Here is a 257,398-nt window from a genome sequence, read left to right on the forward strand (position 1 = left end):
TTCTGCACCGTGGAGATTGCGACGGAGTCGTCCAAAGGTTTGTGGCGAGCTTTGAGGGCTCTCTGTGTGGCAGCTGGAGATAATCGTTGCCGGATCATGGCTGGGCCAGTGCGAAAGGAGCAGAACGGAGAGGTTCTTGTGGGGGCATCTTGTGTGAAAGTCCCGGGCGCTGCTGGTAGGTCGGGAAGAGCTCAGGGAAAGCTACTTGGAGCATGCAACAGTTTGCCTAGAGCAGGGGTAGGCAACCTAAGGCCCATGGGCCAGATGCGGTCAAATCGCCTTCTAAATCTGGCCCACGGACGGTCCAGCAATCAGCCTGTTTTTACATGAGTAGAATGTGTCCTTTTATTTAAAATGCATCTCTGGGTTATTTGTGGGGCATTTGAATTTTTTTTTCCAAAATATAGTCCGGCCCACCACATGGTCTGAGGGACGGTGGACCGGCGCATGGCTGAAAAAGGTTGCTGACCCCTGGGTTAGAGCAGGGGTAGGCAACCTAAGGCCCATGGGCCACAAGTGGCCCACGGGGGCCATTTAAATAGCCAACCAGCTGCCCACAAACCAAGCCGCCCACTCAGGAAATCCCCGCGTGCTGCGCTAAACTGGTACAGCGCGGAGCGGGGACTCTCTTCAGCGGCGCCGAAAATTGCGTCTGCGCAGACGCTGGAAATCTCAGGTGTCGACGCACATGTGCGGGCGCAATCCGGCCCATGGAGGGATCTCCACTGGAGTAAACCGGCCCAGGCGAGGTAAACCTTGCCGACTCTTGGCTTAGAGGCAGCAGTGGGGAGCCTCAGGGCCAGGAGTAAAAAACAGCTGTCTATTTGACCCTGGGGGATTTCCCCAGGCCACACCCCCTTCTCCAAGCCACACCCCCTACCAAACCACCCCCCTCATTGCAGGGCACACCACTTCCCCAGGCCACACTCCTCGCTTACCATGTATTGCACCCCCTTGGGTGCTTTTGGTGGGATGTAACCAATTGGAGCAGTCAAACACTACATTTCTTGTTTGCCTAGAGTGGACACAGACAGGGGGTTGTTGATCCAGCCAGTTGAGCTTCCTGTTCCACCTGGTCTGGAGCATCCTCCCCCTGCGTGTGGCCAGGTAGGTGGGCGTGACCCAGGCAGACCCCACAAAAGGTCCAGTCACGCAGCCATCTCCCTTCTCCTTCCATTTACAGTGGACCCTCTAGTTACGTACCGCTCTGGATATGCAACTTTCGGGTTACGAAAGTGGCAAACCCGGAAGTGTATACTTCCGGGTTTCACCGTGCGCGCATGCACAGAAGCGCTCAATTGCCATGCTCAATCGCGCTGTGCGCATGCGCAGAAGCGCTCAATTACCATGCTCAATCGCGCTGTGCGCATGCGCAGAAGCAGCATCTCTGTCTACGGACTTTTCGGGTTGTGGACGGACACGTCCGGAACAAATTTAATGCATATCCACTGTACTTCTCTTGGACTGAACTGCTGGCATGGATGAGTTTCCATATGGGATGAGGTCAAACCCTCTTCTGTAACTCTAAACTAAAGCCTGCCTTCAGGGATCCATGTGAAAAGGATCTAGAAGTCTTGGTAGACCATAAACTTGACATGAGTCAACAGCGTGATGAGCAGCTAAAAAAGCCAATGCCATTCTGGGCTGCATCAATAGGAGTATAGCATCTAGATCAAGGGAAGTAATAGTACCACTGTATTCCGCTCTGGTCAGACCTCACCTGGAATACTGTGTCCAGTTCTGGGCACCACAGTTCAAGAAGGATACTGACAAGCTGGAACGTGTCCAAAGGAGGGCAACGAAAATGGTCCAAGGCCTGGAAACGATGCCTTATGAGGAACGGCTTAGGGAGCTGGGTATGTTTAGCCTGGAGAAGAGAAGGTTAAGGGGTGACATGATAGCCATGTTCAAATATATAAAAGGATGTCATATAGAGGAGGGAGAAAGGTTGTTTTTTGCTGCTGCAGAGAAGTGGACACGGGGCAATGGATTCAAACTACAAGAAAGAAGATTCCACCTAAACATTAGGAAGAACTTCCTGACAGTGAGAGCTGTTTGGCAGTGGAATTTGCTGCCAAGGAGTGTGGTGGAGTCTCCTTCTTTGGAGGTCTTTAAGCGGAGGCTTGACAGCCATCTGTCAGGAATGCTTTGATGGTGTTTCCTGCTTGGCAGGGGGTTGGACTGGATGGCCCTTGTGGTCTCTTCCAACTCTATGATTCTATGATTCTATATAGCTATATATGAAATTTCATGCATATCGGTTAATATCTTGACCCTCCACCAAAATAGCTGTTTACTTGGCTCTTTTCTTTTGTCGTGAAGGCTGAAATTTCAGTTCAGTGCAGCACTTACTGTTCCCAACGCTAACCCTGTGGAAAGCCATCTAATTAGACTTTAATTTGATTTTGAGAGGTTTTTAGGAGGTAATTTAATTATTGTTTGATTTTATACCAATGTTATGTATCTGATGTTAGCCACCCTGAGCAGGGGGGGGGAATCAATGGGGGGGTGACAAGAAATTTTCCGCACCGGATACCACCTGACCTTCCTACGCCTCTGCCTGGAGTCCCTTTTGGCTGAATGATGGTGGGTTTTGGGCTCAGCTTTGGGCAACTCATTCTCTGGCTCCTGCAGCAGCAAAGGTCTTGCCCCCCTCCCCCCACAGCCCGCTTCGCTCGCCGACAGCATCACTCGCCATAAGTCTCTGGTTTACGGCATTCGTGTCTCCTTGAATTGCAATCCGTCTGCCGCCCCCAAGTGCCACCGTGAAACGGGGAGAGGGATGTTGGAGTGTGACTTGATAGGAGTTTTGATCTTCCCTAACAATGGGGGAGACAGATGGCATTCGGAAGGCCACCCCCAGCTTGGGTAGCAAGAAAGGATGCCTTGCCTTCAGTAGCAGCGCCTGTCATCCCCCCCCCCAAAGCGAAAACGAGCCATAATTTTGGCAGCAGCCTTTGAGCAAAGACTCGGAGCTCTGTTGATGCTGCTTCCAAGCAAGCCCTGAATATTAGGGTCCTGTTCACACTGGCACACGTCTTTCACTTGTCTGCGAGGCATCGTCCAGAGCTCACTGTGCATTTCTCTGCCATGCCAACATCACTGTAATTGGTTGCAACTGTGGAGGAAACAGGTGGTGTTTTCTGTTTTCTGGGGTTAAAAAAATTATTATTAAAATAATAATAATTAATCCATGCACACCAGAACCCAGTGCAGTCATTTCTGCACAAAATGCCTAAGATGGAGTGACTCCGCTGTGGGGAAAGGTTGCAGTGTTTGGGACTCTTTAGTTTAGAGCATTATGGTGCTGGAGGAGACTCTCGAGAGTCCCATGGACTGCAAAAAGATCAAACATATCCATCCCTAAAGAAATCACCCCTGAGTGCTCACTGGAAGGACAGATCCTGAAGCTGAGGCTCCAAGACTTTGGCCAACTCATGAGAAGAGAAGACTCCCTGGAAAAGACCCTGATGTTGGGAAAGATGGAGGGCACAAGGAGAAGGGGACGACAGAGGATGAGATGGTTGGACAGTGTTTTCGAAGCTACTAACATGAGTTGGGCCAAACTGCGAGAGGCAGTGAAGGATAGGCGTGCCTGGCGTGCTCTGGTCCATGGGGTCACGAAGAGTCGGACACGACTAAACAACTAAACAACAACAACAAAGTTTAGAGCAGGGGTCAGCAACCTTTTTCAGCTGTGGGCCGGTCCACTGTCCCTCAGACCATGTGATGGGCCAGACTTTTTTTGGGGGGGGGATGAACAGAGTCCTATGCCTCACAAATAACCCAGACATGCATTTTAAATAAAAGGACACATTCTACTCATGTAAAAACACGCTGATTCCCAGTCCATCCGTGGGCCGGATTGAGAAGGCGATTGTGCCGGATCCGGCCCACGGGCCTTAGGATGCCTACCCCTGGTTTACAGAAAAGGAAAGTCAGAGGCGACGTGACATGACGTTTATAAAATTCTATGTGGCTTGGAGGAAAAGGGCACGGAATTGTTTTTATCCCTCGGGGAGGCTGTCGCCTCAGGGCAGCAGGCTGGGGGGAGGGGGCAGCTAGGAAAAGGGGCAGATCCAGACCCACAAATCCTGCTTCATCTCCAGCCTCCTCCTCTGCCGCCTCAAGGATGCTGGCTCCCTCCCCAATGACAATGGCTCCACCTCTGCCACTTTTTCAGCCCCCTTAGCCCCCCCCCCCATGGGCAGTGGGGCAGTGGGAGAGGAGGAGGAAGAGTTGCTGTTTGTTAAGTGGCCTTGGGGTTGGCAGCAGCAGCAGCAGAGTTCACAGCAGGGGGCAACGGGGTGCATTTTCTATTTCGCCCCAAGCTGCAAAATGCCATGAGCTGGCTTTGCTTCTTCAAAGCAAAGCCGCGACTGCAAAAAGCAGAAAAGAAAGAAGACATGGGTTGGTTTTTTTGTGGGTTTTCTTCTTCTTCTTTCCTTTCCTGAAACCTTGCAGTTTAAAGAGGGAGGCGGGATCGCCGCTCCCCCCCACCCAGTTCAAACGGGCCCAAATTGCGCTGTTCAAAATCCACTCATAACTCCTGGCTTTAGCAGCTCTGGGTGAATCCATAATTCATGCCGTAAAAACCCTTTCTCTGTTGAGATAGATATTCCTCAGGAGGAGCTCCTCGCAGGCTGTGGATTCAGAGACACGGATGAGACTGTATAAATGGGAGGCAAGGCTGCAGGTCATTTTAAATATAAATTACCACGGCGGAGCTGCAAAAAGAAAAATTAAAAATATTTTTAAAGGGGCAGAGTGAGGCTTTGATTCACAGTAGCCAGCTCAGGCAGTCCTGCTGTGAGGCTCAACGGGGACAGCGCTTCCAGACAGCCTGTTTATTGAGCATTCAGCCTGATTTGCTTGCATGGGATTAGAGGACATTGGCTAATTAATGCACAGACATTTGTAGGCAGGGAGGGTGAGATGACCACGTGTCCTGAACAAATTGGAGAATGGGGCCCAAACTAACAAAAATGAATATCAAGAGGGACAAATGGAAGTTTCTACACATAAGCAGGAATAATCAGGTGCACAAATATAGGATGGGGGGGGGGGGCACCTGGCTTGATGGCAGTATATGGGGAAAGGATCTCGGGGTCTTAGTAAACCACAAGCTGAACATGTGGGATGTGAAACACGGAAGCAGTCAAGTACAACCTGGAATACTGTGTCCAGTTCTGGGCACCACAGTTCAAGAAGGATACTGACAAGCTGGAACGTGTCCAGAGGAGGGCAACCAAAATGGTCAAAGGCCTGGAAACGATGCCTTATGAGGAATGGCTTAGGGAGCTGGGTATGTTTAGCCTGGAGAAGAGAAGGTTAAGGGGTGACATGATAGCCATTTTCAAATATATCAAAGGATGTCATATGGAGGAGGGAGAAAGGTTGTTTTCTGCTGCTCCAGAGAAGCGGACACGGGGCAATGGATTCAAACCACAAGAAAGAAGATTCCACCTAAACATTAGGAAGAACTTCCTGACAGTGAGAGCTGTTGGACAGTGGCATTTGCTGCCAAGGAGTGTGGTGGAGTCTCCTTCTTTGGAGGTCTTTAAGTTGGAGGCTTGACAGCCATCTGTCAGGAATGCTTTGATGGTGTTTCCTGCTTGGTAGGGGGTTGGACTGGGTGGCCCTTGGGGTCTCTTCCAACTCTGTGATTCTATGATTCTAACTTCCCTAGAGTGAACATAGAAGGGACCAGCCAGTGGGAACTTCCTGTTTCTCCTGGGCTGGGACAGACTTCCTCTGCATGAAACTAGAGGTGGGCGTGGCCTCACCTGTGCAGGTAATGAAAGGCATAGGCCTGGCCACCATCTCTCTCTTCTTTTGACTACACTCGATGAGGAAGCATCACCTGCTTAGCCAAAAATGCTGTCTTGGCTTCCAGCTAAGAGAGGACAAAGGAGCTATCTCTATGGAATAGTCTCCAAGTGTGTGTAAGTTTTCTAAGCTAAGTCTGCCTTCTGGGATCCAATTGTGAACAGATGTGTAAGTAAACTCTTTTTGTACTTTTATAGAAGACTGTGTCGTGTCTTACCTTTATTTGGGAATAAAGGTGGAAATACCAGGACAGTTATTATGGAGGCTTTTGCGAACCTGAGCAACGCACCCGCTGTGTAAGTTTAAAAGGGGAATGTAACTCTGCTAAAATTGTTGAACATGTTAACACAAGTTGGAATAGGATATAATTAAACAATATATCCTCTTCTGCATCAGGCCAATGCGATTCTAGGCTGCATCAGCAGAAGTCTAGTGTCCAGCTCAAGGGAAGTCATAGAATCATAGAATTCTAGAGTTGGAGGTCTTGAAGCGGAGGCTTGACAGCCATCTGTCAGGAATGCTTTGATGGTGTTTCCTGCTTGGCAGGGGGTTGGACTGGATGGCCCTTGGGGTCTCTTCCAACTCTAGGATTCTATGATTCTATTCTATGTTTCTATGTTTTCGAACTGCTAGGTTGGCAGGAGCTGGGACCGAGCAATGGGAGCTCACCCCGTTGCGGGGATTCGAACTGCCGACCTTCTGATCGGCAAGCCCTAGGCTCTGTGGTTTAACCCACAGTGCCACCCGTGTCCCAACCGCTGCTTAGAAACCTTCAATGAAGAAGGGTCCACCACCTTCTAAGGGAGTCTTTTGCTCTCAGAAAGTTCTTTCTAAGGTTTCTTCAGAATCTCTGTTCTTCCACCTTAATCCATCGGTCTTGGTCCTTCCCTCTGGTACAACCGAAAACAAGTTTGCTCCATCTTCCATGGGTCAGGGCTGCCTCTGACCTCCCCCATTAGGGCCATTTGCGGCCCCCAGGCTTCAGTGCCACTTGCACTGGACTGACGTTTATGGGATCCTCTGTTTTTACGGCCTTTGCTGCAGGGTCCCCTCAGCCTGAGTAGGCGGAAGATGATGAAGAGCAGTAGGAATGCAAGTTACCGGCTGCAGTTAATTCAGACGCTGCTTGCTTCCGCCTTTCTACAAGGCTGCTCAGTATTTAAATGGAAGGAATATATTTGTGCGGGGAAGAGTCTTCTGGGCTATGAAAAGGCACGCCGTGCAAGCTATTATTATGGGAATGATGTAATGAGCCTGGGAAAATAGAACAGTATATGGATAAAAAGCCCATTCTTAACAGAGTCTTAAGATGCTAATCCTTGCTCTCTCTCTCTCTGCTGACATTTGGTACCCAGGGATTTCTGCATTTTTCATCCCTGGTTTTATTTTTACAAGATGCAACTTTTGGGGCTGAGTGCGTAGAAGCTTTTGCAAGAGCCTGACTTTGGTGGGGGAACAAAACGAAAACAAAAGTCCTTCCTCTGAGCTTCCTTCCCGAGAGATCAACCTCAGCTTCTGTTTCACTCCTTCCCATCTAAGACTCTTGAGGAAGCTTGGCAGCCGAGGAAAAAATATTATTATTAAATCATGAAAGAGGGAAGACCCTTTTGTGGATCAGGACTTCAACTGGAATAATGGAATCATAGAATTGTAGAGTTGGAAGGGACTCCGAGGCTCATCTAGTCCAACCCAGTGCATTGCAGGAATAATGTAGGGATGGCTTCCACCCCCCCCCCGCCCCCGAGTCTTCGGAAGTGCAATGGGCAGCCTCTGATCTTGCATTGTGCCTGCCTTGCCAAATTAAAAGAAGCAACCTTGGCTGGTGAGCACATTGGCAGATTCTTGCATGAACTGGCTCTCTGGAAGGAACACGCAGGGCCCACAGCTGCCCCAGGGATCATTGGGACATTTGCAGGGAAAGCAAATGCTTCTCTACAAAGCTATTGTACTACCAACCTTACTGTATGCTTGTGAAACATGGACCACTTACAAACCCCATCTCCAACTCCTCAAAAGATTCCATCAATGGTTTCTCTGAAAATTTTTACACATCACTTGGGAAGACAGGCAAACTAATGCCAGTGTATTGGAAGGACAGAAAGACAGTCGCGGGATATCATAACCAAGGAAAAAAGTATAAAATACTCAGCCGTGACAATCCCTAAAATGAGGTGAAGATGTAGTAAAGATATAGCCCAAACTTAACTAAACGCAACTCCCAAAAATTGGTGTGAGGGCCCCTAAACAACTAAGTGGAATTAGACAAAAATATATACAACTCAAATGAAAACCCTCATAACAAAAACCCTAACGAGATGCCGGCTCTTCCTCGTTTCACTGGATAGAGTCTGTTTCCTCAGAGGGAAATTAATTATAGAAACTACAGTGTATTGGAAGGAGCAAAGACCACCAGTGTTGAAGCAATGATTCTTCAACATCAACTTCGTTGGACTGGTCATGTTGTGCAGGTGCCTGATTATTGTCTTCCAAAGCAAGTCCTCTATTCTGAACTTAAAAATGGAAAGCGTAATGCTGGTGGTCAACAAGAGGTTTAGACTCTCTCAAGGCAAATCTAAATAAATGTAGCATAAATACTAACAACTGGGAAACACTGGCCTGCGAGTGCTCCAGTTGGAGAACACCCTTTGCCAAGGTGTCATGGGCTTTGAAGGCACTCAAACTCAGGACGCAAGGGAGAAATGTGCCAAGAGGAAGGCACGCTTGGCAAACCCTCACCATGATCAACTCCCGCCCGGAAACCAATGTCCCCACTGTGGAAGGACGTGTGGATCCAGAACTGGCATCCACAGTCTCTTACGGACTCATTGTTAAAACCGTGTTTAAGGAAGACAATCTTACTCGGTTACGAGGGATCGCCAAAGAAGAAAAAAGAAGGAGAGTCACAGCACTGGCCCCCTTGCAAACACAGAGCCACCCTCTTTGCTAGCATTCGGGGGGCCCTGATGAGAGGCTGTCTATTATCCTCCCCCCCCATAGACATTTTCATAAATAAGACAAGAACAGCAAAAAGAAACTGCTTGTGCCTTTTCACAGAACGTAAGAGGCTGCATGGGGCTCCATCTGGTCCAAGAGCCTGTTCTCACAGTGGCCAGACAGGCGCAGAATTTGAACTCGAGAGCCGTCTCCTCTCTTGTGGAGAGGATACCAGCAACCGGGATTCAGATGTATTGCTGCCTGTGGCTAGAAGCCATCGATAGCCCCCCCCCCGTGAATCTGCCGAATCTCCTTTTAAAGGCATCCCAGTTGGTGGCCCATTCCTGCCTCCTGACGGAGGGAGTTCCACAGTTTAACGACACACCGCTTGAAGAAGGATTTTCTCTTATCTGTCTGACAAAGTCCCCTGACTTTCTGATTTTTCTCTAGCATGCACACACAGCCCCCCTCTCCCTGTGCCCGCATTCCCGCTCCTTCCTCAGACTAGTTCTTCCCGTTGCACCGCATCTCTCGACATTGTTCGCACAACACTTTCCTGCACCACTTGCATGGTGTTCGGTGCGCCATCCGAAAAGGAACCCGCCGTGTGTAGCCAGTGCCGGATTTACGTACAGTGGTACCTCGACTTACGAATTACTCGACATACGAATTTTTCAACTTCTGAATGAAAAAAGTGCCCGCATGCCTACAAATTTTTCGACATCCAAAGGACATCCGTTGGTGGTTTTAGATGGGGTTTACTCGATTTATGAATTTTAGATGCGGTTTACTCAACTTACGAATTTTTCCAAATTTTTCATTTCCAATGCGTTCCTATGGGGAAATCGCTTTTTTCCACTTACGAATTTTTCAACCTACGAATGTGCATTCGGAACGGATTAAATTCGTAAGTTGAGGTACCACTGTATAAGCTAAATAAACTATAGCCTAGGGCCCCACTCTCTCAGGAGCCCCCCAAAAATTTAAAGAAAAAACTAGAAGTACATTTCCAAAATATAAGATGAAAAACAAATAAAATGAAACCTACATACAGCAACCGTGTTTTGTGTTGTGTTGTGTAGGATCCTATGATGTAAGTCATGGGCCCCACCTGCTAGCCTGTTCCCTAAAATATCCCTGGTTTGCTCCTTTCTATATATAGGGTGCCTACATTCTGCATGGACTGGTTGCATGGCATCATGCGCAAATGGCTTGAGATACCTATTAGGTCCATCAATTACTATAGCATATATTCCACACAAAAACAGTGACAATTTGTTGTTGGCAAAGTTCCAGTTACAGGTAGGTAGCCGTGTTGGTCTGCCGTAGTCGAAACAAAACAAAACAAAAAAATTCCTTCCAGTAGCACCTTAGAGACCAACTAAGTTTGTTCTTGGTATGAGCTTTCGTGTGCCAAGAAAGAAGAACAAACTTAGTCGGTCTCTAAGGACAGCTGGACATATAAAGGGCCTCGTTACCTTCAGTAGCTGAGGGCCTCATCAAACCTCAATCCGGCCCTGAGTGTGGCCGGCCGTGGCTCCTAGTCGAGATGGCTACGCTCTGCCTCCAAGCTCAGGGCTGGGATGCCTCTCTGGCTACCAGTTCCTGGGAAAACCGCAAGGTGTGTGTGTGTGGTGGGGAGGTAGAGAGTCTCACTGTTGCACTCAGGCGCTGCTTGTGGACCTCTGGGCTTGCGTGAGAACACGGTGCCAGGCTAGATGGGCCTCTAGCCTGATCTCACAGCCTCGTATGCACAGAAGATTTCTGATTGCACGCAGCACCTAGGCACAGATCCGAACCAGACGTGTATCTTCAGGGGTGGGAGACAGGATTGTTGGGGGCAGTCACACACACATACACACACACATTGGGTACACACACAAACACACAGGCAGGCGGATATGCGAAGGACTTTGGTTCCTTGGACCTGCATGTGTGAACTGTCCTTCAGTCCAGGGAAAGCATTTGGGTGTTAAGAGAATTTGTAGCATTTGTACTGTTAAAACAGACCCAGGTTGCGGGTGTGTGTGTGTGTTTTCAAACCATCACAAGAGTTGATGAAATTTTGGGAGGTTGCATAGTTACAATGGAATGGTCTCAGGGGTGGGGGGGCACATTTTTATTCTTATTTATTTAGGATTATTACTCTGTCAAAATAAAATAAGTAAAATATAAATAAATATGAAAGAAAGAAAGAAAGAAAGAAAGAAAGAGAAAGCATGGAAAGAAAAGGAAGGGGGGAAGGAAGGAAGGAAGGAAGGAAGGAAGGAAGGAAGGAAGAAAGAAAGAAAGAAAGAAAGAAAAAGTCTGGAAGGAAAGAAAGAAAGAAAGAGAATCCTAGAATCCTAGAGTTGGAAGAGACCCCAAGGGCCATCCAGTCCAACCCCCTGCCAAGCAGGAAACACCACCAAAGCATTCCTGACAGATGGCTGTCAAACCTCCGCTTAAAGATCTCCAAAGAAGGAGACTCCACCACACTCCTTGGCAGCAAATCCCACTGTCGGACAGCTCTTACTGTCAGAAAGTCTGGAAAGAAAAGGAAAGGGGGGGGGGAGAAGAGCTGTCCTTTCTCTCACTGTTTTTCACCAACCTGGTGACACCCCCCCCCCAAATGTTCCGAGAACAGAAGAAGAGCCTGCTGCTGGATCAGGCCAATGGCCCATCTAGGCCAGCATCCTGTTCTCACATTGGCCAACCAGATGCCCATCATGGTAAACCAGCAAGCAGGATCTGAGCACCTCTGCCCTCCTGCGACTTCCGGAAACTGGGATTCAGAAGCCTCATTGCCTTCATCGTAACTGCGGAGGCAGAACGCAGCCACGCTGGCTAGTTGCCATTACTGGCCTCGTCTCCATGAACTGGTCTGATCCTCTTTTAAAACCATCCAGGACACCCAGTGGCCACCACTGCCTCCTATACAACCAGAGCCGTCTCATCCATAGAAGCCGGTGGCGCGGTGCGCCAGGGCGCTGGGCGCCCCAGGGGCGCCCCCGCGAGCCCGCCGGCATACCGGGCTCCTCCTCCCCAACCCGCCCCCGCCCCCACGGGCAGGCGGGCACTCGCGCGCCGGCGGGCGGGCTGTAAGCCGCCCGCCCTCGCCTCCCAGAGCCCCAGCTGGAGCGGCGCGGGGCTTTGCGCGACCTTCCAGCACTCCAGCTGGGGCTCTGGGAGGCGAGGGCGGCCGGCTCGCGCTCCCGCGCGCAGCCGGCCGCCCGCCCGATGCAGCGCGAGCTGCCCAGCAGCGCCGCGCCGTCCAGCTGCGCGCAGAGCGCGAGCGCGAGCCGGCCGCCCTCGCCTCCCATCCCGGAAGCGCTGGAAGGGCGCGCAGAGCCCCGCGCCGCTCCAGCGCCACGCCCCTCACCCCCCGCTCGCCCACCCCCCTCCCAAGGGGCGGCAAGCGCGGGAGGGAGGCGGCGGAGAGGCGGCATGGCGGGGGCGCCGGAGGGATAGCCGCGCCAGGGCGGCAGATCCCCTTAAGACGGGTCTGTATACAACCATAGAACTGTAGCGTTGGAGGGGTCCTGATGGTCATCTAGTCCAACCCCCTGCAATGTGGAAATCTTTTGGCCAACGTGGGGCTCGAACCCACGACCCCGAGATGAAGAGTCTCACTCTCCACCGCCTGAGCTTTTCCTTTCAGCTGTGCATTGTGTTACAGACTTTGTTTAACCCATCCCGAACCTTCATCTCCGTTGGATGTCCATGAGATCTTGAGTTATTAGAGAGGGAGGAAATCCTGAAAGGAACCTGAGATTCGGATGATGCATTAAGCAAAACCCATTCCTTCCCCTCCAGCTGAAACCTGCAAGGATCTGGTTTGCTGAAAACTCAACGAGGGGGTACGGCCGCACATTCGGAGCCCCACAGCACCCGGTTCGCAACTTCCACACTTCGCTCCCACGCCACAAACTGAGCTCAATTCTCCAAAAGCAAATTCGTTTTATTTTTTAAAGATAACACCTTTATTTATTTAGTCATTTATTATTTGTTAGATAATAATCTGTTATAATTATTGTTAGTCGTTATTATGCAGAGATGAACAATTCCCCTCCCCCTTGGATCACGGAGCAAACAGTTTTGCTGCTTTTATTTGTCGTTATTATTATTTTTAAAATGCTAATGGAGTCCCGATTGAAAATATATATATTATATATATATTTATAACTGTATATATATCCATGTATATCATTTTCCCCCCTTCCCCCCTTCGCTTTGGGCATGTGTGGCCGGGTGTGTATTTTGTACTCTAAAACATTGCAACAGGCAAGATCTCCTCGTCCTACACAAAGGAAAAAAGGGTTGAGTTCAGAATCTTAGCCGCTACTGGAAGCTCGTGCCTCTGCTCCTCCTGCTGCCGCTGTCTCGGTGAGGGTTCGTTGGGTGGGATGAGTGGCTGGGTGGGTGGGAGGGTGAGGAAGGCCTCGGATGCAGGGGTGGGTGGGTGGGTGGCTGTCCGTCCTCTCAGCTATGTCGAGTCCTGGTTGACGACTTTGCCTCCGTTCATGGTGGGCGTCCCCGAACTTTTCCTGGAGCGGCCTTGCTTCTCTCCAATTTCATGCAGCGATGGCTCTCTGTACATGCACACTGGAAAGAGAAGGAAAAAAAAGGGAGCCGGCGTTAGCGGAAAGGGCTGCATGCGTCAAGAGCCAAGGGCCTCTCCAAACTGCATGCATTCTGCAAAAATGTCACTGATATTATTTTTCTGCATGGGGAGGCAAACTGAGGCCTGGGGGCTGGATCCGGCCCAATCGCCTTCTCAATCCTGCCCATGGACGGTCCAGGAATCAGCGTGTTTTTACATGAGTAGAATGTGCCCTTTTATTTAAAATGCATCTCTGGGTTATTTTGTGGGGCATAGGAATTCGTTTATATTTTCCCCAAAAATATAGTCCGGCCCCCCACAAGTTCTGAGGGACGGTGGACCGGCCCCCTGCGGAATAAGTTTGCTGACCACTGATTTAATGTATTTAGATCCCTCCTGGAATCCATAAGAACATATGGCAAGCCCAACTGGATCAGGCCAGAGGCCCATCCTGTTCTCATGGTGGCCAACCAGGTGTCTGCAGGAAACAGGTCAATGTATGGTCTGATCTGAGGGTCAGTGGTGCTGCCCTGGGATACCAGGGTTCTAATCCCCACTTGGCCATGAAGCCCACTGGGTGGTGCCAGTCACTGCCTCTCGACAGGGTTGTTTTGGGAATTAAATGGGGGGGGGTGCGGAGACATTTATGCCAACTTGAGCTCTTGGGAGAAATAGGTGGGGTATAAATGCAACAAATTACAACAATAAATTTCCAAGCAAATCCTGCAAAAGGGGTGTAGGTGTGTGTGCAAAAAAAGGCTGTTCTCTGCCAACAATATCTTATTAATTTGTGGACTAGCTTGATTGCTCTAGCAAGTGAACCAAGCCGTAAAGTACAGGGTAACCCCCCTACCCCATTTTACCTTTGGGCTCCTTAAACCGAGGTTGCAGTTGCCAAAACAGAACGCCTAGTTGCCATTTTGGGGCCAGGCAGCTCGAAAGTCGCATTTTTCAATACGACTTTTTGGTTCCTGAAATCCATTCTGATTGTGCGGATAAACCACAACGGAGATAATTCTGCAGGGTGTGTTGCTGGTGTGTGGAAGCTGTCGAGATCCAAGGATCCCCAGGCATGCAGCTCCCTCCTGGCACTTGGTGACAGGTGCAAAACACACCTGGCAAATTTCGAATGCAGCGGTGATCTCGTCTGTTCTGTTTCACGATGCCTCTGAGCATGTGCAGAACACCTGTCTCCCACACTGAGCAAAATCCTCCCAGCCCCAGTGCCTCTCATGTTCTGAACATCCCTTCTGAGCAACTCGGAAGCACGAGACGCACGCAGGGAAAAGCTTCCTTGCAAGAAGAGAACGCATCTCTCCAAAAAGCCATCTCCACCCTCCCCTTTCAAGCCAAGGCCCCCCCCCCCCAAAGCACGGAGGGGAAGGCGGGGACGGGGGGGGGTCTGGTCTCTAACAGATAAGGCTCTTTTCAGTCCCCTTGGAGTTATTTTTCGACTTGGAGCCTTAGATGCCAGACGCACAAAGGAGGAGCCCCAGTCCACGCTGGTTGCTCCCGGCACGGATCCATCTGGCTCTTAAGAGGTTGGGGAGATCACACTTCCTTGGGCTCCCGTTTCTTATCAGCCCCAAACAACAGAGGACTCAGGCAGCACCAAGCCAGGGGGCTCAGGTGCCCCCCACCCAATGACCTGGATTGCCAAGGCCTTTGATCTCCACTGTCTGCGGCTAAGACCCAGCTCCGTCTTCCTAGCTTTGAGCCAGAGCCTTGTGGGTTTATTTCAGGTCAGGGCTGGAGGTGTAGGGGTGTTTCCTAGGTGCCACGGATCCCGCAGTTTTAGCTCCTTAGAGACCAACTAAGCTTGTTCTTGGTATGAGCTTTCGTGTGCATGCACACTTCTTCAGATACATGTATGCATGCACACGAAAGCTCATACCAAGAACAAGCTTAGTTGGTCTCTAAGGTGCTACTGGAATGGAGGCTCCCAGAGCTGGTTTACGGGACTAAAGAGCATTTTACAAGGCCAGGTCTTGCACATTTGCAAGCTTTTCGTACTGTTGGAACATCCAAATTGCAGGCAGGCTGGGGAGCTTTTCGCCGCAGAGGAGTGAAACGCACACAGTTTGTGTGCATGCTCTGTGTTTCTTAAAAGCTAAAAGACTTGCCACTGTGCGTTTTTCTTCCTGCCGCCTAATGCACTTCCCACCCGGCCACCCTGCTGCCAAGTGCCTTCCTCAAAAAACGGGACATCGGTTCAAAGGAGCTGCTTGCAAAAGTGGATTTGGGGCGAGCAGGCGAGAGTAAGCCAGGGCAAGCAAGGGGAAGTGTGTGTCTCAGCAACGGCTTGTGCCCAATCAAATGGCAGGCAGGGAGTCCAACAGGAGGAGCCCCCCTGTCTGGTTGTAAGGAAGAAGGCAGGAGCTGGGGGCTGGCTGAGGTTGGTGGTGCCCTGCCTTCTTTCATAGAACCAAAGAACTGTAGTGTTGGAAGGGATCGCCGACGGTCATCTAGTCCAACCCCCTTGCAATTCCAAAAGCGGTTTAACAACCAATCCCTCTTCACAGGCAGCTCTGGGAAATGTGGCTCTGTGAGGGGAATGGGCTCCATGATCACTGCAGATGGTGACAGCAGTCACGAAATTAAAAGACGCCTGCTTCTTGGGAGGAAAGCAATGACAAACCTAGACAGCATCTTCAAAAGCAGAAACATCACCTTGCCGACAAAGGTCCGTATAGTTAAAGCTATGGTTTCCCCAGTAGTAATGTATGGAAGTGAGAGCTGGACCATCAAGAAGGCTGATCACCGAAGAATTGATGCTTTTGAATTATGGTGCTGGAGGAGACTCTTGAGAGTCCCATGGACTGCAAGAAGATCAAACCTATCCATTCTCAAAGAAATCAGCCCTGAGTGCTCACTGCAAGGACAGATCCTGAAGCTGAGGCTCCAATACTTTGGCCACCTCATGAGAAGAGAAGATTCTCTGGAAAAGACCCAGATGTTGGGAAAGATGGAGGGCACAAGGAGAAGGGGATGACAGAGGACGAGATGGTTCGACAGTGTTCTTGAAGTGACTGGCATGAGTTTGGCCAAACTGTGGGAGGCAGTGAAAGATAGGCGTGCCTGGCATGCTCTGGTCCATGGGGTCACGAAGAGGCGGACACGACTGAACAACAACAACGAGGGGAATGGGGAGGCCTTCGACCAAATCTCTGCATCCTTAGCAAACTACAGTTCCCAGCATTCTTTGGGAGAAGCCATGGCTGTTTGAAGGGGAATTGTAGACTTCCGGCGGCCGACGCCATTGCGGGTGGTCGTGGGCTGCTTCGGCTGCGAAGCACCCAGTCCATCCCGGGGGTTAGGAGCCCTGCAGCCGCATAGCGGGGCTCCGGTTGGGGTGCGGGAAGAGCGTCCCGCACCCTGGGCTCCCCGGCTGTGCCCGTTGTGGCTCCGAACCCTTCCCCCGCTCCCCCTGTAAAGGGGGAGTGGGGGTGAAGGGACGACGGAGCCGGGCTATAGGGGACATGCCCCAACCGGGATGTAAATGCGGCGACAAAGCCTGTGATGAGCGTCTAAGTTCTACCTGTCCTTAACGAGCTGATAAGAACCCAGAGGCTGTGAGTATTTGATTGACTCTTTGTACTCTTGGAACGATCTGGGGGAAAGAAGAAAGGCAGCCCGCCTCCCTCCCTTCGGGAGATGCAAGAAATTAACTCTTTAAGTGACTGCTGCTACAACAATCGATAGAAAGTATCTGGAATTTGAAAACTGAGACTGTTGAGATTTCCCTTCGGGGGTTAACTGGGGAAAAAATATCTCCATTTGAAGTTTTGGTCTTTATACTCCGGCCTCGGAGAAATGGCGACGACTGGGACTGTCGTGGGAAAAATTTGAAACAAAGGAAGGAAGAGACAGGAACTGAAACTTGATACCCACCCTCCCTTCTAAAATGCTGGACTTTGTGCTCGCACTGGTACTGAACTCTGGTTTAAAGGATGAGGAAATGCTCACTGTCTTGAAGCTGGAACTGCTTAATCGGAAACTACAAGTTTTGAGTGGAATTTTAAACAAAAAGGACTTACTTTCCACAGAGGAGGCTTTTCAAAAGTTTTACACAATGGAATCCAACCTTGGCAAAGAGCTGGGAGGGGCGCTTGAAGGATGGTTTGAAATGGCTGGGCAACTCCGGGAAAAGGAACCGATTTCTGGGGGTGGCAGCCCTGGAACGGGAAAATTTACAATATCCAGACCCCGAGGTGGCAGCTCAGGGGCAAGGGACATGGAATTAAGATTTCTACAAGAAGAAGAAGAAAAAGAAACGGAGGAGCCCAGAATGGAAGTGATGAATACCCAGAAGCTCGATGCAAGGTTGGTTGTGAATGTTGCCTGGATCTGTGGACACTCAGAAGAAGACAATTGGAGATTTGGTTCTGGTGAAAGACAGGAAAAGACAATGGACAGAGGGGGAGTGGGTTGAAGTATTAAATGTATAATCCAAATGGTCTGCCATGGTATCCGAGATCGGAGTGTGAAGTCTGTTAATTGTAAGTTTATGTTAAATAAGTAAGGAGATATTGAATCTTAAGTCAAAAGCAGCATGATAAAGGATAGAAGAAATAGGTTTAGCTATAAGAATATTTGGTTATGATTTAGGTTATAATGGAAAGATTAAGACAATTGTGTTCTTTTTTTTATAAGTAAAGTTAAAAATTTTTATAGAGAAAAGTGGTTAAGGAAATAGTATACTGATTTAAAACCGAAGGTGAATAGGCGGGGGAAGTCAAACGTCAAGATTCAGAACTAGATTTTTTTTTTTTTTGCAAGGTATATAAATAAGAAGAAGAATCCTGACATTATGTGTATTTGTATTTGTTTTTGTATTTGTAGGTGTGGGGTTGGGTTTGTGTTATATTATGAAAATGCTAATAAATTCTGTTTAAAAAAAAAAATGAAGGGGAATTGTAGCGCTTCGATTGCACGGTGCGAATGCAGACCATGCCTTCCATTCGCTAGGATTCTTGCACAGAATGGCCGGGGCCCATGGCACCCAGAAAGCGGCCATTTGGTACCCATGAAATCCAACACAACCTCGTTTTTAGAAAATTCTGAAAGTGGGACCTTTTCAACAGTGCACAGTCTTCAGTTTCTTTACTCACAGGCATCTAATAAAGCTGAATGTTGGAAGATTGGGGACAGATAAAAGAAAGTCCTTTATGCAGCACAGAGTTTAAACTATGGAACTGAACTATGGAACTCTCTGCCACAGGACACAGTGGTGGCCATCAACTTGGGAATAACAGACCAATTGACGGAGAGGAGAGGGCTATTCATGGCTCCTAGCCAGGATGGCTATGCTCTGCATCCACGGTGGGAGGCAACAATTCTCTTGCGCTTGAGTCCTGCTTTTGGTTGGCCACTGTGAGAACAGGATACTGGACAAGTTGGGGCACTGTTCCTACACTGCTCCACATATCGGGGCTTTATTAAGGCTGCAGAGCCATCTTACCACAGCAAAGTGGCAAACAACAGCAGAAGAGTTTGGATTTGATATCCCGCTTTATCAGTACCCGGAGGAGTCTCAAAGCGGCTCACATTCTCCTTTCCCTTCCTCCCCCACAACAAACACTCTGTGAGGTGAGTGGGGCTGAGAGACTTCAGAGTAGTGTGACTAGCCCAAGGTCACCCAGCCGCTGCATGTGGAGGAGCGGAGACGTGAACCCAGTTCACCAGATTACGAGTCTACCACTCTTAACCACTACACCACACTGCCTCTCTGCATTGCAAGGGGCTGGACTAGATAACCAACTCTGCAGTTCTGTGATTCTATGAAGGTCACAGCAGACAAGTCCCTCTGTCCTATGCAGGGAGAGAGACTGGGCAGAAATCACAGCAAAGTGCAGGAGGAGGAGGAGGAGGAGGGCTGGTGAAGGCGGGCAGGGATTCACCCCCCCCCCCAAGGGGAGCCTTGGCAAAGAGGGATGGGGGCCTAGCCTTGTGCCTGGGGTGCTGAGACTCCAGAGTAAAGATGCAGGGCATCCTGGGCGTAGCGGCGACCTTGAGGATGCAGCAGAAGGTGGGATATTGAGGCCAGTTTCCACAGCATCTGGGAGCTTTTGCTTCCTCCTCTGCCTGCCATCTGTTTAAGGGGATTGCAGAGAGAGAGAGACACTGACCCATGTCTGTCTCCGGGAAAGGGATGCTTAGAGCCTGTTTATCACAGACGTTGGGAGGGAAGAGAGAAAGAGAGAACCGGCCTCCTAGCAGAAGGAGTCAGAGCAGGGGACAGGGATGCTCAGCCCTTAGCGGATGAGGCAGAAGGAAGACAGCTTCCCTGCTTACAGAGAAACCACACATGCCCACACAAAGGCATCAATGCCATCCAGATTTTTTTCCTCTGGCACCCGAGACCCAGGTTACAGGGGTGTGTGAACCCAACACCCGCAGGTGCAAGGTCTGTTTCTTCAGCATGCCAGAACAAAAGAAGAGCCTCCTGGATGAGGCCAGTGGCCCATCGAGTCCAGCATCCTCACAGGAGGCCCTTTGTGGGAAACCTGCAAGCAGGTATGTGGTTTCCAGCAACGGGCATTCAGAAGCATTGCTCCGCACAACTTTGGGGTCAGAGTAGACACATCTTGGGTGCTAAGATGAGCAGAGGGTGCCTTCTTAGTTGTCCCTTCACCCTCAGAGGCCTGCGGTGTGTGTGTGGTCTAAGCGGAGAGGGCCTTCTCTGTGGTGGCCCCTAAGCTGTGTGACTCCCTCCACACAGAGGCTTGCCTGGCACCTTCATTGCACAGCTTCCAGAGGATGCTGAAGACACACCTGTTCACGCTGGGCTTATGACACCTGAGGTGTTTGGTTTTTAGGAACCATCTTATTTTTGAAATCTTAGGTTGTTTTAAACTCTTTTTTAATATTGTGCAAGACTGTGTTTTAATGCTAATGCTATGTTTCATACATCTAAAGCACATGCAAAGTGCTTTCCCAAAAAATTCTGTGCCCTGTACTTCGTTAAGAGTTGCTGGGAATTGCAACTCTGCGTGTGGTAAACTACAATGCCCAGAATTCTCTGGGTGAAAGAACGGGTTTTAAATGTGCTTTGAAGGTATATTATGTACACAATTTTTAAAATGTTTTTTTAACCTTTTGTTGGGAGCCGCCCAGAGTGGCTGGGGAAACCCAGCCAGATGGGCGGGGTAGAAATTATTATTATTATTACTATTATTGTTGTTATTATTATTATTATTATTATTATTATTATTATTATTATTATTATTACTATCATTATTATTAATATTACGCAGCCCAAAATGCAATGTGAAATCAGACTAGGCTACGCGCCCCAACAAATGTAACCATTTGGCAAGCAGCATGGTTGCAAGCACAAGATTTATCCTCTGTGCATTTGTAGGGCAATGCTCACTAAATCAGACTTAGGACTGAGGCAGCCTGGGCGGCTTGGTTTGATCCAGTCAGGGTTGCACTGTGGTCAGGAATTCTTATGACGAGCCATTCCCAAATCGAACACCACATATGCAAACAGAGCTCAGCTTTATCACTCTGAATAGATGTGAAATTGGGGGTGGTCTATCCATAAACCCTGACCAAAACATACCTCCATAAGCCAGCTAATAATGGGACTTTATCAGTGATGTCTCCCTCCCTCTTTTCATGGCAGGGCCCTAAATATATGTCTGTCCCCCCTCCACCTTCATCATTTTATAGCTGCGACAGGTCACAAGCAAAGAGTAGGACCAGACAAAACGCATTATGCCAAAGTAGCTCGCCAAGCAAACGAACGCCAGGTCTCTCGGGCAAGTGAGCCCAGCTACAATTTTCATAAGAGAGCGAAAAAGAGCCCGGGGAGCAATCTGACTTTGCTCAGCATCCCTCCCACCCTAAAAGGAAACACAACTTCTTTACCAAACACCACCACCCAAACGCAGAGAAAGCAAAACTGGAGACTCCGCTCCCCTACCTTCTATGGGTTTCGGTACAAAATGTGATGATGGTTTGGTCTTTTTCACCCGGTTCCCCTTCATAATCTGCCCTTCTTTATTGAGCCCCAAGAACCAGGCTCTCCCGGATTCCTGCTGCCGGTACAGCGTAGAGGAATATATAACGTAGTAGTTTTCAAAAACGGACTCCTTAAATTTGCACTCTGGCGTGAAGATGTCCTGCAGCGAGGAAGAGAACAAAAGAGGGGGGAGAGGGATTAATGCAGAGTCGCTCCAGAGCAGGCGCCGGTCCAAGAGATAATCTGTGTACCTCTTAGCGTAATCTCTTTAATGAACAGAAAATAAAACTAAAAGACGCCAGCAGCTGAGCAGAATCTCAAGAACCAGTTGCTTGAAAGATGCAACGTTCAGTTACATTGCACGTTCACAAGTTCTCGTGGTGTGTGAGAGAGGGCCAGGACCCCCCCAAGCCTCTCACTGCTCGGAGGTGAGAGAATCATAGAATTGTAGAGCTGGAAGGAACCCTGAGGGTCATCTAGCCCAACCCCCTGGCATTAGCAGCACCGCACTCTAACCAACTGAGCTGTCCAGAATCGGAGTTAGGAACGTAAGAAGCTGCCTTCTGCTGAGTCAGACCATTTGGTCCATCTAGCCCACTGTTGCCCACACTGACTGGCAGCAGCAATGGCCTTCCCAGGGTTTCAGGCAGGAGCCTCCAGACTCAGCTGGGAAGCTCAGGGGGTGACCTGGGGCCAGTCGCTATCTCTTAGCCTAGCCTACCTCACAGGGTCGTTGTGGGGCCAGAAGGGGGCTGGAAGAGGAGGACCATGTGCGCCACTTTGAGATCCTCGAAAGGAAAAGGTGGCATGTGCATGTGAGAAATAAAATGGAATAAAGTGGGGGCTGAACCTGGGACCTTCTGCTTGCGAGGCAGAAATTCTATCCCCAATGCTGTGGTCGTTCCCGGTTGCAATCCAACAAGGGTGTTTCGATTTAGACACCACAAGATCGTAAAAATAAACACATACATACCGGTAAATAAATAACAATGAAGCAGGAAACTCAAGAAAAGTTCACAACAGCTTAAAACACACAGATAGCATGAAAATACTAAAATAGGTTAAAATTCACATCAATTGTTTCAGCACCTGGACAGAGTCGTCTAAACAAGAATTTTAAAGGCAAAGGTAAAGGGATCCCTGACCATTAGGTCCAGTCGCGGATGACTTTGGGGTTGCGGCGCTCATCTCACTTTACTGGCCGAGGGAGCCGGCATACAGCTTCCGGATCATGTGACCAGCATGACTAAGCCGCTTCTGGCGAACCAGAGCAGTGCACGGAAACGCTGTTTATCTTCCCGCTGGAGCGGTACCTATTTATCTACTTGCACTTTGACGTGGTTTTGAAATGCTAGATGGGCAGGAGCTGGGACCGAGCAACGGGAGCTCACCCCGTCGCGGGGATTCGAACCGCCGACCTTCTGATTGGCAAACCCTAGGCTCAGGGGTTTAGACCACAGAACCACCCGCATCCCAAACAAGAATTTTAGCAGGTGCCAAAAGGAGTACAGTGAAGGCGCCTGCTTGATATCAATAGGCAAGGAGTTCCAGAGAATCGGTAGGTGCTGCCAGATCTAATCCCCTTCCCCAAAATTATTGTTATTATTTTGGTCCCCGGAGAAAGCAGGCAAGTAGATTTGCGGGTCCCCTGAAATAATCCTTCCGTGGTTCTCACTGCAGCCCCCAAAGCCTGCTCTCCAACAAGCAGAACTGGTAGAGCTGTCAAGCTGTTTGAGACTTCTCAGTTGATGGATGGCCTGCCACTTAACCAATCGACTGATGGAATTGATTAAACCGAAATTAATTTGCATTTCGCTCAAAGCTTCAATCCGGGGAGCTTTTTACAGAGACAAAAGTGTGAGATAACCGGCAATGTAAGCAAACAATTTCTCGTAGAAAGGAGGGGGGGCCTCTTTCTTATCCCAAGTACACGCTAGAAGCAAAGCAGCATTTTTTTTAAGGGTACCCATAAACTTGCAGCCCCTCTGATTAAAATAGAATAACGTCAGCTAAGCAATTTCAGCTTTATAGGTGATTAATCTACCAGTTAAAAAACTGGAGGTCTACAAGTGGCAGGGTATAGTTGTAAAAAACATAATCCGAAGGGCATGAGACGACTCAGGATTGACCTTAACCCCCCCCCCCCACAATACCACCTTGGATGGGTGAAAAAAAGCAAATTTCATGCTAGGGACCATCAGGAAATGAACTGAAAATAAAACTGCCAATATCAGAATGCTGCTGTGGAAATCTATGGTCCAACTGCATTTGGAATCCTGTGTGCGGTTCTGGTCGCCTCGCCTCAAAAAGGAGATTTTAGGGTTTGGAAGGGTTAAGAAAAAGAATTAAATATCTTTCTCCCGCATTCTCTCTCCCCCCCCCCCACAACCTCACAATGCCTATGACAACAATGTCTCACACAGAATGCAAGTGACATGCCGAAAAGGACTCTTTATGAATTGAAAAAGAAGAAGAAGAAGAAGAGGAGGGGGAGGAGGGGGAGTTTGGATTTGATACCCCGCTTTATCACTACCCGAAGGAGTCTCAAAGCGGCTCACATTCTCCTTTCCCTTCCTCCCTGTGAGGTGAGAGACTTCAGAGAAGTGTGACTAGCCCAAGGTCACCCAGCAGCTGCATGTGGAGGAGCGGAGACACGAACCCGGTTCCCCAGATTACGAGTCTACCGCTCTTAACCACTACACCACACTGGCTCTCAAAGGAGATGTTTGTCATTCATGAAAATATTTAAATAAATAAAAATTAGAAAAAAAGATAAGGGCAACCAAAATGATGGAGGGAATGGAGCGATTCCCGTTTGAGGGAAGGTTTGGGACTTTTTAGTTTAGAAAAGTGGCAAGTAAAAGGTGACATAGAATCCTAGAGTTGGAAGGGGTCCTGAGGGTCATCTAGTCCAACCCCCTGAAATGCAGGTCCCCCATCCAGTTTGAAACCACACCAGACCCTGCTTAGCTTTGCAAATACGGAAACAGAATTGTAGCAACAAGAAGAATATGTGCTGCAGGAAACGGGTTTTCTTTCTGAGAGAGTTTCGGAAACCAATAATGCAAAGATACCTTATAGGACACACTCTGTAGCAAGGAAAGAAGTTCCCGAGCAGAGAGCACAGCTTCTGAGAAAATTTGTTTTCTGTTTAGAAAAAAAGGCCCGGCACATTATTGAGCTTTGCAGTTCTCTCCTTTCTGGTGCGCCCCTCCCCACCCCAGAATGCAAAACTGCACAGGCAGGCAGAATAATTGCTTCCATTGTCGCATCACACAATGCACTCAGTACTGTATACGCAGCCAATTAAAAACAAGCATTTTATTTATTTTTAACGCTTCACATCATAATCCTGAGTGCATTGTATGAAACGGCCATGAGACTCCATCTCAATGGCTGTTTCTGTATAACAGCCCCCCCTTGGGCAGAGCGGGGGGGGGGGGGGTGTCAAGCTTGACATGAGCTGAATCGTTTTTCCAAAATTAAACCTCACATGTTTGGGGTCCCTTCTGACCCTACAATTCTATGATATTTGGATACTTTCATTTCCTCTTGTCCACTGGGGCAGCATTATTAGAATCAAGGAATGGTAGAGCTAGAATGGGTCCCTAAGTGTCATCTAGTCCAACCCCCTGCGATGCAGGAATCACAGCTAAGGCGATTAGTAGCCTTGTTTCCAAACTGCAGAGATATAAGCCTTGTCTGAATTCTCCTAGCCTCTCTTTCCACGTCACAAGTACCATTTAATGTTGGGCTTTAGAAATTCACCATCTCCTTTCTTGTAAGACGGAGCCATTAGTTTGGATCCTGCCCTCCGGAACAGCAGAAAACAAGCTTGCTCCATCTTCCATGGGGCAGCCCTTTGGGGTTTCTGGAAAACTTCCTCCAAGGAACTCAGAGCGGAGTTCATAATTCCCTCTTCCCTTTGGCCTCACAACGACCCTGCGAGGCAGGTCCGGTGGAGAAAAAAGATCGACAGGTCCCAAAGTCACGCAGTTCAGCTTTGTGGCTGAGCAGGGATTTGAACCCAGATTTCCCCAGCTCTCTGCTGCCGCCCCGCCCCGCCCTGCCCCAGGCCACAGGAATCTTGCGAGCTGAAGGACGGCTCGGTTTCAACCACAAAATTACCGCTGGGACACAGCAGCTCCCCTGGCTTCATTTATATCCCTTGATTTAAAGGGATGCAGTTTGCAGTTAAATTTAACTGGTGGAGACAGTCTGAAAATGGACACTGCTTAAAATTTCTCTTTGCCCATAAGGTCCCAACAAGCCCCCTTTTTCTTTCCCTCTCATTTCAGACCACAAGCTGTTTGGTTTACAACCCCAGGAGAGATCCAGCTATTGTTCAAGTGAGAAATGCATAATTTGCACCTGCCCCCTGATTATAGATCCCATTTACTGCACAGATGTCTGGTTTCCAAGGTGAAGAAAACATCAGGCACCGCCCTGGACTAGCCTCAGAAGCTGGGCACAGCCTGCAGGATCAGGCCAATGGTCCATCTAGTCCAGCATCCTGCGGAAATCCCGCAAGCAGGATTCGAACACAAGAGCAACTCTCACTTCCTGCAGATTCCAGCAACTGGCTAGCAGAAGCATTGCCGACTCCAGCTGTGGAGGCAGAGCAAAGCGATGTTGGCTATTAACCGTCGACAGCCCTCCCCGCCACAAACTGGTCTAATCCCCTTTTAAAGCCAGCCAAGCTGATGGCCATTTATTGCCTCCAGTGGCAGTGAGTTCCATAGCTTCTACCACTACGACGACACCTTGAGATTTTGGATTTTTGCATGAGCTTTTTTGGCAGTGGAGACTTGGCTTTATGCCACGAGGTCATGGCCAAGAATCACATGGAAGACGGAGCAAGTTTGTTTTCTGCTGCTCCAGGGATTGGCACCCAAAGGAGAGAGATTTCGACTAAACATTAGGAAGAAATTCTGGATGGTAAGGGCTGTTTCACAGTGGCACGGACTCCTTCAGAAGGTGATGAACTCTCCTTCATTGTGGGGGGGGGGGTTAAAGCAGAGTTTGGATGGCCATCTGTCAAAGATTCTTGACCCGTGATCCCCGCATTGCAGGGGGTTGGGCTAGATGACCCTTGGGTCCCTTCCAACTCTACAGCTATATGATCCTATGACATTTGTGGCAAGAGAGCAGGCCGCCTGCCAGGCCGCAATTTTGGCCCATCAGCTTCTGATAGACTGGAGTTAGCTGACCAGATGCCTCCTGGCTTCCCTCCAAGCCGTGAGGTGGAGAGGAGAGCTTTTCCTTTTCGCAGATTCATTGCCTTCCTTCCCCAGCACTGCCAGCCTCCCTGCTTGCCTCGGAGCCCAATTTTCAGAGCTGTCAAAAGCAGAACTGGGGATTCAATTTTCCCTGTCGCTGAAACTTTCACCCGCCCAACCAACCCCTCCTCGCTGTGTTCAGATTATTAAAATTTTGACAACCCACTGACAAGATGGCCACGTTGGACCAATTAACTGGTGGCCTTTGGGTGGAAGGCTCCGGGTGGGGCAGGGGATGGTTCTCCGGGGCTGGACGTGGGGCTCTGCAGAAAAGAGAAAGAACACAGCCTGTTTTGTTGTGGGTGTGCAATCGCACACATTGCACGCCGTGTAACAGGCGACCGTTCTTTCGAGATTTCTGTGCACGAGAGCAAAGCGAGGCAGGAGCGATTCTGACATTACACTAGGCAAGACCTTAAATCCAGACCACCACTTGCTGGGGCGTAACTTGGAGATCAAAAAGAATATGTTTTGAAGCTTTTATTTTTTAAAATGTATATAGGAAGCCTTCCTCTGGGGAGAACAGGAATCGTTGCTATGCAATCATTGTATTGTATATTCAGAAAAGGGCAACCCAAATGAAGCTGAATGCTGGAAGGAGATTCAGGACAGAGAAATGGAAGGATTTCATCATGCGGCACATTGTTAAACTATGGAACTCCCTGCCACAGGAGGCAGTGATGGCCACCAGCTTGGGTGGCTTTGAAAGAGGATTAGAACAATTCAGGGAGGAGGAAAGGACGATGGATGTCTGTGCTCTGCTTCAACAGTTGCAGGCAGAAATGCTTCCGAATCTCACTCCATCCATTACTATTATTATTATTATTATTATTATTATTATTATTATTACTGCTTCCATATCCCTTATCTCCATTTCTTTCTTTATTCTATCTCATCTATTTATCTAACTTGCAAATTGCGGGGTTTAGTCAAAGCATGTCCAGGTTTTCACTTGTGGACAATGTTTAATTAAATCTCCTTTACAAATTCCCCATTCCTTTCTATACCTTTGAGTTGGCCGTCTCCTAATTGTCTCTTGCCGATTTTGCTAATTCGAGATGTTCAAACAACTTCTCCTGCCGTTCCGCTTTCGGCGGTATCATTTCGCCTTTCCATTTCCTGGCGACCAGTATTCTCGCTGCTCTTGCAACGTAGAAGAATATTCTGCTTCTTTTCCTTAGGATCCTTTTCTAAAAGCTTGCAGAACGACTGTGGGATTCTATGTTCTAGGACCTCCCCTGCCAGTTTTGCACTGAGGCATCTGGTCGCTCACTGTGAGAACAGGATGCTGGACTTGGTGGGCCATTGGCCTCATCCTGCAGCTGCTCTTCTCATGTTCTCAAGTGCTGGATGCATCCCCAGAAGCTGCTCAGTTTAAAAAAAAAAACAAAGATACCATCCCCCCTGCTCTGGGCAGAACCATCTGCTTCCCGATACTCGTCTCCACAATTCAGGGATGGATCTCTGGCTGCTACTTTAATTGGACAGAAATACAACTTCCTTCTCCAATCTCCCCCTCAACACTTCTGCATATATACCTCCAAAAAACACCACATGGCATGGAAACCAATCTGCGATCAAAAGAGGCTTAGCGTCAAGGTTTTTCACAAAACTGTCGGGTGGGTTTTGCCGGCGGGAGCGATTTTTCGCAGTGAGCCAGAGGGAGTCAAGGTCACTTTCAAAAGCGATTCCTTCCTTCCAGATGGCAGCTCAAGGTACCAGGGCCTGCGTCTCATAGAATCAGAGTTGGAAGGGACCCCCAAGGGTCATCCAGTCCAACCCCCTGCGATGCAGGAATCTCAACTAAAGCACCCCTGGCAGATGGCCATCCAACCTCTGTTTTAAAAGGTAAAGGGGCCCCTGACCGTTAGGTCCATTCGCGGACGACTCTGGGGTTGCGGCGCTCATCTCGTTCTATAGGCCAAGGGAGCTGGCGTACAGCTTCTGGGTCATGTGGCCAGCATGACTAAGCCTCTTCTGGCGAACCAGAGCAGCGCATGGAAATGCCCTTTACCTACCCGCCAGAGCGGTACCTATTTATCTACTTGCACCTTGATGTGGTGAAGGATAGGCGTGCCTGGCGTGCTCTGGTCCATGGGGTCACGAAGAGTCGGACACGACTGAACGACTGAACAACAACAACAACCTTGATGTGCTTTCGAACTGCTAGGTGGGCAGGAGCTGGGACCGAACAAAGGGAGCTCACCCCGTTGCGGGGATTTGAACCACCGACCTTCTGATCGGCAAGCCCTAGGCTCTGTGGTTTAGACCACAGCACCACCCGCATCCCTAAACCTCTGTTTAGGAACCTGCAAAGAAGACGAGTCCACAACCTCCCAAGGGATCCTGTTCCACCATCAAACGGCTCTTACTGCCAGAAGGTTCTTCCCGATGTTGAGTCGGAATCTCCTGAAAAAGACCTCAAGACCAGCTTGCTCCATCCTCCATGTGACAGCTCTTCAGGTATCTGAAGGTAGCTCTCCTGCCACCTCTCTGACTTCTCTTCTCCAGGGTAAGCTAGATCCGTGTGGGACTGCAAGGGCCACTGGCCTGATCCAGAAAGGCGTTTAGGAACATAACAAGATCCTGCTGGATCAGGCCAGTGGCCCATCTAGTCCAGCGTCTTGTTCTCACAGTGGACAACCAGATGCCCATTATGAGAAACCCTCAAGGAAGACCAAAGACACACAGTGTCCCCCACCCCAACTGTGGAGACAGAGCACGGTCATTGTGGCGAGTAGCCATCGATAACTGTCTCCCCTGCCATGAATTTGTCTAACCCCCTTTCAAAGCTATCCAAGTTGGTAGCCATCACTGCCTCCTGTGGCAGGGAGTTCCATAGTTTAACTATGTGCCGCATGATGAAACCCTTCCATTTATGTGTCCTGAATCTTCTTCCAGCATTCTGCTTCATTTGGGTTGCCCTTTTCTGTATACACAAGACAATGATTCCATGGCAACGATTCCTGTTCTCCTCAGAGGAAGGCTTCCTAGATACATTTTTAAAAATAAAAGCATCAAAATGTATTCCCCATCTTCTGGTTGGGGCCGTTGGGAAGAAACATTCAATTGCTGCTGCGCCTCCTGAGCCTAGTCATGCAGACCCTCCCAAGTGTCCCTGTTTTCCAGGGACAGTCCCGGATTTACAGAAGCTGTCCCGGTTTGTGATTTGACCCTGGAATGTCACACTTTTCCTTAAAGGTAAAGGCAAAGGGACCCCTGACTGTTAGGTCCAGTCGCTGACGACTCTGGGGTTGCACGCTCATCTCGCTCTATGGAACAGAACAGAACAGAATAAATAAATCTTTATTGTCCCCTTGCAGGAACAACGAAAGGCCAAGGGAGCCGGCGTTTGTCCGCAGACAGCTTCCGGGTCATGTGGCCAGCATGTCTAAGCCGCTTCTGGTGAACCAGAGCAGCGCACGGAAATGCTGTTTACCTTCCCGCCAGAGCGGTACCTATTTATCTACTTGCACTTTGACATGCTTTCGAACTGCTAGGTGGGCGCTTTTCCTTAGGACCTTCCTATTTTCACTGGAGAAATGTTGGAGGGTATGGAGTCATCTGCTTCCCCCCCCCAAGCCATCTGAAGGCAGCCCTGTACAGGGAAGTTTTTAAATGTTTAATGTTTTATTATGTTTTTATATATGTTGGAAGCCTCCTAGAGTGGCTGGCGCAACCCAGTAAGAAGGGTGGAGTATTATTATTATTATTATTATTATTATTATTATTATTATTATTACCCCTATTTTCAGTGGAGAAATATTGGAGGGTATGGTTGTGGCTTTGGAAAACATGCTTCCTCCTCCTGCTCCCTGGCCTGACAAAACAAGCCGCATCGCCAGGGCATGATTCAGCAGCCAGCTTGCTCCGACTTCTCCCTTCTTGCCACCCCAAAGCAATTCACCCGTTTGATGAACACGGCTTTAGAAAATTGAGGGTTTCCACCAACAGCGTTCCCTTCCTGCCTTCCAAACACGCGAGGCAGCTTTGCCCTGGGAACAAGCCACTCCTTTCATCTTCCAGCTGCGAAAAATAATAATAATTACCAGCCAAGTCGTAGGAACGGGGCGAGGGGGGTGGGAACGGCTTGCCGAGCGTGGGAGTGGGTGGCATCTGAAATCTCAGCCAGCCTTGGGCTCACAAAAAGCATCTATTTCAAGATCAAAACTTGCGTTAGGAAACCAAAAGCGACTCGAGGTGGCAGCGGGAGGGGCGCCACTTTGGATGCTGTTCCTTCAATTCTATTGCAGGTTAATTAACATTCCTGAATCCCATTAGCGTTCCTCTTTGCCACTACTGTGTAATGCTGGTTAGGCTTAGAAATGGCCTTTTTGGGGTAGCAGAGGCAGGCAGATCTGACCCGTCGCAGGTAGAAAAATGAGTGCACACGGCACGTTTCGCAAAGGATTGACAAGTGCATTCAAGAGCTCTTCCAAATTTCTTTTATTTAGATGTTTCTTTTGAATATTCGTAGTCCGATCTTCATGCCTTCAAAGCATGCCTTGCACCTTCCCATTTTTTTCCTGCTGGTGCAGAAACGGCCTGACCTTTCCCTTTTGGCCACTGCACAGGGCATTTTCCAGAACCAGACTCTTAACCTCAGAGCATCGGGATCTGACTTGGATCAATTCTGGTCTGCGGCACGGGGACTTCCCCTGGCCATTAAACTTGCCGGATAATGTAGATCAAGGACAGGCAAGATCTGCAGGCTCTGAACTTTACAGGTGTGGAAAGAAGCAGGCCTGTGGTTTTCTTGAGTCCCTCTGTCTGACGCTGATTCGGAAGGAGCTCCCTCACAAGGAGTCTTTTGTTGTGGGTTTTTACACAGAGGTTGGGTGGCCTTCTGCCAGGGGTTCTTTAGCTCTGCTTCCTGCATTGCAGGGGGTTGGACTAGATGACCGTCAGGGTCCCCTCCAACTCCGCTGTTCTATGATTCCATGACGCGGAATGTGCTGGACAAAAGGTGAGGCCAAATCTCCGCTGAGTTGTGAAGTTTGCTGAGCCAGTCTCTCTCTCCCTCCCTCTGCATCCCCACCTCGCAGGGTTGTTGTGAAGCCAGAATGGGGGAGCAAAAGAACTCTAAAGTGAGGGCGAGCTAAAATAAACGAACCTACAATATCAAAACAAGGCTGTTCCCATTTCTTCAAGCGGAATCATTTGCATTGAAGGATTTAATTGATTGTGGAGTTTTCTGCTGAAATACCATTGGCTCCGATTCCTCGCGAGGAGAAAATTGTCTGTTCAGGGAAACACAGTCCTTCCGTAGCTGAGCCTGAGGAGCAAGACAGACCTGGGAGCACGTCACATGAAATTCTCTTCTCTATTAGCAAGGGGACCCCTTGCGAAACAAGCAAACAGCCTCCCTAGCAAGTACACGGGCTTTTTATTTAAAAAATAATAATTCTGATATGACAGATGCAAACAGATTAGCAAGGATGGCTCAAGCAAGCCCAGATCTGTCTCTGTGCAGATCCTCATTTGCCCTGAGCAGGCTAGTGGCACTTTGCATGGATCTCTCCTTCACAAGGTCCCTTAGTTCCAGACTAGCCGTGGTCCCAATGACGCTGAATGATGGAAGAAGCTTCAGAACGGACGGGAAAATTCAAATCTTCACACGGCACGTGGTCAAACTGAGGAATTTGCTGCCCAAGGGGCAATGATGGCCACCAAGTGGAATGGCTCTTGAAGAAATTGAGACACATTCATGAAAGATGAAGCTACTAGGCAAGATGGCTGTGGTTTAACACCAGTGTCGGAGGCACGGGAGCTGAGCCATCCTGGCTAGGAGCCACCGATAGTCCTCTCTTCCTCTATGGATTCATCCAACCCTCAATTTAAACCATCCAGGTTGGTGGCCATCACTGTGGGAGGGAGTTCCATAGTTTAACTCTGGGCTGCTTAAAGGAGGACTTTCTTTTCTCTAACCCAGGCATAGGCAAATGCGGCCCTCCAGATGTTTTGGGACTACAACTCCCATCATCCCTAGCTAACAGGACCAGTGGTCAGGGATGATGGGAGTTGTAGTCCCCAAACATCTGGAGGGCCGAGTTTGCCTATGCCTGATCTAACCTGAGTCTTCCAATGGTCAGCTTCCTTGAATGTCCATGAGGTCTAGCATTAGGAGACAGGGTGGAAAACCTCTCTTTATCCATTTCCTCCAGGCCACGCATATAGGTATATAGTTTTAATAAATTTCTATCACGTCCCCACTTGCTTGAATTGTCTTTGAACAAAAAAGTACCAAATGGTGCAACGTTTCCTCGTAAGGGAGTCACTCCATGCCCTCAAACATTTTAGCTGCCCTTTTCTAAACCTTTTCCAATCCTACAATATCCACTCCGAGGCGAGGCGACCAGAACGGTACAGCGTATTCCTTGCGCCACAGTTAATTGGGGAAGTGGAGGGGGGTATTGGCTGGTGCACCTCGAAGTCCCTCCCCTCTCCCTCCCGAAGCCACCGTTCCTCCTCTGCCCCCTAAATTAATCCCAGAGGGTGCTTTTCGCTCGGTGGGAGAGCAGGGGAGGCAGTATTATGTAAAAACCATAAATATTCATGCAGATTCTGAGGGATCCCATTCTGGCTGCCTCGACACCAGCATTAGCATTTCTGCTTTTTTGTCAGCAAACCTGAATTGATTTTTGGCTCAGTTTTTAACCTTTGAGGGAAAGCCGCGGTAATGAATTTGTACTCGCTGGGCTTGTGTGCCGAGTGGGAAAATAAGTAGGCGATCGTTTTAAAGGGAAATGACAGCCTTGCTCAGGAGAGGGAGGAGCCGGCATAACATTCCCAAGCTGATCCAGTGCCACACGGTTGATTTATATCCATTCTGATTAGTGAAATGATCACGGAATTGTAGGTTTGGAAGGGACTCCAAGGGTCATCTAGTCCAACCCCCTGCAATCTAGGAGTTACTGCTACAGAATCCCTGGCCATCTGACCTCTGCTTAAAAACCTGCTTCCAAGGGAGTCCATTCCTCCATCGAAAGGCTCTTACTGTCAGAAAGCTCTTCTTGATGTTTAGTCAAAATCGCCAATCTTGTCATTTGAAACCATTGGTTTGGGTCCTAGCTCGCTTCCTCTTCCATGTGACAGCCCTTGAGATATTTGGAGATCGCTGTCCTATCACATCTCAGTGTTCTCTTTCCCGGGCTACACAAACCCAACTCCCTCAACCGTTCCTCATCAGGCTTGATTTCCAGACCCTTGATCATTTCGGTCACCTTCCTCTGCCCACCTTCCAGCTTGTCAACATCCTTCTTAAACTGTGGCGCCCAGAACTGGACACAGGACGCCCGGTGGGGTCTGATCAAGGTGGAATAGAGAGGCACTACGGCTTCCCTTGATCTGGACACTCGACTTCCGTTGATGCAGACTAGAATTGCATTAGCTTTTGAACAACTACGGCAATTTCAAAATGCGAAAGACTTAGGCCCCCTGGATCCCTGGGAGGGGCTCCCCCAAACCTTTTGATTATTCTCCTCTTTCGGTCTAGAGGTGACCCCCAAACAGCACATGCATGGGAGAAGCAGGTTTCAGGAAGGAAAGACGTCATTCTTTTTGACGGTGTGCGTGGAGAACTGGGAATTCCAAGTCAGGTGCTACTTGGCTGGAGAAGCAAAACGCTGATTGACAGGGCGGTCGATATTCCTGGGTGATTTCCAGGGGAAGAAGGAACTTTCCACTGTCTCAGCCACATCCTCCTGGCAAACATGGGGAGAACGGGACACAGGATCTCTGAAGGACCAGATTCTCCCAGGTGAAGCTGCCTGGGCTCTGAGATCTTCAGAGGAGGCCCTTCTCCCTCTCCTGCCACCCTCACAGCGGTGCCCTTCTCAGCGGTGGCTGCTCCCAGGCAACGTTGGAACTCCCCGCCTAGGGAAGTCAGACTTGATGCCTCCTTCTTGTCCTTCTGCCAGCAGCTGGAGATGGTTTTATTCTTACTGTTTTTTAAGGAAAGAGCTTCTAATAGTGCTGTGCCGTTTTTATTATCTGAATTTTAATATACCTGGATTTTATGTTTTTGGTTCTGTTACAAGTTTAATTACTTTCTAACAATTACCTTTAACATGTTGTTATCCTTTTGTGTTTTATCTGTGCCGTTTTCATTTGTGGAAACTGTTCTGGTCTTGGACGCCCTCCCTTCTGATGTCCAAGAGATAAACAACTACCTGACATTTAGAAGACATCTGAAGGCAGCCCTGTTTAGGGAAGTTTTTAATGTGTGACATTTTAATGTAATTTTAATATTAGTTGGAAGCCGCCCAGAGTGGCTGGGGAAACCCGGCCGGATGGGCGGGGTACAAATAAATTATTATTATTATTATTATTATTATTATTATTATTATTATTAAATGTAGATTACAGTATAGGCTTTTTAAATACCAAAAATAAGGCTCTGAGGAATCAGCCTTGAAGCAGAGGTCATAAGAAGGTAAGAACAGCCTGCTGGATTGGGCCACTTGCTCTCACGCACCCCACCACCTCCTGCCCCCAGAGCTGCCCTTCTTTCTTTCGCATCAGCTCTGCAGGCCAGGGAAAGTGGAGGAAACTGCTAAGGAGCCGGATCTGGAGCTCTCTCTTTCTCTTTCTCTTTCTCTCTCTCCTGCTAGGCGTGTGCATGAAATTGCTCCCACGTGCTCTCAGCCCAAGGTGGGGGCCTCCTCCGCTGGAAAATGGTGAGGCATGTATAATTTATAGCGCAGCCCACAAAGCTATCAAGGCAGGAGAGAGAGTCACGTCTTCCAAGCCTGTAAGGAGCCTGAAGGAGCCGCTGGCATATGAAACGCCGGATTCTGTCAGGGCGCTGTCAGCAAACCATCAGCCCAACTCCAAGGATTTGGAGCGATGCTTGGCTAGGAGTTGCAAGACGGACCCTCAAATGACTTGACAAGCAGACGTCCTCACTCTCTTTGGCTGGAGGTTTTCAAGCCGATGTCGGGAGACCATCTGCAAGGGATTATTCCGCTGTGATCCCTGCATGACAGGAGGTTGGACTGGATGACCCTAGGGGAACCCCTTCCAACTCAGTTCTGTGACTCCGTGTGACGTTACAGGTATACCTGCCTCCCAAAAGAGAAGCCCTGAATGAACCACGATTTACAGGTGTTTCGCTAAGCTTGGACTGCAAGCTTTTCAACGAAATTCCCTGGCAATCTCCTCTTCCTTCTTCCAGTGTCCTGCCAGTAAAACTTTGAGACTCTGCAGAGGCCCAGAGTCCTCTGCATCCAAAGTTTCCTTTCATACCCAAGGAAACACAACTTTCATTTCACCAGAGTAGCCTCTGTTGGGATATTTGTACACGCCGAGCTGCAAAAGTGACAGCGAGGCCGGTGTAACATGTGCCTGTTTTTATCCTGTGAGAAAGCCAGCAGTCCTATCCGCTTTCTCACACATGTGATGTTACTGTACTTTACTTTCAGAGATGCTAGACGCTCTTATGCACAGCTCTGAGTATCTGAGCTGGCTAGCAGAGACATATTCTGCATTTACCTATAATAAATAGTTTAAGCCTTATCAATGGCTTGTGTGTGTTGTTCTTCACACTGGGGAACAATTGCATATTGAATGTGCCACCGCTCTCGCGTAGCCGGGAATGTGCACAAGGCTTTGTTCCAGGTTCGGGGCAGTCTCACAACGGACCCCGGGCGGGACATTTGCCAAGAGCCTCGGGGTGAGCAAGTATATAACTGATTGGCGAAGGGTGCAATCCTGGAAGGGGCTGGTTTCAAAATGCCGCTGCCCCGGCTCACGTTGTCATGCCAAGCAAATTAATGCAAGCCTGGGGAGAGTCACATCCAAGCAGCTCTCCTTGTTGACATCCGCCTATTGATTTCAGGCTAATTTGGTGTGCGCAGGCTGGGCTGTTAAGAAATGCAGGCGTTGGCGGGCTTTTGCAAACAAGCAAAGTTGCAGGGAAAGGAGAAAGCAGGGAGGAAAGCAGGAGGGAATGAGGAGTGGGGAGATGGCCTGGGGGATTTTCTCATACCCAAGGATGGTTTGGACTGGTGGAGCAAGAAAGAGCCCCCAAACTCTCCTCCTAATCCAACATAAATGGCCTCGGTTTTCATTTGAAACAAACCTCTCTCTCCCCCCCCCCAACGCTGCCCCAATTAACGGCAATTCACAGAAACCTCACAAGTCTTGGAATAGTTTCATGCTCATCTTCACAAGATGACAGAGCTGCAATTTTACAGACCGGGCTGCGTAGGTTTTATTTTTATTTTATTTTCCAAAAAATGCCCAGAGGATTTGGGTGTTGGGAGGGTTTTTTGAAGGCATTAATAATAAAGACGATGGCTGCAGACAGACAGCTCAACTGGGTTTTAGCTATTAATTGATAAGGAAGCACTCTGCAGGCTAATCGGTGCTCCTGTTGTAGGAGAATGACAAAAAGGGACGTTTTCTCACCAAATAACCTTGATAGCTCTTGGGAAGAATGAAAAGGACTGAACGTCCTCCTAGCGGATTAGGAAATGCTTTCTACAGCTCTCGCGTTTGAGCTGCACTCTCCATCACGTATATCTGAACGTGATGAGGTTGAATGCTGAGTCTCAGGCCACTGGGCAGAGGTTGGAGGGCCATCTGTCAAGGGTGCTTTAGTTGAGACCCCTGCATTGCAGAGGGTAGGACTAGATGATTCCCCGGGGTCCCTTCCAACTCTGCGGTCCTATGATCCTATAGTCCGCTATCTACATACACTGACCAGCTCAGTAAGCTTCATGGCTTGGTGGTGGGAATCTCAGGTTCATTTAAAAGAACGGTAGCCAGCAGTCTCACTGGGGTGTCATTTGGGATTTCTCTATCCCCCACCAGAATCATCCCTCTTGGACCATTGTAGGCACCCGCTGGAATCCCCTGAGAATCAAAACTCTCCTAATTGGCTATTTAGTAAGGGCTGATAAACAACTTTCATCCCTCGTGAGAGTGGTTTGAACATATACTACCATGGGGCACATTGCACATTATTTACGTTCGCCAGCTCAGTTGCAGGAAAACTTTGTTCTGGGTTTGAGCCAACAGCACCTGGAGATCACGAGGTTGGTGAAGGCTGCTGTACAATTGAGGTTGAATCCTGACAAGACAGAAGTACTGTTTTGGGGGGACAGGAGGCTGGCAGGTGTGGAGGACTCCCTGGTCCTGAATGGGGTAACTGTGCCCCTGAAGGACCAGGTGCGCAGCCTGGGAGTCATTCTGGACTCACCGCTGTCCATGGAGGCACAGGTTAATTCTGTGTCCAGGTCAGCTGTCTACCAGCTCCATCTGGTACACAGGATGAGACCCTACCTGCCCGCAGACTGTCTCGCAGCGAGGGAACTGCCAGAAGGCCCTCGGAGCTGGACCTCAGTGTCTGGGCTGAACGATGGAGGTGGAGACGCTCCTTCAGGTATACTGGACTGAGGCCGTTTAGGGCTTTAATAAAAAAGGAGGGTTGGCTTTTGAAGCCCAACTCTCCATCAAGGGACCCAGTGTCCGCTAAGTCCATGATTGGTCAGAGAAGAATGGAGGATCTAGTGAAATCAAGCCAGATCTGTATTTTGCTATTGCTACAGAGTATGCCCTCCTCGTTGCCAGGAGGTGAGGATCCAGAACATAGGTGTGCAAGAACTTTTAAATTCTTTAGAAATTGCCCAGCCCCTTAACCAAAGACCACCCTAAAAGCATCATGCATACATCACAGAGAGACGTGGTCTACAACAGACATTTGAGAGTGGGCTTTCTCTCCTGTCTGCCGGGATACCAGGTAATGGTCACTGAGTGCATTACCTGACCAGTCTGGGCTATTCTTTTGAGATGCTCAATACCTTAGTTCTTGAATCGAGGTCACAGGACATCCCTACCCATACACAAATATGCCCTTGAGACAGGATTTGAAGGATTTGGAAGTGAAAGAACTAGTGGGAGAGGTTTTTCCAAGATATTCCCTTCTGCAGAGGAATAGTTGGTGTCACTAAAGAGTCAAGATGGCTTCAGAATGGATGATCTGTACTATTTCAGACATGTGGTTTGTGTGTTTAGCTTGTGCACTTGGGGATATTCACAGGCATGTCCAACAGGTAGATCGTGATCTACCGGTAGATCACTGGATGTCTCTGGTAGATCACGGGTAGATCACTGGCTCCCCCAAAGAAGCTTAACAACTTTCAACTTTGACCTGAACCCCCAAAAGGGGGTAGATCGCTGCCAGCTTTTAACTCTGTGAGTAGATTGTGGTCAGTAAAAAGAACTCTTAGCAAGTGCCCCAAAGAGTACAATGAAGGCTCCTGGCTGGCATCAACAGGCAGGGAGTTCCAAAGATCACGCCCTTATAACTGTGGAGCAGGGACTGTGTGGCACCGCAGATCTCACCTGCAGGCAGATATCCTACAGGAGAAGCAGACTGAAAGATGCAAACAGCACATGCACGATTGCAACTATCTTACTTTTAAAAGACACCTGAAGGCAGCCCTGTTTAGGGAAGTTTCCAATGTTTAATGCTGTATTGTGTTTTTAATATTCAGTTGGAAGGTGCCCAGAGTGGCTGGGGAAACCCAGCCAGATGGGCAGGGTATTAAAATATTATTATTATTATTATTATTATTATTATTATTATTATTATTAATTTTATTTCTGGCTGTGAGAGCAGCCTGGGGAAAGGGTCCAAGCTGCCCCTTCCTACTTGGTCCTCTTTAGGTCTGCTCCCCAACTCAAGAGCTGCTGCACACCCACAAGGACTGACAACCCTACTCAATCCATGCTGACAAATGGAGGTTTGTGGGCAGAAGTTGGGTTGGCATCTGTCATGGATTCCCGAGCTGCAATCCCTCCACTGCAGCGGGTTGGACTGGATGACCCTTGGGGGTCCCTTCCAGCTCAAGAATTCTGTGATTCTAGGAGCCTGTGTCTGTTCAAGTCGGGGAGAGAATAGCCAGAGTCCCATCAGCATTCACTGCAAGCCAGAGGCCCTGGCAGCCCCAATATCCATGCCCTGCTTGGAATAAAAAGCGAATAAAACAACGGGTGTCAGCGCAGATAATAGGAATCCGAGGCCACAGAGCAAAACCTGGGCTACATTAATACAAAAGCCTTCTTAACTACGCCCCAGGGAGTCTAGGGCTGGGAGGAGGGGGGTTATATTTCATTTTAATAGACTGCAGAGGCCTCCGCAAGGAGGGCGAGAAAACATCAAAGTAGCTCCTGTCTTGGCACCCAGGAGGCCTTCCCCAAAAACAATCTTTGCACATCCAGAGGGAGAGGCGGGAAGCAGAGCAAGGAAAGTAACCCCCCCCCCCCATAAGAACATTAGATCAGGCCAGTACCCAACCAGATGCCCCAGTGGGAAACCAGCAAGCAGGATTCGAACACAAGAGCAGCTCTCTCCTTCTGTGGTTTCCAGCAACTGGGATTCAGAAGCATTTCTGCCTCTGGCTGTGGAGGCAGAGCAGAGCCAGCAAGGCTAGTAGCCATCGATAGCCCTCTCCTCCTCCATGAACTTGTCCAATCCTCTTTTAAAGCTGCCCAGGTTGACGGCCATCCCTGCCTCCTGCAGCAGGGAGTTCCATAGTTGCTACACTCCATTGGGTCTAGTCTGGGGATTTTAACAAGGGCAGGGGGGCCACCCTCCACCACACAAAGAGGCATCTTCCGCACCTGTGACCAATTCAGCTCCCAGATGGATAAGCACCCCTTTACCACAGGTGTTTTAGTCTTCTTTGAAATGTTGGGGGTTGGACTAGATGGCCCCCAGGCCCCATTCCAAAGCAACCATTCTTTGATTCTATGCAAATTGCCTTGAGACAGAATTTTAGAGGGCAATTAATAAATCAATGCTACTGTTGAAAATAATGATTCAACTGGTTTTCTTAAGATACGTATTTTTAAGATGTTGCTTGGCTATCGCAAAGTAGTCTCTCCAGGGAACAACAGAGCGGAAGCTTCCCAAAAGTTAAATTTCCTTGTGACTCGATCCAATAGCAATAGAAACAGGAGAGCGTGATGGGTTTGTGCAGCATTCATTCTTCTCTAAGGGCCTCTCCAGATTCCCTTTTCACTGAGCATCCATCCTGCTTTGGTGCTGATGGTGTTATCAGTTTTATGTGATACTGATATTTGAAGGTAGCTCTCCTATCTCCTCTCAGTCTCCTCTTTTCCAGGCTAAACATACCCAGCTCCTTCAACCGTTCCTCATAAGGCTATCGATATAAGGCCTTCCCTGTACCCTTTTTGGTGCCTGCTAAAAACATTCACGTTTAGACCAGCCTACCTATCTTAAATGGAGGCAGGGAGAGATTCCACTTTCTTGGGTTCCATGATCACTGCAGATGGTGGCAGCAGTCACGAAATTAGAAGACGCCTGCTTCTTGGGAGGAAAGCAATGACAAACCTAGACAGCATCTTAAAAAGCAAAGACATCACCTTGCCGACAAAGGTCCGTATAGTTAAAGCTATGGTTTTCCCAGTAGTAATGTACGGAAGTGAGAGCTGGACCATCAAGAAGACTGATCGCCAAAGAATTGATGCTTTTGAACTATAGTGCTGGAGGAGACTCTTGAGAGTCCCATGGACTGCAAGAAGATCAAAGCTATCCATCCTTAAAGAAATCAGCCCTGAGTGCTCACTGGAAGGACAGATCCTGAAGCTGAGGCTCCAAGACTTTGGCCACCTCATGAGAAGAGAAGACTCCCTGGAAAAGACCCTGATGTTGGGGAAGATGGAGGGCACAAGGAGAAGGGGACGACAGAGGATGAGATGGTTGGACAGTGTTATAGAAGCTACCAATGTGAGTCTGACCAAACTGTGGGAGGCAGTGGAAGACAGGAGTGCCTGGCGTGCTCTGGTCCGTGGGGTCACAAAGAGTCGGACACGACTAAATGACTAAACAACAATGTGGCAGAAAAAGAGGTCAGAGGAGTCAAAACCAGACAAGGCAGCAATCAGGGAAAGGCCGCCAGTTGCATGACCATCTTCTCTGCTATGTTGCTCAGACTGAAGAGCGAATTCCGAAACACCGTGCTTTATAGGGTCTCGTGGGCTGAGATTGGTTCGCTGCAGAGTCAGCTGACAGGATGTCCCAGGAGAGTAGCACTGCAGCCTAGAATCATAGAATCATAGAGTTGGAGGAGACCCCAAGGGCCATCCAGTCCAACCCCCTGCCAAGCAGGAAACACCATCAAAGCATTCCTGACAGATGGCTGTCAAGCCTCTGCTTAAAGACCTCCAAAGAAGGAGACTCCACCACACTCCTTGGTGGCAAATTCCACTGTCGGACAGCTCTTACTGTCAGGAAGTTTTTCCTAATGTTTAGGTGGAATCTTCTTTCTTGTAGTTTGAATCCATTGCCCCGTGTCCGCTTCTCTGGAGCAGCAGAAAACAACCTTTCTCCCTCCTCTATATGACATCCTGTGATATATTTGAACATGGCTATCATATCACCCCTTAACCTTCTCTTCTCCAGGCTAAACATACCCAGCTCCCTAAGCTGTTCCTCATAAGGCATCGTTTCCAGGCCTTGGACCATTTTGGTTGCCCTCCTCTGGACACGTTCCAGCTTGTCAGTATCCTTCTTGAACTGTGGTGCCCAGAACTGGACACAGTATTCCAGGTGAGGTCTGAGCAGAGCAGAATACAGTGGTACTATTACTTCCCTTGATCTAGACGCTATACTCCTATTGATGCAGCCCAGAATTGCATTGGCTTTTTTAGCGGCTGCATCACACTGTTGACTCATGTCAAGTTTATGGTCTACCAAGACTCCTAGATCCTTTTCACATGTACTGCTCTCAAGCCAGGTGTCACCCATCCTGTATTTGTGCCTTTCATTTTTTTGCCCAAGTGTAGTACTTTACATTTCTCCTTGTTAAAATTCATCTTGTTTGCTTTGGCCCAGTTCTCTAATCTGTTAAGGTCATTTTGAATTGTGATCCTGTCCTCAGGGGTATTAGGTGGCGCTCTCGAAGCATGGAGCCGATTGGCCAAGCTGGCCGTGGAAACGGAGCCCTGGCAGTGCAGGGGGGTCACAAGGTGGACTGACGCACAAGGAGAAGCTCTTTGCACCTGCCCTCTGTCCAGGAAAGACAGGAAGGTGGGCGTCTGGTTCTGGAAGACAGGAGTGCCTGGCGTGCTCTGGTCCATGGGGTCATGAAGAGGCGGGCAAGACTAAACAACTAAACAACAACAACCCAGATGTTTAGAAAGCTCATACGAGTTTTTAACCTGCTTTTACTCTGCTGTTCTCTTAAGTTTTCAAAAGTCTTAAATTATTGCTGTCAAAGGTTTGTATTCTTCAGCGCTACAGGGTTGCCTTTGCCAGCGGGAGAGATCATCGCATCTCACTGATCAGCTCCTGCCCACCTTCGATGAGTTCTTGGAGCTCAGAGCATCACTTGACAAGCAAAAGAGAAATGAAGCCAGCCCTCTCTTTTGCAAACCACTCTGAGGTTTGTTTGATATTTAACTTCAAACGGCACATAAATCTTATGAAATTTGTTGTTGTTCAGTCGTTCAGTCGTGTCCGACTCTTCGTGACCCCATGGACCAGAGCACGCCAGGCACTCCTGTCTTCCACTGTCTCCCGCAGTTTGGTCAAACTCATGTTAGTAGCTTTGAGAATACTGTCCCACCATCTCATCCTCTGTCGTCCCCTTCTCCTTGTGCCCTCCATCTTTCCCAACATCAGGGTCTTTTCTAGGGATTCTTCTCTTCTCATGAGGTGGCCAAAGTACTGGAGCCTCAACTTCAGGATCTGTCCTTCTAGTGAGTACTCAGGGCTGATTTCTTTGAGAATGGATAGGTTTGATCTTCTTGCAGTCCATGGGACTCTCAAGAGTCTCCTCCAGCACCATAATTCAAAAGCATCAATTCTACGGCGATCAGCCTTCTTTATGGTCCAGCTCTCACTTCCGTACATTACTACTGGGAAAACCATAGCTTTAACTATACGGACTTTTGTCGGCAAGGTGATGTCTTTGCTTTTTAAGATGCTGTCTAGGTTTGTCATTGCTTTTCTCCCAAGAAGCAGGCGTCTTCTGATTTCGTGACTGCTGTCACCATCTGCAGTGATCATGGCATGGAGTTTTCTTGGCAGGGATACTGGAGCGGCTTGCCAGTTCCTTCTCCAGGTGGATCACATTTGGTCCAAACTCTCCGCTATGACCTGTCCATCTTGACCTGTCCATAGCTTGCCTGAGTAATTCAAGCCCCTTCGCCACGACAAGGCAGTGATCCATGAAGGGGGGATCACTTATGAAATTAAATAGTAAATAAATGCACAGTTGTGTGTGGACGGTCCGGTATAAATCTGTCGCCAATGAGATAGCTCACCAGTCTAGAAGGACCATCCAGGTGAATCCCGCAGAATTGGACTTTCCATCCTGGATCCAGTCTGCAGTGAATTATGGGCCCTCCTCTTAGATGTCTCCTAATCTTCAATTGGCACAGGGTGTGATTAATCACTCCGCTGACCTTATCTGAATTCCATCTCTCTAGAAGAACAAGATAAGTTTGGGGATTTATCGTGCTCCAGCTCCATGATTAATAAGGCCGCCCACTGTACATTTTAATGCTTCGTTGCCAATGGTGTAGAAAACATGGCTGGAGGGAATTTAGGCTGAGTTCTTGGATGTCTGGAAACATGGGTTGCCCCCATTTTTTGTTGGTTTCTGTCTGGGGAGACAACGGAGGAGTACATCTCTGCTGGAAGGTTACAGCACCTGCCGAGATTGTAGAGACCAATTGGGGCAGAAACCTCCTGACCTGACATATATGACTGGCTGAATACTGACTGCCATTATTAGCAGGGGGCAATTCCACCACCCAACGCCATTGGCTCAGCTTCTGTGGTGTCACAGAACGTTATCCAGCTGATGAGGTGTAAGGAATGTTTCCAAATACTGCACCAGCTAGGAAAAAAAGTAAATGTTCATTTCACAGAATCATAAGATTTGTAGAATTGGAAAGGACCCCAAGGTGCCTTTGTCAGACCCCACCTGGATTCCTTGTCCAGTTCTGGATGCCTCAGCTTAAGAAGGATGTTGACAAGTTGGAAGGTGCGCAGATGAAGGCAACCAAGATGATCAAGGGCCCGGAAACAAGGCCTTGTGAGGAGCGGTTGAAGGAACTGAGCGTTTTTAGCCTGGAAAAGAGAAGGCTGAGAGGAGATATGAGAGCCATCTTCAAATATCTCAACGGCTGTCACATGGAAGAGGGAGCAAGCTTGTTTTCTCCTGCTCCGGAGGGGAGGACTCGAACCCATGGCTTCAAGTTACAAGAAAGGAGATCCCGACTCAACATCAGGAAGAACTTTCTGATGGTTAAGAGTCATTCAACAAAGGAGTCCCTCAGAAGGTGGTGGATTCTCCTTCCTTGGAGCTTTTCAAACAGAAGTTGGACAACAATTCTTATTAAAAAGAAAAAGATTTACCATAGTTTTCGCTCCATAAGACGCACTTATTCCTCCCAAAAAGTAAGGGAAATGTCTGTGCGTCTTATGGAGCAAATGGTGGTCCCTGGAGCCGAATTGCCCAGGGGCCAAAAGCAGATCCTGCTTTTTTTAAAAGAAAGAGAGAGAAGGGAGTGTTGAAAGGACCCCGCTCAGCAGCTGATCAGCAAGAAATAGGAAGAGAGATAAGACTCCGCTCCCTCTGGGCCCCTGCCCCCTTGCCCAGGCCTCCATTGTTAAATGTGCCTGCAGAGGGAGGCTGTTTGTTTCCCCAGCCACATGTAACTGGCTGATTAGATTATCTTTCTGCAAATTGTAGAAAGGGCTCCTTAAGAATCTGCAGAAATGTGAGTTGAACCCCATAAAAATGGGGCTTTTCCTCTTGCTTTCCCCCCTTTGCAAAAAAGCTGCACAAATCTGAGCTGATCCTCAAAAAAAACCTGGGCTTTCCCCCTTTCCTCCTCTAAAAACTAGGTGCGTCTTATGTCCAGGAGCGTCTTATGGCGCGAAAAATATGGTAGCTGAGATTCCTGCATTGCAGGGGGTTGAGCTAGATGACCCTCAGGAATCCCACCCAACTCTACAATTGGATTCTACGCTTCTAACATTCGCTTTCAAACGTTTGAGCTGATTGGTGGGGTCTCTAATGGCCAGTGTCCTGTTCCTGTTTCCTTTTATCACCTCCTGCCTGGCGCTAGACTGCAGCAGGCGGTTGCCACTGGTGTGGATGGCAAAGAGCGGGCCAGAGATGGAGATGGAGAGCTCTGCCATCATCAGGCACACTCCTCTGCTGCTACTGGGCGCCACCACGACAGCTTTAGAGGGGTCCCCCCCCCAGATGGCTCTGAACTGCGCTGCCAGGAACACGTCCAGCTCAATGCCAGCCCCTTTCATCTGGCCCTCAGTCCCTGCAATGAAACAACAAACCACTCGGCACACAGCATACGCTCCTCCTCTCTTTGCCTCCCTTGCCCACCAGAAGAAAAAAAATCCAGCTGTTTTTCATCAAAATTAACTCAGCAACAGAACATAACTGGGACGCCTGTCTTGAGACCTCATAGAATCATGGAACTGTAAGGTTGGAAGGGTCCCTGAGGGTCATCCAGTCCCACCCCCTGCAATGCAGGGATCTCAACTGAAGCATCCCTGACAGGTGGCCACCCAACATCTGCTTGGAAACCTCCCATGAAGGCACTCTGGTCCTTCGTCAAACGGCCCTTACTTTCAGAATGTCCTTTCTAATGTTAAAGCTATGGTTTTCCCAGTACAATGGTACCTCGGGTTACAGATGCTTCAGGTTACAGACGCTTCAGGTTACAGACTCTGCTAACCCAGAAATAACGCTTCAGGTTAATAACTTTGCTTCAGGATAAGAACAGAAATTGTGCTCTGGCGGCGCAGCGGCAGTGGGAGGTCCCATTAGCCAAAGTGGTGCTTCAGGTTAAGAACAGTTTCAGGTTAAGAACGGACCTCCGGAATGAATTAAGTTCTTAACCCGAGTTAGTTGTAGTGATGTATGGAAGTGAGAGCTGGACCATAAAGAAGGCTGATCAACAAAGAATTGATGCTTTTGAATTATGGTGCTGGAGGAGACTCTTGAGAGTCCCATGGACTGCAAGAAGATCAAAACTATCCATTCTGAAGGAAATCAGCCCTGAGTGCTCACTGGAAGGACAGATCCTGAAGCTGAGGCTCCAGTACTTTGGCCACCTCATGAGAAGAGAAGACACCCTGGGAAAGATGGAGGGCACAAGGAGAAGGGGACGACAGAGGACGAGATGATTGGACGGTGTTCTCGAAGCTACCAACATGAGTCTGACCAAACTGCGGGAGGCAGTAGAAGACAGGGGTGCCTGGCATGCTCTGGTCCATGGGGTCATGAAGAGTCGGACACGACTAAACGACTAAACAACAACAATGTTGAGTTGGAGTCTCCTTTCTCCTCTTTGCTTCTGGCAAAGCTCGTCTCCAGACAGCGCACCAGCAATCCCAGAGACAAGGAAGCGGAAGAGGGTTCCTGGGGGCCATCTAGTCCAGCCTAAGAAGAGCCTGCTGGATCAGGCCAGTGGCCCATTTAGTCCAGCATCCTGTTCTCGTAATGGTCAGCTGGATGCCTGTGAGAAAGCCATAATCAGGATTCGAACACAGGAGCAACTCTCCCCTCCTGCGGTTTCCAGCAACTGCCAATTGAAGCATTATGGGTTCCAGTTGTGGAGCCAGAGCACGACCGCCACAGCCTGTAGCCCTTGCTAGCCCTCTCCTCCTGCTGGGTCAGTGCTTTAAATGTAGCCAAAAGCAAAACTATCTCCTCTGTTACCTTCCTCCCCCCACCCCCCAATTTTCTGTGGAACTAACAGGGCCACGAAAGCTCATATACAACTTGGGTGCAATTACCGGATCGACTGATGGACAGCCCTGTTAACTCCGTATTGTGCTGACACACACACACAGAGGTCTCCATTTCTTACAAGCCCAAACAACCTGTAATAGCATCCTTCGCGAGGGGCTGTTCATCCTTGTCCTGCTCGAGGGGCCGCCGAGGCAGCTTATCGAGTTGCTATGGGCAGAAAACGGCCAGAGAGACACATTTCGCCTCTTCATTTATTCAGTGCAAGGGAAAGGCCGGGTTAAATCAATCCCATCCCTCCCAACACCTCCTTCTTGCTGATTCCACAGTTACCCACTCAAAGAGACATTTGTTGACTTTGATGGCCCCCAGCATCCCTGAAGCACAACCACCTCTGCAAAAAAAAACAACCAAACAACCTTCCTGTTTCCCTATTATGGGATGCATTGTGCCTTTCCAAGAACCACAGCAAATGGGGTAGGGTGGCGAAAAGGGGGTTGTGGGGTTAATATCTCAGCAGGGATCCTCTCTCTCATTCGCTTCCACTTTTATTTTACTTTGAGAGCCAGTGTGGTGTAGCGGTTAAGAGCGGTAGACTCGTAATCTGGTGAACCGGGTTCGCGTCTCCGCTCCTCCACATGCAGCTGCTGGGTGACCTTGGGCTAGTCACACTTCTCTGAAGTCTCTCAGCCCCGCAGAGTGTTTGTTGTGGGGGAGGAAGGGAAAGGAGAATGTTAGCCGCTTTGAGACTCCTTCAGGTAGTGAAAAGCGGGATATCAAATCCAAACTCTTCTTCTTCTTAGTGGTACCTTGGTTTACAACCATAATCCATTCCGGAGGTCCATTCGTAAACCAAAACAGGTTGTAACCCAAGACGCGCTTTCGCCAAGGGGGCCTCCAAAAATTTTTTGTTCGTAATCCAAAACAAAATGGGTTGTAATCCAAAAAAAGGTTGCAAACCGGGACCCGCACTTTCGGGTTTGATGTGTTTGTAATCTAAAATGTATGCAAACCAAGGTATCACTGTATTTTATTAACTGAGCCAACCGATCCATTTTTCCATTTCTGGAGAACCCAGCAGATTCTCAGAAGCTTCCCAAGGATTCCTCAAGGAGGCTATTATCCCCACTTGGTCACGAAGCTCACGTTGGGGGGGGGGGAGTTTACTGCTTCCTCACAACCCTTCCTCCCTCTCAAAGGGTTGTTGTGTAGATTAAATGAGGACTAGGCGCTGGGAGGGTTCAAATTCCCAACTCAGCCATGAAGCTCACTGGGTGACCTTGGGGGCCAGTCGCTGCCTTCTCTCAGCCTAACCTACCTACCTCACAGGGTTGTTGTTGCAGGGATCGAGGAAGGGCAGAACCACGTGCGCCACCTTAAGCTGCTTGGAGGAAAAAGTGAGATATAACAGCAAGAAATAAAATAATAATCTCTAAGCTCATCGTCACCATGAACATGTGGAGAATGGCAAGGTTGTCGTCCAGGTGAGAAGAGCTCACTATTCCCTGGAAGTATCAGGGGTAGCAAGCTAGGATGCATGCTTCGAACAGCCCCTCAATCTCAGGATACAGACCCTAATATGCCCCCCTCTGGTTCTAGGGTCCCCATCATGGCACCCCTCAGCGCCCTGGCTCCCTGTGGCACCTGCCAACATCTGTTGCCTCTAATTTTTTTTAAAGGGGGGGGGTTCGGGTATCCTTTGGAGGGTTATTGTTTGCTTTTGACTGACATTTTCGGCATTTTTTTCTTTTAGGGAGCAGATTCCGGGTATAGCCCTCTGGGTACAGGGTGGTCTATAAATTCTAGTAGTAGTAGAAATTCTGGGCACTGGCATTTTTTCTTTGTTCAAAGTTTGTAAGTTTATCGTTCTAGCCAAAGGCCATGACAGACTTGCAATAGTATTAATAACATAATATGGAACATCCATCCATAATATAGAAGCCAACCTCTGTGAAGTAAGAGAGAGAAGTTGCCAGAGACACCAACAAACTCAAATCCTGCACGATTTCAGATCAGACCTCTGAATCAACTATTTATAGTGATTAACTCATTGTTCCTGATTTCTTTTTCCTGGCAGCGCACAGAGAATCACCCTGTATTACGAAGCTATTATTCTCACTCAAAAGAAACTGGACCATTTATACCGGAGAGGGATTGTCTTTGGCGAAATGAGCATCTCACAGCACCCACAACAGCTTCTTAGATTTCTGGATTTGTCCCTGGGCCCCAAATCGTTTTATTTATTTGTTCCATTTATATCCCACTTTTTTCTCCACAAAGCTGAAGGTGGCCTACGTGGTTCTCCCCCTCCTCATTTAATCCCCAGCCCTCGCTGGGCTGAGAGCGAGAAACTTGCTCCCAAGGTCGCCCAGTGAGAGCTTCATGGCCGCGTGGGGATTTGAACCATGGTCTCCGAGCTCCTAGTCAAATGCTCTAACCACTACACCACACTGGCTCTCCCACTACACTGACACAGGATTGGGAGGTGGGGGGCTTCTTCCCCAGGTATCAATATGGGGAGCGGACTGGTCCTTGGTGCACAAAGAAAGAGTCAAACCAACAAAGTGCCTTGTGACACCTTGAAGACTAAAGGTTTTCACATTGCAGGGGGGCTGGGATGGATGACCTTTGGGTTCCCCTTCCAACCCTACAATTCTGTTACTCTATATGCTGAGTACAACCCTGATGCTGCAAAACCAGGACATTTGTCGAAGCTTTGCTGCTCCACAGGGATGTGTCACTGGGCTGTGTTTAGTTTGCCCAATCGCAGGTTTTACGGGACTGATTTTAGCGCATCTCTTTCCTAAAAACCTCGAAAAGTGCACTAATACTGGGAACATTTAAGATGCACGATTCTGCCAGTTTTAAGGCAGAACAAGATGTTTAAGTGCAGGGTTATTAAGGATTCCTTCAGGGGCTTTAAAAATTAATAGCTCTTTACCTCTCCGAGATAAAACAAAATAGTAAGCAGAACGGTAAAAATAAATAAATGCGATTCTCAAAGGGTTTCTTCGCACACAACCACAAACACACCACTCAGCCCCGCACACTTCTGCCTAAAAACATGGATGTTTGCCTGGACTGGAGGTGCAAATGGGAAGATCAGGCTTCCCAGCTGCACAACAAATCAGAAACTTGGTCCACTGGCTCGAACTCAGAGTAGCCCTATAAATTAATGGATCTAAATTCATCACATCCGTTAATTTCACGGAGTCGTAGAGTTGGAAGGGACTCTGAGGGTCGTCTAGTCCAACCCCCCTGCTACAACCCAAGCTTTGCTAAGACCAGAAGGCAGCTTCAAACTAAGGAGCTCCAGCATGTTGTTCTCCCAGTGCCCAATCAGATACCCCAAAAGGAAACCCGCAAGCAGGATTCGAACACAAGGGCAAACCTCTCCCCTCCTGTGGTTTCCAGCAACTGGCATTCAGAAGCATCGCTGCCTCAAACTGTAGATGCAGAGCAGAGCCATCGACAGCCCTCTCCTCCTCCATGAGTCTAAGCCTCTTTTCAAAGCCATCCATTATTGTGATCCCGAGGATATCATGATCTGACATGGTTAACTATTCCTGTCTGGTTATCTCTTCCTAATTCTGGTTTCTGTGTTTTATTGCTTTCAATATCCCTTGTGAAAAGGTCTTTTGATGTGTTGATGGCACTGGTCAGTAAAAGGCTTGGACGTATGGCCTGGCTTTTTGTGTTTGATGTAGAGTGGCTCTCAGCTAAGTCTTTCCTGGACCATAAACAGAGTGCAGCCTCTATATAATATCTAGTCTTTGAGCATGCCAGTTTGGAGCTCAACACAGACTGAGGCCACAGTGCTGTGTATCAAGACTATCTGGGGGTTCGCCTCGCCATTTTAGGGCTCCTCAATCAGGGCCGGTGCTAGGGTTTTTTGCGCCCTAGGCGAGATCACCTTCTGGCAACCCCCCCCCCCGGCCAATCCCTAGCACCGGCCCTGCGGAGAAGCCCGATTTCGGGCTGCTCCCCCTCCCCCACCACTCTGCCACTGGCAGAGCGGCACCGGGTGGTGGTGGGGGGCAGGCTGGCCAGCGCCCCCTCCATTTTGGCGCCCTAGGCAACTGCCTAGTTCGCCTAAATGGACGCGCAGGCCCTGTCCCTCAATGAAGTGCTTGCTTGGTAATGTATATTTTGCTTGCTGTTTGGAATAAAATCTTTGCAATTGCTTCTGAATCTAATTATTAAAAGAACCATCTTGCATTTGGCAAGACAGTGGCCACCCCTGCCTCCTGCGGCAGGGAGTTCCATAGTTTCATGCTTTAACTATGTGCTGCACAAATCCAGCCCTGACACACGATTGTGCCAGGGACATATCACAGGCCATTCCCTCTCTGCTGCCCTGAAAGGACATCCGAATCCTGCTTCTCCCGATGGCTGGATAACTTGAATTCTCCATCCTTCCGTCTCAGGCGGTGTGGGAGGAAGATTGATGCTCAGCCCACAAAAAGGCAAGTAATTACCAAGGCCGTATAATATATTTTACAATTAAAAGGTCCACTTGACGAAGGCTGATTAGAACTTGTTACTCCAAGCACCTGATGGATGGCGGCTGCCAGAAAATGAAGCCGGCAATCATATAAAACACAGACAAATGGTGTCCGGGTCCCGGGGAAGGATTCGCGTTGGCCTGACCCTCTGGCCAGTCTCAGAGCCAAGGTGACCAGATGTAAGGGGAAGCGATGCCTTGTGCCTTTTGCAGCTGGGCGCAGTCACTCAAGAGCAGAGTCCATGCCATGCAGACAGGCAGGCGGCTCCGGGTTCAAACCCAGTTAGAGCAGGTGTGGGGAATCTCTAGCCCCTGTGCCAGACTGGGTCCATCAGGCTTCTCCATTAGACCGATGAGGCCATTTCTCCCACCTGTTAGAGATTCTTAGTTGTGATTCCCTCATTGCGGGGGGGGGGGGGGTTGCACTAGATGGCCTTTGGAGCCCCTTTCAACTCCGTGATTCTGTGACCTCCGAAGGTGGTGGATTCTCCTTCCGTGGAGGTTAGATGGCCACCTGCCAAGGGATTCTTTTGCTGTGGTTCCTGCATTGCAGGGGGTTGGGCTAGATGACTCTTGGAGGTCCCTTCCAATTCTACAGTTCCATGATTTTATGAAGGCAAGCTGCTGCACGTGGTTCTCCCTCCTTTAACCCACACAACAACCCTGTGAGGTAGGTTTGGCTGAGAGGCAGCGACCGGCCCCCAAGGTCATTCAGTGACGTTCATGACCAAGTGGGGATTCGAACTCTTGTCCCTCCCGCATCCTAGTCTAATCACTGCTGGCTCTCAATAGTTTCAAGGCTGAGAAAAATGATGGCTTTTGTGATAGCAGCAGCCACCCAGCCCACTTTTTCTCCATGGGCTTCAGCAAGATTGTCACTACTGGCAAAAGGAAACTCTCCCAGGAATTGATCAGAATCCATCAGGAGTTTTTTGGAGCAGAAGACAGACAATCTCAATCTAGCTCCTATCCTTAACAGAAGCCGGCATTCCCAAAATCCTAAGCCCTGCCAGGCAGCAGTTTGTCTCTGACAACATAGCGATTGCAAATGCTAGCGTCCCGATAAACCACCCATTCTAGTAGGAAACACCAAAGCAAAACTGTTTTGCAACATGAAAGGCTCCCAGTCTTGGATTTAAATCCTTCAATGTTATGACAGTTGATCTGAGCTGTTTTCTCATTTCCCCCTTCTGGTGCAAAAAACTCTTGCAATTTTTTGTTGTGACTCCAAGACCGATGATCTTTTCAATCAAATGTTTATGTATTTCAAAATTGTGGTTCTCTGTGGTTACCAGCAACTGAGATTCCAAAGCATTGCTGCCTCCGAGTGTGGCTAGCAGCCATTGAGAGCCCCCTCCTCCCTCGATTTTGTCTCCTCCTCTTTTAAAACCACGCAAGCTGGTGCCCATCGCTGCCTCCTGAGGGAGGGAGTTCCATCGTTTAATTTTGTGCTGCCTTGACTCTTCCCACATTCAGCTTCACTGAGCGTCCACGAGTTCTAGTGTCATCGCTGCAGCAAGTTAATCAATTGTGTTGAATTAATTAAACACTTTTAATTGGATTTTCAATAAACGTGCAATTAATTGTTATGCTTCCGAATTGCACTGTGTTATTATCTTCTTTGGGGTGGAGTGAGATCATGCAAGAGGCTATTCTCGTTTTTTCCCCCCAGGGTAGAGGCAACTGGAGATGATTCGCAGAACTGCAGAGTTGGAAGGGACCCTGAGAATAATCTGGTCCAACCCTGAAGTGCAGGAATATGCAGATGTCCCATGCAAGGACTGCAGCTGCAGCCTTGGAGTTATCAGCACCACGCACTAACCAATGGAGCTCTCCAAGCCGATGGAAGAAAGAGGTCAGTGGTCCCTAAACATTTGGAAAGCCAACTTCACAAGCTAGTAAGCTGCCTCCCTGAGCTCGCTGGTTCTTGGATGCGGGGGCGGAGGAAGCCACTTCGCTACCCGGGGCGGCAAACCCGGGGGCGGAGTCACTCTGTAGCGCGCATGTGCAACGTCGCTACGTGTGACACATACGTCATTACGTACGGGGCATGCGTAGCGATGCTATGCATGCGCACTACGGAGTGGAGGCAAGCCAGGGAGGGGCATCAACGGCCGAAGGCCCGCCGCCCCTCCCCTCCCCCCGCAGCCCAGCTGGAAGGAACAAAGCAAAGCGCCAAGCACCACCCTCCCAGCTGGGCTGCGGGTGGAGGGCTTCTCTTCGGAGCCCAAGCAGCAAAGCTGGCACCGGCTAACCTGCTTTGCACGCTTTACTATTTCCGGTGGAGGCGTAGGCGAGGGGCAGGCCCTTCCCTCCCCTCCCCCTCCCCTCCACCCAAGCCGGAAATAGCAAAGCGCACACTGAGCAGGTTTGCGAGACCCGCCGCCGAGCGTGGCTTTTGACCGGGCGGCCATGGGGCTTGGCTTGGGTGTCGCATGGGGAACCCAGAGTGTCACCCCCTCGAGGGTGGTACCTGGGGCAGACCGCCCCCTTTGACCCCCCCTTCCTACGCCACTGCTTGGATGCTCCCCAAAGCTGCTCTCTTCTCCTTCCTTTACGCAGCTGAAGCCATCTGAAGGACCATATCCCCCCCCCATATGAACCTGCCTTGGCTCAGCGACTTTCAGGAGAGGTCCTTCTCTCCCTCCTGCCACCTTCACAGCCCTGGTTTTCCACTGGGGGCATCTGGTTGGCCATGAACTGTCTGGCCAGAGTGGTGCATGCTCTGGTTACCTCCCTCTTGGACTACTGCAATGTGCTCTATGTGGGGCTACCTTTGAAGGTGACCCGGAAACTGCAATTAATCCAGAATGCGGCAGCTAGACTGGTGACTGGGAGTGGCTGCCGAGACCACATAACACCGGTTCTGAGAGATCTACATTGGCTCCCAGTACGTTTTCAAGCACAATTCAAAGTGTTGGTGGAGACCTTGAAAGCCCTAAACGGCCTCGGTCCTGTATACCTGAAGGAGCATCTCCACCCCCATCCTTCAGCCCGGACACTGAGGTCCAGCTCCGAGGGCCTTCTGGCGGTTCCCTCCCTGCGAGAAGCGAGGTTACAGGGAACCAGGCAGAGGGTCTTTTTGGTGGTGGCGCCCTCCCTGTGGAACGCCCTCCCACCAGATGTCAAGGAAATCAACAACTCTCTGACTTTTAGAAGACATCTGAAGGCTGCCTTGTTAAGGAAAGTTTTTAATATTTGATGTTTTATCGCTTTTTATTTTTATTATTAATATTCTGTTGGGAATCGCCCAGAGTGATTGGGGAAATATTACTACTACTACTACTACTACTACTACTACTACTACTACTGTGATAACCTTTGAGTCTGATCCTGCACTCTCCTTATGTCCTTATTTTTACGCCCTTAGTTCCTAATATTGAAATGAGATTTCTTAAATTTCTGACTGAGCTCTTCCATCCCAATGGCTTTTATTTTCTTTATAGTTTTTGTACGCACGAGATCCTTGGTTTCTCCTTTCTGTGTCGGCGGATATTCTGAAATTCAACGAGGAACAACTTGAATGTATTGATGCAAAAATACAAATCTCGGAGCGGCGAGCTGTTTGTTTCTGGTTCTGAAATTGCCAGGTGGGTCTCAGAGACAGTGGTTCCTGCAAATACGGGCGGAGGCAGGACGCCCACGCACAGCTATCAATAATGCATCCTGCACAGAGCCCTCAACCCCTCAAGAAGGGAAAAGCCCCACTTTCTCGGGAGGGAGGCAGGGAAGACGCAGCAAGATTTGCCTTCTCCCTGTCACCTCTCGTTTCCATCAAGAGAGCGACTTCCACAGCCCGGAAAGCTTTTAACAGGGTGGTGAGAGCATCTGGGGCGGAGCTGGAGAGAGAGGCGGTGGTGGTGGTGGGGGATAACAGACCAGGATTCAAGAAAGCCTCTCCATATCTCTGGAGCAGCATCCCTCCAAAGCAGGGAGCAGTGCCAGCATCCTGGAATGGACCCGGAAAAACAACAACTCCTCTCTGCTTTGTTAATGGCAGCAATGGATCACATCCAAGCCAGTACACCACGCACTCATGTTGAGGAATTGATGAGCTGCTCGCATCCGAGAGAGGGTGCTTCAGTTTTGTTTCGAGGGGACGGCTCTCCTGGAAGAAATCTGCTCAGCGTAAACGCTTGGCTTGCAGAAGACACCCTCTCCTCACCTCCCACGCAGGTGAAGAAGCCCTGAGACCTTCGGGTACAGGGTGGTATATACCGTAAATTCAATGAATGAATGAATCAATGAATGAATGAATGAATGAAGCCCAAGGTCTCCATTTGTGGCAAACCGTTACCTGAAGGCTCCTCCTGACAAACCCTTTATTGGCTGTATATCCTGATTTGCTTTGCAAAGCTTAGGTGGTGAATCGTAGAACTGTAGAGTTCGAAGAGACCCCCAAGGGTCATCTAGCCCAACCCCCTGCAATGCCGGGATCCCAGTGGAGTCCATTCCACTGCCGGTCCCTCTGTGCTTAAGACTGTCTCCGCTCATGGCTGAGCCGAGCAATTTTTCTTATTTAGTAAATTTACACGCCGCCTTTCACCCACAGATCACAGGGCAGTTCTGATTTGTAACAGAGTCTCTGTTACGCTTCAGGAGATGGAGCCCGTTAAGCCACTTGGGCCCGTCATTCACCCTCAGCCTGACCTACCTCACAGGATTGTCGTGAGGATAAAAATGGGGGGGGGGGGCTATGCACACCACCTTGACCTCCTTAGATGGATGGTGGGGTATAAATCAATAAAACAAATAAATGATAAACCTGAGTAGTTGTTGTTATTTACTGCTATTTATATCCCACCATTTCCCCCTATGAGGAGTACATGGTTTCCCCCTCCTCATTCGATCCCCGCAACAACAATCCTGTGAGGTAGTTCTGAGAGAGGCAGTGAATGGCCTCCCAGGTCACCCAGTGAGCTTCAAAGCCGATGAAGGGAGCTGAACCCTGGTCTCCCCCAGGTCCTAGTCAGGGCCGTTTAAGGATATCCGGTGCCGTGGTTCAAAGATCCCTCCAGTGTGCGCCCCCTCCCCCGGTTTCACCTTTTTACAGCGCTGCCAGCCGCTTTCCGGGGCTGGAGGAGGCGGGCAGCGGCTGGAGGGTGGCTCCTCCTCCAGCGGGGAAGAGGCGGAGGCTCCAGGCGCGGTGCTGCTTCAGCGAGGTGGGCAATGGCAGTGAGCTGGTGCCACTGCCTCTTCCCAGGCACCCTCCAGAACTTGGCACCCCGGTGCCCCGCGCCGCTTGCCTCTATGGGCAATATGCCCCTGGCAATAGTTGCATGTAGGAACAGGCAGACCCTAGTAGGGATGTGTATCTGTGTTTGCACTGAAAAAAAATACATCCAGCCTGTTCACTGGGGCTCCAGTGTGCAACATGATGCAGATTCGGATTGGCACTGAGGAAGTGCAGATAGCTCTTCCCTTTTCCCTTTTTTCCTCTGGTCCTAGTCCAACACTCTAACCATTGCACCATTCTCTCTCTCTCTCTCTCTCTCTCTCTCTCTCTCTCTCCATCTACAGTGTTATAGGAATTCTAAGGTCTTATATATATAAAATAAATGTTCCTAAATGTACAAGGCAAACACACACATAGGTATATAAACCATGTGTCTGAAATAGTACAGGAGAGAAATCCTGAAGCCCTTTTGACTCTCCCAAATTGACCTCTAATATTTCTCTGCAAGGAGGAAGGAAATGGGAAAATCTCTAACCAATAGTCTTTGGACTGTAGGGGCTTACACCTCCCTTTTATGCGCAAGAGATTCAGGAACTAAGGATTTACCATCTCAAAGGAATGGGCAGGCTACCCAGAAAAGGCAATCAGATCAGGCATGATCAGGTATCCTGGTGGACAGGAGAGAAGCAACACTCTCAAATTTCTGCTGGGGACCACCTCTTACTGTGATGCATGTATGATGTTTTGGGGGGTAGTCTTGAGCGGGTGGAGCTGTGGGTTAAACCACAGAGCCTCGGGCTTGCTGATCAGAAGGTCGGCGGTTCGAATCCCCATGATGGGGTAAGCTCCCGTTGCTCAGTCCCAGTTCCTGCCCACCTAGCAGTTCAAAAGCACGTCAAAGTGCAAGTAGATAAATAGGTACTGCTCCAGTGGGAAGGTGAACGGCATTTCCGTGCACTGCTCTGGTTCGCCAGGAGCGGCTTAGTCATGCTGGCCATATGACTCTGGCTCCCTCGGCCAGTAAAGCAAGATGAGCGCCGCAACCCCAGAGTCGTCCGGGACTGGACCTAATGGTCAGGGGTCCCTTTACCTTTCCTTGAGCTACAGGGGAGGCAATTTCAAATGTCCATATACGAGCTTGGACACCATTGTTCTGGGTTTGTCTCCTCCCTCCTGCCTGTAGGGAGTGGGGACCCTGTTGCAACAGTTTAATAAAGACCAGGCTTACTAGCTGATTTGCTTCTCAATATTCTCTGGTTGGCCTCTGTCATTTTCTCCTACCGATAGAAAACCTACATAAGGACTCTATACCGGCTCTTGGGTACCCCATAAGGAGTAGTTTTTTTCTTAAAACAACAGCAGTCATTTGATTTCTTCCCACAATATTGTGACCCTCCAGAGCTGCCCTGATTCGCGCCTCCCGGGTCTCCCTGCTTTGCAAAACTTCCCTGAAGCCATGCATCCCACTTTGCAACAGTCGGTCATATATCAGCTGTGTGCTTTAAGGAAAGAGAAGAAGAAGAAAAACATCCCCCATTGCAAAGTCGGTGTTTACAGATGTGGCACAATTACCGCATATCATTCTGCCTCTCAAATCCCTCTCGGAATATACTGCGGATCCTGAATTGCACAGGGAAATGCCATGGCTGGCAGGCTGCTGAGTTTTATGCCCTCGACACAGACAATCACTGTGGCAATTAACATTCTGAAACAGATTTATTCCCTGCCAAGTAAACAGGAGGGGAGGGAAGGAGCCTTCGTTACCCGTCCAAGGGACTCTCATCTGTGAGCCTCGTCGACACTGCTGCCTCAAACATAGGAAGGCTTTGCTGGATCAGGCCAAAGGGGCCCTGCCCTTGGAGTTCAACATCCTGTTGTCACAGTGGCCAACCAGACGGCCATGGGGAACCTGCAAGCAGGATCCAAGTGGGAGGAAAGTCACCCCGTCCCCAAGTCTGGAGGGCCCCACCAGTGGCCAGTTAAGGTCCTTGCCTTGCAAAGAAGCTTATCTGACTGGTTCAGCCATAGAACCCTTTGTTAGAGTCTAACCCTCACTGGCTACAGCACCCCAAGAACACTGGCTAGACTGACCCCCCAAAAAATAATAATAATCCCACAATATTCTGACATGCAGATGTCTGAATGGAGATTCTCTCGAGTTTGGAACACAATTTGTCCTCTGATAAAAGGGAACTTTTATAAAAACCAAGCTAGGTCCAGCTTGGAAATCATCGCAAATAATAATTGGTGTCACTCTCTGGAGTGGGAAATCGAGCACCCCAGGATCGTTGAGGGCTTCTGTGCAAAACGCCACGATGACTTGCAAGCACCACGATTTCAGCAGTGAGCACCAACCGCATCGCAATGGGAACCCCAGAGTTGCCCAGGACACCAGAGACATGTCAATCCCCCGTAATATGGGCAGGTTTGAGGTGGGAAGAAGGAATCTATGGCTTTGCTTCCTAGCCAATTTATCTTGCTGGCATCCCTGCCAAGAGCAGGATTCAGCAATTATCCACTTGCTCAGAGCTGAGCATCTGTTTCAGCGGCTCCGCATCTTCCAGCTAAGTCTAGATCTCCCTTGAGCTAATCCAGCCTCCCCCCCCCCAGCCTGGTATCTTCCAGATGTTTCGGACTGAGGCTCCCATCCGCCCCAATCGGTAATAGTCGGCTGCGGCTGATGGAAGATGCAGCCCAAAATATCTGGAGGGCACCTGACTGGAGAAGGCCGCTACAATTCCAAACCCCAAAGGCTCTCTGGACATTGAGGAAAAAAGGGAAGAGGGAAGAGCCACCTGCACTTCCTCAGTGCCAATTGAATCTGCATCATGTTGCACACTGGAGCCCCAGTGAACAGGCTGGATGTATATTTTGCAGTGCAAACACAGATACACATCCCTACTAGGGTCTCCCTGTTCTGACATGCAACTATTGCACGGGCACCAGGGAAGAGGCAGAGGCTGGGCGTGGCGCCCTTGTCCGCAGCGCTGCACCCAGAGCCCCCGCCTCTTCCCCGCCGGAGGAGCCGCCCTCCAGCCGCTGCCCGCCTCCTCCAGCCCCGCAAAGCTGCCGGCAGTGCTGTAAAAAGGCCAGCAACTCTGGAAAACTGGGGGGGGGGGATCTTTGAACCATGGCACCAGATATGCTTAAGATGGCTCTGACTATTGCATAGAACATAGGTAGCCAAACTAAGGCCTGGGGGCTGGATCTGGCCCAATCGCCTTCTAAATCTGGCCTGCGGACGGTCCAGGAATCAGTGTGTTTTTACATGAGTAGAATGTGTGCTTTTATTTAAAATGCATCTCTGGGTTATTTGTGGGGCATAGGAATTCCTTCATATTCTTTTTTTCAAAATATAGTCCGGCTCCCCACAAGGCCTGAGGGACAGTGGACCGGCCCCCTGCTGAAAAAGGTTGCTGGCCCCTGGCATAGAATCACAGAACTGCAGACTTGAAAAGGAACCCGAGTGTCATCTAGTCTGGCCCCTGCAATGCAGAAGAAGAAGAAGAAGAGTTTGGATTTGATATCCCGCTTTTCACTACCGGAAGGAGTCTCAAAGCGGCTAACATTCTCCTTTCCCTTCCTCCCCCACAACAAACACTCTGTGAGGTGAGTGGGGCTGAGAGACTTCAAAGAAGTGTGACTAGCCCAAGGTCACCCAGCAGCTGCATGTGGAGGAGCGGGGAAGCGAACCCAGTTCCCCAGATTACGAGTCTACCGCTCTTAACCACTACACCACACTGGCTCTCAGGAATCTCAACTAAATCTCAACTAAAGCAGCCAAGACACATGCCCCCCCCACCTCTGCTTAAAAGGCTCCAAGGCAAGCTTGTTTTCTGCTGCTCCGGAGGGCAGGACCCAAACCAATGGCTTCAAGTTACAAGAATGGTGATTCTGACTAAAGAACCTTCTGGCTGTGAGAGCCGTTCAGCAGTGGGACAGATTCCCTCACAAGGTGGTGGCCTCTCCTTCCTTGGAAGTTTTTAAGTAGAGTTTGGGTGGCCACCTTTCAGGAATGCTTAAGCTGTGATTCCTACATTGCAGGGGGCTGGACTAGATGGCCCTTGGGTGTCCCTTTCCAACTCTACAATCCTATGATATAGCACCCTGTCAAAGCTAAGCCCCAGAAGCTCACCAAGCTTGCTAAAATCGCATCTCCTGCCCAATTCCAAGCAAGGACCTTGAACCAACAGAGATGAAATTGTACCACAGGCATCCCCAACCTTCAGCCCTCCAGATGTTTTGAACTACAATTCCCATCATCCCTGACCACTGGTTCTGTTAGCTAGGAATCATGGGAGTTGTAGGCCAAAACATCTGGAGGGCCGCAGTTTGGGGATGCCTGTTGTACCAGGTGGAGAGGCAGCAACGATCTACTTCCAACACAGCTGGAAGAGGGGGAAGTCCTCTGCCAAGACACGGGAAGGGGGGCACTGGTGGCTGCTTATTATCCTGCAAAGTGATGGAGCAGAATAAAGAGGCCAAGCTGAGACAGGAAATTAAAATGATCCTAAAGGGACATGAGCTGTTTTATTTGGGTAAAAAAAGAGAACGCAGTTTAGAGGGGGGTTTTAAATACTGTATATATAAAAACCCTCAACAACTTTTGCATAACGATTCCTTGCCTTTATTAGCAATCGGCTTTGATGTGCAACACGAAGCTGTAACTCCTATCAGCAGCGCAGAATCCCTTTCCCGCTGCAAGGAGATGAGATTTTAAATATTGAAGACTGCACTCTTTGCTTTCCAAACCACTTCCAGTAAATAATTTAATTATCCCTTGCCTACTCCTAGGGAATGAAGAGACAGAGTTAAGCAGCGAGGGACTTCCTTGTCGGCGGCAAAGCAGATCCGGATTTTGAAAGGATGCGGGCGGAGAAGACCTAAATCCTGGAGAACGTTCCTCTGCCCCACACCCCATCTAGGAAGGCAGAGGTTTCCAACCAGTGTGGCGTGGCACCCTGGGGTGTCTTGACTGGTGGGCCCTCTTCCCTTCGCTCCCTCCTCTGAGGCTGGCCAGGGGGTGCTTCCCAGGCCCCTGTGGGGCAGTGTGAGGAGGCACCTCTCTTTGGGGTGAGGCGGGGGGCAGCTCAGAGACCAGGGGCGGCAGCAGCGGCTGCCCGGAGGACTCCCAAGGAGAGGGGAGAGGAGAGGAGGCTGAGGGAACACTCCGCAAGGGAGGGTGTTCGAAAAGGGTGAGGAGCTGCGAGCTCTGCAGGCAAGGGGGGCGGACATAAGTGGGCTCCTGAGCCCCATAGGGGTGCCGCAGAAAGATGGTAGTTGGTCAAGGGAGACGTGAACCCAAAAAACTTGAAAAACTCTGTAGTTGGGAGAAACTGTTGTCTTTGTCCATGGAGTTTTCTTGGCAAGGATACAGGAGGGGCTTTCAAAATCCTGCTCCAGGTGGATCACATTTAGTCAAAACTCTCCATTATGACCTGTCCATCTTGGGTGGACCTGCATGGCATAGCTCATAGTTTCTCTGAGTTATTCAAGCACCTTCGCCACGACAAGGAGAGTCCCAGGGACTGCAAGAAGATCAAACTTATCCATTCTTAAAGAAATCAGGCCTGAGTGCTCACTGGAAGGGCAGATCCTGAAGCTGAGGCCCCAATACTTTGGCCACCTCATGAGAAGAGAAGACTCCCTGGAAAAGACGCTGATGTTGGGAAAGATGGAGGACGCAAGGAGAAGGGGACGACAGAGGACGAGATGGTTGGAGAGTGTTCTCGAAGCTATTAACATGAGTTTGGCCAAACTGCGGGAGGCAGTGGAGGATAGGGGTGCCTGATGTGCTCTGGTCCAGGGGGTCACGAAGAGTCGGACACGACTAAACAACAACAAGGGAGAAACTGGAGGATGAATGGGGAAGGTAGTTGGGACTGGGGGGGAGTCTGAAAACCACAGGGAGGGATTGATAGCAGGGGCGTAGCAAGGTAAATTGGTACCCGGGGCAAAAAAAAAATAATTGTCCCCCCCCCCCCCCCCGGCATGGGAAGGTCAGGTGGTACCCGGTGCGGAAAATTTCTTGTCAACCCCCCCATTGATCCCCACCCCGCAAAAATGGTTTTACGTTATTTCATATTTTCTTACAAAGGAATAATAACAAGTAATAATAATAAAAAAACTTTTATTTATATCCCACCCTCCCCGGCTGAAGTCGGGCTCAGGGTGGCTAACATCAGATACATAACATTGGTATAAAATCAAACAATAATTAAATTATCTCCTGAAAACATCTCAAAATCAAATGAAAATCTAATTAGATGGCTTTCCACAGGGTTAGGGTTGGGAACAGTAAGTGCTCCACGGAACTGAAATTTCAGCCCTCACGACATAGGAAAACAGCCAAGTAAACAGCTGTTTTGGTGGAGGAGGGTCAAGATATTAACCGATATGCATGAAATTTCATATATAGCTATATAATCCCTAGTATAGTAAGATAAGACCTTCGGAGCAGGCATTAAAAAAAATGTCACCCCCTCCATTATGGAACCCGGGGCGCACCGCCCCCCCCTTGCTACGCCCCTGGTTGACAGAGCCACATATGTTTCATCTGGAGAGGAGAAATTACTTCACCAACTGGCTCCCACAAGAGGCAGTGAGATCCACCACGTTGGATGGCTTTCAACGACAACTGGACAAATCCATGGAGGAGGAGAGAGAACGACCAGTGGCTCCCTGCCAGGATGGCTCTGCTCTGCCCTCCCCAGTCGGAGGGAGCAATGCTTCTGAAGACTAGCTGCTGGAAACCACAAGAAAGGAGAAAGTTTTGCTGCTCAAATCCTGCTTGATGGTTTCCCCAAAGAGGCATCTGGTTGGCCACTGTGGGAACAGGACTGCAGAACATGATGGGCCACTTCTTATGTGCATCAGAGAAGATTTAAGACAGGCTTCCTGAAACTTGGCCCTCCAGATGTTTTTTTGCCTACAACTCCCATGATCCCTAGCTAGCTGGATCTGTGGTCAGGGATGATGGGAATTGTAGTCTCAAAACATCTGGAGGGCCAAGTTTGAAGAAGCCTGGTTTAAGACATGGGTAGGCAACCTAAGGCCTTTCTAAGTATAAGGCTTACTTACACCGAGCAGGATGGGCAGTTAAAGAAGTGGGTACCAGGGGACTGCGCCCATGCATAGTGCTGCATGCTCCACAATGCGAAATAATGGAGCCAGGATCTTTCCCAGCTGCATTTTGCACCTCAGATGCAGGACGGGGTGAAAGGCACACCTTAATGACAGCTTTTAATGAGGCAGCAATCAAGCGGAATAAAGTCAAGCATGAACACACCGCTAGCAAACTACCGGTCCTATTTAATAAATCAGCAAGGATCAATTATTTATTTTAAATGAGTCCCCTGGCAGTTAACCTCTCTCTGCCCTTCCATGCCATTTTAAAAAGCAATTGTGCCGGAATCCGTCAAATAGGAAGATTTAAAGCCTTTCCTTTGCTCCGATTTCCCGCCTTGCAACGCCCGCCCCTTGCCACCCCACCACCTTCCCCACAGTGAGCAACGGATCTGGGTAAATTTGGCACAGGACAAATCCTTCTTCCATCAGCCCATCCAGACACAGAGAACCCCATGCTGGATTCATCGCACGCTGCAAAATTACGATTCATACCAAGTGGATTCCTGCCCCCTTGGTTCCATCAACTCATCCCCCCAGTCCCCACTACCCTATAAAAAACATCATTCAGAACAGGAACAGTTAATTACACGTTTATTCAAAGCCAGTTAAAACTATTAAACCAAGGGGTACAGCGCTGATGAACTTGGTCTGGCGATGCCAGCTGTTCAAAGTCTGAGAGTCTTTTGCACCCCCAGTGACTCCTTGCTGCCCCCTTGCCTCTTAGCACCCCACTAGGAATCCCACCCACTGTGGAATCCACTGGTTTGCACGATAAATGCTCACAAGTCACTTTCGGTGCGGGGCAGAACGAGATGAAACAGTAGGCAAACACAGCCTTGGCACTCATTTAAAAAAAGATCTCGTTTCACTGGGGATTTTGTTTTTTCTGTGGCTTGCACTACTGAACTGAAGTGGGGACCCTCCTTGCTTCAAGCCCATCTCCCACATTGAGCGGCACTTGCAGAACCCCCACCTGAGATGCCCACTTCCTGTTGCTTTCTGGAAAGGGTCAGCTCCTATTGTTCCTATCCCTGTACAGAATTCCTCTGGATTATAATCAATCTATATGCTAATTCAAGGTGGCTCCTCTGCATACAGAATATGGCCCAGCCACAAATGCATCCTGGGACCATGATCTGTCACTGGGACATCATCTACTGCAAGAGTCGTGCCAGGCCTTGGGGTTCAAGCCCAGGGAACGAGGTCTGGGCAACTGCCAGGAGCCTTCTGCAAAGAAGTCCTAGAGCTGTGTCATAAGGCTGGCGGGACCTTTTGGCTCAACTCTCAGCTCTTTATCTCATATACAACATTGCCTCTGCCTTCACTTTTGTGCTTAGGTCAGGTGGAAAACTGTCACCTTCTTCTCTGCCAGGGGCAGCTGGGGGAAAACACTCAGCAGAGCTTGGTGCCCATGGAGACAGAGCCCAATAATTCCAAGGTTACCAGGTGAAGAACGAGACGGACCTAGAGATTTCAGGGCCTAAATCTGAGACCTAGGGGGAGCCCCATATGATGTCATGGGAGTGGGCAATGATGATGTCACAGGGGTGGGCCCTACAGATGGAGGTTAAATGGGACAGCAGAGGAGAGGACAGCAAACACACCCACACACCCAAGTATCTATGCTATAATTTGATCTGGAGACGGAGGTTAATTGGGAGAGGGGAGAGGAAGAGGACAGCCTCTCCAGAGTGTCTTTTCTAGAATTTGCAGCCAGCTCCTGTTGGGCTGAAGCTCGCAAACTCCATGCATGGTAATAATCATAATCACCATCATTATTCAAGCCCTCCATCTACCAACTGGAGGGGGCAGGCAAACCGGGACACCAGCTCAGACCTGGGGGGCTGACAACCCTACTGAGTTACAGTATTCAAGAAGAAGAAGAAGAGTTTGGATTTGATATCCCGCTTTATCACTACCCGAAGGAGTCTCAAAGCGGCTCACATTCTCCTTTCCCTTCCTCCCCCTCTGTGAGGTGAGTGGGGCTGAGAGACTTCAGAGAAGTGTGACTAGCCCAAGGTCACCCAGCAGCTGCATGTGGAGGAGCGGGGAAGCGAACCCAGTTCACCAGATTACGAGTCTACCGCTCTTAACCACTACACCACACTGGCTCTCAAGGTCAACACTGAAACTAAGGAGGAGTGCTCTCCTGGGGCCCCGGTTGGTTGTAAGGAAGAAGGCAGGCAGATGCTGGCATGACAAGGGGAGGCCAAGATTGGTGGGGCAACGCCCCCTTTGTCCTAACAGACTAGCTTCCACTGCAAACCACTCCATGTGTTTTCAGCAAGAAGAACCAGGGGAAGGCAGCCCTGGCCAGCACCTGTGACATCACCGACACACCTTCTCCCTCTCCCAAGCAGCTTTGCGATACAGTATATAATATGTCTTAACTTATATGAGCTTGTTTAATTTCTTTTTTTTGAAGGCAGAGAGCCCAGGTGAAGGTCAAGTTCACACCAGAGTAGGGGGGGGGAATCTCCTGCATTAAAAATGTTGTGTCTGCCTTTGCCCTGCCCAGTGCCGGATTTATGCATAAGCTAAACAAGCTATAGCTTAGGGCCCCACTATCTTGGGGGCCCAAAAAAAATTTAAAGGAAAAAAAAACTGGATGTACATTTCCAAAATATAAGATGAAAAAGAAATAAAATAAAACCTACATCCAGCAACAGTGTTTTGTGTTGCATAGGCTCCTATGATGTAGGTCATGGGCCCCGCCTGCTCGCCTGCTCCCTCAAATATCACTGGTTTGCTCCTTTCTATATATAGGGTGCCTACATTCTGCATGTGTCAATGGCTTGAGATACCTCTGAGGTCCATAAATGACCATATAGCATATATTCAACACAAAAAACAGCGACAATTTGTTGTTGACAAAGGACAGCTGGGACATATAAAGGGCCCCATTCCCTTCAGGAGCTGAGGGCCTCACCAAACCTAAATGTGGCTCTGCCCCTGCCCATGAATGATCAACAAAAACAACCTGGTTCGATCCCACCAGCCCCAGAGACAAGGTCAAAGCCACGCTGTGAACTTACTGAGCTGTAGAGGTAGCCCTCGGCATTCATGGCCACGTAAAGGCCAGCCTTCACCCCCTGAATTGCCACCACGCGAAGACCCACGGGGATTAGATTGAAGAGAGCTGGAGGAGAGAAGTGGGGAGAGAGGGGGGATTAGCTTAAATTGCCAGGAGGAGCAAGAACATGGAGAAAGCCATTGAGTCCAGCACTCCAATCCAAGACAAGAAGCATCACATCTCAGGCTCCCTGTGCCCACATCCCTATCAGCCTTTGCCAACCTGGAGCCCTCCAGATGTTTTGGACTTTTGCTGGACTTCCAACCATATATAAAGAAAGAAATGCAATCTTTATCCCAATTGGTATCTGCCTTGGATTCGTGCTGATTTTTTAAAATATATGTGTTGTTGTTGTTTTAAATCAGTGGTACTTTTGGGGGCCACTGCCCCCCCCACGCTTCCATCAACTCACCCCCAGTGTCTCCCACCCTACAAAAAACATTGTTCAGAATAGCGATCTGCATGACCCACTAAGGAAGATAATCAAAACAAAATAGAAAATTCTTTCCAGTAGCACCTTAGAGACCAACTGAGTTTGTTCTTGGTATGAGCTTTCGTGTGCATGCACACTTCATTCAAAACAGTAACAATGAATTGCACCTTTATTCAAAATGCAGTTGAAACTATTTAGTTTAATTGAGTTAACAAAACTGATGAACCGGAGGCAGCTTTTCAAAGTCTGGTAGGCATCTGTACCTCCTCCTCCTTTGGCGATCCCTCGTAGCCGAGTAAGATTGTCTTCCATAAACACGGTTTTAACAATGAGTCCGTAAGTGACTGTGGAGGCCAGTTCTGGATCCACATGTCCTTCCAGTGGGGACATTGGTTTCCGGGCAGGAGTTGATCACGGTGTGGATTTGCCAAGCATGCCTTCTTCTTGGCACATTTCTCCCTTGTGTCCTGAGTTCGAGTGTCTTCAAAGCCCACAACACCTTTGGTAGAGGCTGTTCTCCAATTGGAGCGCTCACAGGACAGTGTTTCCCAATTGTTGGTGTTCATACTACATTTTTTAAAGATTTGCCTTGAGACAATCTTTCAACCTCTTTTGTTGTCCACCAGCATTACGCTTTCAATTTTTAAGTTTGTAATAGAGTAGTTGCTTTGGAAGACAATCATCAGGCATCCGCACAACATCACCAGCCCAACGAAGTTGATGTTGAAGAATCATTGTTTCGACACTGGTGATCTTTGCTTCTTCCACTGGCATTAGTTTGCCTGTCTTCCAAGTTTTCAGAGACACCATTGGTAGAATCTTTTAAGGAGTTGGAGATGGACTTTATATGTGGTCTACACTTCCAGAAACCCCCTGACACTCCCTTGTCCCTAGCGATTCCCACTGTCCCCCCTCCAAGAAAACCAGCTTAAGCTGCCTCTGGAGAATGGACAATGGACAACTGAAGAATTCCAAATAAGAGGGGTGGGGGGATCTCCAATTAAAATATGTAAACTGAAACTGGAAGGGTGAGTCTCATCTGGAAGTCGTCTGGGAGAGATGGGCGACCTTCTTATGAAGCACAGCCAGTCTAGGCAGAAAACAATTTCTAAACCTTTGGTGCTACATCAGTGCGTTGAAATCGTGCAATTAACAAGTCTATTTATAAGCACTTTTGACTGGGAAAAAATGAAGCACATCACTACAGATAATGAAGGTAAATGGCTGCCATCACTCATTCTCTGCGATCCATTTGTCTTGCGGTGAAGGGCTGTCTCAGAGACAAGGGGGAAGAGGAAGGGTAACCCTCTTCAAGATCAACAAGGAGAACCTCGACGTGGAATCAACTTTCTAAGCTCCCTCCAGCGATGTTATTTCTCCCTCTCCAAATCAGGACCTGTAAACTTTCATTTATTTATTCATTCATACAACTTATACACCACCCTATACCAGGAGGTCTCAGGGCAGTTCACAACAAAACCACAACATATAAAGTCAAACCGAAAGGAATAACCCAATAACCCGCCCCTGCAAAAAAAAAAAAAAAACCACATTCTAAAAGGGTGTTGGATGTCAGGATGGTCAACCAAAGGCCTGGTTAAAAAGGAACATTTTTGCCTGGTGCCTAAAAGTGTATAAGGAAGGCACCTGGTGAACTTCCCTGGGGAGAGCATTCCACGGATGGGGAGCCACTGCAGAGAAGGCCCCGTTCTCATGTTGCCACCCTCCAGACCTCTCGAGGAGGAGGCACACAAAGGAGGGCCTCAGAAGATGATCTCAGGGTCCGGGTAGGTCCATGTGAAAAGAGGCGGTCCTTGAGGTATTGCAGTCCTGAGCCGTTTAAAGCTTTATGGGTCAAAACCAGTAATTGGAATTGGGCCTGGAAACTAATTGGTAGCCAGTGCAGTTGGATCAGGATCGGTGTAATATGCTCAAACCGTCTTGCTCCGGTGAGCAACTTCGCTCTGAATTCTGCACCAGCTGAAGTTTCCGAACCGTATTCAGAGGCAGCCCCGCGTATAACGCATTGCAGTAATCTAACCTTGAGGTTACCAGAGCATAGACAACAGGAGTTAAAACAAAATAGGAAATTCTTTCCAGTAGCACCTTAGAGACCAACTGAGTTTGTTCTTGGTATGAGCTTTCGTGTGCATGCACACTTCTTCAGATACACTGAAACAGAAGTCACCAGATGTTTCAGTGTATCTGAAGAAGTGTGCATGCACACGAAAGCTCATACCAAGAACAAACTCAGTTGGTCTCTAAGGTGCTACTGGAAAGAATTTCCTATTTTGTTTTGACTATGGCAGACCAACACGGCTACCCACCTGTAACTGGAACAGGAGTTAAGTTATTCCTGTCCAGATAAGGGTGTAGCTGGGCCACCAGCCAAACCTGATGGAAGGCATAGGCAAGCGTCAACTGTGGCAAGCCCGGATGCTGACACGAAGCCAGGGTTCCCTGCACTGAAAAATCAGAACACACATTTCTCAAGCCAAAAACATGGTGCCCTGGTGCCCTTCGTTGAAGCGGTCGAGTGGGCATTTGTATGGGAAGACTATCTCACAGGTAAACTGAGGTCCAGCACCAAGGGCCTTCTGGCGGTTCCCTCAATACGAGAAGTGAGGTTACAGGGAATCAGGCAGAGGGCCTTCTCGGTGGTGGCACCTGCCCCGTGGAACACCCTCCCATCAGATGTCAAAGAAATAAACAACTATCTGATGTTTGGAAGACATCTGAAGGCAGCCCTGTTTAGGGAAGTTTTTTTTTAAATGACTGATGTTTTATTGCATTCTTTTGTTGGAAGCTGCCCAGAGTGGCTGGGGAAGCCTAGCCAGGTGGGCGGGGTATAAATATATTATTATTATTATTATTATTATTATTATTATTATTATTATTATTAGTATTATTAGTATTATTATTATCTGGTCCCAAGGGCTTTATATACTAATAGTAACACATTGAACATGGCCCTGCAGCAAACTGGCAACCAGTACAGATCTTGCAGGCCTCAGTCCTGTCAGCAATTGCACTGCAGCATTCTGCACTGACTGCAGCCTCCAGGTCAAGTTCAAGGGAAGCCCCACACAGAGAGCATTGCAGTAATCCAGTCTTGAACCAACCAGCAAATGAACGACTGCAGCAGGCTTTTCCAGTCCAGGAATGGCATCACAACAGATGCCACTGAACCTGCTTGGGGCAGAGAAGAAAGTGCCATGGTGGGTGCAAGACACAGCAGCATTTAGAATCCTAGAATCCTAGAGTTGGAAGAGACCCCAAGGGCCATCCAGTCCAACCCCCTGCCAAGCAGGAAACACCATCAAAGCATTCCTGACAGATGGCTGTCAAGCCTCCGCTTAAAGACCTCCAAAGAAGGAGACTCCACCACACTCCTTGGCAGCCAATTCCAACAGCTCTTACTGCCAGGAAGTTCTTCCTCATGTTTAGGTGAAATCTTCTTTCTTGTAGTTTGAATCCATTGCCCCGTGTCCGCTTCTCTGGAGCAGCAGAAAACAACCTTTCACCCTCCTCTATATGACATCCTTTTGTATATTTGAACATGGCTATCATATCACCCCTTAACCTTCTCTTCTCCAGGCTAAACATACCCAGCTCCCTAAGCCGTTCCTCATAAGGCATCGTTTCCAGGCCTTTGACCAAATTGGTTGCCCTCCTCTGGACTTTAAGCAAACGACAGCTCTTCATCCTTCTCTCCTTCCTCCTCCAACAGTTTCTCCTGCTTACATGGTTCTCTTGCAAGCACAGCCTTCCCACACATTCCAGTTTTCGTTCCATAATTTCCAATAAATCCTCCGACAAGACGTGCCCCAGCCAGCCTGCACCGAAACATCTGGAAGGCCCTAGGCTGGTGAAGGTGGTCAGAGGTCTTGAAGACACACTCTGGCTCCATCGTGTTAACACGCGATCCGACTATTATTCCCAGGGATTTGGGGTGGGGGGAGTGTAGACCACGCAAGGAGGCAGACTCCTCCAGTGAAAGCAGCGGCTTGCCCTGGGGGGTCCCTCAACATGAATTAATGCATTCCTCTCTACAAAAAAATAAATACATTCAAAAATGCAACTAGGTTGTTTCTGTGTTTGAATGATGAGAGATAATTTGGCAAAAGCCTAGTTTTGGGCATGGCTGGGGAGTGTGAGCTGCCTGTTCACGGAGATGTAAAACAAGCTCAAGGCTCAAGGAGGTTCTCCAGAACATGCTTCTGCTAGTCCAGGTGGCCTTCCGGCCACTTGGAAAGCTTAAGAGGGGTCTGTAGGGTTGGTCCTCTGAGGTGGTTTTGCCTGAGCGCCTGCAGATTCCCCCTTCCTGCCATCCAGCATTTCTGGGGGAGAAGAGACTCCTTTAAAATGAAAGATTGCAGCTTGGGGGGACTTCCTAGTTTAGAGAACAGGCAAGGAAGAGGAGCTGTGATAGAAGCCTATGCAGAAAGCAGATAGGGAAACATGCTTTTCTTCCCCTCTCATTGCACTAGAACTCGCGGACATTCAATGAAGCTGAAGGATGGAAGATTTAGGACAGAAAAAGAAAGTCCTTCTTCGTTGCAGCACATGGTTAAACTGTGGAACTCCTTCCCACAGGAGGCAGTGAAGGCTCTGGACATTCTCTTCCTCCTCATTTGGAGGCATCAGTGCTTCTGAATGCTTCTTGCTTGACACAACAGGAGAGGAGATTTCTCCTGTGCTCAGATCCCACCTGTGGATTTCCCATAATGGATATTTTGTGAGAACAGGATGCCACTGGTCTGATCCAGCCAGGCTCTCCTTATGTTTTTATGAATGCACACTAAAAAGGATTTCCAGAGACGATCTTGAAATGAGCCAAACCCAGACCGGGACTCCATTATCAGATGCTGGGAGGACAAAGGACCCCTGAGCGTCTCACTACTTCCCCCGACCCCATTCTTTGCCCTATTTCCATGTGTCCAAAGCCTAAGCCTCTCTCTTTTGGGGGGGGCTGCTAGAATATTCTTCCTACCTCCTAGCAGAGAGAGAGGAGCAGCAGCACCGCCCTGCCTCCACTCAGCCTCCTCCTCCTCCTCCTCCCCCCCCCCAGCCAGTCAATCTGCCATCCAAATAAATCTCTCTTGCCTCCCTTCCTCCCTTGGCATCCCTCCTTGGGAAGCAAGAGTTTTGTTCTCCCCGCCACCCCCAGACAGCAGCTGCAGCGTCAGGGGCAAAAAATATATAAAGAAAGAAAGAAAGTGAGAATAGCAATGCGGGAGAGATTTATTTAAAGGGGAAGCGCTGACAGGGGACTCAGTGCAGAGAACAGCTGTCTTAGCTGTAATTTAACACTGAAAAGGGGGGGGGACCACCATGAAGTGCCTGTTTGTGAGGGTGGCCAGGCAATGGGTGTGATTTATAACCAAGAGAGAGAGAGAGAGAGAGAGAGAGAGAGAGAGAGAGAGAGAGAGACAGACTCACTGTAGTCGCTGTTCTCGTCCTTCGTCCCATCAATCGTCCCATCTGGGTGCATCTGCAGGAAGAATTCCTGCTGGCTGAATAACCTTGTCACGATTCCTTTCAGCTGGGGTTCTGCAAGGAGGAAGGGAGAGAGGGAGGGGGCAGGTTAACTAACCCTGGCGTTTGTCCAGAGCAGCGGCTCCCAAACATTCAGGCCACCTTGGTTCCATAAATTCATCCCAAACCGATGTAAAACAAACAAACAAACAAACATTATTTAGAGCAGTGGCTTGCTTGCCTGACTCATTAAGGAATCATAAAATCACAGGACTGTAGTGTTGGAAGGGACCCCAAGGGGCCATCTAGCCCAACCCCCTGGAAAGCCACAGCTAACGAATCCCTGACAGATGGCCAGCCAACCTCTGCTTCAAAAGGTTATACGATTATAACCCAATAAAATTCAAAATGGCAACAACTAACTGCACATTTATCCAGAATCCAATTAAAACGATTCAGCTTAATTGATGCCACAGAACGGATGGAGTTGTTCCAGCAATGCTGGATGTCAAAGTCTGATAGGCATTTATATCTCCAGCTCCCCATTGCTGCCCCCTTGCCTCTTCGCACCCCCCTCAGTAATCCCACCGTCCCCCACCCAATGGGGAAAAGCACTAGCCCGAAGGAGGAGGAAGCTGTCACACCCCGGCGTGACCAAGGAACCGAGGACCCAGGAAGGAAGGGATGCGGCCACACAGAGGGGAGAAGACTCTGCTCCCAATGTCTAGAAGGACATTGGGGGACTCCTCTAGCACCCCCAAACCAGCTTCCCCCTGCAGAACTGAATGGCTCTCTTCCACTCCTATGGGGCAAAGGAGGGCATAGAGGCGAAAGCATACATCCTACTATGTTTGAGAAAAATTGATGCAAATGAATTATGATCAAGCTGACTTATTGCAAAAGAATACATACAAACCAGCCTAACAGGTTTATGTGAAAACTGACAATTTTTTGTAATGTTTTGGAACAAGAAGTTGAACGACAATGCCCAACAGCTTTCTACCTGCAGTAACAGTACTTCTTTATACCCCTTATCTTTATTTTGTCTATTAATAAAATAACATTTATTTAAACATTTAAAAAAAGACTCCTACAAAACAGGGTGATAGAGAAGACTGAGGGGTGATAGCAGATCCATGAAGAAGAAGAAGAAGAGTTTGGATTTGATATCCCGCTTTTCACTACCCGAAGGAGTCTCAAAGCTGCTAGCATTCTCCTTCCCCTTCCTCCCCCTCAACAAACACTCTGTGAGGTGAGTGGGGCTGAGAGACTTCAGAGAAGTGTGACCAGCCCAAGGTCACCCAGCAGCTGCATGTGGAGCAGGGAATCGAACCCGGTTCACCAGATTGCGAGTCTACCGCTCTTAACCACTACACCACACTGGCTCTCCATCTTCAAACATCTCAAGGGCTGTCACACGGAAGATGGAGCAAGCTTGTTTTCTCCTGGTCCAAAGAGGACTTAAACCGATTAATTCAAGTTACAAGGAAGGAGATGCCGACTAAACATCAGGAAGAACTTTGACAGTGGGATGGACAAGCTCAGAAGGTGGTGGAATCTCCACCATTTGGGATTTTAAAGCAGGGATTAGATCAGGGGTAGGCAACCTAAGGCCTGGGGGCGGGACAGTGGTGTAGGAAGGGCGGGGCGTAGGGGACAGGCCACCCTGGGTTCCAGGAGAGGGGGGTGACACTCCCCAGCCCCTCCCGCCACTCCCCCGCGGGAGCAGCAGTGCCGCCCCTGATGCACTACGCATGCCCGAAAATTCTGGGCATGTGTATTGTAGCCGACACACGTCGTGACGCCCCACCCCCAGGGGGGGTGCCTCTGCTCTGCCACCCCGGGCGGCCGAGAGGCTTCCTCTGCCACTGGGGCCGGATCCTGCCCAATCGCCTTCTAAATCTCGGATCCGGTCCGAGAATCAGCGTGTTTTTACATGAGTAGAATGTGTCCTTTTATTTAAAATCTATCTCTGGGTTATTTGTGGGGCACAGGAATTTGTTCATTTTTTTCCAAAAATATGATCCGCCCCCCCACTCCCCCCAAGGTCTGAGGGACACAGGACCAGCCCCCTGCTGAAAAAGTTTGCTGACCCCTGGATTAGACGGCCACCTGTCCTGGATGCTTTAGCTGTGATTCCTGCATTGCAGGGGGTTGGAGTAGATGACTCTTGGGGGCCCCTTTCAACTCTACATTTCTACGGTAGTGCAAAGGTGGCGGGACATTCTCCTCTGCATCGGTGCAACTCACATCCATTTTTGGTGGGGCTTGTGCATGTGAACTGAGCCTTTGGCTTTTGGGGAGGCCTGGGAGTTCCCATTTATTTTGTTTTTTAATGATTTTTCAGCTGCTTGCAAAAATCCAAGCAAAAAGACAGAAGGGTGATGGGGAGTGGGGGCTCCACAAAGCATTGTCAAATATTTGCACTGAAGAAGTGAAAGGTTTTAACTGAGTTAATTTCAACCTGACTAAAGCAATGAAGATTCAGAGAGGGGCGCAGGTGGCACATCAGGGAAGCAGTGACAGCAAGCCTAGTTTCCACACTGATTGTATCTCCAACACCATTTATAAAAACACACAGAGATTTGCAAACATGTAATCCAAACAGTGGGTGGCGCTGTGGGTTAAACCGCAGAGCCTAGGGCTTGCTGATCAGAAGGTCGGCGGTTTGAATCCCGCGACGGGGTGAGCTCCCGTTGCTCGGTCCCAGCTCCTGCCCACCTAGCAGTTCGAAAGCACGTCAAAGTGCAAGTAGATAAATAGGTACCACTTTGGTGGGAAGGTAAACGGCGTTTCCATGCGCTGCTCTGGTTCGCCAGAAGTGGCTTAGTCATGCTGGCCACATGACCCGGAAGCTGGACGCCGGCTCCCTCAGCCAGTAAAGCGAGATGAACACTGCAACCCCAGAGTCTTCCGCGACTGGACCTAATGGTCAGGGGTCCCTTTACCTTTACCTTTACTCCAAACATTTTCCCCTCCCAAAAACAAGCCACACAAGCCAGATGACACCTCAATACGGTAAGTGGGCATTTCCCAGGGTATCTGCCAAGTCAGTTTGAGAGTTGATTTAGCTGGAAAGTGACTGTAATGCTTGAATCTGCAAATGCACAAACGTATATGGAACGCTTGAATTCTTCTTTCCCCTCCTGCATTGGCATACATGAGTAGGATGGATCTGTGCCATCCTGTGTGATCATATCACACAGTCACATGGCAGGATCTACTCCATGCAGCACATTGTTAAACCATGGAACTCCCTGCCACAGGAGGTAGCGAGATGGTCACCGGCCTTGATGGCTTTAAAGGAAGATGAGACAAATTCATGGAGGAGGAGAGGGCTATCAGTGGATACTCTCTGACTTTTAGAAGACATCTGAAGGCAGCCCTGTTTAGGGAAGTTTTTAATGTTTGAAGTTTACTCTTGTTTTCAGTGTTCTGTTGGGAGCCGCCCAGAGTGGCTGGGGGATGAATAAGAAAATTATTCTTTAAAGATTAAGATTAGTTGTGAGAAAGAAGATTTTACAATGTTATAAAGTTACTAAAGAAGATTAGAAATGAACGCAGAAGAGAGGATGTGAGGAGGTCCCAAAATAATGCTTATAAAGAGGATAAGGATAGTTAAATAAGTGTTTGTTTGTAAGGTTTTTTTGTATTTTTTCTGTAGTTTTTTTGTAGTGTTTGTGGTGTTTTGTATGTTTTTATTGTTAAAATTTAATAAATTCTTATTTAAAAAATGAATAAGAAAATTATTATTATCATCATCACTGCTGCTACCAGCTGCTGGAAGCCACAGGAGGAGAGAGGGCTCTCGTGCTTGAATCCTGCTTGCAGGTTTCCCACTGACATCTGGTTGGTTGGCCACTGCAAGAACAAGATGTTGGACTAACTAGATGGGCCATTGGCCTCATCCAGCAGGCTCTCCTTATGTTCTTAGCATAGATCAGGCATATCCAACAGATAGATCGTGATCTACTGGTAGATTGCAGGGGTGTCCCAGGTGTATTGAGGAGTGGCTCAACAACTCCTGGCAATGAGTCTTTTTACACTGTGAGTAGATCGCAGTCTCTTGGGAGTTGGACGTGCCTGGCATAGATCATTCAGGGGCTAGGGGGAAAAAAACCCCACCAGCCCCACTTAGCTCCCAGGTCCAACCTGCAGCTGTGCACGGGCAGCTTGTGGCAAGCAACCTCAATATTGGCCAGGGCGACAGCAGAGCTGCCCAATGCAGGCAGTGGGTCTGAGAGAATCCCCTGGTGTCTGGCCAAGTCCCTGGCTACACACTGAGTCATTGTCACTGCAAGCAGTCAGACAGGCTCTGTGTATAACACATTGCCTGCCAAAGGAACAGGATCCTCTCCAGAATCTGAACCGTCCCCTCGCTTGCTCTGGGCTAGACTTGCCTTGCAAATCCAGAGCTGGAGGGTGTGCAAAGAAAGGACACTCTGCAGCGGCCTTCTCCAACCAGGGAGACCTCAAAATATCTTTGAAGACAATTCCCACCAGCCCCAGAAGTTTTGCAGTGAAACCAAATGAGACGTCCCATCCTAGGCGCTTATTGTGGGGAACCTGCAAGCAGGATTTCCACACAAGAGCTCTCCTCTCTCCTAAGGTCTCCAGCAACTGGCATTTGGAAGCACTGCAGGCTCCAGCGGTGGAAGCAGAACACAGACATCATGGCTGCTAGCCATCGATTGCCATCCATAGCCATGGGTTGTCCAATCCTCTATTAAAACCATCCAAGTTGGTAGTCATCACTGCCTCCTGAGGGAGCGGAGAAGGACTTTCTTTTATCTTGGACTCCTGCAACGCGCTCTACGTGGGGCTACCTTTAAAGGTCACCCAGAAACTACAACTAATCCAGAATGCGGCAGCTAAACTGGTGACTGGGAGCTTCCGCCGAGACCACATAACACCGGTCCTAAAAGACCTACATTGGCTCCCAGTATGTTTCCGAGCACAATTCAAAGTGTTGGTGCTGACCTTGAAAGCCCTAAACGGCCTTGGTCCAGTATGTACCTGAAGGAGGGTCTCCACCCCCATTGTTCTGGCCGGACACAGAGGTCCAGTGCCGAGAAGCGAAGTTACAGGGAACAGGGCAGAGGGTCTTCTTGGTGGTGGCGCCCGCCCTGTGGAACGCCCTCCCATCAGGTGTCAAGGAAATAAACAACTACCTGACTTTTAGAAGACATCCGAAGGCAGCCTTGTTTAGGGAAGCTTTTCATTGTTTGAGGTTTTATTGTGCTTTTAATTCTGTTGGGAGCCACCCAGAGTGGCTGGAGAAACCCAGCCAGATGGACGGGGTATGAATGTGATTGGTGGGCTACTTAAAAATGAGGCTGCAGTCAAAATTAAATTTTAAATTGTATTTTAATCTGTATTTTAATGAATTGTTTTATGTTTTTATTGTGATTTTATTGGTGTTAGCCACCCTGAGCCCAGTTTGGCGGGGAAGGGCGGGGATATAAATTATTATTATTATTATTATTATTATTATTATTATTATTATTATTATTATTATTATTATCATCATCATCCGTGCTGAACTTCCAAAATTCAGCTTCTTGGATGTCCACGTTTGGAGACAAACTTTTCTCTATCCACTTCCTCCATGCCAGGCATGATTTTATAAAGTTCTATCATGACGCCTCTTGCTTGCCTTTTCACTAAACTAAAAAGCCGCAAACATCGCAACCTTTCCTCCTACGAGAGTCCCTCTATGGTATGCAGCCTGTGCACAGACAGCTACACAGGTGTGTCTGCATTCACCTGAGTAAAAGGCTTTCTTCAAAGGGGGGAGGAGGGTCACTCCATCCCAGTGATCATTAAGGCTGTCATTTTCTGAACCTTTTCCAATTCTACATTATGCTTTTTGAGAGGAGGTGAACAGAAATACTAACATATGTTTTAACCCCTGCTGTTTGGGATGAAACGGAAGAAGAAACACACACACACCCCTCTCTCTCTCACACACACACACACACTGAAGCAGTCAAGAAGAAGAAGAAGAAGAAGAGGAGGAGGAGGAGGAGGAGGAGTTTGGATTTGATATTCTGCTGTATCACTACCTGAAGGAGTCTCAAAGCGGCTAACATTCTCCTTTCCCTTCTTCCCCCACAACAAACACTGTGTGAGGTGAGTGGGGCTGAGAGACTTCAAAGAAGTGTGACTAGCCTAAGGTCACCCAGCAGCTGCATGTGGAGGAGCGGAGACGCAAACCCGGTTCACCAGATTACAAGTCTACCGCTCTTAGCCACTACACCACTCTAGGAAAGATTCAAAAGCTATGGAGAGGCTTGGATAGAGAAAAACGCTGCAGAAGATGACTAGGAGGCAAAAGAGCACATCAGGAGGACACAGAATCACAGAATTGTAGAGCTGGAAGGGACCTAAAGGACCATCTAGTCCAGCCCCGGGCAATGCAGGAACTTCAGCTGAAGAATCTCTCTGAGGGCCATCCATTCTCTGCTTAAGAATCTCCCATGAAGAGGATTCCACCACCTTCTGAGGGAGACCGTTCCACAGTTGAATGGCTCTTACTGCCAGAAAGCTCTTCCTAATGTTTAATCGGAATTCCCTTTCTTGCAACTTGAATCCATTGGTTCTGGGACAGCAGAAAACAAGCTTGTTCCACCTCCCATGGGACAGCCAAAGACCACCTAGGCCCCGACGCTGTCTCAGGCTCCCTTTTGCGCTCTCTCTCTCTCTCTCTCAAGCTCCCTGCGTTCTCCTCCGCTCGCTCACCAGAGCCTTCATCCCACATCATTTATTTACCGACTTGCACAGATTGCCGATGGCATCTCTGCCGGTGACTGCCGCGCGGAACAGGCCTGCGGAACGGATTAAATAGGATAACATTGTGCAGAGCTTTTCCTTACTGGGCCAAGATGGATGTTATTAGGTAACGGTTAACTGGAGGCGTCTCTGTGATGAGGGATCGCAAAGGCCTCCGATGCCAAAGCAGAAAGCGGCGGCCCTTTGGCACATCAAAACCTGTCATGTTTGCTTCACTCTGCAGTCAGCACTTCCCTTGTCCTGATCGCGCTACAAGCTCAGCAGAGGACCGAGGCTGCAACAGCAGGCCCCCCCCCCAGCCCCCACTGCTTTGTACTAAGGAGTAAGCACCATCGAAATTGCTGGGATTTGCTCACGACTCACAGTGCGGGAAACTCACGATATATAAACTAGGGGCCAAATGGCTCCTTAAACCAAGGCTGCAGTTGCCAAAATGGAATGTCTAATTGCCATTTTGCGGTATGATAAGGGAAAAAGAAATCCTGGGGTGAGGATTTACTCCGCTGCCCAGCTCGTTGGGGTGCCACGCCACACGGGTCTCTCCAGTCAGCAAAAGGAGGAGTCTCCAGCCAAAACAAAAATAATTTAAAAAAAAATTCCTTCCAGTAGCACCTTAGAGACCAACTAAGTTTGTTCTTGGTATGAGCTTTCGTGTGCATGCACACTTCTTCAGATACACTGAAGCAGAAGTCACCAGACCCTTATATATATAGTGAGAGGGTGGGGTGGGGTTTTTCTCAGGAAGGTGGTGGGAATGGGTGATTGGCTCAATGGGTATGGTCAACCTGTTGAAGACTGTTAACATCTGCAATTAGTCCTACAGGAAAAAGCAAGGGATAATATGCGGATGATTAGCATATGTAATGAGACAGGAATCCAATATCTCTATTAAGACCAGGTCTCTCCGTAGTTTTCAGTTTAGTGATAATTTGTAATTCCCAAATTCAGAATTCAGTGTATCTGAAGAAGTGTGCATGCACACAAAAGCTTATACCAAGAACAAACTTGGTTGGTCTCTAAGGTGCTACTCGAAGGAATTTATTTTATTTTTTATTTTGTTTCAACTACGGCAGACCAACACGGCTACCTACCTGTCTCCAGCCAAGTTACAGAAGCAAAACAGTGGTCAGTGCTTGGCAGGGGGTTGGACTGGATGGCCCTTGTGGTCTCTTCCAAATCTATGATTCTAGGATTCTATGTCTGTAGACCGGATCCTTCTTGTTGCAAAGAGGTTCAAACACACCAAGAGTAGGAACCCCGAGCATGGGGTGGCACGAACTTTTAAGACTTCTTCCCCTTTCCCCATAATACATTTCCAACAGCAGCATCAATACATCACAGATATGTCACAGAAGAGGAGTGATTGGCGTGAAGAAACATGAAACTGCCGTCCACCCCTGTCAATCACCCCAGTTCCCAACACCTTTAAACTACCCTCTTCCCCAATGAACAATGACAGTGTTTACACCCCCCCTGCACTTCTCCTTTGAGAGTATCAGGATTCAATCCACCATCACGATGGGTTTCTGCCTGGGGTGTGTGCTGCCCCTAACTGCCTCCTGCCTCCTATAGTGAGGCCAAGTTCACACCTTGTGGAGGGGGAAGGAGGGTGTGACCTTATGCTTAAAGGATTCTGGAGGCAGGGGAGACCTGGATTCCCCTCTTCCAGAGGAGCCAAGGAAATCCGTCAAACCATTGAATTCTGGAGATAATTTGTGAAGTTTCTACAGTTTTCTGTATTGGATTGTCAGAGGAAACAGTTCGATACCTGGTGTCCGCTTGTGGCTACAGTTTTATATACTTCCAGTTACAGGTAGGTAGCCGTGTTGGTCTGCCATAGTCAAAACAAAATAAAAAATAAAAAAATTCCTTCCAGTAGCACCTTAGAGACCAACTAAGTTTGTTCTTGGTGTGAGCTTTCGTGTGCATGCACACTTCTTCAGATACACTGAAACAAGAAGTCACCAGACCCTGAGAGGGTGGGGAGGGGTATTACTCAGAAGGGTGGTGGGAATGGGGGATTGGCTTATGGGTGTGGAAAACCTGTTGATGACTGTTAACGACTGCAATTGGTCTTACAGGAAAAAGCAAGGGGTGAGATGGCTAAAGATAGCTTTGTCATGTATAATGAGATAAGAATCCAATGTCTTTGTTCAGACCAGGTTTCTCCATGGTTTTAAGTTTGGTAATTAGTTGCAATTCAGCAACTTCTCTTTCCAGTCTATTTTTGAAATTCCTTTGTAGTAAGACAGCTGCTTTGAGATCTTGTATAGAATGTCCTGGGAGACTGAAGTGTTCTCCTACTGGTTTCTCTGCTTTGTGATTCCTGATATCAGATTTATGTCCATTTATCCTTTGGCGTAGGGCTTGGCCTGTTTGTTTGCACACTTCTTCAGCACACGAAAGCTCATAGCAAGAACAAACTTAGTTGGTCTCTAAGGAGCTACTGGAAGGGATTTTTTATTTTTTTATTTTGTTTTGACTATGGCAGACCAACACGGCTACCTACCTGTAACTGCTGATAATGTTGTTGCTTTATCTTTTTTTGTGAACAGCTTTGAGTGTTTTTTAAAGAATCAACTGGCGTATGAATTTTATGAAATGAATAACATAAATAGGAGAGTTGCCAGAGGAATCTATTGCCCTAGCAGCTAATAGCTGGAGACCCAGCGATTGGAAGGTGTTTGGACAGGGGCTTATCTCCCCAACCCCTGACCAGAAGCAATAATACCCATTTCAAAGAATCTAGCAGTCTTGGAAAATGGACACAACTGACTCTCTCTCTCTCTGTGAGAATCCAAATGCATAGATTGGGGGGGGGGGTTAATTACTCCTGCTAGAAAACAAATGAGGGAGCAGAACCCTTGGGGTGGTGATGCTGTGAGACCTTCCATCCCATGCACTTCTCATGCATGTGATACTAAGCAAAAGCATTTTATTGTCACAGAAAACACTACCGGACTTCAATGACCTTCATCCCAAAGACACCAACATTGAAAGTGTAATCGGGGACACCTGAAACCCCTCAGCTCTCACACAAAGGACTACTTGGGAGCAAGTCTCCATGGGTACTTTGAATCATAAATTGCAGAATTGGGGACACACACACCCCATGGTCACCTGGCCACGTCCCCTGCAATGCAGGAATCACAGCTAAAGAATCCTTGAAGAGATGGCCAGCCAACATCTCTTTAAAAATATCCAACGAATCATGGAATTGGAAAGTTGGAAGGGATGCCAAGGGTCATCTAGTCAGACCCCCTGCGATGCAAGAATCTCAGCTTATAGAGTGCCCCTTTGCTCTAGTTGGGGAATCCTACTGATTTGGAGTTCTGGACCAGCAGAGACTTCTGACTGTGACTGACAGGTTGACAAAATGGAGATGGGTCTGCTGCTGGAATGGCCCCCCCTGGTGGCATAGGAAGGGGGGTGCGGTGTGTGCGGTCAACCCCGGGTGTCATCACCGAGGGGGGTGACAAAAAGGCAAAAGCATGTGTTTTTAAAATAAAATTTAAAAAATTGGGGCTCACGGCACTTTTCTCGAAAAAACTATTATTTAAAATGAGTTTAATAACTTTGCCTGACAGTTAATTAACCTCAACAAGTCAACATAATACATACTGAAACTTTTTAGTTCAGTCAACAAACGCAACGAAACATAGCTGGCTGCAAACAGGAGCCCCCCACCCACCCACAGACTCCTTCATCGGAGCCTGGCTCTGCACCAGAAGGTGCTGAGCCTTGGCTGTAGCGCTTGTGCCTGGCACAGCTCTGCCCTGAACCAGGGGAGAAGAGCAAGCAAGGGGGTGGCTGCGCTGCTGCCCACCTTCCTCGGCCGCAGCACACCTCACGCCCGACAGCAGCCGCTCTACTGACTAGGCGGTAGAGAGCAGCCCTTGGCAGCGTGGCAAGGCACTCCCGGCCGCAGCAGCTCCTTTGCTGGGTCAGGTTTGACCAGGTGGCAGAGAGCAGGAGGGTCAGCAGCAACCCTGCCCGCCCCCCACCCTCCTTGTCTCCTGAGAAATCTCTATGTGGGACAAGAAGCTACAGTTAGAACTGGATATGGAATAAACTGATTGGTTCAAAATTGGGAAAGGAGTACAACAAATTTGTATATTGTCTCCCTGCTTATTTAACTTATATGCAGAATTCATCATGCGAAAGGCTGGGCTGGATGAATCCCAAACCGGAATTAAGATTGCTGGAAAAAATATCAACAACCTCAGATATGCTGATGATACTACCTTGATGGAGGTCTCATACACCCCAGGAAATGTGGTTGCTGACCTTGAGCCAGACATCCTGGAGAGTGAAGTCAAATGGGCCTTAGAAAGCCTTGCTAACAACAAGGCCAGTGGAAGTGATGATATTCCAGCTGAACTATTTAAAATCCTAAAAGATGATGCTGTTAAGGTGCTACACTCAATATGCCAACAAGTTTGGAAAACTCAGCAGTGGCCAGAGGATTGGAGAAGATCAGTTTACATCCCAATCCCAAAGAAGGGCAGTGCCAAAGAATGCTCCAACTACCGCACAATTGCACTCATTTCACACGCTAGCAAGGTTATGCTTAAAATTCTACAAGGCAGGCTTAAGCAGTATGTGGACCGAGAACTCCCAGAAGTGCAAGCTGGATTTCGAAGGGGCAGAGGAACCAGAGACCAAATTGCAAACATGCGCTGGATTATGGAGAAAGCCAGAGAGTTCCAGAAAAACGTCTACTTCTGCTTCATTGATTATGCAAAAGCATTTGACTGTGTCGACCACAGCAAACTATGGCAAGTTCTTAAAGAAATGGGAGTGCCGGATCACCTCATTTGCCTCCTGAGAAATCTCTATGTGGGACAAGAAGCTACAGTTAGAACTGGATATGGAACAACTGATTGGTTCAAAATTGGGAAAGGAGTACGACAAGGCTGTATATTGTCTCCCTGCTTATTTAACTTATATGCAGAATTCATCATGCGAAAGGCTGGACTGGATGAATCCCCAACCGGAATTAAGATTGCCGGAAAAAATATCAACAACCTCAGATATGCTGATGATACTACCTTGATGGCAGAAAGTGAGGAAGAATTGAAGAACCTTTTAATGAGGGTGAAAGAAGAGAGCGCAAAATATGGTCTGAAGCTCAACATCAAAAAAACTAAGATAGAAGGCAAATAGAACTAAGATAGATGGCAAATAGAAGGGGAAGAAATGGAGGCAGTGAGAGATTTCACTTTCTTGGGCTCCATGATCACTGCAGGTGGTGACAGCAGTCACGAAATTAGAAGACGCCTGCTTCTTGGGAGAAAAGCAATGACAAACCTAGACAGCATCTTAAAAAGCAAAGACATCACCTTGCCGACAAAGGTCCGTATAGTTAAAGCTATGGTTTTCCCAGTAGTAATGTACGGAAGTGAGAGCTGGACCATCAAGAAGGCTGATCGCCGTAGAATTGATGCTTTTGAATTATGGTGCTGGAGGAGACTCTTGAGAGTCCCGTGGACTGCAAGAAGATCAAACCTATCCATTCTCAAAGAAATCAGCCCTGAGTACTCACTAGAAGGACAGATCCTGAAGTTGAGGTTCCAGTACTTTGGCCACCTCATGAGAAGAGAAGAATCCCTAGAAAAGACCCTGATGTTGGGAAAGATGGAGGGCACAAGGAGAAGGGGACGACAGAGGATGAGATGGTTGGACAGTGTTCTTGAAGCTACTAACATGAGTTTGGCCAAACTGCGAGAGGCAGTGAAGGATAGGCGTGCCTGGCGTACTCTGGTCCATGGGGTCACGAAGAGTCGGACACGACTGAACGACTGAACAACACTACCTTGATGGCAGAAAGTGAGGAGGAATTAAAGAACCTTTTAATGAGGGTGAAAGAGGAGAGTGCAAAATATGGTCTGAAGCTCAACATCAGAAAAACTAAGATCATGGCCACTGGTCCCATCACCTCCTGGCAAATAGAAGGGGAAGAAATGGAGGCAGTGAGAGATTTCACTTTCTTGGGTTCCATGATCACTGCAGATGGTGACAGCAGTCACGAAATTAAAAGACGCCTGCTTCCTGGGAGAAAAGCAATGACAAACCTAGACAGCATCTTAAAAAGCAAAGACATCACCTTGCCGACAAAGGTCCGTATAGTTCGGGGGTCTGCAACCCGCGGCTCCGGAGCCGCATGCGGCTCTTTTGCACCTTTGCCGCGGCTCCGGGCAGGGCCGGTGCGTTTAGCGCCGAAATGTAGGGGGCGCTGCGCCGCGCTGCTGGCCCGCCTGCGCCCACCCACTTCTCTACCTTGCCGGCGGCTGTGCTGCTCATGCGTGCCTCGTTTCGTGCCAGCGCAGGCGCAGCAGCAGACCGCAGCAGCTTCCCTCCTTGGCGCCTGTCCCGGCGCTTGTGTTTGGCTGCTGCTGGTGGAGCTGCTGGCTGCTGTGATTTGACGAGGCGCGGCGACTCGAGGAGGTAAGGAGGCAGCTGCGGGCTGGGCCAGGGGCGGCGGGCGAGGGGGAAGCCCTCTTTTAAAAAAGTGGAAGGGCCCGGCTCCAGGACACGTGGCAGTCTGGGAAGGAAAAGGAAGCCCGGCTGTTCAGCTAAGGGCGGCCCAACGGGATGAGATGGGCGCGGGAAAAAGCTCAGGGGACGACCGGTCCCGGGATCTGTTTCGGGGGCGCGCAGGAGACTTCCCTTAAGCAGTGTAGCGAAAGGGGCCCGAGAATGGGCGTACCGACAGGGGGGCAGCGGCCCCCCTAGAAGCCCCCTGCCCCCCTAGAAGCGGGAGTCCCATGGACTGAAAGAAGGGTTTTATCCATTCTGAAGGAATGTTTTCCCGCGCCTGCAGGGGGGACGTGATCAGCCCCCTGCTTCAGCCCCTCTCAGCTGCCTTGCCCAGCCCCTCTGCTGGCCAATAGTGATTGGGGCAGTGTGCATGCTGTGTGCTTTTGCATAGGTTTGCTAAACTTTTAGGGTTGCATTTGTGCTGTTCATGGGGCGGAAGTATTCTGGGGGGTTGGATTTCCCCTTCTAGATTTGCCCCTGCAGTGTCAGGCGTTCGGACGGTTCCTTTAATACAGTGCTTGTTGTTTGGCTGGGGGGGGGGGAGCATTTCGTGATATTTTGCCATTTTGCCTTCATTACCTGCTCTTCATTACCTGTCTAAATTGTGCTATGAGCTTCTGGGTGTTTATATTTTTGTGGGCCGCAATGGTTTTGCGGCTCCCAGATTTTTTTTTCTCTTCGGAAACGGGTCCAAGTGGCTCTTTTTGTCTTAAAGGTTGCAGACCCCTGGTATAGTTAAAGCTATGGTTTTCCCAGTAGTAATGTACGGAAGTGAGAGCTGGACCATAAAGAAGGCTGATCGCCGTAGAATTGATGCTTTTGAATTATGGTGCTGGAGGAGACTCTTGAGAGTCCCATGGACTGCAAGAAGATCAAACCTATCCATTCTGAAGGAAATCAGCCATGGGTGCTCACTGGAAGGACAGATCCTGAAGCTGAGGCTCCAGTACTTTGGCCACCTCATGAGAAGGGAAGACTCCCTGGAAAAGACCCTGATGTTGGGAAAGATGGAGGGCACAAGGAGAAGGGGACGACAGAGGATGAGATGGTTGGACAGTGTTCTCGAAGCTACCAACATGAGTCTGACCAAACTGCGGGAGGCAGTGAAGGATAGGTGTGCCTGGCGTGCTCTGGTCCATGGGGTCACAAAGAGGCGGACACGACTCAATGACTAAACAAGAACAAAAACCCTCCTTAGTGTTGGCACCTTGTGCCCAGCTGCAGTAGCTCCATCGCCGGGTCATGTGTGACCTGGTAGCAGAGAGTGAACAGCAGCTTCCCGCCCCTCTCGGCCTCACAAGCTCTGGAATGTTCCACGAGGCAAACACTTTGGAGTTAATTTAATCAAATTACTAGCTGTTTACTCTCCGGCGTTTGAATGGCAGCGGCTGTGTTCAGGAGATGAAGGCTTCTCAGCTGACTCATCAATCAGCCCCTCACCCCACCTGGCAGCTCCAGCTTGAACACAGAGGGAGAAGAATGGCAAACTCAACATCCCAGGCAGGAAGAATTGAATCAACACAAACAGAGGCTTTCAAGCCCGTTTTGGCAGAAGCAAAGCCTCGGGCACCTAAGTCTTCGGAGTCCGAGCTGACGAGTCCTCTCAGCAGAGGAGACACCGCTAAAAGAACAACACAGTTTCTACATAAGAGCATAAAAGAAGAGTCCGCTGGATCAGGCCAATGAGGGCCCCTGTGGTCCAGGATCCTGTTCGCACAACAGCCAAGCAGCTACTTCCATGGTGTAGCTGTGATTCCTGCAGGAAGTTGGACTAGATGACCCACAGGGTCCCTTCCAAGCTCCAGCTCTACAACTTTTATGATTCTGATTCCCATCAGCTGGTGTTCCAATATAGCCTGCCCCTAGGCATGGAGGTTCTGCTATGACCGTAAGTGTCCATATGGAGAGCCCTGCTGGATTTGGTCAAAGGCCCATCTAGCCCAGGATCCTGTTCTCACAACAGCCCACCAGATGCCACTTGTTCTCTTAAACCAGTGTTTTTCAACCTTTTTGGGGCAAAGGCACACTTGTTTCATGAAAAAAATCACGAGGCACACCACCATTAGAAAATGTTAAAAAATTTAACTCTGTGCCTATATTGACTATATATAAAGTAATTTTTCAATTTTTTCCCACGGCACACCAGGCAACATCTCGTGGCACACTAGTGTGCCGCGGAACAGTGGTTGAAAAACACTGTCTTAAACAACTGTGCCCAGAAAGCCATCTCTGTGGGTCGTGTTTGGCGCGGTTGCCACACATGGCAGCGTTCTAAGCCCCTTGCTGGGCTCTGCAGCTCTTTTGCTTACAAAAGTGGAGTTTGATATCTCAAGTGGAGAATTCAAGTTTCTAGCCCTGAAGGTGGCATGAACGGGACTGGGCCTGTGTGAGAAGGACCTGGTAGATATGAACAAGACAGGGAGTTGGGGGTTTAATGATCAGGATCTGCAATAGAGAATATGATTTGGTAATGAAGCCCATTCAGATATTTCGTGCAGCTTTATCAATTCAGCACTCTAGAGAAAAAGTGAGAAAGAGATGCCCCGGTGGTGGAAGTTGATAAAAATTATGCCTGGCACAGAGAAAGCGGACAGAGAAAAGTTTGTCTCCCTCTCCCATAACACAACTCCTTGTGAACATCCAATGAAGCTGAACATTGGAAGATTTGGGACAGATAAACGTCCATCTTCACGCAGTGCAGAGTTGAACTGTGGAACTCCCTGCCACAGGAGACAGTGATGGACACCAACCTAGATGGCTTTAAAGGGGGATCAGAGAGATTCATGAAGGAGGAGAGGGTGATCGATGGCTCCTAGCCAGGATGGCTCAGCTCTTCCCTTCACAGTTGGAGGCAGCAAGACTTCCAAATACCAGTTTCTGGGGACCAAAGGAAGGGAGAATTCTCTTTGATCCTGCTGGTGGGCTTCTTCCCACTGGGACATCTTGCTGGCCATAGGGAGGAGAAGATGCTGGACTAGTTGGGCCACTGGCTCTCAATCTGGCACTTCCCGGCAAAGCAGAATGTGGGCCAGCACATGGGCAAAAGGACATTTCCTTTTCACACACACTCCCAAATGTTCCTTATTGGAGACCACCCTCTCTAAGCAATGATCAGCGTTCCTGATCCTCTACCCTGAATCAGCTGGTAAACTAAGAGGACTCAGCGCTGGCCAGGAGGTCCCTGAGGACCAAACAAACTTCCACCAAGTTTTCTAGTATCCAAAATTTGCTAACTCTCCATCGTTTCAGGCCTACCTGGGAGCTTCTTCTACATGCAAAGTAGGCACTCTTCTACTGACCCTCCTTTGGGATGTGAAAGGGTTAGACTTTTTATATCATAGAATTGTAGACTTGGAAAGGACCCCCAGGGGTCATCCAGTCCAACCCCCTGAAATGCAGGAATCTCAGCTAAAGCATCCATGACAGATGGTTATCCAAGCTCTGCTTAAAAACCTCCCGGGAAGGAGAGTCCACCTTCTGAGGGAGCCTGCTACATTGTCAAAGGAAATGCTGCTTTGAAACACAGGACCTGCCCAATATAACTTGCTCCCTGCCTTATTGCAGTTTTCCAAAATCTATACAGTAGAACCTCTACTTACATCCCGCTCTACTTAGGCCCGTTCCAAGTCACGAGCATGGCAAACCCGGAAGGAAACACCAGGTTTGCCACAATTCGCACACATGCAGAAGCAGCCGCCGCCGAATGCGCCTGCACACAACGGTGCATCTATCGGCAACCCGTTTCGCCATAAGGACGGACCTCCGGAATGGGCTGTGGTCGTGAGTAGAGGCTCCAATGTAAACCATAATCCACCCCAGTGCTGGATTTACGTATAAACTAAACAAGATACTGTATAGCTTACGGCTCCACTCTCTTGGGGGCCCCCAAAAAATTTAAAGGAACAAAATAACTGGATGTACATTTCCAAAATATAAGATAAAAACCAAATAGAATAAAACCTACATACAGCAAGAGTGTTTTGTGTTGTGTAGGCTCCTATGATGTAAGTCATGAGCCCTGCCTGCTCCCTCAAATATCCCTGGTTTGCTCCTTTCTATATATAGGGTGCCTACATTCTGCATGGACTGATTGCAGGGCAACATGTGCAAATGGCTTTAGATACCTATTAAGTCCATCAATTACCATTTAGCATATATTCAACACAAAAAACCAGCAAAGGACAGCTGGACATAGAAAGGGCCCCATTACCTTCAGGAGGTAGGGCCTCATCAAACCTAAATCTGGCCCTGATCCACCCTTTAACAAACAGGCAGCTTAGCTACTACTTCCATGGCGAGGAACCTAGTTTAAACTTCTTCCAACCACTCCTGGCAATCCAAACACCGAGTGTCTCCCACCCCTCCCTGCCTCCATTCCCACAGATGTCACATTCCCCCCCCCAACAAACAGGGAAGGTTTTTTTCGCCCAGCATTTAAATTTTAAAAAGCGATTTCCTCCACCCACACTCCGATGCATCACCAGGGAAGGGGGGGGAGCTCTCTGACTAAATGGCAGCTGCAAACGAGAGGGTGGACGTGGCCCTGATTCGTACATTTGAGGCCCGAGCCAGCAATTGCCAAGAAAACTCACACGTGCCTTGGGGCAGTGTGGTGTAGTGGTTAGTGTGTCAGGCTAGGACCTGGGAGAGACCCAGGTTCAAATCCCCAATCTGCCCATGAAATTCACAGGGTAACCTGGGGGGGGCGGGGGGGCAGTCACTGCCTTGAGTCAGGCTAACCTACCTCACTGGGTTATTGTGGGGATTAAATAAGGAGCAGGAGAATCATGTAGGCCACTTTGAGCTCCTCAGAGTAAAGGGCAGGACATAGAATCATAGAATCCTAGAATCCTAGAGTTGGAAGAGACCCCAAGGGCCATCCAGTCCAACCCCCTGCCAAGCAGGAAACAGCATCCAAGCATTCCTGACAGATGGCTGTCAAACCTCCGCTTAAAGACCTCCAAAGAAGGAGACTCCACCACACTCCTTGGCAGCAAATTCCACTGTCCAACAGCTCTTACTGTCAGGAAGTTCTCCGTGTCCGCTTCTCTGGAGCAGCAGAAAACAACCTTTCTCCCTCCTCTCCATGACATCCTTTTATATATTTGAACATGGCTATCATATCACCCCTTAACCTTCTCTTCTCCAGGCTAAACATACCCAGCTCCCTAAGCCGTTCCTCATGAATGCAACAAATACCGGTAAATCATAAATAAAGAGTAGTGGAAGAAAGATCAAACTTTTCTTTTTCGTTTAGAGCAGGGGTCAGCAAACTTTTTCAGCAGGGGGCCGGTCCACTGTCCCTCAGACCTTGTGGGGGGCCGGACTATATTTTGAAAATATATATATAAACTAATTCCTATGCCCCACAAATAACCCAGAGATGCATTTTAAATAAAAGTGCACATTCTACTCATGTAAAAACACACTGATTCCCAGACCGTCCGCGGGCCGGATTTAGAGTGCGATTGGGCTGCATCCGGCCCATGGGCTTTAGTTTGGGGATCCCTGGTTTAGAGAAAAGGCGAGTCAGCGTTTAGAGAATTATGCCTGACATGGAGGAAGTGGATGAAGAAACGTCTTTCTCCCTCTCTCATAACACTCAAGCTCGTGGGCATCAGTGTTGGAAGATTCAGGACCAATAAAATTAATTCTTTCTTTATGAAGCACATAGTTAAACGGTGGAACTCCCTGCCACAGGAGGCAGGGATGGCCACCAATCTGGGTGGTTTTAATAGAGGTTTAGGCAAATTCATGGAGGAGGAGGAGAGGGCTATCAATGTCTACCAGCCACGATGACTCCGCAGTCAGAGGCAGAAATGCTTCTGAATTGTTGGAAGCCACAGGAGGAGAGAGCTGCTCTTGTGCTCAGATCCAGGCATCTGGTTGGCCCCTGTGAGAACAGGATGCTGGGCTAGATGGACCATTGGCCTGATCCAGCAGACTCCTCTCATGTCCTTAATCTACTTTCTAATTTATGCATGTTATATTTCAACAACTGAAGCACCGCTTAACACCGTTCTTTTTTCTAAGCAGTGCAAAACGTGGTTGCAAAAGCGATAAAATCAGTTACAATGAACCCTTTTAACCAGCTGAAAACGACCCTCCCGGCTGACATTCCTCCGCCCAGTCCTGCATCGCTTGCTAGCGCTGCAGTCATGATGAGCACCTTCAGTGAGTGTGGCGGCAGGGCCTGTCGCATTAAGGATCGCCAGAACTCTCCGTCTCTCCATTAGTTGCAGGAGCTGGCTTGCGGGAGGAGATGTCTGCAGGCGACCTGCAGCTCGCGGCCAGATGCAACACAGCGAAAATGAAAGAAGAGGCGGAACCGACACACAGATATAGTCTGCGGGAGGCAGGCAGTGCAAAGACTGCCCTGGTTTCGCAAAGCTGCGGTGAACTGTCACCCAGTGTGGAGACTATTGTTCGGCTGGTGTGGGGCAATTATCGCAAGCCCATCTGGCGCTGAATCCAAAACAGTTTGCTTTCCATCACTGGTAGGAGGGGGGGAATGGGGGTATATTCAGAGGCTTGGGTATGCTAAGTGAAAGAAAGAAAGAAAGAAAGAAAGAAAGAAAGAAAGAAAGAAAGAAAGAAAGAAAGGAAGGAAGGAAGGAAGAAAGGAAGAAAGGAAGGAAGAAAGGAAGGAAGGAAGTATGAATGAACTTTGGAATATCTCCCTATGTAATAAAAATGTAAGGTGTCGTCATGCTCTGCAGTCTGCAGAGTGAGGAATGGCTACCAGGCCCAGGAGGGTCCAGGGGCCCTTCAAACAGAGATTGCCACACAGAGCACCTGCCCTCTGTTAAGAGGAGAGGAGCATGGGATGAGAGGGGAGGGGCTTGGAGGAAGCTGTGAGAGGATGGGTGAGGGGGTGAGTGAGATGGGCAAGTTTAGCCTGGAGGTTTGGATAGGATAGAGGTAAAGGTAAAGGGACCCCTGACCATCAGGTCCAGCGGCGCTCATCTCGCTCTATAGGCCAAAGGAGCCGGCGTTTGTCCGCAGACAGCTTCCAGGTCATGTGGCCAGCATGACAAAGCCGCTTCTGGCAAACCAGAGCAGCGCACGGAAACACCATTTACCTTCCCGCCGGTGTGGTACCTATTTATCTACTTGCACTTTGATGTGCTTTCAAACTGCTAGGTGGGCAGGAACAGGGACCGAGCAACAGGAGCTCACCCCGTGACCGGGATTCGAACCACCGACCTTCTGATCAGCAAGCCCTAGACTCTGTGGTTTAACCCACAGCGCCACTTGGTCTGTGAGAGGATGGGTGAGGGGGTGAGTGAGATGGGTATGTTTAGCCTGGAGGTGTGGATAGGATAGTCATCTTGGGAAATGGTTTCTGCTGCAGCTCCAGAGGGCAGGACGCAAACCAATGGATTCAAATGACAAGAAAGGAAATTCCGACTAAACATTAGGAAGAATTTTCTGTCGGTATGGTAGGACTGCAGAGTTGGAAGAGACCACGAGGTTCAGCTAGTCCAACTCCCTGCAGTGCAGGAATCTTTTGCCCAATGTGGGGCTCTAACCCATGGTTAGAGTTCTACCGACTGAGCTATAGAGGTCTCTGTTTTTATTTAAGAGCTGTTCTGTTGGAACTCCCTGCCTCTTGATATCAGGCAAGCACCTTCACTGTACTTTCTTTTCGGCACCTGCTAAAACATATTTGTTTAGACAAGACTATCCAGACATTTAGAAACGGATGAGAGTTTTCCTCTGCTTTTAGAATATTCTTATTTTAACTTTTCAAACTCCTTAAACTATTGCTGTCATTTTTTGTACTGCTGATTTCATTTCCTTATCCCTTTTTTTAAACCACATTAAGTGTCTTTTTAAAACCAATCAAGCAGTGTGCAAATCAATAAGATGCAACCGAATGGGAGGTGTGTGTGTGTGGGGGGGAGGGGTGTTGTAGCAAGTGAGTCGCCAAGACCAGCGGTCAGAATGCATGCCCAGTCTGCTGGCTCTGGTGCCACCAGAATTTCCTCCTTCCATTTAAAAGACTTTCTAGAACGATTGATCTGGGCTGGATCCAGCAAAAGTAGGGAAAAAAAGATGACTTCAATCACCACCCAGAACTTGGACCAGACAGGCACCTCTGGGAAAAAGCTGAGTTATCAATTGCACTAGGACACTGAAATGCCAGGGCTATGCTGAGCTGGAAAACCCTTCCTGCCAGACCCTGAGAGCAGCATTCCCTAACCCTGGTGCCCTCCTGATGTTTAAGACTAGAACTCGCATCAGCGCCGGATAGCATGGCCACGCCAGGTAACCAGCAGCTAAAGAAAGCTGTTTTGGAGCAAGACCCAAAAGGGATCTTCCTTGACTTAACACAAGAAGAACCAGTTGGATCAGGCCAGTGGCTCATCTAATCCAGTGTCCTGTTCTCACAGTGGCCAACCAGGTGCCTCTTTGGAGAAACTTGCTAGCAGAGCCTGAGCGCAAGAGCGTTTCCCCCCTCCTGTAGGCTCCAGAAACAGCTATTCAGAAGAATTTCAGCCTCCAACTGTGGAGCCAAAGAATAGCCATCGTGGCTAGTAGCCCGTGATAGTCCTCCCCTCCACAAAGTGCTCTGTTCCTTTTTTAAAGCCATCCAGGCAGGTGGCCCTCACTCCCTCCTGCTGCAGGGAGCTCCATAGTTTAACTATACGCATAGCTGTCAACTTTCCCCTTTTTTGCGGGAAATTCCCTTATTCCAGCGCCGTTTCCCACTGCAAAAAAAGGGAAGGTTGACAGCTATGACTATACGCTGCACAAAAAAAGTCCTTCCTTTTACCTGTCCTGAATCTTCCCACATTCATCTTCATTGGTTCTGGAGGGAGAAAAGCACACTGGGAGAGAGCCAGTGTGGTGTAGTGGTTAAGAGCGGCAGATTCGTAATCTGGGGAACCGGGTTTGCGTCCCCGCTCTTCCACATGCAGCTGCTGGGTGACCTTGGGCTAGTCACACTTCTCTGAAGTCTCTCAGCCCCACTCACCTCACAGGGAGGAAGAGAAAGGAGAATGTGAGCCACTTTGAGACTCCTTCGGGTAGTGATAAAGCAGGATATCAAATCCAAACTCTTCTTCTCCTCTTCTTCTTCCTCTTTCCACTTTCTCTAATTTTATAGACTTCTATCATGTCACCTCTCTACTTTCTTCTAAATGAAAATGCATGGAAGTCTATCGACAGCTCCTAGCCATGATGGCTCGGCTCTGCCTCTGAATCTTCTGAATCCCAGCAGCTGGAAACCACAGATGGGGGAGAGGACTCTTGGGTCCTGTTTGCCGGTTTCCCACAGGCATCCTTTTGGATACTGTGGGAACAGGATGCTGGAATAGATGGTCCACTGGCCTGATCCAGCAGCCTCTTCTCAGGTTCTCAGTTATGGGTCACAGCACTTGGCTGTGGCAAGTTCCCTTCACACACAAACACATACCCGTCCTCCAAAAAATAATCACTAAAAACATGGGCTCAGTTGCATTCTTCTTTTCCACTTTCGGCAGCTGCATCCCAATGTGGGCAACTAAAGACGTGAGCCAAGAGCTCGCAGATCTCCCTCCGCCACGCATTTTGCAATTTGCATTCAACATCTGTGCAGAGAAGCAGAGAAATGCACACCCACCAGATCATTTGAATTTAAAAGCCATATTCCCAGGGACTATCACTCAGATTTTGAAATGGCTGCCTGCTGTGCCTTTCTGCGAATAATACACATTAACCAAAAGGTGCTTCCCCGTGCAAACATGTGCGGTCAGCCATGTGCTTCCTGGCTGAGCGCACAGCTGCTCGGCAGCAACAACACCCGTCTCTTCACTCAGGCAGCCCGGTGTGGCTCAGGCAGCCCCAAAGGAACGGAAGCACAGTGCCTTTCCCCCCTCCATGTGGCACATATGGTTCTCCATCCTCCACTTGTTCAATCCCCACAACAACCCTGAGAGGTAGGTTTGCCTGAGAGGCAGCGACTAGCCCAAGGTCATGCCAGTGGGCTTCATGGCCAAGTGCGGGATTTGAACCCTGCTCTCCCAGGCCCTAGTCTGACACTCTGACCACTACACCACACTGCTTTTCCATCTTAGTGTTTTCAAGATGCTTCTGAGCAGTCAGCCCACCAGCCCTGAGGTTTAAAGCAGAAAGCAAAACCAGGAGCGGCAGAAGAGCCGAGTTCAACCTCTACCTCCATCACGAACCCAGTGCCCAGCCCTGCCTCCACTGGCTGCTTAGGATGAATACTGGCCTACACTGCAGGAGGGGCGTAAGGGCTAGTGGTAGCACACAGCACCTTAAGCCCTCTGAGCACTTGGGTAGCTCAGTGCAAGGATGCTAGCATTAGAGCCATGGGTGCTATCCAAATCCATTACAGCCAGAGGAGGGACACAGTGGTCCTAATCCCAGGGTCGCAGGAAGCTGCCTTATTCCAAGTCAGGCCCTGGTCTAGCTCAGTAGCACCTGCACTGACCGGCAGCAATGGCTCTCCAGGGATTCAGGCAGGAGCCTCTCTCCCAGCCCTTCCTGGAGAGGTCTTTGGGGACTGAACCCAGTATCTTCTGCATGCAAGGTAGATGCCCACTGAGTTGTGGCCCTTTCCCCCAAAATCCCACTCAATAGCAGCGGAACGCAGAAATCATGCACAGGATGGTGGCTTGTCCACAAGAAGAAGGTGGCTCTGAAAAGTTTTGTTGCTCTGGGACAGGCTTCCCCAACCTGGCGCCCTCTGGGTCTTTTGGACTCCCTTGGAAAGTGGTGGACCCTCCTTCTTTGCAGGCTTTTAAGCAGAGGTTGGATGGCCACCTGCCAGGGATTACTGACCCTTCCAGCTATGATTCTACAACTCCAGTGGGTCATGCTGGCTGGGGCAGATGGGGATTCATCTTGAGGGCACCAGGTTTGGGGCCAGGGAAGACTGTTCTGAGACCAACTCCTGAATTAGCTCCTTTGATGATGGCGGAGGAGACAACTTCACAAAGCAAAAGGCTTTTAATTCTCCAGCAACACATTTCAACCGTAAGGGATTATTTCACGCAAACCTCTCTCTCCCCCACCCGCTGCTTTCCTTGGAACTGCAGGTTTCACACATGCACACCCCAGCAACAACGCCCACGCTCCTGGCACGCCGGGAACAGCTCAGCAGGAAACTGACGAGTCTCACGGAGAAAGAGAGCTGCAAATGTGGCCTCCTTCCCTGGGCATGCGGGGTTGCGGTACAGAGGGGGTCTCTCTCGCGTTCTGCCTGCAGGCCGACCGGCCTCCTCCCTCCCTCCATCACACACACACACACACACCGTACCTCCACCTGCAGAACCATAAAAAAGCTCTTCAGTTGAGCTGCAAAAACTCATTGTGGAAAAAAATGAGCCGCATCCTGCTCCGACTTTTTGTGCTCTTTCTCGGCCCCCGAAACAAGGCGCGGGTTTGCACAAAAGCTGTCTATTAAAAATTCAAGCCTGAAAGATGCTGATTAAAGAGAGATGACTCCTTGGGCATTTCAAGGGCTTTTGGAGCGCTTCTGAAGCCCAATCTTTCTCCTGCCTCTCCAGGCGGAGAGCCTGGCTGACGGGCAGCCCAGCCCACCTCTCCATAGCTCTGCACAAAGAAGGGTACCGATCCTTTCCCCTCCTCTGCTGAAGCTGGAAGGCAAAGCAGAGGAGCTACAGGGTGAAGAGTGGATTCAGGCAACCAAAGTGGGAGACGAGAAAGTATTGAATACAGTATGTGCAAAGGAGCGAGGATGAGAGTCTGCAGCACACACAACTCTGCAAACTGAAAGTAGCCAATGTGAGGGACACCCCCCCCCCCCGTTCTTGGGGCACTGACGGGAGGCACAATTTGCAACTTGCACCCAACAGACCAAGCCGTTCTCTGGTGATCAAGCTCCATATTTAAATCAGCTCCATAATTAAATCAGCTCCACCTTTCGGAGGGGCTCCAGTATGCAGAATCAGACAAGTGCAAGGAGTCTGCTCTGGCTTCACCCAAGTCTTGAGCCCTTTCAAACTCCAAGGCTTTGAACTGACATCTGCACCTGCCGCTTACATTGATATTTGGACTGGCAAAACAAATTAAGAGAGTACGCTGATCTGGCGAGATTATCAGCAAGGTTACGAGACGTTACAGATGAAAAATTTATCAGAGAGTGGGACATATACAGGGTCTATGTAAAAGAACACTGTCGAAATATTAACCCCATTGGCAGGTTTTGATTGAACTTCTGCGTGCAAGTAGGATAATTTGATGAAACTTAAAGCAAGTCAGACAACATGGAGAAAATAAAGTTAAGTGCGTAACCAAGGAATTTAATTTGGGAACGTAATGGGAAGATTGGCGGTAACGTTAAATTGAATTACAAAATGATGCACAAAGCACAAAGCAAGTGTCAATTAAGGAAAGAATGACTGCTTGTTTTTATTTTGCCTTTAAGATCTGTTGATCATTTCTGCTACACAGTTTTCAATCAGGAAAGCATTTAAAATATATATATATTAAATAAATAAATAAATTGATATTCAGACACCACCAGGCCGCCACGTATCTTAGAGTGACAGGCATCCTGCCTGCAAGGGCTCCAAGTTGCAAGGGCGAGAGAGAGGAGGAGGAGGAGAGGCCTCTTCCAAAAGCCGTCCGTAAGCCTCGCCCTGGAGATGTGGTGGTTCTGAGCGCTGCCAAGCAAGGAACCCCAAGACCCCGTACCACAGACGACATTGAGGGGGGCATGCCTTGGGCCACACTATGAGCATCAACCAACTAATATGTCCCATCAGCACATGGATTCACGCCTGTGCAACATAACTTCCTCCCCTCTTCCCATGCCCTTCCCAAATATAACCCCGAGGGTTGGGGATACCCCAATAACAGATTTAGGGGGTGCACAGAGTCGTTCTCTAGAACAAGCATGCATCTTCACCTTAGCTGGATGTCACCAGCAGATTTAGTGTTGCTCCTCTCACCCACCCCAAAACCACTGCCACACACCCCCCCAAAGCTGTCATATCAGTATTGATTTTGTTTGCGCTATAAAATCGTTTATATGCTGCCTTTTGGGGCAAAGCCCACCCGAGGTGGCCAGCGCCATAGTTAAAAGCACAATAAACACAAGGATCTCAAATAATTGGAAAAAAGGCAAGGCGGAAGCATTCGCGACAATTAAAAAGGCCGGTGACGACAGTTACAAAGACTTATAAAACAGCGGGACGGAGACTTGTGCAACATGGCTCTGTAGGAAAAGCTTTTGGCAGAAAGTCAGTCTGCGGCTGGGGGGCAGAAAGTGTAGGAAGCCAGGAAGAAACTTTGCAAAACAAAAGCGGGGGGGGGGGGGCGGTTGGAGAAGGTGAACACAGGACCCTCATCCCAAGCCTGTCTTAGCCGCTATCTCTAGGGGGCGCTTATGAGGAGGGGCAGGGGAATGTTTCTCACCAGCAATGGGGTTTTGCATGCAGAACTTCCCAGATCCAATCCCTGGCATCTCCTGGTAGGGCCAGGAGAGACCCCCGCCTGGGGCCCTGGAGAGATGCTGGTGATGCCGAGCTCGGTTGGACCAACCGGTCTGACAGCACCAGGCAGCTCCCTATGTTCCTATGCTGCAAAAAGGGTCATTACTTATGGCCTCTTTAATTTGCCGTTTTTAATTTGCAAAGTGCTTTTACGGGCTCGTCTGTCCAGCCACAATCCTGCGAGTTCACTTCTGCTTCTAGGCCTGGAATGGTCTGTCCTGCAGAGTCGCTTACTCTGCAACGGCTAGATTCCAACACGCCAGTGTCACGAGCCAAGCTGTCCAAGAATTCCCATCCAAGCCATCTCCATTCCTCCCCCCCCCCTTTTGCAAACTGGGAAATGGCAGTTCAGTGGCTGTGCAAACAGAAGCCCCCAGGTTCCGTCCCCTGGCATGCCTGGCCAAAGGGAGCTCAGGAGCAAGCGTGCAACCAGGCAGAGGCTCTGGAGTGTGGATGGCACTGGCCTAGGCAGGGGTGTCGCAAAGGGGTGGGGGTGCGGTCCACCCCAGGTGTCATACCTGGGGGGGTGACAACCCCCCTGGGTGGATCAGTGTAGTGGCGCTTGCACACCCGCCGGTTGATTTTTTGCGATTGTCATGAAAATCCACCCGCTGATCGCGCAAATATGCCTGGAGATCAGCCTGGCACCACTACCACCCCGCGGGCGGCGTTCACACCCCCTGGGCGGTTTTATGCTATCGTCGGTCAGACTTTCACGATCGGTGGGCATATCTGTTTTGCGGCCAACCCTCTCTAAAAAATGGTCAACAGATTGGGGGTAATGGGACCCCTGACCATTAGGTCCAGTCGCGGACGACTCTGGGGTTGTGGCGCTCACCTCTCTTTACTGGCCGAGGGAGCCGGCGTACAGCTTCCGGGTCATGTGACCAGCATGACTAAGCCGCTTCTGGCAAAACCAGAGCAACGCACGGAAATGCCGTTTACCTTCCCGCCGGAGCAGTACCTATTTATATATTTGCACTTTGATGTGCTTTCGAACTGCTAGGTGGGCAGGAGCTGGGACCGAGCAATGGGAGCGCACCCCGTCATTGCGGGGATTCGAACCGCTGATCTTCTGATCGGCAAGCCCTAGGCTCTGTGGTTTAACCCACAGCACCACCCGTGTCCCTAACTTGGGTGTACCCCTCCCTAAAAGAAAAGCTCAACAACTCTGGGCAACATACCAAAAAAGTAATTGACGTTGGGCGGGATGACAAAAAATAATAATTTCACACCTGGTACCCCCTTGCTTTGCCTCTGGGCCTAGGTGGACCAATAAGGCTGCTTCACATCACCTTAAGGCTGCCAGCAGCCATCCAGAAAGGATGTTTTGCCCTCCCACTGCCCTCCCTCCAGAAGTGCGTTTCTAAGGAAGTGCAAAACTTCCGGACCCAACTTGCTTAGATGGAAATTCTTGGACAGTTTGGCTTTCAACCTTGCAAGGTGGAAAAGAGACTCTGCAAAGCAAACTATCCCACAGGGATGACAATTCCAGACTGAAAGGCAGGATCTTGAAAAGGCAAGCTGCATGGTTCAGTTCAATATCTGGCGGAGGTTCAGTTCAATATCCGGCAATTCCCCCTTCCTTCCTTCCTTCGTTAGGCAGCCCTCAGGTAACTGCGTGCCCTCTCCGTGCTTGGCAGGGACATGTCTCTGAGCATCCACAAGGTGCATGCCATTTCCAAACCAAGGAATCAAAGGTCACTCTTAGCCACCGAAGTTTAGACAGTATGGTTGGCAAATCTGGCGCTTGGCAACTCTTGGTTTACACGGGACTGCTAAGAAGGCCATACTGGGCATGCCCCCAGACCTCACCCAGGAATCCCACTGCCCACAGTGTCATACCCTTGACGGGTCGCAGCTCAGGTGCAGCAGTAGGCTGCGTGACACTCCATCAATTGATCAGATACCTTTTCATAATATGTTGACTTTTCTCCATCTGCTCCTTACAGGCAGGATGGGACCACACAAGCAAACATCCACATTTCAGGCTCGCAGTTCAGGGGCAGAGCACCTGCCTTGCCTAGAGGAGTCCCAGGTTCAAATCCCCAGCCGGGAAGGCTCCCGTAGGAAATCCTGGCCAGCTGCTGCCAGTCAGTGTAGACAGCATTGAGCTAGATCAGTGGCTCTCATTGTGGGGGGGGGGGATCCCTGGATCAGGTTCATCAGTTTTGCTGATTTAATTGAACTGAATGGCTTGAATCGGATTTTGAATAAATGTGCAATTAGTTGTCGCTGTCTCAAATTGCATCGTGTCACTATCTCCCTTAGTGGGTCAATCAAACCACTGTTCTGAATAATGCTTTTTCAATAGGGTACAGTAGCGGGCACTAGGGGTGAGTTTATAGGACCAAGGCCCCCCCCCAAGCTAGCTGGAGCACCAATCTGACGCAGTATAAGGCCTGTGTGGGGCGAGTAGAGAGAGAACACTTGGGTTAGTGCTTGAATTGGGCCAGACACAGCAGATGTGAATTTCAGACCGCTCGGGGAAGCAAGCCAAGCTACATGCCAGTAGAGTCGGAGAAAGAAAGAGATCGCGCAGGGCCTCCTGACAGTTGAATCCCAAAAGGGTGCTGAGAGAGATTGGAGATTCACAAGTTCCTGAAATGATGTCGTATCTACAGGCAGCGTGGTGTAGTGGTTAGAGTGTTGTACGAGGAACTGGGAGAACAGGGTTCCATACCCTCTCGACTGTGAACTTCTCTCTGGGTGATCTTGGGCCAGTCACTGGCTCTCAGCCTAACCTACTTCTATGAAGAAAGCTTGCAGCATTTGGGACTTCTTCATTTAGAGAAAAGGCAAAGAAGAGGCAACATGATAGTTTATGAAATTATGCTTAGCATGGAGAAAGAGAAAAGAGAAACATTCTTCTCCATTTCTCGTAACGCTAGAGTTTGTGGGCCTCCTGGGAAGCTGAACGACGGAAGGTTAAGGCAGATGAAGGAAAGTCCTTCTTCACACAGCACAGAATTAAACTATGGAACCCCCTCCTGCAGGAGGCAGTGATGGCCACCAATTTAAGAGAGGAACAGACACATTCACGAAGGAGAGGGCTCTGTTTCGGAACCCCAATTGCAGGGAACCACAGCAGGGGAGAGGGCTCTCGTCCTTGAATCCTGCCTGTGGGTTTTCCCTTTGGGTATCTGGTTGGCGCCTGTAAGAACAGGGTGCTGGACTGCATGAGCCAAGGGCCTGATCCAGCACAGGCTCTTAGCTAACTTCTTATGTTCTGTGGAGCACAGGCTCCTTGTGAAATGGGAAGCAGAGGCGTGCAAAGAGCTGGAGAACGCGTTCTTCCTACTCCCCGTGCACTGTAGTCACCCTCCCTCTCTCTGTTACATAAGGACAAATTCATTAGTCGAGGCCTGTAATGTCTGGTGCCGTCCACAGGGAAGACTGTGGGGATGTCGGAGCCACATTGGAAACTCAAGTGTGCAAACCCCTTTTCCAACTCTTCACAAGATGTGCTTTCTTAGCAGAGCTGAGGCTGTTGTGAGCAAGGAGGCAAACCTTTGGTGCCAATGGGCACGATTCGGGGGGGGGGGGGTTATAAAGTCAGCCACATTTTGCTGCCACAGCTCTGCCTGGGGTTAAAAACACATGAGAACACTTTGCATCAGCTATCAGGCTCCAGTCACTGAATGTTTGTTAAAAATCGGAAATCTGGGAGCACAAAACACTATGGGTGTTTTTCAACTAAGATTTACAGTGGTACCCTGGTTTAAGAACAGCCCTGTTTACAAACGATTCAGTTTAAGAACTCCACAAGACTGGAAATAGTGTCCCGGTTGGAGAAATTTACCTCGGTCTAAGAACGGAATCCGAACGGTGGAAGGGCACCGGCAGCGGGAGACCTCATTAGGGAAAACGCGCCTCGGTTTAAGAACAGTTTTTGTTTAAGAACGGACTTCCGGAACAGATTGAGTTCGTAAACTGAGGTACCACTGTACTGTAGATCAGACTACCTTGGACGGTGGTTGACGCGCCTTCCCTGAAGGTTTTTAAGTGGAGGTTGGGTGGCCAATGGTCATGTATGATCTAGTTAAAATTCCTGCATTGCAGGGGGTTGGACTAGATGACCCTTGAGGTTCCTTCCAAATTTACAATTCTGTGATTCTATGGAAAACAATGACAAGCCAATATCCCCCATCCCACAAACACATTTAAAAGGACATGCAATGTTATTCAGTGTTAGATTGAATAAATGGATATTAAGAGGTAAGAAAGTTAAATATGAAGATGATCCTTTTTAAAATAGGAGAAAAATGGAATCCAGGAAGGGAAGATTGAAGGAGGTCCCCTCAAGATGTTAAGAAAATTAGATAAAAATAGTATATGGTTGTTGTTGTTGAAATTGTTTTATGTTTTTGTGTGTGTTTGTTTTTGTTATATATTATAAAATGAATTGCTTTTTTAAGTGTTAGAAACTCAGATATTTAAGATGGGCACCAAATGGAAATGCCTAGTTGCCCTTTGGGGGCCAGACGGCTGGAAAGTCACATTTTCCAATACGACTTTTGGGTTCCTGAAATTCATTGTGATTGCGCAGAGAAAATGTATAAGAATTCCACAGGACGTTTTGCTAGCGTGAGAAAAACAGTCAAGATCCAAGGATCCCCAGGTAGGCACCTCCAGGTGGTGGAGATGTCAGGCCTCACCCTGCCCCACAGTCATCTTCACTTGGGCGCAAGTGGCCGATAGCCAAGTGTAGAATGCCCCTGGCGAATTTCGGACACCGATGTTCATCGACCAAAGGCCTGGTTATAGAGAAAGGACGCCCAAAAACATGCCATGAAGGTGCCAGATGAGTCTCCCTGGGGAGAGCATCCCATGTGGGGAGCCACAACAGAAAAGGCCCCTTCGGAAGGGAGGGAGATGAATATGGCCTCGGGTGATATTTGCAGGGTCCAGGTCAGTTCCTCACACTTGACCCCCCCCCAAGTACCTGTGGGCATGACAGCTAGAAGAGAACGGGTTTTGCTCCCTGTGGTCCAAAGCATATATGGACTGAGAGGAAATAATGATTCTACGCCTTTTAGTTGCTGTAAGCGCAGAACCAGAAGTGTGGCGGGGGGGGGGGGGCAGGACTTGCTGGAAACCACCTGAATCCGGAATAAAAGGCTGCAATGTGGGACAATTAATCTGGGAACTGTTATGCAAATGCAGCAAGGGGGGAAATTGAAAGAGAAAAGGGAAGGAATTTCAAAATATGAAGAAAAGGGAGAGAGAGAGAGAGAGAGAGAGAGAGAGCCCTGAACCTGGGAGAAATTCAGGGATCCCAGAGCTGATTCCAGGTCCCTGTCAAGAGGCAGGAAGGGAGGGAAGAAAGCAGAATATCAGTCCAACACCAATGATCCGGAGGGATGTGACTTATTAGATGTTGAAATTGCTTATCATCTGATGGTTTTTTAAGAAACAACGAAACAAAAACTGCATTTCAAAGTCCTTTATAAGCTACCTTTGAAGGATTCGTATTCTGATGGGCCGACTGCTAATAATAAATGTAATAAGCTGCACAATATCCACAGACACCCCTGCTGTGGTGCTGCCTATGAGGGAAGCACTCTGCACTTGGGCAGGAGAACTCTTGCCACCCTCCCTGCCTCGTACGCTGCAGGCCTGCCTCCTAGTACTTAAAATCAACAGCCGGAAAACACAGCCCCTGGGTCGGCTTTCTAAATTGGGGTTTGTAGTTCTTAAGTGGCACTCTGAACAAGCTCAGTTTATTTGCTTCCACATTGACGGCTTTTCGTCACAATGGCAGTACGGGAGGGGGGCAGCCTAAGCCTGAATTCCAGTTGGTGTGGGGCAAACAGCAAGAGATGGCTCCTGTCTTCAAGCCCTGCCCCAGAGGCATTCAGCAGAGCCCCATGGCAGGACTAATGGCCCCACCTTAGTCTCAGTAAGTGTGGGGCTCTCCTTGCCTCAAAATGTAAAAGCTTCATATGTGGCAGCTAAATGCCCAGTAGCTCTGGCGGATAAATAGAACCCCAGGTTTAGGGGTAGTCTACCTCGGTTGCCGATCTGTCGAGGTGGAGCTGGGCAGCACCCTGCAAACTGCGAGGAACCTAGGCTCTCAAAACATGGGGAGCACTCTGCACATGCCCAGAGGCATCCCTACAGCAAGGGCCATCCCCGCCGCCGAAAAGGAGCCTAGGGGCAACCATACTCCCTCAGCAAACGCCAAGGGTCGCTACTTCTGGGTCTGGCCCCCCAGGGCGCCCCTGCGCCCCCCCCCCGGCGCGCGCCCCGCGGCAGCCACTGACTGGTCTTCGCCGGACGTGTCTCTTCCTGCCGCTGCAGAAGCGGACCTTGCTGAAGACGCCCAAGACGTGCCTCTCGCAGAGGGAGCGGCCGTCCTTGCTGGGGCTGGAGCGGCGCTTGGAGGCGGACACGCGGTCGCTGTTGGACTCGCGGGCCTGCCGCTTCTGCCGGATCAGCGAGCTGGCGATGGCCGCGGCCATGGCCGGACGGGGCGGGCGGCGGCGGCGGCGGCAGCAGCAGCAGCAGTCACAGGCCGCTAGCCCTCATCGCCCGCTCGACGGCTCCCCATCTTCGGCGCAAGCCCCCCACCCCAAAAGTCCGGGCCACCCAGCAGAGACCCCCTGCTCCTCTCCCCCTTTCCCCCCCCCCAGCCCAGAGGCTGGGGGGAAAAGACGCCTCTGCTCGCCTCCCTCCCGCGCTTCCTCCGCTCGGGGGAAGATCCGACGGCAGGGGCTCTCCGTCGGCAGGCGGGGGCTCGCTCGCCTTGTCCAGGACCCCGACACCCCTCCGGAACCTCGCGGCTGGGCCCCCGGCGCCTCTCCAGATGCGAGCCCCGCAACAGCTGGCCGCTCCAGGGCCCGCGCTGCTTTGGCACGAAGGGACGGTCCTTGTTGCAAAGCAAGCGAGAGAGCGAGCGAGCGAGAGAAAAAGATACCAAATCCGGCTGGCAAATGTTGGGCGTGGAGGGGGGAGGAGTGGAGGCTCTCCAGAGCCCTGCCTCAGTATCCCCCCGCGGGTCCCGAGGCCCAGCGGTGCATCACGAGGAGGAGGAGGAGGACGAGGAATGTGGGTCCGACGGGGCGGCTGCGGCTGCTGCTGCTCCCTCCGATGCTCTAGCCGCCTCGGCGCGGGGCTCTCCGGCGTCGGGGCCTCGCGGGGATCTCATTTCTGAGCTGCCGGACCCGAGAGGCGCCGGCGGAGCCCCCCTCATGGCCCCCGCTCCGTCCGGGACCCGTCCGGCGAGGCCTTTCGCAGTGTCGACGTCGGCTGGGAAGACGAAAGAGGCGCCGTCTGTCTCCACGCTCGGGGACCGCGCGGAGGGCGGGCGGAGGAGGGGGGGGCGAAGGCGGGCTCTCTCAGGCTCCCGCCCCCGTCGCCGCCGCCTCCTCCTCCTTTCCGTCGGCCGGCGGCGCTGCAGCTGCCTCGTGGCCCCCGCTGCGGCCCGCCGGTCCCCGGGCCAGCCACATAGCTCCGCGACGGCCTCGCTCAGCTTCTCCGGCGGCCCATGGCACCACGAGCGACCCGGTGGCGGCGAAGCCCCCTTGCTCCTCTTCTCCTCGGCTGCCCGGGAGCCGCCCCCACCAGCGAGGCGCTCAGGGCCGCCCGGGGGCCGGACAGCAGCCGCGGCCGCCCTGGCTTGCCATCTCCCCTCCCCGAGGAGGCGGTTTCGCGGCGGGCGGGGGGTCCTGCGGTTCAGACCCCGCGGAAACAGCGGCGCGCGGAGAAGGGCAGCTTCTTCGGAGCCAGCCGGTGGCGGCGGCGGCGGCGGCGGCGGCCACCAGCAGCCTCGCCTCCCTCCCCGCTTCTACGCAATCCTACGTGACCGAGGTTTTGGATGAGAGGCTCGCCCGGGCGGAGGAGAGACCACTGCGGGCGCCGCTGATTCGGACGGCTCGCCGGGGGACAGCAGGAGGGGCTCGCCGGCTGGCTGGCTGGCTGGCTCTCAGCCCCGGCACCTCTTTTCCCCCGCGCTGCTCCGAGGATGGGCTCGGCGCTCGCCAACGGGGGAGGCTGGCCAACACTTCCCACGCCCCTCGCATCGAGGACTGCGGGGGGAGGGAGGGGGAATCCCAGGCCGGCCCCGCAACGGACTGCGGGGCTAGACCCCTGGAGCAGAGCCAGGAGATAAGAACATCAGAAGACGAGCTTGCTGGATGAGGCCAATGGCATCCTGATCTCACAACGGCTGAAACCACCAGCAGCTCGCCTCTGGCCTCCTGCGGTTTCTGGCAACTGGTGTTTAGAACCCTTGCTGCTTTCAATTTCTGACAATGTCGACGGGCCATTAAAAAACAAGGGGTGGGGTGGCATAGCTGTCAAGTTTTAGCGTTTCTCACGAGGGAAGCCTATTTGGCATAATGGAATTTCCCTTAAAATAAGGGAGAACTTGACAGCTATGGGGGGTGGGGGTCACTTGGGTTTGAGATGCCTTGAAAAGTCGACGATCCACTACTGGCTGCAGAGAATGGAGCCTCCCCATCAGGGGCAAGTCTACCTCTGTGTAGCGTTCTTGCAAAAGGGAAGGGCTGTTCCTTCACGCCAGTTGCTGGAAACTAACTACAGGAGGGGAGAGTGTGCTCTTTGTGCTCAAATCCTGCTTGCAGGTTTCCCATTGGGGCATCTGGTTGGCCCTGTGAGAACAGGAGGCTGGAACTGGGTGGGCCACCTGGCCTGATCCAGCAGCAAGTTTTGGTGTTCCTCTCCAGGGATGCAGCCACTTCTGCAGTCTCCCAGTTTACTCAGCCCCCTCTCCTTAAGGAGATCAATTCTGGGGAAAACAGGATATGCGCTGTCTAGGGGGTCAACCCTGCGGGGGTGGGGGTGTCACTCATCACCCCTATAAATGCTTCTGCCTTTTGTGCGTGGCTTGTTGAAGCTGCTGACACTCTGCAGGTGCCTAGGAGCACACCACTCTGACATGGAGATGCTCAAGCATGCAAGCACGAGCGCCCACGATGCTCAGAGGCACTCTGCTTTCGGAAGCTTTTCATGCTGGGCCCCCAAAGGGGACTTTCACACAATTACTGAAGCCCCCCTTCTCACTGTATCTGGACCAACGAAAAGGGCACAGGGAAAGGATTGCTTTAAAAAGTAATTTTATGACCCGTTCCAGCACATTTATGTTGCTTTACAGGCCCTGTGAATGAAAGGACTGGTTTAAGCGTCACTTGAGTGACACCCGAGCCCTGCCTGCCTTGGTATTTGAGAATGCAGTCATCTTAATGAATCGCCCCAGAGGGGGCTCATCTCAGTCCAGCACGCTGCTTCGTAAAAGGGTATAAACATAAGAAGAGCCCTGCAGGATCAGGCCAATGGGGGGGCCACCTAGTCCAGAATCCTGTTCTCACAAGGGCCAAGCAGATGCCCCAGTGGGAAACCTGCCAGCAGGATCCGAGCGCAAGAGCATCTCTCCCCTCCTGCGGTTTCCAGCAACTGGGATTCAGAAGCACAGTGAATTTGTCAAATCTTCTAAAGCCACCCAGGTTCATGAACATCACTGCCTCCTGTGGCAATGAGTTTCTGAGCACAATTCAAAGTGTTGGTGCTGACCTTGAAAGCCCTAAACGGCCTCGGTCCAGTAGGAGCGTCTCCACCCCCATCGTTCTACCTGAACACTGAAGTCCAGCTCCGAGGGCCTTCTGGCAGTTCCAACATTGTGAAAAGCGAGGTTACAGGGAACCAGGCAGAGGGCCTTCTCGGTGGTGGCACCCGCCCTGTGGAACACCCTCCCACCAGATGTCAAAGAGAACAACAACTACCAGACTTTTAGAAGACATCTGAAGGCATCCCTGTTTAGGGAAGCTTTTAATGTTTAACAGACTATTGCATATTCTGTTGGAGGCAGCCCAGAGTGGTTGGAGAAACCCAGCCAGATGGACGGGGTATTAATAATAATAATAATAATAATAATAATAATAATAATATTCCACACTTTAACTGTACTGCTTTCTTGTATCTGTTCCCAACATTCAACTACACTGGAGGTCAATGAGTTCCAGGGTTAGGAAAGGAAGATTTTTATTTTTTTTAAAAAAAACCTCTATCCACTTTCCCTGTGCATTATTTCATAAACTTCTGTCGTTTTCCCTCTTCCCTTCCTTCCCTCTGAACTGTTGCATGAGTGCAACTACCAGGGTGGCACAGAAGGGAGTTGTGAGGCTCCCGTTTGACTGGCCGCTACAACTCCTCTCTCTCTCCATAAAGCCGCTGCAGCAGCCCAGTTCGTATCTGATTTCACCACCCCAAACCGATAAAAGCTACGCCTGCATTATTCATCCGTTTCCCTCTGCTGGGTGAAGTTGCTGTGAGGCGGGAGGGGATTGGATGAAGTGCAAAGGGAGGCTGTGGGGTAGATCCTGGGTGACCGAAGCCGAGAGGGGGGGAAAGGAAACACGCGGAGGACCTCCATCGTTCCACCGTGCGGGAGGAAGGCCAAGGTCAGACAGGAAGCCTTCTTAACTTAAGAAAACCTCTGGAATTTGAAGCATGGGAAGCCTTAAATAAAATTTAAAATAATAATTCGGTTGATTTGGAACCTTTCTTGTTTTATTGATAATAGGAGAAATAATTTGGAATGTAATTCGGAATGTTTCATATGATTTTGTTGTATTGGAAACTTTAATAAATATGATTTGGGGGAAAAAAGAGGTCAGGCAAGAAGCAGGCTGTGAAAAAGCATTGCTGCCGCCTCTTCCCAGGTGCTGTGTTCCATTCTGCTCTCCTCCCTCACCTCAAAAAGGATGTAGCAGAGTTGGGAAAGGTTCAGAATTGTTGTCGTTCAGTCGTGTCCGACTCTTCGTGACCCCATGAATAGGGCAACCAAAATGGTCAAGGGGGTGGAACCCTCTGCCCTATGAGGGAAAAGCTGCCCCGTTTGGGACCTTTTAGTTCAGAGAAAAGGCAGAAAGAGGGTATATGACAGGAGTTTATAAAACTGCACGAGGCAAGGAGGAAGCGGATAGGGGAAATTTTGCCTCCCTCTCTTGTAACACTAGAACTCGGGGGCATCGAATGAAGCTGAACGCTGGGGGGAAAACCCAGGACAGAGAAAAGAAAGGACTTCTTCAGGCAGCTCATAGTTAAACTGTGGGACTCCCTGCCACAGGAGGCAGCGATGGCCACCAACCGAGATGGCTTTGAAAGAGAATTAGACAATTTCATGGAGGGGGAGGGGGCTATGGGGAGGGGGGCTCCTAGCCAGGATGGCTCTGCTCTGCCTCCACAGTCAGAGGCAGAGATGCTTCTGAATGCCACTTGCTGGAAACTGCAGGAGGGGAGAGTTTCTCTTGTGCTCGGATCCTGCTTGTCGGTTTCCCACAGGCATCTGCTTGGCCCCTGTGAGAACAGGATGCGGGACTAGAGGGGCCCCCTTTGGCCTGGCCCAGCAGACATGTTCTTAGCCATCGACCTGCTAGTCTCACAAGGGACTATTGCTGCCTGGCTGTCTCTCTCAGCCTCAAGACTTTCCCACCCTTTGGCGGTTGACTTACAGCAGCCCTGTCCTACCTCAGAGGGTTGTTGTGAGGAGCGTTGCGATAATGGCATGTGAGGTGCTCTGAGCCCTCCAAAGGGCTGTGCAATCGCAAATGTTTTTATTGCTTTGCAATCTGTATTGACAGTATCCACAAATGACACGTTCCAGGCCAAAAGGCATGATTAACCTCACAAACGAAAGTTCCCAAACTTTGCTAATGGCCAATCTGCAATTTAATTTAAGTGCTTGTTTCTCCGCTTGATTTATGAGCCTGCCCCGTCATCAAGACCATTCCAGCTGCGTAAAACACACAATAAAAATTACGGATACCAACATTTTCAGCTACGGAAAACAAAGAACATTTATAAAGAGCTGGGAGAAAGTCAATCTCTCCCAGAGCCACGTGAGCTCAGTGGCAGGACACACACACACACACTGCTTGCAGAAGATCCCAGGTGAAATTCCTCATGGCATCTCCGGGCAGGGCTAGGAAAGGCTCCCTCCCTGGTACCCTGGAGAGATGCTGCCAGCCAGTGCAGACAATACTGAGCTAAATGGACCAACGGTCTGACTTTGTACGAGGCAGCTTCCTCTGTTCCTAGTCTCAACTGGCAGACTAGCTTAAAAGGTAAAGGTAAAGGGACCCCTGACCATCAGCTTCAGTCGCGGACGACTCTAGGGTTGCAGCGCTCATCTCGCTTTATTGGCCAGAGCAGCGCACGGAAATGGCGTTTACCTTCCCGCCGGAGCGGTACCTATTTATCTACTTGCACTTTAACATGCTTTCAAACTGCTAGGTTGGCAGGAACTGTGACCGAGCAACGGGAGCTCACCCTGTCGCAGGGATTTGAACCGCCAACCTTCTGATCGGCAAGCCCTAGGCTCAGTGGTTTAGACCACAGCGCCACCCTGGGCAAAGAGGTGCCTCTGTAACTGGTGTGAAAACATAGTCCACAGTAGCGTCAGACCAGGTCAGTCCAAAGATAGGAGCCACCACGGAGAAGACCCTGTCAGGGAATCGTAGCAAGAGGGATTCCTTCACATATTTGGGGCTTTATATATCGACAGCTTGGCTTGGGCTCAGAAATATATTTGCAAGCAGTGCAGGATCTTTGGGGCTGCTGTACCACTCAGCATCCCGACAGCTGCATTCTGCAGGTTGCCAAAGCGGGGGTTATTGTGGGAAGGCCAAGGCTGCCTAGGAGCAGTCTTAGCTGCCGCAACAGCTGGAGATTGTGGTTAGTGACTCGCAGAGAGAGCGCCTTAGCACGGATCCTGCTGGGGTCTTGCCAGCATTTGGACTATCAGCTTCCTCTGTTCTCCAAGACAGAAGCAACCTGTGAGACTGCATGCATTGTCCCTGTTGTTCCAACTGTACTTTTGGAAATCTCTTAAAATAAATAAATGCAAAAGTTATTGTTTGTTTACTAAAATAGCACTTTTGTGCAAATCCGGAGCTCTTTGCATAGAGGCTGTCAGTGGCAGGGAAGACCCTTCTAATGGGCAATGTGGGGAATAATCCTGCCAAGATTCTGACACCCTCACCCCCCCCAAAAAAACTCCAAAGCCTTGGTTCAGTCTTCCTCCTCTCAGCCCCAATCCTACCAATACATTTTTCAGTGACTGAGAAGCTTGACAGATGCTTCTGCCCATCTCCTCTGTTTAGCCAGCCATAAATATCACAAGCAGCAGATATTTAAAAAAAACAAAGGCTTGAAAAAAACAAATGAGCAACTATCTGGTAGAGAAGGGGCTTGGATAGGTCAGGAGCAGGATTCGCCCTTTCACCAACCTTATTGGGAAACCCAGCCAGATGGGCGGGGTATGAATATTATTATTATTATATATTCTCTCAAGATACTAAACCAGGACAAACCTCAAAAGCACAGGGAAATAATGGGGGGGGGGAACCTTATGACCACTCATCCTATGCAGTGCTCGTAAGGGTTTTGCTCTTTCTGAAGGTGTTGGGGACGCTTAGCCAGGAGAAGAGAAGACCGAGAGGAGATTTGACAGCCATCTTCAAATATCTGAATGGTTGCCCCATGGAAGGTGGAGGCAGCTTCTTTTCTCCTGCTCCGCAGGGAAGGGCCCAAACCGGCGGATTCAAATGACGAGAAAGGAGATTCCAACTGAACATCTGGAATAACTTTCTGGTGGCAAGTTTGACAGTGGAAAGGACTCACTCGGAAGGTGGTAGACTCTTGTTTATAAACAGAGGTTGGGTGGCCATCAGTCAGGAATTCTTTAGCTGCAATTCCTGCCTTGCTGGGCGTTGGGCTACAACGGGGGTAGGCAACCTAAGGCCCATGGGCCAGATGCGGCCCAATCGCCTCCTCAATCTGGCCCGCGGACAGTCCAGGAATCAGCGTGTTTTTACAGGAGCAGAATGTGTCCTTTTATTTAAAATGCATCTCTGGGTTATTTGTGGGCCATAGGAATTCATTCAATCCCACCCCCAAAAAATATAGTCCGCCCCCCCCCCCACAAGGTCTGAGGGACGGTGGACCGGCCCACGGCTGAAAAAGGCTGCTGACCCCTGGGCTACAATGACCCCCAGGGTCCCTTCCAACTCTGCAATCCTATGAGGAGGCCCACCAGGGTCTATGTTCTGCCAGCTGCCTCTGATGTGTGTCTGGAGTCCTCAGGAAGTTCTGCAGGGCGCATCGGAATAATCAGGACACAGATGGAATCTCACAATCGCCGGGCATGCAAGACACCCACTCCCAAAGGACAAGGCAACCGCTCCTGTTAGAACGCCAGTGGCCCATCTAGTCCAGCCTCCTGTTCTCACAGTGGCTAAGGAATAACCAGCAAGCAGGAGCTGAGCACCAGAGCGGCTCTCCCCTCCTGCGGTTCCCAGCAAGTGGCATTCAGAGGCATCCCTGCCTGTAACTGGAGGCAGAGAAGAGGCTGGAAGAGTTTCTTAAATGCAACGTCTCTTTCAAAATAGATAGCCACAGCTGCGAATGAATCAAAGCCGGCTTCAAACACAGCCCTCCCCCCCCGGCTCCATCCCATAATGGCTAGCAATGCGCACACACCATTTTCACATCCAGCCCACAGCACTCTGGTGCAGGGAAAAGCCCCCGCTTTGGGGGAAACCCCTGGTTCCACCTGCCTTTGTTAGAGCCGTTCATGAGCTCAGCCTTCCACATTGTCAAGGATGCTTATTAAGCAGAAACAAGAGCGGCGCTTTATGTTTTATTAATATTTCACCCTCTGCAAGGCAGCCCCCTCTTGCATGCAGCCAGATAATTAAAATTCATGTTGCTTCGGCACTCCTGGGCGTCTCTGTGGGAGGAAGGATTTTGAAACAGGCATGGGCAAACCCTGAAATTACAGCATTTTAACTGTCTCCCAGCCACTGAGCTCCCGCAGCGTTTGGTTCAGAGAGCTTGACGACAAATAATTCAACGCTGCTTGGAGAAAAAGCATCCTCTGTAGCAGCCGCAAAGTATGGGAACTCCCACAGAGATGCGCCAGGCACTCTCTTTACATCGCTACTGCCATATGCTAAAGATATACCTCTTGACTTAGCGGCCTTTGACCCGGAGAGAGAAAATTTTGCACCCACCCTATTCTTGTGACTATATTTGGTTTTAAACTGCTTTTTTAAATTGCTGTAACCTGCTCTGCTTGCAGGCTTGTCTGAGGCATCTGGCGGCCACCGTGAGAGTAGGATGCTGGATTGGATCGGGCCCCATTTGGCCTCATCGGCTATGGGGCTTTCAGGGGCTGACTTGATAACTGGGAAACCCACAAGCAGGATTGAACACAAGACCAATACTCTCCCCTCCTGTTTTCCAGCAACTGGGATTCAGAAGCACCACTGCCTCAGGCTGCGGAAAGACAGCACAGCCCTCACGGCTAGTTGCCACCATAGCCCTGTCCTCCATGGGCGCTTCCCCAATGCCAAACAATTATTGCCATCTGTAGGGGAGTTCTTGCATTACATTACAATGCAACAGATGAGATGCACAACATTGGTGGCATGACAAGTGACAGGGTTTTAGCAGGGAACTATGGAACATGCACCATCTAGAGAGGTATGTCCACTCAGCAAAGTTCGCATGTGCAAATAGTATCGAAAGCGGATTTTGTATAACTGCCCTGCTACCATCCTGGGCGCAAACCATGTAAATGCACAACAAACAGGACCTCTGGAGTTCCTGGGCTGTTTCATTCGGAGGAAGCCCCGTTTATGGTACTGCTCCCCTTTTGCAATCAGCAGTTAATATTTCAGCAGCCGAGGCTTTCTTGTTTGAAGAGAACGTGCTGTTCCCTCACCAGGGTATTCATTAGCCAGTGCTGGGTCCCTTAAAAACAACCCTGGCCCACTGAGGATTGCAGCAGAAAAGGCGCTGGCTGCAGCGTAGAGCAAACAGCACCAAAACAACTGTGCCGAGAGCCCAGAAGAGACAAACTTGGGAGACTGCATCGTGTGTGGTGGAGAGATCCTTTCAGAAGCCGGAGAAAAGGCTTTCTGCCTGACAACAGGAGCTTTTATTTCCCTTGAGTGACTTTTCATCCCCTAAATCAAAGAGAGGTGCGGTGCAATGAAGCTTCGGCCAGCTGAGAGGCAATTTCAGGAGCCTGGGAATGAGACTGTCAGACCACATTTCCCTCCGAGGAAATCCAATTGGGTTCATAAACACACACACACACACACCCCAAACAGCATCTTGTTTTCACAAAATATCTGCTGCAGAGGAAGGTCTGATTAAGTCGAAAGCAGGGGACAAACGCTATTTGCAAAAAAAAGGAGGCAGGAGGGGTGGGCAGGCAGGCGGGGGGGGGGGTCAGAAACACCTCTTTGCACAAACGCCCAAGGCTGCCAGGAATCACTGCTGCCCATGGGGGGGGGGGTACTGCTGGGTGACAGGGAGTGAACAGAATGGCACAAGGCCACAGAGGGGGTCTGCAAGAGCTGAATGGGGGCCTCATATCATGGCTTTCAGAAAGGAACTTGCTGGAGGAGATCTGGCAATGAAGAACCCCCAGGCTCAGGAGAAGTCACCTCTGAATGACTGTGTGCATGCAGCATAAAAACCTAAGAACATTACCGAGCCCTCCTGGCCAGGCGAATGGCCAGTCCAGTCCAATCCTGTTTCTCATAGGAGCCACCCTGATGCCTCCATTGGCAAACCTGAGAGCAGGATCCGAGCACAAGAGCCTCTCTCCTCTCGTGGTTCTCAGCAGATGGGATTCATCCCTGCCTGTGTCTGTGGAAGCAGAGCAGAGCCACCCTGGCTAGTAGCAGCCATATCCAGCCCTTCCTCCATGAAGTTGTCTAACCCTGTTTTTAAGCCATCTAAGCTTCTTCCTGTGGGAGGGAGTTCCACAGTTCCAACTACAAGCTCCCTAAAGAAGGACATTTTTTTTAATCAGTCCAAATCTTCCAACATCCATCTTTTTTGCTATCTACAAGTTCTGGTGTTATGAGAGGACTTTTCTCTACCCATTTTCTCCACGCCAAGCGGATTTTACAGAATTCTGCCATGTCACCTCTCACCACCCCTGCCATGTCACCAAAAGCCAAACACCTCCTCTGTGGCATAAAACGGCTCTCACTCGGAATGCACACACCTTCAACTATTCTCCTATGTTCCAAACGAGAGATGGGAAACTGAGTGCTGTAAAGCTGATTAATAAAGTTGCCAGCTTTTTTTATTGACTCCTGCTCCTCCGCCTTTAAGATCAGCTTGACTGGCAACTCTGGGGAGGTGAGCAAAGCTGTAAAAAAGCCTCACTGGGCTAATGACTGCGCTCAGAGCTGCTGCAGAAGGCACAAAAGCAGCCCTCTGCCCAATCAGCTGGCAACTCAATCCTGTTCTGACTCAGGGAAAAAAACCAACAGTGACATTTCTTAAGCCAGGGGTCAGCAAACATTTTCAGCAGGGGGCCGGTCCACCGTCCCTCAGACATGTGGTGGGCCAGACTATATTTTGGAGAGAAAAAAATGAATGAATTCCTATGCCCCACAAATAAGCCAGAGATGCATTTTAAAGAAAAGGACACATTCTACTCATGTAAAAACATGCTGATTCCCAGACCATCCGCAGGTTGGATTTTATTATTATTATATTATTATTATTATTATTATTATTATTATTATTATTACTATTATTACTATTATTATTATTATTTTATTATTATTTGTACCCCGCCATCTGGCTGGATTTCCCCAGCCACTCTGGGGAAGGCAATTTAGAAGGCAATAGGGCCGGATCCGTCCCCGGGCCTTAGTTTGCCTACCCATGTCTTAAGCCAAAGAGCTCTCTGACCTGGGAAATGAGAGCATCCAGCCCACTCAATGTCTCAGCATCCCAGTCCCAGCCAACAGGCTGCTCCTCTGTGGAAGAAAACAGCTTCCCACAGGTGATCAGTTGAAAGCCGAGAGAGGAATCCTGAGTGCCTTCCAGGTAATGGGGAGGCTTAATTAAGGAAATGCTGGCGTGGCAGTTTGTGATACTGTAATCCCGTGGCCCCAGGCTGCGCAAGGAACTGAGCCAGCTCTAGGATGCTTGGAATGAGAGGCGTCTGGCTACAGGATGAGACACTCAAGACGCCACTTCTCCACATGGAGAGAGTCTCGCTGGGGGATCCTTCCGACCCGTTGCTCAGCAGAAGGGGAGGCAGGAGGGAACCACAGGCTGGTGCAGCCGCAGGTGACTTATCAGTCTCAGGCACATTTTGCCCGGGAAACCGAAAGGTTGGGGTTGCAGCTGGGAGAGGCAGACAGGAGGAATTGGACCAAAATGAATAGCCGCAGCTTAGCAGAGCACTTGAGACACTGTGGGAGGGCTGTCTGAGGAGCAGGCTCTCAAATGGCCCGTTGCCAACTTCTGTGACAATGGCCAGTGTGCAGAAGTCAAAACCGAAACACCCAGGGGAAGTAAAACAGTCTCCCTTACATGCTTGCTTTCTACATGCAGGGAGGCTACCACTCCTGCCTAAAAAAATGCACAACACAATTCCACGTGCGGACCTGCAGTGCATCTTGAAATGATACCATCCAGGAAACTGCATGATCATGGAATTGTGGAGTTGGTGGGGGAAGATCTAGCCCAGCAGCGCCTGAAATGCAAGACTGTACAATGACTGTGCAAAGTGGTCCTAAGATGCAACCCTCAAGAACCTTTCAGCACCCAAGAAATTAACACAGGGAGCTGCCTGGTACAGACACAGGGCCTCAGCCGAAGGAAATTCTGTGCTAGGGATCGTTAGAAAAGGATTCGAAAACGAACCTCTGCTTTCCTAATTCCATCACACGGCTCTATGGTGTAACAGCATTTGGAATACCGTGCACAGTTCTGGTCGCCTCGTCTCAAAAAGGATATTGTGGCGCTGCTGGAAAAGGTTTTAGACAAGGGCAGCCACAAGGATCAAGCTGGAGTGACTCCCCTGTGAGGAAAGGTTGCAGCATTTGTGATTTTTATTTAGTTCAGGGGAAAGAAGAGAATGAGGCGACAGGATAGAAGTTTGTAAAGTTATGCATGGCATGTGGATACAGAAATGTTTTCCTCCCTGTTTCCTAACACTAGAAGTTGGACATCCAAGGAAGTCGAATGTTGGAAGATTCAGGGTGGATAAAAGGAAGTCCTTCTTTACGCAGCAGAGTTAAACTGTGGAACTCTTTTTTGTTTAAAAAAAAAAAAAGGAACTCTCTCCGCAGGAGACCGTGATGACCACTGACATGGATGGATTCAATAGAAGATTGGACAAATTCGAGGAGCAGAGCGGGCTGTGGGTGGGTACTAGCCAGGATGGTTCTCTCAGCAAGAGAGCATCTGCTGGGTCTGGATTTCCCAGAATATTCCTCAGCGGAAGCAGGAAAACGGAGGCATTGAAGTCCAAAGTTCTGCCATCTTCTAAGGCACAATGCTGCCCCCTTGTGGCTTTAAGAGTCACTGTCCGAGTATATTCTCCCTGCTTATTTAACTTATATGCAGAATTCATCATGCGAAAGGCTGGGCTGGATGAATCCCAAATCGGAATTAAGATTGCCGGAAAAAATATCAACAACCTCAGATATGCTGATGATACAACCTTGATGGCAGAAAGTGAGGAGGAATTGAAGAACCTTTTAATGAGGGTGAAAGAGGAAAGCGCAAAATATGGTCTGAAGCTCAACATCAAAAAAACTAAGATCATGGCCACTGGTCCCATCACCTCCTGGCAAATAGAAGGGGAAGAAATGGAGGCAGTGAGAGATTTCACTTTCTTGGGTTCCATGATCACTGCAGATGGTGACAGCAGTCACGAAATTAGAAGACGCCTGCTTCTTGGGAGAAAAGCAATGACAAACCTAGACATCTTAAAAAGCAAAGACATCACCTTGCGACAAAGGTCCGTATAGTTAAAGCTATGGTTTTCCCAGTAGTAATGTACGGAAGTGAGAGCTGGACCATCAAGAAGGCTGATCGCCGAAGAATTGATGCTTTTGAATTATGGTGCTGGAGGACTGCAAGAAGATCAAACCTATCCATTCTGAAAGAAATCAGCCCTGAGTGCTCACTAGAAGGACAGATCCTGAAGTTGAGGCTCCAGTACTTTGGCCACCTCATGAGAAGAGAAGACTCCCTGGAAAAGACCCTGATGTTGGGAAAGATGGAGGGACAAGGAGAAGGGGACGACAGAGGATGAGATGGTTGGACAGTATTCTCGAAGCTACTAACATGAGTTTGGCCAAACTGCGGGAGGCAGTGAATGATAGGCGTGCCTGGCGTGCTCTGGTCCATGGGGTCACGAAGAGTCGGACACGACTGAACGACTGAACAACAACAGTCCCGAGTCCTGCTCTAGGAAAAGATCTCATTCTTCCTGACCTACTTGTGCAAAGCTAGCATGGAGGTTGTGCCCGGTCTTCGCTGAGTTCTCATTGGAAGGTTACATGACAATGAAGATTCAGCCTGCACCCATCCTGATTTGCTGTGTGGGGTGTTTGCACGTCTGCCAGTGAGAGATCCACCCACCCCGCTTTGCAGTGTCTCCCCCCCCATTTATGAAAACTCCTCTTTTTAAAAACTGTATGGTTGTACTGCAGCAACAGAATGATTTGATATAATTTCCATCACGAGGCTGACACCTCCCACCACCCCCCCAAAAAATGCTTGGCAGCCTGGAGTTGACCTTGGGCTGATCACCATGTGACACGCAAACCATTTTGAGACACCATCGCTGCATTCATGCGGAAGTCAGAAATGCAGATTTAAGACACATGCATTTGCAAGAACATAAGAGGAGCCTGCTGGATCAGGCCAAAGGAGGCCCATCCAGTCCAGCATCCTGTTCTTGCAGTGGCCAAACAGGTGCCCAGTAGGATAAAAGGACCCCTGGACGGTTAAGTCCAGTCAATGGCGACTCTGGGGTTGGGCACTCATCTCGCTTTCAGACCGAGGGAGCCGGCGTTTGTCCACAGACAGCTTTCTGGCTCCTGTGGCCAGCAGGACTAAAACCACTTCTGGAGCAACAGGACACCGTGACGGAAACCAGAACACACATAAATGCCGTTACCTTCCTGCCACAGCGGTACCTATTTATCTACTTGCGTTGGCATGCTTTTCGAACTGCTAGGTTGGCAGAAGCTGGGACAGAGCAACGGGAGCTCACCCTGTTGCGGGGATTCGAACCGCCGCCAACCTTGATCGGCAAGCCCAAGAGGCTCAGTGGTTAGACCACAGATCCACCCGCATGCCCAGGATAGGAAAACCAGCAGGCAGGATTCAAGCACAAGAACTCTCCTGTGGTCTTCAGCAACTGGCATTCAAAAGCATTGCTGTCTCTGCATGTGGAGGTACAGTACTGACATCCTGGCTAGTAGCCACCGATAGCACTCTCCTCATCCATGAATTGTCTAAAAATCTTTTGAAGGTTGGCCATCGCTGGCCCTTGCGAGAGGAGCTTCTTATGGTCTTTTTGGTGCTTCCTTGCATGATGGAATGGGAAAGTCCTCTGAATCCCAGTCGCTGGAAAGTGCAGGAGGAGAGAGTTGCTCTTGTGCTTGGACCTGCTTCCCATAGGGGCATCTGGTTGGCCCCTGTGAGAACAAATGCTGGACTAGATGGGCCTCCTTTGACCCAGCAAGATCTTCTGATGCCAGTGGCTGCTAGCCATGGTAAGGTAAGGCTAAAGGGACCCCTGACCATTAGGTCCTGTGGTGGATAACTCTGGGGTTGTGGTGCTCATCTTGCTCTATAGGCCGAGGGAGCCAGCAGCACATGGAAATGCCATTTACCTTCCTGCCAGAGTGGTACCTATTTATCTACTTGCACTTGACATGCTTGCGAACTGCTAGGTGGGCAGTTAGGTGCTTGCGAACTGCTAGGTGGACAGGTGGACAGGTGGAGCTCACCCCGTCGCAGGGATTCGAACCGCCGACCTTCTGATCGGCAAGCCCTAGGCACTGTGGTTTAGACCACAGCGCCACCCGGTACTTTTGTTCAAAAACAAGGTGAGCGTCATCCACCTGTCCTGACGCACAAGACACAGTTGGCTGCCTGCATTGGCTTAGTAAGGTGAAAGCTGTGTGAAGCAGCCAAGATTCAGACCCTGCTCTGGTATACAAACCCTCAGCACAGCCTCAGGCCAGGCCCAAAGGCATCTTCCAAGGATGGGCAGCCTGTCACTCTGCAGGTACCCAGAGGACCTGGGTGGTGGCCAGCCAAGACTGCCTCACGATCGCTCTGGTCTCCTGAGGGAAAGCGCTCTGCTTTAATCCATTTAGCACAGGACCCTGGACCCGTAAATCTTCCCAAGTACCAGGATAAGAGCTTGTTGAGGCTGACCTCTTGCTCATTCCTTGGTGTATGAGTAAAGCCAAGTTTGGTTGGTGGCCAAAGGAGCTTCTGCCAGCCAAGAGATCTCCGAACCGATGCCACAGCAAAGAGTCTATCCTCCATGCATTCCTGCCCACACAGAGATACATCGTCATCCTTTATGCGGAGAGGGCGATGGGGAGAGAGGAATCACTCCCTCTCCACAAAGCCACCTGTCAGAATCCTGGCTTTTAAACATAGAATCACAGAACTGCAGAGTTGGGAGGGACCCTAAGGGTCATCTAGTCCAACCCCCAGCAATGCAGGAGTCACAGCTGAAGGAACCCCTGACAAATGGACATCCAACCTCTGATCAACAACCTCCAAGGAAGGAAAGTGTTCACACCCACCCACCCCGGAAGGAGACCATTCCACTGTCAAACAGCTTTCACACTCCAAAAGCTCTTCCTAAGGTTTAGTCAGAATCTTCTTTCTTGTCATTTGAATCCTCCGCACACCTTCCAGCTTGTCAATATCCCTCAGAAACTGGGGTACCCAGAACTGGAACATTTGTTCCTTTCTTCAAAATAGTGCAGTTTCTTTCCTGACATTTTCATGCCACCTTCCTTTCATCCTTGGGCGTAGCCAGGATTTTTTTGGGGGGTGGGCAGGACTTTTGGGGGAAGCAGAACCAACAGGATCGGTCAGTTTGTAAGTATTCCTATTGTTTTACTTGACCTGGGGGGGGGGTGCAGCTGCCCCTCCGTACACCCCTTGGCTATGCCCATGCTTTCATCACAGAGCCCAAGGCGGTAGGCATGTTCTTCCCAGACAGACAGCCCCCAGGACCTGACCAGACCCAGACCTGCTTGGCCCAAGCCAAGTGGGGGGGCCTCATGCAGCTTCAACCCTCACCCTTTTCTGAATAGCCCAATTCTGGAAAATGATTCCGAGAAACTCCACAACTTCCTTGAATTTTTTCCCCCTTTTCTTTTCTGCAGGGCCAGTTGGTTCAGTAAAAGGTCTCGCCTCACTCAGTTCATCTTTCATATAAAAATAAGAGGAGCCTGCAGGATCAGGCCAAAGGGGGGGGGGAAGCATCTTTTCCAGCAAGCAGGATTTGAGCACAAGAGCAACTGTCCCTCCCTCCTGTGGACAAATATTATTCAGAAGCGTCACTGCTTCCAACCTCGGAGGCAGAGCACTGGGGACCATGAATATGTCCAGTCCTCTTAGTTTCTCCATGGTCCCTGGAAATGTTCCACAAGCACATGTAAGGGATACCCTGTTCACACAGATCCATGCAGATCCAGGATCAGGGGAGAGTCCTTGTTGCAAGTGATACCTGCAGTTGCTGCCCCCTAATTATTAAAATCTGTACTTCGGTGCAAATTCTGTACAGCAAGAGGGGGGCAGAGACAGGCTCCAAATATACTACCACTAATGCTACTTCTAGTAGTAATAGTCCCATCTCCTCCTGGCAAATAGAAGGGGAAGAAATGGAGGCAGTGAGAGATTTCACTTTCTTGGGTTCCATGATCACTGCAGATGGTGACAGCAGTCACGAAATCAGAAGACGCCTGCTTCTTGGGAGAAAAGCAATGACAAACCTAGACAGCATCTTAAAAAGCAAAGACATCACCTTGCCGACAAAGGTCCGTATAGTTAAAGCTATGGTTTTCCCAGTAGTGATGTACGGAAGTGAGAGCTGGACCATCAAGAAGGCTGATCGCCGAAGAATTGATGCTTTTGAATTATGGTGCTGGAGGAGACTCTTGAGAGTCCCATGGACTGCAAGAAGATCAAATTTATCCATCCTTAAAGAAAGTTTGGCCAAACTGCGGGAGGCAGTGAAGGATAGGTGTGCCTGGCGTGGTTCTGGTCCATGGGGTCACAAAGAGTCGGACACGACTGAACAACTGAACAACAACAACAACAAAGAAATCAGGCCTGAGTGCTCACTGGAAGGACAGATCCTGAAGCTGAGGCTCCAGTACTTTGGCAACCTCATGAGAAAGAAACTCCCTAGAAAAGACCCTGATGTTGGGAAAGATGGAGGGCACAAGGAGAAGGGGACGACAGAGGATGAGATGGTTGGACATTGTTCTCGAAGCTACTAACATGAGTTTGGCCAAACTGCGAGAGGCAGTGGAGGATAGGCGTGCCCGCGTGCTCTGGTCCATGGGGTCACGAAGAGTCGGACATGACTGAATGACTGAACAACAACAAGTAGTAATAGTAATAATAATAGTTATGCAACTGTTCAAAGCAGGAGAGAGAATCTGTGGCCCTCATGATCCCACAGCCCGCAAGCAAAGTCACTGGTCAGGGATGATGGGAGTTGTAGTCCAGCAGCCCCTGGAAGATAAATACCGAAGATAAATCAGCTGCCCGCTCCTGATCCTAAGGAAGAATTGCATTTTCCTCCCCACCAGCAAAATATTCTTCTGGGCATGTTGAGGAAGGTAGGAGAGGATATGTTGTTTTGATATGATCCCTCCTTACTCAGTGCTAGTGAGTCAACAGCAGAGCACGTTCCCTTTGCAACTTATCGGAAGCAAGCTGGTGATTCGTTAGAATCCTTTAATTAAGCCATCCAGTCTTGCTTGTCTAGTACAGATTGTTGCTGGTAAGTCTCCCCTTTATTTCCTTCTTAAAATTATAATAACACGACACAGTCTTCTTTAAAAGTAAGAATAGAGTTTTATTCGCGTTCAGTTCACAGCAGTAATCTGAAGGCAGGCTTCATCTTGTGGTTAAAGGGAAAAGAAGTGTGAGCTCCACCTCAGGCTTTCTGCATGTGGGCTCCATCCTATGTGAAGGTTGAGCCATGCGCTGGCTTTACCTGGTCAGCCAGGGTCACGCCCATCTACCTGGTCACACACGGGGGGGGGGAGAGATCCAGAGCAGGGAGGACAAGAAGTTCTCCCAGTCTGGAGCCACATTCCCCTGGGTGTCCATTCCAGGCAACAGGAAAAGGTTGCACTAGACTGCTATACTAATACAGTAAAACATTCCACAATTCCGAGCTTTGAGTATGTCGGGAATTAGATATACCTGCTGTAAATGTCTGAGCATGGGAAACAAATGCACATTTATTGCACACGCGCACGCACACACACACGCGCACGCACGGCCCCCAATTGCACAGAAAGATTAGTGGACATTTCAGCATTTTATGCTGTCCAGAAAAGGCAAAGCTGCGCCACCTGGTGGCCAAAAGGGAAGAGAGAATTTAGCAAATGATACAAATTTGGACTAACATGAGTTTGGCCAAACTGCGAGAGGCAGTGAAGGATAGGCGTGCCTGGCGTGCTCTGGTCCATGGGGTCACGAAGAGTCGGACACGACTGAACGACTGAACAACAACAACAACAACAAAGATTTGGAACTGGAAAGACTCCATCCATGGGAGAGTTCTGGGGTTACTTCCTCCAGACTGTGCATTGTTTTACTGTATTTACTTACAAATAAATCCAGTTACAGGTAGGTAGCCATGTTGGTCTGCCATAGTCAAACAAAATAAAATAAAAAATTCCTTCCAGTAGCACCTTAGAGACCAACTATGTTTGTTCTTGGTATGAGCTTTCGGTATCTGAAGAAGTGTGCATGCACACGAAAGCTCATACCAAGAACAAACTTAGTTGGTCTCTAAGGTGCTACTGGAAGGAATTTTTTTTTTTTTTTTTGTTTTTACAAATAAATGTTATTGTTTGCTTTTAATTGCTATGACAGTCCACATGAAATATGCACATGAATAAATAAATACGTATCTGAATAGCACTCAGGACCAATCTGATTTGTTTACACCGGCCTGTAAAAGTTCGTCCTAGTTCTATTTCCATTACATCTCTGCTTTTCTGAGATTCGTTTCCTTTCGGCTCCTGCCTCCTACAGAAACTGTTTACGGACCTCTCTCCTCTCTTTCTCTCTCTCTCTCTCTGGTGGTTGCCGTGGTGCTGGGAGGGCAACAAGTGCTGGCATGGAAGCAGGGAAGCCTCCATGGACAAAAGGGAGGGAAGGGGGAATGTCTCGAGTGAGCGGAGATGTCAAAGGCGAGAGTGGAGCGCAGGTCTCAGGTGCGGAAGGTGCGGCACTGCCAGCCAAAGGGGGAGAAAGTGCCCCTTCCTTCACCAAATCATAGGATTGTGGGGTGGGGAGGGGAACCAAGGGGACATCTAGACCAGCCCCCTGCAAACCAAGAGTCACAGCTGTGGGATCCCTGGCAGATGTCCCTGAAACAGAGGTTGGATGGCCAGCTGTCAGGGACTGTGATGCCTACATTGCAAAGGGCTGGACTAGATGACTCTAGGATCCCTTCCACCTCTTTCCTCCTTGATGCCCCTAAGCTCCCTCATCTGTCCTACTCCTCCCTGCCTAGAGGATGTTCCTCCTAAACTGGGGTATTTGGGGTGTTTTCCTGTGGGGCTGGGTTGCTGCGGTTGTTGTTGGTTTTGTAAGATTTATCATAAAGGTAAAGGTAAAGGGACCCCTGACCATTAGGTCCAGTCGCGGACGACTCTGGGGTTGCGGTGCTCATCTCACGTTAATGGCTGAGCGAGCCAGCATACAGCTTCCGGGTCATGTGGCCAGCATGATAAAGCTGCTTCTGGCGAACCAGAGCAGCACACGGAAACGCCGTTTACCTTCCCGCCGGAGTGGTACCTATTTATCTACTTGCACTTTGATGTGCTTTCGAACTGCTAGGTGGGCAGGAGCTGGGACCGAGCAACAGGAGCTCACTCCGTTGTGGGGATTCGAACCGCCGACCTTCTGATCGGCAAGCCCTAGGCTCAGTGGTTTAACCCACAGCGCCACTCGCATCCCAAGGGAAGGTAGACAACTAAATAATGGGAATATGAAGTATTTTCGTTACATACTCACCCTATTCCTGTGACTGTAATTTGTCTTAAACTGCTTTTAATAGTGAATTTTAAATTGCTGTAAAATAATAATAATAATAATAATAATAATAATAATATAATAATAATTTCTACCCCACCCATCTGGCTGGGTTTCCTAGCCACTCTGGGCGGCTTCCAACAAAAGATTAACAATACATTAAAACATCAGCCATAAAAAAACTTCCCTAAACAGGGCTGTAAGTCAGTCTGTGACCTTGTGGGGTGAAGGGAAGGGAGAAAATCAAGTAACTATCAAGTAATACAAATGGTGGATATATTCTTGGCAGCATCACATGCTCGCGTACCCACAAACGAGGGCTATCCCAGGAAATAAGTACCAGTTTATTATGGACACACACTCACATATGAAAATATTTGGTATTTTCCTGCCCCTTTACTTTTCTTGTAATTCTGAACCCAAAATTTATAATAAATAAATAAATGGAATGGAACTAGTGTCAAGAGACAAAGCTCCACGGGGCCAAAAGGAGCCATCTCTCTAGACTGCGCAGCCTATCTTCCAAGCATTCCCTGATGAGTAGTTGCGTTGCAGGGGGTTGAGCTAGATGGCCCCTGGAGGTCCCTTCCAACGCTATGATTCTGTGATTCTACGAAACAGCACGGAAGTGTCTGCGGCAGTGCCACGGATTGGCCTCAGGGGGGTGCCAGACCCACGCTCTGCTGCTCATTGGCACCTTGGGAGCGCTGCTAACTTAATGAAGCCGGCAGCTCCCTTCAGACTAACAAGACCTGGCAGCCAGGCTGCATTTGGGGGGGGGGTGGGGGCAAACACAGAGCCGCACCTGGGAGAAGCTACCTGGCAGAGCTCCAGGTGAGGCAGAAGCATCCGCTGTTCTCAGGGATGCAGCACCCGGTTTGAACGCAGTCTTAATGTTGTCCAGCCCCCTCAGATCTTTTGATAAAGGGCAGTATTAAATGATTATTAAAATAATAATACAATAAGAATGAATAGCAATAATTTAGGACTTTTTGAAAAGTTAAAACAACAATAGACTGAAAGGAGATTAAAAACTCACACCAGCTTTCTAACGTTTGAGTAACCCCTTTTAATAAGGATGTTTTTAGCAGATGCAGAAAAGAGTTATTATTATATTATTATTATATTATTATTATTATATTATTTATACCCCGCCCTTCACTGCCAAACCGGGCTCAGGGCAGCTAACACCAATAAAATCACAACAAAAAGACAAAACAATTAAAATACAGATTAAAATACAATTTAAAATTAATCTCACTGCAGCCTCATTTTTAAGTAGCCCACCAACCACACCAAAAGAAGAAACACCAGGGTAAACTGAAACCAACCGAAAGGCTAGGTGGAACAGCTCCGTCTTGCAGGCCCTGCGGAAAGATGCCAAATCCCGCAGGGCCCTGGTCTCTTGTGCCAGACTGTTCCACCAAGTCAGGGCCAGTACTGAGAAGGCCCTGGCCCTAGTTGAAGCCAACCTAGCATCCTTGTGGCTCGGGACCTCCAACAAATTATTATTTGAGGACCTTAAGGTCCTACCGGGACATATCAGGAGAGGCAGTCCCTTAGGTACAAGGGTCCTAAGCCGCATAGGGCTTTAAAGGTCAAAACCAGCACCTTAAACCTGACGCTGTACTCCACCGGGAGCCAGTGCAGCTGGTAGAGCACTGGATGAATATGGTCCTGCGGCAAAGACCCCGTGAGGAGCCTCGCTGCGGCATTCGCACCCACTGGAGTTTCTGGGCAGCTTCAGGGGCAGCCCCGCATAGAGCAAGTTACAATAATCAAGTCTGGAGGTGACCGTCGCATGGATCACTGTGGCCAGATCAGGGCAAGAGAGGTACAGTACAGTGAAGGAGCCTGTCTGGTGTCAAGTGTCAAGTGGCAGGGAGTTCCAAATTTCCACACTAAAAGATCAAGTTCTTACAAATGCAGAACGGGTATCATGTAGTGCCTAACAGGACCAGTTCTATCAATCAAAGGAGCCAAGAGGGCATAATGGGTACTGTGATCTTGCAGGTAAACTGGTCCCAATATATCATCTACCATTATGGGAGAGACAATAGGCCTGTGGATGGGTAGAAATCTTTGGCCTGGCCTAACAGAGCTCTCCTCGGGTTCTTGAACAAATGGAAAGACCCTGTGCCATTTCAAGCCTCTCATAGTGGTTACAATGTCAGATTGGAGCCTGGGAGACCAGGGTTCAAATCCCCTCACTTGGCCCAAGACGCTCACTGGGTGACCTTGGGGGCCAACCACCATCTCTGAGCCTAACCTACCTCAAAGGGCTGTTGTGGGGATTAAATGAGAAGACCCCTGTGTGCCACCCTGAGCTCCTTGGAGGAAAAGGTGGCGCACTGCAGGGGGTTGGACTAGATGACCCTTGGGGTCCCTTCCCACTCCACAAATCTATGATTCTATTAAATGCATTAAGTGCAATAAAAGGAAGCAGCTCCTGTGGCCTTTTAAGGCTCTTCTCCGAAAACATGGAATTGTTCAGTGTGCTATGATCCACATCAGTGCGCAGCTGCGATTCCTGCATTGCATGGGGGTTTGGACTGGAGGACCTTTGGAGGGCCCTTCTATGATTGGATTAGCATAGACAAAAGTGCACAGGGGAAATGACAGGGTCACGTGGGCCGCCATCAAGATGTTCATACTCAGCCATGCCCCTAAGCCCCCCTCCCCCCCATTTATGAATCATGCCTGCTCCCTTCTGCTCAAGCCTGCTCTAAATCAGATGCCAACGCAGACATTATCTAATTGGCATCAATCACACTCCGGCACTAGACACGAAAGCTGCCTGCAAGGGAGTCGCAGGGAACGAGCCAGTAGCCAGATGAAGGAATCGGACAAAGTTTTCATTTGACCCCCTTTTGTGTAAGACTCTTCAGACAGCTGCAGCTGCTGCTTAAGATTCAGACAGACTCCAGGACTGAACAGAACCAGCATTTCAAAGTGCCACGGAGAGTGCTGAGCCCACAGTTGTAATCAGCTTCTTAATCTACTTTTTATCAGCTGCCGAGAGGGAACAGTCTCCTCTCCTCCAAGTAATTGCAGGGTATGGAGAGGACAGACACAAAAGGCCCCATTTGCTTGCAGAGAAAGATCCACTGTGGGCTTGTGAGCAGGGGACCACTCAGGGTCTGTGGCTGGCAGTAACGTGGGAGAATCTCCCCATTTTAGTTAATCTCTAAATCCTTTCTGCACATTTAAGAGCTTTGCAGTCTGAAATCTCTGTACACGCTTTACCCCCTAGTAGGAAACAAAAACAGACTGTTTCTAAAGTTCTAAGTTTGTTGGAAGATTTGGGACAGATAAAATAGAATCTTTAAACTAAATTCTGAGGGGGAGAGAGACAATACTACAGGTGGCAGGGTAACACCTGTTACTGGGGATAATAGTGTCATTTATGCACAGAAAGCTGAGTTGATGCTCCAGAAACTGGCTATAGGGCAAGAAACCAAGGAGGAAGCAGCTTAAGGGAATGACCAATGGTTTCACTTGTTTCTATACTAATGCACAGAGTATGAGAAACAAGCAAGACTAATTGGAGCTCTTAATACAGGGTGTTAAATACAACCTAGTAGGCATTACTGAAACCTGGTAGGATGTGACTCGTGACTGGAATGTAGAAATTGAGGGGTGTTACTTATCCAAACTGAATAAACAAGAAATCCATGACCTGGAGCAGGTCACATTGAGAGTATATGGGTTAAAAGTGTAGGAGAGAGAAACAAGAGAGACCTTGATGGGGGGTCTGCTATAGACCGCCAAGCCAGACTGAAGACTCAGATGATGCCTTCCGACAGCAGATTACCAAACACTCTAAAAGGAGAGATATAGTAATCATGGGAGACGTCAAGTTCCCTGATATCTGTTTGGACTCAAACTCTGCCTAGAATGTCCGACAAATTCCTCCGCTGCCTCATTGACTATTTCATTTCCCAGAAGGGAGAAGAAGCAAAGCAAAGCTCAGAGACTATGACAACGAGAAGTTTAAAAAAGAGTGGGAATCATTTATTGTATATGTGCAAAAATACTGTAAACAAGTTGATTCATTGGCAGGATTTTAAGAAAACATTTGCAACTAGCAGAAAATTAGATAAAATTAGGGGAAATAACAATTGGGTAAGTATGGAAATGCAACAGAACTCTATTTATATAAGGAACCAGAAGAAAGTATGGAGGGAAGGCTAGAGATTCAAAGAATCTCAAAGAGAAGGTTCGTGAAAATGTACCTGTATATACTAGAAATGCAAGTTATTTTTTGCTTTTTAATTGTGAAAACTTAACTGTGGAAAATTAATTAAAAAATTATTTACCAAAAGAAGGAGGAGGAGGTAGAAGAAGCAACAAGGGGGTAATTTCTTTTGGACCTGGTCCTCACCAACAGAGAGGAATCAATCAACGAAGCGGAAGTACTGGGAAACTTGGGAGGAAGTGATCATGTCCTCGTGGGTTTCACAATACAGAGGAAAGGGAAAGCTGAGTGGAGTTAGAAATCCATCCTGGACTTTAAGCAGTGGCAGAGGAAGCCTCTTCACCGCCCAAGGTGGCGGAGTGGAGGCACCCCCCCCCTGGGAGCAGGGTGTCACGATGCATGCGTTGTGACATCATGACGCAAATCGGATGCACTGCGCATGCCTGGAATTTCCGGGCATGTGTAGTGCATCCGGGCCAGCGCTGCTGCTCCCGCGGTGAGCCGGTGAGCGAGCGGCAGCTCGTGGGGCTGCCCTGGCCATCTGTAAAGAAGCATGGACAGGGTGCTGGGCAGCGGGGGAGTGGTGGGAGGAGCCGGGGAGTGTCACCCCCTCCCCTGGAACCCGGGGCGGCCTGCCCCCTACGCCCCGCCCGTCCTACGTCACTGCTTTAAGAAGGCCGATTTTTAAAAGCTTAAGGAGCTACTAGGTGAGGTTCCCATGGTAAGAAGCACTCAAAATAAGGGCAGCTGGGTGGGGGTTCTAAAAGGAGAAATACTGCAGGCCAAATGGAGAACGAAAAGTGGGAGGGTCTAAGGAAAGCCGTGTGGCTGCCATAAGGAGCTAAGGATGAGATGAGAGTTAAGAAGGGCATGCATGAGAAATGGAAGAAGAAAGGGGAAATCACAAAGGAGGAGTATACCATGAGTAGCCAACAGTTGCAGGGGGAAAGTCAGGCTGGCTAAAGCTCAGGCTAGAAAATAAAGATTAATAATAATAACAGAGGTTCAATACCCTAACCACTGCACCACACTGACTCAGTAGGTTAGGAAATTAGTCAGGCACAGACCACAGGCTCTGAATCTTTCTCTCCTCTCTCAGAGTCTCCAGAATAAGAGAGGGAGAAAACCCCCTTATCTCAGTGGTTCAGTTCCCAATGACCCGTCCATTGAAAAAAGGATCAAACTCCAAGTAAGGGGAAAGTCCCTTCCATGCCCAAGACTACCCTGGACAGCAGCTTCCTGCCAGAATAGACCAATTACAGGGCTATATGGTGTAAGGCAGATTCTATGGGCCTGCTTAGGTTAAACTCACAGGGCAAAGTTGCAGTCAGAGAACTAAAAAAATAAGACTGTGGGAGATTCTCCAGAAGCGTGTCTCCTCAGCTGCCCAACTGCCTGGCAATTCACTGCAATTGCACTCTCCAATTAAGACAAACAATCCTGAATACATTACTCCCCCTTCCCTCCTAAAAAGAAAAAATCAGGCCCCTTTTGTGTTATTCTTGCAACAGTTTCCAATCAACATCCCCTCACGCCACTTTCAAGTGCAGAAACTGAGCAGTCATCTGGAAGCCCAAGATGCTGAACACACAAACTGGAAGGGGGAGAGCAGGATCCTAGAACTGTTAGGGTCAGAAGGGACCCAAAGGTCATCTGAAGCCCCCCCTGCATCTCACAGTGGAAGCCTAAGAAGCATCCTGCACCCACACGCCCCTTTGAGCAACCACAGGCTAGCCAGCTTGATCCACAAGCCAATTACACTGATGTAAGAGTCGAAGATAGCCGGCTCCAACGGATGTTTTTGACTACAACTCCCATCAGGCTCAGCATCTACGGCTGTGCTGGCTGAGGCTATGGGAGCTGTGGTGTCCAAAACACTCAAAGACATGGGCTGGAGAAGCTTGGCCAAGGCTGTCTGAAGAGCTGTGCTGGGTCAGGTCAAGGTGGGCCATAGAGCCCAGCATGAGTTCCAACACCAGTGGCTGTCCAGATGATCTGGGGGAAAGGGGACATGCACCCCCAATTGCTCTCTCTCCACCCCAGCAACTATCAGGGATCTGTAGCTGTGACTCCTTGCCTTGTAGGGGGCGGGGGACTAGCTCCCCTGGAGTCCCTTCCAATTTAGAGTTCTATGAGTCCATGGACCTGGAAAATGGTGGGACTCTCCCTCGCTGTAGGTTTTAAGGTGGGATGTAATCCAATGGTGAGCAGTCAAAATACAAACATTCCTTGTTGTTCCTAGAGTGGACATGCAAGAAGATGTTTGGTCCAGCCAGTTGAAACTTCTGTTCCTCCTGGCTGGAACATCCTTTCTTTTGCATGTGATAGAAGGTGGGCATGACCTTACCTGTCCAGGTAACCAAAAGGACGAGTCACACAGCAACCTCCCTCTTTTTGACTTCCTTCATCGTTGGACCAGCTTTTAGCTAGGACTTGCTCTGCTAGCTCTCAGCTAGCAGAAGCACCGGGATTATTCCCCCATATGGGGTAGATCCGCATGTACATATTAGTATCTCAGTCTGCCTTCAGGGATCAAACTGTGAACTGATGTAAGTAAACTTCTTTTATTGACTTGCAATAAGATTGTGGTGTCTTTATTCTTTAAAGAGGGATTCAAGGGAACTTACCAGGAACGTACAATTCAGTCTGAGCCAGACTGAATTGTATATAGAGAGAGGCTCACACGAGCCCTGCAACCAGCTATCTGCTGTGCATGTAAAAGGGGAATGTAAACTCTGCTAAGTGAAGGAAGTTGCTAGCACAAGTTAGGAAGGATATTAATAAACATATATCCTCTCCTGTCACCCTGAACATTCCCACATTAACAGAGATTGGATGGCCACCTCTCAGGGAGTCTTTAGCTACGACTCATGCGGATGCATGAGGCTGGGATAAATGACCCTTGCAGGTCCCTTCAAACTCTACAGTCCAATGAGTCCACAGTTCTATGAAAAGAGGGAGGGAGGGGGAGATGTGGAGAGCAGGCGCCTTCCTGAGCAGGTAAGAGCTCAGCAAAGAGTAGCAGGCAAGGTTTTTGTAGCTGGGAGTGCTCTGAGTTAAGAGTATGCACACTCTCTGTGCTTCTCTCTCTAATGCTCAATCCCAGTGGCCTCTTCTGAGCCAAATAATATTCGCTATCAATAATACATTGTCTTCTCCTTTCCTTCCGCTCCTGTGCAGACTTCCTTTGTGACAGTGAATGAAATATGGGAGGGACTGACGACTGACCAAAGACCCGCATGGCTTTGTCTGATGGGCCAGAGATGAACTTTGTGGACCACAGTCTGATTCAAAATGAACAAGACTGCCGTAAGGTGAAAAGATCTGCAGCCGCTGTACATCGTTCATGTGCTAGCTGGCTGTCTCTGGAGGGCAGTCCCAAAGCCTTCAGCAGACAGAGTGAGATGCAGAACCCAATGAAGCTAAATGCTGGAAGACAAAAGATACGGTAGCAGTCCTTCACAGGGCACATAGTTAATCTGTGGAACTACCTACTGCAGGAGGCAGAGATGGTCTCCAATTTCAATGACTGTTAAAAAAAGATTAGACATTCTGTTGGTTATAGCATGGTGCTGAAATTCCCAAGGTTGCAAGTTGATCCTGGTATGGGACTAGATGCTCCTCAGGTTCACTTTAAAATCTATGATTCTTTGAGGAGAAGGCTATTAATGGCCACTAGCCATTATTCAAGCACAAGAGGCCTCTCCTCTCCAGCAACTGGTATTCAGAAAGCATGCTGCTTCAGTTGGTGGAGGCAGAGCTACAGGGTTTGGGTTAGACGTGCTCTGCTGATTAGTTTACATTTCAAAATACCTGTGACTCTTCACCAATGCAGGAGCTGCAATTATACTAACAGCTTTTGAATCTGGTGCCCACATTGACTCAAAACATCTGTCTGAGTGACAGCTCAAATGTTTACCGTTCATCGTAATAACCAAGAAACAGTTAGATTCAGCCAGGGAGGGGAAGAGCAGCGCACAGCCTTATCAGCACCAAAGGAAAGCTAACCGGGCTGCCTGGTTGAATTCAGCCTTCCTAAAGAAAGGCTTGTCACCCAACCTTACGAAGACCAGGGCACAGCCTAAGGGCAGAATACTGCTGGCAAGTTCTCTCAAAAGCACCACGGGAGTGCCCAGGCTTCAGCTAAGCAGACCCCTGGGTTCCACCACTGGCAAGTAGCCTTGGGTTTCAGCCAGGTGTCCCCTCCAACTTTACTTGGAGACTGAACGTGCTACAGATGCTTTCCTGCTGAGCTATGGTCCTTCCCCGAGGCTGACCTAAGTCCATTTTGCTGCCTGAGAAAAGGACAAGATAGTGCCCCAAATTCCATGTACAGAATCCAACCAGGTTGTCTGTTGACTCTTCCTTCAGCAATGCCAGCAGGACAGCACCCTCCTAAGGGCAGAGGTCTGGCTTAGGGGATGCAGGGCAGGCCAGCAGACCTGGGGGCTCCCACTGCTGCCTCCTTTCCCAGGATTTGCCACCTGAGATGCTCCCCTCACTCTAACCTAATGGCAGGGGGTGCTTGGAAAGATTAGAGATGCTTCTTCTGACCAGACGGCCCTCATGCCGTCTGGACACTGAGATCCAGCGCCGAGGGCCTTCTGTCAGTTCCCTCACTGCGAGAAGCAAAGCTAAGGGAACCAGGCAGAGGGCCTTCTTGGTAGTGGTGCCCGCCCTGTGGAACGCCCTCCCAGCAGAGGTCAAAGAGATCAATCACTATCTGACATTCAGAAATACCTGAAGGCAGCCCTGTTTAGGGAAGTTTTTAACCTGTGTTATTTAATGTATTTTAATATCTGTTGGAGGCCACCAGTAGTGGCTGGGGGGACCCCAGCCAGATGGGCAGGATACAATAAAAAATTATTCTTATTATTATAATGCAACTCACCTATGGATGAGGTTCATGTCTCTATTCAGATTTCTAGAAGGCCAATTTCAAGGTTGGGTGTTAGATCCTCACCGCTAGAAAGTTTCTGGCTTCCCTTTTCTTTAACTCAAAGGGTGTTGACTTTGGAGAAGGTTCTTTTTAAAAATAAAATAAAATAAATGCTTTAAATAAATAGGGATGGAAGAGAAGGACTGTTTCCTCCCCCGATTCTATTCCTTATCTCCCACACTTGTTAACGAACCAGATGCTGGAGCAATTAGGATTATCTATGTAACAACTTTCACCTCAAAATAAATTCCTCCTCCGCACCCGTTTAATTGGGGGTTGTCTCGGCTGGGGAGATGTACCTGCTATTCTCTAAGCGCGAGGCAATTCATCTCTAGTATATTGAGGTTGATCTGGAAGCTGCCGGAAGTGCAGGATGCAGCAGCTGGCTGCTTGCATCGCATGTGAAATCACTTCAAAATACATCAAAGGAAGTGAAGCATCATCCTTGCTGTGTTAGTCTGGAGGTAACAATGTGGGGACATCCAGAAGTTGCTGGACTCCATCACCCTCATCCCTGACCATGAGAGCACTAAGCTGGCCTGATGGGATCTGGGACTGCAACATCTGCAGGGGAACACCTTGACATTACCTGGGCTTATCAGGTATGGAGCCCCTAAGGCACTCAAGTGGTGTAACACAGTAGCTGGAGACAGGGAGCCAAAGGAGGAACGTGCTTCCCAGAAGATCCACCAGGAAGCAGGCTGGTGCCATTGTCTGCCTTTCAAGATGGCAGAATGGCAACCTTCATCTGAAATGCATACTGGGTCCTACTGGATTGAACCAATGGTCCATCTAATCTAGTATGCCTGTGAGAAACCTGAACGCAGGACCCAAGCACAAGATCTCTCTCACCTCCTGTGCTTTGCAGCAATGGGATTCAGAAGCATCGCTGCCTCTAACTGTGAAGGTGGAGCAAAACTGTGGGATGTAATACAAAAGTAGCAGTCAAGTACAACATTCCTTGTTTCCCTAGAGTGGACATGCGGGGGAATGTTTTGATCCCAGCCAGTCAAAACGTCCTGTTCCTCCCTGACTGGGACATACTTCCTTTGCATGTGACTAAAGGTGGATGTGACCCTTACCTGTCCAGGTAACAAAAGGACAAGGCATGCAGCATCTCTCCTCTCTCTTTGACTTCCTCCGTCGTTGGAGCAGCTTTTAGTTAGAACACCGGGACTATCTCCATATGGGATAGATCCACAGTATATACTTTGTAACTACGTCTGCCTTCAGGGATCCAACTGTGAAACTGATGATGTGAGTAACATCTTTTATATACTTTACAAAGATTGTGGCGTGTTTATTCTTTTAAAAAGGATATAAGGGAAATTACAGGAACCTAATAGTGAGAGGCTTACACAAGCCTGCAACCAGCTATCTGCTGTCCGTTTGAAAGGGGAATGTAAAAACTCTGCTAAGTTATAGAACTTGCTAGCACCAAGTTAGGAAGGATCAGTAATAAACAATATATCCTCTCCTCCTCGCTCCTGAACATCTCTACAAAAAAACCATCTGGCTAGGAGTCATCCAGAGCCCTCTCCTCCTCCTCCACAGATTTATCCAATCCTCTTTTAAACCCACCAAGGTGATGGACACTCACTGCCTCCTGCGGGAGCAAGTTTCATAGGTTAACCTATGCGCCCATGCGAAGAAGGACATATTCTATCTGTCCAGAGTCTTCAAACACTCAGAATAATGTTTTGCAAAGATTTTCGAAGAGTTCTCATGCAGACCACTGAAATTGATTTTGGATGGGCAGGCAGGGCAGATTCTACTGACTGACTCTACAATGCTGGAGCTGTCTTCAGAGCAAAGGAACGTACTGAAGGCACTTGGTTTCGGCTCACAGTGTCTCCACTCTCAACCACTTCTCCTCCAGGAAATAGGTTGGGCAGGATTTTGCATCGTTTTGAAAACCTGCAAAAGCTGCTTCTCCAGAGATGCAATGAAATTAGTGCCTCTATGCTGTACAAAACAAAACCCCTCCCAGACCATTGTCAACACACCGTTGTCTGTCTTCAGCCTCAGAAAGAAAGGAGGATTCTTTCGTGACTCAGGCTGCTTCTCTTCAGCTTGAACAATGGGAGCATGGAAACGAATGTGCCGTTTTTTGTCCCTGGAGGGGTAGAGGGCTGCAGTTCTCCAGAGAACCACCAGGACCCAAAATCGCAACGCACAAGAGGAGAGGCTGAAAGTCAACACCTTAAAGCACGCATCTACAAATCTTGACATGAGTGACAGAGTATAAATGAGACCTTGGAGACAGAATACATAGCTCGATGAAGTGTCAACCAAGTGTGTGGCAGGACATAAAAAGGGAAAATTCCATGCAAGGAACGGGGTAGGAAATAAAATTCCAGTATCATAATGCCATTGTGCAACTCTATGGTGCGACTATCCATCCCTTAAAGAAATCAGCCCTGAGTGCTCACTGGATAGGACAGATCCTGAAGCTGAGGCTCCAGTACTTTGGCTACCCTCATGAGAAGAGAAGACTCCCTGGAAAAGACCCTGATTGTTGGGAAAGATTGGAGGCCACAAGGAGAAGGGGAAGACAGAGATGAGATGGGGTTTGGACAGGGTCTCGAAGCGACTGACATGAGTTTGGCCAAACTGTCGAGAGGCAAGTGGGGGACTAGGCGTGCCTGGGTGCTCTGGTCTATGGGGTCACGAAGAGTCGGACACGGACTGAACCGACTGAACAACAACAACATGGTGTGACTGCATTTGGAGTACTGTATTACAGTTCTAGCTCATCTCACTCAAAAAGGATATTGTAGAAAATGTCAGAAAAGAAGGACCAAAGATCAAGGGTTGTGAAGCGACCCCTCTCCCCGGTGAACAAGGGTTGCAGCATTGGGGACTTTTAGCTTAGAAAGTAGGAGACCAAGAGGTGAAAAGGTAGATAGTTTATAAAGTGACACATGGCATGGAGACGTTGGACAGAGAAATGTTCCCCCTCCTGGTCTCATGCAGCAAGTAGAACTCATGAAGATCCAAAGAAACTGAATGTTGGAAGATCAGGACAAATAAGCAGACGAATTGCTTTTACCCTACTCAGACTGGCTGCAGGGATGCGGGTAGTGCTGTGGGGTTTAAACCACAGAGCCTAGGGCTTGCTGCTCAGAAGGTCAGCGGTTCGAATCCCCGTGATGGGGTGAGCTCCCGTTGCTCGGTCCCAGCTCCTGCCACCCTAGCAGTTTGAAAGCATCGTCACAAGTGCAAGTAGATAAATAGGTACCCGCTCGGGGGGGCGGGGCGGTAAGCGCGTTTCTGTGCGCTGCTCTGTTTCTCCAGAAGCGGCTTAGGCATGCTGGCCACAGGACCTGGAAGCTGTACACCAGCTCCCTTGGCCAGTAAAGCGAGATGAGTGCCGCAACCCCGAGTGTCCGCGATTGGACCTAATGGTCAGGGGTCCCTTTACCTTTACTCAGACTGGCTGGGGCAACCAGGGTACAAATAATTTATTATTATATTATTATTATTATTATTATTCTTATTATTAATTATTAAGCTATGGAATTCACTCCGACAGGAGGCAGGGATGGCTACCACCAGCCATGGCTATAAAAAAGGATTAGACACAGTGAACCTATTATGCACCTTCCTTACTGTGACTTTTTGGAGCTGACAATGCGAATGCCATGTGTTGTTTTAGCTTGCATATTATGTTTATGGTGTTAGGTTGGAAAACAATAATGTGCATTTTTTTAAAAAAAAAAAAAAAGAGAGAGAGAGAGAGAGAGGGTTAGGCAGATTCATGGAGGATAAGGCTACTAGGCAGGATGGTCCGAAGGCAGCAATATGTCTGAATGCCAGTTTCTGGGAGCCAGGGGAGGGGAGAATGTTTCTTGTGCTCATAGAATCATAGACTCCTAGAGTTGGAAGAGACCCCCAAGGGCCATCCGGTCCAACCCCCTGCAAGCAGGAAACACCATCAAGCCATTCCTGGACGATGGCTGTCAAGCCTCTGCTCAAGGACCTAAAGAAGGAGACTCCACCACACTCCTTGGCAGCAAATTCCCTGTCGAATTCATGTGCTGCTTGCAGGAATTCATGTGCTGCTTGCAGGCTTTCTATCATGGGCTCTGTTGGGCCACCAAGCGAATTGGGATGCTGGACAAGACTGAACCACTGGCCTGATCCAGCAGGCTCTTAGGTCTAACAGATCTAGGCTAACTAAACATGGCCAATGAATTGCAGAGTCCAACAGCCACAACATCCATGAAATGCTCTTCTCAAACTTTGTCTCTCTCAACACATCAGCTTGCCCTCTGGCCCTGTGGGTGGCTGAGCACCAGGGCAGGGCTATTTCCTCACATTCTCCAGGGCTGGCCTCCCTCCCTCCCCTCCTCACAAGGAGAACAGCACGCAATCGCTGGCCTGGAGGAAATGAGCCATTTGAGGCAGGAAGCTGCAGTCTCTCCCTACAAGACCCAATCTCCTCGTTCTGGCAGTTCCAGGGCAGAAGAGAAGCACACCCTGGTTTTATTATCATTGAGACCTTACGCATCTCCCTCTCCTTCCCCCATGAGGGATGGGTCTACTTTATGGCTTTCGCTGCAGATACAGTAAGGCTGACTGCTAGCAAATACCGGCTGCTGAAACTATTTCGGGACGCAGTGGGATCTCCCGCTACTCAGTGAGCTGCCCTTTATGCCCTGGGAAGTCTGGAATTTCCCAACCTGCGTCTTGAACTCATGACCCACGTTGCGATATTTTCTTCTGCCCCTGCTCTTGGCTGTCACCTGGAAGTTAAGCATCTGAAGCTTTCCCCGGTCACTTATTTCTATGCCAAGAAAAGCTTCACTTGGCAACTTTCTCCCTGCTAGGCTGCTGTTAAAGGCACAAGAGCAGAGTCGGGGGCAAAATGTGGCAATGCCCCTCAGATGTTGCATTGGACAAATCAGAGAACTGCCTTACACTCCGTATTGTCTACCCTAAATGGCAGTCGCTCACCAGGGTCTCAGACAGGAGTCATCCGCAGGCCTACCAGTAGATCATAGAATTGTAGAGTTGGAAGATGTGGGAATGCTTAGGAGTGTGGATGATGATATTACTTTATATCTCATCCCAGCTTGTATTAACAAGCTCCAAACTTAGCAGAGTTGCATTCCCTTTCTAAAACACAGCAGAGATGGTTGCATAGGCTTGCTAAAGCCTCTAGAAGAATTTATATTCCTGGTATATTCCCTTTCTTCCCTCTTAAAAGTAAAGACACAACACAGTGCTCGTTATAAAAGATATAGAAAGAGTTTACTTACAGTCATCCTGAGTTACAGTACAGGCTCAGAAAGGCAGGCTAGCTTGGATAAATGTATTTACATGTAGCGAAGCTGGTTCCATAGGGGAACAGGCTTCACCTGTGCTCCTCTCGGCTGCAAGCCAAGAGAGCATCTTGCTCCTTGAAGAGACGAGTCCAAAAGAGAGAGATGGATACTGGCCCCTGTGCTTTTGTGTAAACCTGCCCAGGTGAAACCACACCCATCTCCAGTTACATAGAGGAAGTTGTCTCAGTCCAGGAAACAGGAAGTTCCAGCTGGAGGACTGAGACACCTTCATGTCCACTCTAGCAATGGTATGTTTTGACTGCTCGTGTTTACATCCCACAGAGAGACTCCTGCAATGCAGGAAATCTCAGCTGAAGCATCCTGACAGATGGCCATCCAACCTCTGCTTAAAACCTCCAAGAAGTGAGAGACCACTGCCTCCCTGAGGTCACTGTCAAACAGCCCATATTGAAGTTCTTCCTGATGTTTATTCCAAATCTCCTTCTTGTTACTTGAAGCCATTGGTTTGAGTCCTACCCCCGGAGCGGGAGAAAACAAGCTTGTTCCTTTCCCAGGTGAAGCCATGCAGATATTTGAAGATGGCTACCATACTGTATCTTCGCTCAGTCTCCTGGCTAAACATACCCCAGCAACTTCAAACCGTTCCTCATAAGGCTTGGTTTCCAGACCCTTGATCCCGTTCCAGCTTGTCAATATCCTAAATTGTAGCACCCAGGAGTGGACACAGGACTCCAGGTATGTGTCTGACCAGGCAGAATAGAGTGGTTCTATGACTTCCCTTGATCTGGACACTAGACTGAGATAACAGCAGGTGGTCCACTATGGGTTGTTTTCCAGAAACAAATGGAGACGTTGGCGCTTCAACAAGCTTCTGCACTGGATAAGTCTTATCCACATTTCCCCCTGGGGAAACCCGAAGTTTAGAACTGAATCAGAACAGACAACCTTCGGGTTTTCAGCGGATCACCATTTGTCCCAATTTAGCTCTTAAGAGCGGGTTTCTGGGGGGAAGGCAGAACTGCTTGGACCCCATGCCTAGAAAGTACAGGTCAAGCAGGAACACACAGCCCCCTGCGTTGTAGGCACAGGACAAGGCGAGAGTGTGGCTGAGCCCTAACTTGGGTGTCCATTCGTATGGTTCTTAAACCTACTTGTTTGTTGCTTTTATTGGGTTGATTGTAAATTGCCTGGAGACTTAGACAACACAATTCAAAAGCAATAGTTACAGGTGGGTAGCCGTGTTGGTCTGCCATAGTCAAAACAAAATCGAAAATTCTTTCTAGTAGCACCTAGAGACCAACTGAGTTTGTTCCTGGTATGAGCTTTCGTGTGCATGCACACTTCTTCAGATTGGTATCTGAAGAAGTGTGCATGCACACGAAAGCTCATACCAGGAAACAAACTCAGTTTGGTCTCTAAGGTGCTACTAGAAAGAATTTTCGATTTTGTTTTTGTCAAAAGCAATAATTATTATTACCAGTACTATTACTACTACTACTATCAAAAATTTTAGGATTAATTGTAAACCCTCCCTGGAACCTCAGGGTGAAAGGTGGTAAGTAGAAATTGATGATAACGATAATAAATAATGCTGCTGCTCTTGTTAAACAATTGGGGATTTGCTCTTGCAGATCACATGCAGGCCTACCAGCAGATCCTGATCCACCTTCCCCCTAGGTAATCCAGCATCCTGTCATGCAAACAGCAGCTGCAAAATTGTAAATGGGAGACCGCTTGTAGCTCTCTTCCTCTCCCTAATGCAACAGAAATGCCTGAATAACTCCGGTTAGATTTAACCATTCGCCAAGGAAACAAGGGTCCGAAAGCTCTCTGTCGTTGAACAGCGCTGTGGAGGTGAGAGTTAAATCATATGTGCGCAAGCCCTTCTTGGCATCCTGCACAAGTGTCAGGAGGAGATTGAAGCCCCAGAGGCTGGGCCTGGAGACGGGGTCAGGAGGCATCGCTGACACAGTTGGCTGAGGAGGTGCCATCTGCAGCAGACAGGATGGATTAGCACACTGAAACCGAGCCCAAGGTGGGATCCTGCCAGCCCCAGCTGTCCTCTTGCTACTATAGCATGCACGCAATCAAGGACAGACATGCAAAACAAAAATCAAAACCAACCACCAACAGAACCAGAGAATGTAGAGCTGGAAGGGATCCTCGGCTCTAGGGTCACCTAGTTCGGACCCCCTGCAATGCAGGAATCACAACCAAAGAGTCCCTGGCAGATGGCCATCCAAACCTCTCCTTAAAAACCTCCCAGGCAGGAGAGCCCCACTACCCCTTCCAAGGGAGTCCATTCCACTCTCAAATGGCTCTTATCCTCAGAAAGCTCTTCCTAATGTTCAGCTCCAATACTTTGGCCACCTCATGAGAAGAGAAGACTCCCTAGAAAAGGACCCTGATGTTGGGAAAGATGGAGGGCAAGGAGAAGGGGCGACAGAGGATGAGATGGTTGGACAGTGTTCTCGAAGCGACTGGCATGAGTTTGGCCAACTGCAGGAGGCAGTGGAGGATAGGGGTGCCTGGCGTGCTCTGGTCCAGGGGGTCACGAAGAGTCGGGACACGACTGAACGGACTGAACAACAACAAAATGTTCAGCTGGAATCCCCTTCCTGTTGTTTTGAATCCAGGAACAAGCTTGCTCGTCTCCCATGTGACAGCCATTCAGATGTTTCAAGGTGGCTACCACAGCCTCTCCCCGAATCCCATAAGAACTTCAACAAGGTTAAGAAAGATGCGGGGAAGGAAAACTCCACCATCTTTGTATTGCCACAGCGCAAGTTTATTTACTTATTTCACCCATTTATTCTGAAAGTATTTTTGCCCACCTCCTTTGGCATTATTGCTCCCAGGGCAGCAAACAGGAAGACAAAGCAATACAATATGTAATCCCACAAGACAGCAGGAATACAGGTGAAACTCGCAAAATTAAAATATCGTGGAAAGGTTTATTTCTTTCAGTGATTCAACTAAAAGGTGAAACTAATATATGAGATAGACTCATGACATGCAAAGCGAGATATGTCAAGCCTTATTGTTATAATTGTGATGATTATGGCGTACAGCAGATGAGAACCCCAAATTAACAATTTCAACTTTGGGGTTTTCATCAGCTGTATTGCCATAATCATCACCAATTATAACAAACAAAGGCTTGACATATCTCGCTTTTCATGTCACGAGTCTCTCTCATATTGTTAAACTCAGTAGCTAATGAAAACAATTGCTTACATAAATGGATTTTCCGTGATATTCTAATTTTTCGAGTTTTCAACTGTAGCAGGACAATAAGCATAGTTTTTGAGTGATGTAAAGCTAGATTAACCTAATTAAAAGGACTGGGTTTTTTTTTTATTTGTTTTAACAAAGTCTTTGTCTAGTACCGTAAAGATCTAAGAGTTGGCATCAGGTGAGCTGCCATGTATTCCAAAGTCTGGCAGAGCCCGACAGCTGGAAAGGCTTATCCCCAGGTTGCTCCCTGCCAAAGCTCAGGAGGGATCATTTGCTTTGTGAAGCCAGCCAGGCACTTTGGATCCTTCCAGAGAACAATTCGATGGTCAAATGTCCTAGGAAATGTGCCCAGCCCCAGATTTGAGCGGGGCTTCTCCTTCAACCCAGCAGCAGGATCCAGAAGAACCAGAGTGGTCAAACTGTGACCCCCAGGGCTCCGTGCTCCCCCTGGACTGCTTACAGGTGAGCAGAGGAAGCCCAGGGAGAGAAAGGGGGGGGAGAGAGAGCGCAGAAACAGATGGAGCAGTGGAATGAGGAGGTAGAGCTCTTCATTCAGACCTCTGGCGAGAGAAATCTGTGAGAGGAAGAGACAAGGGGGTGGCAGAGAGAGGGGGGTGGCAGGAGGAGAGTCAATGAAGGAGGGGGGAGGAGGGAGAGAGAGAGAGGGGGGAGAGAGGAGAGAGAGAGAGGAGAGAGAGAGAGAGAGAGAGGGGATGAAAGACAGGGGGAGTGGCAAAAAGAGTGAAAGGGGCAAGACTAACACCCCCCCCCCAGTGCTCCCTGCCCTCCATGTTCCCAGTCAAGGTCAGCTTAGAGCAGTGGGGGCCAAACTCGGCCCTCCAGCTGTTTTGGGACTACAACTCCCACCATCCCTAGCTAACAGGAACCAGTGGTCGGGGATGATGGGAGTTGGTAGTCCCAAAACAGCAGAGGGCCAAGCTTGGTCATCACTGGGCTTAGAGGAACTGCAAGTCTCTGGAAAAAGCTGATCCTTCTCCTCTGCCCCCTTGCTCCCACCCATGAAGATTTAAGGCTGGGTACACCACCCCATTTAGAGCACACACCACACACACCCACACGCCACAAAGAATCCTGAGAACTACAGTTTACCACTCACAGAGCTACAATTCCCAGGATGCTTAACAAACTACAGTCCCATGATCTGGGGGGGGAGCTTTAAATGTATAATGTATACACAGCCTGAATCACTTCTATGGTCCCCTGGTGTGCCAGCAAGAGATCAACGCAGACCAAGCCTGCGTCAGCGATGGCACCTAATGATGCGGGCTTCTGTCTCAAGTCAGGGCACCTCAGCTCCTTAATGAGCCGCCAGCCTCCAGGCCAAGAGGGAACTCCCAGAGCGCCTCTCCAAGCAAGCGTTCCTTCGGTGCAGGTTTCTTGCTGTGGAAAACCAAGGAGGAGTCTGCTTGCGACAGAGGAGGATTTGTCCCTCCGGGGACAAAAAACCCCTTTGCGAAAGAAAACAAGGCAGCTGTTGCCAAGCCAGTGACTCCTCCGAGCTACAGCACTCCACAAACACACACAAAGCAGACTTGAACAGTGACTTTGTAAACTGTAAAGGGGATTATTTTTACTCACTAACTCGGAGGAACCCATATGAAACACTGCGAAACACCTCGTCCAGCATCCTCGCCAACCACAGCGCCCATTATGGGAAGCCTGCAAGCAGGATTCGAACACAAGAGCAACTCTCTCCCCTCCTGTGGTTCCCGACTGTGGAGGCATGAGCAGAGCAGAGCCATCGTGGCCAGGAGTCACTTTGGCCTTTACTCATGTGGACTGGGTCCAATCCTGCAATCACTTGCTCTTTATGAAGCTGTCTACTTTCAGTCACATGTGAGTATGGCAGAAGGTTAGCAAATAACAACAAACACAACAACTATATTCCCATCCGACTGGGAAGAAAGAAGGAAGGAAGGAAGGAAAGAACGAAAGAAAGATTTTGCAATCAGGTTTTCACAGATGTTTTCCCCACCTGACGCCCTTCAAATGTTTTAGACCACAAGCCCTATCAGCAGCTCAGTCAATGGCCAGCAATGACTGGAGCTGTAGTCTAAAAGTTCAGAGAAGTGCCCTCTTTACACAAAGCTCCTCTAGTAATATTTATTAATGGGATGTGATCTGAAGCCAACAGCCATCTTTCCACGAATGCTGGAGTACACTTGACAGTTACCTACAGATTAGTGCCTGTGAAGTCAGCAGCGTACAGGTTACTCATAAACACATGCTTATTTACTGTAAATAGATTCTGAGCTTCCTTTAAATATACAAAGGAGCCTCACTCCCAACCTCAGGAGAAGGACTCCCAGGAAGAGGGCGAGCCACTGCCACCTGCCATTACGGCAAATCTCCATCTCAGGAAAGGTGAGAAGCAAAAGGGAACTTGCAGTCAGGAGACCAAGGAAAAACTCAGTGCAAATCCGTGAAGAAGGAAAAGAAAGAAAGAAAGAAAGAAAGAGAAAGAAGAAAGAAAGAAAGAAAGAAGAAGAAAGAAAGAAAGAAAGAAAGAAAGAGTTCACTTAGGAACCCCACAAAACAATGAAGGCATTCTGAAATGAAGCCCCTGGGGAAAGTCATCATTTAGTCTAACCGACCGTATGGGTAGGTTGTGGAGTTAAAAAACCATAAAATACCAGAACTGGGAGGACATGGATTAAAATCCACAGGCACCTCATCACATTTTTCAAGAAGCAGCATTAACTTTTAGGTGGATTCTGAAGGTAGCATAATTAGTCAAACCATCACCTTTGCTAAAATTCCACTTAATCAAGCATTCATTATTATAACACAGAGATTTTGTTCCCATTGGGGGCCCCAAGACAGGACGAATGCCAGTTCTATCAGCCTTCCCCAGTCCTCCAGGTGTCTTGGACTACAACTCCCATCCACCCCCCTGGTGTGCTGGCTGTGGCTGATGGGAGATGTAGTCCAAATATCTCGGGGACTCCGTGGGGGAAGACTGGATTATATCAGTTCCTGAATTGCCTGAACCTTCTGGATTCCTCTATCTCCCAGGAGCTGATAAACACAGCTGGGTCGGGGGGGGGGGGTGAACTTTTTAAGCAACATAAGAGTAATTCCGTAGCTGCCACTCATGTGTCGGGGCAATCCTATAGCTTGCCACTTAGCAGTCAGTCCTATTGAAGTCAATGGGAGGGATTGCTTCCATTTAAATGTGCATATAGGACAGCAGCCTTAATCTCTGAGCATGCTCGTTCTTCCCTTTATAAGTGGGAATGTCACCCAAGAGATTGAATGCCCGCCCAAATCACCACAGGAAAAGTCAGTGGTGGAGAGAAACAGTGATGGTTCTGATATGCACCAAAGCAGGAAAGACTCTTGCTGGACGCGCCTCAAGAGACCAGACATGCCCTCAATGAATGGGATATAAGGCAAAGATGGGGGGGAAAAGCCCAGCATTAGGAACAGCCCCCATGAAATAGGCAGAGACAAATGAAGCTGTATTTCCTGCTGAAATAAATGAACATTTGAGAGCTTTCCTGGAAAACAAGCGCATGGTATATGAGCTCCTTATGACCCAGATTGTTACAGAACTGCAGCAGCTTCTGGAAGCCATTTATTAAAAGCCTCCGTATTTCACAGAGTGCAGTGCACAGCTGAGAGAGAACTCTGTGTAAACTGAAAGCTTGTAATGTGCTATATTAACAATGGACGTCCAGCCTGCACATGTTTACTTCAAAGTTAGTCCCTATGTGTTGCTTATGTCCATATTCAGATGCTGTGCGACTAGTTCACTTCGTATTATTATGCCTCTTCATTTCTTTGCAAACAGCATAGCAAATTCCTGCATTTCAGGGAGGGTGGACTAGATGAGCCTTGGGTTCCCTTTCAACTCTCAATTCTAATTGTGTGAAATGTGGCTTGGTAGGGGGCCAGCTGAAGTAAAAACCTTGTGTATTTAGTTAGGCATCAATAAAACAATTAAACAACAAAAGCTAGCTAAAAGTTTTAAATTTTCATTCCTGCATGAAATTGGCTTCCTGATTAGAAGCCAAATGTTTAGAAAGACCTCTGCGTGCCAGAAAGCCAGATAGGTTGCTAAGTATACCACCTCCTTTTCCCACTTCCTCCTCCTTCACAGACAAAACCACCTAGTTGGAAAAAACAAGAAATACATTTTAAAGTGCTCCACATTATAAAATAAATTGGTGCTGCAAAAGCAAACAAGCCAAAAAAAACCCCTAAACAAACCAATAGCAGCTTCAAAGGCTAGAAGCGTAAATGGAACAATTATTTGGTCCATTTGGGCAAGTGTAGACTTTCAACACTGGTCCAGAATGTCAGGCGCATAGCCAGCTGTTCTGATCTTTGCATAGGCAGCGTGTGGGGGGGTGATGCCTTTCCACCATGTTCTGAGCTGGCAGGGGCTGAAGTCCAACATATATGTCAGGGGAAGTCCAACATATATGGAGACCCCCCAGGCTGCTGACTTACACCACATAAGAATATATGAAGAGCTCAGGAGCTGCACCAGGCCAATGGCCCATCCTGCCAGGATCCTGTCCTCACAGTAGCCTACCAGATGCTTCTATGGCAGCCAAAAAGCTGCGCCAGAGTGCAACAGAAACTTTCCCCACCTGTAATTCCTGAGCCTCAGATGACAAAGATGAATCAAGGAACACTCCCTTCTGCTTCAGCGGAAGTGCAACCCCACCCAGAACAGGTAGCAGGATTATCTCCGGAACATGGGAAATCTCTCATCCACAAAACCTCATTCTTGCAGAGATTCGAGCTCAGTTTTTCTGCCCTCATTCAGACCAACACTGCAGTCAGACACCAATCCAAGGCTAGCATAGCCAGATGTTATGGAGAATGAGAGCCGAGTGTCATCCGTGTGCTGATGAAACTGGGCTGATACTGGGCTCCAGATTTTCTACTGACCACTTTCAACGGTTTCACATAGATGTTGAATAGCACTGGGAATAAAAGTATGCTCTGCGGTACTACACAGCACAAATGCCAGGGTGGCAGGGTGCACACCCCACTGCTACTCTCAGGACCCAACCCTCCAGTAGCCATTCACTGATGAGTAAAGAAGTGCTGCTGGGCTCCAGCTCCCAGCCACTGCAGCCGATGGTCAGGGATTGTGGCAGGTGGTGTTGACAGCATCTGGAGAGCCACAGGCTTTCCAGCACTGCCCAGGGAAATGCTTAACTAGGAATGGGCTCCTTCAGAAGGTAGTGAGCTCTGCTCCCTTGGAGATTTTTAAGATGAACTTGAATGGCCATCTGTCATGGATGCTTTAGCTGAGATTCCTGGATTGCAGGGGGTTGGACTAGATGACCCTTGGGGTCCCTTCCAACTCTACGGTTCAATGATTCTATGATTCTACAGTTCGATGCTTCTGTGATGCTAGGCCCTAGTACCTTATCAACCTAGTAGGGAACTGGATGAAATTGGGATGTGGTTTTCCTAAGGAATTGTTTTATCATTTAGGAATAAAAGCAGCAAAATATTTAATGAAGTATTGGGATTATTTTTTTTAGAAGATGAGCTTTTGTTGATATAAAGGAATGTGCAAGCTTTTGAATTACGCATAACTATTCATTGAGCAGAAAGAGACAACATTTTGTTATTGGTTAAAAGAGCCGGGCAACCTGAAAACTTGCACACTATCAGGGGCCAGTCCAACAAGTGGGGAGAACGTATTTTGTACCTCTCTGGGGCTATGGCTATATATCTTCCAAAATAAGGCCAGGGGCTGCTGCAGAGTCACTGAGGAAGTGGGACAATTAAAGGGGCACAATGTCTGGGAGACACAATGGCCATTATTTTCCATCACTTGGGGGAATTTGCTTGCAGGAAAAAGCTCTTGCTGAATAACATTGGGTTGCCACCAGGCCAAACTCGTACATTTTGTCTGGGCAAGTTCTTTTTTCAGATGCAAAAGTCACATTCACACATGCACAATATATCACCTGCAGGGCAGGAACTCGTGGCTCTCACTTGCAGACAGAGCTGTGAGTGATGGAGTCCCAAAATGAACTCCACAGAAGAGAGCGTGAGGTCCACGAGTCAGTCTCCACATTACACATCACCCCGTTTCCAGGTTTGCAGATATGAAAGAAACCTTCAAAGACCTTAGCAGAATCCAGAGTCCCCCTATTATTTCATTATTTGTTTTGTTTTGGTCTTTTGTTTGCTTGCTTGCTTGCTTGTTTTGCAACTTGTTTGAAAATACCAGGGCTCGGCCTTAAGGTGTGTGGGGAAATACAGAAGAGACTGCCTCTGGGAGTATACAGAGTCCCTTTCTCTTAGCACCGAAAGACCAACTCTTCGCTTTCCTGTGACGCAGAGGTGACTAACATGGTGCCCTCTGAAGGATGCTGAACTACAATTCCCATCAGGCTCAGCTAGCGTTGTCAGGGTGATGGGAGTTGGTTAACTCTGACTTAACCCTATCCTTGCAGCTTTTCTTGGGAATTCATAGAATGATGGAATTTTAGAGTTTGGTGGGACCTCCAAGAGTCATTTAGTCCAACGCTCTGCAGTGCAGGATCACAGCAAAACTATCCCTGACCGATGGCAAGCCAACCTCAGTTTAAAAACCACCAATGAAGGAGAGCTCACCACCTTTCATTGGAGTCTTTCTGCTATTGAACAGCTTTTTACCCTCATAGTTCTGACTGGTGTTGAGTCGGAAGCACCTTGTCATTTGAAACCATTGATTCGGATCCCGACCCTCTGCAGCAACAGAAAACAAACTTGCTCCCTCTGCCATGGGACAGCCCATCAGATATTTGAAGAAAGCTGTCAAATATTGTTTTACTTCTTTTATTTACTTGTGTTTTTTTTAAAAAAAAACTTAAAATAAACTGTTTCACTTTGCTGTCCGCTACCCTGCGACCTTATGGTGAAGGCTTAGTGTAAGAAATCTTATCAAATAGACAAAAGCTACATATCTGGATGGGGGGGGGGGAGATTCCAAATCAGACAGCTGTAGTTCATGAAAGAGCCTGAACGATCGGGCACCCTGAGCCCACCTCTGGGGCAGGGAGCCTTAGCAACATGTCAGAGTTGTAAATGAATTACTCCTATTAAGCAGGTGAGGATATGAGGCAGGAAAGAAGCCTCTCCTCAACAAGTTGCTTCTCCAGGCAGAGCTGGGAGAGATCTGCTGCTGCCAATGGTTCCGATTTGGGAGAAGGCAGCTTCCTACGTTCCTATAAGAATCCCAGGCCATGCGCTGCCCTTTCAGCACCTCGGAGAGCGAAGCACTACCCTTTCATCACCATGGAGAGCGCACCTCGCACTGCCCTCTCGGCACCCTGAAAAGCCAGTCGCTGCCCTTTCAGCACTTGGAGAGCGCCTAGCGCGCCGCGGCCATCCTGGAAGCGGCGACCTCCCGTCTCCCCAGCGGCCGAAGCTTCCCCTTTTGGCCGGTCAAGGTCGACCCCCGGCGGCGGCTGCCCGCTCCTCCGCTTCCCTTCCTCCGCGTGGGCGCAGCGAAGCAGCAGTAGCCCCGGAGGTCGCTGAGCGCGCTCCTCCGCCCGCCCGCTGCGCGCCTTTCCAGGGATCAAGTCCTATAAATATTCCTGGCTAAGTGGCCGCCGTTCATCCGTCTCCTCCCGGCCCAGCGGCGCCTCTCCGCGTCCCACCCCCGCCCGGAGCACCAGGGGAAGCGACCAGGGGAGGGGAGGGGCAGAGGAGTGGGAGGGGGGACAGGAGAGATGGGGAGGGCGCGATCCGGCAGCCCACCTGGACTACTGCTGGAACTCAGGCGCCTTCCACAGAGACACTGCAGCATATGCGAGCCTTTGGTCCAGAAGAGCCCCACAATCCTCATCGAGTTCCTCTTCGGGGCCGACCCCTCCCTCTGGAAGCCTGGAAAGTCGAGCCCCCTTTCCTCCCCCCCCCCCCCCTCCCACCACCAGCAGCCACTCCCCCCGCCCCAGCAGCTACTGGCCGCCCCGCTCCTGGCAGGCAGCGGCGCGGCCCCATCACCCGCCAGCCCAGATGTCCGGGTGAGGGGCGCATGGAGGCAGCCGGGCGACGAAGGGAGCGGCAGCCGCGAGCAGGAGTCGCCCAGAGGTTGCCGCTCTGCTCCGGCGCGACTTGGTGGGACTTTGCAGGGCTAGCTGGAAAGGGAAAGTGGGGAGGGGGAGGGGGAGGACGTCAGTGCCCGGAGGAGGCGCGCTGGGAGGCTTCGCCCTGCCCCTGCTGGCCAGCTGGGGAGATGCTCCTGCTGGAGCCGAGGCACTGGCTGGACTGGGCGGGTGGCGAAGCGGGGCTGTCTATGCAAAGGAGGGAAGGACAGTCAGAAAGAGACCCCCACGTCCAAACACACAAATCTCTCTTCTACACATTCCAACCTGGAGTCCCGTTCTCCTCTGCACCTGCTCACCTTGGGGGGGGGGCGGGTACCGAAGCACCCATTCTCCCTCCTCCCTCCCCAAGTGTAGGGAAGCGATGCCCGCTCACTTTTTACATCCCCTCCTGGGTCCCAACAAGTCTACAGCAAAGCTATCCCGGCTCAAAAGACCGTTTTCTCAATAGATACGGTTTGATTTTATTCCACGCGCAAAAACTGACTCACAGTGTCATCGGTATATCAAACGTCTGGCGCATTTAAGACTACGGGGGAGCCTATGTTCTCAATAATGGTGGAAATGGCAGGTGGAAAATACTTTTTATGCTATTTTGTATAAATCTTCATTATCTGTAAAGTGAGTCCCTGTATGAGTTAATACTTTATTATCCCTTAGGAACTGCTGCCCTCTGACTTTGCACTTTCGTCCTTCCAGGCTGTGACGCTTTAGGGTTTAGATTTTTTTTATTCTTTTTTCTTTTCGTGGTGTTTGCACTTTTGTTAATAAATCAATACAGAAAATTAAAAGTTAAAAAAATAAAAATCCGGTCCTGCCTCAGTCTCCAGCCTTTGCAACATCAGTGAAAACCCCTCCCTGCGAGCTTTCATTTTTCTTTACCACATTTATCACTCTTGAGAATTCAGTTACCAAACCGTTTCTGAAATCAAGGCACGGTACCCTGAAAACCAGGAACACCTCAAACGGTAACACACCGAGAGTTCTTTCTTTAAAAGAAAAGAACAGCAGATTCAGTCGTGTGAATTGGAGGACAGGAGAGAGTGCCTTCTGAGCATGAGATTGTGGGTTAGAGCCCCATGTCAGGGCAAAAAGATTCCTGCATTGCAGAGGGCTGGACTAGATGGCCCTGGGGGGTCCCTTCCAATTCTATGGTTCTATGGGCAAAGTGCCAGTCTCTCACCAGTGACTAGTCAGTCAATTCCTGCACACAGCGTTTCCTGTGGGTTCAGGGTTTTGTTTTGTTTTTGCAAAGAAGGAGGAGGAGGAGGAGGAGGAGGAGGAGGAGGAGGAGGAGGAGGAGGAGGAGGAGAAGGAGAAGAAGGAAAATTAAGAAATAAAATACTGTGGTGGTGAACAACAGCAATGTTATGTTCATGAAACAAGAACAAAGTATTGTACATCGTTGACAGGAAGATCAGCTCAAAGCCTCAATATAGCTGGATCTCTTCCTCTTTCAGGGAAAGCCCCAGTTAAGAGGCAGGCTTGAAGCAAGCATCTAAACATCAGGACCGCAGGTGCCTGTCTGATGCTCACTGTGGGGGACCGGCAAATTCTGTGCTGCCATGCTAAAATCTTAGTGAGCATAACAGAGGAAGCTGTTTTATACAACCAGGACTCCCCCCCCCCCCAGGAGCTCAGTTCTGTCACCTCTCCTGTGGGCGCCATTGCATTCCAAAATCTATTTCCAGAAAAATAGCACTGTATATGGCTCAGTATTGTCAACACTGGCTGGCAGCAGCTCTCTGGAGGTGCCTGCAAGGATGGTCTACCGCTGAGCTACAGCCCTCCCCCGAGGTAAATCAAACCTTGAGCACAAGCCCCTACTCAGTGCACCAGCCCTGCATGTTCCCTCAGTCCCCACCCCCCCCCAAATGCTTCTCTGCAAAGACATCTCCCCCAGTTTGCATTAAGCACAGTCCAATTCTGTGGTGAATACTATATTTGCTTATATTCCACCGTGTTCCCCCCCCCATGGGCAATCAGGGTGGCTTGCACAAATCAAAGCAGCACCAATAAAATGCAAAAAGCCAGAACCGCACACAATTGCTAAAAAGCAATCAAACTCTTTAACGGGGTGGAAACAATGATCAGAAGTAGTTGTGCAAAGTGGTTGTCACTGTCCTCATCAACAGCACGTCCAAACCGCACAAGTGTTTCTCAGAAGCGGCAAAGTTGCAAATATTGGGTTAATTTGCATTATTCCTGCCGCCTGTTGCAAGACTAATCTGCTTTTTGTGCGATGGATTCAACAGCTGGTCATGGGAGAGGGATTAGGCGCTTATGGCAAGGACCAGAACACCACCCCCACTCTTGCAGGGGGCCGGATGCGCAGCCCGCACGGCCTTCCGAGAATTCAGCAGATGCACTGGACAGCAGGACAAGAACAGAGGACCATAAGCAGTGCCTGCCGGACTGGGCCAATGGGCCCTCTAGCTCAGCACCCTCTTCTCCCAAATACATGGAGGAGAGGGCTATAGGTGGCTCCTAGCCATGATGCCTATTGCTCTACCTTCAAACTTGGAGGCAGCAATGCTTCTGAGTGCCAGGTGCTGGAAACTGCAGGCAGGGGAATGTTGCTCTTGGGCTCAGAACCTCCTTGAAGGTTTCCCATAATAGGCACCTGCTTGGGAGAAGAGGACTAGATGGGCCTTTGGCTCCCTCCAACAGGCTACTCTTACGTTTGTATGTTCTAACAGGTTGTACAGGTGCCCCAGTTTGAACCTATCGAAATTATCTTTTTATATCGAATTGTTTTCAGTTCTCTGCATATATAGAATTTTGAAGCTGCTGTTGATTCTTGATCCTTTTGCTGCAACATCGCTTTGAGGTATTTGACGACAGGCGACTGATAAGCAAAATCCAAATTAAAAGAATGCGAATGAAACCAGACAGAACTGAACACCGGCAGATAATAAAGGAGCAGGGAGTTGTGCGGAAGGTCTCTGTGACTGAAGGAGGATGAAGGGCTGTGATTAAACCAGAACTGGGATAGGAAGAGAAGGGTGAGAGACAAGCTGCCAGACATAGCCCCTTAGCCAAAGAAGCAACAGACCTTTGATGGTGTGCGTGCTCCTGGGTGGTGTGATGCAGGAACACACAGAACAGCAACACAGACCGTCTTGCTGGAGGGCACCCAAGGGAATGAAACAGGAGCAGTCCAAGCCCAGAGGTTTCATTGACCCACAGCTGGCCATTGGGATCATATGCAGCACATGTGAAAAGGATCTCGGGGTCTTGGTGGACCCCAAGCTTCACATGAGTCAGCGGTGTGATGCAGCAGCAAAAAAAGCGAATGCTATTCTAGGCTGCACCCACAGAAGTCTAGTGTCCAGATCAAGGGAAGTAATACTACCACTCTATTCTGCCTTGGTCAGGCCACACCTGGAGTCCAGTGTCCAGTTCTGGGCACCACAATTTAAGAAGGATGTTGACAAGCTGGAAGGTGTGCAGAGGAGGGCGACCAAGATGATCAAGGGACTGGAAACCAAGCCTGATGAGGAACGGTTGAAGGAGCTGGGGATGTTGAGCCTTGAAAACAGAAGACTGAGAGGAGATAGGATGGCCACCTTCAAATATCTAAAGGGCTGTCACATGGAAGAGGGAGCAAGCTTGTTTTCTCCTGCTCTGGAGGGTAGGATTCGAACCAATGGCTTCAAGTTACAACAAAGGAGATTCTGACTAAACTTCAGCAAGAACTTTCTGACATTAAGCTGTTCAGGTTGATAGTCATTACTGCATCCTGTGGCAGGGAGTTCCACAGCTAACAATGCACTTCACACTTCATTGTCTAGGCTAGTGGTTCCCAAACTAATTATGGTTACTGCCCCCTTAGTTCCATAAACTCATTTGTAGTGCCCCCTACCCTATAAAAACTTATTCAGAATAGCTGTTTGCACCACCTACTAAGAAGGTTCATAACATAACAAAATTCAAAACATTAAAATTTAATTGCAAGTTCATTCAAAATCCAATTTATAGCTATGGGTTCCCCCCCCCCAAATGTGGTGTAGTGGTTAAGAGGCATGAGTGTGGTGTAGTGGTTAAGAGCGGTAGACTCGTAATCAGGTGAACCGGGTTCGCGTCTCCACTCCTCCACATGCAGCTGCTGGGTGACCTTGGGCTAGTCACACTTCTCTGAAGTCTCTCAGCCCCACTCACCTCACAGAGTGTTTGTTGTGGGGGAGGAAGGGAAAGGAGAATGTTAGCCGCTTTGAGACTCCTTTGGGTAGTGAAAAGCGGGATATCCAATCCAAACTCCTTCTCCTCTTCTTCTTCTTCATTGGTGCATGGAAAAATAAATACATGTTCTGAACTAATCTTGTAGCTTATATATATATGGCAAATAATACTGGATGAAAAATATTTTTATGCACCCTTCCTAATGGAAATGTAAGTGTGAATGAAATTTGTAGCATAAAACAATTAAATATATAAAACTACTCACCAAACATGCACAAACCTTCACCTACCACAGACGTATGGTAACTAATTCATAAGAAAATCAATAGCTGTTACCAGTGGCTGGCTACTTTGTGACAACTCAGAGCCGTAAATACAAACGTCATGACCAAGGCAATAGCTTTGAAAGCAGCAGGAGCAGAAAGTGTAAACCGGAAACGATGGTGTTTCACTCAAGACTCTGACTTGGTCAATCATAAATCAGTGACCCATGTGCTCCGAGGGACACCCCCCCCTGCCGCCCCCATGCCTCTTAGTGCTCCCCTAAGTAATCCCACTGCTCCCAATAGGAACCACTGGTACACACACACACACACACACACACCAGTATTGCAAAATATGTTCTTCCCCACATGCCTCATTTAATACACCTCCATCAGGATCCTATTTCACACAGAAGATGTGGACTGGGGCATCCACTAACAGGAGTCCATTTTCCGTGACTGCCGGCTGCCAGTTTGAGCTGGCCTGCACATGCTGCCTGTCCCCAGACATTATCAGAAATGCTGCAAAGCTTCTGGAGTTTTCCATCTGCCAACCTACAGGGCCCAGGTGCTGCTCCCACCCCGAGGGAGCCAAGGGCACAGTAATAATTGTTGCCTCGAACACTGGCAGCCTCTGCTCCTGCAGGTGAGAAAACTGCTCCAGTCCCAGAGATGAATCACTACGCTGACATTTCATAAAAGGCAGGGACCAAAGAGCACAGTCCGCAGCCTGGGCTTGTGAGACACTCTGGCCTTGGTCAAACCACACCTGGAACACTGTGTCCAATTCTGGACAGACACCACAATTTAAGAAGCATGTTGACAAGTTGGAACATGTGCAGAGGAGGGCAACCAAGATGATCAAGGGTCTGGAAACCAAGGGATGACGGAGTTGGGTATCTTTAGTCTGGGAAAGAGGAATCATGGTCCTACAACCATAGAATCCTAGAGTTGGAAGAGACCCCAAGGGCCATCCAGTCCAACCCCCTGCCAAGCAGGAAACACCACCAAAGCATTCCTGACAGATGGCTGTCAAGCCTCCGCTTAAAGACCTCCAAAGAAGGAGACTCCACCACACTCCTTGGCAGCAAATTCCACTGTCCAACAGCTCTTACTGTCAGGAAGTTTTTCCTAATGTTTAGGTGGAATCTTCTTTCTTGTAGTTTGAATCTGTTGCCCCCTGTCCGCTTCTCTGGAGCAGCAGAAAACAACCTTTCTCCCTCCTCCATATGACATCCCTTTATATATTTGAACATGGCTATCATATCACCCCTTAACCTTCTCTTCTCCAGGCTAAACATACACAGCTCCCTGTGGGAGGGCCTTCTCGGTGGTGGCACCCGCCCTGTGGAATACCCTCCCATCAGATGTCAAGGAAATAAACAGCTATCTAACGTTTAGAAGACATCTGAAGGCAGCCCTGTTTCGGGAGGGTTTTGTTTTTTTTAATGACTGATGTTTTATTGTATTTTTAATCTCCTGTTGGAAGCCGCCCAGAGTGGCTGGGGAAACCCAGCCAGATGGGCAGGGTATAAATAATAAGTTTTTATTATAAATTATTATTATTATTAAAGCCATCACTGCCTCCTGCAGGAATGAGTTCCATAGTTTAACTATGCACTGCGTCTTCCAGCATCCAGCTTCACTGGAAGTCCACGTGTTCTACTGTCATGAGAGGGGTAAAATCTTTGCTCTTTCTCGTTCTCCATGCCCTGCATAATCTTTTTATTCCCGGAGAGATGGAGGGGAGGAAGAGAAGAGTTGTAGGGAGCAGCTTGTCATGTTTCCCAGCTATTAAATTAAGTTGCCCTGGCACAGAACAGAGACAAGGTTATGTTTGGGGTGGATTATGGATTTTAAATAGATGCTGCTGATTAAAATAAGAAGAAGAGGGGGGGAAAACAGCCTGAGCTTTTTGGAAACAAGTTCGGCGATTTATCATGGAAAGCTTTCGATGTGTCCTTTTTATAGCACCCATTTTCCAGTTCTAGGCACCCTGCAAGGAAAGAATGCAATGGGCTCCTTCGAAGGGCTGGGCAAGGAGTCCGTGCTGCTATCCTGCAAGACACAAGGGCCCTATCCTGCAGCTCAGCCAGCAAGAGGTTCTGTTACTGTGTCATTGAATAGATAATCTCTGAAATGCCTGCTTAGTCAAGTGCATATGGATTGACACAGGCAGGCAATTCTACCCAAGATGCCATCCATTCCCCAGATTCCCCGAGGGTCATCTAGTCCAACCCGCTGCAATGCAGGCATCTCAACTAAAGCGTCCTTGACAGATGGCCATCCAACCTCAGCTCCGAAACCTCCAAGGAAGGACAGTCCACCAACTGTCGACGAAGTCGAAAGCTTTCACTGTCGAACAGCTCTTGTTTAGTTGGAATCTCTTTTCTTGTAACTTGGAGCCATGGGTTCGAGTCCTACCCTCTGGAGCAGCAGAAAACTAGCTTGCTCCCTCTTCCATGTGACAGCCCTTGAGATATGTGAAGGTGGCTGTCATTTCTCCCCTCCGTCTCCTCTTCTCCAGGCTAAACATACCCGACTCCCTCAACCGTCCCTCATAAGGACCCAGTTCTCCAATCTGAATCCCGGTTCTGTATTTTGTGGCATTCGCTACCCCTTCCAGTTTGCTGTCATCTGCATCCCCTCAATTCCTTCATCCACGTCATTTATAAAGACAGTGAACAACAACGGGCCCAGGACAGAACCCTGCGGCACTCCACTGATCATTTTCCACAGGATGACGAGGAACCAGCAATGAGCACTCTTTGGGTTTCAGCTACAAATCCACCCAACAGTGACCTTGTCCAGCCTACAATTTACCAGCTTCCTCGCGAGAATATCACGGGCACGTTGTCAAAAGGCCTACTGAAATCAAGATACATTATGTCCACTCCATTCTCCTGATCCACCAAGCTTGTAACATTACCTAAGAGAGAAAGAAATGAGATTCATCTGGCATGACTTGTTTTTGAGAAACTCATGTTGGGGTCTTTAGCATCCTTTCTTAAGTGTTCGCAGACTGCTGAGTTATCTGTTCTAGGACCTTTCCTGATATCGACATCAAGCTCACCAGCCAGTAGTTACCTCCCACTGTGAAAGGATTTATTCCTAATTGCTGGCCTAGGCAGGCATTTAAAAGTTTGGCACGGAAGGTTCCCACTGAATCTCCAGTGTCAGGGAGTTCCACAGGACCAGGATGATGACACTAAAGACTCAGTTTCTCACCGTTGTCAAATGACCAACGACGCTCTTGCAGATGTTCTCCATTGACTGAGCTGGTATCATCGGCCAAGTATGGCTTCCCTTTCCAGACAACTCTCTCAGATCCTTCATAAATGTAACTTCTAGGCCTGTTTCCACACTCATTCCTGGCATGCACTGCAACCTCCTTCCCAGCCCTACTCACGAGGAGGACCAGTTCCTTCCAGGCCTGGTGCACAGTCCCAGTGCAAAGCAGAAGGCAGGAGAAGGGCACAGAGCTAGACAGCTGCCTCCGCCTCTCCTTAACTCACTAAAGTGGATTGAGGGAAGGAAGACATCTGTAGCCTTGATCGCATAAGAGGTTTATCCCCAGACGTATAAAAGGCTCCCAGCAAAGATGATCGCTTATCAAGAGGGACGCACGCAGCCTTGGCATTTGGAGAGCCCTGGTTGCACAGGCACAAATCTATGTGGCTTGTAAGACACTCAAAAACAATCAGGTTTCTGAGCCTAAAGAAACGACATATTTTGCCTGAGAATCTCAAGTTTAACAAATGCTAGAATTACTCTCTTTTAAAAATAAAAGCTGTTTTGTTCTGATTCATCCAGGGAGAGGCAACTGCTCTCCCTCGCCACCTCTGGAGAAGCCCACGCTCCAGTCTGAAATTCTGGAGAGCCTCTTGGCCAGAACAAGGATTTGTCTTGTTGAGGATCACGCAGGGAGTTCAGAGCTGAGCTTGGGTCATCTCGGCTTAGAGCTCAAGCCCCACAGCACAGCATTCTCCATGGTGCGCATCTTGCAATTTTTGAAATGCAAATTCATATGAGCATCTATCAAAGCAAGGAGAGGTAGTGGAGGCAGTGTGGTGCAGTGGTCAGAGTGTTCGGAGATCTTGACTCAGAAGTGAAATGAAGTGACCTAGAGTGTCTTTCTCTCCTCTTCCCCCCCCCCTCCTAGCCTAGCCTACCTCACAAGGTTATTATGAGGATGATGCAGAGATGGGAGGTTTGAAGGTCTAAGCTTCTTGGAGGAACAGGAAAGTATAAGCAAAAATGGAAGGTCAACACCAATGCCCTTTAAAGTGTGCATCTGAGTTGGGGAGGGGGAGAGGTCTGTGACTGAGAGGTTCAGCAGTGTCACTGCAGATCCTGAGCAGCCCCCCTCCAGCATCTTGTGGAGCAGCAACTTAAGGTGGAAACATTTCTTGGTCCAGCCGTGGCTGCCGGGACAGAGGTGGCCTTGCCTGCCTAACTTGTGTGCTGAAATCTCCACGCAGAAGCACCCAAGGTCTAGCACATGGGTAGGCAAACTAAGGCCCGGGGGCCGGATCCAGCCCAATCGCCTTCTCAATCTGGCCCGCGGATGGTCTGGGAATCAGTGTGTTTTTACATGAGTAGAATGTGTGCTTTTATTTAAATTGCATCTCTGGGTTATTTGTGGGGCATACAAATTTGTTCATTTCCTCCCCACCCAAAATATAGTCCATACCTCCACAAGGTCTGAGGGACGGTAGATCGGCCCATGGCTGGAAAAGGTTGCTGACCCCTGGTCTAGCAAAGTGCTTCCTAAAGCAGCCAGCCACAGCCTTCCAGCTAGCCTAGAAGCAGGAGTCATGAGAACAGCTACATCCTGTGGTTTGTCACCAGCACCAGGTATCTAGGGATAGACTGCCTCCAACTATGGAGGCTCCATGGCTGAAATAAATAAATAAATAAATAAATAAATAAATAAATCATTTGTATGCCACCCATCTGACTGGGTTGCCCTATCCACTCTGGGCAGCTTCCAACCAATGAAAACATTAAGCACAGTAAAACGCCAAACATTAGAAAGAAACAGCCCCCATCCATAGGAAGGGAGTGAGAAAATGCTCCTCAGGTTTTCTCCTTTGCTCCTTTGTATGTCTGAATATCCAAACCAGCGGACCCCCCCCCCAGTGGGCAATGGCTCCTGCTGGGGTGTGTGGGGTTACCTGGGGGCTCTAAGAGGTGAGGGGGGCAGGGGGCTCTGAAGGTGCAAATGACTCTCAGATCTTGATAAGCTGGTATTGTTTTTTCATCAATTAAACTTCATCAATTAAACCAAGCAGTTTTAATTGGATTTTGAATAAAGGGTGCAAGTAACTGTTACTGTTTTTAATGCTATCTGTGCAAACTGCTGTTCTGAATCCAGCTTTTTGGTTTATTTATTTTTTGTGGAACTAAGGAGGTAGTGCCCTGAACAAGTTTGGGACCCACCGATTCAAACTCTCAGGGCTCTGCTGGTAATTTTTGTGGGATGTGAAACACAGGAGCAGTCAAGTACAACATGCCTAGAGTGGACATAGAAAGGGGGATGTCTGTTTCTCCTGAGCTGGGACAGACTTCCTCTGCATGTGACAGGAGGTGGGTGTGGCATCACCTGTGCAGGTAAAACAAAACCACAGGCTAGTCGCCATTTCTCTCTCTTTTCGACTCACTTTCAATGGAGCAACATGTGCTTAGGCAAGATACTCTCTTGGCCTCCACCCAAGAGAGGAGGAGCAGCTATTGCCCTTATGGAATAGTCTCCTAATGTATATTATATTTTCTAAGCTAAAAGTCTGCCTTCTGGGATCCGACTGTGAACAGATGATACTTGTAAGTAAACTCTTTATACTTTTATAGAAGACTGTGTCGTGTCTTATTTTAGGATGGAATTAGAAGGGGGAAATACCAGGACAGTATTGTTATAGAGGTTCTAGCGAACCTGAGCAAGCTATCTGCTGTGTGTGTTTAAAAAGGGGAATGTAAACTCTGCTAAGTTCTGGGACTTGTTAACACAAGTTGGAATACGATATAATAAACAATATATCCTCTCCTGCATCCCTAAACATTCCCACAAGTTTCAGTAGCAAGAGGCGTATTTAAGAATCCTGCACCGCTGAGAGATGCAGCTTTCCTTCCCCATGTGCTGCTGAGTGCAACCCTCAGATAAGCTGCACTAGGAAAACAAGAGACACTTGGAGCTTCCTGAAGTAATTTCCGTTTTCATGCACCCAAGTCAAGCTTTGTCAAGAACAGGGAGAATCACCCAGATCTCTCTGCAGCTGCCCGACTTCCTAAGTCACTTGAAGAGACATGACCTTTGTGCATCTGGTCCCTGAATTTTGCTCTTAACTTTGTTCATTTTCCCTCTGCTGCCTCAGTGGTGTAGCATTGGGGGGGGGGGCGAAGAGGGGCTGCTGCTCCAGGTGCAATTGGTTGGGGGGGTTTGCAAAATTTCAAAAGAAAAATAAACCGCTTTGAGGGGCTTTTTTTAAACAATCAAATGGCATAAAATCATGAAATACAATAAAAATAAGAATTGGTTGGAGGATGTATGGCAACTAACAGATTGAGGTTGAATCCTGACAAAACAGAAGTACTCTTTTTGGAGGATAAGGGGCAGGCAAGTGTTGGGGACGCCTTGGTCTTGAATGGGGTAACTGTGCCCCTGAAGGACCAGGTGCGCAGCCTGGGAATCATTTTGGACTCACAGCTGTCCATGGAGGCGCAGGTCAATTCTGTGTCCAGGGTGGCTGTTTATCAGCTCCATCTGGTACGCAGGATGAGACCCTACCTGCCCGCGGACTGTCTCACCAGAGTGGTGCATGCTCTGGTTATCTCCCGCTTGGACTACTGCAATGCGCTCTATGTGGGGCTACCTTTGAAGGTGACCCGGAAACGGCAACTAATCCAGAATGCAGCAGCTAGACTGGTGGCTGGGAGTGGCCGCCGGGACCACATAACACCGGTCCTGCGAGATTTACATTGGCTCCAGTATGTTTCCAAGCACAATTCAAAGTGTTGGTGCTGACCTTTAAAACTAATAATAATAATAATAATAATAATGTTTATTATTTGTACCCCACCCATCTGGCTGGATTTCCCCAGCCACTCTCGGCAGCTTCCAACAAAAATCAAATACATTAAAATATCACACATTGAAAGCTTCCCTAAACAGGGCTCAATATACCTGAAGGAGCGTCTCCACCCCCATCGTTCAGGCCGGACACTGAGGTCCAGCTCCGAGGGCCTTCTGGCGGTTCCCTCCCTGCGAGAAGCGAGGTTACAGGGAACCAGACAGAGGGTCTTCTTGGTAGCGGTGCCCGCCCTGTAGAATGCCCTCCCATCAGGTGTCGAAGGAAATAAACAACTATCTGACTTTAGAAGACATCTGAAGGCAGCCTTGTTTAGGAAAGTTTTTTTAAACGACTGATGTTTTAATGTGGTTTTAATCTCCTGTTGGAAGCTGCTCAGAGTGGCTGGGGAAACCCAGCCAGATGGGCGGGGTATAAGTCATAAATTAATAATAATAATAATAATAATAATAATAATAATAATAATAATATAATAATAATAATAATTTTATTAATAAAAAGATCCAGCAGGCCCTTCTTCTGTTCTTCTCTTGTCATCAGCCCTTCCGGTTGGCCTGCCTCTGGACAAGATACATGATGGGAAGCCTTGCTTGCAGTGGCCCCCACAATGCGCAGTGGCCTTCCCCATGAAAGGTGATCCCTTAAACGATCTTAAGTGAACAAATGAACAGACTAAACTTATGCAATCTGGCTCATAGTCAGGTATTCTGTAGCTGTGATTCCTGCAATGTTGGGGGGGGGGTTAGACTAGATGACCCTTGGTGGTCCCTTCCAATGCTACAGTTCTATGACTCCATGAAATATGGGACCCAAGAGGAGCGAGTAAAATTCCCTTGGAATTCAAGACATTTAATTCTCAACAAATAAGAATTAAACTAATTATGTTTTCTTCTTGTTGAACTACTTATCATTTTTGCTGCTTGGCTGTGAGTTTGCCGACTGTTCCTGCGCACGTACAAAGTGCTTCTAGTTGCCAACGAACTGCAGGAAGGAGGCTTTTCACGGTGAATGGTGACTTCTTGCTCAGAGCTGTGCAGAACCACCAGGTGGCAGCAAAGGATTTCTAAAGGCGACTCCATCGATTTCTGTTGTCTGCGAGAGCCAAGGTAGGCAACTGAGCCTCAATTAGCCCACAGCAGAGAAAATACTGAAATCAAGTTGCATACACCCCCCCCCCCAAAGCAGGCCATATTAATTGCAACTGCCAAGCTGTATTCTGTGTGTATATTATAACTGCCCTATCATAAAATATCAAGACAAATAGTCTCCCCATTTTCCACTGAAGTCATTCCAAAAACTTCCTCCTGCCTCGGTGTTCTCCAACCTAGGGGGGCCCTCCAGATATTTTTGGACTATGAAATCATACAATGGTAGAGTTGGCAGGGAACCCCAAATGCCATCTACCACAACCTCTGCAATGCAGGGGGTCACAGCAAAGAGTCCCTGACAGATGGCAGCCCCACCTGGGTTTTAAAGAAGGAGATCCTGCCGTCTCCGAGGGAGTCCGTTCCACTGTCAAACTGCTCTTACCGTCAGAAACAAATGTCTATTTCAACAAATGTCTATTTCAACCCAACAACCAGCAGAGAAAATGAAAGCTGGAAACACATCACCCCTTTTCCTAGCCCAGAAATACCTAACCTGGAAGAATCAACCACATCATCCCAGCTTTTCTTGTTTGTTTCTGATCTCCCCCTCCAATTCCACCCAGAAGTCCAGTGTCAAGGCCAGTTGCTTTGAATGGTCACACACTACTGCCATCTCCACCCCAAACTTTGTGATATGAAAAGTTACAGGATTTCAGCAGGTAGCGGCAGGATAGGCATCAACCAGGAATGAAGCAGGGTGCCCAGTCCCAAAACCCTTGCAGCACTGTTATGGAAATGATGGGGGGGGGCGCACTTCTTTACAGTTGTTACAATGTACAAACTATTATGCCTGAATATATCCTTTTGACTTGACAGCTCAGGGAAGATACCTAGCTTATAAATTCGTAGAAAATTCATACTTTAGCCGACTCTCCTCATTCCAACACCATTTTAACCCTTGCAAAAAGGTGAATTTGGACTCCACCTCCCTCCATGAACCAAGAAGCAGGAAGTCATGCAGGCAGCAGGAACAGGGCATCCCACCATAATTCCCCAAGCGTGAGAGCACAGACATGCCCCCCCCCCACCGAGGGAGTGACCAGGGGTGGCATCAAGAGACATCCGCAGAGGCAGTTGAGCAAGTCAGGTGTTCTGAAAGCCCACCTCCAGACAAGTCCTGAGGGCAAGGAGATGTCAAGAGTTTTATTGTTCTTTTGCTGATGGGGACTTAAGAGGTGTTGGGAAAGGTGTCTGATAAAGTGACCTAATGTTGAACTTGTGTAACCCCTGCATAAAAGGTAAAGGGACCCCTGACCATTAGGTCCAGTCGTGTCCAACTCTGGGGTTGCAGCGCTCATCTCGCTTTAATGGCCGAGGGAGCCAGCGTACAGCTTCTGGGTCATGTGGCCAGCATGACTAAGCCGCTTCTGTCTAAACCAGAGCAGCGCATGGAAACGCCGGAGCGGTACCTATTTATCTACTTGCACTTTGTCGTGCTTTCAAACTGCTAGGTGGGCAGGAGCTGGACCGAGCAATGGGAGCTCACCCCATCGCAGGGATTCGAACCACCGACCTTCTGATCAGCAAGCCCTAGGCTCTGTGGTTTAACCCACAGCGCCACCTTGTATACCCCTCTCCATTTGTGACATGCAGGTGATGTGGTGATGATGTATCAGTGATGCCACTCAAAGTGTATTCTGGGGGAAAGAGGGAAGTTTTAAACAAGGATGTCACCCCATTCTCGGGGTTCTTACTCCTTGGGGGACCTGTTGCACAACAATAAGATCATGGTCTACTGACTGCTGTTTTGCTCCAAATTACTTGGCTGGAACTTCCTTCTTTTACTGACCGCATGGACCTGCGGGGGACTTGCAGCCCAACGAGCTGGGCTGTTGAGTAGTCTCTCACCCCGGATTTTTTTCCTTAACAAGCCAAAACAGTCTTGAGAGAGGGACCCCCTACGTAACTGCCTAGATCCCATCATGGGCGCAAATCTCCATGAATGCATGCAATATAAATGGTATCTGGATGAGGCCTTAGGAAGACAGGCAGGACTCAGCCACGCCCTCTGACTTTTGCACTTATGATGTTTACTTGATTTGCTGCAAGCTGACATTTTTATGAGTTGGCTTGTGATAAATATTCGTACACCTACAACACATGCAGTTGTCTTCTCCAGACAGGCCAAGGTCTGTAGCTCAGCGGTAGAGTATCTGCTTGCATGCAGCTGGCCCCAGGTAGGGCAAGAAAGACTCCTCACTGGAAGACGTGCAGAGGAGGGCAACCAAGATGAACAAGGGTCTGGAAACAAAGCCTTATGAGGAATGGTTGGAGGAGCTGGGTGTGTTTAGCCTGGAAGAGAGGAGATTGAGAGGAGATATGAGAGCCATCTTCAAATATCTAAAGGGCTGTCACACAGAAGATGGAGCAAGCTGGTTTTCTCCTGCTCTGGAGGGGAGGAATCAACCCATGGATTCAGTTTACAAGGAAGGAGATTCCGACTAAACATCAGGAAGAGCTTTCTTCCTGAGAGCCAGGGTGGTGTATGTGGTTAAGAGCGGTGGACTCGTAATCTGGTGAACCGGGTTCGCGTCTCCGCTCCTCCACATGCAGCTGCTGGGTGACCTTGGGCTAGTCACACTTCTCTGAAGTCTCTCAGCCCCACTCAGCTCACAGAGTGTTTGTTGTGGGGGAGGAAGGGAAAAGGAGAATGTGAGCCGCTTGGAGACTCCTTCGGGTAGTGATAAAGCGGGATACGAAGAGTTGGACACGACATGAACAACTGAACAACAACAAAGCGGGATATCCAATCCAAACTCCTCCTCCTATTATTATTATTATTATTATTATTATTATTATTATTATTATTATATTCTGATGACAGTAAGAGCTGTTCCGCATTGGAACCGTCTTCCTCAGGAGAATGTGGACCTCTCCTTCCTTGGTTTTTAAGCAGAGGATGGCATCCTGTCATGGATTCTTTAGCTGTGATTCCTGCATTGCATGAGGCTGGGCTAGATGACCCTTGGGTGTCCCTTCCAACTCTATGATCCCATGATTCTAAGCCTGGGGGGCATCTGCAGTGTAGAGACAGTTCTGAGCTGGGTGGACTAATGCTCTGACTCAATACAAGCAAACTCTTCCTGAGTGTCGTCTTCAGAGACAAATGGAGGAGGAGGAGGAGGAGCACGATTTCCACCAGAGGGGGCGGGGCTCACCCTAGATGAAAGCCTCTTCCTCTAAAAGGATGACGACCCTTTGGCAGGTCATAATTAAAGCTCCCTTGGGTGTCTTCTGTTTCTCCTCCTCCTTTCACTCTCCTCCATGACAATCATGAATAATTACTCTAATGACCTTCTCCCAACTGACATCTCTCTATAAATGGAACAATTACTGGTGGGTAGGTAAGAGGGAGAGGAAAGGCAGGGCAGGGCTGAGGCAGCCGACCCCCCTTGCTGCTACTCCCAGCACGGATGATGCATCCCTCTGCCCTAAGATATGTCGCACGGAGCCCTATCAAGGTCAGAAAAATATTTAGCCTGAAGAAGAGAAGACAGAGGTGATAGGAGAGCCCTTTTCAAATATCCGAAGATCTGTCACATGGAGAAAGCTTCTTTTCTGCTCCTCCAGAAGGTGGAACCCAAACCAAATGACAAGAAAGGAGATACAAATATTACTATTATTATTATTTCAGGTATTTGAGGGTTTATTTATTTATTTAAAAAGATCCTGCTGTGTTTTATCAAAGCACACACACACACATTTTTATTATTATCTCAGGGCTCTTCAGAAGTCTACAGGCAACATTTTGGACAATGTGACCCTGCAGAGAATACCTAGCAGTCAACCAGCTCTTAATTATTCTAAGGTAAGAAAGAACAACCCCCACCTCACCTTGTCCTAAGGGATTATGGAGGGAAGAATGTAAAGTAACTAAGGCAAGAAAGTATCTCCCTTTTACTTGCCCCTGGATCTATTTGCTGGCATTTTGGCAGGTTTGATCCACTCAGAAGAGGCACCTGTGCCTACAAATTTCACCCACTTTGGCCAAAAAGAGAGTAGTTACAGCCATTTTTAGATCTGCATGTCCCCATATCAGAATTTTTAAAAAACTGTAACAGGTACGAGGTGAATCTTGGGGTCAAAGCACACTCCTAACAAATGTTAATTTGAACCAATAATGATGCATTTCATTTAGATCTCAGCCGATTCCTTCTCAGAAGGTTGGGGAAGGCTGGGCTAGAGCCTCCTCCCAGATGTTGCTTGAATCATCTTGAGCTGCAGAGTGGCCTTTGCTTCCAGGAAAGGAGAGCAGAGTCAGTCCTTAATGGCTTCGGTGGCAGAGAGCCACTTGGGCTAAGGAGGTCGGTGCTGGCAACTGTCGCCGGAGTTCATTACGGCTTAAAATAAACTACTCTCCTTCCCCGTTGCCCGCTATTTGATCTGTGAGCTCAGAACGAGCCCTGTGGTTGAAGCAGAGGAGAACGTAGCACCCTCTCCTGATTGATAAGAAAAGCTTTCTCCACCAGAAAGCATCTGGAATGAATGGTCAATGTGAAAGGATGTATGAAGAAAAGGCGGCTGGGTGGGCTTTTCAGAAGAAGGGTGCTCCAAGGGATGCACATGGTATGAGATAATAATAATAATAATAATAATAATAATAATAATAATAATAATAATTTATTATTTATACCCCGCCCATCTGGCCGGGTCTCCCCAGCCACTCTGGGCGGCCTCCAACAAATATCAAAATACAATACAGAGTCACAAATTAAAAACTTCCCTAAACAGGGCTGCCTTTAGGTGTTTTCTGAATGTCAGGTAGTTGTTTATTCCCTTGACTTCTGACGGGAGGGCGTTCCACAGGGCGGGCGCCACTACCGAGAAGGCCCTCTGCCTGGTTCCCTGTAGTTTTGCTTCTCGCAGTGAGGGAACCGCCAGAAGGCCCTCGGCGCTGGATCTCAGCGTCCGGGCTGAATGATGGGGGTGGAGACGCTCCTTCAGGTATACAGGACCGAGGCCGTTTAGGGCTTTAAAGGTCAACACCAACACTTTGAATTGTGCTCGGAAACGTACTGGGAGCCAATGCAGATCTCTCAGGACCGGTGTTATGTGGTCCCGGCGGCCACTCCCAGTCACCAGTCTAGCTGCCGCATTCTGGATTAATTGCAGTTTCCGGTCACCTTCAAAGGTAGCCCCACGTAGAGCGCATTGCAGTAGTCCAAGCGGGAGATAACCAGAGCATGCACCACTCTGACAAGACAGTCTGCGGGCAGGTAGGGTCTCAGCCTGCGTACCAGATGGAGCTGGTAGACAGCCGCCCTGGACACAGAATTAACCTGCGCTTCCATGGACAGCTGTGAGTCCAAAATGACTCCCAGGCTGCGCACCTGGTCCTTCAGGGGCACAGTTACCCCATTCAGGACCAGGGAGTCCCCCACACCCGCCCGCCTCCTGTCCCCCAAAAACAGTACTTCTGTCTTGTCAGGATTCAACCTCAATCTGTTAGCCGCCATCCATCCTCCAACAGCCTCCAGGCACTCACACAGGACCTTCACCGCCTTCACTGGTTCTGATTTAAAAGAGAGGTAGAGCTGGATGTCATCTGCATATTGATGAACACCCAACCCAAACCCCCTGATGATCTCTCCCAGTGGCTTCATATAGATATTAAAAAGCATGGGGGAGAGGACAGAACCCTGAGGCACCCCACAAGTGAGAGCCCAGGGGTCTGAACACTCATCCCCCACCACCACTTTCTGAACACGGCCCAGGAGGAAAGAGCGGAACCACTGTATAACAGTGCCCCCAGCTCCCAACCCCTCTAGCCGGTCCAGAAGGATGTTATGGTCGATGGTGTCAAAGGCCGCTGAGAGATCCAGCAGAACCAGGAACAGCTCTCACCTTTGTCCCTAGCCCGCCGGAGATCATCAACCAGCGCGACCAAGGCAGTTTCAGTCCCATGATGAGGCCTGAATCCTGATTGGAAGGGATCCAAATGGTCCGCATCTTCCAGGCGTGCTTGGAGTTGTTCAGCAACCACCCGCTCAATCACCTTGCCCAAGAATGGTAAATTTGAGACTGGGCGATAGTTGGCCATATTGGCTGGTCTAGAGATGTTTTTTTAAGAAGCGGTTTAATGACCGCCTCTTTCAGCGGGTCTGGAAAGATTCCCTCGCAGAGGGAAGCATTCACCACCGCGCAGAGCCCATCGCCCAGCCCTTCCCGGCTAGCTTTTATAAGCCAGGATGGGCAAGGATCTAGGAGACAGGTGGTCGGTTTCACTCGTCCAAGCAGCCTGTCCACATCCTCGGAGGTAACAGATTGGAATTGATCCCATGAAACATGACTAGACAGGGCTCTAGCACTCTCCCGCCCCGGCCCTGCTCCCACGGTGGAGTCTACCTCCTTCTGAATCTGAGCGACTTTATCTGCAAAAAAACTTTGCAAAAGCATTGCAGGAGATCTTGGGGTCCCTACCAGACCCCGGTGACAAAGGTGGTTCTGCTAGGTTGCGAACCACCTGGAAGAGTCTCCTGCTGCTGTTTCCTGCAGATGCAATAGAAACAGCGAAGAAGGTCCTCTTCGCTGTCGCCATTGCCACTTGGTAGGCTCGAAGTTGAGCTCTAGCCCGTGTCCGGTCTGATTCAGAATGAGTTTTCCGCCACCGGCGCTCTAGCCGTCTCAGCGACTGTTTCATCGCCCTCAGCTCCGGGGAAAAACCACGGAGCTGTCCGGGCTCCATGCAATCGGAGAGGACGCTTCGGAGCCAGACAGTCAATAGCCCTGGTTAACTCCGCATTCCAGCGGGCCACCAGGGAATCAACTGAAAGGCCATCAACATGGGATAATGCATCCCCTACCACTCTCTGGAAGCCAATTGGATCCATTAAGTAGCGGGGGCAGACCATCTGAATCAGTCCCACCTCCCTGCAGAGGGGAAGGGTCGCAGAGAAGTCCAGTTGCACCAGGAAGTGATCTGACCATGGCACTTCTTTTGTTTCACTTTTACTTAGTGTCAGATCACCAACATCCATAGAGGTAAACACCAGGTCTAAGGCATGTCCGCGGCTATGAGTTGGACCAGACTTATTCAGGGACAGCCCCATGGAGGCCATGCTTTCCACGAAGTCCCGAGCGGCCCCTTGTAAGGTCGTGTCGGCATTGTGGATGGAGGATTTGTGATCCATGAGAGGCAGTCAAGTACAACATTCCTTGTAATGCTAGAGAAGACATGTGAGGGAATGTCTGGTCCAGCCACTTGAAAACTTCCTGTTCCTCTTGGCTGGAGCATCCTTCCTTCTGCATGTGATAGAAGGTGGGCGTAACCTTACCTGTCCAGGTAACAAAAAGACGAGCCACGCAGCATCACTCTCTCTTTTTCACTCTCTCTTTTTCGTTGCACCAGCATTTTAGCTAAGACTGCCCTGCTAGCTTTTCAGCTAGCAGAGGCCCTGGGTTTATTCCCCCATATGGGGTAGATCTACATGTACATATTTGTAACTAAGTCTGCCTTCGGGGATCCAACAGTGAACTGATGTGAGTAAACTTATTTTATTGACTTTGAATAAGATTGTGGCAGGGAACCTAACAGAAATGTACAATACAATCTGAGACAGACTGAATTGTATAATAGTGAGAGGCTCACACGAGCCTGCAACCAGCTATCTGCTGTGCATGTAAAAGGGGGAATGTAAACTCTGCTAAGTAAAGGAACTTGCTAGTGCAAGTTTGGAAGGTTATTCAGAAACCATATATCCTCTCCTGCCACCCTGAACATTCCCATACATGGCTCTATCTTGAAGACTCCACATCACCATACAGTCACCTTTCAGTGATGATAGCAAAAGACCTACTCAGCTAAATGCCCGTGAGACTTCCTTGAGTGCTGGGTGCGCATGCCAGACTCCAGGGAACCCATGCATACCATAAAATTCACAATCCAGACTCAAAATGCTAAAGCAAAACATACTAAGCAGTAGACCCTAAAAATAACAGTCGGGAAATTCCTGAACAAGTCAACATAAGAACATGAGAAGAACCTGCTGGATGAGGCCAGTGGCCCATCTTGTCCAGCATCCTGTTCTCACAGTGGCCAATCAGATGCCCCTTGCCCTAGTGGGAGACCAGCAAGCAGGATCTGAGCACAAGAGCAGCTCTCCTCTCCTGTGGGGTTCCAGCAATCAGAATTCAGAAGCACTACTGCCTCCAAAAACGGTGATTTTGGTGTCTAAAACACAGCACAGCAGATGCCTCTCAGGCTGCACAGACGCAGGTCCCCAAGAGGGTCGGTGTCACTCTGCAGCTGTACACCGAGGCATCTGGTGGGCATGCACTTGGTGGTGACCCATAGCCCGCCACGAAAGCCCACAATGCTCAGTTGTCCTGTCTTTTCCCAGTGTGCTGCAGGAGCAGACGGGCAGCCCAGCTGCCCAGCTGCTCATCAAATGGAGCACCGCACGGGGAATTAAACATCAGGCGACACGCAGCCAGCATCCTCCCGGCTGACAAATCTGCCGTCTTTCAGGTTACTGGGTTTGCATGTATTTTTAAGTGAGAAATGAAAAATCACCAGAGGCAGGGGCAGTAATGCAGTGCTCAAGTTACAAACACATCCATCAACTTAAAAATAATAATACTGTGGGGCATGCACCTGGCTCTTGAAACCAAACCTATGCCGGGACCTTGCAAGACCCTTTCCCTTTCTAACAGTAGTGCTGAGTATGCAGGGAGGGGAGGGAGCAACAGAACACAAAAAATATCTATAAACATGAATTTGGCCCACTAATCACTGGCTCCTTCTAGTCAGATTCCAGTCACCTGCCAAGGTGTTTCTCTAAGGGCCCCTTTCTTGCACAATGACTGGCCTGAATCCACATCTATCTCATCTCATCAGGTGGCCAAAGTACTGCAGCCTCAGCTTCAGGATCTGTCCTTCCAGTGAGCACTCAGGGCTGATTTCCTTCAGACTGGAAAGGTTTGACCTTCTTGCAGTCCATGGGACTCTCAAGAGTCTCCTCCAGCACCCTATAGATATGTGTAATAAATCAACACATTGCAGTCATGCACACATCTTGGAAAGGCTTTTAAGGCTGCAGCACTCTGCACAATTCCTTCAGAGGAGGAAGCCCCATTGAAGTCAATGGGGCTTACATATGAGTAAAAAAGCCCAGGGTCATGCTGTAACTCACAAAAATGTTGGTTTCCTACCTTTGACTTTTGTTTAGATTCAAGGGTATTCTAGCCCAACCTTCTGCAATGAAGGAATCACAGCTAAAGCATTCTTGGCAGATGGCCGTCCAACCTCTGTTCAAAAACCTTCAAGGAACAAGAGTCCACCACCTTCTGAGAGCGCCTGTTCCGCAGTCAAACAGCTCTCACTGTCAGAAGGTTCATCCTAATGTTTAGTCAGAATCTCCTTCCTTGTCATTTGAATCCATCGGTTTGTGTCCTACCCTCTTGTGCAGCAGAAAACAAGCTTGCTCCATCTCAGTCTGCCCATCTCTGGGTTATACATCCCCAACTCCTTCAACCATTCTTCATATGGTTTGGTTTCCAGACCTTTGATAATTCTGACTAGCAGGATTTATAACATTCGGGGCTGGTGTGTGTTTCTTTTTGTTCCAAAGGAGGAGCAAAACAAGAAGTGTTCAGACACATTAAGCAAAACTTTCTCTCTCTCTGCCTTTCACTTAATGGGGCATTTTCCCACTCTCCTCATTAGCCTCCTGCGTGGTTTTCTTTCTGCTGATTCTTTGCTTCCTTCAGCTATCAGTGTGCAACATGCTGACTGGACAAATGCAATCTGTTCAGATAAATTATCCCACCAAGACACGCTGCCTGATTTGCTTAAACAGGGCATTGCAAGGGCCAGCGGGACTGAGTCACACCTGTCAGTGATGACGGCAGAAAGACCTGCTCAGCTAAGTGGCCGTGACACTTCCTTGAGCGCAGTGTGGGCGTGCCAGACTCCAGGGAACATGGGCCAAATACTTCTCTTACTTTTGCAAGGGGGGAAAGGCGAGGACTCATGGAGAACTAAAATTGCCAGTATCCTAATGCCATTATACAAATCTATGGTGCCAACCGCTTGTGGAACACTGCGTACCGTTCTGGTTGCCTCACTTCTAAGAGGCTATTGTAGACAACATCTTAAAAAGCAGAGACACCACCTTGCTGACAAAGGTCCATATAGTTAAAGGTATGGTTTTCCCAGTAGTGATGTATGGCAGTGAGAGCTGGATCATAAAGAAGGCTGATCGCCAAAGAATTGATGCTTTTGAATTCTGGTGCTAGAGGAGACTCTTGAGAATCCCAAAGAAGATCAAACCTATCAATTCAGAAGGAAATCAGCCCTGAGTGCCCACTGGAAGGACAGATCCTGAAGCTGGGGCTCCAATACTTTGACCACCTCATGAGAAGAGAAGACTCCCTGGAAAAGACCCTGATGTTGGGAAAGATGGAGGGCGCAAGGAGAAGGGGGCGACAGAGGATGAGATGGTTGGACAGTGTTCTCGAAGCGACTGGCATGAGTCTGACCAAACTGCGGGAGGCAGTGGAAGACAGGAGTGCCTAGCGTGCTCTGGTCCATGGGGTCACAAAGAGGCGGACATGACTAAACAACAACATTGTAGAGTTGGAAAAGCTTCAGAAAAGGACAAGGAAAGTGATCAAGGGAATGGATACTCCCCTGTGGGACTTTTTGTTTAGAGAAGAGGTGAGGAAGGAACAACGTGACAGGTGCCTATAAAATTAGGCATGACCTGGGGAAAGTAGAGAGAGAAAAGGTTTTATCCCTCTCTCCTAACACTAGAACCAATGGGTGTGCAATGAAACCGAATGTTGAAAGATTCAAGGTGGTCTGGGGTGCCCAAACTTTTTTCAAAGAGGGCCAGATTTGATGAAGTGAACATGCATGGGGGCCAACCAAAGCTGTTGAGCTTCTCTTAGGATTTTACCCCAGGACATATATTGCCACGGGGGCCGGATTAGGCCCCCAAAACGGACTTCGGACATGCCTGGTTTAAACCTACACTGCATGAAGAAGGGCTTTCTTTTCTGTGTTCTGAATCTTCCAACAGTCAGCTTCATTGCACACCCACAAGCTCTAGTGTTAGGAGAGAGGGAGAAGACCCAGAAGAAGAAGAAGAAGAAGAAGAAGAAGAAGAAGAAGAAGAAGAAGAAGAAGAAGAAGAAGAGTTTGGATTTGATATCCCGCTTTTCACTACCCGAAGGAGTCTCAAAGCGGCTAACATTCTCCTTTCCCTTCCTCCCCCACAACAAACACTCTGTGAGGTGAGTGGGGCTGAGAGACTGCAGAGAAGTGTGACTAGCCCAAGGTCACCCAGCAGCTGCGTGTGGAGGAGCGGAGACGCGAACCCGGTTCCCCAGATTACGAGTCCACCGCTCTTAACCACTACACCACACTGGCTCCCCACCCTGCTCCATGAATTTTTTTGAACCCCACCTTTGAAAGTCATTTAAATCAGCGGCCGTGGCACACCAGATCCTGTTAACTTCTCAACTAGGTGGAAAACTCACTTCCTTCATTAATTGGCCCATGTTCTGATTTCCTCCAACCCTGAACATCCTCAAGTCCATTTTGGATAAGCATAGCGGAAAGGCCAGCCAAAGTTTCAAGGCTCTTTCTGCAAGTGCTGGATGGGGGAAGGACCATTCCCAAGTCTCTGTCTCAGCAATGAGACAAAACCACCAAGCGTGGCCTGGTGTTGACACCAGAGGATTTATAAGGCAAACTCGTAGCTCTGAGCTGGCCTGGTTTTTATTTATAAGGCACGTTTGATTTTATGATTTCCTCCCCAAATTGATTCTGCTTGGCTCTACAAAACGAGACTTGCGTATTTGTGGCAAACCCAGAAAACAGCTATTGGAGCAAAGCATTCAGGCTGAAAAATCATGTTTCACTTGACAGGCTCATTTAAAAGTCATTTTAATATATCCCCAAGGCCCAAAACCTCAGGAACCGGTCCATGGAGGTTCCTGCATCCAGACCTACTTTGGTCCAACAACGTTCTTCGCTGACAAGAATGGTAGTTCAATTAACAAAGTACTTTAAGAATGTAAGAACATAAGAGCAGCTGGCTGGATCAGGCCAATGGCCAAGCAGATCATATAATCATAGAATCCTAGAATCCTAGAGTTGGAAGAGACCCCAAGGGCCATCCAGTCCAACCCCCTGCCAAGCAGGAAACACCATCAAAGCATTCCTGACAGATGGCTGTCAAGCCTCTGCTTAAAGACCTCCAAAGAAGGAGACTCCACCACACTCCTTGGCAGCAAATTCCACTGTCCAACAGCTCTCACTGTCAGGAAGTTCTTCCTCATGTTTAGGTGGAATCTTCTTTCTTGTAGTTTGAATCCATTGCCCCGTGTCCGCTTCTCTGGAGCAGCAGAAAACAACCTTTCTCCCTCCTCTAGATGACATCCTTTGATATATTTGAACATGGCTATCATATCACCCCTTAACCTTCTCTTCTCCAGGCTAAACATACCCAGCTCCCTAAGCCGTTCCTCAAAAGGCATCGTTTCCAGGCCTTTGACCATTTTGGTTGCCCTCCTCTGGACACGTTCCAGCTTGTCAGTATCCTTCTTAAACTGTGGTGCCCAGAACTGGACACAGTATTCCAGGTGAGGTCTGACCAGAGCGGAATACAGTGGTACTATTACTTCCCTTGATCTAGATGCTATACTCCTATTGATGCAGCCTGTGGGAAACCAGCAAACAGGATTTGAGCACAGAAGAACTTTCCCTTCCTGTGGTTCCCAGTAACTGGGATTCAAAAGCATTTATTGCCGCCAGCTATGGAGGCAGAGCAGAGCCATTATGGCCAGCAGCCATCGACAGCCCTCTCCTCCATGAAGTTGCATTGGACCGCCTCTCATCATATGAACATACCCAGACCCTGAGATCATCTTCTGAGGTCCTTCTTCGTGTGCCTCCTCCTTGTCAGGTCAGTCGGGTGGCAGCACAAGAACAGGGCCTTTTCTATGGTGGCTCCCTGCTTGTGGAATGCTCTTCCCAGAAACGTTCGCCTGGAGCCTTCATTGCATGCCTTTAGGCACCAGGTGAAAATGTTCCTCTTTAGCCAGGCCTTTTGCTGATAGATATCCAATACACTTTAAAAATGTTTGGGGGGTGTTGGGGGGTGTTATTCGCTTGTTTCTATTTCTATTTTGTATTTTTATTTTGTAATTTTATGCTGTGAACAGCCCTGAGACTTGTGGGTCTATGGCAGTATACAAATTTTAATAATAATAATAATAATAATAATAATATAATATAATAATAATAATAATAATAGACAGATGGTGACAGCAGTCACAAAATTAAAAGACGCCTGCTTCTTGGGAGGAAAGCAATGACAGCATCTTCAAAAGCAGAGACATCACCTTGCCGACAAAGGTCCGTATAGTTAAAGCTATGGTTTTCCCAGTAGTAATGTACGGAAGTGAGAGCTGGACCATCAAGAAGGCTGATCGCCAAAGAATTGATGCTTTTGAATTATGGTGCTGGAGGAGACTCTTGAGAGTCCCATGGACTGCAAGAAGATCAAACTTATCCATCCTTAAAGAAATCAGCCCTGAGTGCTCACTAGAATGACAGATCCTGAAGTTGAGGCTCCAGTACTTTGGCCACCTCATGAGAAGAGAAGACTCCCTAGAACAGTGTTTTTCAACCACTGTTCCACAGCACACTAGTGTGCCGCGAGATGTTCCCTGGTGTGCCGTGGGAAAAATTGAAAAATTACTTTATATATAGTCAATATAGGCACAGAGTTAAATTTTTTAACATTTTCTAATGGTGGTGTGCCTCGTGATTTTTTTCATGAAACAAGTGTGCCTTTGCCCAAAAAAGGTTGAAAAACACTGCCCTAGAAAAGACCCTGATGTTGGGAAAGATGGAGGGCACAAGGAGAAGGGGACGACAGAGAACGAGATGGTGGGACACTGTTCTCGAAGCTACCAACATGAGTCTGACCAAACTGCGGGAGGCAGTGGAGGGCAGGAGTCCCTGGCGTGCTCTGGTCCATGGGGTCACCAAGAGGAGGACACGACTGAACGACTGAACAACAACAAATAGCCACCACCCGGGCATACCTTTTGGATTGCAAGCTGTTGCCTTGGCGCTTCAGGGTGAATTATTTGCTTAGTCAGGCCAGTCATCCTGGGGAAGGAGAGCATCACATACAGTAAATCAAGTCTACACTCATCACTGGATAAGGGACTTTTGCCTGTCTGCAGCTAAATCCCTCACCACTAGGGGACGCCAGCTGCCTGGAAGAAAACGGTGATGCCCCTTCAGGAAAGATTCTGCTTTGCTTTCAGAGAAAAGGCAAGTAAGGTTTTAACCTCACAACCTTTTGTTCTGCTCTTTCAAGCTCCGTGTCCGAGAGTAATTTTGTTATTTGGGTCTTGTTTCGTTTCGTTGAGGGGGTGGGTTGCCCCAGAGCTTTCCCCATGAAAACCTGCTCTTTAGTGCTCAATCAGAACAAACGTCAATTGGGGATTTCTGTGGATGGCCATTTGCTCCAATTCAGCTTTAAAGAGCATGTTTCTACTGCGAAAAGCTCTGGAGCAAATAATAATACTAATAATTAAAGGGTGCTTAGACACGGAGTTTTGAAATATTCGGTTGAAAGCCGCCCAAGAGTGGCTGGGGAAACCCAGCAAGATGGGTGGGGTATAAATAATAAAATTATTATTATTGACCATGCCCTTAGAGGTGACACCATACAAGTTTATAAAATTACACATGGCATGGAGATCCAACAGAGAAATGTCACAGGCCTTGAGATATCTGGAGATATCTGAAGGGTTAGGGTATATATTCATCAAGCCACTTTTCCTCTTACAGGTGAAACTCGAAAAATTAGAATATTGTGGAAAAGTCCATTTATGTAAGCAATTGTTTTCATTAGCTACTGGAGTTGAATATATGAGATAGACTCATGACATGCAAAGCGAGATATGTCAAGCCTTTATTTGTTATAATTGTGACGATTATGGCATACAGCTGATGAAAACCCCAAAGCTGAAATTGTTAATTTGGGGTTCTCACCAGCTGTACGCTATAATCATCACAATTTTAACAAATAAAGGCTTGCCATATCTCGCTTTGCATGTCATGAGTCTATCTCATATATTAGTTTCACCTTTTAAGTTGAATTACTGAAAGAAATTAACCTTTCCACGATATTCTAATTTTTTCGAGTTTCACCTGTACTCTCTATCATTCGTCCAGCAATGCTACTGTCTCCCCACAACTTATTCTGATTCTGCTCATCAAAGGAACAAAGGAGGCAGAGCACAGAGGCTTTAGCCACATCCCCGCTTGACTTCTGAACACAGCAGCCTAATTTGTGCAGGCATTGCCATAAACTTTCAAGCCTACCTTCAGAATCATGAGGTCTAGAAACTTGGTTGTAAAAAATAAAATAAAAGCAGAGGCTCCCATGGGCTGGATTTTGCAGCCCACTCTGTCTGTCTGTCTTTCCTTCACTTCCACACACAGCCTTGCGCAGAGCTGGATTCCACTGGCTTTGCTGAGCCAGCAGTCTGCAGGGAACTTTTGCCATCTCAAGTGAATTAGCGTTCCCTGCAGGCAGGCTCACCCAGCTCAATTCATCATCGCCAGCCACTCCAAACTGCATTACAGCCCAAAATAGAATGACCTGGACTCCGCTTTCACCATAATTTATAACTAGAGGAACGCGAAGAAAATCAGGTTCTTTCTTCCCATCTCTCACCCCTGCAAAGTGCAATATTTTCCAGGGATGTTTGCAGGCAGGGAGGCAGGCAACCTGCTGGGATGCATTCACGGATGACCACAAAGGCAAGGAACAAAGCAGCCCAAAGTCTGCTCTCTGGCACCGTTCAGAGCAGCTGCTTAGGGAACAACTACTTGGGGAATGCTTCGTGTCAGAGTGAAAATATGACCAGTGCAAGAACAATGCCTGCTCCTGTGCAGGCAGCAAAAAAGAGGGTGAAGTGAGAAAGAATTGTAATAGAGCAGGGGTCAGCAACCTAAGGCCCATGGGTCAGAAGCGGCCCGCAGAGGTCGTTTGACCGGCCCCCGAGCCACCCCCGAACTGAGTTGCCCGCTCGCACGCTGCGCAAACTGGTGAGGCGTGGGGACTCACTTCCACGGCACCGAAAATCATGTCTGCATATGCACAGATGCCAGAAAAAAAGATGCAGATGCCTAAAATTGTGTCTGCACATGTGCAGGAGCCAAAAATCACAGGTGCGTGCGCTCACGAGCGTGCGCAATCCGGCCCACGGAGGCATCTCCACGGGACCGATCTGGCCCAGGCAAGATAAACCTTGCTGACGCCTGTAATAGAAGCTAGCTAAGGAGCTGCTGTTGTCTTTATCTATGGGGGAGTTATCTCACGTGCCATTTCTCTACCTTCAGTCTGAAATGGTGCTGTCTGTCCTACGTGATTTTAAGAGCAGAAGAAGAGCCTGCTGGTTGAGGCCAGTGACCCATCTAGTCCAGCATCCTGTTCTCACAGGGGCCAACCAGATACCAAAAGCGCAAGAGCCCTCCCCCTCCCTGCACTTTCCAGCAACTGGAACTTAGAAGCACTACTGCCACCAGGCATGGCAGCCACCCACAGCCCTCTGCTCCTCCATGAATTTGTCTCAGCCTGCTTTAAAGCCATCCAGGTTAGATGGACTATGCGCTGCGTGAATAAGGGCTTGTATCACAGTTCAGCTCATAAGCTTATTGTTCTAGCCAAAGACCATGACAAACTTCGAGCAATATTATTAATCAGATAATGCAGAGCATCCATCCATAATATAAGCCAACATCCATGATGTAAGAGAGAAGATGCTAAAGACACTAACCATCTTAAATCTAGTTACAGGTAGGGCACAAAGAAGAAGAAGGAGGAGGAGGAGGAGGAGGAGGAGGAGGAGGAGGAGGAGGAGGAGGAGGAGGAGGAGGAGGAGGAGGAAGAGAAGAAGAAGAAGAAGGAGGAGGAGGAGGAGGAGGAGGAGGAGGAGGAGGAGGAGGAAGAGAAGAAGAAGAAGAAGAAGAAGAAGAAGAAGGAGGAGGAGGAGGAGGAGGAGGAGGAGGAGGAGGAGGAGGAGGAGGAAGAGAAGAAGAAGAAGAAGAAGAAGAAGAAGAAGAAGAAGAAGAAGAAGAAGAAGAAGAAGAAGAAGAAGAAGAAGAAGAAGAAGAGTTTGGATTTGATATCCCACTTTATCACTACCCTAAGGAGTCTCCAAGCAGCTCACATTCTCCTTTCCCTTCCTCCCCCACAACAAACACTCTGTGAGGTGAGTGGGACTGAGAGACTTCAGAGAAGTGTGACTAGTCCAAGGTCACCCAGCAGCTGCATGTGGAGGAGCGGGGACGCGAATCCGGTTCACCAGATTATGAGTCCACCGCTCTTAACCACTACACCACACTGGCTCACCACACTGGTCATAGATGGACACATAGACACCACCTTATACCATAAACCAACTGACCGACAAACATATCTACATGCTTCTAGCTACCATCCCAAACATCCCAAACAATCCATTGTATATAGCCAGGCCCTATGTTACAGCCGCATCTGTTCCAACTCTACAGACAGAGACTCTCACCTAAGAGATCTACAACAAACCTTTTTAGAACTAAAATATCTGCCTGATGAAGTTAAACAACAGACTGATACCCAGAGAGAACTTGCTGCAAGACAGACCCAAAAAAGAAAAGTAACAGAACACCACTAGTAATCACATACAGCTCCCAAGTTAAAACAGTACAACGCATCATCAGAGATCTACAACCTCTCCTAGACAATGACAGTTCTCTTTCTCAAGCTCTGGGAGGAAGACCCTTCATCGCCTACAGACAGCCACCCAATCTCAAACAGCTCCTCACCCACAATAATACAACAACAGGACTCAACATGGACACTGGTACCAGAGCCTGCAATAAACCCAGATGCCAACTTTGCTGCCACATAAACCCAGACAACACCATTACTGGTCCCAACAACATCAAACATATCATCTCAGGACTATTTAATTGCTCATCTTCCAACATTGTGTATGCAATCAAATGCCAACAGTGCCCTTCAGCTCTCTATATTGGACAAACAGGCCAAACCCTACGCCAAAGGATAAATGGACATAAATCTGATATCAGGAATCACAAGACGGAGAAACCAGTAGGAGAACACTTCAATCTCACAGGACATTCTATAAAAGATCTCAAAGTAGCTGTCTTAATACAAAGAAATTTCAGAAATAGACTGGAAAGAGAAGTGGCTGAATTGCAACTAATCACCAAACTTAAAACCATGGAGAAACCGGGTCTGAACAAAGATTATACACAACAAAGCTATCTTTAGCCATCTCACCCCTTGCCTTTCCCTGCAAGACTAATTGCAGCCGTAAGTCAACAGGTTTTCCACACCTATCAGCTGATCACCCATTCCCACCACCCTTCTGAGTAATATCCCTCCCCACTCCCTCACTATAATTAAGGATCTGGTGACTTCTGTTTCAGTGTATCTGAAGAAGTGTGCATGCACACGAAAGCTCATACCAAGAACAAACTTAGTTGGGATCTAAGGTGATACTGGAAGGAATTTATTTTGTTTGTTTGTTTGTTTGTTTCATCTTAAATCTAGCTTAATTTCAGATCAAACCTGCAAATCACCACCACAGCTTATAGCAATTCTATATGACTCCTTTTCCATGTCTTATTTTCCAGCCAGTGCATAGGGGCCACTCTGTGTTACAAAGCTTTTATCGTCACTCAGAAAAACCCTAACCCTTTCTACCAGACTGTGCATCCTTGCTTGCAGGAACAAAGGTTTCAGAAAGCGATCTCTTGGGTCTCTCTACAAGGGGCAGCCGCTAACAGCTGAGTGATGTCTTCCACCTGAGGTTGACCACAAAAGCAAAGTCTGTCAGCATACAGGACCTTATTGTAGCGACCATCCAAAACTGTGGTCGACATCACTTGGAAATGCAGCTCAATAAAGACATTTAATTAATGAAGCTGGTGAGAGTTTGGTCAGATAACTAGCTCTAAAATCCTCTGTTTTCAATAGTGGATACCATGGGGGAAATTAGGTGTTTCTAATTAGTTGCAGGTCCCTTTTGGATTTCACCCAGAAGAGACCAATGCATTCAAGGTCAATGCATAGCTCAGTTCTGGAAAATGATAACCGTCTAAAACTTCTTGACAAGCTGCTTTCCAGAGTTGGTTGTCACCCAATTCCATAGAGCTCAACGCAGGAAAATGCTCAATAGGCATACTAGCAACTATTTTAAACTCTTGCAGGGATCTTAGCAAACTGTCTCTTAACTATATTTGAGGCTATCCTTCCTGAATCCCAAAGTGGTTTTATACCTTCTAGGGGGACAGTGGACATGATTTTCACCGCTCAACAGCTTCAATAAAAATGCAGAGAGCAAAACCAACCCCTGTATGTGGCATTTATTGACCTGACTAAGGCCTTTGACACTGAAAATCGTAATGTCCTGTGGACTGTCCTTCTGACCAGATAAATTTGTGAACATCCTTAGGCTCCTCCATGATAACATGACAGCTACAATCGCAGAAAACAATGGCTCTCAAAGTGAACCATTCACAGTGGGATCAGGTGTTAAACAGGGTTGCATTATGACCCCACCTCTAATTATTTTCATTGTCGAAGGGAAACTCCCCACCAGAGTAGAAACCATATCAAACAAATGGAAAGCTCTTTAATCTGAGTAGGCTGAAAGCAAAGAGTAAAGTTACCGTAACTTCCGTCCTAGAGCTTCAGTATGCTGGTGACAACGTAGTGTGTGCATGCTCAGAGAATGACCTCCAAGCCATCCTAAATATCTTCACAGAAGCTTACAAAAAGCTTGGCCTGTCGCTCAACATCCAAAAAACCAAAGTGCTGCACCAACAAGTACAAAACAGCCCCTCTGCAGTGCCATAAATCCATGATGTAACATTGGAAGTGTTAATCACTTCTGATACCTGGTCAGTTATTTTGCTACAAGGGCCGACACGGATGCCAAAATCCAGCATCACCTGAGCTCTGTGAGCACGGGCGTCGTGAGGGGGGGCGGTGGGGGGCGGTCCGCCCTGTGTTCCAGGGGAGGGGGGTGACACTTGAGCCAGCCCTGCCCCACTGGCGGGCCCCAAGCAAGGCGCGGAGCAAAGCCGCTCTACCCTGCAGCCCATCCGGGGTCCGCCCGCTGGCGCTGCTATGGGGCTGCCCCACGCGATCAGGACAGGGAAGCCCCAGGAGCTGGTGCTCGCTCGGGATGGACTGCGCATGCCCAGATTTTCGGGCATGTGTAGTCTGCCCTGATGCATGCGTCGGCCTCTGCGCAGCAACGCCGCCCCAGGTGCCCAAGAGGCTTCTTACGCCTCTGTCTGTGGGCGCAGCTTTCTCCTGATTGAAGCGCCAAGTGTTTGAGGACTGGGACATTCACAGGGAAACCAAAATGCTCTTTTACAAAGCTATTGTACTACCACCCTTACTGTATGATTGTGAAACATGGACCACTTATAAATGCCGTCTCCAACTCCTCGAAAGATTCCATCAACAGAGTCTCCGAAAAATTTTACACATCACCTGGGAAGACAGGCGAACTAATACCAATGTCCTGGAAGAAGCAAAGATCACCAGTGTTGAAGCAACGGTTCTCCAACATCAACTTTGTTTCCCTGGTCATGTTGTGCCGATGCCTAATTATCATCTTCCAAAGCAACTATTCTTCCCCAACTCAAGAATGGAAAGCAAAATACGGTGGTCAACAAAAGAGGCTTAAAGTCTCTATCAAGGCAAATCTATGGTTTTCCCAGTAGTGATGTATGGAAGTGAGAGCTGGACCATCAAGAAGGCTGATCGCCAAAGAATTGATGCTTTTGAATTATGGTGCTGGAGGAGACTCTTGAGAGTCCCATGGACTGCAAGAAGATCAAACCTCTAGGGATGCGGGTGGCGCTGTGGGTTAAACCACAGAGCCTAGGGCTTGCCAATTAGAAGGTCGGCGGTTCGAATCCCCATGACGGGGTGAGCTCCCGTTGCTCAGTCCCAGCTCCTGCCCGCCTAGCAGTTCGAAAGCACGTCAAAAGTGCAAGTAGGTAAATAGGTACCACTCCAGCGGGAAGGTAAACGGCATTTCTGTGCGCTGCTCTGGTTTGCCAGAAGCGGCGGCTTAGTCATGCTGGCCACATGACCCGGAAGCTGTACGCCGGCTCCCTCAGCCAGTAAAGTGAGATGAGCGCCGCAACCCCAAAGTCGGACACGACTGGACCTAATGGTCAGGAGTCCCTTTACCAACACTTTGAATTGTGCTCGGAAATGTAGTGGCAGCATTGTTTACAGTGCTCAGGCTACCCCCCTGCCCAGCAATGGCCATAGTTGACAAACCAGACAAAACCAGTAAAAGGAACTCCTAGCCACAGAGGACATGTGGGTCTCGAGTGACAAAGATGTATCAAGGAGCGCCCCCCACGCTCGGTATGCTCTTGCTCCTTCAGAGGCAGTGCGATCCCACAACGGGAAAATAATGAGTATGCTATTTTTATGAGCACCAAAAGGGATAAGAGACTCCAGAGCTTGTTGTCGCTAACACAAATATCACACAGATTCCAGAAATGCCAACCAGACTGAGGAGCCAGAGACCCCATTGTCAGGATTGTCCTACACATGAGTGGGACCTTAGCAGAGACACATTCCCGACTGGCATGTTCCCTCCCTCCTGGACGATCGATTGGGAGCTTCATAAGCATTCCTCAGCCTGAACATCACAGCAAACTGATGCCAGAAGACATCAGCAAACTTAGGGATCCACAGAGGTTTGTGCAGTTGTATAACAGAACTCGAGAGTCCCATGGACTGCAAGAAGATCAAACCTATCCATTCTCAAGGAAATCAGCCCTGACTGCTCACTAGAAGGACAGATCCTGAAGTTGAGGCTCCAGTACTTTGGCCACCTCATGAGAAGAGAAGACTCCCTGGAAAAGACCCTGATGTTGGGAAAGATGGAGGGCACAAGGAGAAGGGGACGACAGAGGATGAGATGGTTGGACAGTGTTCTCGAAGCTACCGGTACTAACATGAGTTTGGCCAAACTACGGGAGGCAGTGGAGGATAGGCGTGCCTGGCGTGCTCTGGTCCATGGGGTCACGAAGAGTCGGACACGACTGAACGACTGAACAACAACAATAACAGAACTCAGCAACTCAGCATTTAGGCTAATCTACTTTATTTACATATAAAGACACACGGAGCACTCCATCATGGCTCTCTCTCTCTCTCTCTCTCTCTCTCTCTCTCTCTCTCTCTCTCTCATCAGGCAGCAAAGAGGAAGAACAAAGGACAATAGTCCCACTTCTGGGAACACAGTAAGACAAACATCCTGTATACAGGTGAAACTCGAAAAATTAGAATATCGTGGAAAAGTTCATTACTTTCAGTAATTCAACTAAAAAGGTGAAACTAATATATGCAATAGACTCATGACATGCAAAGCAAGATATGTCAAGCCTTTATTTGTTATAATTGTGATGATTATGGTATACAGCTGATGAGAACCCCAAATTAACAATTTCAACTTTGGGGTTTTCATCAGCTGTATGCTATAACCATCACAATTATAACAAGCAAAGGTTTGACATATCTCGCTTTGCATGTCATGAGTCTATCTCATATATTAAACTCCAGTAGCTAATGAAAACAATTGCTTACACAAATGGACTTTTCCATGATATTCTAATTTTTCGAGTTTCACCTGTACGTCACATCCATTCCTGTGGAATCGAAACACACACCCAGTCATGTGATAGACAATAAACCCATGACTGAACACAAGGAATGAATCTCAACACCCATTGGGTATTGTTGTGAGTTGGAGGGGGGGTCAGTCTGGATGATGCCCTAAGTCCCTTCCAATTCTCCGGTTCCCGTATCTGTGGGTGGTAGAAGGCATGAGAGCCAATTTGCCAACCCAGCCTCTTTCTCGAAGTACCGGCTGGGCTAGCGAAGTGCCACAACTGACATAACAAAAAAGATTGCTCTGTGCCACAGACTGAATGCTAGATAGGAGGAGATTAGCCTGACTGGTGTGAGAGAGCTGAGCTGGAAGCAGACTGGAAGCTGGAGACACAGAGACCCGCTTGCTCTGGGCTGGATCCCAAGCTGGGACTGAAGGAGATGCAAGATCTGCCGGGGTGTCAATGTACTCTCAGGCTGCATATATGTGTAAATAATCTATACTAAAGACGCCACAATCTCTGCTGCCCTTCATTCCAAGGAAATCAAACAAGGAAAGGCACCTAGAACCCCTGGAGTCTCTCACTCTCTCAAATAATTTTTATTAATTTTACAAAATAAATCTCAGATTTAACACATCGATATTCCGAAATTAAACAAGATTCTTCTGAATCTTAGGACTTCCCTCCTCCCCTCCGTGGGTCCTTAGTGTATCTAAATCAACTGCATATTATAATTTCTCCACGTTAAAAGTCCTCCAACCCTGGAGTCTCTCACTGCTCTGAGATTGCGATGACATGGAGCAATATTTTGGTTTTGCCTTGTAAGGCAATTTGGGAATTATTGCAATGAAAAGTGGGGTGTGAATATTACATCTAATATTAATAGCCAGCACCCCCTCGAACCAGCAGGTGAAGACTTTATTATTCCAACAGGCTTTGAGAAATGAACTGTTTATAAGGAAAGGGATGGTGCTGTGATTTTTTTTAATTGTAATTATTGCTATGTTTTAACAGATCTGAGGGAGGGAGAGGGAGAGAGTTTTCATTCTAATTAGAGTTTAATAGCTTTTTAATGTTGTTTCCCCTCAATGTTTTTAGCTATTCCTATTTTATTTGTAAGCTGCCTTGAGTCCCCGTCTGGCAAAAAGGTGGAATATAAACGAACACAATATCGACAACAGCAACAACAACCTCCTTGCAGACTTTGTGCAAGTGACTCAGGAGGGATGCTGGACGAACAAGCCATCTGTGGTAGCTCTGTAGTCCTGTTTGCATGCCAAGGATATCCTGGGGATTGAGGGTGGGCTGCAGGAAAAATGTCACGTGGCGCAGGAAGGGTCTTCTGTGGCCCCTGCAGGGCCTGCAGTCAAAAAGCAGCAAGCAGGCCTGTTCAGGGGGCAGAGAAATTGGGAGGGGGGCTCTCAGCTCAAGGGAAGAGCAGACTGCCGAAGCACACAGACCACCCGGCATCTGCTTCCAAGAGCTCTCCAACTGCAGCGGCTGAGTCACGGCCTTCTTTCCCCAGCTAGCACAGAGAGATGGGGAAGGAGGGGGTGTGTGGTTAGTACATTTTCAGAAGCAGGGAAATTGAGGGCTGTCGGTGGCCCAAGCCACTCAGAACCCACCTTCCCTCGTGATGCAAAGCTTAGCTGCACTCAAGGAAGGAACCCGGTGCAGATTAACCTGTTTTAAAAGGTTCCAATTTTGTTCTGGTTTTGCCGGGTTGATGTGGGTTAAATATTTCGTTGAGGTTGACGGTTATTTTAATTTGGGTATAAATGTACAGTGGACGCTCGGGTTGCGAACGCGATCCGTGCAGGAGGCACGTTCGCAACCTGTGCCGCCGCGTCTGTGCACGCGCATGACGAAATTCGGCGCTTCTGTGCATGTGCGAAGCGTGATTTAGTGCTTCTGCGCATGCGCGAGTGCCAAAACCCAGAAGTAACCTGTTGCATTACTTCTGGGTTTGGCGTGGTGCGCAACCCGAAATCGCACAACCTGAAGCGGCTGTAACCCAAGGTATGACTGTATACTCTTTCCAGTAGCACCTTAGAGAGCAACTAAGTTTGTTCTTGGCATGAGCTTTCGTGTGCATGCACACTTCTTCAGAAGTGTGCATGCACACGAAAGCTCATACCAAGAACAAACTTAGTTGCTCTCTAAGCTGCTACTGGAAGGAATTTTTTTATTTTATTTTGTTTTGACTATGGCAGACCAACACGGCTACCTACCTGTAACTGTATTTTGGAGGACTCAAAATTAAGAAAACGGGGGGAGATTGCCGAGAGTTGTTGAGCTCACCCCTGCCTGAACAACGCTGCCAAACAAACACAGCACAGAAGCCAACCATCATCTGCTCGATCGCCGTAACAGCAGCCAATTGACAGCAACCCTTGTCACAACCACCAATCAGCCGCCCGATCGCCACTGACAATCTCCTGCTCGCGGCACAAACCATTCCCCCCCCCCGTCCCCGCTGTGTACAAGACGAGCCCTCTATCAAGCAGGAAAGGAAGATGAAGATAAAACAGAAAAATACTTAAGTCAAAGTAAATTCCCAAAGATTACAAAGGGATAAAATTGAATCCTTAAATTCCTCTATAACAATGATGGAAATTCGCCGAGCGATATTTAATGCAAAACCAGGAAAATCACCTGGACTGGATGGATTGCTCGCAGGTTATTACAAGAAATGAGAAGACTCGCTTTCAATACTGCTCAAGACAGTTAGGAAAGAACTTTCTAAGGGTAAGGTTCTGTTTCAGTGTTTCAGTGCATGCACACGAAAGCTCATACCAAGAACAAACTCAGTTGGTCTCTAAGGTGCTACTGGAAAGAGTTTCCTATTTTGTTTCGACTAAGGGTAAGAAGTGTTTGACAGTGGAATAAAAGTCCAGTAAAAGCAAAGAAACAGGTTTATAAACAATGCAGACAGATAGCCAAGTTTGAGACATATCTAGCAGGAGATGCTTGTTGGAACACAAATGTCTCCATCTGTTTCTGGAAAGAACTATGTCATCTCAAGAGAGATGCTGTCTAGTGTCCAGATCAAGGGAAGTATGAGAACTGCTCTCTTCTGCCTTGGTCAGACCCCACCTGGAGTCCAGTGTCCAGTTCTGGGCGCCACCATTTAAGAAGGATGTTGACAAGCTGGAAGGTATGCAGAGCAGGGCGACCAAGATGATCAAGGGTCTGGAAACCAAGATTCATGAGGACTGGTTGGGGATGTTTAGTCAGGAAAAGAGGAGGCTGAGAGGAGGTAGGAGAGCCATCTTCAAATCTGATGATGCAAGATGGAGCAAGATGGGTTTTTTTATTTCCTGCTCCGGAAGGGAGGATTTGAACCAGCAGCTTCAAGTTACAGGAAAGAAGATTCTGTCTAAACATCAGAAGAACTTTCTGATGCTAAGAGCTGTTCAGCAGTGGAGCTGTGGACAACCCTTAATTGTGGGCTCCCCTTCCTTGGAGGTCTTTAAGCAGATGTTGGATGGCCATCTGTCATGTATAATTGAATTGTGATTCCTGCATTGCAGGAGATTGGACCAGATGACCCTTGGGGGTCCCTTTGAGCTCTACAATTCTATGCATTTACATCACTGACCCAGGTTGCAGAATCCAGCTCTCCTTGGTCAGGAATTTGTGAAGGCACAGAAGGGGAAAAGAGAAGACCCAAACAATTACCGCCCAGTCAGCTTGACATCAATACCAGGAAAGATTTTAGAGCAGATCATTAAGCAAACGGTCTGTGAGCACCTAGAAAGGAACGCTGTGATCACTAAAAGTCAGCATGGGTTTCTGAAAAATAAGTCATGTCAGACCAATCTGATCTAATTTTTTGACAGAATTACAAGCCTGGTAGATGAAGGGAATGCTGTGGATGTAGCCTATCTTGATTTCAGCAAGGCCTTTGACAAGGTGCCCCATGATATTCTTGTAAAGAAGATGGTAAAATGCGGGCTAGACAATGCTACCATTCAGTGGATTTGTAACTGGCTGACTGACCGAACCCAAAGGGTGCTCATCAATGGCTCCTCTTCATCCTGGAGAGAAGTGACTAGTGGGGTGCCCCAGGGTTCTGTCTTGGGCCCAGTCTTATTCAACATCTTTATCAATGACTTGGATGATGGGCTTGAGGGCATCCTGATCAAGTTTGCAGATGACACCAAATTAGGAGGGGTGGCTTATACCCCAGAGGACAGGATCACACTTCAAAATGACCTTAACAGATTAGAGAACTGGGCCAAAGCAAACAAGATGAATTTTAACAGGGAGAAATGTAAAGCCTTATGAGGAATGGCTTAGGGAGCTGGGTATGTTTAGCCTGGAGAAGAGAAGGTTAAGGGGGGATATGATAGCCATGTTCAAATATATCAAAGGATGTCATATAGAGGAGGGAGAAAGGTTGTTTTCTGCTGCTCCAGAGAAGCGGACACAGGGCAATGGATTCAAACTACAAGAAAGAAGATTCCACCTAAACATTAGGAAGAACTTCCTGACAGTAAGAGCTGCTGGACAGTGGGATTTGCTGCCAAGGAGTGTGGTGGAGTCTCCTTCTTTGGAGGTCTTTAAGCGGAGGCTTGACAGCCATCTGTCAGGAATGCTTTGACGGTGTTTCCTGCTTGGCAGGGGGTTGGACTGGATGGCCCTTGTGGTCTCTTCCAACTCTAGGATTCCAGGATTCTATGAGTACATGCTCTCTGAAGACATTTGGGCAATCACTGGCAATGGAGAGGATTCGAAAGCAAGATTCCTGGTAGCGCCACAATGGCTTCTGGCATGAGCTCCCTTGCCCCGCACCGCCTGTCAGATGCAATGTGGCAGGCAGCTGATGAAGCAGTCTCCAGGCTGCATCTCCCATCAGCTCTGGACGCATCCTGAGAATTTTGGCTATTAAGCAACCTGTCTAACACTGTTACAGCTGAAGAGGCCAGCTTTTGGATCTACTCCCTGTGGCCAGTCCCCAACCCACACACAAAAGACCAAGAAAAATCCTGCGTTCAAGGATGCGTGCGGCCAATTTCTTTGTGAAGTAGCCGATCTCAGCCTGCGGTGGGTCACCTGAGCCTGCAGGCCAGGGCATGTGTAATGGGAAGCTCCTCCATGCAAACCACTTCCATGCACGCAGAAAGCTAGCAGATCAGGAAAAGGAAGTTTAGAACTATTCTCCCTGATGGGCTTGTTTTCTATGAGCAGTGATGCAGACAAGAATATGCCATGTCTATTAGAAAGCTTGACCAGTCAATGCAGAAGTGGAAGAGACCCCAAGGGATCATGTAAACCACACGAGGAACTCCCATTCAAGCCCACAAGCCAAATGCAGCCCTCCAACCTACGCTCCCTCTCTCAGGTTCCCTCCATGTAGGAAAACTGCAACATGTTAAGAGTCCTGGGAAAGCCAAACCAAGCCACACACACCAAAAGTGAACAAATCAAAGCTTCCTTCAAATTCCAAATTTACCTTTTGGGAATGCATGGGGGGGCTAGATTCCCTCCCAACTCGACATTTCTATGAAAACTCACATCCTTCTCTGCCTCCTCTCCAAAACAGAAGGTTGCAAACACCTCCTTCCATGGAGCAAGACTCTTCTTCCTTGGAGACTTCCCAAAGAGAGGCTGGATGCTTACCAGTCAGGGATTCTTTAGCTGCAATTCCTGCATTGCCGGGGGGTTGGGCTAGATGACCCTTGGGTGTCCCTTCCAACTCTACCATTCTAGGATTCTTCAAAGCAGCCCTTGCCTACAAATTCCCAGGAGCTCATGGGGAGACCCCCTCGCTGAGTAATCATGCTTTGGGTTGCCCCACAAGAAGGAATGCAGGATCAGCTCCCCCTCAGCTCCCCACAACATTTGCTCCTCCCGTGATGCAGATAAGTGGAACCATTAGAGGAAAAGCTCTCCATTTCAGAAACCGCAATTAGTAACATTTCTTCCGCTTGTTTCTTCTGCTCGTAGCCACACGCAGCAGATATCATTAGGGGGGTTGCGCTGAGGGGATTCTCATTTATTTACTTATAAATAAGTAAAGCAAGAAGCCCAAAAAGGAGATTTTTTTTTCTTGATCCCTGGTTGTATTATTAATTGCGTTCATATCCCACATTTTCCTCCAGGGAGTTCACCGTGGTGTAAATGGTTCTCTTGCTCCATATTTAATCCCCACAGCAACCCTGTGAGGTAGGATAGGTTGAGAGGCAGAGACTGACCTCCAAGGTCACCCAGTGAAAACGTCTTGGCTGAGTTTGGATTCAAACTCAGGTCTCTCCCAGGTCATAGTCGACACCACGCTGACTCTCAGGGTTGAAACAAGGTTAATTTGTTGAATCTATATACCCCACCATAGCCATGTTCAAATATATCAAAGGATGTCATATAGAGGAGGGAGAAAGGTTGTTTTCTGCTGCTCCAGAGAAGCAGACACGGAGCAATGGATTCAAACTACAAGAAAGAAGATTCCACCTAAACCTTAGGAAGAACTTCCTGACAGTGAGAGCTGTCCGACAGTGGGATTTGCTGCCCAGGAGTGTGGTGGAGTCTCCTTCTTTGGAGGTCTTTAAGCAGAGGCTTGACAGCCATCTCTCAGGAATGCTTGGATGGTGTTTCCTGCTTGGCAGGGGGTTGGACTGGATGGCCCTTGGGGTCTCTTCCAACTCTAGGATTCTATGATCCTCCAAGGAGCCCAAGGCGGCAGACATCATGACTCTCTTCCTCCTCATTTACACCAGCCACAACAACCCTGCAAGGTAGGGTGGAGAGACAGTGACTGGCCCCCTAGGTCACCCAGCTAGCTTGATGGCCAAATAGGGATTCGAACTCTGGTCTCTGCCAGGTCCTCTAACCTTTCTGGCTTTCAGTGTAACATTTCAAAAAAAGTAGGTTGTGCCTTAACACACCCAGCACACACACCCCTGGGAACATCGATACTTCTGAAAATCAGTATGGCATGCATCCAGGTCTTCATTAGTGGATTTGGGGGAGCACAAGCAGTTTGCCCACACTGGGCACAGAGCCAAGAGGGCACCACAGGGGGCGAGGCAACAATGGTGTAGAACAGAGCGCGAGAGGCAGGGGCAACCAATTTTGGTGTCACACAAGGTGCCACTGAAATTTGAAAGCCCAAACTCTGCTACTGCAGTCTTTTCCTATACAAGGAGAGTTGGCTGGATCAGGCCAGGGGCCAACCAGATGCCACAAGCAGGATTCGAACACAAGAGCAACTCTCCCTTCCTGTGGTTTCCAGCAATTGGGATTCAGAAGCATTGCTCCCTCCGTGAATTTGGCCAGTGCTCTTTTAAAGCCATCCAAGTTGGTGATCACACCTGCCTCTTGTGGCAGGGAGTTCCATAGTTTAACTATAATCATAATCATAATTTATTATTTATACCCCGCCCATCTGGCTGGGTTTACCCAGCCACTCTGGTGGTTCCCCACAGAATATTAAAAACACGATAAAACATCAAACATTAAAAACTTCCCTAAACAGGGCTGCTTTCAGATGTCTTCTAAAAGTCAGATAATTGTTTATTTCCTTGACATCTGATGGGAGGGCGTTCCACAGGGAGGGCGCCACCACTGAGAAGGCCCTCTGCGGGACCTCAGTGTCTGGGGGTGGAGACGCTCCTTCAGGGATCCTGAGCTGAGGCCGTTTAGGGCCCAGTATACCTGAAGGACTAACTATGTGGCCTATGTGCTTCTCTCTCCCTGAGATCATAGAATCATAGAATCTTAGAGTCAGAAGGGACCCCAAGGGTCATCCAATCCAACCCCAAGCGCCATCCAGGAATCTCAGCTAAAGCATCCAAGACAGATGGTCATCCCACCTCTGTTTTAAAATCTCCAGGGAAGAAGAGTCCACCACTTCTTGTGGGAGTCTGTTCCACTGCTGAATGGCTCTTACTGCCTGAAAGTTTTTCCAAATGTTTAATCAGAATCTCATTTCTTGCAACTTGAAGCCAAGGGTTCGAGTCCTACCCTCCGGAGCGGGAGAAAACAAGCTGAGATGGCACAAGCTGTCTCTGCGCTCTTGCAAAGGAGAGGCAACGTATGGCTCACTGCAGCTGCTGCTGCTGCATTTACTGGAAGAGCAAATTATGCCCTCCTCACAGTCTTCCCAGGGGCTGAGTGAGGCGACTGGACACGCTTTATTTGAGGCATTGCAGCTGCGAGGTTCTTAATTAGCCGTCCTTGCAACCCAAAAGGCCAGAGAGGGACTCAGGAGGTCGAGTAAAGTGGAACAATGTCCCCTGCTTGGTTGCACAGGCTATGGAGCCTTGACCCGCACTCCCCGGACCTTTATTCCAAGGAGCCTCACTAGCAGGACATGTGGATAGGCTCTTGGGATCTTGGTGGACCACAAGCTGAACACAAGCCCACAGTGTGATGCAGCAGCAAAAAATGCTAACGCTATTCTAGGCTGCATCCACAGAAGTCTAGTGTCCAGATCAAGGGAAGTCACAGTGCGACTCTATTCTGCCTTGGTCAGACCACACCTGGAGTCCAGTGGCCAATTCTGAGCACCCATATTGAACAAGGATATTGGCAAGCTAGAAGGTGTGCAGAAAAGGGCAACCAAGGTGATCAAGGGTCTGGAAACCAAGCCTTACGAGGAGCGCTTGAAGGAGCTGGGTATGTTTAGCCAGGGAAAGAGGATTCTGAGAGGGCTGTCAGGCGGAGGACGGAACAAACTTCTTCCCACGGCTCCAGAGGAGAGGACCCAAACCAGCAGATTCAAGTTACAAGAAAGGAGTATAGCATCTAGATCAAGGGAAGTAATAGTACCACTGTATTCCGCTCTGGTCAGACCTCACCTGGAATACTGTGTCCAGTTCTGGGCACCACAGTTCAAGAAGGATAATGACAAGCTGGAACGTGTCCAGAGGAGGGCAACCAAAATGGTCCAAGGCCTGGAAACGATGCCTTATGAGGAACGGCTTAGGGAGCTGGGTATGTTTAGCCTGGAGAAGAGAAGGTTAAGGGGTGATATGATAGCCATGTTCAAATATATCAAAGGATGTCATCTAGAGGAGGGAGAAAGGTTGTTTTCTGCTGCTCCAGAGAAGCGGACACGGGGCAATGGATTCAAACTACAAGAAAGAAAGAAGATTCCACCTAAACATTAGGAAGAACTTCCTGAGAGCAAGAGCTGTTGGACAGTGGAATTTGCTGCCAAGGAGTGTGGTGGAGTCTCCTTCTTTGGAGGTCTTTAAGCGGAGGCTTGACAGCCATCTGTCAGGAATGCTTTGATGGTGTTTCCTGCTTGGCAGGGGGTTGGACTGGATGGCCCTTGTGGTCTCTTCCAACTCTAGGATTCTATGATTGTAGGTTCCGACTAAACCTTAGGAATAACATTTTGAGGGTGAGAGTTCAACAGCGGAACCTGCAATGCAGAAGGAGATGAGTGATGCAGATATTTGGCCTTTCTTCCATGATGGATCTGAAGGCAGCATTTGGCGGAGTTGTTCCCAGGTGGTCCACCACCACCAAAGCACAGAGCAGGGGGTTGAGCTAGATGACCTTTGGGTCTCCCTTCCAACGGTGCTATGATTCTATGGCCCTGGCTTGTATAACTTCAGCAAGGAGGTGTCCTCAGGCACACTATCTCCCCCACATTCTGCAAAAACCTGGGCTGTTGCCTGACAAATGTGATTGCACCAATATTATAAATGGGAGGACATCCTAATCTGTTCCAAGTTGCTTCCTCTCCTTCGGTGGACTCCTGGCTCTAGTCTGAGCGCAGCCCCGGCTTTCACAGAACTGTAGCAATAATTAGAATAAGGAAGACTCATCCAAGCAGGAGGGGGAGCATTTAAAGTCAGGTGCATTTGTAGGTCGTGTTTGTAACAGCAGCCTTTCAAAAACAACAACAACGAAAAAGGAAAGGAAAGTAGAAAAGGAAGATTTCTCTGTTTGGAGCCAGTCCGCAAAACCACTTTGCACATTAAAAGAGTGGTGTGAATTAATTACTGGCAAGTTCCCCAGTGGGAGAGTCGCATCTAGCACCTTACACTTGAGAGAACATGTGTCCTGCCTGCAGAAGGTCCCACATTCAGTTACAGGCATCTCCAACAAAAATGGATTTCCAGGAACAGGCTATATAGTTCTCACTCAGGTCCACATGCAAATGAAGGATTGAGAGTGCCGTTCCAGGCGTTCCTGGAAATGCCCCTCTGGCTGCCTGAGACCCTGGGAGCAATGATAACCCAGAATAGATTCATCCATGTTCTCCATCAAGGTATTGAAGAGGCCAACTTTATTATTTTATTTTATATCTATGATCCTAGGTTTGAGTAGCAGTTACTCGGTTTGTGGGATGCTGCAAAACATGGGGTTTTCGCTGCAAAATGCTGCAGAACTATTGCCAGAGTTTAGCACTGGTTTGGAATGATCTGGACACTGTCGGGTTTTGGGGTGTTTGATGTATCAATTGCTCAGTTTGTGGGGGGGGGCTGCAAAATGCGGGGGTTTCGCTGCAAAACGTTGCAAAACAACGGCAAGACTTTGGCACGGGTTTGGAGGGTATCCCAATTTGGGGGGGGGGGTTCACAGTCAATTAACCCTTTAAGGAACTTTCCTTGCAAATGATGGCAATTCAGTTCCACAGAAAGAAGCAACGCCGTTTTAGAAATCTATGGTGCAACCGCATTTGGAGTACTCCTGGCCGCCTCACCTCAAAAATGATATTGTAGAGTATCCAGTAGACCTGAAGGATCGTCTCCACCCCCATCGTTCTGCCCGGACACTGAGGTCCAGTGCTGAGGGACACGGAGCAATGGATTCAAACTGCAAGAAAGATGATTCCACCTAAACATTAGGAAGAACTTCCTGACGGTGAGAGCTGTTGGACAGTGGAATTTGCTACCAAGGAGTGTGGTGGAGTCTCCTTCTTTGGAGGTCTTGAAGCGGAGGCTTGACAGCCATCTGTCAGGAATGCTTGGATGGTGTTTCCTGCTTGGCAGGGGGTTGGACTGGATGGCCCTTGTGGTCTCTTCCAACTCTAGGATTCTAGGATTCTATGAACCTGGTGGCAGGTTTCATAGTTTAACTATGGGTTGTATGAATAAGTACTTTTGTCAACCTGTCCTGAATTTTGCAAAAGGTTCAGGAAAGGGCCACTCCAATGGTCAAGGGGGTGGAGTGACCCCCCCATGAAGAAAGGCATCACTGCTACATATTGGGGGGCAGAGAAATTAAAAGGGGTTGTGTGCTGCAAACAGGACTTGAACACTGCCAAGTGAAATTTGCAACGGCTCAGAAGGAAATCTAGAAGAAAATGTTTGAACCGGTTTCTGGATCTCAACAAACTCTCCTTTAGGACAGTGGTGTCCACTAGGACTGTCTGGGCTGGGAGATGCTAAAGAATGCTAAACACGTTGACTTTTCTTTCCTTTTTTGCATTTTCTTGGCTGCTGAGTGGCTACCAGCGCAGTCTAAATGATACCAAAGCAAGCTATTAGGGTAACTGCCTGTTCACAAAAGGGCATTCTGGAGATTCTTAAACAGGCACCAGCAGAACAGACCAAGGAAAAGGTTAATCACGGAATCCACTTTATTCTCCTTCATTTCAATTATTAAAAGCAATCTGTAATTTTCAGTACTAAGTGCATGCAGATGCAGAGCCCGATTAAGACAATAATGCTCTTTTAAAAAACACAGTATGCCATTTTTATTTTTTTTTAAAAAAAAAGCACAATTCATTTGATTTACTTTCGGGAGTGGGGAAGTTATTAAAAACGTATTGAATTGTTCCCCTGGTCCTGCAAACCATCAGCAAAAAGGGAGAGTGCTTTAGGAAATGAAAAGGGCAGGCAGGAGGAATGGCGATGCGCTGGCTTTCCGTTAAAGGAGGATGATATTTTGCTAGGTTTCTGTATCAGCAGAATAACAATTTCAGGGTTTGAAATAGCTGGCCATGGGTGTACCAAGACTGCTGGACCTCTCGGAGAAATGCCACCACTTCCTTTTCTCTTTTTTTAGAGCTATCCTGCCCCTGGAAGGAAGCTTCGCTGTGGCTTCTTCCCCAATGACACCTTCCCTTAAAAGGAACATAGGAAGCTTCCTTATTAGACCATCAGTTCATCTAGCTCAGACTGAAGGGTCTCAATCACTCCCCACCCTTGTTTCAGAAACACAGAGTTGGAAGGGACCCCGGGGGTCATCCATCCCACCCCCGGGCATGCAGGAATCAGAGCACAAGGAAGACAGAGGAAGAGGGATTGAGAGGAGCAACGCAGAACCACCGCCCTCCCATTCTTCAGCCAGAGCACAACAACTTGTTCCTCTCTCATACAACTCACACCTGATCCGTTTCTGAACTGGAGGTGTGATCAGGGGCTGAAACCGTCCGCATGCCAAGCAAAGGGTTCCCACGTCACTGAACTATGGACCCAGCTACTTGGCAGGCCAGGAGGTTCTGTGCTCATGTCCTGAGAACCTCAGATGAGCCTGCTGGATCAGGCCAAAGGGGACCCAACAAGCCCAGCCCCCTCTTCTCACAGTGACCCACCCAGATACCCCCCAAGAGAAACTCACAAGCAGGGTTGCAACAGCAACACTCCCCTCCTGTGGTTCCCTGCAACTGGAAGTAAAGCAGAGCCACCATGACTGGTAGCTATTGATAGCCTCCTCCTCCTCCATGACTTGGCCCAGTCCTCTTTTAAAGGTTAGTGGCCATACTTACTTCTGAGTAAGTGATGTATGGAAGTGAGAGCTGGACCACAAAGAAGGCTGATCGCCAAAGAACTGGTGCTTTTGAATTATGGTGCTGGAGGAGATTCTATGATTCTATGAGACTCTTGAGAGTCCCATGGACTGCAAGAAGACCAAACCTCTCCATTCTGAAGGAAATCAGCCCTGAGAGCTCACTGGAAGGACAGATCCTGAAGCTGAGGCTCCAATACTTTGGCCACCTCATGAGAAGAGAAGACTCCCTGGAAAAGACCCTGATGTTGGGAAAGATGGAGGGCACAAGGAGAAGGGGACGACAGAGGATGAGATGGTTGCCCAGTGTTCTCAAAGCGACTAGCATGAGTTTGGCCAAATTGCAGGAGGCAGTGGAAGACAAGAGTGCCTGGCGTGCTCTGGTCCATGGGGTCACGAAGAGTCGGACACGACTAAATGACTAAACAACAGCAACAGATAGATAAAGGTAAAGGCAAAGGACCCCTGGACAGTTAAGTCCAGTCAAAGGCGACTATGGAGTTGCGGCGCTCATCTTGCTTTCAGGCCGAGGGAGCTGGCATTTGTCCACAGACAGCTTTCTGGGCCCTGTGGCCAGCAGAACTAAACCACTTCTGGTGCACGGAAGACCGTGACAAGTGCCAGAGCACACAGAAATGCAGTTTACCTTTTCGCCACAGCCGTACCTATTTATCTATTTGCACTGGCGTGCTTTCGAACTGCTAGGTTGGCAGGAGCTGGGACAGAGCAATGGGAGCTCACTCCGTAGCAGGGATTTGAACCGCCAACCTTCCGATCACAGCGCCACCCGCGTCCCTCTGAGTAGATAATTACAGATGTATGAGTTTATTGATTGACCGATTGCTCGAGGTGGCATACATAATAGCTTTTCCTCCCTGCTTCATCCTCACAACAACCCTGTGAGGTAGGTTAGGCTGAGAGTGAATGATTTCTAAGCCGCATCCTCCCTCTTCCCTGCCCCAACTCCATCCATCCACATCAGACACACCGACAGCTCCAGATGCAGCTGCCGCCTGCACTGGACTCCGCAGGGCTCCTCCTTTCAGGCCCCGGGTGCCGCTTGCTGAACGAGGCATGCCGTGGGAGCCCACTGTGTGGTGCAGTCGTAAAGGGACTCATCCTCCGCCGGCTGCGACATCCACCCCGATGATGAATGGAGGCTCAGAGGCATCATTAAACAGTCTAGGGTTTGCTGCACAAAGTTTAAAAGCTCGCAGCTCTTTCTCCGCCATCCAGCAGAGGAGAGCGCTCCTTCGTGCAGAGAGGGAAGAGGGCCGCTGCGGTGTGCAATGTTAATCGAGGCCTCCAGAGAATAAAAGGTTCTGGAGCAGACTCGGAGGGGAGATGCTGAAGGCCTGTTTCCTTGCCAGGGCTGCGTTGGAGTGGAAAGCGCAACATCCCTGCCAAAGAGGATGGGAGAGAGGCTTTGCTTCTGCAACCCAAAACACCATCCTCTGTGGAAGACCTTCTTTAAATGCTGAAGGGAACGCAGAAGAGCCCTGATGGATCAGAGGGTAATTCAGCACCCTGTTCCAGCTCAGCACCCAACCAGATGCCCCCAGGGGAAAGCAGGACATGGGGGCAACTGTCGCTGCCACCCACCCAAGTGGTATCTGCCAAGGATACATTATTCCGAGGAAGAAAGCCTCTTGCCAGCACAATGACCATTGACAGGCCTGTATCCTCCATGAACTTGTCCCCTCTGAAAGACATTTAACCTAGTGAAAACATTTGCCTTATCTGCTTTCTCCATACCATGTCCATTTTTAGAAATATCTTCTCCAAATTTTCCAATTCTTTTCCATCTTTTTTTTTTAAGCCACCTGAATCTTGGGTTTTTGCTGCCCCTTGTGGAATCCTAACTATTTCCACTTCACAGATAGCAAGTACACCGAGGCTTGGAAAAATCTTGCAACTACCTGTTGGGGGTTTTGTGGGGGAAGGTCAGCCAAGAAGAATATGCTCCGAATCCCTTCCAGTTTTTCGGGCCCTGTACCCTGAAGTGGTTAGGTAAGTTTCTTCGTAAGACAACGACCTTAGCTGACCATTTGGATCTCCTCATCAGCTGCCCAGAAGAATGAGCCAGGTTGCAAGAGCTACAACTAAGTGATGGGGCCTTCCAGGCTAATGGCTAGATCAGGCATCCCCAACCTTCGGCCCTCCAGATGTTTTGGGACTACAATTCCCATCATCCCTGACCACTGGTCCTGTTAGCTAGGGATGATGGGAGTTGTAGTCCCAAAACATCTGGAGGGCCGAGATTGGGGATGCCCGGGCTAGATCCTTCCTCCAGCTCCCTCACCTATCTACTCAGAGAGTTGTGTGAGAGCTGAGCTGGAAGCAGGCTGGGCACTGGAGACACAGAGACCTGCTTGCCTTGTGCCGGATTCAATTATTATTATTATTATTATTATTATTATTATTATTATTATTATTATAAATTTATACTCTGCCCATCTGGTTGGGCTTCCCCAGCCACTTTGGGCGGCTTCCAACAAAAGATTAAAAATAATTCAAAGCATGATCTCTTGGGGCGTTACTGTTGTGAACCCCTCCATCCTATGCTCAGGTTGTATACTGCACGTATGTAAAAAACAACAGCATATATCCTGAAAACTTCACAGGCTCCACTGACTCTCATTCCAAGGAGCTGGCTAAGGGCCTGGGACCCCTGGGGGTCTCTCACCAACTGGAAAGGAACAATGGCATCTGCACAAAGCGCAGGCAAATGGAAACTACAGTTCCCGCCAGCCCCCCACCATCTGGTATTTCCTGCGTAGGTGACATTTTGTGTCCTGAAAGGTGGCCGTGAGATTTCTAGCAACGTAGCAGGTAATTCGATGCTCTGCTCTCTGAGCTAAAATCCTTCCTCTCCGCTCCAATTAGGCATCGTGGCACGCTAGGCAGCTCCTACGTCCACACATCGCTGTCAGCAAGCAGAGAGCAAATCTGACAAAGCCCAGCTGTGCGCTGGTCAAACCCGCAGCCTGAAAACAGGCACACACGTCTTCCGAAAACGCTTCTTATTCTCCTTCCTCTTTGCACAGCACCTTGTTAATCCACGGAACTCCCTCCTGCAGGAGGCATCAGTGGCCACCAGCCTGGATGCCTTTCAAAGAGGATGAGTCCAATTCAGGGAGGAGAGGGCTATCAGGAGCAGCTTTCGTGTGACGACAGTTTGAATAAGGGGGCCCTGATCCACCCCAGAGATGCGGAAAGGAAGTGGGCTACCAAGGGACAGACCTGCGGAGGCAGATGGGACCCAAAGCCTCTCTCACACCTCCTGGTCAACCTCTGCACAAAGAAGGGATTTGCAAACAGCCATTTCACCACCCGCACCAGTGCCAGCAGGGGGGTGGACTAGATGATATTTGGGGGTTCCTTTCCAACCCTACGATTCTATGATTCTAAGTTCACTTGCTGAGTGAGTTCACAGCTTGACGGCAGCCGGTGTCCACAGTTAGAAGCTGACTAATGTCTAGTGATGGACGGTTGAGCTGGCATTGTAGAGACCACAAGGCTAAAGCAGATTGGTGTTCGTGGATTCTTCAGCTGCGATTGCTGCATTGCAAGGGGTTGGACTAGATGACCACCAAGGTCCCTTCCACCCCTTACCATGCTGTGATTGTACAGCACAGCTCCTGAGGGTTCAGTGTGATATTCAGCTACCGAGCTGGATTGCACACAGCTCTGCCATGCTCATGGGAGGGGGCGGGGAGAGTGCTTGTTCACCAAGAAAGAAGGATGCTTGAATGATAGCATTGGGGAGGGGGGGGGCAGAAAGGCAGGGAGAGTCTCTGCTAAGATGCCCCCTCTTGCTCTGCTGTCCTCTCCGCATTGAAGGCCAAAACAAAGACTACCTAGCAGGAAGCGGCAAGGAAAAGCAAGCCCAGCAATTGCTTGAGGATTGTTTACTTTGCTCAAGCAATGCAGCAGAGTTGAGGTTTCTGGAGGGTTTGCAAAGAAGGAGGAGGAAGGCAGGTAGGCAGAAAAGGAGGAAGTATATTGTCAGAAGGAAGGAAGGGAGGGAGGGAGGGGGTTACCAGCATTCAGCCTGCCATCTCTGCAAGGCCTGGTGCAGGGGTGTAGGAAGGTAAATTGGTACCTGGGGGGGGGGAACTTGTCGCCCCCCCCCCCCGGAGGCATGGGAAGGTGAGGTGGTAACCGGTGTGGAAAATTTATTGTCAAACCCCCCCCCATTGATCCCCCCCCCTGCAAAAATGGTTTTACGTTCTTTCATATTTTCTTACAAAGGAATAATAATAAGTAATAATAATAAAAAACTTTTATTTATATCCTGCCCTCCCCGGCCAAAGTCGGGCTCAGGGTGGCTAACATCAGAAAAATAACATTTGTATAAAATCAAACAATAATTAAATCACGTCCTAAAAGCATCTCAAAATCAAATTAAAGTCTAATTAGATGGCTTTCCACAGGGTTAGGGTTGGGAACAGTAAGTGCTCCACTGAAGTGAAATTTCAGCCTTCGTGACACAGGAAAACAGCCAAGTGAACAGCTATGTTAGTGGAGGAGGGTCAAGATATTAACCGAAATATATATGAAATTTCATATATAGCTATATAATCCCTAGTATAGTAAGAAAGGTCCGTATAGTTAAAGCTATGGTTTTCCCAGTAGTAATGTACGGAAGTGAGAGCTGGACCATCAAGAAGGCTGATCGCCGAAGAATTGATGCTTTTGAATTATGGTGCTGGAGGAGACTCTTGAGAGTCCCATGGACTGCAAGAAGATCAAACCTATCCATTCTCAAAGAAATCAGCCCTGAGTGCTCACTAGAAGGACAGATCCTGAAGCTGAGGCTCCAGTACTTTGGCCACCTCATGAGAAGAGAAGACTCCCTAGAAAAGACCCTGATGCTGGGAAAGATGGGGGGCACAAGGAGAAGGGGACGACAGAGGATGAGATGGTTGGACAGTGTTCTCGAAGCGACTGGCATGAGTTTGGCCAAACTGCGGGAGGCAGTGGAGGATAGGCGTGCCTGGCGTACTCTGGTCCATGGGGTCACGAAGAGTCGGACACGACTGAACGACTGAACAACAACAATAGTAAGATAAGACCTTTGGAGCACGCATTTTCAAAAAAAATAAAATCCCCAAAAAACAATTTTCAAAAAAAATTGTTCCTTGATAATTTGTCACTCCCTCCATTATGGAACACGAGGTGAGCCGCCGCCCCCCTTGCTACGCCCCTGGCCTGGTATGATTCCTCTCTAGTGATGCCCTCGCCCTCAGCCTCTCCAATGCTGAACCTGGAAGGCCGGCCAGTGTGTGAGAGAGGGGGGCAAATGCTCCCTGCCCCCCCCCGCTAGTCCAAGGCTAGCTGCTTGGCCTGTCTCTGCTGCCCTCCTGACGTGCTCCGAAACTCAGTTTGATCCATGGCCGGGGTGGAGAGCGAGACAGAATCCGAACATCTCTCCTAATGCAGAGCAGCTGTTACTCAGCTATTCTGGGGAGCCAGCGCAGACCTCTTCCATCAAGGTAATGATTACGTTGCAGAGGAAACGCATTCCCTCCACCGGGCGAAGTGCTCTCCTGCCTACTCATTCATCCTTTTTGGTGCTGGCCTCTCCCTTCCTGCCGCTGCTCTCCCCACGCCCCACCCCGTCCTTCACCCGGCCATTGTTTCTTCCACTGACGAAATCCAGACTGTAAGCTCTTTGGGGCAGGGGCTTGACTTTTGCTGATATTAACACTGCTTTAAAATGCCATGCACGTGGGAACGCTGAAATCTTTGCAGCAGCAGGGATCATTCAGTGTGTGGTAAAGGTAAAGGGACCCCTGACCGTTAGGTCCAGTCGCGAACGACTCTGGGGTTGTGGTGCTCATCTCGCTTTATTGGCCGAGGGAGCCGGCGTACAGCTTCCGGGTCATGTGGCCAGCATGTCTAAGCCGCTTCTGGTGGCATATATGGTTCTCTCCTCCCCCCCTCATTCAATCCCTGTGACAACCCTGTGAGGTTGGCCGGGCTGACAGTGAGTGACTGGCCCAAGGTGACCCGTTGAGCTTCATGATCAAGTCGGGATTTGAACCCTCATCTCTCCCAGGTCCTAGTCCAACACTCTCACCATGTGCTCTGGTTTGCTGCGTAGCTCTGAATGTGTTTGGTAGAATATTTCCCTGCCATGGACAAGGCCTTAATTAAGAAAGACAGACCCTCTCTGTTCCCTTTCTCTCCAAATTATACCAGTTTTTTGTCCAGTTTGCTCAGTAAAGTGAAATGAAATTTATTACGGTCCCAACTTAGCACACCGTACTAAGCGAACATAAAACACAATAGAATTCAGTTTGAATTAACAATCGAATATAACAATAAACAAAACGAATATGACAGCCATTAGAAATGTGGTTTAGGTCTTAGTCTCTAAATATTATCTAGAGTTTGCATCTGAGGCCTGAGTCTTTGTAATAGCACAGCTTCTCCCCTGAATTTTATGGCAGCTTCGCAAAATTTGTCCACTCTTAGCATGATCTCTGGATCCCTATCCTCTATGAGGGATTTAAAGCATTGAGGTTCAGACCCACTTGGAATCTTCTGTATAACAGGGGTGATAAAGACTGAGCAAATATCCTCATAAAAAACGACATTGTAGCAAGACAGGAGAGACGGTTCCCCCCTCTCTCAGGCCACAGGGGCAGACTCACTCCACATATGGTTTACCCCAGGGGTCAGCAAAGTTTTTCAGCAGGGGGCCGTTCCACTGTCCCTCAGACCTTGTGGGGGGCCGGACTATATTTTGAAATAATAATAATAATGAACCAATTCCTATGACCCACAAATAACCCTGAGATGCATTTTAAATAAAAGGACACATTCTACTCATGTAAAAACATGCTGATTCCTGGACTGTAGAATGTGCCCTTTTATTTAAAATGCATCTCAGGGTTATTTGTGGGGCATAGGAATTGGTTCATTTCCCCCCCCCAAAAAAATATAGTCAGGCCCCCCACAAGGTCTGAGGGACAGTGGACCGGCCCATGGCTGAAAACGGTTGTTGACCCCTGCTCTAGCCAAACCACCTCCAATGCAGGAATCTCAGCTCAAGAATCGCTGACAGGTGTCCATCAAACCTCTGTTTAAAAGCCTCCAACAAAGGAGAGTTGGCCACCTTCCGAGGTCACAGAATCACAGAATTGTGAAGTTGGACCCCAGGGTCATCTAGTCTGACCCCCCCCCCCCCGCAATGCAGAATCACAGCTAAAGAACCCCTAACAAGTGGGAGCCCAACCTTTGCTGAAAGACTTCCAAGGAAGGAGAATCCCTCCTCTGCCATGAAACGTGGGTCCAATCACCATTGCCTACCCCCCAGGGTTGCTATGAGGACATGGTGAAATGCAGATATAAATGTCCGTTCGTCCATCCATCCCATCTCCCCCCCCCCCCGGGCTGACCAAGTGCCTTGAGATCCAGGAAGAGAAAGACGTCTATATATATATATATATATATATATATATATATATATATATATATATGAAAATGAGCGGCACGCATGGAAATGATGAGCAGCAACACGCATGGCGGATCACAATTAAAATAATGGTGTTGGTGTCAGTCAACTCCTCTCTCAAACACAAAGTAATTTTCCCAAAGCAAACATTCCCCCCCCCACAGCGAAAGGGGATATAATTAGTCAGAACAAAATGCCTGTGATTCTGACAGTGTTTCTCAGCGCTGCCTTTTTGCAATAATTACAAATATTTGTCTCGGAAGAGGATTCCTCCGTTCCCTCGTGCGCAAATGCATGGAAAAGAGAGGAAGGATGAAGACGGTTCAATTTGCAGCAAACCCATTTATGGAACCGCCTGTACATTTTAGAACATATAACCCCTCAGAAACCATTTTGGCATAGCGACATTAACACGTAGTCTATAAATAAACAAACAACAGAATCATAGAATTGGAAGGGACCCCGGGGGTCATCTAGTCCAACCCCCTGCAGTGCAGGAATCGCAACTAGATCATCCCTGATATTTGGCTATCCAACCAGAGGGAGTCCATCTCCTTGGACAAACAGAGTTTGGTGCTTCTTTGGTTGTACGGTGGTACCTTGGTTCCCAAACACCGAAATGTTCCGGTTTTCGAACATTTTTCAGAAGCCGAACGTCCAATGCGGCTGTCAGTTATTGTTTCTGGACTTCTGGAATGGATTAAATTTGGCGCTTTTGTTCTTGCCATTTATTTTGCGTTTTGAGGCTTTTTCGGTTCATTTGTTTTTGTGACTGTGTGGAACCCAGTTCAGCTACTGATTGATTGATTGATTGATTGTGTGACTGTGGAAATGAATAAAAGCCCCCCCCCATCCAAACAATGACTATCATCAGCGCAGGTAATATTTTTTTTATCATCTACAATACTGTCTTATTTATTTTATAGTACAGTACATTGATTCTTGCTTTCATTTTATGGATCAATGGTCTCATTAGATAGTAAAATTCATGTTGAATTGCTGCTTTAGGGGTTGTTTTTAAAAGTCTGGAACGGATTAATCCATTTTACATTACTTTCGATGGGAAAGTGCGCCTTGGTTTTGGAACGCTTTGGTTTTGGAACGGACTTCCAGAACGGATTAAGTTTGAGAACCAAGGTACCATAGAATCCTAGAATCATAGAGTTGGAAGAGACCCCAAGGGCCATCCAGTCCAACCCCCTGCCAAGCAGGAAACACCATCAAAGCATTCCTGACAGATGGCTGTCAAGCCTCTGCTTAAAGACCTCCAAAGAAGGAGACTCCACCACACTCCTTGGCAGCAAATTCCACTGTCGAACAGCTCTCACTGTCAGGAAGTTCTTCCTAATGTTTAGGTGGAATCTTCTTTCTTGTACTTTGAATCCATTGCCCCGTGTCCGCTTCTCTGGAGCAGCAGAAAACAACCTTTCTTCCTCCTCTATATGACATCCTTTTATATATTTGACCGTGGCTATCATATCACCCCTTAACCCAGTGTTTTTCAACCACTGTTCCGCGGCACACTAGTGTGCCGCAAGATGTTGCCTGGTGTACCGTGGGAAAAATTGAAAAAATACTTTATATATAGTCAATATAGGCACAGAGTTAATTTTTTTAACATTTTCTAATGGTGGTGTGCCTCGTGATTTTTTCCATGAAACAAGTGTGCCTTTGCCCAAAAAAGGTTGAAAAACACTGCCTTAACCTTCTCTTCTCCAGGCTAAACATACCCAGCTCCCTAAGCCGTTCCTCATAAGGCATCGTTTCCAGGCCTTTGACCATTTTGGTTGCCCTCCTCTGGACACCCCTGTATTACCCCTGTATTATAATCTAAATAAATTAGGGGGGTCGGCTGCTAGCGTCCTCAAGGGCCAAATCTGCCCTCTCCCCCAGAGGCAAACTTTTGTGTGCACCCTCCCTCACTGGCAACCTTATGACAAAAGGGTATTTAGGTAGTTGTGGTCTATCTACCTCAGTGCTGTCTGCACTGGCTGGCAGCAGCTCTCCAAGGTCTCTGACTGGGGCCTTCTGCAGCTGCTCTACCACTGAGCTATGGCTGGGGTGGGGGGTGGATCCTAGCTCCCTATCCACCAACTTCTGCTCAAAGCGAATCTCCAGTAACATCACCCGGCGATGCAAAATGAGTCAGCCTCCCTTTATTTTCCTTATCGCTTATGAATAAGATGTGTTTGCCGCCTTTGTGCCAGAAGAGACAGAAGGCAGAAGGCAGCCCAAGGTTGTTCGATATAATTTAACAGGACTCCACCGAACCTTACAAAGCCAAGCTGGATTTTCTGTTAGACCCAGAATTAAGTGAGGCCGGCGTCCTATATGCCAGAATACGACCTGACCACAAGACCGGCAGGAAGAGGAGCCTAACGGCTGGCTGTTAAGGTGAAAAACAACTCCAGGTACGGTACAAGGAGGGTTGTGATGCACAGCAATAAAAATGGGTTGAGTAAGTTGCATTTCAAGGGCAGCGGTTGGATGAGGGATGGCAAAATGCTGGGTTGCCGGAAGGTGAACAGATACACATAACATATATTTCGTGATATAGTTTGTGTCCTAGTGGAAATGCTCTTGCTGACTCTGTCCGGGAATGCATTGCCGAATAAAGTCTGGCTGATAGGGACTTTGGGGTACTTGAAGATCAAACCTATCCATTCTGAAGGAAATCAGCCCTGAGTGCTCACTGGAAGGACAGATCCTGAAGCTGAGGCTCCAAGACTTTGGCCACCTCATGAGAAGAGAAGACTCCCTGGAAAAGATTGTTGGGAAAGATGGAGGGCACAAGGAGAAGGGGACGACAGAGGATGAGATGGTTGGACAGTGTTCTCGAAGCTACTAACATGAGTTTAGCCAAACTGCGGGAGGCAGTGGAAGACAGGAGTGCCTGGCGTGCTCTGGTCCAGGGGGTCACAAAGAGTAGGACACGACTAAATGACTAAACAACAGCAAGCCCCCCCCCCCCGAGAATTTCCTCCAAAATAGCCCATCCTGAAAAACTCCTCTTTTTCAGGGCAGGGAGGAGGGCAATAGGATAAGGAGGAAACAGGCGCAAGGGGGCCGTGACCCCTGTTTTCAGAGTGAGAAAAGCCAGTGTGGTGTAGTGGTTAAGGGCGGTGGACTCGTAATCTGGTGAACCGGGTTCGCGTCTCCACTCCTCCACATGCAGCTGCTGGGTGACCTTGGGCTAGTCACACTTCTCTGAAGTCTCTCAGCCTCACTCACCTCACAGGGAGGAAGGGAAAGGAGAATGTGAGCCGCTTGGAGACTCCTTCGGGTAGTGATAAAGTGGGAGATCAAATCCAAACTCTTCTTCTTCTTGATTTATTTACTAGTCAAGGTAAGTTTAAGAAGCACAGGTTGAACAAGCGAGTAGACATCAAAAACACCAGCTGAACGTATGTACACAAGTGGCAATGAAGCCATCTGACACGATTTCGGCACCATCCACCATTCGGCATCCCCCCCCCCATCCCAGATCTCCATCTGCTGGGCTCCTGCAGCAAATCCTCCAGCGAGGCATTGAGGGGGCTCTCAGCCTCTTGCTGGCAAGTTTGGGTGTGAGCAGCGGGAGGGGGGTGGGGCTGAGCAACTGAACACAAATTAAAAATGGGGCCGTTAAAAGGAATGGCTTTTCGTGATGAAGCGCTCTAATTACACGGCAAAAAGGGAGAGAAAGACGGCACGGGAGATTGAGGGTAGGAAAAAATAACTCCCAGAAAGATCCCTGTGTCTGGGGGATAATCATTAACCACTATGTAAGATTGCCAATGAAAGGGAGCCCGCATCCCGTTGATACCATCCTGTCCACCGCGTCGCTCTTTGCCAGCGCAACAAACAAGATCATACATTTAGAGAAGATTGGAAAACGTTTATTGAATATATGGGAAATAACTGTGTGCAGCTGAAAACACTGATAGCATTAAGATAAATTCAACAATGTAATTAAGTTATAATGGATGTAATACAGTGGTACCTCTGATTACGTACTTAATTCGTTCCGGAGGTCCGTTCTTAACCTGAAACTGTTCTTAACCTGAAGCACCACTTTAGCTAATGGGGCCTCCCGCTGCCACTGCGCCACCAGAGCACAATTTCTGTTCTCATCCTGAAGCAAAGTTCTTAACCTGGGTTAGTGGAGTCTGTAACCTGAAGCGTCTGTAACCTGAGGTACCACTGTAATGGAATACTGAATGGTATGGTTTCTGTAAAATATGCAGGGATTTATGATATGTAAAATGAACCCTGGAAAGAGAAGAAGGGAAGTCATTGATATATTGAGGATATTTTAAATTTAAATTATATGTATACTGTACTTTTCAGTGTATAAGACTAGTTTTCCCCCCTTTAAAAACCATGGTAAAAAATGGGGGTCGTCTTAAACATGGGTAGTGCACAGGGTGAACGTTTGATTGGTTGCTGCCTTGGCTGTTAGCAGCTAATGTGCGTGTTATTGGTTGCAGCGCCAACAGGTGGTGTTGATTGGCTGACGCTGCGGCAGTTGGGCGGGTGATGGGGCAGACGAGAGGCGGGATTATCGGCGCCTGCGGGGGAGCAACTCTGTGCCATCTCCCCCCACTTTCTTAAATTTGAGTCCCCTAAAATAGGTGGTGTCTTATACAAGGGGGCATCTTATAGATGGAAAAGTATGGTGTGTGTGTGTGTGTGTGTGTGTGTGTGTGTGTGTGTGTGTGTGTAAACTCTCAATGAGAAGCACGGAATCAAAGAACTGCAGACTTGGAAGGTATCCCCAAGGGTCATCTAGTCCAGCCCCCTGCAATGCAGGAATTGCAGTTCAGTAATCCCTGACAGATGGCCATGCAACCTCTGCCTAAAAACCTCCAGTGAAGGAGAGTCCAGCACCTCCCGAGGGAGTCCGCTGCACTGTCAAAAGAAGATCTTGGGTTCCGAAAGTTCTCCCTGACGTTGAGTCGGAATCTCCTTCCTCGTCATTTGAATCCACTGCTCTGGGCCCTGCCCTCTGGAGCAGCCTGCAAGTGGGACCTGGACCCAGAAGCAGAGCTCTCCTGAATGCTAAAAGCGCAGCCTGGCCCAAAGTCAGGGGCCTCCAATAAGCGAGAACCGTGGAGGCCGCGGGTTTGCCGAGGTGAGAGAGGGAACAGCGCCAAAGAGGCGGAAGTGACCACCTCAGGTGGACAATGCAAGCTTTGTATGATGATGATGATGATAATAATAATAATAATAATAATAATAATAATAATAATAATAATAATAAGGTAAAGGTACCCCTGACCATTAGGTCCAGTTGCGGACAACTCTGGGGTTGCAGTGCTCATCTCACTCTATAGGCCAAGGGAGCTAGTGTTTGTCCGCAGACAGCTTCCGGGTCATGTGGCCAGCATGACTAAGCCGCTTCTGGTGAACCAGAGCACCCCATGGAAACGCCATTTACCTTCCCATCGCAGTGGTACCTATTTATCTACTTGCACTTTCAAACTGCTAGATGGGCAGGAGCTGGGACTGAGCAACGGGAGCTCACCCCATCATGGGGATTCGAACCGACAACCTTCTGATCAGCAAGCCCTAGGCTCTGTGGTTTACACCACAGTGCCACCCATGTCTAATAATAATAATAATAATATTTATTTATTTATTTATTTATTTATTTATTTATTTATTTATTTCCCCAGCCACTCTGGGCGGCTTCCAACAAACTATTAAAATACAATAGTCCATCAAACATTAAAAGCTTCCCTAAACAGGGCTGCCTTCAGATGTCTTCTAAAAGTCCGGTAGTTGTTTTTCTCTTTGACATCTGATGGGAGGGCGTTCCACAGGGCTGCGTGTGCCGTTCCAGGCTGCGTGTCCTGCAATTCACAAAAAGCGGCTTCCCACGAAAAGCCCTTTCCATAAACACACACAGAGAGAGATAGAGAAAAGCAGGTGCCAGCCAGCCTTTCCTGGCCCAGAAAGCACAGAGTCCGTTCCTGGGCTTATGTGCACATATGGAACCCAAAGCTTTAGTGATTAATAAGGCAACCGGCCGTAATTCATTCCAAGATGACGATGGGACGCAGCATTATCGTGGTAACACACTATTAATCAGGGATTTTGGGAGCGCGAGTCGTTTCCGCCTGGGCCTTGCAGGGATTTAATACAGGAGCATGTTCTGTGCGCCCATCTCCACCTCAGGAAGCCACACATCTCACCCAAGTTTGCAGTCAAAGGCGGAGGAACAGTTGAGGGAGCTGGAGAAGACTGACAGCCATCTTCAAACACCTGAAGGACTGTCACTTGGAAAAAGGAGCAAGTTTGTCTTCTGCCGCTCCAGAGGGGAGGACTCAGACCAAGGGATTCCAATTACCAAATGCCAGGAAAAACTTCCCCATGGTGACAACTGTCCAACAGGGGAATGGGTGGCCTCAGAAGGTCATGAGCTCTCCTCGGTGCCAGATTTTTGTATAAGCTAAACAAACTATAGCTCAGCCCAAAAAAAAATTAAAGGGGAAAAAAAACCTGGATGTACATTTCCAAAATATAAGATTTAAAAAAAAAAAACCTACATCCAGCAACAGTGTTTTGTGTAGGCTCCTATGCTGTAAGTGATGGGCCCTGCCTGCTAGCCTGCTCCCTCAAATATCACTGGTTTGCTCCTTTCTATGTATAGGGTGCCGACATTCTGCATGTGCAAATGGCTTGAGATACCTATGAGGTCCATAAATTACACATATAGCATATATTCAACACAAAAAACAGCGACAATTTGTTGTTGACAGCTGGACGTGTAAAGGGCCCCATTACCTTCAGTAGCTTAGGGGGGTCTCATTAAACCTAAATCCGGCCTGCATGTAAAACTCCAAAAATGTAAGAGCATAAGAACAGAGGCGCAGCTGGGTCAGACCAGCCGCCCATCTAGTTGAGATGTCTGTCCCCACACTGGACCACCAGATGCCCAAGGGAATCCCTCACTCGGGACATGAGTGTGACTGTGCTCTCCCAGCCTCCCAAATGGCATAAACGGAACAGGATTCTGGCACTGCTGGCTTATCATAGAAACATAGAGTTGGAAGGGACCCCAAGGGTCATCTAGTCCAACCCCCTGGTATGCAGCAATCTCCACTAAAGCACCCCTGGCAAATGGCCATCCAACCTCTGCTAAAAAAAAAACCTCCAAGGAAGGAGAGGCCACCATCTTCTAAGGAAGTCCGCTCCACTGTCAAACGACTCTTACCCTCAGAAAGTTATCCCTGATGTTTAGTCAGAATCTCCTTTCTCGTAACTTGAAGCCATGGGTTCGAGTCCTACCCTCCAGAGCCGGGAAAAACAAGCTTTCTCCATCTTCCATGTGTCAACCCTTGAGATGTTTGGACGCTTTCCAAAACTGTGTTCCAGGTCCATTCTATATATAGATATATAGATATATATGCTCCTAGCTATTGCTGGATATTGGGGGGGAAAATATTTCTGCACCAGGACAGCTTGCAGCTTATGCTGAAAACAGGTGAAGAGGTTGCTCAGTAGCCTCCTATGAGCTAGACCAGGGGTCTGCAAACTAAGGTCCGCAGGCCGGATCAGGCCCAATGGCCTTTAGGATCCGGCCCGCAGACTGTCTGTGGATCAGCGTGGGGATTCTGTTTGTTTGGGCTGCACCATTTCCCCCCCTGTGCCATTCTGTCCGTCCCCCACACACAAACACAAACACACTGCAATGGCACCTCCTCCCTCCCTCCTCCTAGATTCTCCCTGCCCTGCCTAGAGGAGGAAGGGGGCTGGGCTGAGCTGGCTGAGCGCCATTTTAAGCAGCCCCTCTCAAGAGCCAGCCCTTTCACGCCGCTCATCTTCCCTCCATGGATGAACTCGCTCTGCCTACCCACGAGAAACAGCAGCAGCAGTGGCGGCGGCAGCGGCAGCCCCAGGGAAGGAAAGTGGGGGTGGGGTGGGGAGTGGGGAGGAGGACTACTTGCCCCCCTCACCTCTTCTTCCAGCTCCCCCCTCCCCATGCCACTTCTCTGGCCTGCCACAAGGTCTGAGGGACAGTGGACCGGCCCGCGGCTAAAAAAAATTGCCGACCCCTGTGCGAGACATTCCCAAACCACACATCACCCATCATCACCACAACACCCTAAAGAGAGGGTTATGTTAACAAATAGCCCACTGTTCCCCAAAGGCCTCAAACCAGCAGACTGATAGGCTTTGAGATTCGAAGAATTTGGTGCAAGATTTGGAGGCATCTGCTGAGAATTCATTGCCCACCGCTGCTCCAGAGTGGGGAGGGGGAATCTGAACCAGTGGATTCAAATGTCGAGAAAGGTGATTCCAACTAAAGATTAGGAAGAACTTTCTGACAGTAAGAACAGTGAAATGGAGTCCCCCAGGAGGTGGCGGACTCTCCTTCACTGGAGGTTTTTAAGCTGAGATTGGAATGCTATCTGCGAGGGATTATTTCGCTGTGGTTCCTGCACCGCTGGGGTTGGACTAGATGACCCTTGAGGATCCCTTCCAGCTCCATAATTTTGTGATTCCATGAACTGCTGCTAGAGATGTTAGGCCCTGTTCAAAATATCAGGCTCCCATAGGCAAGTGACCAGAGCTATCGACAGGATTTACATTTCAAGAGGTGAGCTCAAACTACAGCCACAGAGCTTGCCACACACCCTAGAATGGGAACCACAAAACACTATTTTATCTATCTACCGGGTATTATTTGTTAATGTTTGTACAATGCCCAATAGCTGATGTTCTCTGGATGGTCAACGATACAACTGAATAGCCATATTTTCCAAAAAGAGAAAAAACAGGCCACTGTCACAATAAAAATAAAAAATACTAACAGTGACTTAATAATTTTAAACAACTAAGAACATTACAAAGTCTTTGAAATCATATATCGAACAGATGGAAAGCTCTTCAATCTGAGCAGGCCGAAAGCAAAGAATAAGGTTACTGTAACTTCCGTCATAGAGCTTCAATATGCTGATAACAACGTAGTGTGCGCACACTCAGAGGATGACCTCCAAAACATCCTAAATATCTTTGCAGAAGCTTACGAAAAGCTTGGCCTATCACTCAACATCCAAAAAACCAAAGTGCTGTACCAACAAGCACAAAATAACCCCTGTGCAGCGTCACAAATCCAATTCAATGGAGTGTGGATCCAGAACTGGCCTCCACAGTCACTTAACGGACTCATTGTTAAAGCCGTGTTTATGGAGGACGATCTTACTTGGCTACGAGGGATCTCCAAAGAAGAAGGACAGATAATAATGCAGGCAGAGAAAAGTTCTTCTCCCTCTCTCATAACACTACAAATCGTGGACACTCAATGACACAGATTGTTGGAGGATTCAATACAGATGAAAGAAAATACTTATTCAGGCAGCACATTGGTAAACTGTGGAACTCCCTCCCACTGGAGTCAGTGATGGTCTCCAAACTAGAAGGCTTTAAAAGAACATTAGACAAAGTCACGGGGGAGGAAAAGGCCAGCGATGGCTCCTAGCCACAACGGCTTTGGGGGGCAGCACTGCTTCTGAATACCACAGAAGGAGAGAGGGCTCTTGTGCTCAGGTCCTGCTTGTAGGTTTCCCAGAGGAGCATCTGGCCGGCCACTGTGAGAACAGGATGCTGGACTTGTTGGGCCCTGAGCCTTCATCCAGCAGGCTCTTCTATATGTTCTTATAATCTAATGTTGGTTCCAGGTGAGCCTCTCTGGGAAAGTTTTCCAGAAGCAGGGTGCCATCAATGTAAAGGCCCTCTCTCTCCACCACCCGGCCACTGGAACCTTGTTTACCAGGGTCACATAGAAAATAATCTCTGAAGGTGACTTTAGACATGTGCACCAGTACCCTCGTGTCCACCTCTGACTCATCCCAAGGTGATTTGTGCAGGAGACATTTGCTAGCAGATGGCACTCATTGTGCAAGGTTTCTTTTTCCCAGCTGTTTATGGAAACATGCTGGAAACATCCACACCTTCCTGCTGCTTTCTGACCCTCATGGCAGTATTCCAAGCCCCTTTGACCAGCGGCGGAGGAAGCCACTCGGGCACCTGGAGCGGCACGCCCAGGGGCAGGGCGAGCCGTCCACAGGGGTGGGGTGCACTGCGGGGCCTCCGGAGTCTGCCTGCCTCCTCCCACTCAGCTGCCCAACAGCTGGGGAGGAGGCAGCGGGCAGACCGTTTGGGCAGGAGAGACACGTGGCTTGGGCGCTCTGCAGGCCCCGCAGTGAGTGCCGCCCAGCATTTTGTCACCCTCCTCAGTGGTGACACCTGGGGCAGCCCTCACCTACCGCAGCTCCCTTCCTCTGCCTATGAGAATGGGAAATGGGGAAGGATAAAATCCATGGAATGCATTCAAAGGGGGCTAGATCCATCCCAAGAATTTGACTACCCAGCCTTGCTCAGAACACACCTGGAGACTCTATGCAGTTCTGAGCTCCATTTAAGAAGCCTATTGACAAGCTGGAAGGTGTGTAGAGGAGGGCAACCAAGGTGGCCAAGGGTCTGGAAACCAAGCCTGATGAGGAACGCTTGAAGGAACTGGGTATGTTTAGCCCGGAGAAAAGAGGACTGAGAGGAGATGTGAGAGCCACCTGCAAATATCTGAAGGGCTGAGCCATGGAAGACGGAGCAAGCTTGTTTTCTGCGGCTCCAGAGGGTAGGATCTGAACCAATGGATTAAAACAACCAGAAGATGGATTCTGACTAAACATTATGAAGAACTCTCTGACTGTGAGAGCTGTTTGGTGGTGTAACAGACTCCCTGGGAAGCAGGTGGGCTCTCCTTGCTTGGAGGTTTTTAAGCAGAGGATGGATGGCCACCAGTCAGGGATGCTTGAGCTGAGATTCCTGCATTGCAGGGGGTTGGATTGGATGACCCCGGGGTTCCCTTCCAACTCTACGATTCTATGATTCTATACTCTGCCACAAGCAAAGGATGAACTGAAGCAAAAAAACTGCAGATACCTAAGCGGATTGTGGGTTTTCTCTCCCTTCCCTGTTGTTGTATCTCTTTTTTTCCACAGCTGTGTAGTTTGTACAGATCAGTCACTATTTCTAAGGACACATCTTGCCTTGCCTTTTCCTGCTGCCTCCTTTTGAAAACCCCACTCGTGATACAGTGGTTGATGGTGCACCAAATCCACCGTGAAGTGCGGCAGAAGGGCCTTTGAATGAAAAATTGATATTTCCTCATTCCTCTCTCTCTCTCTCTCTCTCTACGCAGACCTGAGAGTGTGCATGTTGAACGCTCTTCACTCAGACATCGCCGTAAGGGCATCTCTGAATTCTCTGGATCCTTTGGAAGAAGGGGGCCCACACACTGGTTTCCAGATGTCGCAGCCGGTCAGGGAAAGGAAAGAAGCGGAAAGAAAGAAATCCGAGGCCAAGCATGGACTTTTCCAACACTCACTTTGCAGGAGCAGGAAGGAGAGATTCACCCCTGCGCCTTTGGAGCCACTCTCCAGGGAAGTGACGAAGGCTTCTCTCCCCGCCCCCACTGGATCAGGCCAATCCAGCTCAGTATCCTGCTCTCACAGGGGACAACCAGATGCCCCTATGGGAAACCAGCAAGCGGGACGTGAGCACAAGAGCCCTCCTATGTCCAATCCTCTTCCAAAGCCATCCAAGTTGGTGGCCATCACTGCCTCCTGTGGCAGGGAGTTCCACAGTTTGGCTATATGCTGTTTGAAGAAGGACTTTTCTATATCTGTCCTGAATCTTCCAGCATTCAGCTTCCATGAGTTCTAGGGTTATGAGACGGGGGCTGCCTCTTAGGCGCTTTTTCTCTAAACTAAATATTCCCAAGCACTGCAGCCTTTCTTAACAGGGGAGGTGCTCCACCACCTTAATCCCTCTGGTTGCCCTTTTCCTAACTTTTCCTAACTCTGCAATATCCTTTCTTGAGGTGAGGTGATTGGGCACAAACAATCGTAGAGTTGGAAGGGACCTCCAAGTGTCATGCAGTCCAACCCCCTGTGATCCAGGAATCTCAGCTAAACCATCCTTGACAGATGGCCATCCAACCTCTGCTTAAAAAACCTCCAAGAAAGGAGAGCCCCCCCCCCCGAGGGAGACTGTTTCACTGTGGAACAGCTCTTACTGTCAGGGAGTTCTTCCTGATGGTGAGTCGGAATCTCCTTTCTTGTAACGTGAAGCCATGGGTTCGAGTCCTACCCTCGGGAGCAGGAGAAAACAAGCTTGCTCCCTCTTCCATGGGACAGCCCTTGAGATATCTCCTATCTCCTCTCAGCCTCCTCTTTTCCAAGCTAAACATCCCCAGCTCCTTCAACCGCTCCTCATAAGGCAAGTGCTCTGCCACTGAGCTATAGGATGCCCTTCCCCCCTTCGCCCAGATGCTGTCCTCCCATTCAGCAGCCAGCTGGGCTCCCACTGCCTGGATGTTTTGCACAAAGATTAGCTGCGATTCCTGCATGCAGGGGGTTGGACTAGATGAGCCTTGGTGTCCCTTCCAATTCTACACCTCTATGGTTCTGTGATCTATCTGTACTCTTCTGCCCCTTTGAAGAGGCTGCTTTTCCTCTCTCACACGCAGCCATTAAGTTCAGGATAAATGTTATTTGCATTAATAATGTATCGTGAACAATCGAGAACCGGAAAGGACCCTTCCCTGCTCCAGAGAAGTACAGGCGGGCCATCTACGCCAATCCTATTGCGCCCATAAAACACCGAGTGCTGTGGGCTGCCCTCCATAAATCCTTGGGGCAGAATCATCCGGCAGATTAACTCCATCCATCAGATATGCAGCAGAGGAGAACACAAATAAAAACAACACCAGGAAAAGGAATGAAATATTCCCGTTCTCCAAAGTGATGCAGGAAGGAAAGAGTCACGGGTAGGAAGCTGTCGTGCCAGTTCCCTGCATGTACGCCCGGAGCGCGAACCCAACAGCCCCCAAACCTCTTGATTCAGCACCCCCCCCCCTTCCGCGCCTTTGCCCTTCCTTTGTCTCCCAACTGTGCTGAGCAAACACCCTCCTTTCCCTCTCGCCAGAAAACCATCCGGCTACATCAGCCCTGAGCAGCCTCATCCATCGCTCATCTCCGTCAGCAAGTTTACCCAGTTCTAGCCAAGATAAAGGAGATGGACCTCAGTGAGATAGCAGGAGGATGGGAGGAAGGAGAAGGAGTGGTGGGGTTGAGAGATGCTGGTCAGAGAAGAGGGAGCAGGACAAGCCATGGTGTGAAGAGGACCCTATGGACAGATAGCATTTCCTGGAAAGGAGGCTTCCTTGCAGGGTTACGGAGAGACTGCTGGATCAGGCCAGTGGCTCCTCTAGTCCAGCATCCTGTCCTCACAGTGGGAAACCCACAAGCAGGACCTGAGTGCGACAGCTACTCTCTCCTCCTGCGGTTTGCAGCAACTGGGATTCAGAAGCATTGCGGTCTCCAACTACGGAGGCAGAGCAGAGCCAGAAAGGCTAGTACCCACAGCCGTGAATTTGCCCAATCCTCTTTTACAGCCCTCCAAGTTGGTGGCCATCCCTGCCTCCTGTGGCAGGGAGTTCCACAGTTTAGTTTTGCACTGCACGAAGAAGTCCTTCCTTTTCTCTGTCCTGAAAAGCTTCATTGTGTGTCTACGAGTTCTAGTGTTAGGAGAGAAGGAGAATAACTATTCTCTATCCACTTTCTCCATGCCAGGCATAACTGTATAAACTTCTATCATCGATAGATTCCCCCCCCCTCCCCTCCCCTTGCTTGTTTCAATGCTCTTGGGGAAATGGCATTTCCTGGCATTTATTGCTAGGGAAAAGAGAGAGAGGAGAACTCGTGAAGAATTATTAATATGTCACAGTGCTCTGGGCACTGATTGATCCCACCCTTCTTTGCCTCCTTCTCAGAGTCCGTGTCTAGGCTACCCTTCCCTAGCCTGGAGTATTAACAATAGCCCCCCCCCCCCTCAGCACATCTTGCCCCATGCCCTTCCTCCAGGAAGCCTCAAGGTGAGACACAGACCCCCTTCTCCACCTACCCATTTTATCCTCCCGGGAAGCCTGCAAGGTAGGAGAGAGGGAGGCTGGCCCAATTCAACCTGCCGGCTTCCAGAGTCTGGATTTGACCCCTGGTCTCCCAAGTCCTACCCCAGCCCGCTAATTACACTGACCCTCAAAGTCTGCAGTCTTGTGCATTTCACAACTTTGAAAGTATACTGTAGCGGCTTATATTTCCAATATCACGCAAACACAGAATGCTGGGTTTATACATTTTTGTCCCAGGACAAACCTAAACAAGGAAAGAGGGGGGCTGGGGGGGGTTCCTACAGATGGGAAGTATGCAGAGGACAACAAGCATCCCCTGCCTTTTAGAATAAAAACTAACAGTGACCCCTAGTAGGAACTGTCCATGGTCAGAGGATAGTTTTTTTTCCCTAGGTCTGTTCTTTTTCTGACCCATGGAAATGCTCCCCCTATCCCTACGTCCTACACTCCATATTATCTTCAAGGTTCTAGTCCTCTCTTTTTAGAACTCCCCAGCACACATCCAAATCCCCCATCCATTTATTCAACTGCTATACGCCTATGTGTTTTCCCACAACTAGTGTAATAGCAGTTACGGGGTGGGAGTAGAATTAGGGCCACAGCGCTGGAAAAATTGATTATATCCCTCCTTCCCAAACTCTCTCAGAGACATGCACACAAAACTGCATTTCGAATAATAAAATTATGAATCTCCTGCAAAATTATGAAGCTTGAGATTCCTGCATTGCATGGGGTTGGACTAGATGACCCCTGGGGTTCCTTCCAGCTCTACCATTCTATGATTCTATGATCACACCCACTTGGGCCCTAAAAAACCACCAGGGCAGAGTCGGCGTGCGTTCAGTGCAGCACAGAGCACCCCGATCCGAGATGAAGGTGGAGTCACTGCCTTCTCACCACTGAGGGCCATTTTTTCTGTCAACATCAGGGACCGTAGTGAGGCCAGTTTTTTAACAATTGTCCTGCCCAGAAGGTGCAAAGCATAGGTGGGGAAAGAAGTAGGAAATGCTGGTGGAGAAAAGGACATAAGAACAGCCTGCTGGATCAGGCCGGTGGCCCATCTAGGCCAGCATCCTGTTCTCACAGAGGCCAAAGAGATGCTTCGGTGGGAAACCCGCAAGCAGGATTTGAGCAAAAGAGCAGCTCTCCCTCCCTGTGGTTTCCAGCGACTGGGATTCAGGAACATTGCTGACTCCAACTTTGGAGGTAGGGCAGAGCCATCCTGGCTAGGAGTCACCAGTCGCCCTGTTCTCCTCCATGAATTTCCTCCTCCATGAATTTGCCCCATCCCTTCCTCCCATGGAAGCACGTTCCATCGTTCAAACTCTGCACTGCATGAAGAAGGACTTTCTTTTATCTGTCTCGAATCCTCCAACATTCAGCTTCAGTCAGATGTGCACAAGTTCTAGTGTTATGAGGGAGAAAAGCTTCCCCCCGCCTCTCCCTCGCCTTTCCTCTGAGCTAAAAAGTCCCAAACACTTCAACCGTTCCTCATAGGGTAGCCGCTCCATCCCCTCATTCCTTTCGGTGGCCCTATTCTGAACCTTTCCCAACTGTGCAATATCTTTTTTGAGGTGAGGCCAACCAGAAGCCTCTGGGAAACCCACAAGAAGGATTCGAGCACAAGATCACACAAGATCCCTCTGTCCTTTCCAGCAAGCGGGACGTTTGCTGACTGCTTTGCAGGGGTGTGAGGGGTCATTGCACAGGGTTGCTCCTGGGGGAGTCTGCTGGACTTGAATATGCCTCAGATACACTGACTGTGGACTAGCGTGATCTCCTGCCATGCGGGGCTCTTAAAGCAGCAACTCCAATGAGCCCCCTGAAGTCCTCTCGCCCTTCTTCAGAGCGCATGATCCATGACTGCAAGATCAGCCACCGGGATCAGGCTGCAAATTTGACTTCCTGGCTCCATGCAGCCCTCCTTCCTCCCTTCCTGCCTTCCTTGGGCCAGTCATTTTTTTTATTGCAGCCAAAGGCCATGGCCAAAGGCCAAGGCATCCCTAATCTCCAGTGTTAACTACTGTTAGCCTTGGCAAAGCTGGTGAGTGGGCTGGAGCTGCATTCTGCTCCGTCCCAGCAAAAAAAAGCTGCTGTCATGAGTGAAGAGTGAGCAGAAAAGACAGAGCGATGCCAAGCCTTCAGAGATTTTGCTGAAGTCCACCGAGGGAGAGAGAGAGAGAGAGAGAGTAAGGCAGAAAGTCAGCTGCACATGCTTTTGACGTGGTTTTTCGTGTATTGCAACTTTGCTGTTGTTTTTATTGATTATAGTCTAGTATTCTGTTCAGGAAGTTTATCGTACTAGCCAGAGGCCATGACAATTGCAAACCTGCAAACATAGTATTAATATAATGCTATACAACATGCATCCAGAATATAAAGAAGGCATTGTGTGATTAATCGGTAATGATTTATTGTAATAGTTGAGACTGAGTTTCTGCTTAATTATTATTTGCTGATGCTCTGAGAGTTAATTTCATTGCACAATATTATATTCTAAGTGGATCATTGAACACTACTGCATTTTATATAAGTTGTTTATTTTGAAGTTATTTTTTAAAAATTCTGTCTTATTTCCATTGCATCCGATTGTTATACGATGTGTGGTCTTTGTTGCACATTTGGTTGTTTCTGTGGCTTGCAAAGTGCCTAGAAAGGTGGTAACCAAATTAAACGTGAAATGGAGAAATAATCCATCTTGACCCAAGAGTGGAGGCTGCAAACATCACACCTGTCCTCCCTGCCTTCCTACTCCTTACTCCTTGCATTAAGTGACTAGTCCACATGGCCATGACTGCTGCCAAGATATACTGGTTTTGGCTCAGGTTGATGGTCATGTTTTCTCCCAAAGTATTCTGGGAACTGTAGTTTGGGGAGGGTTCTGAGGCTCCTTGTGTTAGGGATCGTTGCTGTGCCACTCCAACCTCTATAGACCTCTGGGGAGAAAGGAAAAGCTATAAACCCGCTTGCAGCGTAACTTTAAATCCAGCTTCAGAAAACCGAAGCGGCAGCAGCAGAAGTGCCACGCCACAAGTCTCCTCCTTCAACCCCCTCCAGGGCCACCTTCTAGAATTCCCAGGGAAAGACGCCTTTCTAAAAAGCAAAGTGTACATTAGCCTGGGGACCACTCTCTTTGCCCTGAGAGCTTTATCCTTAAAATCACTGGTGTGTTAGAGAGCCACATCCAGACTCATGAGTACTCTTCGGACTCTCCCATTCTTGCATGAACAGAGTGGGGAGATAAGTATTGAAATGCTGCTGTTATTGACAAGGCATGTAAAAAGTGAATAGGAAGCTCAAAATGGAAGGTTTCCCTTCCGATGGAAAACGAGGCAAGGAGGAGGGCCCCACCCAGTTCTGATCTCCTAGCTTTCCATGCAAGGCCCCCCCTCTCACACACCTGTGGCCTGAAATGGCACAGTCTGCACGAGAAAGGCAAACTGCAACAGCGGCATCTTCTGCCTTCGCCCGCGCAGGATCGACAGGGTCAAAGGTGAGGTAAGAGGGGACTACCCACAGGGGAATGTGTTACCAAGGAAGGAACGGTGTGGAAACTGCAAGCCCTGAATTTTTGAAATTGACAAATAAATGTACGAGGGAGGTTCTCCTTAACGAAGCACGAGAACAATGTTGCTGAAGAGTTGTTCTTGCACCCTGAAGAATGAATGATGATGCAGGGGTGATAGGCTGCAACCGAGGAGGCGGAATTCAGTCCTTACAAACACCGCTTTGCAGGTTGTTACATGGAACCCCCTTTTAAGTGCATGATCAATCATAGTTTGGTCTCTGTGCATGAAATTTGAGAGAGCGAGAATGGAAATTCACCAAAATCCGGGCTAGTCTGGGCCCGAGGTGAGCACTGTATATAGATCGCAGGACAGCCCTGATGTCCTTCTGGGGATCTCACCAGCTTTTGCTGGGAGGCCAGATTTCATGGTTATTATTCCAAGTTGCTAGCCCTTGAGGGTCATTTTTTAATATGCTCTGCGGGGGGGGGGGGGGTTCAGTGTGGTTGCCAATGCTGAAACAGCAGGCCATCGCTTGTAGGGAAACCTGCCTGCTGAAAATAATTGGTCTAGATCTGCAACCTCCAACCTTTGCTCCAACCCTAGCAGCCTAACCCTTCAATTCCCCCTCCGATGTCAAGAGTCCTTTGCCAGTTCGCTACAGGGAGAGACGAATCGAGCCCGCACAGGAGACAAACGTGCCCTTCTTGGGCCCATGACTGGGACCCGCGGCCCGCCTTCCCTTTTGGAACCGCCAAGAAGAAACCAGCAGTTGCTGCCACACCGAATTCTCTCTTTCTTTCTTTCTTTCTTTCTTTCTTTCTTTCTTTCTTTCTTTCTTTCTTTCCTCTCCCCTTCCTTTCCCCAACGTCTCCGTCCTCCTCGAAGGCCTAATTGAGCCTGTTTCGCACTGAAGATTCTGGCAAGGCGACGCCGCCATCCACCCACCCCCTCCCGGGCGAAAAACATATCGGAGTACCCAAAGCCAAGCATCCCCACCGAGCCTTCTCCGCCAAGCCGAGGGCTCCAAGAACTTCTTCGACTGCAATAAAGCGCATCCTTACAAGTCGTGAGCACCGAATCAGGATGGCCAAGCAGAAACCTCGGCCAGATGGCTCCCTCCCTCTCCCTCTCCCCTCTCCCTGCTCAAGATACAAGGAGACGAGGGCTATCGCACCACGGCACGCTATCGCAGAATCTCTGGTAATAGCGCTGTTTTGGCTGCCAACGCGAGGGAAGACGCTGTTCGCCTTCCTTCTCGAGGCTGCCTCTCGCCCGCCCGCCCGCTCGCCCGCCTGCCCGCCAGCAACACGGAGAGGCATCCATCTGCTTCTGGATGCATGACTATGCATATAATGGGTTATTATGTTCCCCCACCCACCCCACGATTTTTTATGGCACCCAGCGTGCAGACCAGCAACACACCTACATCACAACAGGGGAGGGGGGAGCAGTCTGCTTTGAAAACAAGCCTTCATCAAGGTGTTGGTTGGAGTCAATGAGCTTCCCTGGCGCTGCTGTTTACATATAATAGAAACACTCGTTTTGCGGGGCCTGTTCCGAACCTCAGAGGGTGGGATCCCTCCGTGGGATTGAAGCCGCCTATAATCAGATATCCCCAAACTGCCTTTGATTGACAGGGCAGTTATTAAAAACGAAGCCAAGCGTTTCAGAGGCAGCCCCCGTCTTAAAGGAAGCCCTGGGTACACCAGCTCCACATTCTTGCTGTATCAGAGCTTCCCAGCCACCTTGTGTAATAAAAGGGGGGGTGAGCATGAGACGGGGGGGCGGGTGTTAAATAAGAGCAGCGTCTCCCTGCACGCTTTTTTTCCATTGGCCGGCGGGATGGGCCACCAGCAACGTCAATCAGTAATTAATATTTAGAGATTTGGAGAGTTCACGTACTTATGCAAAACGAGCCAAGCAAACCGAATCACATGCAATTTGTATACGCCTGTTTGGATGCAGGAGACACGACCCCCCACTGTGCGCCCCCAAACCTGGGTGGGTCAGGGTGTGTGTGTGAGAAATATTTTATGAGCAAGGATGCAATGCACTGACAGAGGCGGGGGGGGGGTGTAGCTAGATCAAGGGGACTCTCCTTAAGCAGCCAAAACAACATTGCACGGTTTCCCCCTTTCTGGAAGGTGGAGTGGGGGTTCAGCATTGCCCTCTCCCCCTCATACGGCGCCACTGAGTCCTGCATGCAGCAGAAGGCTCGTCGCGTGGGGGTAAGGACGGGGCTTGTACGGCGAGTCTCTTCCCAGCAAAACGAGGCGCCCCGCAACCCTCCCATGACACACGCCCTACAATTTACAATTGCATTTTTTAAAAAATTAAATAAATCGCTTCCCGGCTCCAGAGCCAGGGAGTCGCCCCGGAAATCCACCTCCGGGAGCCAGCCTCGGCGCTCGGGGCGAAGGCCTTTCCCCGTTCTCGCCCCCGGCCGGCGTGCAGTGCAAGCCCAGAGCCCGGCGGCGGAGCCTCCTTCGCCTGCCGCCGCCGCCGCCGCCGCTGCTGCAATGGGCTCTGCCCAGCTTCGACCTCCGCTCGCACTGCGGTGCTCGGGCGAGGAGGAGCCGTGGGCGCCTGCCCGCCCGCCCGCCCGCCCGCCCGCCGCCTTTACCTTCCATGGCCGAGCTGTCCGGGCGCCGCGAAGTTGCCGGGAACTTTCGGGAGGGCTCTTGGGCTCGGGTGCTTGTCCTCCTCCTCCTCCTCCGGCTTCCGCAGCTCCTCCAGCCCGGATCCCCGGCGGCGCGTCGGGGCTTCCTCTCGGCTTCTTCCTGCTCGGCTCCGGCTCCTCCTCCGGCTCCTCCTCGGCGAAGGCTTTCCCGGCACCCGGAGGCTGCAAGCAAGCAAGCAAGCACCGCAAGGGTGAGCGACCGCAGGGAGGGAGCCGCGCGCCGCTGCGCAACCCGCAGGGACCCCGGGATGGATGGATGGATGGAGTCAGGGATGCAGGGATGCAGGGATGGAGGCTGGCGCAGGAGGAGGCGAGCGTTACCTGGCGGCGGAGGCGGCGGGCGGGCGGGCGGAGCGCAGAGGAGCTGTCCGCCGGCGCTGGTGCTGCAGGTACAACTGCCGGCTCTGCCCACTCGGCTGCCTCTGTTGTACGCACGGCACAGGCGCCGGGGAGCCGGCAGGGCGCATGCGCCGCCGCCGCCGCCGCCTCCCTTCCCCTCCTCTTCGCTCCGGCCGCGCGCTCGCTCCCGGAGCCGCCAAAAGCGCTTGGCGCGGCGCTTTGGTGCCAGAGAGGCCTCGGCTGGGGAGAAAGCGCGGACTGGAGAGCGGAATCCAGCGGGACGGGGAGTGGCCGGAGTTCTCCGCGTCCCGGGATGAGTTTCTGTTCGGAGAAAGAGGAGGTGGAGGAAGGCTTCGGTTGGAGTCCACCACCTCCTCCTCCTGCTGCTGCTGCTGCTGCTCCTCTAGCGAGGCTTTTGGCCTCGCGCGCCGGGAGCGTTTATACGACACTTTTCCCGGCCCGCGGTTCCCGGGATTGGGATGCTCTTGACTTCAGCCCCTGGGGGCGAAGCTCGGCGCTTCCCCAACATCGCGGCGGAAAAGAAGGGAAAGCGCTGAGCGGGCAGGCGAGCGCCACCGGACCTCGCCTCCTCGTGCAAGGCTCCCCTTGCTCTGCGAAATGGGCCAAAGGCGGGCTTCTCCCGACCACCAGGCCCGGAGGAAGGAGGGAAGGGCCCTTTTTTGCATTTTTACAGCTGCTGCTCTCAGCAAGCCAGAGGTGGACTTCCACAGCTCGATCGAACCTCCTAACCAAGCTTCCAACGGAACCCATTAGCAAGCTCCGCCTCGTCCCATCATACGGGGACCTCATTGCTAAACTGGAGAAGACAAAACTCTAAAACAGATGCAAGGAGCCTGGAACCAGATTTAAGAGGGGTGGGCAAGGGAGGGGCTCCACCATTCTAACCCAAATTAGCAGTCTAGGGGGGGAATCTGTTAGTAGGTTTATTATTACTATCATTTAAAGAATTTATATGCCACCTAACTGCAGTTGGTGCACAAGAAATAAAATGCAGAAAGAGGTAATCATCATCATCATCATCATCATCATCAGTTGAAACAATGAAACCAGAGTTCTGTTAAGATGCCTGATAGAAGACTAAAGGTCTCCCATAGGGCCCAGAAATTCAACAGGGAGCAGGCCGGTCTGATCTCCACCAGAAGAATTTAAAACAAAATCGAAAATTCTTTCTAGTAGCACCTTAGAGACCAACTGAGTTTGTTCCTGGTATGAGCTTTCGTGTGCATGCACACTTCTTCAGATACACTGAAGAAGTGTGCATGCACACGAAAGCTCATACCAGGAACAAACTCAGTTGGTCTCTAAGGTGCTACTAGAAAGAATTTTCGATTTTGTTTTGACTATGGCAGACCAACACGGCTACCCACCTGTAACTAGAAGAATTTAAGTGGCACACGCACCGAGGTTGCTCAGCTGCTGCCATTGGTCAGTCCGCCATTGGTGTAACACAACCTGATTGTGGCTCCCAATGAGCATTGCCTCTGGGTGCTCACATGCCCATGTCCCCCAAATCAAAATAAAATAAAAATTTCTTCCAGTAGCACCTTAGAGACCAACTAAGTTTGTTCTTGGTATGAGCTTTCGTGTGCACGCACACTTCTTCAGATACACCTGTGTATCTGTGCATGCACACGAAAGCTCATACCAAGAACAAACTTAGTTGGTCTCTAAGGTGCTACTGGAAGGATTTTTTTTTTTACTATGGCAGACCAACACGGCTACCTACCTGTAACATGTCCCCCAAATGTCCATTTTGTTGTGTGTTCACAACAATTTCTGTTCATGATGATATGGGGGCAGCCAGGGATCTGCTTGGCAGATACACAGCAGAGTCGTGCCCACTCATGCTTTGTGGAGGCTGTTTGGGTAAGTGGGCTTTGTGGGACAGCTGCCTTAAGAGCACAAGGATAGCCTGCTGGATCAGGCCAGTGGCCCATCCTGTTCTTGCAGTGGCCAAGCAGTTGGTTGTGGGAAGCCCGTGAGCAGGATTTGAACACGAGCCCTCTCCTCTCCTATGATTTCCAGTAACTGGGATTCAGAATGTGAAGAAGGACTTAAATCCTTTTATCTGTCCAGAATCTTCCAACATTCACCTTCATCGGATGTCCATGCATTCTGGGGTTATGACAATGGGGTAAAAGCTCCTCCGTTCCACCACTAAGTCTCATGTTCTGTGGCTCGAGTGTGGCCTTAGCACAAAGGCCCTTTGTACCACTGCTCTCCTGCTCTGCCTCCAGCAACTTTTCAAGGTCCTGCATAGTGAAATTGAACTGCCATGGTGGCACCTGTGCAGGTATAGCTCCTTCTCCCTCTCTGTCCCTTTCCCCTTGGGTGGGTGGGTGTTTTAAATTGTAAGCCTGTGGGTAGGAGCTGTCTTGTTTTAATTGCTGGGGTAGCTCAGTCAGTACAGCATGAGACTCTTAATCTCGGGATCATGGGTTCGAGACGCACATAGGGCAAAAGATTCCTGCGTTGCAGGGGGTTGGACTGGACGACCCTCAGGTTTCCTTCCAACTCTGCAATTCTGTGTTTCTATGAATTGATTATTGGCCACTCTGGGAGCCCTTTGGGCTGAAGAATGAGGTACGAATGTACGAAACAAACAAACAAACAAACAAACAAACACCTACACCTACACCTGATAACTTGGGGAATCACTTGAACAGGCCAAGTTTGTAAGAACAATAGAAAAATAGTGTGCAAAGGAGAAAGCTATTGATGGCTAGTAGCCATAATGGCTGGAGGCATAAATGCTTGTGAATACCAGTTGCTGGAAAGAAGCAGGAGGGGAGAGTTGCTTTTGTGCTTGAATCCTGCTTGCACAAGAACATCTGGTTGTCCACTGTGAGGACACGATCCTGGACTAGATATGCCCCTTTGACCTGAGCCAGCAGGCTGTTTTTATATAGTTCTCTCTTCCTAAATAATTCATCATCATCATTATCATCATCACAAAAATTCACTAATAAATTATTCTTATGCCAGTAAGTTGCTGCTATAAGCTCCTATAATACTGTACTACCATGATTTTCTCTGCAGTCATTTACAAAACATGTCCTCCACCACCATTTCTGAGGGATGTGAAACACGGGAGCAGTCAAGTACAACATCCCTAGAGTGGACACAGAAGGGGATGTCTGGTCCAGCCAGTCAGAACTTCCTGTTTCTCCTGGGCTGGGACAGACTTCCTCTGTGTGTGACTGGAGGTGGGTGTGGCCTCACCTGTGTGCAGGTAACAAAAGCAAAGGGGCCAGACGCCATCTTCCCTCTTTTGACTTTGATCTTCAAGCAAGCAACCTCTGCTTAGCTGCCTCCTTGGCCTTCAGCCAAGAGAGGACAAAGGACCTACCTCCTCTATGGAATAGTCTCCAAGTGTGTGTAAGTTTTCTAAGCTAAGTCTGCCTTCTGGGATCCTATTGTGAACAGATGTGTAAGTAAACTCTTTTTATACCTTTATAAGAACACTGTGTCATGTCTTATCTTTTAGGAGGGATTAAGGGGGAAATACCAGGACAGTATTATTATAGAGGTTTTAGCGAACCTGAGCAAGCATCTGCTGTGTGTGTTTAAAAGGGGAATGTAAACTCTGCTGATATTGTTGAACTTGTTAACACAAGTTGGAATAGGGTATCTTAAACAATATATCCTCTCCTGCATCCCTGAACATTCCTACAATTTCTTTTTTGAATAAGTTTCTGCAAGAGCCAGATGCTTCAGTGACCATTCCCATGAAGTTGGAAAGTGTGGATTCTTCCACTGAAGTGCCCCCGGGATTTCTGATGAGGTTAGTAGATTCTTTATTAAAGATTTCCTTTCCTCTGGAATAGCAGCCTCAATCCAATTAAACTGTATCAACACAGGACTTCATTCCACGGTTATTGCTGCAATTCCTAAGACCTATTGTTCCCTTCCAAAAAGGATACACCACCCAACACCCTCACCAATTGTGAAGCAAGCTTGCATTTCCAACTGAGCCCTTTCCAAGACTTGAAATGTGCATCTGAGCAGCTTTTATTAAATCTCACAAGTGTCAGGTAGGAGAGATATTTCGCACTGAGCTTATTGTACTGTTTAGCTCAATGATTTTACCAAGCAAAGTTGTTCCTCTACCAGATTTACCCCATATGGGTTTACCCCATATGGGGGAACAATCCCAGTGCTTCTGCTAGCTGGGAGCTAGCAGAGCAGTCCTATCTAGAAACTGGTCAAACAAAGGAGGTCAAAAAGAAAGAAAGAGGTGTGCTGCATGACTCGTCCTTTTGTTACCTGGACAGGTAAGGTCATGCCCACCTTCTGTCACATGTAAAAGGAAGGATGCTCCAGCCCAGGAGGAAACAGGAAGTTTTGACTGGCTGGACCAAACATTTCCCTTGCATGTCCACTCTAGGAAAACAAGGAATGTTGTATTTGACTGCTCCTGGTGGATTATATCCCACACCTTCCAACCTTACAATTCTGTGATTTAACCAATGCCATTTATTTTCTCCTGTAATGGCGGAGAACGTTTTGTGGGGCAGGGAAGGCAGTAGAACTATTGGCACAGCACCAGTTTTGGCGCACAGCTCCTGCCAGCCCCAGCATAGCATGGCCCTGCACCCTGTGAGCTGATGGGAGTTGTAGTCCAAAACCTCTGCAAGGGTCCAGGAGGTTGAGGAAAGCTGGATCAGGCCACTTGACCTGCCATATAGTCTGTTTGCACGGTTGCCTTCGGGCAAAAGATACAGAACAATTAAATCAAGAACGAATAGACTAAAAAACAGTTTTTAATCCAAGAGCTATAACTATTCTAAATGCTGTAACCAAATGATAGGATCTTTGGGGAGTCGTGATGGATGGTGTGTATGTGTGTGTGTGGTTGTAAGTGTATGAATGCGTATATGTGGCTGTAAATGGGGGGTGGCATTCAATTTCATTGTACTGTGTACAGTGGCAATAAAGTATCTATCTATCTATCTATCTATCTATCTATCTATCTATCTATCTATCTATCATGGTCATAAAACATTTGCAATTGTACGTATTTATGTAGGGCAGTGTGTGTGTTGCTCTGCCCTGATCCACAGAGTCTCCTGGCACTTGGAAACGCAGGGTCACCTTCAGAGGCACTTGTCAGTGTCAAATGACACCACACTGTGACTCGATGCTTCCGATTTTCTCCCCTTTTAGATCTGGCATTGATTGAACACGGTGCTGGATGAGATCACGTTCCCATGCTCTTCCCTCTCCTCCCCTCTTAAAAAAAAAGTCTCCCCAAACTTGCTTTGACGAAAGCGAGATTGGTAGCTTTGGCATAGTTCCCAAACCTGTCGTAGAATCACAGAACTGTAGAGTTTGAGGGGACCCCCAAGGGTCATCCAGTCCAACCCCCTGCAAGGCAGGAATCACAGCTGGCTCATGAGGGAACACACAAGGGTCCTCTTCTCCTCAGCATGGCCTAAAAGCCATAGAAACAAGACGGGGAGGGAGGGAATCTCATTCCAAGCTCCATGGAGTCAGGGCCCCTCCAAACATCTTTTACTTTGTGCCTTCGTGTGGATTTGGGCTCATGGTGTTGTTTGGGCAGATATATGCAATCCAGCTTTCAATACCGTTTGCTCTTGCAGAAGTTTCAGGGTGGACAGCCTGGTCCATTTCCTGACAGTGCGCATTGTGGGGTGTGATACAGAAGTAGCAGTCAAGTACAACATTCCTTGTTTTCCTAGAGTGGATATGCGGGGGAATGTTTGGTCCAGCTAGTCGAAAACTTCCTGTTTCCTCCTGGCTAGGACATACTTCCTTTGCATGTGACTAGAGGTGGGCATGACCTTACCTGTCCAGGTAACAAAAGGACAAGGCACACTGCCACACTCTCTCTCTTTGACTTCCTCCGTCGTTGGAGCAGCTTTTTAGGTAGAAATGCTCTGTTGGCTCTCAGCCAACAGAGGACACTGGGATTATTCCCCCATATGGGATAGATCCACATGTATATACTTTGTAACTAAGTCTGCCTTCAGGGAGCCAACTGTGAACTGATGATGTGAGTAAACTTCTTTTATATGCTTTAAACAAGATTGTGGCGTGTTTATTCTTTTAAGAGGGATATAAGGGAACTTACCAGGAAGCTAATAGTAAGAGCCTTAAACAAGCCTGCAACCAGCTATCTGCTGTGCATTTAAAAAGGGAATGTAAAAATCTGCTAAGTAAAGGAACTTGCTAGCACGAGTTAGGAAGGTATTAATAAACAATATATCCTCTCCTGCCTCCCTGAACATTCCCACATCTGACAGTGGGATTATTTAGTTACACTTACTTCAGATTAGTAACATGAGGATGGTGAGGCACAACTCCTGTAGAATGCATATGAGGATGAAACATTTATCTTAAGGGGGGGCAGTGGTTTATTCTAAAACATCATTTGCATGCATTAATCCTGCATCCTGTCAGGCCTGGCCTTGAATGAATTTTACACCCCCCACTCCAACCCACATGCTCTCTCTACGTATGTTGACTTGCATAGCAGAGCAGAAACCAGTATTTAATGGATAAGTTTAAATCTCATTATTGTTGTCGTCCCCCCAGCTCACTTTCGCTGAGACTAGGCTCCTTTAAGCCATTCTGGAATTCCCACATTAAGGAGGCACAGCTGATGAGAATTCATCTGAACTGGAGTAAGATTTTGGGGTGAGTAGAAATAACCTTTCAAAATTCAAAGTTCACCCAGCTTTTCAAATAGGACGGTGTAAAAACCGTTCCACATTTTCACAACCATTGAAAACTGTCACAGGGGAGGGTTAGGGTTAGCTGTGGTTGCCAGGGGTTGGACTAGATGACCCTTGGTGTCCCCCCTGACTCTATACTTCTATGGTGAGGGAAGTCAGCAGAGGCAGAGGAAGCCAGCATGTTCTCTAAAGAGCCAAGCCAGAAGGAGGATGCAGCCAGCACGTAATGGATGTCGTAAAAGCAGTAATTGATCCTACAGCACAATGAATCAAATGGTGCTGGCAAAAAGACAGAATGCCAATCAATGGGAGCCAAATTTGACCAAAAGACAACACACACAAAGTTTTGTGGAGGTAGAGGAAAGAGCAATGGAGATGGCGTAAAGGATCACCCAAACGATGAAGCGACTCCGGGTCCCTCCAATACTATGATTCCCCTATGAGGAATGGTTGCAGCCTTTGGGGTGTCTTTTAATGGTTATTGTATTTCCGAGCACAAGTCAAAGTGTTGGTGCTGGCCTTTAAAGCCCTAAACAGCCTTGGCCCAGAATACCAGAAGGAGCATCTGAACTCCCATCGTTCAGCCCAGACACTGCTCCGAGGGCCTTCTGGTGGTTCCCCACCTGCGAGAAGCGAGGTTACAGGGAACCAGGCAGAGGGCCTTCTTGGTGGTGGTGCCCTCCCTTCAGAGGTCAAGGAAAGAAACAACTACCGTATTTTTCGCTCCATAAGACGCACTTTTTCCCTCCTAAAATGTAAGGGGAAATACCTGTGCGTCTTATGGAGCAAATGGTGGCCCCTGGAGCTGAATTGCCCAGGGGCCAAAACCGGATTGTGCCATTTATTTTACAAAGTGAAAAGGGGGTGTTGAAAGGACCCCGCTCAACAGCTGATCAGCAAGAGATCGGGAGAGAGATAAGAGTCCCCGGCTCCCTTTGGCCCTGCCCCCTTGCCCAGGCCTCCTTTGTTGAATATGATGCAGAGGGAGGTTGTTTGTTTCCCCAGCGACATGGGACTGGCTGATTAGATTATCTGTCTGGAAACAGTAGAAACGGCTCCCTTTCCTTAAGATATTTCAGATATGTGAGTTGAACCCCATAAAAATGAGCTTTGCTTTTCCCCCTTTGCAAAAAAAAGCTGCAAAACTTTTAGCTGATCCTCAAAAAAGCAGGGCTTTTAGAGGAGGAAAACCAGAAAAAAATTTTTTTCTTGTTTCCTCCTCTAAAAACGAGGTGAGCCCTATGGAGCGAAAAATACGGTATCTGACTTTTAGAAGACATCTGAAGGCAGCCCTGTATTGGGAAGTTTTTAGTGTTTGATGTTTTATCGCATTTTTAACATTTTGTTTTGAGCCGCCCAGAGTGGCTGTGGAAACCAAGCCAGATGGGAGGAGTATAAATAATAAATTATTATTATTACAGTGGTACCATGTTTCTCGAACATAATCCATTCTGGGAGTCCATTTGACTCCCGAAATGGTTAAAAAACCAAGGCATTGCTTCCGATTGGCTGCAGGAGCTTCCTGCAGCCAATCGGAAGCCACAGAAGTTGCATCGGACATTCGGCTTCTGAAAAACATTCACAAACCAGAACATTCATAGAATCATAGAATCATCGAGTTGGAAGAGACCACAAGGGCCATCCAGTCCAACCCCCTGCCAAGCAGGAAACACCATCCAAGCATTCCTGACAGATGGCTGTCAAGCCTCCACTTAAAGACCTCCAAAGAAGGAGACTCCACCACACTCCTTGGCAGCAAATTCCACTGTCCAACAGCTCTTACTGTTAGGAAGTTCTTCCTAATGTTTAGGTGGAATCTTCTTTCTTTCTTGTAGTTTGAATCCATTGCTCCGTGTCCGCTTCTCTGGAGCAGCAGAAAACAACCTTTCTCCCTCCTCTATATGACATCCTTTTATATATTTGAAAATGGCGATCATATCACCCCTTAACCTTCTCTTCTCCAGGCTAAACATACCCAGCTCCCTAAGCCATTCCTCCTAAGGCATCGTTTCCAGGCCTTTGACCATTTTGGTTGCCCTCCTCTGGACACCTTCCAGTTTGTCAGTATCCTTCTTGAACTGTGGTGCCCAGAACTGGACACAGTATTCCAGGTGAGGTCTGACCAGAGCAGAATACAGTGGTACTATTACTTCCCTTGATCTAGATGCTATACTTCTATTGATGCAGCCCAGAATTGCATTGGCTTTTTTAGCTGCTGCATCACACTGTTGACTCATGTCAAGTTGATGGTCTACCAAGACTCCTAGATCCTTTTCACATGTACTGCTCTCAAGCCAGGTGTCACCCATCCTGTATTTGTGCCTTTCATTTTTTTTGCCCAAGTGTAGTACTTTGCATTTCTCCCTGTTAAAATTCATCTTGTTTGCTTTGGCCCAGTTGTCTAATCTGTTAAGGTCATTTTGAAGTGTGATCCTGTCCTCTGGGGCATTAGCCAGCCATCCCAATTTGGTGTCATCTGCAGACTTGATCAGGATGCCCTCAAGCCCATCATCCAAATCACTGATGAAGATTTTGAATAAGACTGGGCCCAAGACAGAACCCTGTGGCACTCCACTAGTCACTTCTCTCCAGGATGAAGAGGAGCCATTCATGAGCACCCTTTGGGTTCGCTTCTGGGTTTGCAGCATTTGGGAGCCGATTTGTTTGGGAGCCAAGCCGTTCGAGAAACAAGATACCACTGTTTTATTATTTGTTGAAAAAACAATAAATTTTTGTTTAAAGGGGCGAGTTAGAGGCAACATGATAGCAGTGTGTAAAATTATGCACAGAGAAAGTGGATAGAATAAAGTTTTTCTCCGTCTCTCATGACAATAGAACTCTTAGATATCCAATGAAATTCATGGCTCAACTTCTCTGGGTTGAAGCAGAGGAGCAGCATGACTGAGCACATTTACACCAAAGTAAATGCCGCTGGGAAAAAGATCTTCAAACCATCATCCCAGCTCCCTGCCTGGAGGAATAGAAATGCAAGAAGGCTCCAGTTTTCCTTAGAAACAACTTTGAAAGCGCAACCTTTATAAAATATCTAGCAGTCTCCATGAGAGGTTTGCCCAGTCTTTTTTCTTGAGAATGCTCAAGGCGGGGAGAAAGCAGAGCCTGCTTGTTCCATTGCTAAGATGCTCTCTGAATGGATTAGAAGATCGGGGCCACTTTTGCAGGAACAGCAATGGACAGGGTGCATCAAGAATCAATTCAAGGGAGCCGCACATTAAAAACACATGAAAGCAGCAGGGAGGAGATACAAGGCTTCCATCTCCGAAACTACGACAGGAAGGCACTATTGCTTGCCACACCCTTGTTGATGCTTGCCGCAAATACCTGTGCAATGCATTATGCAACTGGCTTAAAAGTCAAGTCATCAGCCAGCCTCCATTAAACTCAATGGGATTCTGTGCATCTGCTGTAATTGCAGCTGGATCCTACCCATTCTGCATACTTTGGAACGCTGCCGGAGAAGCGTTGGGCAACCACCGTTCCTTGTAAAACCCAGGAGAGCTGAGCTTGCTGAGCTCCTCCAGGGCAAAGTTGCTCTAAGCTGCTTGGAGGAGCAAAGAGCTGCATCCAGGCACCTTGAAATGTCAGGTGGTGCACTCCAACCCAACCATTGAGATCCCTTCCAAATATCCTCTGCAGCCTGCCAAGAGATTCTGGGGAGCTGATCTTGGATCCTGTCTGGTCCCCTAAAACTATTGCCAATTGATTTGTGCTTTTGTTCGATCTTGTAACTGGGAGATAAAAGGATGGACAAACTTGTTCACCTTTTGGACTTGCGTGTGCCAGCAGCAGACGGTAATTCATTGCAGGAAAATTACCAAGTTTACCGGGTTTGTTTGTTTGCTTTTAATTCCACAAGGCCCCAAGGCAGCAGCAGCAGCAGCACATTTTTTTCAGCTTCTACCAGAGCTCAAGACAGCATTCGTAGTTCTCCCTCACTCCCTTGGGGGTCCCTTCCAACTCTGCAATCCTATTATTCTAACCCCCATCGGGCAGGACGTGCCTGAGCTCCCCATTCTCCAACACCCCTCAATCCCTGTAAGACTCAGAGGTTTTCAAATCGCCAGGGGGGTCCCCACTGCTGTCCAGTTTTGTCTCGAACCTCCTACCTGTAACTGTACACCTTCCATTCAGGCAGGGGTGCTTTTAGTTCCATCAGCTCCAATTTCATCAGGCAGAGACAAAGGCAGGGAGATCCTAGCGCTTAGAATAACGCGGGAACAGGTGTTCTCAGCGGCTGCCAGGTGCCCCTGTCCTTCTGACCTCTCCTGGCAGCGAGTGAGACTACAATGGAAGAGTCATATCTATGGGCGCATTTCAGAAAACAGCACAAGATTGGGCAGGTGGCCCTTTTCGGAGCAACAACTCCACAGCAGGCAGGCTTGGCTCTACCGTCAGGCAGAAGGAGGCGGCTGCTTTGTGGGAATGTTCACGGATGCAGGAGAGGATATATTGTTTTATTATACAGTATCCTATTCCAACTTGTGTTAACAAGTTCCACAATTCAGCAGAGTAACATTCCCCTTTTAAACTTACACAGCGGGTGCGTTGCTCAGGCTCGCTAAAGCCTCTATAATAACTGTCCTGGTATTTTCCCCTTTATTCCCTCCTAAAAGATAAGACACAACACAGTCTTCAATAAAAGCACAAAAAGAGTTTACTTACATTCTGTTCACAATAGGATCCCAGAAGGCAGACTTAGCTTAGAAAAGGTACACACACTTGGAGACTATTCCATAGAGACAGTTCCTTTGTCCTCTCTTAGCTGGAAGCCAAGACAGCATCTTTGGCTAAGCAGGTGATGCTTCCTCATCGAGTGTAGTCAAAAGAAGAGAGAGATGGTGGCCAGGCCTATGCCTTACGTTACCTGCACAGGTGAGGCCACGCCCACCTCTAGTCACATGTAGAGGAAGTCTGTCCCAGCCCAGGAGAAACGGGAAGTTCCGACTGTCTGGTCCAGGCATCCCCTTCTATGTCCACTCTAGGGATGTTGTACTTGACTGCTCCCGTGTTTCACATCCCACACTCCTCAGGCGGCAAAAGCTGGTGGATGGGGAGCAGCAGCAAGAGGGTGGAGGGTGGACCTGTATGTTGAACAGAGGCAGCAGTGGTGTAGTGGCTAGAGTGCCAGACTAGGGTCCGGGAGACCAGGGTTCAAGTCCCCATTCGGCCACAAATCTCCCTGGATCACCTTGGGCTAGTCGCTCACTCTCTGTCTGGCCTACCTCACAAGGTTGTTGTGTGGATAAGATGGGGAGGAGAACTAGGTATGCCACCTTGAGCTCCTTGGAGGAAAGGCAGGGTAAAAATATTAAATAAATAGTATTATTCAGTCCTCAGGCGGTCCAGTGTCACAGGCCAGCCCTGACAGCAGAGGCCAGGGAAGGCTGCGCTCTCTGTGAGGCCTGCTTGGGGTTGCCACCTTTTTCTAAAGGAAGAGCTCCTGCACCTTTAACAGCAGTGCGTAGGAGCCAAACAGGCAAGCCCTTTCCCGCCCCTCTGCGTGAGAGTATGTTAAATGGATGCCTATCATGGCACAATGACTATTTCGCTTCCAGAGGAGCCAGCAGCCCATCTAGCTCAGCATCCTGTTCTCGCAGGGCCCAAATCTCCCCAGGAATCTGGATAGACTGCCTTGGCACCAGGACAGAGGGATCCCAAGAATTGGGAGTAAAAGTTCTCAGGCCTGTTCCACTGAAGTTATGATTTCATGGAGATATCTGAGGCAGGGACTCCTTAATGGTAGTGGCACCCGCCCTGTGGAACTCCCTCCCACCAGATGTCAAAGAGAACAACAACTACCAGACTTTTAGGAGACATCTGAAGGCAGCCCTGTTTAGGGAAGCTTTTAATGTTTGAAGGATTACTGTATTTTAGTATTTTGTTGGAAGCCGCCCAGAGTGGCTGGGGAAACCCAGCCAGATGGGCGGGGTATAAATAAATTATTATTATTATTATTATTATTATTATTATTATTATTATGTGTGTGTGTGTGTGCGCATCTGTGCAGGGCCAGATTTAGGTTTGATGAGGCCCTAAGCTCCTGAAGGTAATGGGGCCCTATATATGTCCTATGTCAACAACAAATTGTCACTGGTTTTTTTGTGTGCGTTGAATATATGCTAGATGGTAATTGATGGACCTCATAGGTATCTCAAGCCATTTGCACATGTGGCCATGCCACCAGTCCATGCAGAATGGAGGCACCCTATATATAGAAAGGAGCAAACCAGTGATATTTTAGGGAGCAGGCTAGCAGGCAGGGCCCATGACTTACATCATAGGAGCCTACACAACACAAAACACGGTTGCTGGATGTAGGTTTTATTGTATTTGTTTTTTATCTTATATTTTGGAAATGTACATCCAGGTTGTTTTTCCTTTGAATTTTTTTGGGAGGGCCCAAGAGAGTGGGGGCCCTAAGCTAGAGCTTGTTCAGATTATACATAAATCCGGCATTGTAATGCGTGTATGTGTGTGAGAGCGAGAGCGAGAGCGAGAGCGAGAGAGAGAGAGAGAAGAATGGAACTGTTGAGTAAGAAGGGACCCAAGGGGGCATCTAGTCTAGCCCCCTGCAATGGAGAAGAAGAAGAAGAAGAAGAAGAGTTTGGATTTGATATCCCGCTTTATCACTACCCGAAGGAGTCTCAAAGCGGCTAACATTCTCCTTTCCCTTCCTCCCCCACAACAAACACTCTGTGAGGTGAGTGGGGCTGAGAGACTCCAGAGAAGTGTGACTAGCCCAAGGTCACCCAGCAGCTGCATGTGGAGGAGTGGAGACGCGAACCCGGTTCCCCAGATAACGAGTCTACCGTTCTTAACCACTACACCACACTGGCTGGAATGAACAGGAATGAACAGGGTTTGTTGGGCACTGGGATGAAGCAGGAAAAGAACTCCCCAGATTCAGGCATTGCATCAATATCTGAGAAAGAGAAAAAGAAGATCTTAAAAATATGGTGCTCCACAAAAGGATGAAGAGGCTGTCATGTCCTGCTCCTGGTGTCAGCCGCTGCTGAGAACCGAGCCAATAAAAAGTGGATAAGAGCAGTCTTGAAATATTTAAGAGGCTGCTATGAAGTCTCAGGGGGCGGTTGGTGCTTCTTGCTGATGGGCAAGAGGCCGAGAAGAGGGCAGGGGCAGGGCTGGGGCTACCTGTGAGAGTCATGGGCCCTGCTTCTCAAGCTGCCTTTTCTTTTTTTTAACGAAGGAAAAGGGAAAAAAAAACATATTGGAAATTGTGGCTGCCGGATAAACCACAAACTAGAACACTACAGTCCAGTTTCCAAACCATGTTCCATGTGGCTTAGTTAATTAAACTAGATGGTTGTAATTGGATTTTGAATAAATGCATAATCAATTGTTATTGTTTTGAATTTTATGGCGTTACTACCCTCCCTAGTGGGTTGAGCAAACTGCTATTCTGCTGTTATTATTGTTCTATTATTTATTAAATTTGTATGTCGCCCTTTATCTGAAGACCATCGGGCAGCTCACAACGCATTGCCAGAGTCGGAGGTGGCCCATCTCCACAGACTGGGCAGGCTCTGGGGCAGGAAATTCACCCCAGGAGACTGAGGCAGGCAAGGGAACCCAGCCCAGCTCACGAGTGACCAGGTGATCATGGGGCTCATCGGGTCTGGGTGGAGGCCATGGTCACTCACCTGGTGAAGATCACATGACTCATCAAGTCGAGAGACACAACTGCTCAACTAGAGCAAACTCAGGTGTGTCAATCAAATTTGTTTTTTTAATATTTTTATTAGATTTCCAATAGACCCCCCAATAATAGCCAAATTACAACAATAACGATTAATTCCCAAATTATACAATTATCAAAGGGCCAATCAACTTCCAATTAATACATCTTAGTTAAAGTGACTCCCTGCGTGGTGGTTTGGGTGCATTTCTGATCTTATATTACAGCGTTCCATAATTTTAATTAATGTCAGTTACATTTCAGTTATAATAATAATCCCTTAGTCAACAGCTACATACTGGTTACAGGTAGGTAGCTGTGTTGGTCTGCCATAGTCAAAACAAAATAAAATGAAAAATTCCTTCCAGTAGCACCTTAGAGACCAACTGAGTTTGTTCTTGGTATGAGCTTTCGTGTGCATGCACACTTCTTCAGATACATGCACACGAAAGCTCATACCAAGAACAAACTTAGTTGGTCTCTAAGGTGCTACTGGAAGGAATTTTTTATTTTATTTTGTTTTAGCTACATACCGGTAATTAATGATTTCCATTTGTGATGTTACAGTATTTGTTGTTGTTCAGTCGTTCAGTCGTGTCCGACTCTTCGTGACCCCATGGACCAGAGCACGCCAGGCACGCCTATCCTTCACTGCCTCTCGCAGTTTGGCCAAACTCATGTTAGTAGCTTCAAGAACACTGTCCAACCATCTCATCCTCTGTCGTCCCCTTCTCCTTGTGCCCTCCATCTTTCATCTTTCCCAACATCAGGGTCTTTTCTAGGGATGTTACAGTATATATATTTATAAAGCTTCAAGTGAGGAACTCAAACTGTTATCTTTATTCTGCCCTGCGTGTGAAAACTGTTCTGTACATGGAGATTCCTTCTTTCCATCTCTGGTGTTGTCTCTTTCACTTCCCAGCTGTTGTTTTCTCCCATCATGGCTTCAGGCGGAACTGAATCTCCAAGTTTCTCAGAGGTCTTTTCTCTCCGCCCCTTGCTTCACAGGCGACAGAGTCTGCTAGAAACCATTCTGTCTCACTGGTAAAACATGTCACAGATCTTCACCATTTGAAAGTTTTTGAAAGCACTGAAGATTTAATACTGCTTTCCAACTCCCAGAATCTCTACAGGCTTCTTATCACAGCCCCAAAATTCTTTTCCTTCCAACAAGAGATTTATGGCCCAATTAAACTTTATCTTAGATTACATTCCGTCAGTAGCACATACAAATCTCAATCTCTTTTTCCTTGTCTGTTGTTTTAAAACAGACGGGAGGGGAATTACTCTGTCTCTCCAACACAGTCATACTAGACCTTACTTTACAGCCAATTAAATATCTGATTAAATGGAAAACATCTGCTTCTTAATGGTGGCATCGGAGGGTTTTCAGCAGGCAAAGTGCTTTTGCACTCAGCACCTTCCTGCCTCCCACATTCCATGCTGGAGTAAGAGCCAGGTACCGAGATGAACTGTGAGTGAAGCCCATTCCCCCTGTCCCCAGAGGCAGAGCATATGTCCGTGCTGCCCAGGGCGGGCATGCTCCAGAGGGGGTGTGCTGCAGAGAGTGCCCTCCCAGGTGCAGGAAAGCCACTTGGGTGTCTGGAGTGGCATGCGCGCCCTGCAGCTGGGGGCGGAGCGAGCCACCCATGGGGCTCTGCCCATGGCAGATATTTAGCACGCCACCCACCCATGACTCCCAAGCCTCCCCCAAGCTGTCAAAGCAAAGGGGTAAGGGGGGAATGCCGCCGGCAAAGCGGCGCAACTCCTCCCCTTCCCCTGATAGCTCGAGGTAGGCTTGAGAGTCACAGGCGGTGGTGAGATTAATGTCCCCCCCCCTCAGTGAGGGCACCCAGGGCGGTCCGCTGCCACTGCTCCCCTTCCTATGTCCCCGCCTGTCCCTGGAGGGAATTTGCAATGATGATTTACCTTCTGCCATCCTTGTTTTTCATTCGCCGACGATCCCCTGCTGTCGTGGGGGCTGCCTCCGTTAAGGCAGGTGGGACCGGAAGCCGCGTCAATCAAATTTGGAAGGGGTAAGAAGGAAGCAAGGCAGAGACTGTGTGTCTGCTCAACTTTCTCTATTGATGGACCATAGCCTCACTGCTTTGGGAATGCTACTAGACTGTGACTTTGGGACTGACCCCTTACTGATTGTGTTTGGCCCTTTGGACTGTCTGACTACTCTCTGCTGTTGCCCTTGGCTCTGCCAGGGTTCAGGGCAGCCAACCCCTTTCTGCCACCCCAGCTCTTCACCATCTCTTCATCTAACACTTAGGCAACTGACATTTTTTACTGCATGTGCAGAGCCTTCCTTGTACCTTAGCTGAAGTTGTTTTTAACTCCTAACTTTCGGCATTAGGTTCCTCCTAAACTGGATCTTATCAGCTTTGTGGTCAGACCACACTGCAATGCGGGTCTTGCTGATAAAGGCTTTTGCAGAATTTCTTCCTCGCAAGGAAACATGCCCAATTAAAAGAACCAAGAACAGCCATGCATGCAGATAGCCAAGGAGGCGGGGGGCTTCTTGGTGCAATTTGCAGCATGCTGGAGGGAAGTTGTGGAGGTCGGTGGGGCAGCGCCCTGCTTGCTCGAATTGACCAGCCTGAACAAGACAGAGAAACCAGTAGGAGAACACTTCAGTCTCCCAGGACATTCTATACAAGATCTCAAAGTAGCTGTCCTATTACAAAAGAATTTCAGAAACAGACTGGAAAGAGAAGTGGCTGGATTGCAACTTATTGCCAAACTTAAAACCATGGAGAGACCTGGTATGAACAAAGACATTGGATTCTTATCTCATTATACATAATAAAACTATTTTTGGCCATCTCACCCCTTGCATTTTCCTGTAAGACCAATTGCAGTCGTTAACAGTCGTCAACAGGTTTTCCACACCCATCAGCCAATACCCCATTCCCACCCCCCTTCTGAGTAATACCCCTCCCCACCCTCTCACTATATATAAGGGTCTGGTGACTTCTATTTCAGTGTCTCTGAAGAAGTGTGCATGCACACAAAAGCTCATACCAAGAACAAACTTAGCTGGTCTCTAAGGTGCTACAGGAAGGAACTTTTTTATTTTTTATTTTGTTTCACCTGAACAAATTCACCTTAAATGGGTGAAATAAAGATTTTTTAAAAAATGAAATCAGGCTGAAGCTGCCATGAAATAAAGATCCACAGCTAAGGCACAAGCACAGGAAAAGAGAGCTTGACCAGGAGAGGGGAGATCGATGAGCAGCGATGCTTGGCATAAAAATTGGGGTACTGCTGGCAAGCCTGTACCTACTCACTTCTGCTTGCAAAATGTGGGAGGGGAGATGGGCATTTGGCCACCTGCATAGGAGGCAGAGACTCAAGGTCCCGCTCCATCAGATAAGCTCTTCTAAACTCCAGCTGGCGACTGGTAACATGGAATGGCCCCCACTAGCCCCATAGAGTCATTGTGGAGCTGAGGAGAGTAGTAGACACCAACCTACAATTCTATGAACCTGTTGTTGTTCTTCAGTCGTTCAGTCATGTCCGACTCTTCGTGACCCCATGGACCAGAGCACGCCAGGCACGCCTATCCTCCACTGCCTCCCACAGTTTGGTCAGACTCATGCTAGTCGCTTCAAGAACACTGTCCAACCATCTCGTCCTCTGTCGTCCCCTTCTCCTTGTGCCCTCCTTCTTTCCCAACATCAGGGTCTTTTCCAGGAAGTCTTCTCTTCTCACGAGGTGGTCAAAGTATTGGAGCCTCAGCTTCAGGATCTGTCCTTCCAGTGAGCACTCAGGCCCAATTTCCTTCAGAATGGGTAGGTTTGATCTTTTTGCAGTCTGTGGGACTCTCAAGAGTCTCCTCCAGCACCATAATTCAAAAGCATCAATTCTTCGGCGATCAGTCTTCTTTATGGTCCAGCTCTCACTTCCATACATCGCTACTGGGAAAACCATAGCTTTAACTATACAGACCTTTGTCGGCAAGGTGATGTCTTTGCTTTTTAAGATGCTGTCTAGGTTTGTCATTGCTTTTCTCCCAAGAAGCAGGCGTCTTCTAATTTCGTGACTGCTGTCACCATCTGCAGTGATCATGGAACCCAAGAAAGTGAAATCTCTCACTGCCTCCATTTCTTCCCCTTCTATTTGCCAGGAGGTGATGGGACCAGTGGCCATGATCTTAGTTTTTTTGATGCTGAGCTTCAGACCATATTTTGCCCTCTCCTCTTTCACCCTCATTAAAGGTTTCTTTAATTCTATGAACCTAGAGGCATTGGTCAAATTCATGGAGAATTCCTTCACCCCTGGTTCCAGGAGGAGGGTTTTTTCTTTTTCTTACAGAAGCAGACCCTGTCGCAAGTGGCAGTAATGATGGCTTCACAGTTGTTTAGCAGCTCTCATAAAGGGAGGGAGGGCATCTCAGAAAGGGGAAAGAGGGCCCAAGACCTGTCTGGAAACTTTGGGGAATCTTCAGTAGTTATAAGGCGCAACCATCTTTCTTCATAGAGGAAGGTCTATAGCTCAGTGGAGGATACTGAGAAACTTGGCACCTCCAAGGCAATGGGATAGAATCATAGAATCATAGAGAAAGATTTGTTGTTGTTCTGTCGTTCAGTTGTGTCCGACTCTTCGTGATCCCATGGACCACAGCTAGTATCTATGGCTACTAGCCAGGATGGCTGTGTGCCCTGACTCTGCAGCTGGAGGCAGTAATACTTCTGAATGCCAGTTTCTGGAAACCACAGGAGGAGAGAGTGCTGCTCTCGCGTTCCAATCCTGCTTGCCAATTTCCTGCAGGCGTCTGGTTGGCGACTGTGAGAAGAGGATGCTGGGCCAGATGGGTCATTGGCCTGATCCTGCAGGCTTTCCTTACATTCGAAAGAGAAGACGAGTGGCAAAGCATTTGCAGGTACATGTTTTCAGAAGGATAGCATCCTGCAGTCCTATGATGCCCAGAACTTGCTCAAATGCCAGAAGAAACTGGTGCACATACATTCACATATCTTGTGAATGTGTATGTAATGTATGTATTGATTTGTGGAGTTTGGAATTTTTGTGGAGTTTGGATTTGGATCTGTTTGGATTTGTGGAGCTTGGAATTTTTGTTGGATGTAATGTAAAGAAAATAAAATTATTTTAAAAAAGAAAAAGAAAAAAAAAGAAACTGGTGCTTTTCCAATGTAGAGGAGCTCAGAGATGAGGGTCAGTCCCTGGCACTCTCCTCCCCCTTTGGCACGTGACTCCACAGTGCCCGAAAGAAGCTGCTGCTGGAAGCCCCCCTTCCCAAGGCGCCAGATGTACAAGGGGGCAGTGGTCCATTATCGCTGCCTAATCCCAGGCTCTTGATCTCTGCGCTGATTAAATTACTGGGCCAGGGTGCGGATTATCAGCAAGATGAATAACCAGATGCCATGTTTTATCTGGATAAACCCACATTAATGGGCCACGCATCACAGGATTTGACTCTGGCACCGAGTCTGGGCACAGAAGGGAAAGCGCAGTCGACATGCGAGGAGGAATGCAAGCAAGTCCTGAGCATTCATCAGAGATTCCTCAGAATTGTCAGGTTGGAAGGGACACTCAAGGGGCATCTAGTCCAACCCCCCTGCAATGCTGAGATCGCATCTCAAGAATCCTTGACAGATGGCCATCCAACCTCTTTTCTAAAACCTCAAAGGAGCGTCCACCAACCTCAGAGGGTGTCCGCTCCACTGTCAAACAGCTCTTGCCACCAAAATATTCTTCCTAAGGTTTGGTTGGAATCTCCTTTCTTGTAACTTGAAGCCATGGGTTCGAGTCCTACCCTCCGGAGCAGGAGAAAACCAGCTGGCTCCATCTTCTGTGTGACAGCCCTTCAGATATTTGAAGATGGCTATCCTATCTCCTCTCAGTCTCCTCTTTTCCAGGCTAAACATGCCCAGCTCCTTCAACCATTCCTCTTCAGGCTTGGTTTCCAGACCTTGGATCATCTCGGTTGCCCTCCTCTGAAAACACCTCTTGCATCTGTCTGCGCACAGGAGCACCCCATCCCAAATCCTTCTACCATTTGGGGAAATGGCTAAACTTGTCCTCCTCTTCAGATGTGCTGTTCCCAGGCCAGGGGGGTGGGGATATGTGGGGGTCAGTGAATCACAAACGGTGGACCATTTGTGCACCGTTTGAAATGAGAGAGAGAGAAATCAGAGCTCACGTGAGCCCTAGGCTTTCCTTCCTTGCGTCAGGTGGAGACTGTTGGGTGACCAGTTTATTAGCCGTGGTTTTCATGTCAATTCTGACGTCCTGTCTGTTTTTAGGCTTTGTATGTATATATACCATCTCGAGCTCCTTGGATATAAATCACAGAACCATAGAATTGTACAGTTGGAAGGGACTCCGAGGGTCATCTAGCCCAACCCTCAGAAATGCAGGAATCAACAAAGTCAGAAGTAGAGTAGGCAATATTGGACTAGAAGAACCAGTCAACCAAAGTCCAGAAATGCCTTCATAGGTCCAGCTAGAACAGGGGTCAGCAAACTTACCGCGCCTTGGGCCAGTGTCTCCGGCACTGATCGTGCAGCGGGCCAGAGGGCGGGCGAGCACCCACCCACATGCGTGCGTACACGCTATTTCCAGCGCACTTCCAGGTTGGAGGAGCACCGGAAATAGCTTGTGCACATGCACACGGGCCTCCTCCGGCCCGGATGTTCACCGGAAATAATGCTTGTGCATGCATGCAAGCTATTTCCGGTGCTCCTTCAACCCAGAAGTGGGCAGCTGCGCAGTGCAGCACCAGTAAGAGCGGGCGGCAGCAGCAGGAGGCGGGGGTCATCGTGGGCTGGATAAACAAGTGGCTTGGGCCTTATCCAGCCCGCGGGCCTTAGTTTGGGGGGCCCTGAGCTAGAAATTAGGAAGATCTCCTTCTTGCAAAGGGGTGATGAGACCCCACCTTCATCTAGAGTCCCCCCCCTTATCTTAGAGAGGAGAAAAAAGTCATATTTTGGAGCTGCTCGGTGGTGGGAGGCTCCAGGGCAGGTCAGGATCTGGGCCTCCAGGTTCTCAGGATCCCTTCACTGGGAGTCTGTGGCACGGCACGCACTTTGGAGAGAGGCTGACCTGCCTGGCATTTAAAGTAAAAACAACTGGGTTGGGTAAGTGTTTCCCCTCTGCTCACTTCTGCTCTGTTCCAAAAGTGAGTCACAAAAAGGACTTTGGTTGTAGTTTTCCACCCTCCCCACTTTTCCCCTTGGTTCCCCCCACCCCCAATCTCTCCCTCCTCCTCCCAAATTCACTCAGAAGCAAAGGCGAGTTGTTCTCCCTGAGCAAATCTGTGCTGCAGGGTGGGATCAGGTTGCCCTCCTCCTGGCCCCTGGGTCCTCCTGGCTGGAGGCTATCAATAGCTCGAATTTTCGGTTCTGGCAACCTCTAGCAACACTGCCTGGGGTGTGTGTGTGTGTGTGTGTGTGTGTGTGTGTGTGTGCGTCCTTCAGAGAAGGGATCCAGGCCCAGCTTGCATTTTGGACAATGGAGACGTCTGGGGCTTATCTCCGAAGCCCACAAGGGTGAGCTGGACAAAGAGATGGGAATGGAAATGTAGAAACTGGGTAATGAGATGTAGCAGCATTGCCCCATCGGCCATCCGTCAATGCCTTGCAGCCAGCAAGAGGATGCAAAGCAGGAGAGAGGAAGCGTTATTCCCTTTGAGCTTGTCACTTGAAGGGCACTCGTCCGAGCAGGGAGGCCCACTGAGTTTGGAGGGGGTTGTTGTGTGCCATGGAAACAGGCTTTGGGGGGCGAGTGGGGTAGAAATTCTCCCCCCAAAAAAACATTATCAGCGAGGCAGCGTCACCCTGCAGCAGTACGTCCTGACCACAAAACTGGTAAGCAGCAGTTTAGGAGGAGCCTAATGCTGACACGGGTGGCGCTGTGGGTTAAACCACTGAGCCTAGGGCTTGCTGATCAGAAGGTCGGCAGTTCGAATCCCCGCAAAGGGGTGAGCTCCCATTTCTCGGTCCCAGCTCCTGCCAACCTAGCAGTTCGAAAGCACGTCAAAGTGCAAGTAGATAATTAGGTACCGCTCCAGCGGGAAGGTAAACGGCGTTTCTGTGCGCTGCTCTGGTTCGCCAGAAGCGGCTTAGTCATGCTGGCCACATGACCCGGAAGCTGTATGCTGGCTCCCTTGGCCAGTAAAGCGAGATGAGCGCCACAACCCCAGAGTCAGACACGACTGGACCTAATGGTCAGGGGTCCCTTTCCCTTTCCCTTTAATGCTGACTGCTAGAGTAACTCCAGATAAGGAGCAAGGAGGGCTCTGCATGTAAAAACAACTGGGTTGGGTAAGTGTTTTCAAGGGCTGTGTTTGCCTGAGAGATGGTGAGGTGCTGGGGTGACAAAAGGTGGTTAGCCCAAAGACGCACAGCCAAGATGATGTAATTTTCTTATACCGGGTGTGTGCTAATGGAAACGCTCTCACTCTGGACTCTGTCCAGTGATGCATTACTGAATAAAGTCTGGCTAACGGGGAATTTGGTGTGGGTCTCTGTACTTCAACCCCCAAAGGGAATTCCACCCCCACCCCCCACCCCGCACTAGAGACAAGCTTGCAAAATAAATAAATAAATAAATAAATAAATAAACCACACACACAGACAACAGAGGCCATTAGCACACACTTGGACACCCTCCTAAGCATATTGGTGGCGGGAGGGGGGGGGATGCCCAGGCAAGCATACAGATATCGCCCAAGCTTGCCAGAAGACCTTAAGGCTCACCTCCACTCCACCAACCACCTGAATCGAAGGCTTGCCTGATATTGGCTTGCTGCAAAATGAATTCTTGCGGAGAGTATTTTGATGGTAACCCTCCCCCCTTTCGCTTGCCTAACTCACCTTTCAATTGTTGTTGTTCAGTTGTTCAGTCGTGTCCGACTCTTCGTGACCCCATGGACCAGAGCACACCAGGCACCCCTATCCTCCACGGCCTCCCGCAGTTTGGCCAAACTCATGCTAGTCGCTTTGAGAACACTGTCCGACCATCTCATCCTCTGTCGTCCCCTTCTCCTTGTGCCCTCCATCTTTCCTAACGTCAGGGTCTTTTCTAGGGAGACTTCTCTTCTCATGAGGTAGCCAAAGTACTGGAGCCTCAACTTCAGGATCTGTCCTTCCAGTGAGCACTCAGGGCTGATTTCCTTCAGAATGGATAGGTTTGATCTTCTTGCAGTCCATGGGACTCTCAAGAGTCTCCTCCAGTGCCACAATTCTAAAGCATCAATTCCTTGGCGATCAGTCTTCTTTATGGTCCAGCTCTCACTTCCGTACATTACTACTGGGAAAACCTCATGGATCACTGCCTTATCATGGCGAAGGGGCTTGAATAACTCAGGGAAGCTATGAGCTATGCCATGCAGGGCCACCCAAGATGGACAGGTCATAACGGAGAGTTTAGACTAAATGTGATCCACCTGGAGAAGGAACTGGCAAGCCACTCCAGTATCCCTGCCAAGAAAACTCCATGGACAATGTCAACAGGCACCTTTCAATTACTTTGTTTTCAATTCTCCAAGGAGCGTGGGGCAATATTCATGGCTCCTCCCTGCTTTTAACCTCACAACAACCCCATAAAGTAGGTCGGCCTGGGAGATAGTGACCGGCCCAAGGTCAGTGCGCTTTGTGGCTGGGTGGGATTTGATTCTGGGTCTCCCTGGCCTTCGTCCCACAGCCCTCTCCCCTCCTCCTCCTCCTACAGCTCCTGGGTTCTTTGCCTGTTTTTGCTCAGTGGTGGAAGGACCAAGCACTGGGTGGGTGGGTGTGGTCAGGATTGCCTCAGGGCCTGCCTCACAGGGTTGTTGTGTGGATTAAATGGGGATATGGATAAAAGCATTGACACCACCGCACATTCATTGGGGGGAAAGGTGGGATATTAATGCAATCAGTCAATAAAACACACACATACAATACTGGTGCAGTCTCCCTCAACAGGGTGTGTGTGTGTGTGTGTTGTGGAAGACCGCACACATGGTGAACTTGTTTCGGCAGCTGCGGGATTCAGCTCCCTCTGCTGGGCCAAAGCAGCACTGAAAACACACACACACCAAAAAATAAAATTGCATGAATCATGGAATTGTAGAATCTTAAAGTTGGAAGGGACCCCCAAGAGTCATCTAGCCCAACCCTCTGCAAGGCAGGAATCTCAGCTAAAGCAGCCCTGACAGATGGCCATCCAACCTCTGCTTGAAAACCTCCAAGGAAGGTGAATACGGTTAACTAGTCAGGTTACCAACTAAAGAACAATGGCAAGAAAAATGGATGGAATACGGTACGCTGAAATGGCAAAGCTAACTGAAAGACTAAGAGACAAAGACAATAGATTGGGAACCATATATGTTGTATTTACAGATATAATGTAAAGAAATGGACTCACTAGTAGGTTTTGAGTAAACACGTACAATGGACAAAATGAATATAGAAAAGACAACCTAATGTTAGAATGATAATAGGATAATAGCATTTAAGTTAAGGAATTTAATGTTAAGATTTAACAAAACAAGCAGGGGGAAATTGTATGTTAAGAAACCAGAAGAGGAAGTTGAGGGAAGTCCGGGGGGGGGGGGAATTGGGAATTGTATGTTTTGTTATTTGATGTTAATTATGATAAAAATGTGAAACTTAATAAAAAAATATTTACCAAAAAAAAAAAAAACTAGTGAGGGGCTCATCCAATAAGAGAAGACACCCGCCTGTTGGTATTTTCACCCCCTCCCATTGCAAAAATCTGGTGATCCTAAGTTATGAGAAAGGAGGGGACGGAAACTGCTCTTCTGTACTTCCGTCCCTGCCTGCCTGACACATTGGAGAGAGACTCTTACCTTTCTGGTTTATAAGATGGCTGAGTGAGAACTGTAACACTCATGCAAGCCTGTAGATTCTGCAGTATGTAGTAGCTATTAGAAATAAAATAAGGTATGCTTCAAAACCTCCACAGCTGTTTTCCGCATTTGTACTCTGCTAAAGGCTGATCGCCGAAGAATTGATGCTTTTGAATTATGGTGCTGGAGGAGACTCTTGAGAGTCCCATGGACTGCAAGAAGATCAAACCTATCCATTCTTAAAGAAATCAGCCCTGAGTGCTCACTAGGAGGACAGATCCTGAAGTTGAGGCTCCAGTACTTTGACCACCTCATGAGAAGAGAAGACTCCCTAGAAAAGACCCTGATGTTGGGAAAGATGGAGGGCACAAGGAGAAGGGGGCGACAGAGGAGGAGATGGTTGGATGGTGTTCTCGAAGCTACCCACATAAGTCTGATCACACTGCGAGAGGCAGTGAAGGATAGGCGTGCCTGGCGTGCTCTGGTCCATGGGGGTCACAAAGAGTCGGACACGACTGAACAACTGAACAACAACAACAAAGGCTGCTAAAGTTTGGTGCTCACAATGAGCAGTTGTGAGCCCACTGCTCCGGGACCTGTTCTCTGGGATTGGAAGGTTGGTGAAGGTGCTCCAGTCACCTAGCCCAGGCGTGGGCAGGACCGGATGTACTGACACACAACACACACACAAACACACACCCCGAAACTTTGCTGTGTGAAGCCCTGGAGTGAGTGGGAGACATTTGCGTGACTCCATCCGCCCTGCCATTTCCATGGAAGTGCTGGTGGGTGCTGGAGTCCTCCCAGCCAGGTGGACTGAGGGCCAGGGACTCCACCAACTCCTTAAAATCCCTTAATTGTGCCTGCCCTTTCCAGCCACCTAGCAAGGTCACCGTTCTCTTTCAGCCCTCCTTTACGTGGGGGGGGGGGCACTTAGAAAGTTGGTTCAGATCTTAATCTGTTTTTACTGAAGAAGTGGTGTGTCTGAAGAAGTGTGCATGCACACAAAAACTCATACCAAGAACAAACTTAGTTGGTCTCTAAGGTGCTACTGGAAAGAAGTTTTTATTTTGTTTTGACTATGGCAGACCAACACGGCTACCCACCTGTAACTGTTTTTACTTTATTGCTGATTTTATCTTTGAAATTTTTTTTAATAAAGGATTGCTTTCACAGTTTTTACTGAGAATTCTATGGTTTTCTTCTATTTGTAAACTCCTTTGAGGGGTTTTTAAAATGAAAATAATAATCAACTGGTCTATAAATCCTATTAGTTATAGAAATAAATGCAAGGCGTGGCTTAGAACTTGCCTTCGTCAGAAGCTGGATTGCAGGAAAAGCTCCTCCCTAACCCTTGTGATTCAAGGGTTGCATGGCCACCTGCGAGGGGTTCTTTAGCTCTGCTTCCTGCTTTGCCCGAGGATGGCCTGCATGAGCCTCATGGTTTCCTTCAAACTCTACAATTCTACGATTCCAGGACCTCATAAGGGAATCCTTTTCACTGGGGGGGGGGGGTTAAGCAGAAATTGGGTGGCCAGCTGTCAGGGATTCTTTCCCTACAATTCCTGCATTGCAGGGGGGCTGGACTAGAGGACCCTTGGGGGTCCCTTCCAGTTCTAGAATTCCGTGGTTCTATGGGGAGCCCCCTTCTGCCTCCAGTGCCTCCGTCTCCTTTCTGCCCAGTCACTGCTGTTCCCAACGCCCTGGAAGCCGCCAGGCGAGAGGCAGCGAGGCAAGGAAGTTGCATCCCACGACTTTAATGAGAGGCGACAGGACGTTTACCGAGTCCCTCTCAGCAGCGGCATTTTACTCCCGATTAGCTCCGCGTGGTGCCGGCGAGGGCGGACTTCTGCCACCAGCCTTCCTTCCCTAGCCAGTGCTCACATATGGCAGGCAGGGGCCGGCGCCAGAGCAGCTGCAGGGGCGCAGGGGCTTGCAAAGTGCCGGTGCTCAGGGGGATTCAGCCCAGCGGGTGGGATGCCTTTCTTCGAAGTCGGGGAGACATTGTGGCCGCCTCGCCCTGGGCTTGTGCCGAGGGAGGGACAGCTGCTGCCAAGGCGGATCGTGGAATCCTAGAATTATAGTTGGAAGGAAGGGCCACCCCGCCCCAGGGTCACCTGGTCCAATCTCCTTTAGGAATCACTGCTAAAGCATCACTCACAGATGGCCACCCAACCTCTGCTTAAAAGCCTCCAAGGAAGGAAGGAAGGAAGGAAGGAAGGAAGGAAGGAAGGAAGGAAGGAAGGAAGGAAGGAAGGAAGGAAGGAAGGAAGGAAGGAAGGAAGGAAGGAAGGAAGGAAGGAAGGAAGGAAGGAAGGAAGGAAGGAAGGAGTGTGGATTTGATATCCCACTTTATCACTACCCTAAGGCATGGGTAGGCTCGGGGGCCAAATCTGACCCAGTAAAGGTAAAGGGACCCTTGACCATTAGGTCCAGTCGTGTCCAACTCTGGGGTTGCAGCGCTCATCTCACGTTACTGGCCGAGGGAGCCGGCGTACTGCTTCCGGGTCATGTGGCCAGCATGACTAAGCCGCTTCTGGTGAACCAGAGCAGCGCACGGAAACGCTGTTTACCTTCCCGCCAGAGCAGTACCTATTTATCTACTTGCACTTTGGGGCATGCTTTCGAACTGCTAGGTGGGCAGGAGCTGGGAATGAGCAACGGGAGTTCACCCCATTGCGGGGATTGAAACCGCTGACCTTCTGATCAGCAAGCCCTAGGCTCTGTAGTTTAACCCACAGACCCAATCACCTTCTAAATCTGGCCTGCGGACGGTCCGGGAACTAGCGTGTTTTTACATGAGTAGAATGTGTGCTTTTATTTAAAATGCATCTCTGGGTTATTTGTGGAGCATAGGAATTCATTCAACCCCCCTCCCAAAAGAAAAACATAGTCCGGCCCCCCCACAAGGTCTGAGGGACAGTGGACCGGCCCTCTGCTGAAAAGGTTAGCTGACCCCTGCCCTAAGAAGTCTCAAAGTGGCTAACAATCTCCTTTTCTTTCCTCCCCCACAACAAACACTCTGTGAGTTGAGTGGGGCTGAGAGACTTCAGAGACGTGTGACTAGCCCAAGGTCACCCAGCAGCTGCATGTGGAGGAGTGGAGACACGAACCTGGTTCACCAGATTACGAGTCCTCCGCTCTTAACCACTACACCACACTGGCTCCCCACCACCTCCCCAGGGAGTCTGTTTCACTGTGGAACAGCTCTTACTGTCAGGAAGTTCTTCCTGGTGTTTAGTCGGAATCTCCTCTCTTGTAACTTGAAGCCATGGGTTCGAGTCCTCCCCTCCGGAGCAGGAGAAA

General features: G+C 48.8%; 1 protein-coding gene across 3 annotated transcripts; it reads right to left on the minus strand.

Moving 5' to 3' along the window:
• Positions 1-13,206: 13,206 nt before the first annotated feature.
• Positions 13,207-228,924, minus strand: FGF12 (fibroblast growth factor 12). Of its 3 annotated transcripts, XM_033150935.1 has the most exons (6): positions 228,820-228,924; positions 228,442-228,660; positions 73,112-73,222; positions 67,199-67,302; positions 21,276-21,474; positions 13,207-13,347 (listed from the first exon to the last, which is right to left on the minus strand). In XM_033150935.1, the coding sequence occupies exons 2-6, from the start codon at positions 228,446-228,448 to the stop codon at positions 13,229-13,231; spliced, it is 540 nt and encodes a 179-aa protein (XP_033006826.1). In that variant the 5' UTR covers positions 228,449-228,660; positions 228,820-228,924; the 3' UTR covers positions 13,207-13,228. The 3 variants fall into 3 exon arrangements, with proteins under 3 accessions (XP_033006826.1, XP_033006825.1, XP_033006824.1); XM_033150934.1 differs by lacking the exons at positions 228,442-228,660; positions 228,820-228,924 and adding an exon at positions 152,474-152,584; XM_033150933.1 differs by lacking the exons at positions 228,442-228,660; positions 228,820-228,924 and adding an exon at positions 106,217-106,489 and having other exon boundaries at positions 73,112-73,225.
• Between the last annotated feature and the right edge of the window lie 28,474 nt (positions 228,925-257,398).

This window comes from Lacerta agilis, chromosome 5 (assembly GCF_009819535.1).
Source record: "Lacerta agilis isolate rLacAgi1 chromosome 5, rLacAgi1.pri, whole genome shotgun sequence".
Lineage (NCBI taxonomy): Eukaryota > Metazoa > Chordata > Lepidosauria > Squamata > Lacertidae > Lacerta > Lacerta agilis.

What these genes read in the sequence shown, in the direction of transcription:
- FGF12 (XM_033150933.1), bottom strand. Translation starts at nt 106,412, where the DNA reads ATGGCCGCGGCCATCGCCAGCTCGCTGATCCGGCAGAAGCGGCAGGCC. An exon ending in GAGACACGTCCGGCGAAGAC is followed by an intron (nt 73,226 to 106,216) that starts CAGTCAGTGGCT and finishes CCTTCCTCCTTG; the next exon opens with CAGAACCCCAGCTGAAAGGA. An exon ending in AGGGCTACCTCTACAGCTCA is followed by an intron (nt 21,475 to 67,198) that starts GTAAGTTCACAG and finishes TCCTCGCTGCAG; the next exon opens with GACATCTTCACGCCAGAGTG.